Raw genomic sequence first — 288,358 nt, forward strand, 5'->3', positions numbered from 1 at the left:
TATCTATCTGGTTGTTTTCGCTCCCTCTTATTATTCCTTGGTGCACCAATGAAGTCCTCTGCATCTCGCAGAATCTAACGAAGTTCCCTACTCATTCTTCCTCTTCCATCAAGTGCTTCTGTTAGCTCCTCCTCATCCTGTGATTCTTCTTGACCCAAGGAAGAATTCTTTTCTTCCGTTGGTTGAAGAGGTTTGACTAACGGTTCCTCTTTTGACTGCTCCTTGAAAGGCATTTCTCGACATTTTCTAAAGGACCTGTCCTCCATGAACTTCACATCTCGTCGAACTACTACCTTCCTGCTCCCTGGAAGATAGATTTGTATGCCTTAGCGTTATCGCTATATCCTACTAGATATCCTTTCTCTGCAGTTTGATCCAGCTTCTTCCTCTTTTCTTCGAGTATGCGGCAATATGCTAAGCTCCCAAATATCCTGAAATGACTAACTTCAAGCATCTTCCCTGTGAAGACTTTCTCTAGAGTAATCTTTCCCAATGCCCGATGAGGATTTCTATTATGAACATAAACTGTTGTGTTGCATGCTTCTACCCACAGGAATTTTGGCATATCCTGATCATACATCATGGCCCTAGTTTCTTCTACAATAGTCCTGTTCTTTCTTCCTGCTACTCCATTCTACTCCGGATTGTAAGGAGTTTTCCACTCTCTTCTAATGCCCTCCTTAGCGCAAAAATCAATGAAGTCCTTGTCGACATACTCTCCACCATTATCTGAGCGCAAAACTTTTATTTTCTTCCCTGACAGATTCTCCACCAGATCCTTGAACTCTTTGAATCAACAAAAAACCTCGTCCTTGGTTTTCAGGAAATAAATCCAAGTTTTCCTTGAGTGTTCATCAATGAAGGTAAGGAAGTACTCGGCACCACTAAGAGATTTAGTGGACATGGGTCCACAGATATCTGAGTGTATCAATCCTAGTACACTCTTGGCCCTGTCTTTACTTCTAGGAAATGCTTCTTTGGCATAATTTCGTAGAGCACATCCTCTGCATACATCATCTTGTTCCGTACTAAGATCTGGATGTCCTGTTACAGTGCTCCTGAGAATTCTCAGAGCCCCATGGTGCAAATGTCCCATTCTTCTATGCCATAGTTCGTTCAAATCCTTGTCTCCATGACTGCCTATTAGTGCCATTGGTAATTCTAGTTGTAGTCTGTACAACATGTTACTTTTGATCCCGATTTGCACTTTCTTTTTCCATCTCGGGTGTTTGACATATACTTTCTCCTTGATGAAGAAAACGTCATAGCCTTTGCCTTGAAGTTACGACACGGAAAGTAATTTCGTCCCCAATCCTGGTACATGCAGCACATTGGTAGCACGGAACCGCTCTCCCATTTCTGTTTGAAAAACTATGGTACCCCTCCCTATTGGAGTACATTTATCCTTTTTCCCCATGGTGATCTGAAAGTTCATCTTCTCCTCCTAATAATCTAAGAAACATTCCCAGATTCTCGTCATATGCCAAGAGGCTCCACTGTCTATATACCATACCTTTGATGATGCAGAGCTAGTCACATAAGCCACTTCTTCTTCCAACTTGGAAGCCAACATAGAGAAATTGAAATCACATTTTCTTGTGCAATTTTCTGACAATCTATGCAAGTCTCCTGACGTAGATGCCTCTGCATCATGGTCTAAACCCATAATTGATTTTCTCTTCCTCTATCTGATTACTTGCTCTGATACCATGTGAAAATTCTATCACTGCAACGATTGATTTATTTTACCTACTTATTTCCCAATAAGTTATTTATGAAAATCCTTCAGTAAACATTAAAATAAATTCTGAAGCATTTATCACATCATAATACAGAAACAAACACATGCACAAGAATCAACACATTGACATATTTTAGACAATCAATCCCCGGAAAAACCCAATGTGAGAAAACTAGTGCAGCAAGGGAGGATTTTATTATTCAACAATTCTTCAACACAACTGGGTGCCGAACTGGCTTACCCAACAGAGAGAGAATTCTTCAGCACTTCTCCTAGTCTCAACGTCAGCCTGACTGACCTCTGCGTAGCTCCCAAACCCTCTGTGTCAGCCCTTGCCTCTCTATGTCAGCATTGGGCCTCTCTGTGTCACCCAAGCAGGCCCTCCATTGACTGCGCAGTCTAATGCCTTTGCATCTACCTGAGAGGCTCTGCGTCTGCATCTCCAACCTCTTTGTTGTTCCCCTGGTGTTGTTCCCGACTCTTTGTTCCATACTTGCTGCTCTCTAGACCACTAGTTCGAATTTCTCTGCTAACCCCACTCAAGAAATTGAACTGACTGGTCTCCCTCAGTGTGTTCTCCAACTGACCCTCAAGCCTCTTCTTATACTTTTCTCATTGGTCCATCAACGGCCGAGATTAAATCTCTAAGCAATGGCTAAGATTAGATTTGGCTTGATCCATGACTTTTGGAACCTTCTAACACAGTTTTATATTAATACCCATTAATATTTTATCTTTCCTAAGTTTATACTTAGGAACTCCATTATATTAATTATTTTAATATCTCCCAAACCGGTTAGAATATGCCCAAACCATTTTTGGGTCTTGGATATCTCATGTGTTTTAGCCTCTCCACCAATTTTCAATGCTAGATCACATCCGATGCTACCCCAAATCAACATAGATGATGCACCATCGAAATTCATATACCATACTTGACTCTTCAGATCACTTATCTTTTCTTCAACCTTAACTTCTGAGGGGATTATGGAATTATACATAATAGCGCAATTCCCCAAGTCAGGTTTTTCGATGATCACCTCATTATGGGGTCTCATTATTGTCAAGATATTCCACATGGAATCTCCTTTCTAATTCCATATTTAGTCTAATGAACCCGGGACCTCTAGGAGAAGGAATCATAGCATATGGCCAATTCATTTGGATACTTCCTCCTAGATCAGAGGCCCATTTCCTAGACAATAGCATGCCCCAAGCATCAGGAAAATCAACTACAAATATGTTCATTACGATCATAATGTCAGGGTAGACAGACAAATGGACTTGTAAATCCTTTATTAACCCATGAACCTTGATTTTCTTAGAATCCATGGTTTAGTTGTTCCATGACCTTCTTGGTCATAACACAAGCTGAAGCTCCTGAATCTAACATGAAATTGTACAACCTGTAACCATTAACCATCAAGATAATGAAAAAAGGTTGATGCTCATTATTGTCATAATCCATACTTTGCAAATACACAGGGGCATCCTAGTAGACAGTCTCAGGAGCCTTTTCTTGAGAAACATTAATATGAGGATTCACAATGGCATTTAACAACTTAGCCTTTTACAAAGGGATTTTCAAAACCTTGGTGATGGGAACCCAGATTTTGGAATTGTTCAACCATACACCTAAGTCAATATTCATTCTAGAGGCGAGGCTAAAATTTCGAAGGGGAGCATGATTATCACTTTTTTCTTTATCCCTTCTTTGATAAGTTAGCCCCTTATCTTTCACAATTTCTAAAATTAGATCTGGATAGGGCCTTTCAACGAATAATTTAACTAGCATATCATTGTCATGGTCAAAATTATTGATACTATACGAAGATGTGAAAGGCTTGACATCATAACTATGTTCCTTAACCCTTTCCCAATCTTCATTTGATAGGTGATATTCCCTACCAATGACATTAATCTGGTTACTTGCCCCAAACATCCCACTTTCCACAATTCTCTTAATAATGGGGCAAGTAGCTTTGTTAATTTTTGGTATTTTCTATGCTTAAGAGCAATTTACTTCAATTTTTCTTATAAGCCCAATATCAATATCCAGATTAGAAATCACATCATCATGATAGCAAAATGCAGATAGAACATAAACATAAATAGTAGAAGGCAAGCCAAGACAAGAGGACACAAGATGTGGTATCATCCAGGGACAAACCCCAATGTGGGGAAACCCTTGATCAATTCTTCTTATATTCTTCAATAGTTTAGCAGAGAGAGAGATATAGTACAAATATACAAATCTGATATTTTATGATAGCGGTACAAAAGTCTATATCAGAAGTACCAATGTTAATCAAACAGGATGGAAAACTTCCTCTAGGTGACTTGGTCAAGCCCAGTCAACTTCGGCCTCCAACAATTAGCTTAATCAGTCCAAACAATGCTCATAGTTCTGATTTGATTCACTCCTTCCTTTGCTATGATGTTGTGGCACATCCTAGACTGCCCTATGCAACCCTTGCTATGGTGTTATGGCCTGCGGCCTAGCACATAGCAACCCCTGTAGCAAACATCCTCAAAACAGTGTCCAAACATCATCAATGAAACAACATTTTATCCTACAAGAACTCCAACACTAATGTTTTGAACTTGCTGCAATGTTGCAATTCTGGGATTAGTTAGGGCACTAACCACAATCCCTAATAGCCCATCAAACTGGCCTATAATTTCTCCTATAGGTTGTCGTTGTCCTCCAATGGGATACTACCCTCCACACTGCTCCTTTAGGGCAGTTTCAAGCCCAACGCATAGACTTGTCTCCCTAAAACAGTTGTGGCACCCTACAGGACCTTAACTAGGCCTGCGGTAGCCTCTTAGGAGGATTGTCCACCCACAAGCAAGCCCTCAAACATACCTCCTTGCCTCAGACTCCAAGAACAGGGCCTCGGCCCTCCAACCAGTAGCTTTGTCCTCTAAACCAGTGTTTTAAAAAATGGCCGTCTCGGAACCAACTCAGCCGAGTTGGTCCGAGCCAGCCTTGGATTTTGTGACCCGGCCATTGAAATGGTTCGACTGGTCGGGTTAACACCGAGCTGGCCGAGTCCTTATCAACCTAGTCAGGTTACGTACAACGGCCAGTGAAAAAAAAAAGGCTTTTTTTATTTTATTTTTTATTTTTGGGGACTCCTTGGACTTCCCTGTCTGACTCATGGGTTTCTGTGTCTGACTCTGATCCCTAGTATTGATATGCTATTCATGGTAATGTTAAATTCTTAAATTAAAAGTGACATTCTCCTTAATCTTCATTTTCATCCTTTTACTTAAATTTTTAACATTACCATGAAATGACTTAGGATGTTTGAGAGTGGTTCCAACCTCATTGGATTTCATATGGAGAAAGTAGAATTTTAGATTTCATTCAAAATCCAGCAGACTTATCAGTTTTTCAAGATTTTAGGATTGGGGGATTGCAATGTTTCCATTGAATTTTATCGTGTATTAGGGTATGGAACTCGTATTTAATCAAGAGCACCAATCCCTCTATGTACCTTGATGTTAGTGACATTGGTTGTCGAATTCCTCCGGGATTCGCTCCCAAACCGGGAGCTTCTGAAAATGTCGCTCCCACTCCCGTTTTCACTCTCACTCCCCACTTTCACTCCTGCTCCCAAGTAACACTGAGCCAGATGATGTTGGAAATGCTAGCAGTAGCTAGTAGTACTGGTCATAGACTTTTGTTGTAGAGGCCATTTCTAGCCTCCTTGGTTATGTGTTTTTGTTTTGATCTCTATATCATCATTGTGTATGTATTGGACAGTGCACCGGGTGCCATTTTGATATAATGGATATATTCATGAGCCTACTTTGATCATATGTTGTCTTCTATCTATATTCTAATGCTGTGTGTTTGGAAACATGAATGAAAATCTCTAAAATTATGTGTTTTTATAAAAAATAAATATTTAATGTATTTTTTACAACGACCGAGTCATTGAAATTGAGCCAACCGAGTCGATACCGAGTCAGAGTCGGAGTCGAAGTTTTAAAACATTGCTCTAAACGAACCCCTAAAAGAGCCCTTAAATGCCCCCGTTGTCCAGTCCTCTCCTTGTTGCGGCTAGGGCTTCCTTTGGTTGCATATTAGAGCTTCCTTCAGCTATGGATTAGGATCCCTCCTTTAGTTGTGGCTAAGGCTCCTTTTTTGCAGCTAGGGCTCCACTAGATCTCAGCTAGGGCTTCTCTATATTACGTTTAGATCTCCTTTCTTGACTGCGGCTAGATCTCCACTTGGCAACGACTAGGGCTTCTTAGATCTCTCTTTCCACCACGTCCTTGTTGTGAGAAGACATACCCAAACAAATGGAGAGAGAGATCATGAGATGATATACTCCTCAAATGACTTGAGGTCTCCTGTATTTAAATGCAATCTTGAGGTTGAGCTGGGGGTAAAAGTGCTTGTTTAGCTTGTTGGCCGACCTTCACAAATTGTCAATAATATGAATAAATTCATATCTCCATAAATACATTTCGGAATCAGATGATATTTAGATCAATCCTACACCTCTCGGAGAGAGGAATCCAAGAAAAATATCAATTGCCATAAATAAGGTGACCCACATGTATTTTGGCCCTAGTTGCCAATTTTAACACTCCCTCTCAACTAGGAAGAACTCCATCTACTAATCCATGTGTCAGTTGGTACTATCTCTATCATCAATGCACTGATCTGCTCTGCTGAACTATGAAGAAGAAGAAGTGATCGAGAATGTATCATACCATTATCTACTGACTCGAACTCAATCCAAAATAAAGAGCGTGTCTCATACCACTCTTACTGACCCGAAGCCAGTCCCAGATAAAAGAGAGTGTCTCATACCACTCTTATTGACCCAAAGTCAGTTCCAATTGATCCCAAATCAATATCATCCTATCATAGGGAGTACGATAGTACACGATGCATCCATCAGTAGTACTATGGTCCTTATCCTCATTTCCTTACTCATTAGCCAGATGAGAGGTACTTCCCATGAGTCCTAGACTGCATGGGTAGGATGTCTCAGCAGGAGAAGGATGAACCACTCATCCTGCCTACATGTCGCCATGGGGTATCCCAAGGGAAGGCTGAACCACTCACCCTGTACACAAAAAATCACTAGGGGAAGGCTGGACCACTCACCCTATGATTGTGTCTCAGCAGGAGAAGGATGAACCACTCATCCTGCCTACATAGCAAACCTTTAGGGGAAGGCTGAACCACTCACCCTATGGTTGCTCATTGCTCCAAGAAGTACCCCAATCCCCCTCAAAGCTCCCAGAGCTCAATATCCATATCATACAGAGCCCTCATAAGAGGGTCTCTCCATGACTCCTAGTCATTCTCGGAAAGTCAATAATTTGACCTTTCCCAGGGGCTTTGTCAAAATATCGGCGACCTGCTCATCAATCGCAATGTGTTGGAGCCTTATTGCTCCTCGTTGGACCATATCCCATATCAATTGGTACTTGATGTCTATGTCCTTGGATCGATCATGAAATACAGGATTCTCTGATAATTGGATCCCACTTTGGTTGTCGCAAAGGATCACGATGGTATCCAGCACATGTTCAAACATCTCACTGAAGAGCTTCCTCAACTAGACAGCTTCACAAGAGGCCATACTCGTAGCTATGTATTCGGCCTCAGCGGTGCTCAAAGCAACCGACTTTTGCTTCTGGATAATCTAGGATATCGAAGCAAAATCCAAAGAGAAACATCACCCAGAAGTTCTCTTGCGATCCACCACACTGCCTGCCCAATCAGCATCAGAATAACCATGCAGTCTCACATCTCCAGCAGTGTATCTCAGTGCATGAGTGATTGTGCCCCAAAGATATCTCAAAAGATTCTTGGCACCAATCCAATGTGAGTGATGAGGCTCAACCATATATTGGCTCAATGTGTTAACTGCAAAACATATATCCAAACGGGAGTACACCAAGAACATTAGTGCTCCTATGAGTTGATGATACTCAGAAGCATTACCCAATTCAGGTACAGCATCACTACCTCATAACTTCTTAAAGTTAATCTCCATCGAGGTAGTCACAGGTTTGCAGTCCACCATCCCAAATCTTTCCAATATCTTCACAACATATTTTCCTTGAGATAGGAAAATTTCTCGTGGATTTTGCCAGATCTCCAACCCTAGGAAGTAGTGCATCAGTCCAAGGTCCTTCATCTCAAACTCGAAATCCAACTCCCTCTTACGTTTTTGAATGAGAGGGTCCACACCTTCCAGAAAGAGGTTGTCCTCATAAAGTACTAGTATGAGAGGTTTATCATCCAAAACTTTAAGGTAAAGGTTTGGATCGGCTTCATTCCTCAACTTCATCAAATAGTTATCAATCCTCTCATACCAAGCCCAAGGTGATTGCTTCAAACCATAGAATTTATTTAACCTGCATACATGAGATTCCTGGTCATGAACCTCAAACCCCTCGGGTTGTTCCACATAGTCTTTGAAGTGACGAAACTAGGTGTTTACTTCATCCTTCCAAGAGCTTACGAGCATCATACCAGATATGTCAGAGTGGACCAACTGCAATATATTTGTGGTCTTGCTATTACTTTAGGGGAACAGTCCTCTTGTAAGTTTTCCTTCGACACATACACCTTCATGCTCTACTTTGAACTTGGGCATCCCTGTCACCATATGTCTCACATCGGGTAGGGCCTTATAATGAATATGGGCAAACCTCCAATGCCATAGTTCAGATTGTAGATATGTGTCACAATACATGGCCCCCAATGGACTTCCTGCAACTTGATACAAAGTGCCAACCCTGAACCCAAGAGTAAAAGCATATTTAAAAATCTTTTTCCACATGCATATCTTTCCATCAATGAATGCTACTTTATATCCTTTGTCTTCCATTGCCAAAATGGACACCAGGTCCTTTTTGAGATCAGGTACATATAGAACTTCTTGTAAATGAATCGTGTTACCCGAATTCAATTGAAGGGTAACATTCCCTACACCCTTTACAGGATAGGTGGTATCGTCTCCAAGAATAATCTCCAAGTTTGTTTCCTTCTCTATTAGATTAGAGAGAGCTTCCTTGTATTCGATGAAGTGCCTAGAAGCACCACTATCAATAAGCCAATTCCCCAGAGTGTCCGGAGGAGAGGTAGTCAAGAGGACCGATATAATATATTATTCCTTTTGCTTGTTGTTAACAACATTTTATTCTTCATACCTGGAGTTCCTTGCTTTCTTGGAGGGTCGACCATTTCCTTGATGCCCCACATTCTTTATTCCTTTGCTATTGTACCTGTCATTCCTTCGATCATTGTTGTTGAAGTTGACCCTGGAATCATTGTGATCATCATCATGTTATGTGTCTCTTCTATTTGGGCACTCCCTTACATAGTGGCCAAACATATTGCAAGCAAAGCATCTGCCTTTCCTTCCTCCCTTTGATCCAGGTTTTCCATGGAAATTACCTTTAGTCCCTGCATTGGTTCTCCTTTTGGCATGAGCGGAGAATGCAGTAGGGTTGCCTTTAGTAAAAGGCATTTCTTGCTCCACCATTCTTATTTCTTCTTGAATGCATCTTGACATCAATTCTTCAAACCTAGGAATTCGATCATTATTGAGAATAGTGGTTCTAAATATATACCACTCAGGTGGGATCCCTCCAAGGGAAGTGATAGTAAGTTCCCTGTCATATATGATTTCTCCAATTGCAATAAGATCATTCTTTATTTCAGTGAATCTTAATAAGTAGGATTGAATATCCTTGTCTTTGCCCTTCTTAATATCCTTCATCTTATTTTTTAGAAATAAAATTTGATTTGCATCACTAACCTTGAACATGCTTACCAATATGTTGTAGATCTCCTTGGAGGTGTTCAAATTGGAGATGTAGGCCACCAGACACTTGTCAATGGAATATCTGATAATATTCTTTGCTTTGACTTCAGCCTTGTTTCACTTTCTCTTTGTAGCAGTCGGTGCATTTGAAGGAGGCTCAAAGATTTTACCCTTCACATAATCCAACACTTCATGTTCTTCCAATGTCAGATCAAGAGACATCTTCCATTCGTGATAGTCAAACTTTTCATGGAGCTTGTCTTCAGTCGGGAAGTGGGATGAGGAACCCATTGATCCTTTTGTCCTTGCCAACTGTCTTCAGAGATGGCTCTTTCACTCTTGCTTGGGCTTTGCTTCACCTTAGCTCTTATACTATGTTAATTTTTGGTATGTTTTATGCTTAAGAGAAATTTACTTCAATTTTTCTTATAAGCCCAATATCAATATCCAGATTAGCAATCACATCAACATGATAGTAAAATGCAGATAGAACATAAACATAAATAGTAGAAGACAAACCAAGACAAAAGGACACAAGATGTGGCACCAGCCAGGGACAAACCCCAATGTGGGGAAACCCTTGATCAATTCTTCTTATATTCTTCAATAGTTCAGCAGAGAGAGAGAGAGATAGTACAAATATACAAATCTGATATTTTATGATAGCAGTAGAAAAGTCTAGATCAGAAATATCAATGTTGATCAAACAGGATGTAAAACTTCCTCTAGGTGACTTGGTCAAGCCCAGTCAACTTCGGCCTCCAACAATTAGCTTAATCAGTCCAAACAATGCTCATAGTTCTGATTTGATTCACTCCTTCCTTTGCTATGATGTTGTGGCACATTCTAGACTGCCCTATGCAGCCCTTGCTATGGTTTTATGGCCTGCGGCCTAGCACATAGCAACCCTTGTAGCAAACATCCTCAAAACAGTTTCCAAACATCATCAATGAAACAACATTTTATCCTACAAGAACTCCAACACTGATGTTTTGAACTTGCTGCAATGTTGCAATTCTGGGATTGGTTAGGGCACTAACCACAGTCCCTAACAGCCCATCAAACTGGCCCAAAATTTCTCCTATAGGTTGTGTCTGTCCTCCAATGGGATACTGCCCTCCACGCTACTCCTTTAGGGTAGTTTCAAGCCCAACGCATAGACATGTCTCCCTAAAACAGTTGTGGCACCCTACAGGACCTTAACTAGGCCTGCAACAGCCTCTTAGGAGGATTTTCCACCCACCAGCAAGCCCTCAAACATACCTCCTTGCCTCAGACTCCAAGAACAGGGCCTCGACCCTCCAACTAGCAGCTCTATCCTCTAAATGGACCCCTGAAAGAGCCCTTAAATGCCCCTGTTGTCTAGTCCTCTCCTTGTTGTGGCTAGGGCTTCCTTTGGCTGCGTATTAGAGCTTCCTTTGGCTACGGATTAGGATCCCTCCTTTAGTTGCAGATAAGGCTCCTTTTCTACAGCTAGGGCTCCTCTAGATCTCAGCTAGGGCTTCTCTAGATTACGGCTAGATCTCCTTTCTTGACTGTGGCTAGATCTCCACTTGACAGCAGCTAGGGATCCTTAGATCTCTCTTTCCACCACGTCCTCCTTGTGAGAAGACATACCCAAACAAATGGAGAGAGAGATCATGAGATGATATGCTCCTCAAATGACTTGAGGTCTCCTCTATTTAAATGAAATGTTAAGGTTGAGTTCGGGGTAAAAGTGCTTGTTTAGCCTACTGGCCGACCTTGACAAATTGTCAATAATATGAATAAATTCATATCTCCATAAATACATGTCAGAATTGGATGATATTGAGATCAATCCTACACCTCTCGGAGAGAGGAATCCAAGAAAAATATCAATTGCCATAAATAAGGTGACCCACATGGATTTTGTCCCTAGTTGCCAATTTTAACAAGCTTCTTCATGCAAGGCATCACAAGCCCTAAAATATGGAGGAGCATCCCCAACAATATTGGCAAATTCAAGGGGATTTGGCGGTCGATGTTCATTAGATTTCCCTTTCTTCTGCCAAGCATTATTATTTCTATTGTTATTATTTCTAGGTTGGGAACATTGAGATTGTGACCTTTCCATTTGGACTAACCTAGATTGCAGAGTACTTATCTCTTTAGCATGGTTAGAGATTAATTTTTCTTGGTTAAGGTCCATGCTTTCAAGCTTTTGAAGTAACTTCTTCATAGGATCATTTTCAGATTCTTTAACTTCTTTACCCTTAGGCTCTTTTAGCTTTGTGGAAGCTCTATCAAATCCTGGAATCTCGTATTTCCTAGATACCTTCTTATTTTTCTCAAGCCCTTCGGCTAAAGTTTGACAATATTTATTATCAGTAAGTTTAGGACGTGTTAATTCATAAGAGGTATCAGCGTTAAAAGCATCAATGTAGTAGTCCCTGAGAGATTTATCAAGAGGTTTATAATCTTGAGGTAATTCCCTAACAATACCATTAAACCTTCTGTTAAATTCCTCAACGGATTCATTTTCTTTTTTTCTTTATGATACTTAGGGTTTTAACCAAATGTCTTTCTTCCTTCTTATCTCCAAACTTATCCCTGGAGACATTGATAGGAGCTTGTAATGAATTAAAGGAATGATCAGGTCTTTCGGTGAACCAATCTAAGGCATCGTCTTCCAAAGAGAGCACAAAGAGCTTCATCCTCACATCCTCATGAACAGCATTAGCACCACCTCATTTGTTAATGAAATGCCTAAATCGATTAAGATGATCATTAGCGGTCACTGTATTATTGCCTTGGAAAGAAGGCAATTTATCCATACCTATATTAGTAAGGTCATGCAGGTAACCCTGGATGTCTTGTTGAATGGAATATGAAAATAGTGAACGGATATCAAAGAGAGCTTCCTATCCAAGATTACCAAGGAGTGCATGGGAAGAAAACCTGTTTAATCGAACTCTAAAAACCCTTTCAAGATCTGGATTGGGATTAATCAAGGTACTTAGATTCCTTCTAGTGCAAACCCTTGTAGGAAGTGAATAAAGTGGAGTCACCACTTGGAAAAAAATCTAACTCAGACACTTGACTTGAAAGATGAAGGCTAAAATATGAAAGATGAAAATTGTCATAAACCCAAGGTCCATAAAATTGGTCCCCGGCAATGGCGCCAAAAAATGGTGTCACATAGAATGTCTAGGGACCGCGACAACGGCTTAGATTGGGGGTTGTCACCTTGATCCCCAATCTCTCTATTTGAGTTGTCTCCCAATAGCATATTGTTGGTACCATTTCATTGCCATCCTTTTCTTCTAGAAATCCATCATTTGTCTATCTTTTTCTCCCATAAACCCCTCATAGTCCATTGAAATTGATTAATCAAAGCATTATAGTTGTTATTTTACATTAAATTTAATTTGTGAATTTTTATGTTAAAAATTAGAAATTTTCAACAAAATTACAGGATGTCATGACTTCCTGTAAATGGCTTATAATGTGACACGTGGCATGGCAGGAAAATCAAAACAAAGGATAGGAACATGATCTCGAATGTACATACATGGTGAAAGATCTATTCAACAGCGAATCTAAAGCTCCTGTATACATGGTCAATGCTGGTCAAACCTAACCTTTTTGGTCACAAAAGCAACAAAACGCCAGAGTTGCCTAAACTGATTTTGTTTTGCTTTGGAAATCAGTTAAGATTCGAAAAGACAAAAATCATCTTTCTTGTAAAAGCATAAACATATGCATGATAATGTATGTACATTCGATTATAGACTAGAAAGGAAAGTTAGTGAACGAGGATAGGAGACAAGCAGATAAAAGGACTGCGTATTGTATTGTCCATAACGTTGTTGTTCTTGTATATTGTTTCCAAAACATTACATGTGATTTGATTTCCAGAACTTAATTATAGGCATCGTTTTTACCATTACTGTGCTTATGCATTAACGTTTTCATCACTTGAAGTTTCCTAAGTGTACCATTGAAGCATGGACGGGCCCTACGTGGAGATTGGTATACTTTTATTTTCATTTCCATAGTGTTTTCGAATCTGAATAGTGTTGAATAGCGTTTATTGATTCGATTAGAAGTTCTTGCAAGTATTATTCATGGTGATAGTTTGAGAATTCGATTGCTAGATTATTGAACAATATCTTGTAAAAGATTTGATCGACCATTGAATTTCGAAGTATCTCTGTGGACTCTGTTTTCATGCATCTGAGTTTTAATGTGCTTAAAAGAGTTTTTGGTTTTCATAAATGCTTAGTGTGTTAGCTGGGAAAGAGCTTTTGTGAATGATATCCTTGTAAGAGGGTTGAAAGCTCAGACTCGTAACACGCTGTTTCTTTAGAACAGTTAATTAAATTAGATGATCTGAGTGCTAAAGTGTGAGAGGAAACACATTTCAATCTCCTGTAAAGGAGTGTTGTAGCCTGTCACAGTAAACACTTAGTTAGGTAGCTGAGATCCTTTTAGGTCTATAGAATTTAGACACGTGCCTCTAAGTTTACCTACCTTGGTTGACATTAAATATAGTCTAATCTATCACCCTAGATTGGCCACTACATTTTGGCACCGTTGCTGGGGAGGCGCAGCTAGAGGATTTCTAAAAACAAAATAAAATAAAATAAAATAAACAAAAACAAGCAAAAACATAGATTTAATTTTAATTCATCATTTTAGAAGTCATGTTTACTTATGTCTAGATCTAGAGATAATAAAGGTAGATTCATAAAGAAACCCCATCCAAAAACTAATTTACCACTAGGAGCAGGCCCTTTAGGAAAAGTTGAACACACAACACCAGCTGGGAAAGTTACCATACAAATATTGGAGGATAAACAGAAATCAGGGCAAAGACTCACACTCATTGAGAGGAAAATTCTATTAGCACACGAATCACAGAAGAAACATCTCCCTGAATCCTCTAAATCCTCTATAAAAAGAGAAAGTAGCACAAAAACTCAACAATATCTCCCTGCACTTCTCTTTGAAACAAGTGACACTGAACAAGAAATTAAATCAACAGAGGAACCTATCAAAATGGCTGAGGAAGGACATGGATCAGAAGAGGACCACCAAATCAAGGTCGAAGAGAGGAGGAAGAGTCAACCTTTAAATTTCCTATTCAAGAACCAGAAGAAGACGAAATAAAAATGAAAAACATACCCCCATCTGTGCTACCAAACTTTTATGGCATGGCTTCGAAAGACCCAGATTCATTCTTGTTTGAGTTTGACATAGTACGTTGAACATATGGTTACACAGATGATGCCCATAGGCTTAGACTCTTCCCAGCAACATTAAAAGCATCAACATTAAGATGGTTCATGGGACTTGGTAAACATGCAATAACTGATTGGGATGGCATGAGAAGAATATTCCTAAAGAAATACCAACCTTATTGTAGATCGAAAGATTCCAAAGAAGATATCTTTAGGATGAATCAACAAGAGGATGAAAATTTACAGGAGTACTTGGAGCGGTTTGTTTACAATTTACAAAAATCAAAACACAGAACCATGCCTCTTGATCTGATTCAAACAATATTTTTGAAGGGCATTCGAGAGGAATACTTAGATGATCTTAATTTGATGGGCAAAGGTGATATTTCCACCTTACCTTTCGAAGAAATCGCTGAGTTATGTGAAAAGTATTCAAGGAGCAAAGCTAGAAATGGAAAAAGAGTTCTATCATCTAAAGCCACAAAATCTGCTTCAGCAAGTGTCACAAGGGCTGAAATAGGAAACTTGTTAGAAGAATTCAAAACAGATCTGTTAAGAAACTTAGGAACTCAAATTGACACTCTGAAAGCCAAGAAAAGACAAGAAGAGGAAGATCAAATAATGGTTGTCTTTTGTCCAAAGTGTCGGAAGAAACATGCCTTAAAAGACTGCCCATTAGAAAACATTCAAGTTTGTGCCTTTTGTACTGAAAATCATGATATATTTCATTGCTCTAAAGTCAAGATTTTGCAGAATTGTAATGTGGAAGTAGCTAATACAGATATGGAGAATGTGTATTTCATGGGCACTAACAGACCGTGGCAACCTAGGCCTCCACCTCCAGGTATGTTTCCAAACCAAAATTTGCAATTTCCTACACAAGATCATATGCATGCTCAGAATACTTGGAATGTGCCCATGCCGTGGCAACACCAAAATTACCCACAGCAACAATGGAGACAATTTCAGCAGTACTCTCAACAATATCAACCATATCCTCAGCCATATCAACAGTATTCTCAGCCATATCAACAGTATCATCAGCCACATTCGCAATATCCTCAAACATATCAGCAATATCCTCATCAGCAAGTTGTTTATCAACCCCAAAACACTCAACAAGCATTGCCTGCTCCACCAATAAATCCACCCCACTTACAACTCCCATCTAACCAACAACCTCCTAGACCCACTCAGATTCCTGCTCAGCCTGTACCAAATCCAAATAACAGAGCAAAGAGACCAGCCTATAATGTAGATGAGGGACCATCATATCCCACATTACCTTTACAAAATATCAATCTGAGGTTTGGTAAGGTACTTCAAAAAGAACCTCCAATAGCTGAAAAACAAGAAGAAAATGAAGAAAATGAAAATGAAACTCCAACTCAAACAAAACAAAATGATGACATCAAAAATAAACAAATGCAACCGTTGCATCCACCACCTTTTCCAAAACGACTGGTCCAAGCAAAACTTCCCATGTCTATACCACAGTTTGATGTTTTAGATGAGCTAAAGAATGTCTATATAAAAATTCCACTATTGCAATCCATAAAAGACATTCCCATATATACTAAAGCAATTAAAGAACTATGCCTCAAGAAGCCTACTAGGAAAATAATTGATCCACAAACTATTCATGTTATTGGACATTTAGCTGCCCTTATGACAAACACCATTTCAATGGAAAAGTATGTTGATCCTGGTATTCCCAGAGTCACTACAATCATTAACAACATACATATTCCAAACACCTTAATTGATCTTGGGGCTGCAATAAATGTGATGACTCTTGAAACAATGAAAACATTGCAGCTCACAAACTTGCAACACACAACAATTGTTCTAGAACTAGCTGACAGGTCTAAAGTGATTCCTGAAGGGATTTTGGAGGACATAATTGTTTCACTGAACTCTTGGGAGTATGCAGTGGACTTTTTAGTTCTTCAGCCAAAATCTAATTTAGGAGGACACCCCATCATCCTTGGTAGACCATGGTTAACAACTGTTGATGCATTCATAGGATGTAGATTGGGTAATATGATTATTTCACAAAGAACTGAAAGAAAACAAATCACTCTTTACCCATCAGCACAATCACCAGCAGTAGCACACAATTTATGGCTTGACGATAAATACAATGACAAGGAATAAGTTCAATCTATTTTCAGCATCAATCAAATCTATGATTTTCAAGAACATAATAATGATGATTTGGTAGAATTGTTCCTTTCTCAACCTGATATTTCTGAAGAATTAAGAAATGAACAATACCATGCTGCAGATGAACTTTTGGCACAGAAATTTCAGGAAACATGCACCATTCAATCTTTGCAAACAACATTTCAGAACATTTTTCCCATTCAATCTATCACAAACACACAGAGCAAGACCATAGAGATTAGTCAAGGAAAAACATTGAATATTAGCACTCACCTAGACTCATCTCAGGAGGAAAAATTGATCCAATTATTGAGAAAATACCAGAGAGCATTTTCTTGGGACTACACCGATATGCAGGGAATTCACCCTGAAACATGCACTCACCATATTTACACGGATAGTAATATCAAACCAGTGAGGCAACCGCAAAGAAGAATGAATCCTATGCTTCAAGATATTGTTAGAGATGAATTACAAAAACTATTGAAAGTCAATTTTATTTATCCTATCTCTGACAGTCAGTGGGTATCCCCATTGGTAGTAGTGCCCAAGAAAAATGGCAAGTGGAGAATTTGTGTTGATTACAGACAATTGAACAAAGCAACCCTCAAAGACTATTTCCCACTACCATTTATTGACCAAGTGCTAGACACATTAGCTAGGAAATCATCATTCTCTTTTCTTGATGGTTTCAGTGGCTATAATCAGATCAGGATAGCCTTAGAGGACCAGGAAAAAACCACTTTTACTTGTCCCTGGGGCACTTATGCCTATAATGTTTTACCATTTGGACTTTGCAATGCTCCCGCTACATTTCAAAGAGCTGTATTAGCTATTTTCGCTGATTTAGTTCATGACTGTGTTGAAGTTTATATGGATGATTTTTCAATGTATGGTAATTCATTTGAGCATGCATTAGAGAATCTTGAAAAAGTTTTGAAGATATGTACTGAAGCTAATCTGTCCCTGAGCAATGAAAAGTGTTTTATGATGTTAAATGAAGGGATAATATTAGGAAACTATATTTCTTCTCAAGGCATTAAAGTTGATCCATCAAAAATCCAGATCATTGTCAATTTGCCAATTTCGAAGACTCAAAAAGAGGTAAGAAGTTTCCTTGGGTATGCAAGCTATTACAGAAGGTTTATTGAACATTTTAGTAAAATAGCTTCACCTCTGTTTAAGCTTCTAGCAAAAGATACACCTTTCAACTGGAATGAGAATTGTCAGCAAGCTTTTGAGACACTCAAGGAAAAATTATCAACCACACTAGTCTTAAAAGGACCTAACTGGACCTTACCATTTCACATCTTTACAGATGCATCTGATACTGCAGTAGGTGCCTCATTAGGCCAAAAAGAAGAGTCTTTCCATTATGCCATCTATTTTATTAGTAAAAATCTAACACCTACAGAATTAAACTACACAGTCACTGAAAAAGAAATGCTTGCAATCATACATGCTGTGAATAAATTCCGACATTATATAACTGGTTATGAGGTTTTTGTACATACTGACCATTCTGCCATTAAGTATTTAATGAATAAACCAGTAACTAATGGCAGAGTTACCAGATGGTTGTTATTATTACAGGAATTTAATATCATAGTGTTAGATAGACCAGGTAAGGAGAATCAGGTGGCAGATTTTCTTTCTAGACTGCAAAATCCAGGTGAGGTTGTTCCGGCTGAAGATTATTTTCCAGATGAAAATTTATTTGCAATTTCAACAGTGAATCCTTGGTATGCTGACTTGGCCAATTATTTGTCCACAGGAAGAACACCTCCATATTTTACTCCAAAGGAAAAGAAGAGGCTGATCAAACAAAGTGCTAGATACTCATGGGTTAATGTAGATTTATTTTACACTAGTTATGATATGATTATTAGACGATGTGTAAGAAATGATGAAATAATTGATATTTTAAAATCTTGCCATGATGAACCGTGTGGTGGGCATTTTGCAGCCAAAAGAACAGCATTCAAGATTCTTAGTCTTGGATACTACTGGCCATCTATTTTTAAGGATTCCAAGAAGTATGTGAAAAGTTGTGATAGCTGTCAAAGAATGGGCAGACCAACAGCTACAGATGAAATGCCACTTCAGCCTCAAGTACACTTAGAGCCATTTGAAAAATGGGATCTAGACTTCATAGGACCCATCAATCCAACTTCAAAAGGTAAAAAGTACATCCTAATATGTACTGATTACGTGAGAAAATGGGCTGAAGCCAAAGCACTAGTCCGGGCAACTGAAAAAATAGTGGTAAACTTCCTTTTTGAATAAATTTTTGTAAGGTATGGAGTACCAAGGGAGATAGTGACCGATCAAGGTACTCAGTTTACCTCAAATCTGGTCAAAGACATCATAGAAAAATATTAAATCAAGCACAAGAAAAATACACCTTACCATCCACAAGCCAATGGCCAGGTGGAATCTACCAATAAAACATTGGAAGGAATAAGACAGTAGCAATGAACAGAAAGAATTGGGAAGAGAAGCTCAAAGATGCACTCTGGGCTTACAGAATCACGTGGAAAAACACTACAGGATTTACACCATATCAGTTGGTGCAGATTTAGGAATTGATCTCAATGAAGCCCAACAAGAGAGGATTCAGCAATTGAACCAGCTAGATGAAATGAGGCAGCAAGCAAAGGAGACAACACTCCTCATGCAAAAACAAAGGAAACAGTGGCATGATGCACACATCAAAAAGAAACAGTTCAAAGAAGGAGACTGGGCTTTACTGTTTGATTCTAAATTCAGAGATCATAAAGCCAAATTTACCACACACTGGATGGGCCCATATGAAATAGTTCAAGTCTATGAAAATGGATCAATCAAGCTTACTACCATTGATGGAGAAGGCAACACCTTTCTTGTCAATGGCCACCGGTTGAAACTCTATCATAAGCCCATCAGCAGGGAGGATTTTATTCACACTGTATTTCAGCAAAGGGAGGTTGAGATATTGTAGCCTTCAGCTGTGATATCTCTACCTTAGTTCATTCAACTTTATTTTTACACATAAAAAAAAAAAAACCATAATGGTTTAGATGTGAAAACCAGACTCTGGCACACTCTAACCCAGAATTCTTACTGGAAAACCATTCATTTCGCTGGTAAGAATTCCTTGTTCTTCTTATTTACTGTTTTTTTCATCACTTCAATAATGACTTGAGGACAAGTCAAAGCTTTAGTGGGGAGAAGAATTCAGCATTTTTTTTTCCCTATCTCATCTCCTCATTTGTAAATCTTCAAAGAATTTGTTTCAGTACTTCAGTATTTCAATAAAAGCGTTGTTCTTGTTTTTGTTCTAATCAGAGGTACCTGTTCAAGCAATATGCAATGGGACCTGTTCAGAGACTATGTTACCAATACCAATATTAGAGGGACCTGTTCAACAAACATCAAAGGGACCTGTTAAAGACTACATTCAAGATACATCAGGCTACTTCAACAAAGTTTCAGTAGAGTTTCAAAGGTTGCTCATCATCAAGGCTACATGAACACCAAGAATCAAGGAAGCTGCACAAACATTCTTCAGATTTCAGAGGAACCTGTTATATCCAATTTCATCTTAAAAAGGGACCTGTTATGGACAGTGAAGATCAGTCCTACCTGTGCATACCAACTCAACTTTTGGTCAACCACAAAGTGTAATGTATTGTTGTAATTTTTATTTTAAACATTTAAAATTCTTGAATTATTTTAGTGTAAAATATGATGATTATGATTGCTTGTTATCAATTTCACACACCCCTATACCCATCACCCTTGTAACATTCCTAACTACTCAACTCTGCTATCATTTCCCAACACACTTTAGCTTATTACCATATTCCTCCTACGATTTTTAAATCTTTTTCCTACACCACCCTTCAAACCTTGTCATTAAATCCTTCATCTTTCCAATCGGCCAAGCACCAATAAGTAATGGACAAGTGGTGAATCATTGGAAAGACAAGTGTTCAATGATTTCATTCATTTTTGAATCGGCCAAGTTATACAACGATTGTTTGATCCAATTCAACTCATACAACATCTATTCGTTATCATCACTCCAACACTCCTTACATGTCTATGGCGTTCTCATGATTGTACCTATTCAAACCAGTACAGCTCCTCTATTTTTATGATGTACAGCTCCTCTGTCTTTATGATGTGAATGCACTCTGCATTATCATTATAGTAATTTGGGTAAGGTCGGTTGTTAAGTTTCATTTCATAAAACTCTCAATTCGTAAAGGGCGTTACCATATTAGTGATTCAAACTCTGTGATTTCAAAGAAGGCCGAGACAGCAGGCGCTACAAAGGGAGAGCATAGTAAATAGGCTCACCACAAGTTTCTACCTCCACCCATAATCCGAGGACGTGAATCTGGTCGCTGCCCAAGCAATTGAAGAAGGAAACCCCAAGAACTGAGGGTGCTACCAGTTCGGTTAATTGGAGCACAGAACAGAGGTAACAAATCGAGAGACCCTTGTTGAATTGTTGAGCATAAACAAAAAGGGTTAGAACAGGGGTTTCTTTTTCGAAATGACCAATAGAGCAGAGCCTGAGACATTTGATAGTTCCCAATATCATGATGACTGTATTACGATTTTAAGAGAAAAGCAATGGTTATCCTTCCTAGAGAAATTTAATGGGAACAATGAAGAAGTGACTAAGCAATTTGCATTCACATTTAATGGAGAGAAAGCATTGATAGGAAACTTCTTTTTTAGGATTTCAGAGGATACCATAGCACAAACCATGGGAATCAGTCCAGAAGGGGAAAAATATTTCAAAACAAAACAATTTAAGGAAAAATCATGGACCCAGTTTATGTCTAGGTCGAGGGTTTCCTCCGTCAACTGGAAAAAGGGTGTCCCTAGAAGCTGGCTAATGCCCCATGGGATGAAATGGTGTACATTATTCAGGAATTTGTTACGTGTGAAGGTCGTTACAGCATAGTATATCTATACCATATCAAACTCCTGTTGCACTTAAAAGGGCAATGCACCATCAATCTACCCAATTTCCTCTTACAGCGTTTGACTAAGATGTCAAAAACTATTCAGAAACAAAAGGGTAATGAAGATAAAAGTTTGTATCATTTTGGATTGATTAAAATTATAATTGAATTTGAAGTGCAGAGGAGGGGAAAAACATGGAAAGATTTTTTGTTGCTAATCAAATCAAAGATGGAGAAGATGATCAGGAACAGCAAGAGCGCTCAGAGTTTATGCTTGATATTGATGAGGAAATCCCTGAGCGCAAGTCAAGAAATGTTCCTCCACACAGCAGTAGTGTAAGGACAAGAAGGATGAGGCAAGAAGCTGCCCAGAAAATTGAGCAAGACAAAATCTTCACTACATATACAAGAAGATCAAGGAGAATACAAAAGACCCAAACACAAGATGATCAACCCGAGTCAAATGCAGATGCACCAATGGACATTGAGAGCGGTGCTCATTGACAGCCAGGACCGGAAGCAAAAATGGAAGTCGAGAGTAACAATGGACAAGGGAAAGAGCCAGCACCTGCCAACAAGAAACAAAGGATGTTAGAAAAATAAATTGAACAGCTAAAAGAGGAATTGATGGAGGTAAACATGCTAGAGAAGGTCATCAAGAAGGAGAATAAAATCCTGAGAGCTCAGAGCAAGAACACTCAGCAAAAAATGAGAAGCTAAAGGAGCAAACCAAAGAACTTAAGACTGAACAAACCGACATTTGCAAATGGCCAACCAAATGGTATACTCAAAAGAAATCTCTCAAAGAAAAATACAAGCATATGAAACATGAGCTCCACGTCCAGAACAATGCCCAAGCTCAGAAGAATCTAGATGCATTGCTACAAGCGGCAGAGGCACAAGCAGGAACAGAGTACAAAGGGAGCACATCAGGATTAGCATGAGGACATGCTAAATCATTGAGCTTGGGGGAGATGTTGGTACCATTTCATTGCCATCCTTTTCTTCTAGAAATCCATCATTTGTCTATCTTTTTCTCCCATAAACCCCTCATAGTCCATTGAAATTGATTAATCAAAGCATTATAGTTGTTATTTTTATTAAATTTAATTTGTGAATTTTTATGTTAAAAATTACTTCCTGTAAATGGTTTATGATGTGACACGTGGCATGGCAGGAAAATCAAAACAAAGGATAGGAACATGATCTCGAATGTACATACATGGTGAAAGATCTATTCAACAACGGATCTAAAGCTCCTGGATACATGGTCAATGCTGGTCAAACCCAGCCTTTTTGGTCACAAAAGTAGCAAAAAGCCAGAGTTGCCTAAACTGATTTCGTTTTGCTTTGGAAATCAGTTAAGATTAGAAAAGACAAAAATCACCTTTCTTGTAAAAGCAGAAACATTTGCATGATAAGGTATGTACATCCAATTATAGACTAGAAAGGAAAGTTAGTGAACGAGGATAGGAGACAAGCAGATAAAAGGACTGCGTATTGTATTGTCCAGAACGTTGTTGTTCTTGTGTATTGTTTCCAGAACATTGCATGTGATTTAATTTCCAGGACTTAATTACAGGCATTGTTTTTACCATTATTGTGCTTATGCGTTAACGTTTTCATCACTTGAAGTTTCCTAAGTGTACCATTGAAGCGTGGACGGGCCCTACGTGGAGATTGGTATACTTTTATTTTCATTTCCATAGTGTTTTCGAATCTGAATAGTGTTGAATAGCGTTTAATGTTATTTTCTTGCCTATGAGTTTATTGATTCGATTAGAAGTTCTTGCAAGTATTATTCATGGTGATAGTTTGAGAATTCGATTGCTAGATTATTGAACAATATCTTGTAAAAGATTTGATCGACCATTGAATTTTGAAGTATCTCTGTGGACTCTGTTTTCATGCATCTGAGTTTTAATGTGCTTAAAAGAGTTTTTGGTTTCCATGAATGCTTAGTGTGTTAACTGGGAAAGAGCTTTTGTGAATGATATCCTTGTAAGAGGGTTGAAAGCTCAGACTTGTAACACGTTGTTTCTTTAGAACAGTTAATTAAATTAGATGATCTGAGTGCTAAAGTGTGAGACGAAACACATTTCAATCTCCTGTAAAAGAGTGTTGTAACCTGTCACAGTAAACACTTAGTTAGGTAGATGAGATCCTTTTAGGTCTATAGACTTTAGACACGTGCCTCTAAGTTTACCTAGCTTGGTTGACATTAAATCTAGTCTAATCTAGCACCCTAGATTGGCCACTACACATACTAAGGGGGGTAGACTCTATGGAAACAGAATGAGCGAAGATTGGTTGGGAACCAACCAATCTGGGAGACACAGTTAAGCAACCAATACTTGTTTAGATTGCACAAGATTTTGAAAGATTCAATTTCATTTGAGGAAAATGATAACATTGCCTTGTGGAGTCAACTATCTTGTAAAGGAAATAAAGACTAAGTAATGGATGGGAAACGACTACTAAATGATTTGACTCTCTTATATGCAAATGCAAAACTTAAAACTATGTGAAACGCAGGGACTTGGTTAATTTCAGTTAAATGCATGTTCTAAGTTTGATCCCTCAATGCTTCTGTTGACCAATCTTATGCTTGGAAGTAAAAATTTAATGTGCAAGTACTAGCATAGCATGCAAATGCAAAGTGAAATGATGTGATGGCGAAAGGAGGGCCTAAAATATGAGTTATTCTTTGATATGTCGTGAATGCTTTTTAACTTAAGGCTAAAAAAAATGATCTTAATGTGAAAACAAATACTTATACCAGCAACATAAAATATGAAATCTTCACAAGTGATTACTGAAAACACAATAGGAAACCAATGTAAAATGTTGGAAATAAAACACATTATATTCAAAGGTCTATTTGTATTAGGTACTCAATCCGAGATCATTAGATGCATAAGTAAAACTAAATTATTCCTAGTTGAATGAGCATGTAAAAACAAATGCACTTCGTGAATTAAATTAAGTGTTTAAACTCAGATCATAACAATTAGGTGCAAATTTAGAAATATCAGTTCTAGTAATATTCTCTAAATGACAATACCAGCAGTTTATTTTAAACCAATTATCCTATAACCATTCAAGATTCAGATTTTTTCTATGTGTAACAATAGAAACTCCAGATGATGATAACTAACAATTCAGAAAATTTATGTGTTTAACTATTTCCAATCTAGTGATGCATTTGATCTTAAAACTCAAAAATAAATTATTGAAAAATAATATTCATAAATTTTTCAATTAGTATGCAAAAAATTTCTAAAGATAACTCTATTTCTGAAATGTACTGGAGTAAAATATGCAAACTAAATTTCTTGTCAAACTTCAGCTAACTAAAACTCTATGCCAGTATTAGTCTTGCTCTCAATCAAATCAATGAAATGGAGTAAGGGTTTAGAGGATGTGCACCAGTTATCCCTTAGGGGCTTGAAGATACTTGAAGATAAGCTGCCCAAATCACTGAAGGTCTTCAAATCCAGATGCTAACTCAGAATTGTTTTTTTTATTATTCTGTTAAAATTTTATTAAATTTTTTAGAGAATTTTAGGGAAAAATTTAGTGAAAAAATTTGGTCGAAGAGGGTGAAGGCTGAGAGGGAGATTAGGGCCGAGAGGCTTAAGGGTGAGGGCCAAGGAGGTAAGGGACCTAAGGGAGGCCATAAGGGAGATGAGGGAGGTCGTAAGGGAGAGGAGGGAGGTCATAAGGGATAAAGGAGGAGAAGGGTAGGTCGTAAGCCAGGCCGAGAGGGAACGAAGGAGGAGAAAGGAAGGCTGTGAGCTAGGTCGAGAGGGAGAAAGGAGGAACAGGGGGGTGAGAGCTAGAGATGGCCAACACATGACCTCTAGGCCCAAAAACAATCCCCACAATTGTTTGCAAGATTTGTAGAACTCGGCTCGAAATCTTACCAGTTTCCTTTCTGAAATTTTTATTTCACCTGCAAATAATATGGAGATGATATCTTGACCTCCATGGCCTAGATATGTCTCCAAAATCCAAAAAAACGTCAGCAGTCTTCAGATATGTTCCTTCACAAACAAAAGATAAAAAACCCCAAAACATGTATATATAAAAATATGAAATACCCAAAACCCTAATGAATTAGAAAATTTTGAAATTTACAAATCTACAATAATATTCTACAGATCTAGCATATCTAAGGAGTATGAATCCAACTCTGCTCCAAAATCTACAAATCAAAACCCTCTATTAGCCAGATCTAAACAATTTTTCACAAATTTATAGATAAACTAGAAATTTTAAAGAGGCACAAGCCCATAAAACCCTGTAAATAAAACATTTTGTAATATCGACTTTAGAAATTAAAAACAATAGGCTCTTTAGATTTTGTAATCTGAGAGTTAGTTGTTCCAGCTGAGGACTTCCCTAAACACCCAAATCCTGAATAATAAAGTCTGCACACTTAGATTTGATTGTTAAATGAATAGAGATTCAAAATAATCATAAAATCATCAAGAATTAGAGATACGTGATAGTTCTATCAAATCAAAATGATATTTTAAAAACCAAGAAATATGTGCAAGATATATGTGCACAGATCAATCATCAAAGTCTATTTGTTGGAAATACTGAGAGGGGGGTGAATCAGTATTTATTTTCAATTGTTAATTTTACCAGTTAGATCACTTATATTTAGAACACAAAAATGAACAACAGAAGTAAATGTGTTTATTAATACAATCTTTATAAAGAATCAAGTACAATATGGGTAGGGCTCCAACCCTTTATGAAGACACCCAGGCTCCAACTTGGGATGTGCCAAGCACCTACTTGGACTTTAGTGAGGCTCTGACCTCTAGGGCTTTGACCCTATCTTATCCAAGGCACCAACTTTGAGTTTAGGAGAACCAACTCCAAGGACACCAATCCTCAATCTTTGAGGATCCAACCTGTATTTGCCAACACCGACTTGGACTTCCAAGGCTCCAACCTTGTCAATTTTGAGGCACCAACCTCAAGGACTCCAATCCTATATCTGCTTCAGGCACCGACCTGGTTTCTTGAGGACTCCGATCCTCTAGGGCTCCAACCCTATCCTTCAAGGCACCTACCTTGTTTGTTTGAGGCTCCAACCTTCAGGGCACCAACCCTCTGGGCTCCAACCCACTGTTATACTTTGTCTAGATATGTTTGATAGTAATTCATGACTCCCATAATCTTCTTCACTGATTTCTATCAGTCTATAGTTATGCCTTCACTTAGTCTCCACGCTACATAATCAATGACAACCTTGTCTCATAGAAGGTGTCACCATTGCTCTTCATTATATCCAAGCAAAATCTCTAAGTCACATCATGATGACTAATACATCATGATCTTCAGTAGTCTTCACACAACTTGAATGTGTCTACAATGAACTGCACTAATCTCTGCACAAAAAATAACTCTCTGTTTCAAGCCTCTGTTCTCATTGTCATGGTAAATGCTTCAGGAGTGACTGCTTCAGGAGTAACTGCTTCAAGAGTGACTTCTTTAGAGGAGTGACTGTCACGGTTTCATATTGTGCGCTCAATTAAAAAACAACCCTGTTCATACTGAGATAATCTTCTTAGATCTGCAAAGCGTCCTTTTGAACTATTATCTGAATCACTGTCAAACACAGGTCGAGCATTTCAATAAATAACCCAGTCAACAGACTGCTCGACCTTCGGCTTCCTTCTTCGCTTGCTCGACCTTCAGCTTCCTCTTTCGTTCACTTGACCTTTGGGTTCCTTTCTTCTACTACCTCACGTTCACGAGTTGTGAATTGTCCTTCTTCTCTGTGATAGATGCCCGATTCACCTCCTTGAAGTGAAGCGTTTTAACTTGTATTTATACAAGTCTCACCAATAACCAAAATACACGTTCATTGGGAGGAGAGGCCAACTTATGAGTTCACATATTAAAATTATATCGGAGGGCCTTTTTCCAATTATATCATAAACTTGTATATTTACAAAAATCATATAGGAGTGCTTATACCCACATTACAATATATGTTTGGCAGTCCCCTCATGCCACATCATTGCTGTTGGACACCTAATGTTGGACACCTAATCCTAAATGAGTTAGTGTGGAAGCCGAATAGACCAAAGTAGTCCAAGAGACCTTGGGATCTGAAACCCAAGAGTCACATAATGTACTATAAATGAAAATCTCTTGTTAATAAAATTGTACTACATGATTTATCTTTCACATTGTCTTTGTTGTCCATGTGTGTTTAACATGGTATCGGAGCCATGATGTGTGGCCTGTGTAGTTTTCTCACGATTTAGCAACTGGTCTGAGCTGCCTTGAATAATGCTGGCCTAGTCTTCATTACCTGACCATTTATTTTAGCTGAGCGCATCAGATCTGCAACTAGGCATTGTATTCCTACCTGCGGCCTATCAGAGTCTGCGCACTGGTATAACAGTGCTGCGATTTACCATTATTCCCTGACAAAACTGTGATTTTAAACTGTTGGGCTTCCATATACGCCACTGGCCTCCATTGATTGTCCACACCTGCGCTGCCCTGACATATTCTATTTATGATTCCTGCACCCTGTTCATTTGAATATGCTCAGACTCCATAAACGTTTCATATTCTCGGAATGATGTCCATCAGTTACATTCGAATTTTGTCTGCCATATTCCCTTGAAACTGCTGTTGCGACTGTCGTGGCTTTTTTATTCTGTAAGAAGGTCCGGCACCTGCACTTTAGCGAGGCTAGAAGAACCACCGTTTTTTTCAAATCAAACTCTAGGGAGAACCGCGGCTTCTCCCCTTTCATTTTCGCTGTTGTCGCTGCTCCATAACTGGTTTCTCTCAGAAGAGACCCGCTGCACTTGCTCTCACACCCGGGAGAGCCGCTGTCGCGGCCCCTTCACCATCAATGGCTAGCTAAATGTGACCTCAAACGGTCAATACTCTTCGGCCTCTCCATTATAGCTTGCTGCCTGTGCTGTCCAGTGTGTAAAAGGTTCTTCCCGAGTTCGAACAGCCCGTTCGTGCCTGGCAAGATCCTCCTCCTTCATTGAAAGACGCCGTTCTCTGGCATCATAGGCATCACACAGCTGTTTCCATAGCCTGTAGCAGCTGTCTTGCTGAGACTGGAAGCTATCGTGATGAGGATATGAATAACAACTCCTGGTTGGACCATCAAACTGTCTGTCATTTCTGCTATAGAAAGGGCCGAGCATAAAATGAAATCCTAGGGCCGCTGCCACACCTGCGACGAAGCATATTTCAATAGATTTCGAGCTGATGACAGCGCACAATTGGGATGTAATATCCATGGCAATTGCAGAAGATAATTGGCAAATCGAATTACAATGTTAAGGAATGCAGTTGAACGCGTGATAAATTGGTTTTCATTTGAAGTCCAGTTCTTTCATAGGCTTGGCATCCTCTTCCTCTCCTTTTCCGCCATGTTTGTTGTGCAGTAATCTCCTTTAAAGCGCTCCTGAGAAATGACAGAGGCATAACCTGCAAAGTGATTTTCATTGCGTTTCATAGCTGATCATGAATTGCCTTTTTTAATGCCTAAGAATATGGCAGGCCACCTAAAGGAAGAGAAGGAAATGGCTGTTTGGATTATTAATAAACACGTTCAGGTCAAAAGCGCAGTGGAGAAGCAATATAACGGTTTTTCTGGATGATTAAAGATTGTATCGGTTCATTTGCAATCGATCATCATAGTTCTGCTGGAGAGCAAACAGCGTTTTGATAATCCAGAAATGGCATGCCAGAAGGTCTTCCTCCAATGCTTCCCTCTTCAAACGCTTCAGAATCCTCTGTCAGCACCTTAAACTAAGTGAAGTCACTGCACCGCAGAGACTGTCACTAGCATTCCGAACATTTTCTTTTTTGTCATCCATAGCTCGAAAAGCTATGATCCAGACTCTCTCCAGGTACTTTCCAAACTGATCAAATTTGCGCCCCTGAAAGAGCAAGGCATTGAAGTGTTTGTAAGGGTGGGAAATGTGTTCCTGAATATCTTGTGTGGAAAATGTCCATGCTAAGAACGCTTTTCTAGCTACAGGAGGAACATGACCAGAGATATGTGCTCCACAATCTGAGTTTGAATTGGAATTATTCTCCATGTATGTGAACCGAGAAGAGCAAGAGGCATCCTGTACTGCTGTAGTAGATGAAAGTTCTTTTGTTTTGTTGATCATAAAGATCCTCTTTTGACTTAGTTGTAAGCTTTTTTTGACATCAAGCTCACCAGTTTTATTTCCAACTGATATTTTTGTTATCAAGAAACCCAGAGCAGGACAGAGTTTGAGGCCATTCTTGTGATATTGCAGCGTTAACCATATGTTGTCTCTAGTCATTGATATTTACGCTGTCTCCATTCATTAACATACCATTGTTTTCTATTTGTTTCCTTGTATAAAATTGCGCTGCTCATACCTCCATATGCATACGCTGTCCATATACCACCGTTGTCCATTTAAGTAACGTTGTCTCATGTGACTCTATGTAAAGGGTCTCTCACATCATCGTGTGTTTTTAATTATGGTTGCTTCCATACGCCATTAAGCAGGAGAAACAAAAAGGATTTCTTATTTCTGGTCGGCAGCTTGAGTTTGGAAACAAGAGCTTACTTAATTTAGGCTATACGGATTTTGGAGCTCTACAAGTCAGATTTCTGGTTTGGCACGAAAGTAGGAAACGTGGTCATTTATTGATTTGATTGTTTAAATAATGGAGAAAATTCATGGATTATTGGAGTTTTTAAACACTCTAATATTATCTGCTGATGGAAGCACAGTTAAAGTCAGCAAAGACACTCTCAAAGATATTCAAACATCTTTACAACATGCACAAGAAAACATTGATTTTTTGCAGCTTGAATCACAGCTACAGCGAGAAGAGCTACATCAAAATAGACACCATTATGAACCTGTTTTTGTTCAGAACATTGAGACAACCACCCATCAGCAGCATGTTAATAATGTTACAGTTCATTCAAATAAAGCAGCAGTTGTATATGCAGATGCAGAAACTCAGTCTGCACTTCCCAAGCCCATCATCAGACCTTGGGAACAGCTTGTCCACAACAAGCACAAAACTGGTCTTGGATATGACAAGGACTTGTCCTTTCATATTCCAGACTATGCCAAGCCAATTCAGTTTTAGAGTGCTAGATTCATTCATGACAGTTCACTTGCTCCTCATGACATTTCACCTCCAGCTGTTCCAGATTCTGCCCCTCTTCCACAGCAATAACAACAACAACAAAAACAACAGATCGTGAAATGCCAACACTGTGATCGAGTTGGCCATTTGAAAGATCACTGTTTTGATCTTCATCCATGTAAGCACTGTCATAAAACCAGCCATTCTTCACACGGATGCTTCAGAAACAAACGTCCTGCAAGAAAAAAGATTCATCTTGGATGGATCGCTTCTTGGCAATGGGCATCAACAGCCAAGAAGATATTCCAAACATATGTCAGAACTTGTTCCAGAGTATTGAATAGTCTTGCAGTTGAGTTTTCTCCATCTTCTCACCTTGTATCTGACAGGGGGGGAAATGATGGTCATCTACAAGCTTCAAAGTCACATCAAGCGAGCCTGAGCCACAACCTGCCACACCAGTTTCAGAGTTGTAGCCAGCGACAAAGATGCCCCTGAACATGCCTTCAGTTGGCAATCTGGGACACTTCCTCTAGCAGAAGACTTCAGCTTCTTGCCAGTTTTGGAAGAGTTCCAGGAACAAAATTGAGAACACTTCCTCTAGCAGAAGACACCAGCTTCTTGCCAGTTTTGGAAGAGTTCCAGGAATTGCATTAAGCATTCCAGAGTTGTTGGTCATCCTTAAACCATCACAGGTTGAGACTTCCCTTTTTTAGGTTGAAGTTTTACCTTTTATGCGGGGTGAGACCTCCCTTTTATGGTTGAAGGTTTCCCTCTTTAAAACAATAGGATCACTTCCTCTAGCAGAAAACTTCAGTTTCTTGCCAGTTTTGGAAGAGTTCCGGGAACTGCACTAAGCGTTCCAGTGTTGGTGGTCATCCTTAAACCACTGCCCTTTATACCAACATTTCATAGAGCACATTCAGCCTAGTGCTGCCATGCATTTTTTGCACATTTTGTATTACAGCTCTCTTCTTGGACTCATACATAACCCTTCGGATTAAGGGGGGAATGTTGGACACCTAATCCTAAATGGGTTAGTGTGGAAGCCGAATAGACCAAAGCAGTCCAAGAGACCTTGGGATCTGAAACCCAAGAGTCACATAATGTACTATAAATGAAAATCTCTTGTTAATAAAATTGTACTGCATGATTTATCTTTCACATTGTCTTTGTTGTCCATGTGTGTTTAACAATTGCTTTAATCCCGCAATCACAATTTCATAAAAATCGGAGGTTTTACAAGTGTGCACATGCTCTGTCTTCCGATGGAGTGGATGCGATATTCAATGAACTGTTTTTAATGAATCCATCGGGTCCACAACTCTATCGCAATCGGAGGTTTTACATGTCATCCCTTTGAAACTTGTGATTCAACGGATGCGATATTACATTAAGTTATGTTATAGTTTCATAGTCGGGTCCGCAATAATATCGCAATAGCAGTTTTTAATGTGACATCCCTTTATAACTTGTGATATGAAAGTTCCAATAGGCAGATGCGTTATTACATTAGGTTTGTTACCATACACTGATCGGGTCCGCATATTATATCGCAATCGGAGTTTTAATGTGACAAGCCTTCATAACTTGCGATGTGAGGTTCTGATACGACAGATGCGATATTAATTAGGGTGTGTTGTAATGGGACCATCGGTTCCACAATGCTCCTTCGATATCGTTGTTTTCTTCATTTAGACTCTTACTCTTTGCTTGGATTTCTTGTGGCTTCTCATTCCTATGATTTTTGTTGGCTACTCTTTGATGACTTCCGATAGCTCTTCTTCCAATAGCTCTTCCTTTGACTTCCGATAGCTCTACTCCTCTGACGTAATGTTCCTATTTTTTTTTCTGATAGCACTTACCCTTGGGCATATGTGATAACCTACTTCTCTTGCTCCAATAACTTGCTTTTTTGATGGCTTTCGATAAACTCTTCATCTTACTCTTTGGCTTCACGATGGCTTCTCCTCTTTACTCTTTCTCTTTCTCTTTCTCTTCTGATGGTTTCCGATATCATTCCTCCTAGGTTCCACTATTTCTATTACGTCTGTATTCAATTCTTGGATCCTCCATGAGCAGTATTAAGTCAATGGGCATTAATGGGAAACCGCAAATGTCACAAGAATTTTCCATCGCAAACACTGCCATATTGACATCAATGACAACCTAGATTAACAATATCCCCCTTTGTCATTGATGGCAATATTCTTCTTCTCTCCCCCTTTGACATCAATGGCAAAGGAGTACACAAGGACTCCCCCTATCGAACTGCTCCCCCTGTCAAACTGCTTCTATTCTTTATGAATATAATATTTTTATGGGTATGTTACTCCCCCTGTTGTAGTGCTCTTCTTTTTACTCAGGATAGAAGGATTGTTGCCTCATCATCAACTAACACATTATCCCCTCTTCATGTCTCAGAACTTCTTCATAATTATTTCAACAATGCTTAAATATGCTCCACTTCAATGCTTCAAAACAAACTCCAAATAGTCATACACAAAATGTCCAAGTCCAATTTTTTATGCTTCTACACTGTATTATGTTGTCTCCATAGTCAGAATTAAGAGGCCTTCACAGTCAGAATCAAGAGAAAATGCCACTGAAATTGATTTTCTCGCTATCTCTCTTCATATTTGAGTTCCTCTGTATATTTGTGTTTCTCCTTAAGTCATTGCCATCCAATATTTCAACATCATTGTATTCTGATGAAATGGTGAGAGGTTGTGCCTTACTATTGCTATTTTTCTAAGTGACCAGCATCAACCTGAGCTATATTTGACTACACGACATTCTTCTTTCTATAGTCCTTTTGATGAACCATCTTTTCCTTGTGTTCTTTGCAAGTTATCTCCATTAGCAGATTTTGATATCAATCTGTGACTGTATTTTAAATTCTTTCTACTGACTAACAACTTTTTGCAATGCTTCAATTATGTTAAACGCTGCCAATTTCTCTTGCTTGTGTAGTGAACAAAACATTCAAGCTCCATTTCCAGATGATCTATTTGTTTGAAGGTTGCATCTATTTGTGTCCACAATTTACCTGTTCTCACATCATATCCCTGAGTCGAGACATTCAACTTCTGTAATAATAACAACATAGTTATTTTCCTTATTAGCATTAGATGGCCTTCTCTGCTGCTCCAATTTCTGCTTAGTGATCAAGTGAAAAAACATCTTCAACAACAGTCCATTGGATAGTTAAGAGATCATGTTCTTTCAAAGGAGTGTTCCTGAGAAATGATCCATCAAAGAATTATTGTCAATATAGCTCATCAAGGATTACATAAGGCCCATTCACAGATGGCTTCTGCAAGAATGTTTAATCATCATAAGATCCCCCTAACTGTATGCATGATCTTCCTTTTGGCAGAGTCTCCCCATCAAATGCTTAGATTGTCGAAGATCAGGTCAACAACATGTGTTGTTGGTTGGAGAGTTCAGGAGACTTTCGGATCCAATTTGTTTCTTTCTCCATACTTGTGTAACTTTCTTATCTAGCATAGTTCTAGCTTGAGTAGGTGCCCAAATCAAGTTACAATTACGTGCCATATGACCAATGTTATGACACTTGAAGCATTCTATGTTGTTCATGAATAAGAATTCATGACTTCTTCTTGCGAAATTGCTTCTCGGAGATTGATGGGGATCATTATAAGCCCTACAATATTTTTCCATGTGTCCAAAGTTTGTACAAGAATAACAATAACCAAGAAATAAACTTTGGTACCTGGGAGATGGAGATTTCCTTGATGTACTTCTGAAGTCTTTCTGCCTTGAGATCCTTTGATTATAACCATTGCTTCTTGCATCCTTGACATCATCTGCATTTCTTCTTGGAATAGGATTTCCTTCATTGTTTCCTTGACTCTTCTCCTTGCCTTTGTTGGAACTGGGAGCATTATTATTTCCATCTGGCTTCCTCATGTCCTTGTTGTTTGAAGTATGGTCACCCTTGGTTGAGGATCACCTTCATAGCCAAGACCTAATTTATCAAATGGAGATATTTGATGGCTAAGCATGTCATCCAAGGCTTGAGAGCTCTTCAAGATTTTGTCCATCCCTTCAACCTTTTTCCTAAGGGAGACAATCTCTTCTTCCAATCTTTCACAATCATTATTCTTCTTAGCAAGTTGTTTCTCAGTTTCTTCCTTGATACGAGTAGCTTCATTTGCTTCTATTTTAAGGGAGATGATATCTGATTTCATTTTGAAAATTTCTTCATTTTCCTTAGCTAGACTGCTCTCCATTTCTTCCTTGATCCTTGTAGCTTTACATGTTTCGGCCTTGAGAAGGTTGATGTTGGATTTTAGTTTGAAGATCTATTCATCCTTTGCTTTTAGTTGGTATATCATGGTGTTTCTCTCCTTTTCTGCTTCATCAACCTGTTCTTTTATGATTACCAATGCTTCCATTGTCTTCTCAGTTCCTTGTGCTTGTTTCCTTGCTTCTTCTAGTTGTGATCTAAGGGAGGAGACTGTAATATCCCTTATCAGGGATATCCCTCAAACACAAGCAAACTCCAACCAGAGAAATAACAATAGTGCAACATATAATAACAGTAGTGCAACATACAATAATGTATACATGGAATATAAGCAGATACACGAGAAATGTAGAGAGAAATGCTAAGCCATTTTATTAAACTGAGTATTGGAAAGAGTACAAGAGGTTATCAGATAGGTAGCACCTCGACTTGCACAAGGCAAGTGAAGAAATATACTTAGAATGGTAAGGAAATGGCCCCTCTCTAAACTGCGTCCAAACTGCCGGAGAACTATTGTGCTGCTGCTACTATTGGAATCAAAATGAGGATTTGGGGTTGTTCCCCTCCTCAGAAAATGTTGAAACTTTGGAATCAACCTCTGCTCAATAAACCCAGAAAAGCCCAAAAAGCTTTTCCAAAATAGCTGACACCCGAAAATCACCCCCTTGGAGATCTACGCAATCCCTCAAGGCTCTACGCTACTCCTGAAGAGAATCCTCCAAAACTCCACCTGAAACTCTGCCAAAATCCTCCAATATGCAAGGGCCGATCCCCTGCTAAATCTCCCGGCTCAAATCCTCCTGCAAAACCCAATCTGGAACTCTTACCCAAAAGAACTGCATCCTCCCCTTTCAAGACTGCGCAGTCATCAAATACTCAGCTCCTCCTCAACTCCAAAAACCGCTCCTCATACAAAACACTGATGGCACTACCTTGCCCGAGCAGGCACTCGAAGTCCCTCGAGGCTAAGGGTGAGATCTCCGAACGGAGACACTCGATGCACTAAGCAGTGCTGCAGACAGGCTAAACAGCTAGCGTGCTCTAAGTCAAAGTGACTAGCTCAAATGCACATAATCGAATGATCAAAATGAGAAGGCTCCTCTCTCCTTTATAGCATTGGCCCCTCTCAAAACCCTAAGGCCCACCTCCTCCAACGTAGTCTCTTTCTTGCCACGTGTTACTTCTCCATCTACGTAGTCCCTCCAAGTGTCTGTGTGGGCCCCTTCTCTACGTGGTCCTTGGCCCCCCTTGGCTCCCCCTTTAAGTTACAACGTTGTGCTACTAGGGAGTGACTTTATTCATAAAATGAGTTATGTCCCCCTTCCTCACTTTTTATTTATAACTAACTATAGAAGGCAAAATTTAGCAAAATCGAATATTCCAATTAGCCATGGCTAATTAGGAATATTACAGTCTCCCCTGGAAAAATGTTGCTTGTCCTCAAGCAACTGAAGTGATGGATGCTACAAAATTTTCTCACTCTCCCAAGTGGCATCCTCATCCAGTAAATTCTTCCACCTCACCAAGAATTCCCGGACCATCCTGCTTCGTAGTTGCCTCTCCCTAGTATCAATAATGGCCTCTGGCTGCAACACCAAATGACCCTCATCATCCGTGGGTGGTAGCTCATCTGTCACTATCACCTTTTGCCCCAATGCCTTCTTCAGGCATGATACATGAAAAATGTTATGAATCTTACTGCCTTGGGGCATCTCCAATTCATACGCAACCTATCCAATCCTGTGTATCACCCTGTATGGCCCATAAAAGTGGGGCTTGAGCTTATCAGCTCCCTTCTGCTTCAGTGACGACTGTCGGTATGGCTGTAATCGTAGGTAGACCAAGTCCCCTACCTCAAACTGTCTCTCCACCCGACCCCTGTCAGCATACAACTTCTGCTGGTTCTGCGCTGTAGCCATATTATCCTTGAGAGCTCGGAGGATATCCTGACTCTCTTAGATCCAAATCTTGGCTATCGGAGCCTTGCTAGCATCAAACATCACATCAGCAAAAGATAAAGGATGATATCCATACAAAGCATAGAATGGTGACATACCAATGGACATGTGATGTGTATTGTTGTAGCAATACTCCCCCAGATGCAACCACTTCAACCATGCTCGATGCTGCCCACTGACATAGTTACACAAGTAGCCCTCCAGCCACTTGTTAACTATCTCCATCTGCCCGTTCATCTGTGGGTGATAACTGGTACTCGGTTTCAACTCCGTCCCCACCAATCGGAAAAGCTCCTGCCAAAACCCGCCCATGAAACGATTGTCCCTGTCACTAATGATGGTCTTAGGAAGACCATGTAGCCTGAAGACCTCTCTAAAGAACAGCTCGGCCACCTGCGTTGCTGTGTAGTGTGCGGATATGGCGAAAAAATGTGTGTACTTTGTCAGTGGATCAACGACGACAAAGATACAATCCTTGCCTTGTACCATGGGAAACCCTGTGATGAAGTCCATCGAAAACTCTCCCATTTCCTCTCCGGAATGGGAAGAGGCTGCAATAATCTTGCGGGATGGCTCATCTCCCCCTTGTTCCTCTGGCAAACATCGCACTCCCTGATATGCTGGAGTACGTCCTCCTTGAGGCCCTTCCAAGAGAACCTCTCTCTAATGGCCCTGTAGGTTTTGGTAAACCCCTAATGGCCAACCAATGGTGAATCATGTGATCCCTGAAGTATCTTCTTCTTGGGTTGAGATCCCTCAGTTAAGAAGATCTTGTCCCTATAGTAGATGATCTCATCAATCACCCTGTACCTGTCATCCGCCACCTGCCCATCCAGAATCTCACGTGCAAATCTGTCCTTGGAGTACTCTACTAAGAGTCAAGCCCTCCAATCTATGTCCAAGCTCCTAAGAGACAACGTGGCTGATCTACGTGAAAGGGCATCTGCTACCACGTTGTTCTTACCCTTGACATACTCAAACTCAAATTCATACGCTTGGATCTTACTAATCCACTTCTGTTGCCTCTCCTGTAGCTGTTTCTACTCCAAAAAGAACCTGAGGCTGTTGTGATCAGTGCTCACCCTGAATCTGTTACCCATTAAATACTGCGGGAATTTGGCCAATGCATGCATAATGGCCAACATCTCCTTGTCGTATATAGAATACAACCTCTCATGTGGAAGGAGCTTCCAGCTCTCAAAGGCCATAGGGAGACCTCCTTGCATCAATACTACGCCAATCACCTCTCCCAACGCATCACACTCCAAAACAAATGGCTGCGAAAAATCTGGCAATACAAGCACTGGGCAACTACTCATAACCTCCTTGAGCCTGTCAAAGGCTCGCTGCATTGTATCCGACCAACTGAATGCCCCCTTCCTCGTCAGATCTGTTAGGGGTGCAGCAAGCTATGAGAAACTCTTGACGAACTTCCAGTAGTAAGTACAAATGCCAATGAATCCCCAAAGTTCTGTCACGTTCCTTAGCTCTGGCCTATCTCTGATGGCCCTGATCTTCTCCTCGTGGACTCTCACTCCGTCCACCCCTATGATGTGTCCCAAGTACAACATCTCGGTCAACACAAACTCACACTTGGAGAGCTTGGCATACAACTGCTGCTCCTCCAAGATGCGCAACACTATCTCAATGTGCTGGAGATGCTCCTCCCAAGTCCTGTTGTAAATGAGAACGTCATCAAAAAACATCAACACAAACTTCCTTAAGTGACTACGGAAGATGTGGTTCATGCAGGACTGGAATATAGTTGGGGCGTTGGTTAGCCCAAAGGTCATCACCAAAAACTCAAAGTGCCCATAGTGACACCTGAAGGCGGTCTTGGGAATGTCCTGCTCCCTCACACGAATCTGATGGTACCCAGATCTCAAATCAATCTTTGAGAAGAACTGTGCTCCTCTCAACTCATCGATCCTGGGTATGGGGTACCTGTTCTTCAGGGTCTTCTTGTTCAGGGCCCTGTAATCAATGCACATCCTCAATGTTCTGTCCTTCTTCTTTACCAACACCACGGAAGAAGAAAAAGGACTCGTGCTCGGCCGAATGTGCCCAAGAGCCAGCAACTCTTGAATGGCTTGCTCAATCTCATCCCGATAGGCCTTGGGATGCCTATAGGGGTAGTGATCACTGCCTGTATGCCCTGCTCAAGCTCAATGGTGTGCTCAAACCCCCGGTCCGGTGGCTGTCCCGGCGGAATCTCCCCAAACACTGTGGCATACTGGTCAAGGATGGACTGTATCTCTGGGTGCACCGTCTGCCCTGTAGTCCCTGCCTCTAATGCACGCAGCTCCACTGCCCACTCTACGTCTCCCTTCCGAAATACTGCCTCCATCCGATGAGCCAAAATAGTCTGAGGTGGATATGTGTGTTGTCCCCGTATCTTCTCATGCCTCCCTGTCTTCTCATCATCCCACTCCATCTCTAGGGCCTTCCAATCTGTCATGACCTTCCCTAGAGTGATAAGCCACTGAACACCTAGTATCATGTTGGTGTCCGGAATATCGACCACGAAAAAGTGGTCAGTCAGTGTGTAGGTGCCCATTGTCACTAATAACTCTGGAACATAACGAGCACACACCATGGTCTGATCTCCTGGGACCAAAACTGAAAAACCATCGAAGCTCTTTGTCTATATACCTCTCCGCTCAACCATCTGTGCATCGATGAAGTTGTGGGTCGCCCCACTGTCAACCAAAACTGATACTCGTTGGCCACGTACTGTCCCCCGTACGCGCAACGTCAAATACTTGGGAACTCCTCGCAATGCTGCAAGGGCCCCTCTGGTAGGTGCAAAAGCTGCACCACCTGCTGCTGGTGGTGGAGGTGGCAAAGGATCCTGCGTGGCATGACTATCTCCTACCTCCACATCATCCTCCTCATCCTCTTCCCCGCTGCTCTCGAAGAAGACCTCAATAAAATGTGCTTTTCCAATGGCACATCTGTGTCCCGGTGCCCACGGCTCCTAACAAGTAAAGCACAACCGCTTCTTCTTCAGCTCCCTCCTGGCATCATCATCAATCTGTGCTCATCCTGGATTCCCCTTTGGAGGCAAAATCCTCAAATCCTTCCCCTTAGGCTGGAAGGTCTGTCTCTGGGGGTAAGGTGCCCGGGTCCTGGGTAAGGCATCCTGTAAGTCCCGGGTCCTGCTAATAGCATCCTGGAGTGTGGCTGATCTAGTGGATCTGACTAGACCCCGAAGTGGCTCTACTAACCCCTCAACATACATGTAGATCCTCCGGGCCACGGATAGATTTGGCACCATCACTGAAACCCTCAAGAAATCTGCAATGTAGGTCTCTGGTTTTCTGATCTGTTTGAGCCTCGTCAGCTCAATAAAGCACTGTTCTGGATCCCTCCGGTCAAACCTCTCTATCAGTCTCCTGGTAAACTGGGCATATGTCATCACTGTAGAGTGTCTGGGTGTAACCAACCCATGGAACCACCAGTCCTAAGCCTCACCATCCAAATGTAATGTCGCCACCTTGATGGCCTCTGTCTCTGACATCTGGTTAAGCTGGAAATAGATGTCTAGCTTCTCCACCCAAGACTTTACTGAACTATTTGATGAACCATCAAACGTAGGCAAGTGAAATCTACTAGTTGTGCGGTGGGTGTCTCCATCATGATAATGTCGGTATCCTCTATGATGGCCGCGGGGTCTATTATCCCGCTGGAGCTTAACAAAGTCTCTGAATGAGAAAGCATCCCTGAACACCTGCCCATAGACCTGGTACTCCGCAAAATAATTGCCCATATGACCAGGATCTGCCTCCTGCTGTGCTCGGGCCCCCGTGTTTGCTCCTAGGAAAGTGGAAATGGTAGAGCGTATAGGGACATGTGAGGCCACCTGCTGAGTAGTATCACGCTGAGTGGCACCCTGCTCTGGAAAATGGTGAGATGCACCCGATCCCTCTCCAACCTGGAAAACCTGTGGGCTCTCATGCTGTCTAGCCTCCACTGCCATGAACCTCTGCCCCATCACCTCGATCTGCCTCGACAGATCCTGCACTGATTTGAGGAGCATGTCCGCAAATCTCTTCCCGTCATCATCTACCATCGGATCCTCCTGCTCTGCATCCACCACAGGCTCCTCCTGTTCTATATCCACCACTCGAACACAGTCTCCCTCTCCGTAGGTGTTCTCCAACCTACGCTCAATATATCTATATTTCCCACCTCTGTAACAGATGTAGGGCTTCTCCCTCGGTATCATAGACTACTAGCTCCACAGGCTGAGCTAGATCTATGCTCTGATACCACTGTAATATCCCTTATCAAGGATATCCCTCAAACACAAGCAAACTCCAACCAGAGAAATAACAATAGTGCAACATACAATAATGTATACATGGAATATAAGCAGATACACGAGAAATGCAGAGAGAAATGCTAAGCCATTTTATTATACTGAGTAATGGAAAGAGTACAAGAGGTGATCAGACAGGTAGCACCTCGACTTGCACAAGGCAAGTGAAGAAATATACTCAGAATGGTAAGGAAATGGCCCCTCTCTGAACTGCGTCCAAACTGCCGGAGAACTGTTGTGCTGCTGCTACTATTGGAATCAAAATGAGGATTTGGGGTTGTTCCCCTCCTCAGAAAATGCTGAAACTCTGGAATCAGCCTCTGCTCAATAAACCCAGAAAAGCCCAGAAAGCTTTTCCAAAATAGCTGACCCCCGAAAATCACCCCCTTGGGGATCTACGCAATCCCTCAAGGCTCTGCGCTGCTCCTGAAGAGAATCCTCCAAAACTCCACCTGAAACTCTGCCAAAATCCTCCAATATGCAAGGGTTGATCCCCTGCTCAATCTCCCAGCTCAAATCCTCCTGCAAAACCCAATCCGGAACTCCTACCCAAAAGAACTGCGTCCTCCCCTCTCAAGACTGCGCAGTCATCAAATACTCAGCTCCTCCTCAACTCCAAAAACCACTCCTCCTGCAAAATACTGATGGAACTACCTTGCCCGAGCAGGCACTCGAAGTCCCCCGGGGCTAAGGGTGAGATCTCCGAACGAAGACACTCGATGCACTAAACAGTGCTGCAGACAGGCTAAACAACCAGCGTGCTCTAAGTCGAAGTGACTAGCTCAAATGCACATAATCGAATGATCAAAATGAGAAGGCTCCTCTCTCCTTTGTAGCATTGGCCTCTCTCAAAACCCTAAGGCCCACCTCCTCCAATGTAGTCTCTTTCTTGCCACATGTTACTTCTCCATTTACGCAGTCCCTCCAAGTGTCTGCATGGGCCCCTTCTCTATGTGGTCCTTGGCCCCCCTTGGCTCCCCCTTTAAGTTACAACATTGTACTACTATGGAGTGACTTTATTCATAAAGTGAGTTATGTCCCCCTTCCTCACTTTTTATTTATAACTAACTATAGAAGGCAAAATTGAGCAAAATCAAATATTCCAATTAGCCATGGCTAATTAGGAATATTACAGAGACCTCTTCCTTGTATTGACCAATCTCTGCTTCAAGTTTGTTCAAGCTCTGGTGCCTTTGTTCAAGGTGGCTTGACAAGTTATCTTTTCATTTCTTTGCTTTATCCAAATGATTTTTCATGGATATGACTTCTTCATGATGCTTTCTTTTGCTTTGATGAAATAAGCTTGGCAAGCTCTTCATCCCTTTCTTGTACTTGAAGCTTGACAAGGTCAAATTTCTTGCTTGTTTGGTCTTGGTCACTAGCAAATGCTTTCTTATTAAGTTCCTCATTTTCCTTTTTCAAATTCATAATCTCTTCCATGGCAGCCATAAGTTTAATGAGGAGATCTTCTTCAAAATCTTTTTCATTCTCTTCATCTTCTAGGTATTCTTTAGCCTTGATGTCATCGTTCTCATTTTTAGCTTCTATGATGGGTTCTAGATTTCCTTCTTGGTTTCCATAATCTTCTTGACTAGTGGTCATGGTCAATGCTCCTTTTGAGTGAAGGTCATGAAGTTTGTCCCATATACCCTTCGCTGATGAACATTTTCCTAGATTGTTATTTATAGAATCAAGTAGCCCATTCAAGATTGATTTCAATGCTCTTGTATTATGTTCCTTCGATTCTCCATCCATCATGTTATCAATAATCACCGATTTCCAAAATTCAATGCCTTGAGTCTTTAAGAAATTCCTCATTCTTGCCTCCCATATATCAAGGTTTCCATTGAACAATGGGGCCTTCACAAATTGATTGACTTCAATTTCGATGGTTGCGGGAAACACATCTTTAGGAGGATTGGAGACTTTCTTCCTTGGCTTCGCCATTTGTGTTCTAATGATCAACCTTCAAGTTGTTAGGCTTTGAGTGAAAGTACTGGCTCTGACACCAATTGCTAGAAATACTGAGAGGGGGTGAATCAGTATTTATTTTCAATTGTTACTTTTACCAGTTAGATCACTTATATTTAGAACACAAAAATGAACAACAGAAGTAAATGCTTTTATTAATACAATCTTTATAAAGAATCAAGTACAATATGGGTAGGGTTCCAACCCTTGATGAAGACACCGAGGCTCCACCCTGGGATGTGCCAAGCACCTACTTGGACTTTAGTGAGGCTCCGACCTCTAAGGCTTCGACCCTATCTTATCCAAGGCACCAACCTTGAGTTTAGGAGCACCAACTCCAAGGACACCAATCCTCAATCTTCCAGGCTCCAACCTGTATTTTCCAAGCACCGACTTGGACTTCCAAGGCTCCAACCTTGTCAATTTTGAGGCACCAACCTCAAGGACTCCAATCCTATATCTGCTTCAGGCACCGACCTGGTTTCTTGAGGACTCCGATCCTCTAGGGCTCCAACCCTATCCTTCAAGGCACCTACCTTGTTTGTTCGAGGCTCCAACCTTCAGGGCACCAACCCTCTGGGCTCCAACCCACTGCTATACTTTGTCTAGATATGTTTGATAGTAATTCACGACTCCCATAATCTTCTTCACTGAGTTCTGTCAATCTATAATTACGCCTTCACTTAGTCTCCATGCTACATAATCAATGACAACCTTGTCTCATAGAAGGTGTCACCATTGCTCTTCATTATATCCAAGCAAAATCTCTAAGTCACATCATGATGACTAATACATCATGATCTTCAATAGTCTTCACACAACTTCAATGTGTCTACAATGAACTGCACTAAGCTCTGCACAAAAACAACTCTCTGTTTCAAGCCTCTATTCTCACTGTCACGGTAAATGCTTCAGGAGTGACTGCTTCAGGAGTAACTGCTTCAGGAGTGACTTCTTTAGAGGAGTGACTGTCGTGGTTTCATATTGTGCATTCAATTAAAAAACAACCCTGTTCATACTCAGATAATCTTCTTAGATCTACAGAGTGTCCTTTTGAACTGTTATCTGAATCATTGTCAAACACAGGTCTGAGCATTTCAATAAATAACCTAGTCAACACACTGCTCGACCTTCGGCTTCCTTCTTCTTCCGCTAGACCTTCGGCTTCCTTCTTCGCTCGCTCGACCTTTAGCTTCCTCTTTCGTTCGCTTGACCTTTGGGTTCCTTTCTTCTACTACCTCACGTTCACGAGTTGTGAACTGTCCTTCTTCTCTGTGATAGATGCCCGATTCAGCTCCTTGAAGTGAAGCATTTTAACTTGTATTTATACGAGTCTCACCAATAACCAAAAGACACGTTCATTGGGAGGAGAGGCCGACTTATGAGTTCGCATTTTAAAATTATATCGGAGGGCCTTTTTCCAATTATATCATAAACTTGTATATTTACAAAAATCATATATGAGAGGCTATACCCACATAACAATAGATGTTCCCCACATGCCACGTCATTGCTTTAATCTCGCAATCACAATTTCATAAAAATCAGAGGTTTTACAAGTGTGCACATGCTTTGTCTTCCGATGGAGTGGATGCGATATTCAATGAAATTTTTTTAATGAATCCATCGGGTGCACAACTCTATCGCAATCGGAGGTTTTACACATCATCCCTTTGAAACTTGCGATTCAACGAATGTAATATTACATTAAGTTATGTTATAGTGTTGTAGTGGGGTCCGCAATAATATCACAATCGTAGTTTTTAATGTGACATCCCTTTATAACTTGCAATATGAAAGTTCTGATAGGCGGATGCGATATTACATTAGGGTTGTTACCATACACTAATCGGGTCCGCATATTATATCGCAATTGGAGTTTTAATGTGACAAGCCTTCATAACTTGCGACGCGAAGGTTCCAATATGGCGAATGCGATATTAATTAGGGTGTGTTGTAATGGGACCATCAGTTCCACAATGCTCCTCCGATATCGTTGTTTTCTTCCTTTAGACTCTTACTCTTGGCTTGGATTTCTTGTGGCTTGTCGATCCTGTGATTTCCATTGGCTACTCTTTGATGACTTCCGATAGCTCTTCTTCCAATAGCTCTTCCTTTGACTTCTGATAGCTCTACTCCTCCGACGTAATGTTCCTATTTGTTCTTCTGATAGCACTTACCCTTGGGCATATGTGATAACCTGCTTCTCTTGCTCCGATAACTTGTTTTTTTTATGGCTTTCAATAAACTCTTCATCTTACTCTTTGGCTTCATGATGGCTTCTCCTCTTTACTCTTTCTCTTTCTCTTCTGATGGTTTCCTATATCTTTCCTTCTAGGTTACACTATTTCTATTACGTCTGTATTCAATCCTTGGATCCTCCATGAGCAGTGTTAAGATCAATGGGCATCAATGGGAAACCACACATGTCACAAGAATTTTCCATCACAAACACTGCCATATTGACATCAATGACAACCTAGATTAACACTATTATCCAGCAAACACAAATAAAATCAACAGAGTATTAAGAGAAATATTACCACATAAATATGAAATAGGAACACCACCATATGAAACCCCAAATTCTTTTTTTTTTATTAACCAGAAAAAAGTTACAAGAGATTTTCAGAGCAAGTATACGATTCAATGATCGAACCCAAATAATGGAGAGAGACCTCTAATTTATAGATAAATTCTCCAACAGTTAGATAGCTTGATCCCCGTCAAAATAATGTCGACCTTTGATGAAGATCAAATGATCTTTTAATCATCACCGTCGAAATTAAATTACTTTTCTGAGGAAAATCGAATTTAATTTTAAATTTCTTTTTAATTAACTCAAAAATTATTATTTTGAGTTAATTACCTCAAAAATTTGACTTTGACTTAACTACTAAGGCCCAAGGGTCCAAAATATCTTGAAATATTCAATATTATCTTGGTCGGAAACCTCCAAAAATTAAAAGCTTTAAAACCCACGAATTTTAAATGTTGGAGAATTTAATTTTTCCTAGGACCTAAATTAATTAAATTTTTGGCTTAGCATTTTTAATTTATTTTTGCCAAAAAAATTAATTAATTGACTCATGAAGGGATTAATAATTTTTCCATTCCTCTAATACTTTAACATCATAGATAAAATATTATTTACATGAAATATTACATTCTAACCCATGAAGGGGGAACACCAGTTTGTTATAGACCCTCTATAAGTTACCCATTTCTGTGATTCAAAATATGATCTAGTAGACTAGGTGACTTGTAATAAAATAATTTAACCAAATAGTTCGAATTATTCCCAAATCACTTTTACAAAGACTATAAATAACACTAAGACTCATCTAAGATCCTGACGACAAAATCCACCCTAGCTTTGAGGTGAGGTTGGAGGGAAAAACTCTGTCGACCATACGTGTTTAAAAATTCACATTAATCGGTGAGACGAAAAACCTCTTAGGATAGAAATCATCATAAGAAAAATAAATTTACCTAAGTTGTTACATATATTTGTCTTACTAAGATCATTTACATTACAAAATGCAGAATGGGTTTACAAAACTCCAGTGTACATATAGTTGATAATGATGAATTTGTGGATCATCTGAGTGCTCGGACATTATGGAAATCCTTGCGCGAAAAAATATACAGCGATGGGGTAGTTGACATGGAGTGGTCAACAGAGCTCAAACTCAAGAATTAGAATCACCAGCAACCTTATTGTCTTTGTCCAGAACACTGTTGAAATCACTGGCATTCAATGGATAACACACATTCACGTTGTCTCACACAAGCTCACAATCAAAAACTCTGTCATAACCGATCATCATAGTTTCACGAATGTTGCCTTTACATCGAGTTCATATTTGTGTAAGATCATATCACTGCACATACTGTCACATGAATTTGTCAATCCAAATATTATTGTAGTTCAGTCTTCCTGTGGTTAAGAGTTGTCTTGAGTATGGTCCGAGGTATAGTCACAGATGTATACTTCTTTAAGGAGGTCTGAGACAACAAGTTTGCACCAGTTCCGAGCCATAGACAAGTGTAGAATAGGTCCGAGCCACAGCAAGGTTTCCATTGTGATGATGGTAGGTCCAAACCTCCAAATCCGAGATTATGTGATGCATGTGGTGATCACAGGTCTGAGAATGTGGTGTCCCAGGGTCAAAAGTCTATAATCTGAGTTTCTCACCAAGATATAATCTGAGTTCTGCTACCTGTAGCTTACTCCATCTACCTGTGATGTCCGAGCCAAGGAGCTTCTTCAAAGGTTAAATGATATGTCTTTGTTTTTCTTTTAATAACCCAATCAATAATTATTTCCATCCTCGAAGTCTCATGTCCTTTATTCCTCCAAGTTCACGAGTTGTGAACTGTATCTCACTTTCTGTGTTGGATAATCGAGTTGGATGATGAGAAATTAAGGTATGTGATCAATGAAGGGACGTGCCCTTGGAGGGAGGCCAACATGAGAGATAAGGTATAGGTCGGCTAGATGTTAACAAATATTTTTCTTTGTGACTGTTCTTGAAATAAGAATGCCCTCAACAACTATCCACGTCATTTATGTCATCAAATCCTTCATCAAGTGGCATCAGTGGCGGACATGGATGGGTATCAGAGGTTTGGGTATCGGAAGCTTTAACATGACACAGCCTGCAAAACTTGCGATATAGGAAAGTTCTGATGCAGCGGACACGATATTATATTAAAAACATTATGATAAAGACAATCGAATCCGCAACCATATCAGAAATCGAAGATTAGGTATTATCAGAGGTGCCATTTCAAAAGTTATGATAAAGTGGCGGATGTGATTTGATAATTAAATCGTTAACTTAAATCAAGTCAGGTCTGCATATCAGAAATCAACACAAATCGGAAGTTATATGATATCGGAGATCGGAGGTTTTGAGTGGTGACACACAATAAAAACACTGATATAATATTTCTTCGATAGGGTTTTATTAAGTTCGTTGTGATATATTTCCATTTGTGAACTTTGGTTAAAAGGTTTCCAAAGTTTATTACCCGAATAATGGATTATTATTCAAAGGCTTGATTTAACTTTGGTTTAATATAAAAAGATTAAAGCCGCACGATAATATATGTCATCAATTATAATCCTCCAATAGTGCAGCATCCATCAAGCGTGCTTATATTTCCATCAATGACAATTATTGACCAACAAGACATACCCATTCCTATAAAGGAATGTATCCAAGCTCCCTCTTATCAAGGGACTTTTCCATGCTCCCCCTTAACTAGGGACTTGCTTCCAGCATCTTTCTTCTCTAGTGGAGATCATGGGACCTTTAGCTGCTTATTGAGATCCTCCCTTTGATGTCATGAATTTCATTATTATGGAGCCTTCATCTGGTTGGGTCTTCTACGTAGGGCATCGTGATGGCAGTGTTGTCATTGATAGCAAAGACCGACATGGCAGCAACATGTATGGCATGGAAAAAAAGGAGCAACAAGCAGCAAAAGAAGGCAAAGGAAAGGAGCAACAAAATATGAGATGGCAAAGGATCAGCAAGGAAAAGAAGCAGGAAAAGAAGAGATGATGGCAAAGGAGCAGCAAAAGAAGTCAAAGGTGCAGGAAGCTGCAAAAGATGAGATGCACGGGAGCAACAACAAGCACGTATGGTTGTGATCAAGGCAAAGAAACAATAAGAGAGTAGCAAAGACAAGAACAACTTGGGCAGAGAAACAACAAAGGTGCAACAACAACAGAACAAAGAAATGGAATATTGTTTTTTTTATGCTTGTGATGTCTAGGTATGTTGATGAGCTTGTGATGTTTGCTTATGTTTGATGAGTTGTTTGTTGTGTGCATATGATGAGTGAGATGTTGTGATACAAGGCAAAGGAAAGAATACATGACAGTAAAGGCAAGACAAGACTCAAGGAGGTTGAGGAAATGGCATGAAGAAAAGATGAATTTGATCATATAGATGGCTCTGGAGAGTGAATGTTGCATGCATATGCTTGCATTATTTTCATATGTTAGAGTGCATATTGTTTACATTAGAGAATGCTTGCATGAGTTGTGGTGGTATAATGTTGTTTTTGGCACTATGTGATATTGATGCACTTAATAATTATAGATGGCTGAAATAATATGTGGTGGAGCACTTATTTATTTTATAATATTCAAAAATTGAAGAGTTTGGAAATGAATGACTAGAAAGCAAAGAGTCAAGCCTATTCATTTCATATTCTTATGTGGAATACAAATAGCCAGCGAATTATCTTTATAAAAGATGTTGTTTTTGGAAGAAAAATGAATGTTAGAGAGTGGTAGAATGTGGGAGAGCTTATTGAGGTATTATGCACTAGTTACCTGGCACATTTGAAGCTTATGTGAAGCAGATTTGAAGGGAAGAACAGGAAGAAATGAAGATGGAGAGATGCAGAATTTATGACTAGGTAAACCAGCGCATTGTTGTTTCTTATTTGCATCACAGTATTGTAGTCTCCTTTCAAGTTGTGTCTTGATAAATATCCAATTGGAGCTGGTTGATGTAGGAGCCTCCTATGGGTTGTAGCCTACAGAAAACATATGGGAGTTGGAGCTTCCTTGCATGTTGCAGCTTGCAAAAAATTGAGGTAGCAGCCTCCTGTAGGTTGGAGCCTACAGAAAATCAAATGTAATAAGGAGTAGGAGCTTTCCTTTGCATCACAACAATAATAAAATCGTGGTTTTCTCCCTTTATGGGTTTCCACATATATCTGGTGTCAATATGTGTTGTTATTATGTGTTGATGTGATGTTTTGGTTTGCTTATTACTTGTTGTTCACATATTCAATCTACTGGTCATTATTTGTTAAGTTGCTCATGTAATGTTTCAGTTAATGAGATTAATGAAAATAATTTTAATGTCCATGAATATACTAAATTGATTCAGCCTCCCCCTCTCCCCACTCTCTCAGTTTAGTCAAGTTTTCATCAATTGGTATCAAAGTCGGTTCCTTCAGTGTAAGCCTAATAGCTTGAAGGTAGATCTAGTTGAGTCATGGACTATCAAAGTGTACCTATGCTAAGTGCAACAAACTTTCATGAATGGAGAGATAAGGTTAAAACAGAACTAAAATCTTATGGACTTGGTGTATGGAAGCTTGTATGTGATGGTTACTGCAAAGACTCTCCCTCTTTGCAAGAACAACAGTGGAATGCTAAGGCAAAATGTGTTATGTATAACAATATTCATAATAAGGATATTGATACAATAATAGATTTAACTTCTGCAAAAGAAATATGGGATAGATTGTAGCTCATGCATGAAGAGGCTAGTAGCAACAATGTAGAGAAAGGAAAGAGAAAGAGGAAGGAGAAAAAACCCTATCAAAAGGAAAGTGTTCAGTTAAATGAAACCTCTACCCATGTGAATGTACCTGACTCTCATGAAGAAAAGATAGATGAAAATCAATCTAGGCTTGACTTATCATTGGCTAGTATAGAAAGATTGAAGAATGAAAATAAAGATTTGAAGAAACTAGTGCAGATATGTGATGAGAGAGAACATGAGTACAAGGAGGAAATTGTTAGACTAAAGATGCAACTTGAAGAAGCAAGGAGACTAGAAGAGGTGATGAGCAATAAATTCAAGGAGAGAGACCTACAGTGTAAAAGATTAGAAGTTGAGGTTGATTTAGCTAGAAGTTAATTAGAAGAAAAGAATAGGTTGTGTAAGCAGCTAGAAGAGGACCTTGCCTCCATGAAGAACTTAGAAAAGGCAGACATTAAAGATGATAATGAATTTTTCCTAAAAGGACATGTAGGAGAAGGGATAAGCCCCATGATTAATAAAAATAAAAAGAAAAACAAGCAGCAATATCAAAATCAAATGAATGAGATGAAGAAAGGGTTCACTGCAAGATCATTCTCTCCTAAAAATGAGTTGAATAAATTTGAAAGATCTCAAAGGAGATTCTTTGCTCCTGGGAAAAATATCAAGTATCTTTCTTGTCATGAACGAGGACATGTTGCAACAAAATGTAAGACCAAGAAAATCAAGTTTAATCAGCAAAAGATGCAGCAAATGAGAAGACTCCCTCGAGTAAGCAAACAAAAAAGACAGTCATTCACTAGCTACACAAATCATTTCCATGGGCATTGTTATTTGTGCAATGATTTTATACATAAACTTGTTGAATGTAAACTATATGAAAAAAGGGGCACAAAAAGCCACACACCAACTCAACCATATCTTGGTCAAATAAAATGTTATTTATGTCACAACCTTGGACACAAAGCCAATGACTGCAGGCTATCATATACCCTAAAGAATCCTAAACATATGATGGAAGCAAATCAAAGCAGACCAAACTCTGAATCAAAAAGAAATGCAGACAATAGAAATCAACCTACCAAAGTATGGAAGAGGAAGAAAGAGGAGAAACCTATGATTTCAATAACATAATGAATTCATCATGATCTCAGGGGGAGTTGCTCATGAAGCAAGGAACAGTATTGTCAGCATTCATGTTAGAGCAGTGGTACCTCATGGGAAGGCAGTGTTCCTTAAAGGCATGATTAGCCAATAAATGTGATTCAGAGGCTCTATGGGTTGTGTGTAGTTTGCCATGATATTTTTATGCAAAGAAGTAGGAAAATACAAAAGAAAGGAAAATCATATAAACATCAGTTATTTTGAGAGTAAATTGAAAGCAGCTACTAGATCTCCAATATTTTTTTCCATATATGACTCATGGTTTTAAGTGGACATCACGGTTTCCAAATCCATCACTTTTAAAATACATTGGCACCAATATGTTGTGAATCATTCCATGTTAACCCACATTGTATTGAGTAACAGAATATGTACTTCATTCATGACACACTTTAACAAGTTTCCATTAAACAAAATCAGATTGGTTTGTAGTACTAGAGATGGTGGATTGAGCATAGAGAAGATGCTCATCAATGGAATGGATTAGGATGAGAAACAAGCCCCCTGGGACTTGGCCTTGGATAAATTTGTTGACAAAGTGTGAATGTGTAGCACACCTAAAACAGTTTCAAAATATTCTTACACTAGTAAACAAATTTGACCTCAACATTGGTTGTTTACCAATGGAACCTGCACAAGTGGATATATCACTCTATATCATTAGTTAAAAATACCAAATGAAAGAACTAAAGCGATAAAAGGGGCCATTAAGTGGTTACATAAAGAAGATGTGATTCCTATTTTTGAAAAATGAGTTGTATCGAGTGGCTTTTGCATTTGGCACAAAATTGATGTTCTCATTGGAATGTACGCCTGCTCTATTCTTTGAAACCAAGGCATATGGTGTCCATATGAATGAATATATTCACATCGGTGGTGAAAATATTCTTTGGATCAGAAAGAAAACTGAGACAAAACAACATTTACAGGCACGTTGGACCATCTTGTCACAGGAGGCCTACTAATTGGGATCACTTGTAAAGAAAATCTCATAAAATAATGCAATTAAAAAGCTAGCATTCCAAGGAATGTTGTTGAAATGGCTATCCTAGTTGGAATTCTTAACTATGAGGAGATAGATGCCACAAACTCGCGACAACGAGCTGAATAGAGTAGCACATGGGCTATTTTCTGTAAATGTCAATGAGGAAAATGGTGTTCATACACATAGACTATAATCCCAACGTAGAAATCTCAACTACGATTCTGGATGGATAGACATCAAAACAATGCCAAGGGGAAGCGACCAATGGACCTGAATAAACAAACATTGTGGCGTGAATGACAGGATATTACATTGAATGCCTTGATAATATTCCAGATTACGCGTTGGATTGGGATGCATTACAATGATATTTCCAACGTTTGCATGTGAAGCAGATTCAGATGAAAGAGGATCATTACAGACGTTGGACCTGTCTACATAGGCAATGATAAATGAAACGAATAGATGTGATAATGCATTGGTGGAAGTGTTAATTCAAGATAATATTCATTACATTGCAGCATGCGTTATGGATTTTAGGGTGTCATGCCCTAATTTAGCCCATGTCAAAGTTTATGACAGTCCATACAGTTCATTTTATCGTACCCTGACATCAATAGAGTGCATTCATATTTGCAGCATGATATTTTCAGTTAGTTGAAAACTACATATCTTACAATTTTAATGTGACTTTCATAAATTTGACATAAAACTCGAGCCATTTGTTGAGAATTCAATAGGGAAATGAATATGTTAATTCTCTTTAACTTGATAACTATTTGTGTCTCCTTTTTCCTTATTAGCTTTGTTCCTTATTATTATAATGTGAGATACATCAAACAGCGACCAAAACAATAAGAACAGTGACACAGTATATAGGCTACAAGTCGAGGCCAAAACCCCTCCTCATGAAGGGAAAACCCTTAAATCTCTTCTCTTCTTATAGATCCTTAAATTGACAAATACCAAGACCTTATGACTCGGACAAATACCCTCCAAGATCAATATCAACCACCAACTCGACCTCTTGTGGCAAGAAATTCGACCTCCAACAGCAGAGCTGAAATTTTGTCTGCCCGGCAACTGTTGCAACTGTTGCTGCCACACTTGAAGACTTTGATCTTCTTCTTAGAGCCTCTTCTTCCCTTCGCTTGCCTTTCCTTGAGACTTAGGGCTAGAGAGATACCCTAAGTGACCTTCGCTTGACTTATTTTCTCTCTTCCTTCCAAGATCGAACTAGATATAACCCTTGCGCAGAAACCCTAGCTTCAACTTGCACATGGGAGAGAGAACTAGCCCAAACACTTTGACTTCCTTTGACCTCTTCTTCGTCCTCTTCTTCAACCTCTTCTTCATCCTCTTCTTCGCATAGAATGAGAGATGAGTGAGTGATCCTTTGGAGGACGAGTTCCTCTCTTTATATAGGCCTCTTCAAGGGGTAGACGTGGCTCTTCACTTAGGCCGACTTGATAGCTTCTAGGCCAACTTGATCTTGGAGGGAATTTCGACACTTTAAAGACAAAAATATTTTTTCTTTACAAGATTCATCTACCCCTTAGTGCATCAATACAAGGGAAATCCTACGTGACTAATGGGTGCCATATGAAATGGTATATGAAAATTTGGCGGTATATGCAAATTTTCTCTGGATGTCTCTTTGAAAAACCTTCTTTTTGGATGGGGTTGCATATGCAGCAATTCTCTTGATTGTTCACAAGTCAAGTTCCCATCAATGGATAGCAATAATTATATATGTAGAGCACTATATCAAGGAATAACCTGAGCGTTAATTATTGAGAGCGTGCATTATATTATTATGGAGTGTGTATATAGCTCATTGATGCTATTTATTACATACAATATAAATCATGTTATATGGAGCATGTATATAGCGTTGATGATTTGTTAAATTTGGACAACTAGGTCCAAACTCCATGTTCTGATGCTCAGATTAAGAGGCTAATATTTTTGTTGGATTCCTCTTTCTGAGAGGTGTAAAATCCATATAAAAATAGTCTTAATCCGATGAGCAGAACTTATATTGTGAATTTATTATTCTTAATAAATTACATGTGCAAGGTCAGCCAGTTTTGTAATGTAGGCTCACATGCCCAACAGATGTGTCACACACCCTCATTGATGGATATATATACAGGAAAAGTTGGAGAGAATTTTATCACAACTCAACTCACATCTTCCTCTCTCATCTTAGAGAGTACGCTACCTGGAGGACGAATTTCAGCCACACGTGGGAAGGACGAAGAGGACAGACCGTACGGATTTTCTGCTGCTAGGGTTTCGCAGAAAGTTTGACCAGCGTTGACTTTGGTCAACGCTTGGTCCAATCAAGCTGAAAATTGGTGGAAAGTTCGATTTTTGAAGGCCGTACTATCTGGCACAAAAATCGAGGTCAAAGGGTTGACCGTTTTGCTGCTGCGTTGATTTTTAGCTTGCTGCCCCTGCGTTGACTTTTCAGGACAGCGTTGACTTTTTGTAGAATTGACTTGGGTTGACTCATCTACTAGTTGGAGGGATCTTGTGACACATCTGGGCTGGCTGACCAAAGGAGACTTTGCTGGTTGAAGCATCCTGTTGACCGCCGAAACGAACACACACATTTTTCTTGTTTCTGATTTGTCTTCTGTAAGATCTGCTTATATGTTCTATCTGCATTTTGCTTAACTGCTTGTATGATTGCTCTGAGAAAAGTGAAATTGCTCTTAGCATAGAACATCTACAAAACTTTACATGGTATCAAAGCTGAGGTGAAGACAAACTCTATCTATAGCAATCATCATCGAAATAATCATGCCCTAATCGAAGTCAATGGATGCCTTTGTGTCACTATACATAGAGGATTATATACGCTATCAATGATATACGTTGTAACGGAAAGATATACAGCGCAGCTGTAGAGGATATGTTTAGGCAGTAAAGAAAGCCGCAGTCATAAGGACATGAGGCTGCAGTCATGAAGAGTCAAGTCGTAGTGATGAAGAGGTATCTGCAGGCTTAAGGCTCTGGCCAAAGTGCGAAGAGGAGTATTTCTGTGTCTTTTGTTTATGATCTGATTGGCCAAGTAAGGAAGGAGGCTAGCTGAGCTTGTAAAGAGGAGTTCTGAGCATAAATGCAAGGGTTATTCTCTATGCACAGGCCGTTGAGTGATTTTGAGTTTTACAATGGGACAAAAGTCTGTTTTGAGAGGGCCGAGAGGCCCAGCAAGGAGTAGGAAGAAGGCCGCAGTACCCTTGACCATCAACGTAGGAATTAAAGAGGTTTGAAGGCTGTATAGTGGGCTGTCGTAGAAGCCACAGAAAGCCCTAACCAGGGCCGAAATTTCAGGGTCCTGTGCATTGGTCAAAATGTAGTTGTGGACAGAAATATGACGTCTATCACAGGTATGTGCTTGTCTTTTATAATGATGAATTTGCCAGATACTATGGTCCAGATTAGACAGTTTGCAATTCTGGTATAATGGGCTGTAAGAAGATGCTTGGTAAAGCTCCAAGTATAGTCCCTTGAGAAGGACAACAAGGGCTGTTAGAAGGTAGATGATTTGGAGTCTTAAAAATGGATATATGGAAGAGCTTAAGGGTAGTCAAGTGGGCTTATTATCAGACCCCATCTTCTGTACGTATGACAGTGAAATATGACAATATGACAGAGTTTTTGACAGTGATCTTCTGCACTCATTGTAGTGTCACTTACTCTTATAACAGTTATGCATAGCAGTGATATTGTTCTCTTGACAAATGGAGATGATATATGGAAGAGATATTTGTTCCTATGACAATAATGTTTGGGCAGCGACTTTAGTGATATTTGGACAATGTTTCTTGATGTATGGAAGTGATTCTTGTATGACAGTGATTTATATGGCTGTGATGTGACAATGATATATAGGACAGCATGATGATGATGCATAGGCAGCATTATAAGATCATGAACATGAAGGGCTGCCTGATTTTGGAAATAATCATAAAGGTGTATGTAAGGGCTGAAGGAAAACATACAAGGGGACCTTTCCCCTCAAGTGTCACAAAGACATCTGAGATATTGCAACTGGTCCATTCTGATCTTTCTGGTATGTTGCCTGTAACATCCCTGGGGGGATGTTCTTACTATATGACATTTACTGATGACTTCTCTCGCAAAACCTGGATATACTTCTTGAAAAAGAAGGATGAGGCTTTCATGTGGTTCCGTACCTTCAAAGCCTTGGTGGAAAATATGACCGGAAAGAAGATCAAGATTTTGAGGACTGAAAATGGCACTGAATATGAGTCAAATGAGTTCAAAGACTTCTGCAGAGAAGCTGGCATTAAGAGGGAGACTACCACTGCACTCTCTCCACGTGTTTGGGTTTTGTGGACAGAGAGATCTAGAGGAGAATCCGCAGTTCTAAAGAGCCCTCATACGCTGTCCCAAGAGGCCCTTACACGCTAAGAATAGGAGCCCTAAATCTGCAGTATATTGGGCCCTAAATCTCTGTTTTATTGGGTAAGGGCATTTCCAGTGAAGGAAGAGGGGACGTTTAGGTCACTCCTATGACTGTTTTGGAGTGAAAATTAACCAGCAGAAAGGCCTCAATAAAGGAGACAAAATTCTGGGTTGATTTGAATATTATGTGCGGGCTGGAAACTCTGTTTCAGCAGGCCGTGGGTACAGGAAGCCACCTGTGGTAGGCCGCAGGCCCTTACCCCACTGAAAAGGCATTGCGTGGGACTGTTTTGGGGCTAGATTGAGCCCTAATCAACAGCGTGGATGCAGAGGACTTATACAAGGGTAGCACGTAGTTTTTGAAGGCTGTTTGGTGACTTGGTTAAGGGCTGTTGCAGCATATGGATGCCCTAACCAGTCACAATTAGGAGCAGCAGCGAAAACAGATTGGAACAACAATTTATGCCTTGTGTTGGGTCAAGGAATTTGATCAGTTTTGGATCAGATGGTTGGGCAACCTGTGGGAGCAAATTTGGAGGCTTGATTGGGTGATCGTAAGCCTCAATTGGTGCAGATCTGACTGTGTTGTAGTGTTGCAACGTGATGATGCAAAGGCAGCATGGGTAGCATGCAGCGTGATGATGCATAGACAGCAAAGAAGATATGAATCTCCACTAGGAGTATATTACAATGAAAAGACCAGATCTGTCATTCTTGTTGATTTGGGGTAGCAATGTGATGTTGTATAATGAGAGCAACATTACAGTCATTGAGGTGCAGATCCATGATGATTGAGAATTGACTATGACGATATATTTGCACCTGTGGCTCGATATACCACCATCCGATCCATCATAACCCTTGCTGCTACGCAAGGATGGAGTCTTCATCAGATGGATGTCAAGACCGCTTTTCTGCATGGTGCAATAAAGGAAGAGGTGTATGTAGAACAACCTCTGGGATTTGAAGTTCAAGATCGAGACACTTATGTCTGCAAGTTGAAGAAGGCCCTCTATGGGTTAAAGCAAGCACCCAGAGCTTGGTATGAGAGGATGGATAGTTACTTGATGAAGCTGGGCTTCACTCGAAGCAATGTTGATCCAAACCTTTACTTTAAGGTTGTGGAAGGAAAGCCTCTCATTCTAGTGCTGTATGTGGACGACCTCTTCCTGACAGGTGGTGAACCTCTCATTCATCAATGTAAGAGGGAGCTTGCTGCTGAGTTCGAGATGAAAGACCTAGGACTGATGCACTATTTCCTAGGCCTAGAGGTCTGGCAGAGACCTGGAGAGATTTTCCTTTCTCAAGGAAAGTATATTGTGAAGCTTCTGGAAAGATTTGGGATGGTGGACTGTAAGTCCGTGTCGACACCAATGGAACTCAACTTTAAGAAGTTGAGTGGCAGCGCTGCAGGGCCTATCTTGGCCAATCCTACTGAGTATCGTCAACTCATAGGAGCTTTGATGTTCTTAGTGAACACCCGTCCGGACATATGTTTTGCAGTGAATACTTTGAGCCAACAGATGGTTGAGCCTCATCATTTTCACTGGGTTGGTGCCAAGAATCTTTTGAGATATCTTCGGGGCACGATAAACCATGGGCTGAGATACACTGCCGGGAGTGTGATACTCCGGGATATACTGATGCCGATTGGGCTGGCAGTGTGGTGGATCGTAAGAGCACATCTGGATGCTGTTTCAATCTTGGTTCTGCTTCGATCTCATGGATGAGCAGGAAGCAGAAGTCGGTGGCTTTGAGCACCGCGGAGGCCGAATACATTGCTGCTAGTATGGCCTGTTGTGAAGCAGTTTGGTTGAGGAAGCTCTTTAGTGAGCTGTTCCAACATGTGCTAGATACCACTGTAATACTCTGTGATAATCAGAGTGGGATTCGTATGACTGAGAATCCTGTGTTCCACGACCGATCCAAGCATATTGATATCAGGTACCACTTTATCCGGGATATGGTACAGCGAGGCACCGTAAGGCTCGATCATATAGGAACTGATGAGCAGGTCGCAGACATTCTCACTAAGCCCCTGGGGAAGGTCAAGTTCCTAACCTTCCGTGAGAGTCTTGGTGTCGTGGAAAGACCCTATGATGTGGGTCCTGTTGGACGATGAGCTCTGGGAGCTCTGGGGGGCTTTGGGGATAGCTTCTCGAAGCTATAAGCACTCATAATGATTCTGCCCCACCCTTGTGATTATTGAGCTGGTTCGCCACTCATTTAATCTGTGCCCCGTATGCATCCTACCCATTGAGTTCAGGGCTCATGGGAAGTACCTCTCATTTGGCCAATGAGGTGTGGAAAAGCTAGAGACTATTAGCAAAGACTGATGGACGCATCAGAGATTGCCGTACTCTCTATCTAGGATGGCATGGTCCAACCTCTTGATCTGGGATCAAGATTTGTGAGGTCTGGGACCTCTGGACTGATTATGTCAGTCGGGGAATGATGTCTTTGTGACTGACCCACTTCTGTTCTGAAATAAAGAAGCCAGCAAAGCAAGTTTCGGCGGGATGACCCACGATGTTGATTGCACTAATAAATGGAGTTCTCCCTAGTTGAGAGGGAGTGTTAAATTTGGACAACTAGGTCCAAACTCCATGTTCTGATGCTCAGATTAAGAGGCTAATATTTTTGTTGGATTCCTCTTTCTGAGAGGTGTAAAATCCATATAAAAATAGTCTTAATCCGATGAGCAGAACTTATATTGTGAATTTATTATTCTTAATAAATTACATGTGCAAGGTCAGCCAGTTTTGTAATGTAGGCTCACATGCCCAACAGATGTGTCACACACCCTCATTGATGGATATATATACAGGAAAAGTTGGACAGAATTTTATCACAACTCAACTCACATCTTCCTCTCTCATCTTAGAGAGTACGCTACCTGGAGGACGAATTTCAGCCAAACGTGGGAAGGACGAAGAGGACAGACCATACGGATTTTCTGCTGCTAGGGTTTCTGCTGCTAGGGTTTCGCAGAAAGTTTGACCAGCGTTGACTTTGGTCAACGCTTGGTCCAATCAAGCTGAAAATTGGTGGAAAGTTCGATTTTTGAAGGCCGTACTATCTGGCACAAAAATCGAGGTCAAAGGGTTGACCGTTTTGCTGCTGCGTTGATTTTTAGCTTGCTGCCCCTGCGTTGACTTTTCAGGACAGCGTTGACTTTTTGTAGAATTGACTTGGGTTGACTCATCTACTAGTTGGAGGGATCTTGTGACACATCTGGGCTGGCTAACCAAAGGAGACTTTGCTGGTTGAAGCATCCTGTTGACCGCCGAAACGAACACACACATTTTTCTTGTTTCTGATTTGTCTTCTGTAAGATCTGCTTATATGTTCTATCGGCATTTTGCTTAACTACTTGTATGATTGCTCTGAGAAAAGTGAAATTGCTCTTAGCATAGAACATCTACAAAACTTTACATGATTGGAAGAGTTGCTCTCAATACAAAACAAGAGACAATCGGCCATTTCCACGATAGTGTATATATTCTTTTTCCTTTAGTGGGATTCGGTTATCTTGAGAGATAAGACTCAATGTGAAAGAATTTTCAATTAGAAACATACCAGGAGCATATAAGTTGTTGATTCAAAATCCAATCAATTTTATATGGGATATTGTCAAGTATGAGGACCGCACACAACCAGATTAAATAGAAATCCTTAGATGAAAGTCTTGAGGGCCATGAAAAGCATGAAAAGCATCCTACGACTGTGAATTATGAACCACTAGTTGACAAGGACAAACAATATTATGTGGCAACATATACCTACTAAATTTTCTACAATAGTACCAGGGCACCAAGACAACTTCAAGCAACGGCTAGACCGAACTATTTGCAATGGAAATCGAAAAGAAGTTGAAGGAATGCTCAATTGCCAATACATTATTTGTTTAATAATATACAAGAGTGAACTAAAAAAGTGATTTTTATCATAGAATACACGGGTTTTCAGACCGTGGCATAAATTTTTTAAGGCGAAGTGCATAGATGATGATCTCGTTATACAATGTGGTGATAGATGCCATGTTGATTGATCGCCTAACTGTCAACTCTCATTCTCGCAGTGCTCTTTTTCTCAGTTTTCAAGGCTTTTTTGAGACATAGTGGAGCTCCCTGATGATTATTGGAATTCCATTATAATAAATATGATATGGCTTCATTTAGTTCGAGATCTTTGGATATTTGTAATGGTTGATAGGAGTTGTGTTTCACATTGACGATGGACATATGGGATCCAAGTACTATATCTGCATATTATGGTGTATTGGCATTGCATCTATTGTAAATTATGATATAGCAACATTGGATATAGTTAACGATTTCCAATTGAAGAGAATTGATATAAAATGGTTGCGGTGTTATTATAATTTCCAAGTAAATACGATGTGTTATCCTTTACTTTGTTGTATTAACCATATTGCTATATGTTGTGCTGCATAGAGTTATATAAATAATGTTACAAGGGAATGTTATTTAATGCTAGAAACTATGTGTAAAGTTGAGTGTTAAGATTCATGAAGCCATCATAGCGTTCAGTACCTAAATGGAGCAACCTTTATTTCTTACCATGTAGTTCAATGTGTTGATACTACAACCGTGGAGGTTTTTGTGGCAAGGTTTCGAAAGGTTGCACTGCCTAAGTGTGATATTTACAACCACAGCGATCAATGATGTATGGAGGTTCTATAGAGATGATTGATCAATTGCATGTGTTAAAGTAGATGGCCAATTTATTTTTTCAAGTCTATAGCAGCCTCTACTAGTAGCCTTAAGGAATTCCACACCATATTTTCCTTTGTCGCGCACTAAAATGTATAATGGAATGATCGTGTTCGATATATGGAATGGAATGATCGTGGTCAATATATTATATGATGGTATAAATATGTATTCCACCCAGGTTATTGCAGTGTTGTTCTAATCAAGAGATGGCTCATTCGCCCTACATCCCTTTGCATTAGATGCCAAATCTCAAAAAATATATGGATTGGATGGGACTACTTTAACATTGCAAGAAGTTAATTAAAGAATTGTGAGAAAAGATCAAGAAGACGAATGATGTAGATTCAAAGAAGGTTTGATGGTATGAAATCATATTCAAAGAATGTACATTAAAGGCACCACCCATGTCTTAGGACAAGAAAATGCCTACCTCTTTTGCACAAGAAAAAGCAAAAGAAATACCCACCTTTTTTATATCAATCTTTACCAACCACATGGCATGAGGAAAGACAAGCAATCCAATTCAGGCTCTCATACTCTCATTAAGGTTAAAATTCCAAAAGTTTCAACAGATAATCGCTTAAATGAAAGCATACCCCGATACAAGTCTCTAATTCAATCATAAGAAATTGTAATGGAGGTGATAACTCAAGAAGCCGAAGAAGAAAGCAAGGTGAAAATGTTCTACTACCTCTAAGAATTCCAACATGTACAATGGAACATATAGAATGTTATCATTCTCAAAAGTATTATATGTTCAAGGTGTAAAGGGAAAATCCATAAATATTGTGCCTTGGGTCAATGAATTGCAAATGCTTTTGAGGATAAATTAGCATAATATCTATGTGTAGGATATCGATGGAGACAAGAAGAAAAGTGTTGAGATATTTTCATTTATAGCTATGTGTCACTATGAGTCTTTTGTGCAGAAAGACTTGAAGAATATTAGTCTTTGTCTAAAAATGTTGAAACAAAGCTTCTTTTTTTAAGCCATCATCAGTACAACTGAAAGTATAAGGACAACATAGTGAGAATGGTTGAGGTAATGTATGTATGAGAGAATGGTGGTGTTTCTCAGGTTAATAAGTTGAATGATCCCCTTGCCATTGATGTCAGAGGGGGAGGCAAGAAGAAGGATGATTCCAGAACAAAAAGAGGGAGGATCAGTGTGTTGCCATCAATGCCAAAGGGGGAGATTGATGGAAGTGTTGTCATTGATGACAAAAGGTCAGCATGGCAACAATATGTATGGCATGGAAAAAAAGGAGCAACGAGCAACAAAAGAAGGCAAAGGAAAGGAGCAACAAAATATGAGATGGAAAAGGAGTAGCAAGGCAAAGAAGCAGGAAAAGAAGAGGTGATGGCAAAGAAGCAGCAAGCAGCAAAAGAAGGCAAAGGCGCAGGAAGTCGCAAAAGATGAGATGCACAGGAGCAACAACAAGCACGAATGGTTGTGACCAATGTAAAGAAACAACAAGAGAGCATCAAAGACAAGAACATCTTGGGCACAGAAACAACAAGGGTGCAACAACAACAAAACAAAGACATGGCATATTACTTTTTTATGCATGTGATGCCTGGGTATGTTGATGAGTTGGTGATGCTTCCTTATGTTTGATGAGTTGATTGTTGTGCGCATATGATGACTGAGATGTTGTGATCCAAGGCAAATGCAAGACTCCATGATAGCAAAGGCAAGACAAGACTCAAGGAGGTTGAGGCAATGGCATGAAGGAAAGATGAATTTGATCATATAGATGGCTTTGGAGAGTGAATGTTGCATACATATGCTTGCATTATTTTCATATGTTGAGTTCATATTGTTTACATTGGAGAATGCTTGTTGTGGTGGTATAATGTTTTTTTTGGCACTATGTTGATATTGAAGCACCTAATAATTATAGATGGCTGAAATAATATGTGGTGGAGCACTTATTTATTTTATAATATTCAAAATTAGAAGAGTTTGGAAACGAATGAGTGGAAGGCAAAGAGTCAAGTATGTTCATTTCATATTCTTATGTGGAATACAAACAGCCAGCAAATTATCTTTATAAAAGATGTTTTTGGAAGCAAAATGAATGTTACCTGGCACATTTGAAACTTATGTGACGCGGATTTGAAGGGAAGAAAAGGAAGAAATGAAGATGGAGATATGCTGACTTTATGACCAGGTAAACCAACACATTGTTGTTTCTTGTTTGCATGAGAGGCTTGTAGTCCCCTTTCAAGTTGTGGCTTGATAAATATCCAGTTGGAGTTGGTTGAGGTAGGAGCCTCCTGTGGATTGTAGCCTACAAAAAACATATGGGAGTTGGAGCTTCCTTGCATGTTGCAGCTTGCAGAAAATTGAGGTAGCAGCCTCCTGTAGGTTGGAGCCTACAGAAAATCAGATGTAATAAGGAGTAGGAGATTGTCTTTTCATCACAACCATAATAAAATCGAGATTTTCTCCCTTTATGGGTTTCCACATATATCTAGTGTCAATATGTGTTGTTATTATGTGTTGATGTGATGTCTTGGTTAGCTTATTACTTGTTGTTCACATATTCAATATGTTGGTCATTATTTGTTAAGTTGCTCATGTAATGATTCGGTTAATGAGATTAATGAAAAGAATTTCAATGTCCATGAATATACTAAACTGCTTCACCCCCTCGTCCTCTTAGTTTAGTCAAGTTTTCATCACATAGACCATCCATCACTTTCCTTCATGAACCATGTTAGTCATGTCATCCTTTTCTTTTCATCGGAAAGTGATCTACTACTCCACATCTGGCATTTCTTCGTACAACTACTTTTTCCACATCATGTTTCCTTCAGGATCTTCCATCCCACCACATGAGTACTAATTGTAGGTGACATCCACAACTCTCTTTCAGTAACCCTGTAACAGCCCATCTAGATGTTGTTTAAAAATAAAAATAAAAATGCATAAAATCTACCTCTGTGATATCTGCACTTGTTTCACGAGTTCTTCTTTCTGAAATCTAAGCTTCTTCACAATGTTTTATGCGAATACCTCATGCTTATATATATAGTTATTTCTCTTGAAATAGGTTGACATGAGTCCTTGAAGAGCAGCATCTCCATTTAAATGTTAGGTCGACTTAAGGAGGCTAACTTGATGATGATTTATTTAACAGCAAGGAAACTTGATGTAGGAGTATTTGACCATACAAACTTTGACTTCGACTTAAATAAACAATCCTAAAGCCTACAATGGAGGCTTGACCTAAGACAATTGACCCAAGCATGAAACTTGTGCCTTAACAAGTCAATTCAATTAATAATAAAATTCTTTTTGCTTTCTTTTGACAAATATATTACATTTTGACTTCAAGTACAATTTATGAAGATCGGACCTAGTTACATTCTTCAACGCTCCCTCTTAACAAGGGAGGTATTCATATTTACATACAACTATATGGAAGATCTCAAAACACATAATCTACAAAAGCAATGCCATGGACTAGATTCTTGACCAGGGCAATCTATCCAAGGTCTCTCACGAGTTTAGGCACCACAATGTCATAGAATAGATTCTTGACTAGGGAAATCTATCTGAGTGGGACTAATATGGACTAAAGCTTTCAGCCTCTCTAGGTACCATCAGGCTTACTTACTAACCATCAACCTAGGGATTCGAGTGTGTATCTGAGGTCAGAGCTATATGACCAACACCACCCTTCCTACTTCGAGACCTAGACATCAACACAAAGTGTCGACCAGATGTCCTCCCAGGCAATGCTTCACTCACAAAGCCTCAATAACAAATCTCTCCCAATCAAACTGATCAGTAAACAACATGCTATCAATAAATTTGAGAGATTTACCTGTACAAACACAACCCCAATCAGTAGTACTCTTTAAAATGTACATAATCAAATACAAACCTTCGGGTCTTTCAGACAACTTGATGTTGCTTCTCAACTTATCTCAGTAGGACTAACAACCGAATCTTTGATAGAAGATTCCTAAATCATACACTTTCCTACTTCACATGCAGCAACATATTCTTCAATCAGCCCTTCGAAATGCATTCTCCAATTTCCTTTATCAAGACTATAATATGCCCTCCCTCTCAACCAAGGAGATTTCTTCTATCCAGGCTCCCTCTTAACCTAGGGAGATTGGCTTCTTCTTATGACATTGGAGAAGCTTTCATGGCTTCCATCCTTCTCATCATGCTTCTCATATCAACTTCTCAAACATCTTCACCATCTTGAAGATGATGCACCTGCACAACTTAGATAGCAAGAACAACCAGGTCTATAGAAAAATGAAGTTAGCCATCACAAAATCTTATAATAACAGAAGCATTAGACTTTACAAACATAATCAACAAGAGATTATACTTCAATTGTTCAACTTCTTGCCAAGATTTTGTTACAAACCCTAAATCACATCAATAGCTCAATCAAAATATCAGTGTCATTATATCTAGGGTCTTAACATTACTTTCAATGATATGACAAGTCCTTTCAAATATCAAACCCTAGAAACAAATCAGATTAATGCATCTAACAATTTTCAAAATTCATATGTTAGACTTCCTACTAGGATTTCATGTAAACCCTAGATTTCATACATGAGCTCCAACAATCAAAACCAATCACAACTTAATCAACAACATGAATAGCTTCTAATAGGGTTTGATGTAAACCCTAGATTTTTGCATCTACAAATTCTCAGCAATAACTATATAGATTTATACATACTAGAAAATTTAACTACTATTAGGGTTTAGCTGTAAAACCCAACATTATCTTAGAATATCAAACTTTGGTTAGAGCTTGTTTCCAAACCCTAGGACTTATGACCATTTATAATTAGGTCAACATACATATCTCAGAATTCATCATAAAACATAAGCATAACATATGGCAGGCAACATTAACATATTATAAATATACCAACCTTGACTAAGCTAGGGTTTTAACCAAATGGACACATACCTAGGGTTTCATTCCTAGGATTTTATAACAAGGGTTTTGCTTATATAGACCCAACCAAACCCTAAAGATATAGGGTTTCATAACATAGCACAACAAACCCTACTATACCAAAGCTTCAAAGGTTTGGGATCTTAGATAGCATAATTCAACCTTAACAAGATAAGGTTTTCATGATCATACCAAAAACCCCAAACATGACATCCTCAATATATCAAACATAACATAAATTTCTTTAGACTCCATCAATAACCCTAAGTAGATTAGGGTTTCATTCATTTATCATTAGCATACCCTTAAGTTAGGGTTTTCCATAGAACCTTTCTAGGGTTCTTCTACAAACAATCAAAGATATGAGGGTAGATTTATCAAAAGATGAATCACCCTAAACAAGAATCTTTATGATTCAAGACAGCGAGACATAACGATGTTAGTAATATAATAAAATTTTCAAAAATAAGATAACACACACCTTCTAAGGATTCCTTGAAGTGTTCTCCTTTTATTCAGCCATGATCTTTTATACCTTTAGTTTACATACTTTCAAGAAAAACATGTGATACCAAGAACATGATTTAATTTCTCAAATTAGATCTTCTATGTAATCATGGAGGATGGAATCCTATGAGATTTTAGTATGTTATCTAGGGAGTACGATTTTTATCCTAGACTAACTATAAAAAAGGATTATATGAACCATTTAAGATTAGATACTTTGAAAATTTAAAAGCTTATGAACATACGTACCTTTAGTTTACATACCTTTGATTTCATTAGACTTGTTGCAACTGTATTTTATTAAGGGATAGTACGTACTTGATTTCCTTGAGTTGGTCCCTTGTACTTGGACTATCAATTCAGATCTTGAATTTTCATAGGACGGACTTGAGATTCCTTTCATAGTCTTCAAATGAATGTTTTAGTTCTCAAATTAAACTCATAACAGAGCTCAGAATTTTATACTAGACTTTATATATGTAGTTTGGACTTCAAATTGTTCTTTGTAGCATGTCCTTAATTGTTCCTCAACGTTTTTTTCTTCAATCAGTCCTTGCTACTTCACTCTACCAGAAATACAATGCTCTTGACATATTTCGCTATCAAACTATAGTTTTGAGGAAACCTTCTTTCATTATTGTTTGTGAACTATAGGTGTCCAAACTGTTGAAAAATGTAACTAGGTTCGATCTTCATAATGTCATGTGTAATTGTAATTTTTATGTAATTGATGAAAAGAAGAAAAATAAAATTATTATTATGCTTGTCTCATGGGTTTCATGAGCAAGGAATTTTATTTTAGTGATAGCTCCCATTGTGAGCCTTTAGGATTTGTCATCTCATCATAAAAGTCAATTTGAGTCTATGTCATGTATGAAGGACCCTTCTTGGGCATATTACAATTGTGTATGAGTCATTAATATATATAGGATAAGCCCTCCAAGACCAAGCAAAGTGTCATCCTCATGTCGGCTTCAAAAATATTATTGCAAATTACAAATGACATGTTGGTTGAGCTTACGGTCATGTCGGCTTAATTATGATGGAAAACAAGTACAAATAGGGAACTCGACCTATTTTAGAAGTCGGATTTTTGGAAAACCGAGTGTGTAGTGCAAAGTACATAATTTCATAGAATTTCGGTGCATGAAGTCTAAAGTTAATCAGTGCGAATGTCATCAAATTGAAGCCCTATAATCAGTGAGGAAAAGGGAAGGAGCAGCAAGGTTTTTTGCTCTGTTTTTGGGATTGTTATCTACAGTAAAAGGACCAAATTGCAGAAGGACTGTTAGCCGAATTGCAAAAGAATTATTAGCTGAATTACTGAAGGAGGAGAACCCGAGTCAATATAAGAGAGGTCTCTACCATAAGAGAAGGAAATCTAGGTGCACAAGAAAGTCACCTACATGTACTAGGGCCTCCGAAATAGGGTCAAAGAGCTACAAATTTGAAGCAAAGACAAGGAAGCCGAGATATATAAGGAAGCTAAGGCAGAAGTAGGAGCAGGAAATTGATTATCTTTAACTCTAAATAGAGGTCAAATCAAGAAGCTTGGTATCTTGGTCTTCGATAGGTTGAATAGGTTAAGGGTCTTGGTCTTGGTATAAGAAGAATTTGTGCAGGTTTTCCTCTCAAAGAGTGAGAGGTTTTGGCCCGGGATGATAGCCTATATTTTGTGTCTCTTGTCTCTTTATGGTTTATGCATTGGTATTTGTTTGATGAAAAAGAACATTGATAACCTAAGTAAAAGAAGATCCTAATCTAAATAAGTAAAAAGTACTCACAAGCAGTTACTAGTTGAAGAGAAATCACTTAATTGCTATGCCCTAGATTTCTCAACATGGTATCAAAGCTAAGGTGACTAAGGCAAGGAAGGGCATCTTATCAAGGGACACTCAAGTATCAAATCTCAGGGAAGGCATCAAACCAAATATCATCTTGAAGTCAAAGGAAGCATCATAACCCTAGATCAAATAAGTCTACAAAGAAGTATTGGGATCATCATCAAGACAAGAAGAACAAAACCCTACATGTACTCAAGTTGAAGAGATCTACAAATCAAGTTAATACACTATTCATCCAAAGGAAGCTAGATCAAAAGGCGGTGTCATCAAGACTCTCTCTCGTTGAAACAAGTTTCTTACGATTAAATACATCACCAAGAAGTCATCATTGATCTTCATCAACAAGACTTCACCATCAAAAGGGATCTCCCTCTCTGTGAGATCAAGGATCATTATTGAAGAAAAATCTTCGACAAAAAGAAGTTTTCTATTCCCTATATCATCATCAACATCAAGGAAGAAGCAAGGAGAAAGGAGAATCCTATCAAGTATATGACCTTATTTGAATCTATCAATGTGTCTTTTTGCAAGGAGAGCAAAAAATTGGTTGGGGATTCAAACTATCTTGCATGAAAGAAAAGGACAGATCTAAATCTCATTGAAAATGAGGTCATGGATCATGTCAAAGGATCTATCACAAAACTAGGAGAGGAATATCCTCAAGCTCTTTCCAAGTATATGAAAGGGGAAGTTAGGGCTCAAAGGATTCTCATAGAATCCATCAAGGATCCCCTCATCCCATATGTATCTAAACTTGAAACCTCAAAAGAAATCTATGACAAATTGGTAGAGTTGTATTCTGTAAGCATTGTTGGAGAAGTCATATCATTAAGGCAAGAACTCTACAAGCTAAAGATGTCTAAGGAAGATGGAATATCCTCATATAGTTTATGAGGATTTCTGAGATCCGAGGTCAACTACAAGAATTGGGACAAGTCATGTCTGATAGTGAAATGACTACAGTGGTATTAAATGCACTACCGGAGGAGTGGGGTAACTTTACTTCAAGTATTTATGGGAAGAAAGAAGCTACTCCATTCCAAGATCTATGGTTACTATGCAAGATTGAAGAATCTAGACTAAAGGCCAAATCTTATGTGGGAGCATGTGAGAAAAATCAAGCTTATGCTGCAATGACAAGAAGAAAGGGACAATTTGAAAAGGTTTGGTTCTCAGAAAAAAGAAAAATAACAAGGCTAAAGCCCAATGCTATGGGTGTCAAGAATATGGACACTACAAAAGAGATTGTCCTAAGATCAAGAAGGAGAATAACAAAAGAAGAGAAGAAGCTCATATCACCGAAGAAGTGGAGGAAGTTGGAAAGAAGAAGTCCAAGATAGAGGAAGTAAGAGATCTCTACTATGACTGAGATAGTCTTCCTCACCTTAGTTCTTTTCAAATTCCTAAGTCTTCTATTGTAAGATATGGCTATCATGATTCACTGAATAGGATGCATCAAGGCATCATAGAAGCATTGGGAACAAGAGCTTGGGACATCATCATAGGGAAGCATGAAATATGGTTAGAATCTATGGAAGTCAAGGATATATCTCTTGGGAATCTCATTGGGAACACAAGTGGCAAGGTCATCTAGTACAAGGTTCATCATACATTTGTCAAAAGGAAACATTTGTTGATGGGGATAATTTAAATTCTCAAGAATCTCTGATGAAATCTTCATTGAAAGGTTCATCGATCATGAGGGGAAGCAAGTGTTTCATCAAGAATTTCAAACTTGTGGAATTCATGGGATAATGGTATGATGACATAAAAAAGAAGTAGTTCAAGGGATTGAAGCTCTTTCAATCGAGGAAGCTATTGCACGAAGTGTGGATGACCTAAAGGAAAAATGAGGTATGTATGCTTACATTTGATATTGTGGAAGTCATGTCATATGGTGGAAGGTAACATGGATCAATGCTCTATCTTGAGATCATGATCAAAATTAAGGATCCCCTCCCTCAAAGGAATGCAGGAATGCATAGGTCACATGTTCACTAGATGAAATCAACATAAAATGTCCTCATATGAAGTATGAGGTGGTTGACAACAATTGAGGAACTCTAATTGGAAGCTCCTGGGAATTTAATGTGTGAAGAAAGGGAGGAAGAGATCATGGAATATGCAACCATGGTAAAGGCAATAAACATCTGAAAAACCAAGAAGATTTGACTAGGATATCTCCATGAAAGATATGTAGAATTTGATGCAGCGTGAAAGGAAAAGACACCCTTGACAATATATATCTTGGGAGATATGTCGATATGTATGCAAGATGCTAATGCAAACAAGAAGATGTCATGATGAAATAGCATCACAAAGGTAATGTTGATTTTAATGTTCATTCCTTCATTTTTATATCTGGATGGGTTTATGTAGGGATGTTGAGGGAATATCTATGGATGTCTTCCACCACCGATGCACATGTAGTAGGATGAAAGATCCTTAAGTAAACATGGCGTGAAGAAGGCAGAATGGCATGAAAGAAGGCTAGAAATCGACTAATGGATCACTTTCCGATGATGACATGGCTGACTCATGGATGAAAGTGATGGATGGTCAGTGCCCTATGTAGAAGTCCCAATCATGAAGACTCCTAGATAAAATAAGTTCATGACATTGTGAGGAGTTCTTCAAACATTTGTTTATCCCATCATCTCCACCTGAGGAGATTTTGTACGTCCCTAATTAAGAGGGAGCATAGAAACAAGTTTCTTACTTGGAAGAAACTTGGAAATTCCTAAGCCAAGAGGGAGCTTAGGTACATTCCTTCCATATGAATGAGTACATTCCTTTATTGGAATAGATATGTCCTCCCTAATTAAGAGGGAGAGATATACACATCATTCTTGTCTTCACTTGGGAAGACAGAATGGAGGATTGGGTAAACATCTGGCATTCGATGCTCTTTGAGGATGTATTAAGGCATCCAAGAAAAGAGTAGGCGTAGAGGACCGATATTCTTTGAGCACTGGGAATCCAAGATAAGAATAGTCCTAGTGGAACACACCCTGAGAACCCAAGTGGGGTATGTTACGAGAAAGATAATGATGAGGGTGTCTATACATCATTGGTCTCACCAGCATTGTGCTCAAATCTCGTGGAGAGATAGCGTTGTTAGTCAAGGCTTTGCTATGTGACAATGTTGGTTGATATGATGCTATACAGATAGGTTACAAATCTAATTCTTCTTATGATAAATTCTTCAAATTGAGAATGACCAAGTACCATTATGAATACCTCCCTAGTTAAAAGGGAGTGTTAAAAAGTGTAACTAGGTTCGGTCTTCATAATGTCATGTGTAATTGTGATTTTTATGTAATTGATGAAAAGAAGAAAAATAAAATTATTATTATGCTTGTCTCATGGGTTTCATGAGAAGGGAATTTTATTTTATTGATAGCTCCCATTGTGAACCTTTAGGATTTGTCATGTAGTCATAAAAGTCAATTTGAGTCTATGTCATGTATGAAGGACCATTCTTGTGCATATTACAATTGTGCATGAGTCATTAATATGTATAGGATAATCCCTCCAAGACCAAGCGAAGTATCCTCCTCATGTCGTCTTCAAAAAGATTATTGCAAATTCCAAAGGACACGTCAGTTGAGCTCACAGTCATGTTGGCTTAATTATGATGGTAAACAAGTATAAATAGGCAGCTCAGCCTATTTCAGAAGTCATATTTTCATAAAACAGAGTCTGTAGTGCAAAGTACAGAATTTTAGAGAATTTCAGTGCATGAAGTTTGAAGTTAATTAGTGCAAAGGTCATCAAATTGAAGCCCTATAATCAGCGAGGAAAAGGGAAGGAGCAACAAGGTTTTTAGATCTGTTTTTTGGACTATTAGCTACAGGAAAAGGACCGAATTGCAGAAGGATTGTTAGCCGAATTGCAGAAGGATTGTTAGCCGAATTACTGAAGGAGGACAAGCTCAGTCAAGATAGGAGAGGTATCTACCATAAGAGAAGGAAATCTAGGTGCAAAAGAAGGCCACCTAAATGTACTAGGGCCTCTGAAATAGGGTAGAAGCGCTGTGGGTTTGAAGCAAAGGCAAGGAAGTAGAGATCTATAAGGAAGTTGAGGCAGAAGTAGAAGGAGCAGGCAATTGATTATCTTTGACTCTAAATAGAGGTCAAATCAAGAAGTTTGGTATCTTGGTCTTGGAGAGGCTGAATAGGTCAAGGGTCTTGGTCTTGGTATTCATCAATTGGAATCTCTATAAGAAGAATTTGTGCGGGTTTTCCTCTCAAAGAGTGAGAGGTTTTGGCCCTGGCTGATAGCCTATATTTTGTGTCTCCTGTCTCTTTATGGTTTATGCATTAGTAGATGTTTGATTAAGAAGAACACTAATAACCTAAGTAAAAGAATATCCTAATCTAAAGAAGTAAAAAGTACTCACAAGCAGTTACTAGTTGAAGAGAAATCACTTGATTGTTATGCCCTAGATTTCTCAACACAAACTCTTCTCTATACATTTGAACTTGTCCAATCCTCATTCTAAAGATGATCTGAACTGCATTCACTATGGTATATCAAAACCCATCATTGATACATCTGAAGCTCCTCCTTCTTCTTCAAGGTGTCTTTAATATGGTGGATAAAGACTGAACTAGCTCACTGTAATCTTAGTTCCATTACCCCAGAGGTGTCAATCTTGATCTTAGTCTAACTGGCATGTTCTTCAAGACAAATGCAAATAGAACCTTTCACTTAGAATACTTCTTCAAACTGCCTTTGATCATGACCTTAGCTCTGATACCATGTTGAGAAATCCAAAGTGTAACAATTAATCGATTTCTCTTATTATGACATTATCTTGTGATGTTTCATTATTATTATTCTTTCATTTGATTTATCCTTTCTTATCAATAAGACTAATTCCAAGAAACAAATAGAAGAAGACACAAGATGTAGGCACACAGCGAGGGAAAAACGCCACTCTAGGGGAAAACCCAATCAAAATTCTTCCTTCAATAGATTCAAAAGATGAGACGACCAAAACCCTTACAACTTAGGCCCAAGACTCCCTCCATCAAGTCATCCTTGTTTATTCTTCAGTACTGAGTTCACAGTCTTCATGTGCTTCCATTTTGTGGCATTCTCTTCATACTTGATTTCTATGGCATCCTTACTTAGCTCAGAATTCAATTCCGCAGTGACATCTATGGCATCCTTATTTGTGTCACACTTCAACCATAACTTGGCTTCTATTACATTTTTGTAATGACACAACCTGACTTCTATTTGTTGGAAAATCAAACTAGTTATATTAGGGTTTGGTTCTCCTTTCTTGATAATTACTTGTGAGTGTGTTGGCTTCTTTTACTTCTTTATTATCTTATCTTTCATCAAGAAATTACCATATTATGTGTGTATGAAGATCAAAAAACAAGAGACACAAAATATAGGCACTATTCCAGGGAAACCCCCCCCCCCCCCCCCAAGGGGAAAACCCAGTCAAGATAATTATTTCTTTTAATAGTATTCTTTGAGACTCTTCATCCTAGACCAAGACCAGACTTTCCCTCCACACCAAGTCATCCACCCAGATCTTTGACCCCTTCCAGCAACTTCCACTAGGCAATAGCTTCCGGCAACAGCGAAACTTAGGAGACTTCGATCTCCCAATCTAGAACACAAAACAAAGAGAGAGAGAGGCACCAAAAGTTCGATTTTCTTCCTCTCCTTAGAATTCCCCAAACTCACACTTCTTTCAACTTCCCGACAATAGACTTTGCACTTCTCCAGCTACTCTTGAGATATCGAACTAGCTTGAGATATGATACTCCAAATGACTTCGACTAGCTTGTATTTATAGGCTTCTTGTGGGTCGAATTAGGGTCCTTATGTCGACTTGATCTCTCTTAGGCCAACTTGATGTGGAGGATACATAAATCATATTTGACTCAATACTAAACCTTTTTACATGATTCAAAAGCCCAAGAAGGGTCTCTTTGAATGTACAATGACTCTATAAACTCAATATTAATCCTAGGAGTCTACAATGGGGACTTTGACTAATATAATAATGGCACAAGCATGAAACCCATGCTTTAATAAGTCATTGTTACAATAATAAAAATTATTTTCTTTATTCTTTTGACAAGTACATTACATGATGACTCGAGTACTTTAATGAAGATCAAACATAGTTACATTTTCCAACACTCCCTCTTAACTAGGGAGGTATTCATAATGTACAAATACAATGGAAGATCTCAAACTATATGAACCATGAAGAAATTGAGGCACCGCAATGCCATGGACTAGATTCTTGACCAAGGCAATCTATCCATTGGTCTCTCAACAATTTAGGCACCACAATGCCACAGACTAGATTCCTGACCAGGGCAATCTATCCATTGGTCTCTCAACAATTTAGGCACCGCAATGCCATGGACTAGATTCTTGACCAGGGCAATCTATCCAAGTGGGAATAAGATGGACTCAAGCTTTAAGCATCTCTAGGTACCATCAGGCTTACTTTCTAACCATCAACCCAGAAATCCAGGTGTGTGTCAGAGCTCAAAGACCAACGCCACCTTTCCAACTTCGGGACCTAGACATCAACACAAAGTGTCGGCCATATGTCTTCCCAGGAAATGCTTCACTCACAAAGCCTCATCACATCTCTCCCGATCAAACTGATCGGTAACCAGCATGCTATCAAAATCTTCGAGAGATTCACTTGTACAAACATAACGCCAATCAATAATAGACTTTCATATGTACATAATACAAACCTCTAAGGTCATTCTAGATGTTTCTCCTCAACTCAGTAGGACTATCAACCGAATCTTTGACATAAGATTCCTCAATCATATGCTTTCCTACTTCTAATGCAGCAACATATCCTCTAAAATCCATTCTACAATCAAAACCAAGCTACACCCTCCCTCTCAACCAGGGAGCATCTTATTATCTAGACTCCCTCTTAATCTTAGGGAGATCTCTTTTATTCATGCTTCCTTAGGGAGATCAGCTTCTTATTTTCGAAATCGAAGAATCTTTCGTGGCTTCCAACCATTTCATCAGAGTTATTATCATCCTCATCATGCTTATCGTATCAAGCATCTTCACCAAATTGAAGATTGTGTACCTGCACAAATTAGATAGCAATTACAACCCAAAACTACAAAAGCATGAAGTTAGCCATATCAAAATCACAGAAGCATTTCAACTTTATACATATCAGATACCTAGACTTTCAAACAAGAGACATATACTCTTCAACATCTTGCTAGGGACTTTTTCATAAACCCTAGACTACTTCATAACAACTTTCATTCCATCTACGGTTTCAATGTTTCTTTCAAAGGTTTAACATACCCTACTACAACATATAGCAAACCCTAGAAACAAATATAGATCTACAAGGCATCTAACAACTTTCAGAATTCATATGTTAGATTACTAGATCTTAGATTTCATACAAAAGAATCAATCAAAGTCAATCACAGCTTAGTAATTAACATGACCAGCTTCCACTAGGGTTCGTTGCAAACCTTAGATTTCATATCAACCATCAATCAACCAAAACTCAGATTTCAACAATCTTACACAAATCTCAAATTATCATATATACATTAGAGATTTTTACTTCTACTAAGGTTCAACTCCAAAACCCTAGAATTCCATTTTCACAATCTCAATGATCACAAATAGGTTTCAGATTGTCACATCACACATACTAGACAATTTAACTACTACTGGGATTTAGCTACAAAACCCTAGATTTCCAAATATCATCATCCTAGAATTTCATACAAGGACTTCCATTAAATCCTAAAAATTATGACCATTAATAACTAGGTCAACCCATGTATCTAGGAATTCATTACCATGCATAAGCATATTATATGTCTGACAACATTAATACATATGACTTAGAACAAGCTAGGATTTTGACCAAAAGGACATCTCTATATATACCTAGGGTTTCATCATCATGCATATCATGTGTTAATCAAACCAAACTTCATAAATATCAACAGAAGTTAGACATATAACAAACTTGATTAAACTAGGGTTTGATCAGACAAACACACACATACCAAGGCAATTATTTCTAAGACATTATAAGGGTCTTGCTTACACATTCCACCAAACCCTAATGAGTTAAGGTTTCAATGTAGAAACATATCAAACCCAACATTACCAAAACCTCAAAGGTTTGGGATTTTAGACCTTGAAATTCAACCCTAACAAGTTAGGTTTTCATGATCGTACCAAAATCATGACATCATCAATAAAAACTTCAAACAACATTTCACAATATCCCTAAGCAGTTTAGGGTTTCAGACATTCACATTAGCATACCCTTCGGTTAGGGTTTTCCAAAACCTATCTAGGGTTCTACAAAATCAGTTAAGAATATGAGTGGGGTGGGTAGATTTATCAAGTGATGAATCACCCAAAACAAGAATCATTATGATTCAATATAGCTAGACATAACAATGTTAGTAATATATTGTCAAATGAATAAACCTTTAATATAAAGAAATCAATGTATTATAATTTAAGGCATACCTTTGTTTCTTGACCAACCTTTCCTTGGGTAGCTCTCTTCAAACTCCTTGAGCATATAACAGATGTCTTTCGAAACATGAATATATGTTGGACTTCCAAAGATTCAGAGGTGATCCACACACGGCTTCTTTCCTGTGAATACTTCTTCGAGTGTTGTATTATCAAGACTCTTATGAGGACTCCTATTTTGAATGTATACGACTGTCATTGTTGCTTCTCCCCATAAGAACTTTGGTAGATCTTGATCAATGAGCATAGTTCGAATTCCTTATTCAATTGACTTATTCTTCCTTTCGGCCAATCCATTTTGTTAGAGATAATAGGGAACAACAAGCTTCCTCTTAATACCTACTTCCTTACAATATGCAATCAATTCCTTAAAAGTGTATTTCCCACCATTGTCAAACCTCGAAGTTTTTATCTTTCTTTCGGTTAGGGTTTCCACTTCAGCCCTAAACTCCTTGAACTTCTCAAATACTTCATCTTTTGTCTTGAGAAGGTAGAGCCATGTCTTTCTAAAATGGTCGTCAATGAATGTTACCTAGAGTAGGGATGCCCTTATAATGTAGATGATCATACCTCCTATTCCATAGATCAATGGGACTTATTTCCATATGAACCAGAGTTTGAGGAGGTAGTGTGATGACTCTATAAAGACTTCCTTCATGAACTCCAATAACCCTAGTTTTATCAAAACTAGAGTTATTTCCCCAAACCAATATTTTTCATCAACAAAAGAAATTATTTCCCCATTATCTTCTAAACAAGAAATAGAAATCAAACTCTTTTACAAACCTAGAACATATAGAATGTTGTTGAGATGCAGCTTCAATCCATTATCCAATTTCAATGATGTTGATCCCAAGCCTCTAACATCATAACTTTTGTTGTCACCCAATTCCACTGCATGAGAATATGGCTCCTTTGATAGTGTATGAAGTTGTTTACTTTCACCTGTCATGTGTCTCGATTCTCCACTATTAATGATCCATGCACTGTCATCAATAAGATAACCTGTAAGAGTAGCCAAGAATCCTTGACTCTTGACCTTCTTGAATAAGTAGTAGATGACCTTCTTGATCCATCTTCCAGCGGTGTTGATACCCATTCTTATATAGTTCATCATAGAGCAAGATCTATGCCAACAAAGTGATCTTCGACTCCTCCTAACCTTAGCTTGATACCATGTTGGAAAATCAAACTAGTTATATTAGGGTTTGATTCTCATTTCTTGATAATTACTTGTGAGTGTGTTGGCTTCTTTTACTTCTTTATTATCTAATCTTTCATCAAGCAATTACCATATTATGTGTGTATGAAGATCACAAAACAAAAGACACAAGCTATAGGCACTATGGCAAGGAAAAACCCCCCTCGAGGGGAAAACCCGGTCAAGATAATTCTTCCTTTCAATAGTATTCTTTGAGACTCTTCACCCTAGACCAAGACCAGTTTTTCCCTCAACACCAAGTCGCCACCCAGATCTTCGACCCCTTCTAGCAACTTTGACTAGGCAGCAACTTTAGGCAACAATGAAACTTAGGAGACTTTGATCTCCCAATCCAGAACACAAAACAAATGAGAGAAGCACCAAAATTCCGACTTTCTTCCTCTCGTTAGACTTCCCCAAACTCGCACTTCTTTCAGCTTCTTAGCAACAGACTTCGCACTTCTCCAGCTACTCTTGAGATATCGAACTAGCTTGAGATATGATACTCCAATTGGCTTCGACTAGCTTGTATTTATAAGCTTCTTGTGGGTCGAATTAGGGTCCTTAGGCCGACTAGATCTCTCTTAGGCCGACTTGATGTGGAGGATACATAAATCATATTTGACTCAATACTAGACCTTTTTACATGATTCAAAAGCCCAAGAACTCAATATAATCCTAGGAGTCCACAATGGGGGCTATGACTAATATAATGATGACCCAAGAATGAAACCCATGCTTTAATAAGTCCTTGTTACAATAATAAAAATTATTTTCTTTATTATTTTGACAAGTACATTACATGATGACTCAAGTACATTAATGAAGACCGAACGTAGTTACATTTTCCAACACTATTATCCTTCCACAGTGGCATCATAACTCGACTTCTAATATACTTCTGCAGTGACATAACTAAGCTTCAATTCCGCAGTGATTTCATTTAGTCCTGTGATGGCAGCATATATGTGACTCGGTTATGTAGTGACAGCCCAAGCATTAGTCCAAGGTTTCGGTTCTATGGAGGCAGCCCTAAAACGTTTCATCTTTCACTGATTATACTTCACTGAAACTTCACCGAATTCCTCACTAAGGTTCACTGAAATTCACCACAGTAGTATCGAACCTTTTTATGAGATTTGCATTGAATCTACCTATGTGATATCCGCACTTGTTTCACGAGTTCTTCTCTCTGAAATCTGAGATTCTTCACTGTGTTTTATGCAAAGACCTCATGCTTATATATATAGTTGTTTCTTCTTGAAATAGGCCGACATGAGTCCTTGAAGAGAAGTGTCTCCATTTAAAGGTTAGGTTGACTTGAGGAGTTTGACTTGATGATGATTTATTAGACAACGAGGAGACTTGATGTAGGAGACTTTGACCATACAAAATTTGACTTTGACTTAAATAAACAATCCTAAAGCCTACAATGGAGACTTGACCTAAGACAATTGACCCAAGCATGAAACCCATGCTTTAACAAGTCAATTCAATTAAAAATAAAATTATTTTTGCTTTCTTTTGACAAATATATTACATTTTGACATCAGGTACAATTTATGAAGAATGAACCTAGTTACATTCTTCAACACTCCCTCTTAACGAGGGAGGTACTCATATTTACATACAACTATATGGAAGATCTCAAAATACATAATCTACGAAAGCAATTCCATGGACTAGATTCCTTACCAGTGCAATCTATCCAAGGTCTCTCAACAGTTTAGGCACCGCAATGCCACGGACTAGATTCCTGACTAGGGAAATCTATCTAAGTGGGACTAAAATGGAATAAAGCTTTCAGCGTCTCTAGGTACCATCAGGCTTACTTACTAACCATCAACTTAGGGATTCGGGTGTGTATCTGAGATCAGAGCTCTAGGACCAACACCACCCTTCCTACTTCGAGACCTAGACATCAACACAAAGTGTCGGCGAGATGTCCTCCTAGGCAATGCTTCACTCACAAAACCTCAACAACAAATATCTCCCGATCAAACTGATCGGTAAGCAGCATCCTATCAATAACTTCAAGAGATTTACCTGTACAAACACAACCCTAATCAGTAGTACACTTTCAAATGTACATAATCAAATACAAACCTTCGGGGTCTTTCAGACAATTTGATGTTGCTTCTCAACTTATCTCAATAGGACTAACAATCGAATCTTTGACAGAAGATTCCTCAATCATACACTTTCCTACTTCACATGCAACAGCATATTCTTCAATCAACCCTTCAAAATACATTTTCCAATTTTCTTTATCAATACTATAATATGCCCTCCCTCTCAACCAGGGAGATTTCTTCTATCCAGACTCTCTCTTAACCTGGGGAGATTGGCTTCTTCTTATGACATTGGAGAATCTTTCATGGCTTCCATCCTTCTCATCATGCTTATCATATAAACTTCTCAAACATCTTCACCATATTGAAGATGATGCACTTACACAACTTAGATAGAAAGTACAACCAAATCTATAGAAGCATGAAGCATTAGACTTTACAAACATAATTAGCATGAGATTATACTTCAATTCTTCAACTTCTTTCCCAAGTTTTGTTACAAACCCTAAATCACATCAATAGCTCAATCAAAATATCAATCTCGTTATATCTAGGGTCTTAACATTACTTTCAATGATATGACAAGTCCTTTCAAATACCAAACCCTATAAACAAATCAGATTAATGCATCTAACAATTTTCAAAATTCATGTGTTAGACTTGCTACTAGGATCTCATGTAAATCCTAGATTTCATACATGAGCTCCAACAATCAAAACCAATCACAACTTAATCAACAACATGAATAGCTTCTACTAGGGTTTGATGTAAACCCTAGATTTTTCCATCTACAAATTCTCAACAATCACTACTACTACGGTTTAGCGGGCTAGGGCTTGTTTCCAAACGCTAGGACTTATGACCATTAATAATTAGGTCAACACACATATCTCGGAATTCATCATCAAACATAAGCATAACATCCGTCAGACAACATTAACATATTGGACATATACCAACCTAGACTAAGCTAGGGTTTAAACCAAATGGACACATGCCTAGGGTTTCATTCCTAGGATTTTATAACAAGGGTTTTGCTTATAGACCAAACCAAACCCTAAAAATATAAGGTTTCATAACATAGAAAAGAAAACCCTACTATACCAAAACTTCAAAGGTTTGGGATCTTAGATAGCATCATTCAACCTTAATAAGTTATGGTTTTCATGAACATACCAAAAACCCCAAACACGACATCATCAATATATCAAACAAAACAACAATTTCTTTAAACTCCATCAATAACCCTAAGTAGGTTAGGGTTTCATTCATTTATCATTAGCATACCCTTAAGTTAGGGTTTTCCAGAGAACCTTTCTAGGGTTCTTATACAGACAATCAAAGATATGAGGGTAGATTTATCAAAAGATGAATCACCCTAAACAAGAATATTTATGATTCAAGACAACTAGACATAACGATGTTAGTAATATAACGCAAATTTCAAAAATAAGATCAGCGTACTTTTAAGAGAATTTTATAAGGTGCATAGTTTAAGACATACATGGAGATGTTCTTTAACAAACCTTGTAAGGATTTCTTAAAGTGGTCTCCTTGTATTCACCCATGATCTTTTATACCTTTAGTTGACATACTTTCAAGCAAAACATGTGATACCAAGAACATGATTTAATTCTCAAATTAGATCTTCTATGTAATCATGGAGGATGGAATTCTATGAGATTTTAGTATGTTATCTAGGGAGTACAATTTTTATCATAGACTAGTTGTAAACAAGGATTATATGAACCATTTAAGATTAGATACTTTGAAAATTTAAAAGCTTATGAACATATGTATCTTTAGTTTACATACCTCTGATTTCATTAGACTTGTTGCAAGTGTATTTTATTAAGTGACAATACTTACTTGATTTCCTTGAGCCGGCACCTTGTACTCAGACTATCAATTCAGATCTTGAATTTTCATAGGACAAACTTCAGATTCCTTTTATAGTCTTCAAATCAATGTTTTAATTCTCAGATGACAAACATGGAGATGTTCCTTCACAAACCTTGTAAGGATTCGTTGAAGTGTTCTCCTTGTATTCAACCATGATCTTTTATACCTTTAGTTTACATACTTTCAAGCAAAACATGTGATACCAAGCATTGTTTTAAGACCCGGCCAAATCGACTCTGAAATGGCAGAGTCAATCCGGGTTGATGGCTCACTGGGTCGACACGCTGGGTGACTCAAACCGACCGGCCAGGTTTTTACCGAGCCGTCCGAGTTGGATATCGACTCGGCCGACTCAGTAACAAACCAGTCGACCAGGTTGTTACCGAGCCGGCTGAGTTGGATACCAACTCAGCTGGCTCAGTAACAACCCGGCCGACTCGGTAAGAGTGGCCGAAATGCGTCTTTTTTTTTAAGTTGGCTTTTTGGGGACCCCAAAGCCCATTCTAATGTGCATTTGGGTTCTTTGGGGTCTATTTCCCTCTCCTAAACCCTATAAAACCTACCCAACCCCTCTCATTTCATCACAGCCATCTCATTGCATTTGAGTGATAATTTGTGAGGAGTTGTGGAGTTTGTTTTTGGAGCAGCAGTGACGAGTCTTGGGCAACCATTGGAGTAGCATTGAAGAGTTGGTTTGTTGGAGCAACTTTGAGGAGGCAGTTTGTGCCTAAAGGTATTTTTTCTCACTTCTAAAAATCCATTTTTGTTTATTTATTTTTTTGTGCAAATCTGGAAATTGAAAAGAGTTTTTTTTGTGAAATAAATGAACATTGAAGCAATGCTATTTTTTTTGTTTTCATTTTCAGATTTTTTTCCTTTCATTTCCAAGTCAAAAAATGGCACCTAGAGTGAAAGATGTTGCTTGGGCATATGTTGAAATGGTTGATAGTCAAATGCATTGCAAATTTTGCCATAGAAAAATTAAGGATGGTCCTGGGGGCATTAATAGGCTGAAACAACACTTGGCAGGGATTAGAGGCCAAATTACTCCATGTGAATCACCAGAAATTGGGGAGATTAGGAAGGAGTTGTTAAATAGCTTTGAGAAGTTTAAAGAAGAAAAGGCTAGGCAAAAAGAAATAGAGGTTGAAATTGGGAGGAAGAGGAGTATACAAAAAATGATGGCTACCAACCCCCATTTTGATTTTGAGGGTTCTTCTTCTATCCCTTGTACTGATGCATCCAACCCCTTCCGATATGTTCCTCCCTCTTTGGAGTCTATTCAAGAAAAGGGTAAGGGTAAAATGAAAAAGAAGGGTGATATGAATATCAAAAGTTATTTCACTATCACACCTTCCTCTCCATCAGATGCACATGGTCCTGAAGCTAGTAGAACTTTGTAGCCCACTTTAGATGACCATTGGAAGAAAGAATTGAGGGAGACTACTTGTGATTACATATGTAGATGGTGGTATGATGTTGATATCCCCTTCAATGCTTCCCATTCACCATATTATGAGCCTATGTTTGATGCCATATTTGTTGTTGGAAAAGGCTTCAAAGGCCCTACTATGCATGAGATAAGGGGTTATCGTTTGCAGTAAGATACTTCCTCCATTAATGAGTATTTGAAAGATTTCAAGGACTCATGGGCAAGAACAAGATGTACCATCATGTCATATGGATGGACTGATCAAAGGAACTGTACCATCATAAACTTTCTTATCTTCTGCCCAAAAGGAACCATGTTTCTAAAATCAGTTGATGCATCTGATAGGGTGAAATATGGGCAATTGTTGTTTCAGCTATTGGATGAGGTTGTTGAGGAGGTGGGGGTAGATAATGTTGTTCAAGTCATCACAGATAATGCCTCTAACTATGTTCTTGTTGATAAACTGTTAGAGGAAAAACACAAAACCATATTTTGGACCCCATGTGCTGCACATTGCATAGACCTCATGCTTGAGGATATTGGCAAATTAGATTGGGTCAAAAACATTGTAGATCATGCCAAAAGCATAACAAAATTTATCTACAATCCTTCATGGATTTGAGCCTTATGAGGGGACACACAAGGGGCAGGTATATTATTAGGCCTGCCATCACTAGATTTGCTACTCATTTTTTGACATTGCAATCTATGCTTTCACAATATAGAAACTTGCAAAAGATATTTACCAGTGATGAATGGAATCAAAGCCAATGGTCTCTCAAACAAGAAGGCAAAGAATTGAAAAAGAAAGTTAATGAAGAAATTGTAGGAATTTACAGGGTAAGTTCCTCAGAAAGAACACCAAAAGGACACCGCTCACAACCAGATCACAGATCAATACACCAGTATTTTTGACGTGGTTAAAACCCTCAAAGAGGGAAACAGTCCACGGCCTGCGCCAACGTGGCTACTAAAGGCAATTTATTAATCAAAGAATGAAAATTTACATAAGCTTCTCTCATGCACGGATTACCCGAACAATGACCCTCCATGCGCTTTAAATAGAACTCATGGACCAATCGGGTGTCAAGCCACGGATCAAGTGTCGGTAATACCGAGGAGAGAGTGAACCGTCGGATCACTACATATCGTGACCGTCGGATTGTAAGTTACAAAATGTACAACGGTAAAGAAACACACTTTACCTAACTCTATACTAGACCAAGTTGAACTTAACTATTTCCTATGTGTCGGAATATCCTAACATCCCCCCTTAAGAACAACTTGGGATAGGATTGAAGGATTTACAAATATGACACAATAGGAGAAGGAAGGAGGCACTAGAGCCTATCCCCCCTTAGTGACAACTTCCTGAACTCCAAGCATATATCGAAGTTTAGTGAACTTCGCCTCTGTGAGAGCCTTTGTGAAGATGTCTGCAACCTGATCATCTGTTGAACAATATTGCACTTCAAGAACATGGTCATGAATGAGCTTTCTGATGAAGTGCATGTGTAGTTCAATGTGTTTGCTGCGCTGATGCTGGACTGGATCTTTGCATAGCTGAATGGCACTTTGATTATCACACCAAAGTGTGGTTGGATGCTGCTGCTCAAAGCCAAACTCTGATAGGATCTGACGAAGCCACAAGGCTTCCTTACTAGCTTCCACGGCACCACGATACTCTGCTTCTGCTAACGAAAGAGAAATGGCAGCCTGTTTCTTACAAGCCCATGTAATAGGTCCTGAACCAAGAGTGAAGACATAACCGGCAGTAGACTTCCGATCATCAGGGTCACCAGCCCAATCAGAATCAGTGAAACCAACTAATTGAGGAGCTGCTTTGGCACTGTAATGAATCCCAAACTGTACTGTACCTCGAACATAACAAAGTATTCTTTTAGCTGCTTTCCAATGACTTTCACGGGGGTTTTGCATAAAACGAGCAACAAGGCCAACAGCAAAGGAAAGGTCAGGACGAGTATGTGTTAAATACAAGAGTTTTCCTACAAGTTGACGGTATAAGGTAGCATCAATTTCAGGAGAAGTACAAGAGACTGAAAGTTTGACTCCAGACTGAAAGGGAGAAGGGGCTGGCTTACAGTCTTCCATGTGAAAATGACGAAGAATATCACAAGCATACTTGGACTGGGAAAGGGAAATACCCTCCTTGGATTGCAAGACTTGAAGACCGAGAAAATAGTGTAAGTGTCCTAAGTCTGTCATTTCAAATTTCTTTTTAAGGCTGGACTTCACATGGTTTATAAGGTTGGGATCACTACCAGTAAGAATAAGATCATCAACATAAAGAACAAGGATGATAAGAGAGTTGCCCACTTTCTTGGTGTAGATGGTATTGTCAGAATAACACCTAGAAAAGCCAGATTCTAAAAGAAAGCTATCCATTTTGGCATACCAAGCCCGAGGAGCTTGCTTGAGACCATAAAGGGATTTCTTAAGTCGACATACAAGGCTGGAGTCTGTTTGGATGAAGCCAATGGGTTGTTCCATATAGATTTCTTCATGCAAGTCCCCATGCAAGAAGGCAGATTTAACATCCATCTGATGGACTTCCCATTTTAAAGAGGCAGCAAGGGAAAGAACAAGGCGGATAGAGTTCATTTTGGCAACAGGGGAGAAGGTTTCAGTGTAGTCAATGCATTCAACCTGTGAAAAGCCCTTAGCAACAAGACGAGCTTTATGTTTATCTACTTTCCCATCTGGTCCATACTTGGTTCTGTAAACCCATTTACATCTAACAAGTTTGCGTCCCTTTCGTAGAGGAACAAGATCCCATGTATCATTTGTCAATAATGAAAGATATTCTTCATTCATAGCTGCTTCCCAATGTGGATGGCCTGAAGCTTCTGCAAAAGTGTCAGGATCATGATTTACTGGAGCTTGAGCCAGTAAAGAAGAGGCTCTTTCAAACTGAGAACGTGTACGTCGCTGATCTGTAGGATCACCGGCAAGATCACCTGCTGCATCCCGAGTAGCACGGACCCATCTTGGAAGTTGAGGATCCTGAGAAGGTGGGGGAGGATTGTCATCCTCACTTTCATCATCTGAAGAAGAAATGTTTTCAAAAGTAGAAGAGATAGGAAGAGGTGGCACATCCGCCGGACTAGGCTCGCAGGCCGATTTATTTTCATCAAATTTTACATCTCTTCTAATGATAACATTTTTGGACTTAAATGGAATAAGTCTATAACCTTTTACATCTTCATAATATCCAACAAAAGTACATTTCTCACTCTTAGGTTCTAAAGCTTTATGCTTTTCATCTGGAATATGGGCCCATGCTTCACTTCCAAAAACACGAAAGTGACTTACATCTGGTTTAATGGAACTCCAAGCTTCTTCTGGAGTGAGATTCTTTAGAACCTTAGTAGGAGTGCGATTTATTATATAATTTGCACAATTAATTGCTTCGGCCCAAAAAATAAGACTGAGTCCTTTAGATTGCAGCATACAATTAGCCATTTCCTTTAAGGTGCGATTTTTCCTTTCAGCTACACCATTTTGTTGAGGAGTGTATGGAACAGTATGTTGCATTTGAATTCCATTTTCGGTGCAAAAGTTGATGAATGTGTTTTTAACATATTCTCCACCATTATCAGTTCTTAACTTAAGAATTTGATGTCCAGATTGTTTTTCAACAAAGGCTTTGAAGGCCAAAAAAGTGTTAAATACTTCGCTCTTGAGTTTTAAGAAGTATACCCAAGTGCGTCTAGAGAAATCATCAATGAAAGTTGAGAAATACTTGCAGCCAGAGAATGAAGCAACAGGAAGTGGACCACATAAATCACTGTGCACAAGCTGTAAAGGGGCTGAGGCGTGCCAAGAGGCACGTTTTTCAAAACTGTCCCGATGATGTTTTCCGAGTACACATCCGGAACAAACACCATCTCTGCAAGATACCATAGGAAGACCTGTCACCATATTTTCTTTACATAGATGCTGAAGGGAGCGATAGTTTAAGTGACCAAATCGCTCATGCCAAAGTTTGCTCACTTCATCATTATGAGCAACAAATACTTAGGGAAGATTTGATGACCCAAAGTTGTGAAACTTATACAACCTTGTGGAATCATCAGCAATACCAGTAGCTAGAATCTGTTTAGGATCTCTTAGATCCTTGATTACAACATCATGAAGTGAAAATTCAACAATTTTACCTTCACCTGAATGAGTTATCTGATATACAGATAGAAGGTTGCAGGATAAGGTTGGAACACATAATACATCATTAAACTGACCATTGTCTAGATGAACAGTTCCAGTCCCTACAACATTAAGAGATCTATCATCACCAACATATATATTTTTGGTGTTACAATCATTTAAAGAAGAAAACATGGCTTGGTTTTTGGCCATGTGATAAGAGGCTCCAGAATCAATGAGCCACTCATGAGAATGAGAAGAAGAAGATACATTTAATGCATAACCAGACTGAGATGATTGACAACGACATGCAGAAAGTGCCATTCCTGAAGATGAAGTTGAAGTTGAAGTTGAAGTTGAAGAATGCTCCACATGGATGTTATGTTTCTTCATTGCGGCTTCCAAGGCTTCCATATTCTTAAAGCATTTAGATTCTAAGTGGCCATCTCGATTACAAAAGTTACAATGTCTATCAGTCTTCTTCCATTTGTTTTTATTGGTCCTATCATTTTGCTGAAATGATCTTTCATTTTGAGGTTGAGTTTGCTTAGGACCCTTGTTTGGTTTAGGACCATTCTTTTTAGGATATGACTTCTTAGGATTCTTTGAATTTGGTTGCTGCTGGGCGGCTAACGCTTTCTTGGAAGAGTTTCCAAGATTAAGAAGAACAAGGTGTAAGAGTTTTTCTTGTTCTCTTATTAAAGAATCACAAAAAGAGTCAAAGGAAGGGGCCTTGTAGTCTTTTCCCTGACAAATGAAAGCTTCCCTTGTAGAATGGAAGGTGGAAACAAATACAGAGTAGGCTGGTCCCAACTTAGTCAGGATGGAATAAATAAGGTTACTATCTTCTTTTTTAACCTTAACACCTTCCAAGAGATATCTAAGGGTCTTGAATTTGGACAAGAAATCTTCAATGCAAGAAAAATTATTAGGATCCAATGTAAGCAACTCATTTTCAAGTTGATGGGCTCTAATTTCATTTTTAATCCCAAAAACTTTAGTGATTTGTTCCAATGCTTCATGAGGAGTCTCAAGTTCTGCAATATGGAATCTAAGATCAGGAGAAATAGACATCCCTATCAAACCACGTGCTTGATCTTATCTATTTTCCCATTTTGCAGCCTTGTCTTCATCTTTTGGTTTCTTCTCTTGGTCTGTGGCTATTCTGTAGAGACCTTTACTTCTAAGTAAATCTTCCATGTAGGATATCCATTGGAAGTAATTAGTGCTGTAATTGGAAGTAACTGAAGCTGAAGATGCTGAAAGTAAGTGTTCCAATGGATAGATCTCGAAAAATTAGGCGGTTTTAAAAAAAAACGGCTCTGAAAAAGGCTTCCGGATGAAGAAGTTATGGCTTTTTGAAAAAAAAAAAAAAATAAATAAATAAAATAAAAAAAAAATTGTTGAAGTTGCCGGCAAAGTGCGCGAATGTGCGGAAATGAAAAAAATCCGCCCCCACAAAATGGAGACTTGAACCCAAGACCTCTACTCTCTTAAAATAGCTTTGAACCAATTGATCTATACAAAAAATTTGAGAGAGAGAGAGAGGGGGGGGCCTTGGTTTGCGTGCTTGCCTTGAGAAAGCTCTTTTTCCCTACAAAACACAAAACACAAAACCCAACATGGACATGCAAAGAAAACGAACCTTATGGCTCGAAATTAGCTTTAGCCAAAAAAACTAAATATTTTTCTCAATGTTTCTGATTTTCCGAGATCACACTAAGGTGCAGGGAAAAGAGCATACGCATGAGAAAAATCCTTCCTTTCTGTTTCTGATTTGCCCAGATCGCACAGAGTCGCAAGGCAAAAAGCATACGCAGAAATGAAAGGTATAGATTCGGTTAAAAAAAAAGTAAATAAACCGAAACCGAAATAAGCAGAGAGAAAATAACAGTAAACTGCAAATAAAGACTGTATACCTCCAGATCTTAAAAAAGACGCAGCTAGGGCTACCGGAAACCTTTTCGCGTGAAACGAAAGGGGTTCCTCACTGGAACAGATGCTCCGAACACAACAGAGCAGTCCTCTCGGCCCGAAAGCAGTCAGAAACAGCAGATCTAGGAAACAGCAGTCGGATGCAGTTCTACCGGCTTCATATTTGGATCACCAACAGACGCGGCCCTCAAATAGCTCTGATACCATGTAGGAATTTACAGGGTAAGTTCCTCAGAAAGAACACCAAAAGGACACCGCTCATAACCAGATCACAGATCAATACACCAGTATTTTTGACGTGGTTAAAACCCTCCAAGAGGGAAACAGTCCACGGCCTGCGCCAACGTGGCTACTACAGGCAATTTATTAATCAAAGAATGAAAATTTACATAAGCTTCTCTCATGCACGGATTACCCGAACAATGACCCTCCATGCGCTTTAAATAGAACTCATGGACCAATCGGGTGTCAAGCCACGGATCAAGTGTCGGTAATACCGAGGAGAGAGTGAACCGTCGGATCACTACATATCGTGACCGTCGGATTGTAAGTTACAAAATGTACAACGGTAAAGAAACACACTTTACCTAACTCTATACTAGACCAAGTTGAACTTAACTATTTCCTATGTGTCGGAATATCCTAACAGAAATATTTTGGAGAAAGCCAGCAGAGGGTTGTTGAGCCACTGGTTAAGGTGTTGTGGTTGGTGGATGGGGAAAGATTGGCTATGGGCTTCATTTATGAGGCTAGGGATCAAGCAAAGGAGAAAATAAAGCAGACATACAAGGATAAAGTGGCTAAGTATGGGCCCATTTGGGCAATCATTGATGAAATATGGAACAATCAACTTCATCGCCCTATACATGCAGTTGGGTATTTTTTGAACCCACGGTATCATTATAAAGCTCTGGCGGCATGAACTTTGAGTGGGGAGGTTAGAGATGGATTGATTGACTGCATTGATCACATGATCCCATTGGAGTGTGATCAGCTGGAGATACATCGACAGGTCACAACCTTCAGCGAAGCCACAGGTACCTTTGGGAAGAACCTAGCAAAGATTGCAAGGGAAGCAGATGAGCCAAGGAAACAAAAATTTCAATTTTCAAATTCTTAATACTTATTTTATTAAATCATTTATAATTTGAAAGTTGGATATAATTTGTAATTTTGTTGAGCTAACTCATTACACTCCTATGTTTTTTGCAGCACGATGGTGGGAGACTTTTGGTAGCCATTGTCCTCAATTGCAGAAGTTTGCAATTCATATTTTGAGTCAAACTTGTAGTGCTATTGGGTGTGAGCGCAATTGGTCTGTCTTTGAGAGGATTCATATGAAGAAGAGAAACCGTTTGGATCAAAAATGGTTAAATGATCTAGTCTATGTCCAATACAACCTTCGGCTCAGATGCAACCAATTATTGAACAAAAGACCTTATTCAAATCCCATTGTGTTGGAAGATATTGATCCAATATCAAATTGGGTAGTGGAGAGTCATCCAACAAAGTTTGATTTTGATGAGGAACTTAATTTGGATTTACAGATGGTGGCATCACTCAAACATAATGTTCAGTTGAATGCAGATCCACTTGTACCAGCCTCAGGGCCAACCCCAAGTCCTCCAGTTGTAGGCGCTTCCTCTGCTCAGCAACAACGGAAGCGCATATCTCATCTATCTCAGCAACCACCAGCTACACAGCTTACTAGTGCTACCACTTCTACAGTTGCAGTTGGAGATGATGAGGAGGAGGATCCATGGGCTTCCTTGTCTGACTCTGATTTAGAGGTTGAACCAGATGACGTTGGCTCCTCTAGCAGTAGCCAGTAGTACTGGTCAGTGGTGACTAGTGATGTTTCACAGTTTACTTTTGTTGTAGAGGCCATTTCTAGCCTCCTTGGTTATGTGTTTTTGTTTTGATCTCGATATCATCATCATGTATGTATTAGATAGTGCATTGGGTGTCATTTTGATATAGTGGATATATTCATGAGCCTACTTTGATCATATGTTTTATTCTATCTATATTCTAAAGCTTTGTGTTTGGAAACATGAATGAAAATCTTTAAAATTATGTTTTTTTATAATAATAAAAAATATATTTAATGTATTTTTTACAACGACCGAGTCATTGAAATCAAACCAGCTGAGTCGATACCGAGTCAGAGTTGGAGTCGGAGTCGACCCTAGGAGTTTTAAAACATTGATACCAAGAACATGACTTAATTTCTCAAATTAGATCTTGTATGTAATCATGGAGGATGGAATCCTATGATATCATGGAATGTTATCTAGGTAGTACAATTTTTATTCTAGACTAGCTATAAACAAGGATTATATGAACCATTTAAGATTAGATACTTTGAAAATATAAAAGCTTATGAACATACGTACCTTCAGTTTACATACCTGTTATTTCATTAGACTTGTTGTAAGTGTATTTTATTAAGTGACAATACATATTTGATTTCCTTGTGTTGACACCTTATACTCGGACTATCAATTCAGATCTTGAGTTTTCATAGGACAGACTCAAATTCCTTTTATAGTCTTCAAATGAATTTTTAGTTCTCAGATTAAACTCATAACAGAGCTCAGAATTTTAGACCAAACTTTATATATGTAGGTTCGACTTCAAATTGCTTTTTGTAGCATGTCCTTAGTTGTTCCTCAATGTTTCGTTCTTCAGTCAGCCCTTGCTACTTCACTCTACTAGAAATATGATGCTCTTGACATATTTTACTATCATCCTATAGTTCTGAGGAAGCCTTCTTTCATCATTGTTTGTGAGTTGTAGGTGTCCAAACCTCTTCTATGTATATTTGAACTTGTCCAATCCTCATTCTGAAGATGATCTGAACTACTTTCACTGTGGTATATCAGAACCCATCATTGAGACATTTGAACCTCCTCCTCCTTCTTCAAGGTGTCTTTAATATGGTGAATAAAGACTGAACTAGCTCACTGTAATCTTAGTTCCATTAGCTCAGAAGTGTCCATCTTGATCTTAGTCTAACTAACATGTTCTTCAAGACAAATGCAAACAAAACCTTTCACTGAGAATACTTCAAAGATGTATAAGTGGTCTTCAAACTGCCTTTGATCATGACCTTAGCTTTGATACCATGTTGAGAAATCCAAAGTGTGGCAGTTAATCGATTTCTCTTATTATGACATTCTCTTGTGATGTTTCATTGTTATTATTATTTCATTTGATTTATCTTTTCTTATCATCAAGACTAATGCCAAGCAACAAACAGAAGAAGACACAATATGTAGGCACGCAGCCAAGGAAAAACCCCACTCTAGGGGAAAACCCGGTCAAAATTCTTTCTTCAGTGGATTCAAAAGATGAGACGACCAAGACCCTTCAACTTATACCCAAGACTCCCTCCATTAAGTCATCCTTGTTTATTCTTCAATTCTGAGTGTTGATTTAGGGTAGCATCGGATGTGCTCCAACCACGAAATTTGGTGGAGAGATTGGGGCACATGAGATCTCCAATACCCAGAAAGGGTTTGGGAAAATTCTAAACAGATTAGGAGATATTAAAATAATTAATACTTTTAATGGAGTCCCTAAGTCTAAACTTAGGGAAAATAAAATATTAATGTGTATTAATATGAATTTGTGTTAGAATGGTCCAAAAGACATGGATCAAGCCAGATCTAATCTTAGCCATTGATTAGGGACTTAATCTCGGCCGTTGAGATGTCAACAGAAAAAGTATAAGAGGAGGCTTGAGGGTCACTTGGAGAATACACCAGAGTGATCAGTCATTCTATTCTCTAGAGCAGGGTTTGCTAAGAGAGATAGAATCAGTGATCGGGAGAGCAGCTGAGGGGCATTGAGTATAGAGAAACAGAGAAGGCAGAGATTGTGTCGGGAGAGCAGCGCAACAGCCAAGGAGAGTGACGCAGAGCCAGCAAGGGCTCACGCAGGGCCACGCAGAGGCAGCCAAGTGCTGTGCAGAGCACCAGAGAGGCCAGCGTGTCTGACGCAGAGGCCCAGAAAGCTAATGCAGGGCCTCCTGGGGTTGACGCAGGCCAAGAAAGGCTGACGCAGGGCCAACGTGAGACAAAGAGGGGCTGACGCAGTCCAGATTGGACAGACGTTGGGGTTGCAGAGCAATTTTGTGCTGAGGAGCTGCCGGAAGGATTTTCCGAGGTTTCAAATAGGAGATTTCTCTCAAACTGTGAGGTATAGCTGCTAAGGAAATTCTCTGTTGGGTAGGCCAGTTTCGGCACCCAAATTGTACTCTAATATTGCTTAATAAGAAAACCCTCAGATAGTTGCACCAGTTTTCCCACATTGGGTTTTTCCGGGGACATTGGTCCAAAAATAATGGTGTCATGTGGTGTGTTTGTTCTTGTTTCTTTTAGTTGTTGATCTGTAATATGTTGAGCATGCACTAGTGTTTATTTTCAGTGTTTACTTTGTAGAGAACTTGTTAAATAAAAATAACAATTAGGTAGGAATAAATCAGAAAGTGCATGAAGGGTTTCTAAACTAAGTAAACTTAGAAACTTCAACACAGTATCAGAGCGTGATTGCAGATCACGGGAGGACTAAAAGACATTAGCCGAGCAGAGCAATAGCAGCAGAAAACAGTTGTCCCGAGGTGACAGAAGTTGTTTCTAGCAGCGCAGAAGCCAAGAAGTGTGACGCAGAGCCAGCCAGAGCCACGCAGAAGAAGTCGGGAGCTGCGCAGAGCCTCAAAAAGGCCAGCGTTGCTAACACAGAAATCTAGAGGGTTGACGCATGGCATCCCAGGGCCGACGCAGACCCATTTGGGGTGATGCAGAGTCAGCGTGAAGCAAAGAGGGGTTGACGTAGTTCATAGAGAGGCAATTGCTAGAGTCTAGAAGGCTGCAGAAATATTGCAGAGTGGAGCTGGTGAGGTACTGTAGTCAGAACAGTACCTAACAGTGCAGGGCCAGAGGAGTTGTTACCGAGGGTTTTTGGCCGAGGAACCTGGATCACCAGTGCAGTTGCAGAAGACGATCAAAGTAGGGGGCATCTCGACAAGCGGCAGAAGGATTTCCAGGAGGGAAATCAGGACTCAGAGGAAGTCCAGAAGAGAACTTCCAGAAGGAGAGTAAAGACTCAGAGGAGTCGAACAGAGAACTTCTAGGAGGGAAGAAGAGGAGCGTCATGGCACTACACGGGGTAAGAAACCAGGATAGACTGGACGAAGCATCGAACTTCGCAGTCTGGAAGGCTAGAATCTTATCAGTGCTTAACAGGAATCGTGTCAAGAACTTTGCCTTAAAGGTTATAGCTATCCCAGTCGACCCCAATGATAACGACATGTACGAAGAGGCGATGGCAAGGGCCAAGTGCATTATCCTTGAAGGGGTCAAGGATCGTGTCGTACCACATATAGCCGAGAAGGAAATGACAATTGAGATGTGGGAGGCTCTCAAGAACCTGTACCAGCATACTTCTGTGCAAAGAAGAACGTTGTTCGAGAACCAGATGAGGTTGTGTCAGATGAAGAAGGGTCAATCGATTGACACCTTCCTCGGAGGACTGAATGAGATCCGAGACCAGTTGACTGCTATAGGAGTGACACCGAATCAAGAGCTTATGGTGAGGACAGCCCTGAATGTTGTCTCAGAAGAATGGGAAGTGTTTGTCCAGAGTGTCCTGAGCAGGGGCACTCTCCCACCTTGGGACGAGATGTGGGCAACTCTTCGCCAAGAAGAGATCAGACAGCAGTCGAAGACAGGCAGCAGCAGCAAAGGGATCAAGGTCAAGTAGGAGGAGGAGGATGTGGCCCTAGCATCTGAGGGAAAGCAAGAGAAGCGGAAGAAGAAAGATCTCTCCAAGATCAAGTGCTTCCACTGTGGGGAGATGGGTCATTATGCGACCCAGTGCCCAAGGAAGAAGAGTAAGGGAGAGTCTTCCGAGACTAAGGCAGCGCCAGCACGAGCAGAGAAGGAAGTTTTGACAGACGATGATTGTGCCATGAGTGCACACACACCACTTGAGCGGAAGTGGGGAGACATCGAGCTGTAGTCAGGCAGACTACAGGCGATGAGGGGCAGGATCCTCAAGGTACCCAACCTCTTGGATTAGACCTTGCTACAGGAGCTTCGAAGAGGAGTAGCAGGACTAGCTGAGTCGAGTAGAGACGGATGCGGATGGAGCGGCAGAGAAAGCTACAGTGCAGGAGTCCCAAGACAGCACAGAGCTAGCAGGCTACAGTAGTGCGAGAGGCACAAGAGTGTTGCACCAGTGCAGGAAGGCACAGAGAGGTGTGCAACAGTGCGAGATGCAGGGAGTTGTTGCAGCAGCACAGAGGTCAGAGAGGGAGCACTTGTTAGCAGCAGAGGGAGCTTCAGCATCAGTGGGTGTTTCTAGCCCAACAGGGAGGTCAGGTGGGAGATCAGTTACTTAGTTCTCAGTAATTGAGCTGCAGTGCAGCAGTGGCAGCACGATGTAGCATGATGAGAGGAGGTGCAGTGCGGACGCAGTGTTGGGAGAAAGGACCAACAGCAGAACGCATGCAGAGGGAGTTGTCGTACAGATGTAGCAGTGGAAGTGGCAGAACCATGGGCAATAGTACAGGAGGCAGCAGTGCAGAGGATGTTGGGCAGGAAGGCCTAGCATCAGCACAAGTACCGATGCCGGATGATCAGAGTAATACTCAGTGAGGAGTACTGCTAGAGCACAGTCCTCACAAAGAGGGAGTGTTGATTTTGGGTAGCATCAGATGTGCTCCAGCCACGAAATTTGGTGGAGAGGTTGGGGCACATGAGATCTCCAATACCCAGAAAGGGTTTGCACAGATTCTATACAAATCATGAGATATTAAAATAATTAATATTTTTAATGGAGTGCCTAAGTCTAAACTTAGGGAAAAAAATATTAATGTGTATTAATATAAATCTGTGTTAGAATGGTCCAAAAGACATGGATCAAGCCAGATCTAATCTTAGTCGTTGATTAGGGACTTAATCTCGGCCGTTGAGATGTCAACAGGAAAAGTATAAGAGGAGGCTTGAGGGTCACTTGGAGAATACACCAGAGTGATCAGTCATTCTATTCTCTATAGCGGGGTTTGCTAAGAGAGATAGAATCAGTGATCAGGAAGGCAGCTAAGGGGCATTGAGTACAGAGAAACAAAGAAGGTAGAGATTGTGACGGGAGAGTAGTGTAGCAGCCAAGGAGAGGGACACAGAGCCAACAAGGGCTCACGCAGGGCCACGCAAAGGTAGCCAAGTGTTGCGCAGAGCACCAGAGAGGCCAGCGTGCCTGACGCAAAGGCCCAGAAAGTTGATGCAGGGCTGACACAGACCAAGAAAGGCTGACGCAAGACCAGCATGAGACAAAGAGGGGCTGAAGCAGTCCAGATTGGGCAGACGTTGGGGTTGTAGAGAAGTTTTGTGCTGAGGAGACGCCGGAAGGACTTTCCAGGGTTTCAGCCAGGAGATTTCTCTCAAACTATAAGGTATAGCTGCTAAGGAAATTCTCTGTTGAGTAGGCCAGTTTCGGCACCCAGATTGTACTCTGATATTGCTTAATAAGAAAACCCTCAGATAGTTGCACTGGTTTTCCCGCATTGGGTTATTCCAGGGACATTGGTCCAAAAATAATGGTGTCATGTGGTGTGTTTGTTCTTGTTTCTTTTAGTTGTTGATCTGTAATATGTTGAGCATGCACTGGTGTTTATTTTCAGCATTTAGTTTGTAAATAACTTGTTAAGGAAAAATAACAAGTAGGTAGGAATAAATCAGAAAAAGTGCATGAAGGGTTTCTAAACTAAGTAAACTTAGAAACTTCAACACTTAGTTCACAGTCTTCTTGTGCTTCAATTCTGTGGCATTCTCTTCAAAATTGATTTTTGTGGCATCCTTACTTACCTCAAAATTCAATTCCGTAGTGACATCTGTGGCATGCTTATTTCTATCACACTTCAACCATAACTTGGCTTCTATTACATTTATGCAGTGACATAACCCGACTTCTATTATACTTCCATAGTGGCATCATAACTCGACTTTTAATATACTTCTGCAGTGACATAACTCGGCTTCAATTCCGCAATGATTTCATTTAATCCTATGATGGCAGCATAGATGTGACTCGGTTATGTATTGACATCCCAAGCATTAGTCCAACGTTTCAGTTATGTGGAGGCAGGCCTAAAACGTTTCATCTTTCACTAATTATACTTCATTGAAACTTCACTGAATTCCTCACTGAGGTTCAACGAAATTCACCACAATAGTATCGAACATGTGAAGACCTCATGCTTATATATATAGTTGTTTCTTCTTGATATAGGCCAACATGAGTCCTTAAAGAGTAGTGTCTCCATATAAAGGTTAGGTCGAGTTGAGGAGGTTGACTTGATGATGATTTTTTTGACAGCAAGGAGACTTGATGGAGGAGTCTCTGACCATGTTACCCACCACTTTGTGGGTGATATCCCCAAGTGAAATTTTTCTCCATGATGAGCCTCAGTCGGCAGCCAACAACACCTTGATGCCTCTTACTAGCTCGTTGTGCCATTTCTCTACCACTTGAGTCAGCCATGTGGTCCCTCACCCACCTGTATTGATCGTATGTTTGAAGGTGGGCCTCGCAAATCTAAAGGTATGTCTTGTCATTTGTAATTGAGTAATGGGCATACTTATCATGGATACTTCTCGGTATGGATTGATGGGGGGATTTGGCGAGTGGGCTTAGTTTGTTCTCTTGTCCCCTAGATCTCTTTGGGTGGTTACCCTTGGATCTTAGTCCTGTGGGATCTCCTATATTGACCATTTGGTTCTAGGGTGGTACTGCTTGGGAAACCTCGACTTTGCGTGTGTGGTCTCGCTCCCTTACCTGCATATATTACTCCCTTCCCACTCATTATACCCCATTCATCATTTCTCCCACCTGGGTCCACATAGGGCTAGCCTCCCTATCCCCTTGCCCCCCCCCTTGGGTCAGGCCTAGAATGATGACCTGGAGGTTGAAGCAACTAAAAAAAGAAAAAGAAAAAACATAATTGGCCACACTTAACAGGAATTTGTATCACAAAATGCAAAAGATAGCCAAGACAAAAATAATTAGCACGTGGGCAAAAACCAATACATGAGCTCTATCCCAATCCATGGCCATCACCCTAGTTCCATAGGCCCTAAATGAGCCTCCTTTATCATTCAGGAACCCATGATTGTCCCAACCCCTGGAGGACAATGAACCACACTACCTTAAAGGGGGTAATTACTACTATATCTTATAACTCGTGCCCTTGTCCTTTGAGCCCCGAGTAGTTAATTAAAGAAAAATCATAAAAGGAAAAAGACATATGAAGAAGGGTGGAAAAATCAAGGTCGGGACACCTCATGTACCACGACTTCTCCCTCTTATACATTACATACCCATGTGTGGGTTTCCCCTTATCTAGCTACCCCTATGCCCCACTATGTGGCCCAGGACACCTCATGTACCACGACTTCTCCCTCCTGTACATTACATACTCAGGTGTGGGCTTACCCTTATCTAGCTACCCTTATGACACACTATGTGGCGAAGGACTACCCCTCTCATTCCCTATTCCATCTCACTTATTTGTCACTCGTCACCCCCATTAGAGGGAAGTACCTTGGACATACTATCCCCTCTAAGGGCTGAAACTACCTAATAAGATACTTGCCTAACCCCATTTGGAGCTTGGAGACACTAGCACATGCCAAAGCCCACTACGAAAGGGCATGTCATTATGAAGTGCCCACTTTGTTATCCATGATTTGTAAGCTCTCTTACCTGATTATTTTAATCATTGGTTGTACTGGAAGCCTAAGGGACGCATTGGATCTTATGCAGGATTACAGGAGGTTTCTGTTTGGGTTTGGTCTCCCTATATGGGATCCTGATCCCAGAGGTCTACATTGGCACATGTAGGGTGTGCATAGAGAGCCATGGGCCTCCACAGCAGTAGACAGCACTCCACGAATCTTCATGGATGTTCAGAGACTACTAGCGATCCACTTTTGGGATGATGGTGATATGCTTGGTACACTATGCCCAACAAGCCCCCACAGGAGCCCCACACTCTTGGCAGGTGTCCCAACACTTGTATGATGTCATGGCAGCATTCATTCCACCACTTGGACCATTGCAAAGGATCTACAGGCATCTTTGATTCATATCAAGACCCATGGGGTCATTGATGTGCACTCAGACCCACTGGGAGCACCATAGGTCTACTACTTGGAGAACAAGGGGCCACCCACTTGTCCATCATATTCTGAGGAATTTATTCCTCAATATGGCATTTCATGATATTATTGAGCCTTTGGAGGGCCCCACAACATGTACATATTATTATTTGGCCCCTTGTGAGGGTTATTTTTACACTTGTGAGCTAGTTAGGTAGGCTTGTCACCAATAAGGGTTTTATTTGCACATTATTTTATCATTAGGGGCTAATGTAGGCCCATATGTAATTCGAACTCCTTAGAAGGTTATATATTGATGTTAGATACATTCATTTGGATCATCACTTGACTTGGGATCTCTCTAATCATAGAGAATTTCGCACTTTTTCCTTGGTTGATATTTTTTGGAGATGGATGAATTTTGATGTATGGATTTGGGCTATTTCTCTTGTCTTGGAGCTTTATTGAGAAAATGAAATGATGGTTGGATATACTCTCTAACGTTCTAAGTAAATTTTAATGCTTATTCTTGTTGCATACTGCTAAAATTAGGGCTAGTTGTTGCATTACTAAAATGTGGAATTGAGCATGTTTTAGCTAATTTAATGTATGAACCAATGTTATATGAATGAAATGTCCTAGAGATTATTTGTCTCGATAAGCTTGCATCGTTTGTTTTGAAGTATAAATGCTTGAAGGTCACTTTTCTTGTCTCTCTCAACATTGGATGAAGTTGACTTTTTGCGCTTCCTTCATCAAGAAACCAAGTTCTTACTCATTATCATCCTTGACTCCATATCCCCAAGTGAATTAGGCACTGGTTCCTTAAAGGGGTGATCATTTTAACCTTCTTTTTTACTATTTTCCCCTTTTTTTCCCAATTCCAACCCCATCAGGTCACCTACGGCATCAATTTCTCAAGTATTGACCCAAGGAAAAACTTCAATCTCCTACATGCTACTGCGTTGGTGGGTCCCCTCCCTCTCCTCCGAATTTTGAGGCAATTCTAATGGTGGAATCTTCAAAAATCCCAAGCCCTAGCTCTAGGATCGAATTTTGCCTAAGAATTAAGAAGGCTAGACCTCAATAGGATCAATTCAACCTTTTGAAGTAAATATTTTTGTTTAGTCCTTTCCCTTCACCTTGTCCAAGATAGGAACATCATTGGTTGTTGCATTCCATCCCCGAACCTGGGTTGGATCCACTTGGCCCCGTGTGGTCCCATTCTCAATACAAACTATTTGTCAAGGACCATTTGAGAATCCAAGTTTCCAAGGATTATAGGGATTGAGAAACTCCTTTATAAGCATATCCTTTCTCCCTCAACCCTCCAATCCTCACCCCTTACCCCTAGTGGACCAAGTCCCTTGCTCAAAGAGCAAGTAAGATCCATTCCTCACTCCATCCATGGGAAAGGGTTTCCAGGGTCACTTTCCACCTATCCATTGACATATACTTTACAAGTGATCCCTACACTACCAGGACTCCTCCCATCGGTGAAAGTTTCTAAAGAGCAGGGAGACTTAGTTGTGGTGACAGTGGGCTAAGCCTCCACCGTTTCCCTTAACCTAGCAGTTGCCCTCTTAGGAACCCCTTTTAGGTCCCCTACTGGTTTGAGTGGTAACATTTCTGGCGTCGTTGTCGGGGACGAGACGTGTGTTTTGTTCCCCGTATGACATATTGACATATCATTATTGGCGACTCCATTGGAGGAACGAAGTCCTAGTTCCTCATTGAACTTCAAAGTCAATGCTTGTAGGGTGAAGCAGGCATTTGTGAAGGCATTTTAATTCACCTTGGCAACTCCATTTTCGCATTATATGCAAGATCATGAAAAATGGTTGAAGAAAGTATCCACGACATTAGCCCTGAAGAAGAACAAGACCTATGGGAAAGATTGGATTCATGGTTTGAGATTTGTGATCATCTAATAGAGCACAAGAATGAAGACTTCACACTCAATTTTTTTAACATGAAGGGGTCCAACCTCGACAGCATAAGGAAGGAGTATGAAGAAGGGCCCACAGATTATCGCTTCTTGGAGCTTGCCTATTATACTGGTGCATTTAATTCCTTGTCTCACAAGATCAAGGAAAAATATGGCTCATTACCAGATGAGGATTTGGATGACCAAGATGACCAAGAAGATGAGGATGATGAGCAAATACCAATTATGGAATTGAGTGCAAATAGCAATGAAGTGAAAGACATCTCCTCTAAATATGACGAAGAGTTGGATCCTGAAAGCCTCCAAATCACACAAGAAAGAAAGGATGAATATAGCAAGTCATGCAAGGAGGTAGTAAGGGAATATAATTCTAATGAAGTCTTCTCCATCTTATAGGATGAAGAAGTGAAGCTTCACAAGATGAAATGTAAATATAAAGAGAACCCTACTATGCTCTCCTCCTGGAAGCATACTACCATAATCATGTAACAAATACCTTAGCCATTGTTCCTCAAGAGAAGAGAGAAGAAGAAAGGTCCCGCTTGTCAACCAACCAAGATGAAGATGACTTCGATGATGAGCAAGAAGACGAGTCCTCGTTGGGACTGCAGGACGGGCAGGATGATTTTGAGGACACATGTGCTGGGAAAGATGAATTTATGGAAAGTGAAATTGAGACCAACCCTACCTTTCTCAAGGATATTACTCCCGATGAATCCTCTTTTGAAAACCTTGAGAGAGATGATCCCATTAGCCCCTTGAAAAATGACATTGAAGATTATTTCCACATTGAAAAGGAGAAATGGGAAATTGTTGGTCCTCAATTTGATTGTGCTCCCTTTTATGACACCAACAAGGAGGATGAGGATGAGATTGGTCTTCCCTTCCCCCCAGGCGTTATTTATGATGATATACCCATTGATACCCTTGAGAAAGAGAATTAATATTTTCCCTTGGACAAAGAAGGGAAATCTTTGATGGAAGTGATTGACTCTCCTTTTAATGAAAGCTCAGTCTTTAATACTTATAATGCAGAAAGCAACGAGGCTCTTACCTACCCACCTTATGATTATGTATTCAAATCACTTGAGCCTTTAGATTGTGGGGAAGGAAAACCGTTGAATATGACACTTCACCCTCGTCTTTTCCTTTCCCTCTTGTTCATCACCTTGAGTCTTCCTCAAGTAAGTCCCTCATCCCTTTTGGTCTCACCTCGAGTGACCATGCCCCTTTTCCCTTTTCTAAATATGGTGTCAAGGATGAACCCTTCAATGAATATTCTTTATCCCCTTTAACCCATCCTCGGGATTATGATCACTCTGCGACCTCCCCCCCCCACCCCCGTTGTGACCATCACATTGAGAGACCTATTCGTTGCATTCCTTCTTTCTCTCACCCTTCATTCGCCTCTCATCACAACCATGTGACATCCTCAAAGCATGATATTACGAACAATGATTTTGATGTGTTGTTCTCAAGAGTAATCATTCATTCCTCCATTTTGTACATAGAAGGGGAGCCATGGATCTCTAGAATGACTAGTTTTCTTTCTCCAAGGACCTCCCTCTACCTCGAATGGAGATCATATTTTCCCGCCTCATCTGCCATGTGACTATGTCCACATTCGATTTGGGGGTTGCCACATGAGTAATCACACTGGCGGGCATATGTATATTGATGTGATGATATGTTGATTGCATTGGCTTTATGATTACACTTAGTATTAACATTACTATATGCATGTTAGGGTAGGATACATTGCATGATGATTTTTGCATTAGAACTAATCGCATATGATGTTTCTCATGATAGATTAGATTGCATATAAAAAAATAACTTAAAAAATTTAAAAAAAATTGCATGTTGGTTTATGGGCTAACATTAAGCATGGGTGATCATCAAACACCGTGAAAAAGATGATGCCCCGTGGCTTTGATCTTTGACATGTGCAGATAGCAGGTCTATGGTGACAAAGAGATTGTTGGAGTTCTCGTTACCTTCCATTCGAGCAGCCTCGTCTACTTTTTCGAGAGATCGCGTCCCAGTTGGAGCCAGATGTTATCCACGACTTTGTGGGTGATATCCCCAGGAGAAAGTTTTCTACGTTATGAGCCTCAGCCGATAACCAGCAACCCCTTGATGCCTCTTACTAGCTCGTTGTGCCATTTCTCTACCACCTGAGCCAACCATGTGGTTCCCCACCCACCTGCATTAATCGTATGTTTGAAGGTGGGCCTCCCAAATCTAAAGGTGTCTTGTCATTTGGTAATTGAATATTGGGTTTAATTATCATGGATACTTCTGGGTATGGATTGATGGGGGGATTTGGCGGAAAGAATGGGCTTAGTTTATGCTCTTGTCCCCTTGATCTCTTTGGGTGGTTACCCTTGGATCTTAGTCCCATGGGATCTCCTTTATTGACCATTTGGCTCTAGGGTGGTACTACTTGGGAAACCCCAACTTTGGGTGTGTGGTCCCGCTCCTTTACCCACATATATTACTCCCTTCCCACTCATTATACACCATTCATCATTTCTCCCACCTGGGTCTACATTCCCATTCTAACTTCACATAGCGCTAGCCTCCCTATCCCCTATGCCCTGGAGGTTGAAGCAACTAAAAAAAGAAGAAAAAACATAATTAGCCACATTTAACAGGAAATTGTACCACAAAATGAAAAAGATGGTCGGGACAAAAATAATTAGCATGTGGGAAAAAGCCAATACATGAGCTCTACCTGATCCATGGCCATCACCCTAGTTCCATAGGCCCTAGATGAGCCTCCTTTATCATTCAGGAACCCATGATTGTCCCAACCCCTGGAGGGCAATGAACCGCACTACCTTAAAGGGGGTAATTAGTGTTATATCTTACAACTCATGCCCTTGTCCTTTGAGCCCCGAGTAGTTAATTAAAGAAAATTCATAAAAGGCAAAAGGCATATAAAGAAGGGTGGAAAAATCAAGTTCGGGGCACCTCATGTACCACGACTACTCCCTCCTATACATTACATACCCAGGTATGGGCTTCCCCTTATCTAGCTACCCCTATGCCCCACTATGTGGCCCAGGACTGCCCCTCTCATTCCCTATTCCATCTCACTTATTTGTCACTCGCCACCCTCATTAGAAGGATGTATCTTGGACATACTATCCCCTCTAAGGGTTGAAACCACCTAATAAGGTACTTGCGTAACCCCATTTGGAGCTTGGAGACACTAGCACATGTCAAAGCCCACTACAGAAGGGCATGCCATTATGAAGTACCCACTTTGTTATCCATGATTTATAATCTCTCTTACCCGATTATTTTAATCACTGGTTGTACTGGAAGCCTAGGGACACATTGGACCTTATGCAGGATTACAGGTGGTTTCCGTTTGGGTTTGGTCTCCCTATATGGGATCCTGAACCCAGAGGTCTACATTAGCACATGTAGGGTGTGCATAGAGAGCCATGGGCCTCCACGGCAGCATACAGCACTCCACGGATGTTCAGAGACTACTAGCGATCCACTTTTGGGATGATGATGATATGCTTGGTACACTATGCCTAGCAGGCCCCCACAGGAGCCCCACACTCTTGGCAGGTGTCCCAACACTTGTACGAAGTCATGGCAGCATTCATTCCACCATTTGGACCATTGCAGAGGATCTACAGGCATCTTCAATTCATATGGAGACCCATGGGGTCATTGATGTGCCCTATGTTGAAGTTTCTAAGTTTACTCTGTTAAAAACCCTCCATGCACTTTATCTGATTTATTCCTACCTACTTGTTATTTTTCCTTAACAAGTTATTTACAATGTAAATATTGAAAATAAACACTAGTGCATGCTCAACAAATTACAGATCGGGAACTAAAAGAAACAAGAACAAACACACCATATGACATCATTATTTTTGGACTAATGTCCCCAGAAAAATCCAATGCGGGAAAACCGGTGCAACTATCTGAGGGTTTTCTTATTAAGCAATATCAAAGTACAATCTGGGCCAAAACTATCCTACCCAACAGAGAATTTCCTTAGCAATAATACCTCTCAGTTTCTGACAAATCTACTCGCTGAAACCCCGAATAATCCTTTCGGCAGCTACTCAGCACCAATCTACCCCAGAAACCCCCGATGTCTACCCAATCTAGACTGCGTCAGCCTCTCTTGGCCTGCGTTAGCCCCAGGAGGCCCTGTGTCAACTACGCTGGCCCCTCTGGTGCTCTGCGCAAGAGTTAGCTGCCTTTGCGTGGCCCTGCATAAGCACTAGCTACTCATGCGTCTCTCCCTCTGGCTGCTTTGTTGCTATCCCGGCACTATCTCTACCTCTTTGTCTCTCTGTACTCAATGCCTCAAAGATGCTCTCCCGATCACTGATTCTACCTCTCTTAGCAAACCCCACTCTAGAGAATAGAATGGTTGATCACTCTGATGTATTCTCCAAGTGACCCTCAAACCTCCTCTTATACTTTTCCTGTTGACATCTCAACGGCCGAGATTAAGTCCCTAATCAACCACTAAGATTAGATATGGCTTGATCCATGTCTTTTGGACCATTCTAGCACATATTCATATTAATACACATTAATATTTTATTTTCCCTAAGTTTAGACTTAGGGACTCCATTAAAAATATTAATTATTTTAATATCTCCTTATCTGTTTAGAATCTACCCAAACCCTTTCTGGGTATTAGAGATCTCATGTGCCCCAACCTCTCCACCAAATTTCGTGGCTAGAGCAGATCTGATGCTACCCCAAATCAACACTCCCTCTTAGCAAGGACTGTGCTCTAGCAATACTCCTTACTGAGTATTACTCTGATCATCCGACATCAGTACCTATGCTGATGCTAGGGCTTCCTGCCCGACATCCTCTGTATGGCTGCATCCTATACTGCTGCCCATGGTTCTTCCACTACCACTGTTGCATCTGTACGACAGCTCCCTTTGCATCCGCACTGCTGCTGGTCCTTTCTCCCAACACTGCATCCGCACTGCTGCTGGTCCTTTCTCCCAACACTGCATCCACACTGCACCTCCTCTCATCATGTTGCATCATGCTGCCCACTGCAGCACTTGCAACTCAGTTACTAAGAAGTAAGCAACTGATCTCCCAACTGACCTCCCTGTTGGGCTAGAGACACCCACTGATGTTGAAGCTCCCTTTGCTGCTGACAAGTGCTCCCTCTCTGATCTCTGCGTTGCTGCAACAACTCCCTGCATCTCGTACCATTGCACACCTCTCTGTGCCTTCCTGCACTGGTTCAACACTCCTGTGCTTCTTGCATTGTCGCAGCCTGCTAGCTCTGCACTATCTCGGGACACCTGCACTGTAGCTCTCTCTGTCGTTCCATTCGCATCCATCTCTACCCACTCAACCAGTCCTGCTACTCCTCGTCGGGGCTCCCGTAGCAAGGTCTAATCCAAGAGGCTGGGTACCTCAAGGATCCTGCCCCTCATCGCTTGTAGTCCTCCTGACTACAACTCGATGTCTCCCCACTTCCTCTCAAGTGGTGCGTGTGCACTCATGGCACAATCATCGTCTGTCAAAACTTCCTTCTCTGCCCGTGCTGGTGTTGCCTTAGTCTCAGAAGACTCTCCCTTACTCGTCTTCCTTGGACACTGGGTCGCATAGTGACCCAGCTCCCCACAGTGAAAGCACTCGACCTTGGAGAGATCTTTCTTCTTCCGCTTCTCCTACTTTCTCTCATATGCTAGGGCCACATCCTCCTCCTCCTGCTTGACCTTGATCCCTTTGCTGCTGCTACTTGTCTTCGACTGTCGTTTGATCTCTTCCTGGCGAAGAGCTACCCACATCTCGTCCCAAGGTGGGAGAGTCCCTCTGCCCAAGATACTCTGGACAAATACTTCCCAATCTTCTGAGACAGCATTCAGGGTTGTCCTCACCATAAGCTCCTTATACAGTGTCGCTCCTATAGCAGTCAACTGGTCTCGGATCTCATTCACTCCTCCGAGGAAGGTGTTAATCGATTGACCCTTCTTCATCTGATACGACCTCATCTAGTTCTCAAGCAACATTCTTCTTTGCACAGAAGTATGTTGGTACAGCTTCTTGCGAAGTTCGATGCTCCGTCCAATCTAGCCTGGTCTCTTACCCTATGTAGTGCCATGATGCTCCTCTACTTCCCTCCTGGAAGTTCTCTGTTTGACTCCTCTGAGTCTATACTTCCCTTCTGGAAGTTCTCTTCTGGACTCCCTCTGAGTCCTGATTTCCAGCATGGAAATCCTTCGATCGCTTGTCGAGATGCCCCCTACTCTGATCGACTTGTGCAGCTGCACTTCTGATCCAGGTTCCTCGGCAAGAAACCCTCAGTAACAACTCCTCTGGCCCTGCTCTGTCACGTACTATTCTGACTACAGTACCTCACCAGCTCCACTCTGCAATATTCCTGCAGCCTTCTAGACCCCAGCAACTGCCTCTCTGTGAACTGCGTCAGCCCCTCTCTGCCTCACACTGGCTCTGTGTCACCCCAGATGGGTCTGCGTCAGCCCTGGGATGCCCTGCGTCAACCCCCTAGCGCTCTGCGTCAACAACGTTGGCCTTTCTGGGGCTCTGTGCAACTCCCGGCTTCCTTTGCGTGGCCTTGGCTAGCTTTGCGTCACACTCCTTGGCTTCTGCGTTGCTAGAAACATCTTGTCACCTTGGGACAGTTGTTTTCTACTTCTATTGCTCCGCTCGGCTAATGTCTTTTAGTCCTCCTGTGATCTGCAATCACACTCTGATACCATGTTGAAGTTTCTAAGTTTACTTAGTTAGAAACCCTCCGTGCACTTTATCTAATTTATTCCTACCTACTGGTTATTTTTCCTTAACAAGTTATTTACAATGTAAATACTGAAAATAAACACTAGTGCATGCTCAACATATTACAGATCAGTAATTAAAAGAAACAAGAACAAACACACCATATGACACCATTATTTTTGGACTAATGTCCCCGGAAAAACCCAATGCGACAAAATCAGTGCAGCTATCTAAGGGTTTTCTTATTAAGCAATATCAGAGTACAATTTGGGTGCCAAAACTGACCTACCCCACAGAGAATTTCCTTGGCAGTAATACCTCTCGGTTTCTGACAAATCTACTGGCTGAAACCCCGGATAATCCTTCCGGCAGCTACTCAACACCAATCTACCCCAGAAACCCTAGCGTCTGCCCAATCTGGATTGCGCCAGCCTCTCTTGGCCTGCGTCACCCCCAGGAGGCCCTGCATCAGCTCTCTGAGCCTCTACGTCAGCTACGCTGGCCCCTCTAGTGCTTTGTGCAGCACTTAGCTGCCTCTGCGTCAACTACATTGGCCCCTCTGGTGCTTTGTGCAGCACTTAGCTGCCTCTACGTCAGCTACACTGGCCCCTCTGGTGCTTTGTGCAGCACTTAGCTGCCTCTGCGTAGCCCTGCGTGAGCACTGGCTGCTCCTGCATCTCTCTTTCTGACTGCTCTGCTGTTATCCCGACACTATCTCTGCCGTTATCCCGACACTATCTCTACCTCTCTGTCTCTCTGTACTCAATGCCCCTCAGTTGCTCTCTCGATCACTAATTCTAACTCTCTTAGCAAACCCCGCTCTAGAGAATAGAATAACTTATCATTCTGGTGTATTCTCCAAGTGACCCTCAAGCCTCCTCTTATACTTTTCATGTTGACATCTCAATGGTCAAGATTAAGTCCCTAATCAATGGCTAAGATTAGATCTGGCTTGATCCATGTCTTTTGGACCCTTCTAACACATATTCATATTAATACACATTAATATTTTATTTTCCCTAAGTTTAGACTTAGGAACCCCATTAAAAATATTAATTATTTTAATACCTCATGATCTGTTTAGAATCTACCCAAACCCTTTATGGGTATTGGAGATCTCATGTGCCCCAACCTCTCCACCAAATTTCGTGGCTAGAGCACATCCGATGCTACCCCAAATCAACACCCTCAAACCCACTCAGAGCACCACAGGTCTACTACTTGGAGAACAAGGGGCCACCCCACTGTCCATCACACTGCGAGGAATTTATTCATCAATATGGCACTTTAGGATATTTTTGAGCCTTTGGAGGGCCCCATGACATGTACATATTATTATTTGGCCCCTTGTGAGGCTTATTTTTACGCTTGTGAGCTAGTTAGGTAGGCTTGTCACCAAAAGGGATGTTATTTGCACATTATTTTTTCATTACGGGCTAATGTAGGCCCATAGGCTAATTCGAACTAAATAGAAGGCTATATATTGTTGTTAGATACATTCATTTGGATCCTCACTTGACTTAGAAACTCTCTAATCATAGAGAATTTCACACTTTTTCCTTGGTGGATATTTTTTGGAGATGGATGAACTTTGATGTATGGATTTGGGCTATTTCTCTTGTCTTGAAGCTTTGATGAGAAAACAAAATGCTAGTTGGATATACCCTGTAACATTGTAAGTAAATTTTAATGCTATTATTCTTGTTGTTGCATACTGCTAAAATTAGGGCTAGTTGTTGCATTACTGAAATGTGGAATTGAGCATGTTTTAGCTAATTTAATGTATGGGCCAATGTTATATGAATGAAATGTCCTAGAGATTATTTGTCTCGGTAAGCTTGCATCATTTGTTTTGAAGTATAAATGCTTGAAGGTAACTTTTCTTGTCTTTCTCTCAACATTAGATGAAGTTGACTTTTTACGCCTCCTTCATCAAGAAACCAAGTTCTTACTCATTATCATCCTTGACTCCATATCCCCAAGTGAATTAGGCACTGGTCCGTTAAAGGAGTGATCATTTTAACCTTCTTTTTTACTATTTTCCCTTTTTTCCTAAGTCTAGCCCCATTAGGTCACCTATGGCATCAATTTCGCGGGAATTGACCCAAGGAAAAACGTCGATCTCCTACAGGCTATTGCGTTGGTGGGTTCCCTCCCTCTCCTCCAAATTTGAGGCAATTCTAATTTCTAACAATGGAATCTCCGGGAATCCCAAGCCCTAGCTCTAGGATCGAATTTTGCCTAGGCATCCCCAAGGCTAGACCTCAATAGGATCAATTCAACCTTTTGAAGTAAATATTTGTTTGGTCCTTTCCCCTCACCTTGTCCAAGATAGGAACATCATTGGTTGTTGCGTTCCATCCTTAAACCTAGGTTGGGTCCACTTGGCCCCGTGTGGTCCCCTTTCTCAATGAAGACTATTTGTCAAGGACCATTTGGGAATCCAAGTTTCCAAGGATTATAAAGATTGTGAAATTCCTTTATAAGCCTATCCTTTCTCCCTTAACCCTCCAATCCTCACCCCTTACCCCTGGTGGACCAAGTCCCTTGCTTAAAGAGAAATCAAGATCCATTCCTCACTCCATCTGGGGAAAGGGTTTCCAGGGTCACTTTCCACCTATCCATTGATATATACTTTACAAGTGATCCCTACACTACCGGTACTCCTCCCATCGGTGAAAGTCTGTAAAGAGCAGGGAGACTTAGTCTTGGTGACAGTGGGCTAAGCCTCCAACGTTGCCCTTAACCTAGCAGTTGCCCTCTTAGGATCCCCTTTTAGGTCCCCTGCTGGTTTCAGTGGTAACAGACCATACAAACTTTGACTTTGACTTAAATAAACAATCCTAAAGCCTACAATGGAGGCTTGACCTAAGACAATTGACCCAAGCATGAAACCCATGTTTTAACAAGTCAATTCAATTAATAATAATAATAAAACTTTGCTTTCTTTTGACAAATATATTACATTTTGACTTCAAGTACAATTTATGACGACCGAACCCAGGTACATTCTTCAACACTACTTTTCCTCACTATAAACCAAGCATCCATGGTTCTATAATTACATCATGAATAGTCCCCGAGGATCCAAGAGTATGTATAGTTCCCTCCTTCCATCATGTTTCTTAAAACAAAGGCGCAGCCCATCCATCTTTACTTCTTATACCTGCAATATTTATAACAAGCACCCCAAGCAAAGTATATGATAACAAAACATGATGTCAAGTTATTTATCTAGGGTTTTCATGCAATCATGAGGTTATCCTAGGGTTTCTTAAGTTGAAACACCAGATTATATTATTTTCCTCTTCATTTCATACTAGGGTTCATCATTTGCCCTAGAATACTAACAAACCCTAGGGCCATATTTCAACCCTAAAAATGCATCCTTAATAAAATATGCCATACATACCTTGTGGTTACTTACCTTTGTCATGATGACTTGCAATTCTAGATGCCATCTTCATTGATCTGCTTTAGGGTGTAAGATATTCTTCATTGTAATCATCTGCTCATTAAGAATCATCTTTCAAGTATATGATTGCCACAAAGACTTTGTTCACTGTCTCTGGATCGATGTCTCTTTCAATATTTAACTATAGTTTCACAGGTCTTACAGGTGTATCAATGTCTCTCAATAAACCTCTAGTGATTGTATTTGCTCGATGACTAAGTTGCTTCATGTCTACTTCCTTACTTCTTCCAAACTTCTTCAAAGAGATTTTTACGTAGTGAATGGACCTTCTTCAAAAATTAGATCCTTCTATAGTACCTACTTGAAGGTCAGACTTCTTTTGATTGATCGATTCTCAGAGAACAAATGTATATGATATAGGTGATTGCATTCTTTTGTGACACAGGGACTCGGTCACCACATAATGAAACTCGTAAAATAGAGTATAGTTATGTCACAAAGACACGTCTTTGAAGATGGGATTTACGTTATCACAGAGATGGAGGGATCTGTGCTTTAGATTTTCAACAATCTTGTATTTTTTACTAATAAGTGCAATTATACTTATGTGCAGAGGGTGATAAGGTCTATGTATCAAAGTTTCACTGAGTTGAGTATCAAGTCTATGTATGCCCAGAAGAAGAGCAGATTTTGGGATTCTTATTATCACAACTAATTTTGATTGCACCTTCTTTTAGAGTCTCCTTTATTAACTTTTGTTAGGAGATCTCAGTTCTTGAATGGAGAAAACAATTATACTTACCTCTCGGTTCAGTGGTTGCTACTGTAGGTTTGATTTCTTGTAATGGTGAAAACAATCCTTCTCTTTGATGCCTAGAAGCTCACTTTTCTTGCCAAAAGTCTTGGCCTTCTTACTCTGATGAATTAGGTCTTCGGCCTCCTTGATGTAGGAATCAGAACCTACCTTTATATATGCATGCCTGAGGTTCTTACCTCATGGAATATAGCCCAAACTTTCACTCCACGTTGTAATGGATTCAGCCTTCAAAAGATGCAGCCTTTGATTTGGATCTAGTAAAAGAATTGAGCCTGGGATTTGATCAAATCTTCTTGATGATTTTCTTGAACTCAGCCCTTGAGTGTCCCTTTGAAGATTCGATGTCCTCCTTGATGCTTTAACCTCTCTTGATACTTATTTTGATTTTTCTACTTCAAGTTGTCTTTCCTTGTCTTATCATGTTAGCTCTGAAACCATGTTGAGCATGAGACGAGAACACAAGATGTAGGCGATCAGCCAAGGCCAAAACCTCTCCAATTGAGAGGAAAACCCACAAGAATTCTTCTCTTCTTATAGAACTTCAATTGACGAATTCCAAGACCTAGACCCTTGACCAAAAACCCTTCCAAGACCAAGTCAAATCAATCATTTGATCAATTCTTCTTCCACAAAGTCAACGCTGGTCAAACTTGTTGCAACACTTCTGTTTTCAGCTTCTCCTCAAATCTTCGGCCTCTATTACAAGCCTGTGATTCTCAACCTACCTGTAATCTTTGTAGTTCTGCATGTGTGGACATATTGGGACAGATCAGCAAGTCTTCTCTTCCTCGCTTGGAATTACTCTTCTTCCTTGTCACTTCGGCTTAGCAAAACTGATTCTTGACACCTTGTTTCGACCTTTTAAGGGTGATTGTAACTTTGATCTTCACTGCAACAGAGAGTAACCCAAAAATCTTGCACGTGTGAGGTGAATAGCCCAGAAACAATCCTTCTAACCTTTGGTTTCTTTCTCCTTGGGCACGTGTTCATCTGCTGAATATACATGAGCTTTTTGTGCTTGAGAACGAACTTGATTAATCCTTCCACAAATGAGGTCGAGCTCTTCTATATATAGGCTTCCTGGCATTGCTTATGGGCCGACTTGTCACTGTCCTTACGCCAACTTGTAACTTGATAAGGCTGACTTGTAGTTTGCACATTCAACAAGGTCTTGGAGGGCCTTTGACTCTATATGACTCATAAAAAATTCTTTACAATATGAAACATTCCCAAGTGGGTCTTCCATACATGACAATGACTCAATTGACTTGTGGACTCAATAACAAGCCTTAGAAGCACTGAATGGGTGCTTGACCTATAAACCAAATAACCTTGAGCTTGAAACCCATGCCTCAAGAATAACAATAATAATTTTATTATTTCTCTTTTTCATCAAATACATAAAATTATGTCATTATGAAGACCGAACCTAGTTACATAATTCAACACTTATGCACTTGAAATCACTCATGGAGTAGGGCAAAATCATAACACACAAATTGGGAGAGTAAATATTTCCTCCTCAAATGTTTTACCACTATAAATCTGGTGTTATCTTGTGTGTGTTGTGTAGGGACTCTAATTTTTCTAGGCATTACTGTGTGAATAATTTCATCATGTTTATTACTCAAAATATGTGCTAGTTTACAAATTCTTGGAGGCTTTGAAGCTCACAAGAACGTCACTTTTGCAGCTCAATGCATTTAAATGATAATCTAACCATTCTAAATAATACTTGCACTATAAATCGCAGTAAATAACTTGGTTATTGTAACTACTTCCAATCACATTAATATACTTTCTCAGATGTAATTATTATTTTAAACATTTAAATAACACAAATCTGGCCATCACCAAGACCATGGAGCCTACAAAAGCAAAAAGCCAAAGCTAATCAATAATTTGGCTTTCACAGGCAGTCTAAGAGCTAAGCTAAGAATTGATGAATAAATGCCTAATAATAAGAGGTTTGACAGTTAACGCTGTCAGCGTAGAAACAAGAAAACAAGTAAAGGAGGCTAATTTATCTTCTCATTTTCGCCCTTTCTTGCATGCTAGCTGCCCTCTCTTGCTTCATCTTTTCAACAATTTCCAATATCTTCGGATTGGTGAAACGTTCATGTATAAACTTCTTTTCCTCTGCTTGTATCTCCTTGATAGCACTTGGGTATGGGTTCGGAGGTGGTTTCTTGCCCTGAAGCCGTGCAATTTGCTTGAGGCTGACATAAGCCTTCTTCTTAGCTCGCTTTTCAGCCTTGTATTCCATCTGTGTAAAACCAAACTTACATCATCAGATATTGGTTTGACTAGGCATGAAAGAACAATATAATATAGATAAAGAATCTGACCCAACACAAGGGGCTTGAAATTCTTTCTTGTTCCACCTGCAGCAGAAGACTTTCTAGATTTTCCACCTGTACCAGAGGACTCTTCTGGATTTTCTTAGTTCATTATTGACTGAGGGTCAAATACCTAGCAAGAAGTTGAATAAAAAAACTGTTGGCGGTTGCTTCATGCAAATATTTACTGTCTGCAAATGCATTATACAAGGTTGCATGATTATCATGTTTTGGACTTCTCCCAAATGTTACTGTTCTGTCATATAAATAATAATAACATCTACACGGTTAAGTTATTTTCTGCATTTCTATGCAAGATCACAACTGGGGCAAGAAAAGAACTAATATTATAAGACTGAATGATATACTGCTTTATAACATGGAAACTAGGGACAAGAAATTTACTGCATTTGGGTTGCTCCCTATCCAACAAAGGTGTCACTATCGTGTTTGATAAAGGTGGACAAAAAGTTGAAGTGTTGCCTTTGTGAGGCATGTAATTGAGGCAGAATACATATCAACAGTGGAACATGTCATGATCTTTTTCAGAGCAACTAATGCTGACAGCAGGACAAGTCATGATATAAAGACTAGAAAGATGCAAACAAAAGCTCACGGTTAGCAATTAAGAGATTGAGCACTGCTTATAACATCTATGACGTAAAACATAGATAGGTAATACTTGTGAACAAAGTTAGGAGCGAATTAAATGCAGGACGTCTCAAAATGTATGAAAACTGTGGCAGGCATGAAAAAACAAAGCTCACATAACCAATAATTTCAGGAATGGTGCAAGGCACTGCAGATGATAAACCAAGATGGTAGAAGAACAATGAAAAAATTTTAAGCTTTTTATTGGGTTTGATAAGAACTCTAAAGCTTTAACATGAGTCCCAACAAAGTGCATAAAAACAGAAGCTCAAAAGTCAAAACCATTCTTACAAAATACTCATGAATTTTCAATAATATATATACAATTTTTATTGTTGCTTATCCCATATAAGTAAAACATATGAGCACATCATCATTGACTGCAAGGACACAAGCTTTCAATTTTAAATTTCAGAAAGAAAATATGATCATACCATGATCTTTCCTTCCACTCGTATATTTTCTTCATGTACTTATACATGTTTTGCAATTTTCCTCATATTATGAAGCTTTATATATTTTTAGCACATTTGTACTTTGGGATGTGTGTACAAGTATAGTGTAACTATGCATGAACGGATGGTTGATCTACAACTATGAGTTATGTATTGTTCTTCTTAACACATTGCAACCATATCTTCAGATAAATCATGCAGGTACATATATTAAATTGCAGATTGAATAGCAGGCCCTGCAATCTACTCAGACATCTAGGTGCAATTGGTCGTCATCCACTAGGAACCTACAGCGAGACGATGATGCATGCCAACCGACAAACCTACCATGCAGGCAAAACACACATGTTCAATGTCACGTACAGTGAGAGTATGATGCACACCAACCAACAAACCTACAATGCAGCTGAAACAAGCATGTTCAATGTCAATTGATGCACCTCAACATTATGCATGGGATGGAAACACATGTAGACTTAGATCACTAATCTGTGGCTTCACACAACTTTGCAGGTCCATCATCACTCATAAATTATACTGAACAAAAACAAAGGTTTGATGCAATGCCTATGGCCTACAAATCAAAGCCGCATTGGATGTGCTCTAGCCATGAAAATTGGTGGAGAGGCTAAAGCACATGAGATCTCCAAGACCCAGAAATCCTTTTGGAAAATTCCATCCGGATGAGGAGTTATTAAAATAATTAATATTTTTAATGAGTTCCTAAGTCTAAACTTACGAAAATAAAAATATTAATGGGTATTAATAAAGATAAGGATGAGAAGCTTCTAAGAGATGAAGACCAAGTCTATTTTAATCTTAGCCGTTGATTAGGGACTTAATCTCGGCCGTTGATTCATCAACAGGAAAAGTATAAGAAAAGGCTTGAGGGTCAGTTGGAGATATACCGAGGGAGACCAGTCAGTTCGATTTCTAGAGCAGGGCTTGCTGAGAAATTCGAACTAGAAGATTGGATTGCAGCAAGAGGTAGCGAGTACGTAACAGAGAGGCAGGGACAGTGCCAGAGGACCAGCACAAAGATCAAAGAGGCAGATGCAGAGCCACTCAGGAAGACGCAGAGGCAGCTGGACTGCGCAATAACTGGAGGGCCTGTGTGGGTGACACAGAGAGGCCAAGTGTTGACGCAGTGACGCAGAGTGTTGACGCAGTGACGCAGAGTGCTAAGGCAAAGGGACTAGGAGCTGCACAGAGGCTAGCTGGACTGACACTGAGCCTAGGGGAAGCACCGGAGGATTTATCTCTGTTGGGTGAGCCAGTTTGGCACCCTAGTTGTACTCAAGAAACGATGATTAATAAAATCCTCCTCTGTTGCACCGGTTTTCCCGCATTGGGTTTTTCCAGGGACAATTGTCCAAAAATAACTGTGTTGATGTGTTTGATTCTTGTGCATGCATTTGTTTCTGTATAATGGTGTGATATCTGCAATAGAATTTATTTTAATATTTACTGAAGGGATTTCTTTAATAACTTATTGGAAAATAAGTAGGTAAAATAAATCAGTTGTTGTAGCAATAGAATTTTCACATGGAATCAGAACAAAGAATCAGAGACAGGAAGGGAAAATCAATTATGGGTCGAGATCATGATGCAGAGGCATCTACGTCAAGAGACTCGTGCAGATTTTCAAAAAATTGCACAAGAGATAGTAATTTCGATTTCTCTATGCTGGCTTCCAGATTGGAAGAAGAAGTTGCTTGTGTAACAAGCTCTGCATCATCAGAGGTATGGTATATAGACAGTGGAGCCTCCTGGCATATGACAAGAATCCAGGAATGTTTCTAAGATTATCAAGAGGAAAGGATGAATTTTCAGATCACCATGGGGAATAAGGCAAAGTGTACTCCAGTAGGGAAGGGTACTATAGTTTTTCAAACAAAAACGGGAGAGCGGTTCCGAGCTACCAATGTGCTGCATGTGCCACGACTGGTGATGAACTTACTTTCCGTCTCACAACTTCAAATCAAGGGCTATGATGTTTTCTTCATTAAGGAAAACATATACATCAAACACCCGAGTTGGAAAAAGAAAGTGCAAATTGGAATTAGAAGTAATAGGTTGTACAGGTTACAGCTAGAATCACCAATGGCACTGATAGGCAGTAATGGAGACAAGGATTTGAATGAACTATGGCACAGAAGAATGGGACATTTGCACCATGGGGCTCTGAGAATTCTCAGGAAAACTGTAACAGGAGTTCCAAATCTTAGTACAGAACGAGATGATGTATGCAAAGGATGTGCTTTGGGCAAGTATGCCAAAGCAGCATTTCCTAGAAGTAAAAACAAGGCCAAGAGTGTGCTAGGATTAATACACTCAGATATCTGCAGACCAATGTCCACTAAAGCTCTTAGTGGTGATGAATACTTTGTCACCTTCATTGATGAACACTCCAGGAGAACTTGGATTTATTTTCTGAAAACCAAGAATGAGGTGTTTTGTCGATTCAAAGAATTCAAGGCTCTGGTGGAGAATGTGACAGGGAAGAAAATAAAAGTTTTGCGCTCAGACAACGGTGGAGAATATGTCGATAAGGACTTCACTGATTTTTGCGCCAGGGAGGGCATCAGAAGAGAGTGGACAGCGCCTTACAATCCGAAGCAGAATGGAGTAAGAGAAAGGAAGAATAGGACCATCATGGAAGCAGCTAGGGCCATGCTGTATGATCAGAATATGCCAAAATTCCTATGGGCAGAAGCATGCAGCACAGTAGTATATGTCCAGAATAGAACTCCTCATAGGGCATTGGGCAAGATTGCTCCAGAGAAAGTCTTCACGGGGAAGACACCTGAAGTCAACCATTTTAGGATATTTGGGAGTTTAGCATATTGTCGTATACCCGAGGAGAAGAGGAAGAAGTTATATCAAACTGCAAAGAAAGGATATATAGTGGGATATAGTGAGAATGCTAAGGCATATAGAATCTATCTTCCTGGGAGTAGGAAGGTAGAAGTTCGACGAGATGTGAAGTTCATGGAAGATAGGGAATTCAGAAAATCTTGAGAAATGCCTTCCGAAGAGCAGTCAAAAGATGAGTCATTGGTCAAACCACTTCAACCAGCGGAAGCCAAGAATTCTCCTTCAAAACAGAAAGAATCACAGAAAGAGGAGATTCTAACAAATGCACCTGCTACCAGAGGAAGAACGAGCCGGGAACTCTGACAGATTCTGTGGGATGCAGAAGATTTCATTGGAGCATCGAGAAACAATAAAAGGAAGCCAAGACAGCCAGATAGATATCAAGCCTTAGTAGCTCAGTATGGGCAGCCTTCCAGTTTTCAAGAAGCCGCTCAACATCAAGTTTGGATGGATGCGATGGTGGAGGAGTACAGCTCTATAATGGTAAACAATGTCTGGGAAGTAGCGCCAAGGCCTCAGGACAGATCAGTGGTAGGTTCAAGATGGATCTACAAGATTAAATATGTTGCAGATGGCAGTGTGGAAAAATACAAAGCCACGTTCGTGGCTAAGGGTTATGCCCAGAAGGAAGAAATAGACTATGAAGAGACCTTCGCCCCAGTAGCCAGGGATACATCTATTAGAAGTTAGAACCGTGATATCTCTTACAGCACAGATGGAATGGGAGATTCATCAGATGGAAGTCAAAACGACATTCTTGAATGAGGTGATAAAAGAGGAACTATACATTGAACAGATAGAAGGCTTTGAGACACATGAGAAGAAATCTCATGTATGCATATTGAAGAAAGCCTTGTATGGGCTCAAACAGGCACCTAGAGCATGGTATGGTTGAACTGATGGCTACTTGCAGAAGATGGGGTTCGTCAAGAGTGATGCAAATCCCAATCTCTACTATCTGGTTGTAGAGAATGAGCCTCTAGTACTAGCATTATATGTGGATGATCTCTTCCTGACAGGATCATCCAGGCTCATCGAGCACTGCAAGAAGAATCTAGCCACAAAGTTTGACATGAAGGATTTGGGACAGATGCATTATTTCCTGGGGTTGGAAGTTTGGCAGCAAAAGGATAAAATCTTCATTGGACAAGGGAGATATCCTACAGAGATCCTGAAGAGATTTAGGATGCAGGACAATAGGCCGATGGTTACTCCAATGATCACCAACTGGAAGAAAATTGATGCGTCAGAAGACAAAGATGTTGATCCCACCTTATACAGGCAGCTCATAGGGTCCCTAATGTATCTGGTCAATACCAAACCAGACATTTGTTACGTTGTCAACACCCTCAGTCAGTTCATGGTGGAACCGAAGAGGGGTCATTGGGCAGCAGCCAAACATGTTCTCAGATATATACAGGGAACAGTCGATTATGGACTCTTGTACACCAGAAGTAAGGATATCAGATTGAGTGGATTTACTAATGCAAATTGGGCTGGAAGTTCAGTGGATCGGAAAAGTACCTCTGGGTACTGTTTCAACATTGGATCAGGGATGACCTCCTGGTGCAGTAGGAAACAGAAATCCATAGCTCTGAGCTCAGTTGAAGCAGAATATATGGCCGCTAGCACAGCTTCGTGCGAAGCCACATGGCTGAGAAAATTGCTTGTGGACCTATTCAAAAAAAGGATGGAAGCGACCAGGATCATGTGTGATAATCAGAGTTGCATCAAGCTCTTTGAGAATCTAGTATTTCATGATCGATCAAAGCACATTGATATTCGGTGTCACTTTGTCAGAGACTGTGTCCAACGAGGAGCTGTACAGTTGAGCTACACTCCGACAGGAGAACAAGTGGCAGACATCCTTACCAAGGCCCTTGGAAGAACAAAGTTTGCTTATTTCAGGGAGAAGATGGGGATGATAAAGAATCCATTTCAGTAGCAAAAATGGGTATGGTGTTGCAGTGCAGATGCAGTGTTGGGAGGAAGGACCAGCAGCAACACAGATGCAGAGGGAGCTGCAATACAAATGTAGCAGTGGCAATGGTAGAATCCATGGGCAACAGTACAGGAGGCAGTAGTGCAAAGGATGTTGGGTAGCAAGCCAAGCATCAGCATAGGTACCTGTTGGAATTTCTAAGTCTAACTGTTAGAAATCCTTCCTGTACTTTCTGATTTATTTCTTCCTACTTGTTCTGTTAATTAACAAGTTATTTACCATGTAAATACTGAAAATAAATACAAGTACAATCTCAACACATACAAGTCATCAACTGAAGGAAAAACAAGCACACAAGTGACACTGTTATTTTTGGACTAATGTCCCCGGAAAAACCCAATGCGGGAAAATCGTTGCAGCTATCTGAAGGTTTTATTATTAAGCAGTTGCAGAATACAATCTGGGTGCTAGAAATGGCTCGCCCAATAGAGAATGCCCTCGATAGTAGTACCTCTCAGTCAGAGACAGATATCAGCCCCAATCTGCGCCACGAAATCTCCCAGCGTCAGCCTCTAGTGTCCGCGTCAACCTCTAGTGTCTGCGTCAACCTCTCTGGCCCAGCGTCAAGCCACCGTCAGCCTCTCGGGGCTCTGCGTCAGCCTTTGGAGCCTCTGCGTCTCCCACGCTGGCCCTCCTCAGGCTCTGTGCAGCTCCTGGCTGCCTCTACGTGGTCTTTGGCTGCTTCTGCGTGGCCTCTAGTGGCCTCTAGCTGGCTCTGCGTCAACCCTCTCCCGCCTTCTGCGCTGATGCTCCTGATACTATCTCTGCCTCTCTGCTACTGCAATCACTGCCCCTCAGCTACAACTCTGATCACTCCTTCGATTTCCTCAGCAAGCCCTGCCACAGAAAATCGAATTCTTGATCAACTCGGTGTGTTCTCTAAGTGACCCTCAAGCCTCCTCTTATACTTTTCTCATTGACAATTCAATGGTCGAGATTAAGTCCCTAATCAACGGCTAAGATTAGATCTGCCTTGATCCATGACTTTTGGACCATTCTAACTCAATTTTATATTAATTTACATTAATATATTATTTTCCCTAAGTTTAGACTTAGGGACTCCATTAAAAATATTAATTATTTTAATATCTCCCAAACTGGTTAGATTCTGCCCAAACCATTTCTGGGCATTGGAAATCTCATGTGCTTTAGCCTCTCCACCAATTTTCGTGGCTAGCGCACATCCGATGCCACCCCAAATCAACACTCCCTCTTAGCGAGGACTGTGCTATAGTAATACTCCTCACTAAGTATCACCCTGATCATCTGGCATCGGTCCCTGTTCTAATGCTAGGCCTGTTGCCCAATATCCTCTACACTGTTGCATCATGTACTTCTACCCATGGCCCTGCCACTGCAACTGTTGCATCTATACGGCAACTCCCTCTGCGTTCGTGCTGCTGCCCATGGCCCTGCCACTGCCACTGCTGCATCTACATTGCAACCTCTCTCATCATGCAGCATCGTGCTGCCCATACCACTGCCACTGCTAATTGTTGCAGTACAACTCAGTTAATGAGAAGTAACTGATCTCCCAACTCTGACATCCGTCTGTCCTGCTACTCCTCTTCAAGGCTCCCGTAGCAAGGTATAATCCAAGAGGTTGGGTACCTCGAGGATCTTGCCCCTCATCGCTTGTAGTCCGTCTGACTACAGCTCGATGTCTCCCCACCTCTTCTCTCGAGGTGCATGAGCACTCATGGCACAGTCATCATCTGTCTCCACTTCTTTCTCCGCCCTTGCTGGCGCAGCCTTGGTCTCAGAAGCCTCTCCCTTGCTCTTCTTCCTCGGACACTGGCTCGCATAGTGACCCAGTTCCCCACAGTGGAAGCATTTGACCTTGGAGAGGTCCTTCTTCTTCTGTTTCTCCTGCTTTCCCTCAGATGCTAGGGCAGCATCCTCCTCTTCCTCCTTCTTGATTCTGACCCCCTTGCTGCTGCTTCCCACCTTGGTTAGCCTTCTGATCTCTTCTTGACGAAGAGTCACCCACAGTTCCTCCCAATCTGGAAGGGTCGACCTGCCCAATATGCTCTGGACAAATACCTCCCAATCCTCTGAGACTGCGTTCAATGTGGTCCTCACCATCATCTCCTCATCCGACATGGCCCCTATGGAAGTCAGCTGATCCCGGATCTCCTTCAATCGTCCAAGTAAGGTGTCCATCTTTTCTCCCTTCTTCATCTGGTATGACCGCAGCTGATTTTCCAATAACATCTTCCTCTGCACGGAAGTATGCTGATACAATTTCATCAGGGCCTCCCACATCGCATTTGCCGTGTCCTTTTCGGCAATATGTGGTACTACATGGTCCTTGACCCCGTCAAGGATGATGCTCTTGGCCCTCGCCATTGCCTCTTGGTACTTTTCGTTCTCATCCGGGTCAACTGGGATCGCTATCGTGTTCAAGGCGAAGTGCTTGAGACGATTCCTGTCTAGAACGGACAAGATCTTGGCCTTCCAGACTACGAAGTTTGAGGCTCCGTCCAGTCTGTCCTGATCTCTTACCCCGTTCACTGCCATTTCGTTGCTCCTCTTTCGACTCTTCCAAGTCTCTCTACTTCCCTCCTGGAAGTTCTCGGTGTGACTCCCTCTGAGCCTCGATTTCCCTCCTAGAAACCCCTCTACCAATGTTGAGATGCCCCCACTCCGATCGTTAGTGCAGCTGCACCACTGATCCGGATTTCTTAGCTAGAAATCCTCGGAAGCAACTCCCTCCTCCTCGGTCTTGCCCTGTTAGGTATTGTTCTGACCACAGTACTCCACCAGCTTCACTCCGCAACTTACCCACAGCCTCCTATGCCCCAGCAAACTGAAGGTTAGAGCCTCTAGGCTCTGCGCAATCCCGACACCAGCAAAATCCGCACCTCCTGGCCACGGGCGTCAATCCTTCCTCACTGAGAAAGATGATCGGGCACTGCGTAGGTCAGGTCTTCTCCTCTCTGCCACTACGCTGATCCTCTTCCCAGCTCGAACTGATGACACAGGCACTGCATCACCCCTTCCTTGCTGCTTTTCTGCTAGGAACAACTTCTGCCACTCAGGACAGTGGTTTTTGCTGTTGCTCTGCTCGGTTGATGCCCTCAGTTATCCTCTGATCTGCAACCACGCTCTGATACCATGTTGGAATTTCTAAGTCTAACTGTTAGAAACCCTTCCTGTACTTTCTGATTTATTTCTTCCTACTCGTTCTATTGATTAACAAGTTATTTACCATGTAAACACTGAAAATAAATACAAGTACAGTCTCAACACATACAGATCATCAACTGAAGGAAAAACAAGTACATAAGTGACACCGTTATTTTTGGACTAATGTTCTCGGAAAAACCCAATGTGGGAAAACCAGGGCAGCTATCTAAGGGTTTTATTATTAAGCAGTTTCAGAATACAATCTGGGTGCCAGAAATGGCTCACCCAACAAAGAAAGCCCTCGGCAATAGTACCTCTCAGTCGGAGACCGATATCAGCCCCAATCTGCCCCACGAAATCTCCCAGCGTCAGCCTCTATGATCTACGTCAGCCTCACTTCCCTAGTGTCAGCCTCTCTGGCCCCGTGTCAGCCTCTCGGGGCTCTGCGTCAGCCTTTGGAGCCTCTGTGTCTCCCACGCTGGCCCTCCTCAGGCTCTGCGCAGCTCCTCGCTGCCTCTGCGTGGCCCCTGGCTCCTTCTGTGTGGTCTTTGGTGGCCTCTAGTTGGCTCTGCACCAACCCTTTCCCGGCTTCTGCGCTGATGCTCCCGGTACTATCTCTGCCTCTCTGCTACTGCATTCACTGCCCCTCAGCTGCAACTCTAACCACTCCTTCAATTTTCTCAGCAAGCCCTACCCCAGAAAATCGAATTCTTGATCAACTTGGTATGTTCTCCAAGTGACCCTCAAGCCTCCTCTTATACTTTTCTCGTTGACAATTCAACGGCCGAGATTAAGTCCCTAATCAACGGCTAAGTTAGATCTGGCTTGACCCATGACTTTTGGACCATTCTAACTCAATTTTATATTAATTCACATTAATATTTTATTTTCCCTAAGTTTAGACTTAGGGACTCCATTAAAAATATTAATTATTTTAATATCTCCCAAAGTGGTTAGATTCTACCCAAACCATTTATCGGTATTGGAGATCTCATGTGCTTTAGCCTCTCCACCAATTTTCGTGGCTAGAGCACATCCGATGCTACCCCAAATCAACAGTACTAGTGTCGAATGATCAGAGTAATGTTCAGTTGTGGAGCATTACTAGAGCACATTCCTCGCTAAGAGGGAGTGTTGATTTGGGGTAGCATCGGATGTGCTCTAGCCATGAAAATTGGTGGAGAGGCTAAAGCACATGAGATCTCCAAGACCCAGAAATCGTTTTGGAAAATTCCATTTGGATGAAGAGTTATTAAAATAATTAATATTTTTAATGAGTTCCTAAGTCTAAACTTAAAAAAGAAAAAAAAAAAAAAATATATATATATATATATATATATATATTAAAAGGTATTAATAAAGATAAGGATGAGAAGCTTCTAAGAGACGAAGATCAAGTCTATTTTAATCTTAGCCGTTGATTAGGGACTTAATCTCAGCCGTTGATTCATCAACAAGAAAAGTATAAGAGAAGGCTTGAGGGTCAATTGGAGATACATTGAGGGAGACCAGTCAGTTCGATTTCTGGAGCGGGGCTTGCTGAGAAATTCGAACTAGAAAACTGGATTGCAGCAAGAGGTAGTGAGTACGTAATAGAGTGGCAAGGACAGTGCTGGAGGACCAGTGTAGAGATTAGAGATGCAGACGCAGAGGTAGCTGGATTGCGCAGTCACTGGAGGGCCTGCGTGGGTGACGCAGAGAGGCCAAGTGCTGACGCAGTGAGGCAGAGTGCTAACGCAGAGGGTCTGGGAGCTGCGCAGAGGCTAGCTGGACTGACGTTGAGCCTAGGGGAAGCGCCGGAGGATTTATCTCTATTGGGTGAGCCAGTTTGGCACCCTAGTTGTACTCAAGAAAAGCTGATTAATAAAATCCTCCTCTGCTGCACCGGTTTTCCCACATTGGGTTTTTCCGGGGACAATTGTCCAAAAATAACTGTGTTGATGTGTTTGATTCTTGTGCATGTATTTGTCTCTGTATAATGGTGTGATATCTGCAGTAGAATTGATTTTAATATTTACTGAAGGGATTTCGTAAATAACTTATTGGAAAATAAGTACGTAAAATAAATCAGTTGCTGCAATAATAGAATTTTCACAATACTCATGGATTTTCAATAATATATATACAATTTTTATTGTTGGTTATCCCATATAAATAAAACATATGAGCACTTCATCATTGACTGAAAGGATACAAGCTTTCAATTTTAAATTTCAGAAATAAAATATGATCATACAAACCTACAATGCAGCTGAAACACGCATGTTCAATGTCAATTGATGCACATCAGCATTATGCATGGGATGGAAACACATGTAGACTTAGATCACTAATCTGTGGCTTCACACAACTTTGCAGGTCCATCATCGCTCATAAATTATACTGAACAAAAACAAAGGTTTGATGCAATACCTATGGCCTACAAATCAAAGCCGCAAAATCACTCACAAGAAGCCACAAACCTGTAAATACATCAATTTAAACATATTTTACACACATATTGTCCGTTGTCACAAACATTTGCAGCAAAGTCTTTTACCAACAATCTCTACAACATCATTGAGTCAATGGCCAATGCTTCCATGCCTCATTACATTGACAAAGCCTATGCATAGGTCTATGTATCCCATCACAACAAATACTAGAAAAACCCGAATCAAAAGGAAAGACAAAGGCCCTTTGTTCATTCACAAATTTCATGTATGTGTGCTCAATGGTTTTCGGCCTTCCTGTGGTCCAACTAATTCAAATTCAATATTTCACCAAATCTGTACGAGGTCTTAAAAATGCAAACCAAAATTTGTACATGTACCCTTTCAAGAAAATGAGACCTGTTGTCTGTACATTTTCACATTGCGCCCAAAACCCATATATCAGAATTTTCAAATTCAGCTCCATTTGCCCATATCAATCTGCCAAGTCCGCAACTTTAGCATTGTTTGTTGAAATTGACCAAAATTACCATGCTTCACTGAAATGCATACCCAGATTTCATTTCTTGGCCAATTTGAGTGATTCAAGTTGTAATGTATATTTTGTCATTCCTCACCTTCCTAAATTTCCATATTTTCAATTTGAGTCCTCACACTTGCATCTTTCCAAAAATATTCAAATTCTGCCCCTTTTAACCCTTTTAACAAAATTTATGCATGCAAATCTTCTTCATGAACAATATAAGGAAATTGTCCACATTGTTCTGTAGTGTTCCATGCTGGCCAAAAAACCCATGTCTATCCAAATGCACGCACTTGAGCTGCAATACTTCCCTGACACTATTTTTGACATTTCTAAAAAAAGCTCGCCTTTGTCACTAAAATGCACACAGAAGCAAGGTTAAGGATCCAAATTAAGTTCTATAAGATGCTCTGACTTCTACAATCAATCCTCCACAAACACTTTTCATCTTTTGCCATGACTTCATGTCTAACTTCTACAGTGCTTAAAACAAAGTTGCCATTATTTCCACAGTTCAAAAGAATGCTTGCCTAGAGCAAAGTACGTATGGCCAGGTCCTAAGATTTAACTAGAACTACTTCCACACCTATCCATGAATTTAAATGCATCTAGGATAGCTTGCTTAGCCAGGGACGCTCACACAAAAGGTTGTTGATCCCCAAAGGTAAACCGCTCAAAAAAATTGTACCTGAGGGCAACCAGTACTATTTTTAATAACAATCTCAACCCTTAAAGGCAGTAATGCACTGAAAAAGAATTGTAACTTAATGGAGCAAAACCAATATATATTTAATATAGTAACATTGTTAACCAACCAAGGTGTTAACCCTACTAAAAGGTGTTATATCTCAATGCAGCATAATCAATAAAAAAAAATCAAATTAACAATTGTATGATAATAGTTACCATCCAAAATTTCACTTGAGTTACAAAGCCCTAATAATGGGTGTAACCTTAGAGGGAACTAACAAGGGAAATCCAACATCGCCACAATTGATCCTTCTCTCTCTTTAGGCCATCTCTTCTTCAGCATAACGTGGGTATCCCTAGGGTTGCTAAATCTAATTTATGATGTTTGCTTTGGATATATATATATATATATATATATAATGCTTGCTTTGGATATATATATATATATGATGTTTGCTTTGGAGATATATATATATATATATATATATAATGCTTGCTTTGGATGTATATATATATATATTTAGCAACCCTAGGGATACCCACGTTATGCTGAAGAAGAGCTGCCCTAAAGAGAGAAAAGGAGCAATCGTGGCAATGTTGGATTGCCCTTGTTAGTTCCCTCTAAGGTTGCACCCATTATTAGGGATTTGTAACTCAAGTGAAATTTTGGATGGTAACAATTGTCATACAATATATATAAAGTGTAAATATAATAAATCATAATAATGATTAATTAGTGATTAGTATAGAACAGGGATGTCTCTAAGGACATGACCGTTCATGAAGCGCTCATTTTATGATGCATGCTTTGGATATATATATATATATATAACAGGGATGTCTCTAAGGACATGACCGTTCATGAAGCGCTCATTTTATGATGCATGCTTTGGATATATATATATATATTATATATATATATATATATATATATATATATATCTGAAACCGGATTCATCCAAAACAGGCCACATGTCCGAATCCGACACGATTCGATGGGAATTTGAATCCAAAAATGGGACACAACGTGTCCTAACGGGACACGATCGAATCTCGGTCGTGTCCCAATTTTGGGATTCGAATCCCAAAAAAGTGAAACCCGCAGCATAAAAACAACGTTGTTCTTTTCATTATTTACCATTTCTCTCATTCGTTTTTGCAAATAGTGAGCTGTGGGCAAGGAGCTAAGGGTTTGGAGCATTCAGCAAGGAGATTCAAGCACCAGGTAAGTGCATTTCATCTCTATTATTTTGCATTTCTATTACAGCAGTTTGTATATGATTTTTTTTTACAAATTTGTGCATGTTTTGTTTATTTTTTTTTAGTATTCATGGCTCAATCAAGGGTAGCAGGTAGGGGGCAAAGGAAGGGGAAGAATGTCTCCATTGGAGATGCCCCTCCTCCCCCAATATCATCAGAGTCTGCTGCAAGTAATGTTGAGGGAAGACTTCCTCCTAAAGACAACATTGAGAAATATCCCTTGTGGAAATATGTCACAAGAGAGGATGGGACAAGCACCAAGGGGAAGGGAGGAGGCAATGTGCATTGGAGATGCAACTTTTGCCACAGTTCTTTCAAAAGCACATATTACCGTGTGAAAGGCCATTTGTTGGCTTTACCAAGTTGTGGAGTTGGAGCTTGTAAAGTTGTTCCTTTACAAAAGAGGAAAGAAATGGAAAAAGAGTTCACTGTTGGTATGGCAAATGTGGCTGCAAAATCAAGAAAAACCAAGAATGAAGACCCCCTTCCATTTTTGAGGAAAGGCACCACCAAATTTCCATTTGAGAGTTCTATTGGGGGACAAGCAGCAAAAAGAAAAGCAATTTCACTTGGTCCAATGGACAAGATTTTTCAAAAAGAGAAACGAGAAGAGCTTGATCTCACCATTGCCTTCTTTTTCTATCAAAACTTCATATCATTTAATGTTGCACGCTCACCTCTATTTATTGAGATGTGTCGAGCTCTAACTCACGGGTCTCCATCATGGTATGTGCCTCCTGGTTCAGAGAAGCTTAGAACCACATTGTTGACGAAAGCAAAAAAAGAGGTGCAAAAAATGCTTGAGCCTATTAAAGCATCATGGCCAACATCTGGGGTTAGCATTGTTTCTGATGGATGGACAGATCCAGCACGACACCCACTCATCAACTTCATGGTGTCTTCCTTGAATGGTCCAGTTTTCTTGAAAGCGGTGGATACACTTGGAGAATACAAAGATGCACAATTTATGGGTGAGTTATTTATTAAAGTTATTGAAGATGTAGGTGTGATTCTTGTGTGCAAATCATTACAGATAATGCACCTATTTGCAATGTTGCTGGCATGATTGTGGAAGCTAAATATCCACAAGTGTTTTGGACACCTTGCATTGTCTATTCATTGAACTTAGCACTGAAATCCATTGCTTCTGATGTGTTTTGGATTGGTAACATTATTGAGGATGCACGACATATCCGTAACTTTGTGCAAAATCATACAAATGCCCTCACTATCTACAAGGAGTACAGCAATATATCATTGTTGAAGATCGCTGATACACGGTTTGCCTCTTCATTCATCATGTTGAAGAGGTTGAGGGAGGTCAAGACCGCTCTTGGGGCCATGGTTATTTCTGAGTTTTGGTATTTTTGGAGAAAGACAGATCAAGTAGCCTCTAAAAGAGTGAAGGACACAGTGCTAGATGATGCTTGGTGGGAGAGGGTAGATCTAATTATTCAGATCATGGACCCTATCATTTCTTTGCTTCGATTTGCAGATACAGACAAACCCATCCTAGGAGAGGTTTATGAGAGATGGGATTCCATGATTGAGTCTGTGAGGAGCATTATTCTACAGAGTGAGTGCCCCGAGTATCAAACATCACCAGAGGCCTTCCGTGGCACTATACAGGATATTCTTATCAGCAGATGGGACAAGAATTGCACACCTTTACATTGTTTGGCTCACTCATTGAACCCAAAATACTACAGCCATGAGTGGTTGAATGGTGGACCTTCCCGCTGATTCCCTCCTCACATTGTTGGTGAAATCTCACAGGGGAGGAAAGATGCATTCAAGCGGGTTTTCCAGGATAGAGCATTGCTTGATGAGGTGGAGGATGCCTTTGCAGAGTTTTCCACTGGCACTGGTCGATTTGCAGGATACGATGTGATTAGAGACAGGGGGGCTAAGAAGCCCTATTCTTGGTGGGCAAATCATGGGGCAACAAGCCCTCCTCTTCAGCAGTTAGCCATGAGGCTCCTCTCTCAAGTGACTTCATCCTCTTGTTGCGAGAGGAATTGGAGCACATATGGAAATTTTTATAGTGTGAAGAAGAGCAAGCTTGAGCAGTCTGGGGCAAAGACAATGGTGTATGTGCACACCAACCTTCGTCTTATTTACAGGCAGAGGGAAGAGTGGCTGAGGGGAAAGACAAAGATGTGGGATGTCTTTCCTGATGATATGGGTCTGGACAGCAGTGTTGAGTTGGCATTGGCCAACATGGATCTCAATGATCCAATGCCAGACCCTATTAGATTTGATGATGATGATATTTTAGAGGGGTCATCCTCCACACCAACAGATGCAAAGGTAACTATGGATACAAGGGAGGAGGAGGATGCAGAGGAGAGCAGTGGTGACCATGATGATGAATACTGATGAGCCCCAATTTTGGTACAATTTGGGCTCATTTTGGCCTATTCTACTTGCTCAAACCATTCATTTTTTATTGCTTATGCATGCATTTCTTAGTTTATTCATGTTGTTTGTAGGAAGAAGGGTAGGCACTCTATCTACGTGACTAATGCATTGTGATCCCAGGTTTTGGCATTAAAAGGGAGCAAAAGACAACGAAAAAGGAGACAAGGAGACAATGAGGTGGCACTGCTGATTTTTAGGAGAGGATGTCCACGGTCTTGGGACATTCCTCGTGATTCCCACCAAGAACTCTGAGCTCCAATCCATCTCCCCTCCGAGCTTAAGAAGCAGCCAGCTGTTCTACAGGAACAGCAGTTATAAACTGCTCTACAGGAACAGCAGTTATGACCGTCCTACAGGATCAGCAGTTAAACACCATTTGGACAGCCGAGCTCTTAAAATCAAGGACACTTGTTGGATCATCGTTTTTGTATAAGTATAGAGGTCTTAGCCTTAGATAGGTTGTTGAAACTCTCGTATTGCTATTGTAATTTTGGAGCACAGTTCAGTTTTCGTTCCTTTTTGTAAGCCAATTTGGCATGACATCAGATTATGAATAAAGAAGGCAGTTTGTGATCTAGTTCAGAGTTTCTTAAGGAGACTATAGCTCTCAGGTTAGGGCCCAACCTGAGAGCCATAGGTCCCCTCTGCTGTAGTGTTGTTTCCATTTCATTTCAGCACTTTGAGCTTTTCATTTGCACATGCAATTCGAATTACAGGTTGTTAAGTTGGTCTTTTCATGAGTTAGATAGGAGTTGCTTATGGTGAATTTGTTTCCACTTGCGTAGTGTAGCAGAGGATAGATATAATCGATTGGAGCTCCAACAAAAAGGTTGTTAAGGCTCACTGCCGTCTCATCTGGGATTGGAGTGCAGTCCATGACTAGCCACCAAAAACACGCATTTCTTTACTTGATGATTGCTGCAATATAGTCACGGTCATGTTAGATGCTTCCTTGTCATTCACACCTGCACCACACACCTTCATCACAACTTCATACACCTTTCTCCCCACGTTTTGGATTGTTGTTCAGTGAATTCACGGCACAGGTAGTTTAGGTTAATGCAATTTCGGTTTGGTGACAGTCATAAGCATTTGTTCCATTTACACTGCTTTCTCTCATTCCATCACTTCGTCCTCCATCTTGATCACGCATGCAACCATATCTTTGACCCCTGCTCCGCTCTGTTCTCTCCCAAAGTCTTTCACTCCTCACGTACTTCCATTCTCTAGCCCTTTCATTGACCTAGCCCTCTATCTTCCAACCTACTCCCTACATTCACTCCCTATCCTATTCCTCCACTTCTACAGCCATCACCAGCCTCATTCCTACCTTACACATCTCCCCCTTCCATTCCATTACTCCTCCATCACTCCAAACACTCACGGTAGGTCATCCTGTAGCCATTTGTAGACATCCTGTAGAAAACAGAGTATCCTGTAGGATCCTCCACAGCCATCCTGTAGGAGGCCACTCTCTCGATTGCTGAGCATCTGAATGCGAGGAACCTCTGTGGATGGATGCTAAGGATCCCTAGGGACCTCTCCTAGCCTTCCCAACCTGTCCCACGCTTTCTTTCCTTCTCCATCCCATCTGCACAACCAAACCCTAGTTAGCACAAGATCACAATCATTCCACACACTTAAAGGAAAAATACAAAAACATATCTTTCATGATGCAAGTAGTTTAGATCCATGCATTTGCACTTATTAGAGGTAACAGCAGCATTGGTAGAAGTTTCATTCACATTTCTTGCATTGTAGAGGTTAGACTAGTTAAATTAGGGTTTCCTAGGTTTACATGCTTTGATTTGCTTTCAGTCCATTTTGTCAAGTAGAGTAGTTTTCCTTTGAGAATAGCTTTCGTCCATCAATTAGCAAGCTTCTTCTGAGAGCCTATAGAAGTTGGCTTGAGCCCTAGCGGACTTGTGCCAGCTGACCAAGTGACAGCTGCGACAAGAGCTAGTACTTGTGCATATAGCACCGTCGCTTCCAAGTTTGTACGAACTACCGGGTTGATAAAATGAGAGACAAGAAGCCCCAGGAGTTGTAGCATTATTGCTACAATACTGGAGCTCACCATCTTTTTGGCGCCGTTGCCGGGGAAGCGTCAGAGTATTAGTAATTGTTGCTTTTCTTCTACTTTCGTACTCTTACTTCTGCTCAGTAGTTTATTTCATTTCCATTCTGCAAAAGTAGCTTAGCATTTCCTGCTTTCCTAGAATAGCATTTCTTGCTTTCATAGATTAGCATTTCCTGCTTTCCTAGATTAATATTTCTTGCTTTCCTAGACTAATTTTTCTTGCTTTCCTAGATTAGCTTTCCAATTCTGCAATTTCATTTGAGCAATATAGTTAGTTGTAGATCACTTTGTTTCAGTTTTGCAGGTACCAAAGAAAAAAAGCAAAAGCACTCAAAAAAAAAAGAAAAGTCCTTTCCATTTCATGCCTCGTAGGAACCGAGATAGATCAGGCAAATTCCTACCAAACACCCCCACCACATCACTGAGTCACCCTTCTCTCTTCTTTGGTGACAGTGACCCAGAGGAACCTATAGGTGAACATCCTGAGATATACCAAGACCCTATAGAAGAAGAAGAGTTAGAGACCACTCCATCTGAAGCTATGGCTGACAATAGAGAAGATGAGAGAATAGAAGGAGCTTTCCCCATCCGAGAGACTAATGGAGAGATGAAAATGAAAAACATTAGCCCCTCTGCTTTGCCTCACTTCCATGGACTGACCACTGAGGATCCTGATACCTTCCTATTTGAGTTTGCTGTCCTCTGTAGAACCTATGACTATACTGAAGATGAGCAAAAGCTGAAGCTTTTCCCTTCCACTCTTAAGGATGCAGCACTACGCTGGTTCATGGGATTACCTGGGAATAGCATCGCTACTTGGGCTCAGATGCAGCAAGCCTTCAATACCAAGTATAGGGATTATTGTAGGTCCAAGGAAACCAAGGGAGAGATCTTTCGAATGACCATGGGGAATGATTCTTTAGAGGATTATGAGGAGAGGTTCCAACTTAGCTATAAACGAGCCAGGTGCACACTTGACCCTGAATCCCTCAAGTTGGTTCTACTCCGAGGAGTCCCTGAAGATCTCTTAGACACCCTTCACATGTTAGCTGGGGGGGACATTTACCAACTGCCTTATGAGGACATCAAGACTGTGTTTCGAAATCATTCCAGGGCAGCTAGAAAACGAGGTAGAGGAAATCTCCTCTCCACTGGTGTCCCTTTCTCCAAACATGAGTTTACAAACCAATTAGAAGATCTTAAGAGTGAGGTGAGACAGACCATCGCCATGCAGCTGGACACATTCAGGATCCAGCAGAAGAAAGAAGAAGCTGAGAGAGCCTTGGCTGTCTTCTGCCCTAGGTGCACAAGAAGACATCCTAAGAACGAATGCCCATTGCATTCGGTTGAAGTGTGTTTTGTTTGTGAGGAGGACCATCCTACCAATCAGTGTCCCACCTTACCTGGGTTTAAAGCCATGTACCAAGGGGCTGAAGCCCCCACTGAACCTCTCTACTCCATCAACCAAAGGAGGCCACAAGGATCTAGACCCTATCAGCAGGGAATGCAAGGGGCACCACAAGCCTATTACAACCCCAACCAATCGACTCCTATGCCTTCCTGGGGTCCCCCTGCTCATCCTTCTTGGTCCATGCCTCCTCCATGGTCTTATCCACCTCAGTATCCTACTCAACCCACTACTCACTCATATCACTCACATGCCCAGTCTCAGCCTCAGTGGAGTGCACCTCAGTCGGGGTGGAGGCCCCAGTACAACACTCCTCCCGCCATTCTGCCTCCACCTCCAGTTCAGCCACAACCATTACCTCCTGCTCCTCCAAGGCAACCTCAAATGCCTACTCAACCGAACCCGAACCCCAACAATAGACAGGCTCAGCAGGTATATACTGGGGAGACCTCATGCCCTACCTATGCTGTGGAGATCCAGGAGATCAATCTTAGATCTGGAAAGACTCTTCCAGATCGCCAACCTCCTCCCCCAGAGGAAGAGGAAGACCATCAGGAAAGTGAACCAAAGCCTATTCCACCCTTTCCTGAGAGACTTACAGCCACCACACAACCCAACCCAGAAGAAGATGAGCTTCTGGGAGAGCTCAAGCAGTTGTGTGTGAAGATACCCCTTCTCCAGGCCATCAAGGATGTGCCAATCTATAACAAGCTGGTTAAGGAGAAGTGTTTCAAACATCCAGGCAGACGGAAGAAAGATGCTTCAACTATCAATGTCATAGGACAACTGTCTGACCTTATGCTAGGACAAGTCATCTGCCCAAAGTACTTAGATCCTGGAAGTCCTGTAGTAGATGTCCACATCAATGACACCATCATACCCCACACCCTGATTGATCTGGGGGCTGCCATTAATGTAATGACCAGGGATACCATGCTCAAGCTCAATCTTCAAGGTTCCTTGAGGAAGACCTCGACAATACTGCAATTAGCAGATCGCTCCACTGTGACTCCCGAAGGGATTGTGGAGGATGTCTTGGTCTCTATTGACTCTTGGGAGTATCCTGCAGACTTCCTGGTTCTGCAACCAAAGGCAAAGCTTACTGGATATCCCCTCATTTTGGGAAGGCCTTGGTTAGCCACTGCAGATGCCTATATCAGTTGTCGTGCCGGAAATATGACCATCAAAAATGATCCTATGTCCAAGCAACTTGTCCTATACCCTCCTGCCCAACCCTCTTTGGAGCATGACTTACCACTCTGGTTGGAAGAAGGAGAAGAAGAAGACGAGGTGTATTCAGCACCTCTGTGTACCATAGAAACCAATAGAAGAAATCCCCCAACCGAGGATGATTTGATCGAGAACTTGATCCAAAACCCACCTACCAGTGCCCTACCTTTAGAAAAATTGGTGGAGGATGCCCAAGCTAGCACCTTAGTGGATCTTTGTACAACCAACCCTGTCACTCCCAGAGTTAAGAATGTGGAGTTCGGCCCTGCGAGAGCATTGAAAATCAGCTCCTCCCTATCTCCTTCTCAGGAAAAGGAGCTGTGCAACCTGTTCGCCAGCCACCTAGATGCTTTTGCTTGGAACTATAAGGAGATGAACTTGTCCCTTAGCCCTGAGAAATGTGAATTCCTAATGACTGAAGGGACCGTGCTAGGCCATACCATTTCTTCCCAAGGATTGCAGGTGGATCCTAACAAAATTGCTCTCATCAAGAGGGTTCCACCTCCTCAAAAAGTAAGGGATGTCCGGAGTTTCTTGGGATTAGCAGGATACTACCGGAGATTCATTAAGGACTTCAGCAAGTTAGCCTCACCATTGTTTGGTCTGTTGGCAAAAGATGTGGAGTTTAAGTGGACTGACGATTGTCAGAGGAGTTTGAATGAGTTAAAGGACAAGTTGGTGTCAGCACCAATCTTGAGAGGTCCAAACTAGGCCCTACCTTTCCACATCCACACTGATGCCTCGAACAAAGCCATAGGTGCAGCTTTAGGACAAGTTGAGGAAAAACTTCCATATGCCATTTACTTTGTCAGCAAAAACTTGTCCAAAGTAGAGCTGAATTACACTGTAACCGAGAAAGAGTTCTTAGCTGTAGTCCATGCACTGAACAAGTTCCGACATTATATTACTGGTTACCAGACTTTTGTACATACTGACCATGCTGCTATTAGATATTTGATGAATAAACCAGATGTGAATGCTCGTATTATTAGATGGTTACTTTTATTGCAGCAGTTTGATCTAACCATTGTTGATAAACCAGGAAGAGAAAATGTTGTTGCTGACTTCTTGTCTAGATTGGATTTGTCTGCAGGTGAAGATGGGACGGTGGATGACCAAATGCATGATGAGCATCTGTTTGCTATCTCAGTACTCTCTCCATGGTTTGCTGATATAGCAAACTACCTTGTTTCAGCTCAGTTCCCTCCGCACCTCTCTTCAAAAGAGAAGAGCAAAATCATCAGAAAGAGTGCCTCATTTACTTGGATCGGGGGCAACCTGTTCAAGCTTGGCCCCGATCAGATCTTAAGGCGTTGTGTAAGGGAAGAGGAAGTCTTTGACATCCTCCTCACCTGTCATGATGGGCCTTGTGGAGGACATTTTGCAGCAAAGAGAACTGCCTTCAAGATCCTGCAGGCAGGCTACTATTGGCCCACACTTCATCAAGATGTCAGAAGATATGTCAACCAGTGTGACCAATGCCAAAGAATGGGGAAACCGACCCAAAAGGATGAGATGCCTCTCCAACCTCAAGTGACTCTTGAGCCATTTGAGAAGTGGGGCATGGACTTTGTGGGTCCAATCAATCCCTCTTCGAGGCAGAGATCCTACATCATTGTGTGTACTGACTACTTGACAAAGTGGGCAGAGACTAAAGCAATCAAAGCAGCAACAGAAGAGAAGGTGGTCGAGTTCTTAAGAGAGAACATCTTCTACAAGTTTGGCTACCCAAGAGAGCTGGTGACCGATCAGGGGAGCCAGTTCACATCCAACTTGATTGAAGATCTCCTAGCTCATCACAAGATCAAGCACAGGACTTCCACCCCCTATCACCCTCAAGCAAATGGGCAGGTGGAAGTCACTAATAGAGCATTAGAAGGGATCTTGACCAAAGTGGTGAGCAGCAGCAGAAAGGACTGGGCAGATCGCCTGGTTGAGGCCACATGGGCTTACAACACCACTTGGAAGACCACCACCGGCTTCACACCTTATGAGCTGGTCTATGGGAAGAAAGCTTTGTTGTCCATTGAGTTTGAGTATAACACTTTGAGGATGGCAGCTCAGCTGGACCTAGATCTCAGCCATGCACAACAAGAAAGGTTATTGCAGCTGAATGGACTGGATGAGCACCGCATGCAGGCCCTCCTTCACTCAGAAGTGGTTCAACTTCAGAGAAAGGTGTGGCATGACCAACATCTCCATGACAAGCAATTCCAGCCGGGAGATTGGGCTTTGTTGTATGACTCCAGATTCAAAGATTTCAAGGGGAAGTTGAGAACCAGATGGCTAGGACCATATGTAGTGGAGCAGTGCCATGACAATGGATCTGTCCTCATTCGAACCATTGATGAGGAAGCCATTCCCATGCTTGTCAATGGGCACCGATTGAAGATCTACAGAAGACCTCTCTCAAGACAAGAGTTTATCAGCACTATGGAGAAATCTGTTTTGGTCATAGAGAAGGGTTCTGCCTCCACTTTGGGCATACCCTGAAGAAAAAAAAAAAAAAAAAAGAGAAAAAATAAAGATCCTTGGGTGAAAACCTCTCTGAGGCGCCCAAGGCAGGCAGTAGGGGTGAAAACCTCATTGAGGCGCTCCTATTGTCTTTCAAAAAAAAAAAAGAAGAAAGTTTAAAAAAGATCCTTGAGTGAAAACCTCTTTGAGGCGCTCAGGGCAGGTAGCAAGGGTGAAAACCTCTTTGGGGCGCCCCTGCTATCTTTTCAAAAAAAAAAAAAAAAAAAAAAAAAGAGAGAAAAAGAAAAAACAATAAGCAAAATAAAAGTTTTGCATGCAGATGTTCTATGGAGGAGAAGAAGCCTCTCCACTCCAAGCCAGGGGCCTTCATCATGCTATCAAAGGATGTCATCAACACCTCCTCCAAGAATAACAATGTTTTTCAAGGTATGTGCAATTTTTATCATGATTTGGATCTTCTACAGGAAGATACAGTTTTCTACAGGAACAGACAGTCTTCCTACAGGAAGACGCGGATCTTCTACAGGAAAGTGCAAAATTTCTACAGGAAGCTCTGTGTTCTACAGGAAACTTCCTGTAGAAGGTTGTGACGGCCGAAATGTGTTTCAAATGAAGATCTAGCGACTGAGGAGTGGATTGAATGCATGCATGCCACTGATGGCACCCCTGAACATTGCTATTATCTTGCTCCACCATCCTCGTCGCCATGCAACCAAGATCCCTGCAGCAGCACAACAAAGCAATGAGTTCTCGTGAAAAAATATCTGTCAAAGAAAAACCAAGCACCGAGAGCCATACCACATCCACGTTATGCATCAGAAGCGCTGGGATCGTGATCGAGAAGCCAGAACCGCCAGCATGCAGCATGCACCCAAGGAGAAAGGACTGTGACAAGACCCCTCGCGGGGATCCTGTAACAGTTCAACCTGCTCGAGTGAATACCGTCCACAGCACCGCCATCCGAGATAAAACACGGGCGCATGAACGCAAAACCATCCACTCCAGCGTCAGCAACCGGTAGCCATGTGCCTCCGGGTCTGTGTAAGCCGCGTGCAGCAGGTAAATCCATCGTCCACAAACTGGAAATCATGTGCAGCCGCGCGCAGGTAAGTGTTCTAATCCTTCTCTCCATCAAATCGCATGGATATTACTTTGATTTGTTTTGCATGGCATAAAGGTGAATGGTTGAGCGGCCGTAAGGCCAGTTGACTGGCCACATCGGCTAGTGAAGGGATAGTCAGATGATGAGGTGGCAGCCACGACAAAAGACACACGTAGCACGCACATGAAGATTAGTCCCGTCAACAGTGAAACGAGTTTAACCGAAAAGGGCGGCGGCAGATCTGTGGGAATGAATGCGGCAGCAAGCGAATGTGCAGGCGGATGATGGGTGACGTCACCCAACGGTCCGGCGGGGACAGCTCACCCCCCGCGCCACGAGCTGCGCCGATTCAAAATCTAATCGGCTCGATTAAGCGTGTATATCCATCAACCTCACTTCAAAACTCGAGTAGCTCCTCTGATTACCTCTGCATGTTGATACGCCAAGCTCTCGGCTACCTGAACGCTGGTAAGGCACCTCTCGACCGCTGTCCAACTATAGCTCCCTCCGAAGTCTGCGCACTGCTCCTACAGGAACAGTTTCTACAGGAACGCAGTCCTACAGGAAGCAGTATCTACAGGAAAGCAGTCTCTACAGGAAGGTGAAGGCTTCACGTAAAAAAGGTGGCGGAAAAGAGGTAACCCTGAAACTCCTTCCGCAATTGATTTTCAAAGGTGGCAAGGTCATTATTCACAGTCTGGTCATAAAAGATATTGGATTGCCGTGCCCATACTATCGCTTCTACAGGATAGCAGTGTAATTACACTGTGGTCTGTGAATTCATTGCATGCTCTGTCTATAAGACCAAATTTCCTTTGTATCTACCGCCTTTGGTCAAAACCACTGTGTTCGTCATGCCTGGTGGGTTTATCAGGCGAGAGCCCACTGATTCAAATACATTAAGGAGAAACCCGACAGTGGTTGAGCTCTTCACTAGAGCACAATGGATGCCTTTTTGTGATAAGTTGCAGGGGTACGATGAGGAAGTGGCCGAGGAATTCTTGCAGGCCCTGAGGCCAAAATCCAAGGTGCTGGCCACAGTCAATTTCAGAGGCCTAAGCCTCAAGATAACCCCGCAGTCCATCAGTAGAATCACTGAGCTTCCTATGGGTCTCCCGTGGGATAAAGAAGAACGAAAACAGAGCCAGCAAGCAAAGAAGGAATTCTTTCCACCTGAGGAAGAATTCTCCGAGGATAAGAATGGAGTACGAAGGAACAGTTTGACACCACCTTGGAACGAGGTCAGCTTACAGATTATGAAATATATTACATGTGAGGGGCGCTATAGCATCGTCTACGGGTACCATTTCCGATTGCTGAACGAATTAAGGCACCGAAGTGAGCTTCCTGTAGAAAAGAAATTAAGCATTCCTTATTTCCTGTTGCAATCTTTAATGGAATGTGCTACGAAGCTGAAGGGTGGCGTCCCAGATCAGGTGGCACACCATGGGCTGATCAAGTTGCTTGTAGAGGATGCACTGCACTCCTATAAAGTTCCCCTCTCCTGGGAATCATTTAGAAATCTAACACGAGATGGGGACATCAAGATGTTGGTCGAAGATAGTGGCTCCTCCAGCAGTGAAGACAAAGAGGCAGTGGCCAAAGAAAAGAGGAAACCAGGTCCGAAGACCCCTGCCACGGTATAGAGGAAGGAACAAAAGAGGAAGCAAGAAGAAAAGGAAGACGAAGAGGAGGGTGACACACCTGTTTTGACAGCAAGAGAACAGAGGATGAAGAGCAGAATGGACAAAGCGGAGGTGGTCCCTGTCAGCCCAAGCACCTCGTCAGCTCCTGCAGTCAAAGCCAAAAGCAAAATCCATGCAGCCAAGCAAGAAAAGGTGGTGACAGTTGCATCTACAGGGAAACAAACGCAGGCTTCTACAGGAAGCCCAAGAACAACGCCTACAGGAAAGCAGACGAAGGCTTCTACAAGAGGCTCAAAAACAGAGAAGGGATCTTCTACAAAAGACCCACAGAGCGTAAAGAAAGGGTCTTCTACAGGAAGCCCGAAAATCACTAAGGAACAGACTTCTACAGGAAGTCTGGAAACAAAGACAAAGGCTTCTACAGGAAGCCCAAAAATTCAAGAAAAGGCTTCTACAGGAAGCCCAAAACTGCTAAAGGAAAAAGCTCCTACAGGAAGCCCGAAAGAAAAAGGAAAAGCTCCTGCAGGAAGCCCAGACGTGCTAAAAGAAAAGGCTCCTACGGGAAGCCCAAGAGCTAAGGAAGATGCTCCTGCAGGGAGCCCAAAACCGGTCAAAGAAGGGTCTTCTGCAGGAGGCCCGAAACCAAAGGAGGAGGGCCCCTCTACAAGGAGCTCTGAGAGAGCAAAGCACAAGAAAGAGAAGTCTAGCATCCTCGAAAAGGAGGCGGCAGCGGCACTGGCTGCCCTCAACACACCGGCAAAACCCAAAGAAAAGAGAGAGAGGGAGATCCCTCTACCTTCCGAAACAAGGAGGAGTCAGAGAATGAAAACAGACAAGTCGCTGCCTCCACCCAGCAGCCAACCCACTTCAGGAGACATCCCTACTTCACCCAGTACAAGAACTCCCTCTAAAACACAGGCCACCCCTGAGAAGGGAAGCCCAAAAGTCACTTCCTGGACGCGGAAAATAGGCCAGTCGCCTTCTGAAGCCCAGCTCAAGGAAATGAAAAAGGGGGAAGAAGCACCACCCTCGTCTCCACCTGAGGCAGAGAAAACAGAGGCCCCAAAAATAGAGAAGAAGGAGCAGGTTCTGGGCCCCAGCTCTCGGCCAAGGACAAGGAGCCGGGGCAAAATTGCTCAAGGATGAGCAAATGGTTCAGCTGGGGGGTGATGATGAGCCCCAATTTTGGTACAATTTGGGCTCATTTTGGCCTATTCTACTTGCTCAAACCATTCATTTTTTATTGCTTATGCATGCATTTCTTAGTTTATTCATGTTGTTTGTAGGAAGAAGGGTAGGCACTCTATCTACGTGACTAATGCATTGTGATCCCAGGTTTTGGCATTAAAAGGGAGCAAAAGACAACGAAAAAGGAGACAAGGAGACAATGAGGTGGCACTGCTGATTTTTAGGAGAGGATGTCCACGGTCTTGGGACATTCCTCGTGATTCCCACCAAGAACTCCGAGCTCCAATCCATCTCCCCTCCGAGCTTAAGAAGCAGCCAGCTGTTCTACAGGAACAGCAGTTATAAGCTGCTCTACAGGAACAGCAGTTATGACCGTCCTACAGGATCAGCAGTTAAACTCTAGTTGGACAGCCGAGCTCCTAAAATCAAGGACACTTGTTGGATCATCGTTTTTGTATAAGTATAGAGGCCTTAGCCTTAGATAGGTTGTTGAAACTCTCGTATTGCTATTGTAATTTTGGAGCACAGTTCAGTTTTCGTTCCTTTTTGTAAGCCAATTTGGCATGACATCAGATTATGAATAAAGAAGGCAGTTTGTGATCTAGTTCAGAGTTTCTTAAGGAGACTATAGCTCTCAGGTTAGGGCCCAACCTGAGAGCCATAGGTCCCCTCTGCTGTAGTGTTGTTTCCATTTCATTTCAGCACTTTGAGCTTTTCATTTGCACATGCAATTCGAATTACAGGTTGTTAAGTTGGTCTTTTCATGAGTTAGATAGGAGTTGCTTATGGTGAATTTGTTTCCACTTGCGTAGTGTAGCAGAGGATAGATATAATCGATTGGAGCTCCAACAAAAAGGTTGTTAAGGCTCACTGCCGTCTCATCTGGGATTGGAGTGCAGTCCATGACTAGCCACCAAAAACACGCATTTCTTTACTTGATGATTGCTGCAATATAGTCACGGTCATGTTAGATGCTTCCTTGTCATTCACACCTGCACCACACACCTTCATCACAACTTCATACACCTTTCTCTCCACGTTTTGGATTGCTGTTCAGTGAATTCACGGCACAGGTAGTTTAGGTTAATGCAATTTCGGTTTGGTGACAGTCATAAGCATTTGTTCCATTTACACTGCTTTCTCTCATTCCATCACTTCGTCCTCCATCTTGATCACGCATGCAACCATATCTTTGACCCCTGCTCCGCTCTGTTATCTCCCAAAGTCTTTCACTCCTCACGTACTTCCATTCTCTAGCCCTTTCATTGACCTAGCCCTCTATCTTCCAACCTACTCCCTACATTCACTCCCTATCCTATTCCTCCACTTCTACAGCCATCACCAGCCTCATTCCTACCTTACACATCTCCCCCTACCATTCCATTACTCCTCCATCACTCCAAACACTCACGGTAGGTCATCCTGTAGCCATTTGTAGACATCCTGTAGAAAACAGAGTATCCTGTAGGATCCTCCACAGCCATCCTGTAGGAGGCCACTCTCTCGGTTGCTGAGCATCTGAATGCGAGGAACCTCTGTGGATGGATGCTAAGGATCCCTAGGGACCTCTCCTAGCCTTCCCAACCTGTCCCACGCTTTCTTTCCTTCTCCATCCCATCTGCACAACCAAACCCTAGTTAGCACAAGATCACAATCATTCCACACACTTAAAGGAAAAATACAAAAACATATCTTTCATGATGCAAGTAGTTTAGATCCATGCATTTGCACTTATTAGAGGTAACAGCAACATTGGTAGAAGTTTCATTCACATTTCTTGCATTGTAGAGGTTAGACTAGTTAAATTAGGGTTTCCTAGGTTTACATGCTTTGATTTGCTTTCAGTCCATTTTGTCAAGTAGAGTAGTTTTCCTTTGAGAATAGCTTTCGTCCATCAATTAGCAAGCTTCTTCTGAGAGCCTATAGAAGTTGGCTTGAGCCCTAGCGGACTTGTGCCAGCTGACCAAGTGACAGCTACGACAAGAGCTAGTACTTGTGCATATAGCACCGTCGCTTCCAAGTTTGTACGAACTACCGGGTTGATAAAATGAGAGACAGGAAGCCCCAGGAGTTGTAGCATTATTGCTACAATACTGGAGCTCACCAAAGACATTGATGCTGATTCTGATGATGACTAAGAGGATTGATGACTCATGAGTCATGGGCTACCTATTGCCTTGAGGCTTGTATACCTGTAGTTGTTTTATATTTTCTATTTCTATTTGAAATTGGCATTGCACTACCTATGTAACACATTTTGATTTGATGACTTAATGAGAAAACTACAGCTATCAGTGTCTTTATCTTACGATCTTGTAAGTTGTTTTTCATTTATGAATCATGATTTATGTGACATGTATTTGAATTTTGTATGTACTATGCATGCTATAATGTTACTAACTTACTTCGTAAACAATAAAACTAACATCTAGATGAAGATCTATGTTTGAAACCAATGAATTTGTATCATTAATGAGAATTCGTGTAAGAAATATCTCATTTTTAATATATATATATATATATATAATAAAATAATATATAATGAATCCTATGTGTCCTGTTCCGAGGGGTCAACGTGTCTAAATCCGACACTCGAATCCCCGTATCCTACGAATCCCAAATCCTCGTGTCAGGTTACTTAGATATATATATAGCAACCCGAGGGATACCCACGTTATGTTGAAGAATAGCTGGCCTAAAGAGAGAAAAGGAGCAATTGTGGCAATGTTGGATTGCCCTTGTTAGTTCCCTCTAAGGTTGCATCCATTATTAGGGATTTGTAACTCAAGTGAAATTTTGGATGGTAACAATTGTCATACAATATATATATATATATATATAAAGTGTAAATATAATAAATCATAATAATGATTAATTAGTGATTAGTATAAAAGAGGCATGTCTCTAAGGACATGACCGTTCATGAAGCGGGCCCTCATTTGTAACAATTCCATCATCTCATATCTTCTATACATTCAATATTTCTTATATAAATATATTTGTCCTATCATGGATATCTACATATTTCAGATCTTTTGGGTAATCTGTTGTGTATAAGAATGTTGTTCATAACATTTGGTATCCGAGTTGTTCGATCCCCGGACCGCTCAACCATTGCACAGAGCCAGTCTGATCTAGCCTTTGGCCATCAACCTATCGTTGACTTCGTTGCCATCGTGATCCAAGCGTTTCGCTACACAATTTTCGAGTTTCTCCATTCTCCCATTAGGCCTTTGGCCATTATAAAAAAGAGAATATATTAGAAAAATAAAAAAAATAAAAGCTCAAAAAAAAATTGGTAAAAAGAACTAATAAATAATTCAAAAAACAAAAAACAAAAAGAGAGTTAAAAAAAAAGAGGAAAAAAAATTTTAAAAAGATATATATATATATATATATATGAATGGACAATTGAAGTGGTTTGGGAGGAATAGAATGGCTCTGAAGCCGTGCAAGAAGCAGAAGATGTGAACGTCATTAGGGTTTGGGTAATATTCTCCTAGCTCCTATAGTGGAGGTCGCAGGTGGTGGAGGTGGAGGTCTACCAATACAGGCTGTGGTTAAGTGGTGGAGGTCTGCCAAGACGAATTTTCGGGAAGGGAAGTTTGCCTGTCAAGTCAACCGATGACTGGGCTCGTCCACGGTTTATCTATTGAGATGGACAAAGAATTGGTGGATTTCTCCTCTAACTCCTTAGATTCTATGCCGATCTAGACAGAGGATCCACCTCAGCATTCCGGTATGGAGTCACCGAAGAGGTGTAGGGCACCAGCTATGCAGGTTGCATCACCCTGCGTTTCCCTGGAAGGCATCGAGGCTTCTTCTGTCTCTCTAGGGTTTGATAGCTTTCTATCGGACTCGGGTCAAATTTCCATAGGGTTTCAAGCTACCAGACAACATGAGGAACCTTTACTAGAAGGAATCCAAAATAGTCGGATCTATCAATCCCCTCTCCATCTACACTTCAATTTTTGGAGCAGTGTTTGAACTTTGAACCCTAGCTCGGAGGTAGGTTATGTGTTGATTTGGGGTAGAATCGGATGTGCTCTAGCCATGAAAATTGGTGGAGAGGCTAAAGCACATGAAATCTCCAAGACCCAGAAATGGTTTGGGCAGATTCTAACCGATTTGGGAGATATTAAAATAATTAATATTTTTAATGGAGTTCCTAAGTCTAAACTTAGGAAAAATAAAATATTAATAGGTATTAATATAAAATTGGGGTAGCCCACGGGGCTTTGGATTGACGGTGAATGGGTGCATTGTTAAGGCACTCCTTGCGATAGGTCACTGGTTCAAATCCTCCGTGGGTACTTAGGTTAGTCTTAACTTAGAAAAAAAAAATATAAAATTGGGGTAGAAGGTTCCAAAAGTCATGGATCAAGCCAAATCTAATCTTAGCCGTTGATTAGAGATTTAATCTCGGTCGTTAATGGACCAACGAGAAAAGTATAAGAAGAGGCTTAAGGGTCAGTTGGAGAACACACTGAGGGAGACCAGTCAGTTCGATTTCTGGAGCGGGGTTAGCTGAGAAATTCGAACTAGTGGTCTGGAGAGCAGCAAGAGGCAACAAGTATGGAACAGAGAGTCAGGAACAACACCAGGAGACCAGCGCAGAGGTTGGAGAGGCAAACGTAGAGCCTCTCAGGGAGACGCAGAGGTAGCAGATTGCGCAGTCGCTGGAGGGTCTGCGTGGGTGACGCAAAGAGACCCAGTGCTGACGTAGAGAGGCAGGAGCTGACGCAGACGGTCTGGGAGCTATGCAAAGCTTAGCCAGGCTAACTCTAAGACTGGGAGAAGTGCTGGAGAATTTTCTCTCTGTTGAGTAAGCCAGTTTGGCACTAATCCGAATTGGATCCTAAACACTCTCTAAGTTTTCACAAACTCGTTCAAATTATGCCAAACAAATTCAAGTCTTAGAAAGATCACGCTATCAGAAGGAATCCTCGTGACAGTTGCAATTGTGATTAGCGCGGAGCAACGAGGACCCTCGGTCGAGCGCGCAGACCGTTGGCCCATGGTAATGCGCACTGGCGCAAATTGGCAAAACCAGAGGCTAATTCAAGAAACGGGGGTGGTTTCTGATACGCGATTAGCGTTAGTCCCCCTTAGTGAAGGAAAGCCCCAAAGTGCCCGGAGCTAAAATGGCTATGAAATGCAGAAAAGTAATTAATTCGGTTCCGTGGATTCCACAAAACCGGCAGGATATCGGAAGGCCTTGAGGCAGTAAGCAGTTTCGACCAAGCCCCGCCCGATGCCACACACTGAGTGACACGCGTATGGCGGAAGAGAGAGAAAACCGCTCACATCGGACGGGTAAACGTCATCCTACTTACCCGCCCGATATGAACGACGACCGTAGGATCTAGGGGGCCCAAATCAACGGCGGAGGCGCGTCCTAATAAATGACCAGATTTGACCTAGATAAAGCAAGATTACATATGATTTGACGTCCGACGTGGACGATGAGTTGGCAAAAGATTCGTGTTTCGTGGGCATCTTGGAGCAAACGGAAATAACGGTCATTCAAATGTGTCCAAGGAACCTGACACACTCACCCATTGCAGAATAGGTGGCCACCTCCCTGTGAAGCGTTACCCAGTGATGATGACACAGAACAGGGGAGTTCGAACGGACAGAGGAAGGAAAACCAGAACGCCGGGAAGCGAAAACGAACCGACAAAAAGCAAACTGGCTTTAAAGCCATAAACTGACAAAAGCAGAGGACACACACAAAGAGAGGAGTTAGTTAGACGAAGAAAACTAAGAGCAGAGAACAGAGAGAAGAAGTCGAGCTGACCTGAATGCAGCATAGAGCCAGAGAGAGTCAGAGAGTTTGTGCACTCTAGAGAAAGCTTGAGAGGTTCAAGCGAGCTCCTCCGCATAGGCCTGTCATGTATGAGCTTCAGATTGGGCTCATACTACTGTGACCAGTAGAGGTCAAGCATCAGTAAGGAGAGTTTGTGTACTCCAATCCTACTGATTCATATCTGTTGAGTGAGACTCAAATTGAGCTCACTATTGTAAAGAAACTCTGCTTTGAAAACATAATAGAAAGGCCACCATTGAAAGCTGGACTAGGAGACGTAGCCCAGGAGTATTGGGTGAACTCCTTATTAAACTTGTTGTATTACATGTTTTCCTGTTATGTTTTCTCTAATTGCCTCAATGTCTATGTATTTTGCAATCTTATTGATCCATTGCATAAAGTAACATAGGCACATCCATGCACATGAGTCTATAATACCTTTAATTCTTTGTCCTGGATAAATTCCAGATCAAGTGGTATCAGAGCTCTAGGTTACTAAGGTTAGACAAGCTTGTGCTAGATTTTGTTGTTGAATGCTAACTAGATCAAAGCTTAAATTAGGAGAAAGAGAGTTGGTTGAAGCTAACCCTGAAATTGGAAGAGTACACTCTAAGAGGAAAATGTCAAAAGAAAACCCCCTGGAATTAGACTCCCAGTTCATGGATGGTTTCCTGACCATGAAAACCATGGTGGAGGAGATGTATAGAGAATTTAAGAAAGGTAAAGCTGAAGATTCATCAAACTCCAAACAAGATAAAGGAGCAGAAGAATCTCTCCTCCATGACCACTCTAAAGGCAAAAGGAAAGAAGAAAAACTTCCCACACCTCCTAGTAGCCCTGAAAACAAAAAGAAAACATCTTTGATTAAATTAGATGTTAAATTTGATTTACCGATCTGTGATGGAGAGTTGAATGCAGAGAAGCTAGATAATTGGATTAGACAGATTGATGTTTATTGCAAAGTGCAGAGCATCGATTCAGACAAGAGTAAGATTCAGCTGGCCAGCCTACGCCTTGGAGGCACTGCCTTGGTATGGTGGGAAAGTAGGACGCAAGCTAACATGAAGAAACATGGTAAAATTCTTTATGTCTGGAGTGAATTTGTTTCTGCAATTAAAAAGCAATTCTATCCACTAGCCTATATGCAGCAAGCCATGATGAGCTGGCAAACTCTTCGCCAATTAAAAGGGCAAAGTGTACAAAGTTACACTCAAGAATTTAGGAAAAGAGCTTTGATTCTAGGAATTTCTTTAGACTCACCTGAAACTCTGTTGAAGTATATAGGTGGTCTACACAGCTACTTAAGGCACACTATTCTCATGTTTAATCCCACTAGCATAGATGAGGTATCTATTCAGGCTACACATCTAGAGGCTAGAGGAAAGAATGTGAACCCAGACGTTGGGGGATCATCAAAACAAACTACAAGCAAAAGCAAGGAAAAGAGAAAACAGAAATGGAAAGAGAGGAAGGCCAATACTGTACAAAAGACCAAGTCTTCATGCACTCACTGTAAGAAGGATGGGCATGATGATGAACACTGCTGGATCCTACATTCGGAGCTGAGACCCAAGAAATTCGAGGGCAAGAAGAAGAAGACTACTGCAGCTATTCAAAAGGATTTGGGGTCAGACTCAGGAGATGAAACAACAATCGCAGCCACAGGTATAAAAGGTAAAAATTCTGAAGCATCTACTAGTAATTCTGCACAATCTACTAATAATGAAGAAAATGAGAGGAAAAGACATGAGCTTTTTCATATTCGAGTTATTTCCAAGCATCAAAAGATTGATACTTTGTTTGATAGTGGCTCACAAGTAAATTTAATTTCTGAAGCAATTGTAAAGAAGTTGGGATTACTAACCACACCTCACAAAAAGCCATATCCATTAGGTTGGTTATGTGATAAAGCACAGCTACAAGTGACTAGACAATGTAAACTTAGGTTTTCTTTTGGGTCAGCATTTGTAGATGAGGTTGAGTTAGATATAGTTCCTTTGGATATATGTGGAATTGTTTTAGGAAGTCCTTACTTGTATGATAGAAAAGCTATTTTCTATAGAGCTGAGAACAAGTATCAACTCGTTAAAGATGGAATCGAATATATTGTAAGAGCTCATAAACTCAAGAATAATTATACTCTCATAAACTCAAGGCAAATGAAAAGAATTGTAAATTCATGCAAACAATTTTTATTGATGGTTGTAAAGGAAAAGAAACCTGATAAAACCAATGTATTTGAGGGTTGTGATGCTAAACAGCAAGCTGATTTAGAAAAAGTTGTTTCAGAATATGATATATTGTTTCAAGAACCTAAAGGTCTGCCACCCAAAAAGGAAATAATACATGATATTAATTTGCAGCAAGATGCTCCATTACCTAACATCGGAATGTACAGGTTGTCCACTTTAGAGAATGCAGAAATCAAGAAGCAGGTACAGGAGCTGCTCAAGAAGGGGTTCATCAGACCTAGCACGTCACCATGCGGGTCTCCAATTGTCTTGGTGAGAAAGAAAGATGGCTCATGGAGAATGTGCATTGATTATCGAGCACTGAATAAAATAATGATCAAAAATTGTTATCCCCTTCCTCGCATAGATGATCTACTGGATCAATTAAAGGAAGTTGTTTATTTTTCCAAGCTGGGCTTGCATAGTGGCTATCATCAGGTCAGAGTTGCAGAGCAAGATGCATGGAAGATTGCTTTCAAAACAAAGTAGGGATTGTATGAGTGGTTGGTTATGCCTTTTGGCTTAACTAATGCTCCTACTACTTTCATGAGAGTAATGAATGATGTACTCAGACCTTGTCTAGATGATTTTGTCATTGTATATTTGGATGACATTCTTATATTCAGTAAAACATGGGAAGAGCATTTAAAGCATGTTAAGCAGACTCTAGATGTTTTGAAAAAAGAAAATCTTTATGTTAAGCTCTCAAAATGTGAATTTGGAAAAACATCTTTAAATTATTTGGGTCATATTGTAGGGGGTGGTGAATTGAAGATAGATCCCTCTAAGGTTGCAGACATTGTAAACTGGCCTAAACCCAAATCTGCTACAGAAGTTATAAGCTTCTTAGGAGCAACACAGTATTGGAGAAAGTTTATTTCTAACTTTTCCTTAATTGCATATCCTTTACATGCTTTAACGGGATTGAACAAGGTGTTTTAGTGGGGAGGCAAACAGCAAAAAGCCTTCGACACCTTGAAAGAAAAGATTAGTACAGCACCAGTACTAGCACTGCCCGATCTTCAAAGACCATTTGAGATTGAAACGGATGCCAGTGACTATGCCATGGGAGCAATGTTGATGCAGCACGGTAAACCCATATGTTATCATTCTGAGACATTTAATTCTGCAGTAGTTAACTATCCCACATATGATAAAGAATTATATGCATTAGTACAGAGTGTGAAAAAGTGGAAACATTATTTAATGGGCAAAGAGACAGTTATACATACTAATCATCAACCACTTCAATATTTACACTCCCAAACTAAGTTGCAGCAATCAAGACATTATAGATGGATGGGTTTTCTACAACAGTTTCATCTAGTCATCAGATATAAAAAGGGCATACACAATAAAGTTGCAGATATGTTGTCCAGACCAATCATAAATGCATCCACTATACTTAAGCATAATTCAGTATTGCATGAAAGCTACATTGAACAGTATGCTCAAGATATAGATTTTAAAGATGTATATGCAACTTTAAGTCATGGAAAACAAGTAGAAGAATTGGATTATCATGTTAAGGACCAACTCTTGTATCATTTTGGGAAGCTATGCATTCCACAAACTGAAAGAGTAAATATAATTTGAGAGGCACGCACTTCTCTAATATCAGGTCACTTTGGTGTAAGTAAAACAGTTGCACAGCTGGAAAGATTTTGTCATTGGCCAAAAATGAATGAGACAGTTTCTAGATATGTAAGAGGGTGTACCATGTGTGCTAAAAGCAAGCCCAGCAATAGAAAACTAGACTTGTACACCCCACTACCAGTTCCTTCTCATCCTTGGGAAAGTGTTTCCATGGACTTTGTTGGAGAACTGCCCAAATCCAGGAAAGGTCATGACTATTTATATGTTGTTGTGGATAGGTTCCTTATCAAGGTTCCTATGTTGGATAAGATTGACAGGATCAGACAATGGGTTGCCTCGGGAGGTTTATCAGATCATTCCCCTATATTTTTGGAAATTGTTGGCAGATCCCCTAAACCGAAGGCCCCGTTCAATTTAACTCTACATGGTTACAAGATGAGGACTTTCATCGAATTGTAAATGAGACTTGGCAAGCCTATGAACAGGCTGGGAATAGATCGATAGCAGAAGTATTTGCAGCAAATTTGATCTGCCTTAAACAAAGAACAATCGAATGGGCTAAGGAAAAGAAAAAGAATGATGAAGCAAATCTATGTAATATTGAAGTTGAACTGGCCAGATTTGAGGACCCGGGTAACAATGGATATATCTCAAATGAGTCTAAACTCCATATCACTAGGCTCGAAGGAGAGAAGCTTAAGATTCTAAGGGAGAAAGAAGAAACTTGGAGACTTAAGAGCAGATCCATCTAGCTACAAGCAGGGGACGATCAAACAAAATTCTTTCAATAGTGTGCTAGAGGAAGGAAAGCTATTAACACGAATTGGAATGCAAAAAGAGCAAGCAACTTTGAAGTGTGCATTATAGAAGTCAAAAATCTAGCATGCAGCATGGAAGCAAGAAGGTTCTCCCAATAAGAGGGAGAGAATCATCATAAGACATTGGTCTTTGTTGGAAGAGTTACCCCAGATTTTGAAGGAGCCTCATGATTAAAGAAGACCTATTACTTTGGTAAAGGACTCATGAATCAAAGGTAGAAATATTGACTTCAGAGGGAGCTACTAGCAGGATTTGACATGAAGGATCATGGATTGATACACCACTACTTGAGGTTTGGCAGAAAAACTAAAGAGAAACTTGTGATCAAGACCATCCAAAAGTTTGGGATGATGGACCTATGGCAACATCTATTAGCAAAAGCTGAGGAAGTTCTAATATTGTTGATCCATCATTGTACTGATAGTTGTTTGGTTCTTTGACGTATTGATTGGGCCGACAATGCTGATTGATGAAGAAAAGGTGCTAATAGTTTCCACTTAAGATTGGTTATGGTTCCTTGAGTGAGCAGGAAGCAGAATTGTGTTGCATTGGACATTGCAAAAGATGAACATATGACAGTTGTACAGTGAGTTTGGCTCCGTTTGATGGACTATTTGATGGCATGTTGGATTCAATTATGATACCTTGTATGGATCTAAGTTGTATGAAGCTTGTCAGAGAACCCAGAAGGTTTTCCGTTGAAGCACACTATGATTCGAGACATGGTGCAGGATGGAACCGTGAAGCTACAATGTATCTCCACTGACGAATAGGTAGTCGATGCATTAATGAAGTCCCTTCCTAAGGGAAAGCATGAGTATTTTCGAGACAAGCTTGGGTTTGTGGATAACTCCTTCCAGATTGAGAGGGAGTGAGGGTGGACACCTTGTTCTCCATGTGTCATGTACTATGGCCAAGACTACCAGTCGTAAGTCTAGTACATGAACACAAATAGGGAGAATGGTGCATTGGATAAGCATCATGGGCCGACATTCTTGAGACATGTATTGTGACTAAGACTAACAGTCATAAGTTAAGTACATTGATCTGGTATAAGAATGCTTCGGAGGACCAACATTTCCTTGTGTCAAGTATTGTGTGTTATGAATATAGTTCATATAAAATAAAATAAATGTAAATAATAAATAATCAAAGTAGTGATTATTTTAATAGTCATTAGTTAAATGAAAAGGCATGTCTAAAAAGACATGCCAAGTCATGAAGGGGCACCTGCCTGGGTATATAAGCAAGCCCTCATTGTAACATTCAATCATCCTTGTTCATTCATCTTGTTAATAAGACTATTATTTACAATACATTGTGTATTTTACATTACAAAATACAACAAGCTACAATTTTGTTACTACAGGGGTATCAGAGCCATTCAACCCTTTGGAAGTTATCCGCTGCACAATTTTCCCATTAAGCTTAGACCTGAAATCATGAGGACATATTTTGAGGAATTAAGTGAATTTCATAAATCTAAAATTAAACAGTTAATTGAAATTCGAGAATCATTAAAGCAAATAAAAAGATCATTTACAAAATCCCTAAAGGCTTTTAAAACACTGGATTTAGCACCTACAATAGAAGTTGACATCAATGTCAAAGAGGATGAGTTTGAGCCAAGTGTTTTGACGGAGAAAAATATGACAGCTGAAGACAAAAGCAAGGAGGAAAAAAATGAATCTACAGAAATTATTCATGAAGAATCACTTCATTCTGCAGAGGATCGGGAAGAGGTTATGTCCATTAAAGATTATGATGAGAATGAAGATGATATTAAAGATAAAGATGAGCCTGCTAGCCGGGAGACTGTTGAAGAAGCTGAAAAAGATGATGAATGTGAAATTAATGACATGCCTCCCTCCTTAAAGGATGGAAAGAAACAAAAGCAATTTGAAATTTTTATAAGTGGCCTTGACAAAGAATCTGATGAAGAAGATTTAAAAGAAGTTTTTGTTGTAGTTGGTGAAATTGAGATGACGGGTAAATGTTGTGGGAATAAAATGACATGTAATAACATGATAGCCAACGACATCCACTATGCAAAAGATGATGACCACAAGTCAGTAGAAATTCTTAATGTCCTACCTCCAAGATTTAGAGAAATTGGTGCCAACTCAACAACCATCGAACATTTCAATTTCATGAACGACGATCTTATAAGGAATCGAATTATTCCATATTTTCACACTCATCAGCGATCCTCCATTCCCAACACCAAACTGGGAGCAATAGCGAATAAACTCTGAAATTGGGTTGACTCAACGTCCTCATCGTCGAAACAATGCAATGTTCAGTTCTATGTGATCAAAAAGTTTCCAGACCAGAGTTACACCAAATTTGTGGACCACGTCACTCAAGACAAGAGGTTGTCACCTCTCCATGAATTGGAAAGATGGGTGTCAATTGTTCCTTACAAATGGGTAAAATTCAAAGAAGCCTAGGAGGAACCCCTTGTGGAAACAATTCGACAAAAAATGATCTTGTGGACATGGGTTGACCTGTCGCATCCCTTTTGCTATATCATGACTGTGGGGAATAGTAGTAACTCTGATTGGGTTTTCCATGCCTTTAAAGATACTCCTACACCAGGTCTAGAACTCATGCACAATTCTGCTTCTTGGATTTCGAAGGAAATAGTAAGGGATCAACTAATAGTGTTGTTAAGTTTTGGTAGAGAAGTTGGGATTTCCAACGGGGCTATTTACGCCATGGATGACCCTAAAACGGGATGGAGGCAAATACAATGTCGGAAAAGTGCACACACTAGATATTTCCATCCATTCAAAGTCCTGACCCTTCAAGGAAAGTTGAAATCTATTTATATACCAAAATGAAGTGTTTGGACAAGAAGGAACGAGAAGTAAATCCTTGTGATAATGGATCTGTTCTAGGTGTTTTGGTGGAACAAGGAAACACGACGCCCATAAATTTTGATGCTTATGATGATATCCCCGTTGACAGTAGAGGTAACAATGTTCCCCTTTCTGTAACTACATTTCAAGAAATAAATTAGGGAGAAGCACTTAATAGGAATATCAAGAGGTGCAAGTTTGTCAAGTTGGCTCCTCTGCAGTGGTATGTTACTCTGATTTCTCTTGCAGGACGAGATATCCTGGCATGGGCGTAGATGGGTTGCGAGAGAACTGCAGTGTTTTGTTTCCCTATAATTGCAGCAATTATGAAGGGTCAAATTCCCCAGTGTCGCCACAGGGCACGAACAGCATTATCGTTGGCACTTATTCTTTCTCCAACAAGAGAATTATCATGTCAAATACACACAAAAGCTAAAAAGTTTTCTTATCAAACTGGTGTCAAGGTGGTGGTTTCTTAAAAGGGTGCACCAATTCATCAACAACTGCGAGACTTCGAGAGGGGTGTTGATATTTTTGTTGCAACTCCTGGACATCTGATGGACCTCGCTAAACATAATCTTGGAGATTTAGCGCAACAATATATACAAACATTGTCATCTGCTCCGTTGCAATTTCCCCTTCCAACGACAACGCAATACCATATTGAACAGTCGATGGAAACGTAGGTCTAAACACGACCGTACAAGTCAAATTCACTATACGGACACGACTCTTAATAATTTTAATGAAGTATAAAGTACTTTATGAAAATTATTAAAGTTACTTTATTAAAATTATAAAGTTAGTTTATAATAATTTTTATAAAGTTACTTCAAAAGAAAATTACTTAAATTTTATATAACAAATAAAAATATATAATAATAATAATAAGTGGGTTCGCAAAGAAGGAAATCGACATGCCAAAATGACGTATGCAACATGGAAAAAATTATCAAAGATAAAGCTATGAGGACAAAGCTTCTGAAGAGGAGCAATGTTATGAATATAATGCATATAAAATAAAATAAATAATAAATAAATGTAAATAATAAATAATCAAAGTAGTGATTATTTTAATAGCCGTTAGTGGGGGAAAAACTCGATCGCTGCTTGATGCGGGTTAGGGTTTGGATGTTTTCACTCTGCCGCGACTAAACCTACTGCCCCAGTCAAGCATCTCACTGCATACACTGTCGTCGTTTACAACCTGCTCCCTTTGCTCCCGTGAAGACTCACCTGTTCCGTTTTTTCTCTTGGTCGTGCAACGATCCACAGGCGAACGATTATACGAGGACTCCTGGCAGCTGGCACGTCGTTTTCGGGTGGTTACGGTCATGGAGCTCGACTAGGTAGATTATTCTGATGACCCTTTTGCCTCTGTCTCCATCTGGACAACATCCCCTCCCCCGATATCAGAAGGGCAGTTTCCCCATATCACCGGTTTGCACGATGTCCCTCTGCCCTTGCCATCTGTTTCGAGTCCCTCCTATTCGGCTGCATCCCTCCCTGATGCACCCCCCTACTGGCCAGTTTCTGCTACCCCTCCACCATCGTCGGCAACCCTACAGTTTATGGCTAGCTGCATTAGCTCAGACCCCTCCTTTTATCCCCCGGGTTACACACTATACCCTTAGGTCGACATCTCCACACATTTACCCTCTACTGCTCCTGTATGCGGAAGCCCTATTTTATCCGACGGACCACCTCTGTCTCACTTTTCGACGCCTCCCTCTTCTGGCTGTTTTGAGGGCACTCCTCCGGATATTGATGCAAATCCCTTTGAGCCCCCCTTGGAAGATCAAAATCCCCCTCTGGGAACTCCTCAGGTCGACGACAGTGCAAAGAGTCACAGGACAGGGAAGAAGGCAAGGTGTGTAAAGGCCAGAAATTAGAACATTGCTCTTCGTCTGGGCGAAGACATCCAGATGGGCGAAGCTCTTGATACCGCTAATAGGGTCTTAGTCGGATGGGTGCGAGGTCGGAATTACTCCACAGCCAGACTCAAGCAGTGGACTGCAGAAATATGGGGGCACATTTTGACAGAACTCCCTTTTGTACAAACCCTCGTCAGAGGATGGTTTGCGCTACGCTTTGCTAGGGCTGAGCACACCACATTGATTTTATCCAAATTTTGGCATATTGAGCACACCCTTGTGCTGCTCAAAAGATGGAGCCCTCTTTTCGACCCTGAGAGGGAACAGATGGGCGCAGGGCCACTATGGGTCAGACTACCAGGCTTGCCCCTTCACTTCTGGTCCGAGGATATATTTTGGCGCATTGGGAACGCTCTGGGGACCTATCTGGAACATGATAATAGATGGGCGCAAGGCCACTGTGGGTCAGACTACCAGGGTTGCCCCTTCACTTGTGGTCCGAGGATATATTTTGGCGCATTGAGGACGCTCTAGGGACCTATTTGGAGCATGATAATACATACCTAGCCTCAGGCAATATGTCTCTAGCTAGGATACTGGTTCACCTCGACACAAGGGAGGGCCTGGAAGAACATATCTCGCTGCACTGGAAACATTATACGCGCATTCAGATATTTGATTATGAGGGGGTTCCTTTCCGGTGCAGGCGGTGCCATAAAGTTGGGCATTTATTCAAGGAATGCCCTTTGAACGGGACATCTAAAGAAGTGGATCACCGGACGACAAAACCTGTCAAAGACACAGGGGTTCCTGAATATCGGGCGGCCAACAGCACTGAACAGAACAAGGCGGACAAAGAAACTCCGAAGAAGCGCGGCAATGCTCCCTTTCGGCCTCCCTCTCCTCCTATGACCAAGGCCCGGGCGAATACGGCGGCTGCGCTCTCTTCGAGTACATCATTGTCTACCCCTTGCTCTGTTTTTCTCTCAAATTCGTCTTGTGCATCAGATATCATCTCTTCTCGACAGCAATGTGTTGTAACTTCGTGCCCGACTCCACTCTCCTTGGCCTACTCACTGAATCCGCCCCCTCCCACTATCTCTTGCACTCCTCCATCCTTCCCTGAGGCATCCATCTCTTCTACACACTCCACTGACTCTAATTCTAGGAATCCCTCTCACTCCTACAATCTTCAATCCCATTTCCAGTCACGCCTCTGGACACCATAGGCATAGGGATCTTATCCCCCCAAACCACCTCGGGGCAGACCCTCATCCCTCTCCAAGGCCAAGCAACAGGCGGTTATGGACGTCGTTGCGGGCCGACAACTAGCTATTGACCAGGTTCTTAGAGCACAAAAAACCCTGGGTTCCTCTCCCTCATGAAGCTGCTCTCCTTCAACTGCCGAGAGTTAGTTAGTCCCGACAAAAAACTAGCGTTCTGTAGGCTCCTATGCATTGAACGGGTGGATGTTATTTTTCTCTAGGAGACTCTGGGTTTAGCGGAGCCCATTACACACCTACTTGAATCCATGCTTCCCAGATGGCATTTTCATGCCCTCGATGTTCATGGGAGGTCAGGAGGCATTGCGATGGGGTATAATTCCAAGACTATTAAATTAAACAATATCTGGGGGGATCTGGTTTCATCAGGGCAGATCTCTACTCATTTGACCTGGGTATTGAAATGAGAATGATAAATGTTTATGGCCCTTGCCAAAATCGGGCTGTCTTCTGGGAGCATTTGCTCAGATCCAGACTCTTGCAAGTGGACAATCTCATTTTGGGAGGAGACCTAAATTTCTCCATTGGATACTCTGAATCATGGGGACAACATGCACAGATTGATTCCCTATCAGATTTTTTGGGAGAATTTTGGAGGACCATGGTCTTATAGATATTCCATCTGCCAGGTTACAACCCACCTGGAGGAACAGACGGATTGGGGAAGCCAGGCTGGCCAGAAGATTAGATCGATTCCTCCTTAAAGAACGACTCCTTGGATTGGGGTGTAATTATCGGCAATGGGTTGGGTCGGGGGGATTGTTGGACCATTCGCCCATATACCTGGATATCAGTGGACATGCATACAAGCCAAAAGCTCCATATAAATTTAATGCTACTTGGCTAAAAGATGTTGATTACATTAAGCTTGTCACTGACTACTGGAAGTCCCATCCTCCTGGGGAGGGAGGTATCATATCCGAAGGATTTGCTCACAATTTAAATCATCTAAAGAGCCTATCCAAGAGATGGGCACACAACAAGAGACTGATAGAAGATCAAGTCTTGAGAAACACAGAAGCAGAGATTGCTTCCTTGGAAGACGAACATGGGGGCGATATCTAACCCCAGAGCATAAGGAGAGGCTCACATCCCTGGTTGCTCAAAGGGACAAAATTCTTAGAGACAGAGAAGAATCATGGAGGTTATGGAGTAGAGCCATTTGGCTTCAAGAAGGTGATGACAACACAAAATTCTATCACAAATTCGCCAATGGACGTAAAGCAATCAACACCATTTGGCATATGAATAATGAACAAGGCATCAGGGTTAACTCCTTTCAGCAATTAGCCTCTCTCGATACCACACATTTCAAGCATCTCTATAAGGCCCCTCCCAATGCATCATTGGCTGAAATCATCAGAGTGGCACAATTATTCCCCCAGTTTGTTGAACAAGAGGAAGCAGAGGATCTCATCAAACCTATTACAATGGGGGAGCTAGAAGCTACTCTGAAATGGTTCAAGAAGGACAAGAGCCCTGGACCAGATGGTTGGACTGTAGAGTTCTATATTGCTTTTTTCGAAACTCTAGGAGAGGACCTCCTCAAGGTCATTGAAGAATGTTGAATCTCTAGGAGAATGTACGAGGCCTTCAACTCCACTTTCATTGCGCTCATACCAAAATCCGACAATCCTGACTCCTTCAATGATTTCCGCCCTATTTCACTCTGCAACTGCATTTATAAAATCATCGCCAAAATCATAGCAAATCGCCTCCAACCCATCTTATCTTCTCACATCTCCTCTGAACAATTTGCTTTCCTTCAGGATCGACATATACATGAAGTTGTTGGTACAGCCCAAGAGGTCTTGCATACCATAAAGACAAAGAAATTGAAAGGTATGATTCTCAAGGTAGATCTCTCAAAAGCGTTTGATCGTGCTAGCTGGTTATACATCAGAATGCTTTTAACTCATCTAGGTTTTCCCATCGAGTTCATCAATTGGATTATGTGTTGTATAACAAATGTATCTTTCAGTGTCCTTATAAATGGATCAGCTTCTCCCTTCTTTCATTCAGAAAGGGGTCTCAGGCAGGGTTGTCCCCTCTCCCCTCTTTTATTTCTGCTCATCATGGAGGGCCTTAGCAGACTCATTTTGGATGCTCACAAGATGGGGCGATTACAGGGAATCAGGATTACAAATAATTGCATCCTGACTCATTTACTTTTTGTAGATGATGTTTTGATTTTTCTTAATGGCGGTATTGGGGACCTGTCAGAATTACAAAACATCATGGCCTTATTCAGTATTGCAACAGGTATGGAGATCAACAGCATAAAGTCTACCATCACTGCCTCGGGTTGTTCACCGCATGAAATACAATACGCTCTCCACAGGTTTCCATTCACTCTCCATACCCTGGATGATGGACTAAGATACCTGGGTTACAGACTCAAACCCCACTGCTACAAAATTGTTGATTGGATATGGTTGGTGGCCAAGATCGAGAGAAGACTAAACATATGGCATCATAAATATCTCTCCAGAGTTGGTTTCCTGGTCCTTATAAAAGTCGTTCTGGAAGCCACTCCTATGTATTGGATGTCCTTAGCATGGATTCCTAGGGGCATTCTCACCAGGATTCAAAATCTTTGTTGCAGATTCCTTTGGAAAGGTAAGCAGGAAGGAAGGATATTTGCATGGGCTAGATGGGAGATACTAGCTCTGCCCAAGAAGTGGGGAGGCTGGGGTATCAAAAGTCTGTCTCATTTTTCAACTGCTCTGGATGCTAAACTGGGATGGCAGCTCATCACTTCATGCAGCTTATGGAAGAGGGTGGCCTATTCGAAATACATATATCCCCTCAACATGATGGACTGGATCAGACACCCCACTTGGAATCGGTCAGGTATATCAATCATCTGGAAAGTAGTACTCATCATCATGCCTCTCATTAGGGACAAGATCACTTGGAAAATACATTCTGGTTCCTCGGTGCGCATTGGAAGGGATCCCTGGATCGGCAGTGGCAACTCACACAGGCTCCCTCATGAATTAATCATGACGCTCAACGTTGTTGGCATCTCGCACATTAATCACATTGTGGATCATGAAAATACCACTCTCTTCCAACAAGCATGGAAGTCTGCACACCGTCTTAATCTCCCACACATCTGGCATCACAGTTGGGACACATATCTCTCGGCCCTTGTTGAATCACACATTAGGATCACAGAGGGTGAGGACGAACTAATTTGGGCACAATCAAAACATGGGATATATTCTCCCAAAGAAGGATATCTCTGCATATATGCGGATCACCGCCCTCCGGCAATTGAATTGTGGTGGAGCCAACTGTGGAAACTTAAAGCACCCCCCAGAACGTTGTAGATTTGGGGTAGCATCGGATGTGCTCTAGCCTTGAAAATTGGTGGAGAGGCAAAAGCACATGAGATCTCCAAGACCCAGAAATGGTTTGGGCAGAATCTAACCAGTTTGGGAGATATTAAAATAGTTAATATTTTTAATGGAGTTCCTAAGTCTAAACTTAGAAAAAATAAAACATTAATGTGAATTAATATAAAACTGAGTTAGAATGGTCCAAATGCCATGGATCAAGCCAAATCTAATCTTGGCCATTGATTAGAGATTTAATCTCAGCCGTTGATGGACCAACGAGAAAAGTATAAGAGGAGGCTTGAGGGTCAGTTGGAGAATACACCAAGAGAGATCAACAACTCGATTTTCTGGGGCAGGGTTTGCTGAGGAAATTGAGTGAAGTGATCTAACTTGCAGCTGAAGGGCAGTGAATACATAGTAGAGAGGCAGAGTTAGTACCGGGAGGATCAGCACAGAAGCCGGGAGAGGTTGACGCGGAGCCAGCTAGAGGCCACGCAGAGGCAGCCAGAGGCCACGAAGATGCAGCCAAGAGCTGCGCAGAGCCAGTGAGGGCCAACGTGAGAGACCAGAGGCTCCAGAGGTTGACGCAAAGCCCCGAGAGGTTGACGTTGGGCCAGATAGGCTGACGTTGGGCAAGAGAGGTTGACGCAGGCCTTAGAGGCAGTGCTGGGAGATTTTTCGTGGGACAGATTGGAGCTGGAGAGCTGGATATGGTTACGTAGTCCCTATCAGGGTGACGCAGAGCAGCAGAAGCTGTATTGTTGCTGTGGGATCGTTCATCCTGTGATTTAGGCAGAATGTCTGTCTCCGACTGAGAGGTACTACTGCCGAGGGCATTCTCTGTTGGGTGAGCCATTTCTGGCACCCTGGTTGTATTCTAAAACTGCATAATAATAAAACCCTCTTAATAGCTGCACCGGTTTTCCTTCATTGGGTTTTTCTAGGGACATTAGTCCAAAAACAACAAGGTCACTTGTGTGCTTGTTTCTTTCAATTGATGATATGTATGTGTTGATACTGTACTTGTATTTATTTTCAGTATTTACATGGTAAATAACTTGCTAAGTAACTAAACAAGTAGGAAGAAATAAATCAGATAGTACAGGAACAATTTCTAACGATTATACTTAGAAATTCCAACATGGTATCAGAGCGAAGTTACAGATCACAGGATAACTGAAGGCATCAGCCGAGCAGAGCAGCAGCAGCAGAAACAGTTGTCCCGAGTGACAAAAGTTGTTCCTAGCAGTAAGCAACAAGGAAGGGGTGACGCAGAGAGCTTGTGTCATCAGTTCGAGCCAGGAGGAGGATCAGCGTTTAGGCAAAGAGGAGCAGACCTGACCTACCCAGTGCCCAGTCATCTTTCTCTGTCAGGAAAGATCGACGTTGTGGCTAGGAGGTGTAGATTTTGCCGATGCCGGGATTGCACAGAGCCTAGAGGCTCTAACCTTCAGACTATTGGGGCATAGGAGGATGTGGGTAAGTTGCGGAGCGAAGCTAGTGGGGCACTGTGGTCAAAACAGTACCTAACAGGGCAAGACCAAGGAGGAGGGAGTTGCTACCGAGGATTTCTAGCCGAGAAATCCAGATCAGTGGTGCAGCTACACAAACGATCGGAGTGGGGCATCTCGACATTGGCAAAGGGATTTCCAGAAGGGAAATCGAGGCTTAGAGGGAGTCAAACCGAGAACTTCCAAACGGGAAGTTGAGAGAGTCGAAAGAGGAGCAGTGAAATGCAGTGTTGAAAATATCGGTATCGGAAAAATATCAGCGAGGGTCCAGAAAATATCTTATCGGTAATATTGGCGAAAATATCGGCAAAATATCCGCAAATATCGGCAAGCATAAAAAATGCATAATATATTCATTTTTTTCAAATTTTTAAACATATAAAGCAATAACAACATGAAATAGACACACTGGCACATAAATATGAAGAAAGCACTGATATATATGACGTCAAATAGAAATGATACATCAAAGGCGATACCAAATCCTGCTGATCCCTGATAATTGTCCATTCAAGGACTCAAATGTGGAGAACCAATACAAAATAACATCACATATATAAAAGTATCTCATCATCATGGGTTATATGTAGCATAACAAATAAAACTAGCAACTATCTATCTAAAATCACTGCCCTCTTCCCCTTTTACGGGAAAACATGAAGGGTTGTTTGCCAGGCCTGCCCCTAGTAGTAGAATGCCCTGACCCTGCCTCTACACCTAATGTCAAATAATGAGTGCTAGGTATGGGGCTATGCTCTCCTATATCTATAGCAGATGGTGTTGATGTTGATGCTCCCACAGTGTCCTCCTCCTCCTCCTGCTCCTCCTCCGAGTGCTGCTGCTCCTCCGAGTCCTCCTCCTCTTGCTGCCCCTATTCTAATGGATCATCTGCCACTGGCTCTAACCATGAAGGTGACTCCTCCAAGATGGGCTCCTCAGACTCCACCCTCCACTGAGACAATACATCAATATTGTCTAAGGAAATGGCATCTGGATCCATTGGTGATTCTATTTGCCTCACTCGAAGTCGGATGTTGTAATGCACATATACTAAATCATTGAGGCGTGCGAACTCCAACCTGTAAGAGTGTCAAAAAAACTAATGAGTCTTGACTCTTGACTCTTGAGTCTTGACACTTGAAAGTTGAAGGTCATAAATTAAAAATTAAAAATTACAATAAGTGTAATTGCTCAACTGAAGGCTGGAGCTCAAAGTTATACATGTTGCGCTTTTTTACGTGTATTTTCTCAAATACACTCCAATTGCACTCACACCTTCAAGAGCTACATGTTTGACTCAAGATTCGTATGGCCAATTTCTGCAAATTTGGTGCCCTTGCACCATAGCTTCGCCACCAAATATCTACAACAAAATAATGAAATAAAAACTTCAAAAACTTAGAACATAATTAAACTTTCAAATAAAAGTTACATAATTGAATTTTAAAAAAATAGAATTATAAGTAAGGAAATTCTAAATTTGAAAATTCTAATTTCTAATGAGTGATGACTTGTCACTTACGTGGCATGAAGAGGGCCATTTCCTTAATAGCATCATCAAAGCCAAATAGGCCAATACAATCCCGATAATATTGTATCTCGCGATTGATTTTGCTACGAAGCTCACGATCAGGTACCATCCTCTGAATACAACAATGGAGCCCTTCCATCACCTCGCCATAAAAATCAAAGCCGCATTTATATGAAAATGCGGGGTTGAGGAAGAGTGTTGCTGCATGAATGGGTCGATGAAGCATCCCTCTCCACCGACTATCAATCACATCCCATAACATCATCTGCCTATCAAGGCCAACAGAACCCTTGTCTGCATAATAAGAACAAATGGCCTCCTTGGCCCTATCCATGCCCTCATACAAATAAGCCATTGCAGGCTCCTCCCCATCCACCAATCTGAGAACCTTTACTATAGGTTCACTAACTGCGCATGCTTCTTCTACTCCACGCCAAAACGTCTCAGAGTACACCATTTTTGCAATGGCTTTCCCGTCATGTCTCCTGCTGTATCTACAATTACACCAATCATCAGACACAAACATTTGCTTCAACTCGAACTGACATCAAAGCAGAGACTGAAGAGTAATAAAGTTTGTGGCAAAATGTGTGATCGCAGGACGCCGTAACTCCTTGTTTCTAGTGAACCTCCTCATGAGGCTAAGAACAAAAGCATGGTTATAAATAAACTTGGGGATGCTCCTAGCCATATCAACCACCTCCTTGATGAAGGAGAGTTTCCCCATATCCTCAAGCAACAAATCGAGACAATGTGATGCACACGGAGTCCAGAACAATGTAGGATGCCTCTCCATAAGCATCTTGCTAGCAAACACATAATTAGCTGCATTGTCTATTATGACTTGCACCACATTCTGCACACCAATCTCCCGAATGAACCCATCTAACAACTCACATATCGTCGTTGCATCTTTGATATGTTCTGATGCATCCAACAATTTAATAAACATGATACCTTTAGGACAATGTACCAAGAAATTTAGAAGGGTCCTACCCTTCCTATCTGTCCAACCATCAGACATCACTATGCATCCAGTAACTTCCCATGTCTTTTTCAACTCCGCCAATCTAGAGTTGATGTCCTGCTTTTCTGCTTGAAGAATTGGCCCCCGCAACTCCTCATATGTGGCACTTTTGTACCCTGGGCCCACAACAGCAATAGCATCAAACATTGGCTGCCAAAATGGATTGGTTTTGGTGATGCTGAGAGGCAAGTCGCTCCAGAAAATACACCTCCCCATGACTCTATCTGCTTCTTTCTTCTTCTTTTTAACAAGCGATTTTATGCCAGGTTGTGCTCCATGTCCTGTTTGTGGAACAAAAAATGATGACCTCGCACTAGCAATAGCAGGTGATGATGTGCCAGCTGTGAAGCCCCTCCCACTACCCTCAACATCAAAATCAGGAGAAGATATCCCGAAAGATTTACCTGCACGTTCAGCTTTGTTTCTTTCTGCCTCCTCCTTCTTTCTGTCTTTTTCATCAATTGCCTCAAGAGCTTTTTGTATAAGCTCCGGACTAGAAACTTTGCAAATCCTAACATCATGTCCACAGAGTCTACAAAAAGCTCTTGAGGCAACCCCACTTGTCATCCTGATCCCACAAAATTTGCATGTAAGACATGCACGATTTGTCCCACCATCAAGGTTGCCATACTCCCAAAATGGGTCCAAGGCTTTTGGCATATTTGTATTTTGTAGTGGGCTAACTCAAACCTAGGGCACCAAAAAAAAATGGAATTAATAACTTAATAAGTAATAACCACATCATTTTACAAAACAGTTTTTTGGCTACATTATTTGCAATGTGAAATGAAATGATAAAATTCAAAATTTGCTTTCCGATTAAAATCAAATCAAAAATATTTACATATAACAATGGTGTGACCTTCGTTGTCCCACAAGGAGACATTTTTCTAGCCCTTCCAATACAAAGAAAGCAGTAGAGTAAAATCTGTTAAATTATTGCTTATTCCCTATCAGTCTAGTTTCAACAATGGCTACATACTTCAGGAAATTTGTCAATAAGAGGAGGAATATGTTTCACTTCGAAGGCATTACACAACATCCAATATTGAGCACATTATTTCACTTCGAAGGCAAACGATAAACCTAACTCACTGTTCACATTGCACAATAAGAAACTAATTTCTAACATGAAGAAATTTTATAGAGATGAACCCCTAATATATAATAAATAGCCTCTGCAGCTATGAACTCAAAAAAAATAGAGTTTGCTCTCCAAATATGGAGAAAAGTTAAAACCCTTGCATTTGCTCATGGGCATGAAAATCTTTTCAAATGGAAAAAAAAAACAAGCAAAATGATTGTAAGCAAATAGGCAAGCAAGAACAATCCTAAAACTAACAAAAATTCATTAACATAGGGGTTTATTTGAACATACCTATTAATGGAAGAAATGAAATTGTTTCACTGTTCTTGAAGCTTAGATAAACGAAATCTTCGTTGTTGGTGGCGATAATAGCTATGCAACGCTCAAACCCTCCTTGGCAGCAAGCACTTAGCTCTCCCCTTCCTTCTCCAACAATCAAAAATGAAAATGATGGATAAAAAACCAAAATCAGAATTTTATAACCCGCGCGGATTTTTTTCGCTGTCTCCCGGCGATATATTGGATCGTCGCGCGATATTTTGCCTAAATATTGGCGATATTTCGGAAATATCGCGATATTTTCGGGAGCCGAAAATATTGCGATATTTTCTCGACGATATTTCGGCTCGCCGAAAATATCGCGATATTTACGAATATCAGCGATATTATCAACACTAGTGAAATGGCAGTGAATGGGCTAAGAGATCAGGGTAGACTGGACGGAGCTTCGAACTTCGTAGTCTGGAAGGCCAGGATCTTGTCCATTCTAGACAGGTATCGCATCAAACACTTCGCCTTGAAAACGATAGCGATCCCAGTTGACCCGGCTGAAAATGAGAAGTACGAAGAGGCAATGGCCAAGGCTAAGTGCATCATCCTTGACAGGGTCAAGGATCATGTGGTACCACATATTGCCGAGAAGGGTACGGCAAATGAGATGTGGGATGCCCTGAAGAAGTTGTATCAGCATACTTTCGTGCAGAGGAAGATGCTTCTAGAAAATCAACTACGGTCATACCAGATGCAGAGGGGAGAGCAGATAGATATCTTCCTCAGGCGATTGACAAAGATCCGGGACCAGTTGACTTCCATAGGGGCCACGCCAGATGAGGAGATGTTGGTGAGGACCGCATTGAACGCAGTCTCAGAGGATTGGGAGGTATTTGTCCAGAGCTTACTGGGCAGGGCAAGCCTTTTGGATTGGGAGGAACTGTGGGCGGCTCTTCGTCAAGAAGAGATCAGACCACTGACCAAGGCAGGAAGCAGCGGCAAGGGGGTCAAAATCAAAAAGGAGGAAGAGGAGGATGCTGCCCTAGCATCTGCAGGAAAGCAAGATAAATGAAATAAGGACCTCTCCAAGGTCAAATGCTTCCACTGTGGGGAACTGGGTCACTATGCGAACCAGTGTCCGAGGAAGAAGAGCAAGGGAGAGGCTTCTAAGACCAAGGCAGCTCCAGCGAGGGCGGAGAAAGAAGTGGAGGCAGATGACGACTGTGCCATGAGTGTTAATGCGCCACTTAAGAGGAAGTGGGGAGACATCGAGCTATAGTCAGACGGACTACAGACGATGAGGGGTAGGATCCTTAAGGTACCCAACCTCTTGGATTATACCTTGCTACGGGAGCCCCGAAGAGAATTAGCAAGATTGGCGGATGTCGGTAGAGACAGATTCGAATGGAGTGACAGAGGGTGCTATAGTGCAGGAGTCCCGGGACAGAGTGAGGCAACAGTGCAAGATGCATGGAGTGTTGCAGTAGCGCAGAGGTCAGTAGAGGGAGCACTTGTCAGCGACAGAAGGAGCTTCAGTATCGGGAGTGTTTCTAGCCTGACAGAGATGTCAGAGTTGGGAGGATTAGTTACTTACTTCTCAGTAACTTAGTTGCAGTGCAGTGGTTAGCAATGGTAGTGCTATGGGCAGCACGATGCAGCATGATGAGAGGGGATGCAGTGCAAATGCAACAGTGGCAGGGCCATGGGCAACAGCACGGATGTAGAGGGAGCTGTTGTACACATGCAGCGGTGGCAGTGGCAGGGTCATGGGCAGCAATACATGATGTAGCAGTGCAGAGGATGTTGGGCAGGGAGGCTTAGCATCAGCACAGGGACCGATGTTGGATGATCAGGGTGATACTCAGTGAGGAGTATTAAAAGAGCACAGTGCTCGCGAAGATGGAGTGTTGATTTGGGGTAGCATAGGATGTGCTCTAGCCTTGAAAATTGGTGGAGAGGCAAAAGCACATGAGATCTCCAAGACCAAGAAATGGTTTGGGCAGAATCTAACCAATTTGGGAGATATTAAAATAATAAATATTTTAATGGAGTTCCTAAGTCTAAACTTAGGAAAAATAAAATATTAATGTGAATTAGTATAAAACTGAGTTAGAATGGTCCAAAAGTCATGGATCAATCCAAAACTAATCTTAGCCGTTGATTAGAGATTTAATCTCGGCCGTTGATGGACCAACGAGAAAAGTATAAGAGGAGGCTTGAGGGTCAGTTGGAGAATACACTAAGAGAGATCAAGAACTCGATTTTCTAGGGCAGGGTTTGCTGAGGAAATTGAGTGAAGTGATCTGAGTTGCAGCTGAGGGGCAGTGAATACATAGCAGAGAGGCAGAGTTAGTACCGGGAGGATCAGCGCAGAAGCTGGGAGAGGTTGACGCAGAGCCAGCTAGAGGCCACGCAGAGGCAACCAGAGGCCACGCAGAGGCAACCAGGAGTTGCGCAGAGCTAGTGAGGGCCAGCGTGTGAGACACAGAGGCTCCAGAGGCTGACGCAGAGCCCCGAGAGGCTGACGCTAGGCCAGATAGGCTGACGTTGGGCCAGAGAGGCTGACGCAGGCCTTAGAGGCAGCGCTAGGAGATTTTTCGTGGGACAGATTGGAGCTAGAGAGCTGGATAGGGTGACGCAGAGCAGCAGAAGTTGTATTGTTGTTGTGGGATCGTTCATCCCGTGATTTAGCCGGAATATCTATCTCCGACTAAGAGGTAATACTGCCGAGGGCTCTGAAACTGCATTAAAATAAAACCCTCTGAATAGCTACACCGGTTTCCCTGCAATGGGTTTTTCCAGGGACATTAGTCCAAAAACAACAATGTCACTTGTGTGCTTGTTTCTTTCAGTTGATGATCTATATGTGTTGATACTATACTTGTATTTATTTTTAGTATTTACATGGTAAATAACCTATTAAGTAATTGAACAAGTAGGAAGAAATAAATCAGATAGTACAGGAAGAATTTCTAACAGTTAGACTTAGAAATTCCAACAAACGCAACTGTTCATGTGGACAATGCTCAGGAACAAGGCCCCCACGAGAGATAATCTCATTAAACGAGCCTTCCACGGTCCATCTTGGTGTGTTTTTTGCAAAAAAAGCTTTGAATCCATTGACCATCTCTTCCTATTCTTTCTGATCACTGTGGACCTCTGGCATTCGACCCTCCTCGCCTCTCATACCCCCAGCCAATGGCAAGGCATAATTGTTAAGGAAGCTTGGCTACCTTGGTGGGCAACGGTGACCCCGAACAAAGCCAAAAACCTTCCTCTCCTCATCTGCTGGGCTATCTGGTTAGCTCGGAACCAACTTATTTTCTTGAACATCATTCCTAGATGGCACACCATCTCTGCCCGCATTTTGGCCATCTATCATCTCTTACCTGATGACGACGTTACACCACCCACCAGGACTATTATACCTGAGGCTATCAACAGAGACTATCCCTGGGCTTATTTTGACGGGTCAGCACAAGATGACGGGTGTGGGGGGGGGAGCTATACTCTACCTATCTGATACTCACTTTTACAAAATCCAGATGGGGCTGGGAATGGGTACAAATAATTTTGCAGAGCTCATTACTCTCAGACACCTCCTACAATTTGCCTTAGAAAAACAATGCAGAAACATACAAATTTTTGGGGACTCAAAGATTATTATCAACTGGATAAACAATACTTCATCTTGTCATGCTTATACTCTGAGGCACATTCTGGAAGAGGCACACAAACTTAAAGCACAATTTGATTTATTTGTTTGTCGTCATATATACAGGGAGCGCAACCAGATTTCTGATCAGCTTTCCAAGGAAGCTGCGAACCGGCCTCGAGGTACATGGATGATACAGGAACAGAGGGACGGTGAACACTACCAATACTATCATCGACCATACATGGACTTCAGAGCATAAGGGTCCCGGAGGGGCCTGTCTCTACATGGTCTCATTTTATTTTTGGCATATTTATCAGTACATATATATCACAATTATACTTGTTGTATATAAGGACAGAACAAAAACTACAACTCCCTGTGTGGAGCATTTTTGAAACTATGATGTATATTTTGAAAACTATTCTCCCTGCGTGGAGCCATTTTGAACTCTGATATTTTTGGATGGGCAAATCACCGCACTTTACAGCATATGCGACACAACATCTACAATATGTAATTTTTCACTATCAATGAAAATTACGATTTTTCCTTAACAGAAAATAGTCATTAGTTAAATGAAAAGGCATGTCTAAAAAGACATGCCCAATCATGAAGGGGAACCTTCCTGGGTATATAAGCGAGCCCTCATTGTAACATTCAATCATCTTATTATTAATAATAAAAATATTATCTACAATACATTGTGTATTTTACATTACAAAGTACAACAAGCTACTGTTTTGTTGCTACATTGTGACAATGGATTAGGAAATGGTCCTATGGAGGACATACTTTGGTGAACCTAGGTGGAGTATGTGCCTTGGAGAGGTGGTGTGGTGTCCTACTAAATGCCTCCCAACATTGCACTCTGATCTAGGGGAGAGATAAAGTTGCTTGTCAAGGCCTTCGTATTTTTGACAATGTCGGTTATGATGATGTTATCATCAACGATGCTTATCAATTTGGATCCTTTCTTACATGAATATTTCAACATGAGATTATCCTGTTGAGTCGTCATGAATACCTCCCTAGTTAAGAGGTTGTGTTGAAGTTGTAACTAGGTTAAGTGTTCATAATGTCATATTTATTATATTATTTTTAGCAAAGCATGTTCTTGATGCTTAAAGTCAAAAAGAGTCAAACAAAAATTATTATGAGTCAAAAGAAAATTAAGAAGGGCTTGTTCTTCATGACCCTTATAAAAGAAATAAACATTAAATTTGTCAAGTGTCATTTGTCTCACCAAGATGCCAAGTCGGCCCTCCTACCCCTAAAGTCGTCTCAACTACATGTGGCACCCATTCGCTTGTGGAGAAGACTATATATAGCCCATTCGCATCCCTCAATTGATCATCATAATCACACACTCATATCTGATCCAAAACGAAGAAGAAGGATTCTTGGAGGCTAAAAACAGGAGACTATCTGGGCATACATCCATCATACCTATGTGAAGTTTTGAACAGGTTTTTTGAGGTAGGTCGAAGTTCAAAATCTGAAACTCTTATGCGAAATTTTGAGGTTTTTATGTGGATGACAAAGTTCTGAAGGAAAAGCATTGTAACATCTTAAGAGGGTTGACTTGGCACTTGGTATTTGGTCAACTAGTCAGTTCCTTTGTGACTTGGATTTCTCCTGTTGATTAATGATTCTATAAGGAAAGGATTGATGGGTTTCCCCTTGTGGGTTTGGCCCTGGCCACTAGCCTAATTTTTGGTGTCACTTGTCTATTTTTGTGCATTGTACTTGTATAATTTCTTGATAACCTAATTGAATGAAGTAAATGCTAAATGAAAACATATATAATAGTCACAAGTAATTATCATGATCCGAAATTCTAGTTTGCAAATGAATTTCAACAATCCTCATACAAGGTTGGAGCCTTGTAAGTTGTGAGAGACCAGGTTGGAGACTGGATTTGTGGTTGAGGATTGGAGTCCTCATTCAAGGTTGGAGCCTTCGAGTTAAAGATTTTGTTGTACAAGTTGGAGCTTGATTTTTTGTATAAGAGGATTGGAGTCCTTATTATTTTCATTAATAAAATTATTTTCTTGTTCTACATCTTGTGTTCTGGTTAGCTAGTGATCCTAACTAGCATGATATAAGAATTGTAAAGAAATATTGATTCACCCGCCCAGTATTTCCAACAAGTGCTTCCCTTCAGTTGGTGCTGGTCAATTATTGTACTCATCAAATATATTAGAAAGCATTCCCTAGTTTTCTCCTGAATTGGGTTTCCACGTAAAATTGTCTTGTGATGTGATGTGATGTTGCTTATCTGATTAGAATTATGTGAAATATTGATTCACCCCCCTCTTAGTATTTCCAACATGCTTTCCCAATGCACACCCCTTGCACAAATCCTAGTGCTTAGTACTGAAATCTAATAATCCTATAACAATCTCTCTCAATACTCTCAGAGCCCCATGTTGTAAGTGGGTCGTCATTCTATTCCACAACTCGCATAAGTCACTATTGTTGGTGGTAGAAACCAATGCTCTAGCTAGCTGAAACATGAGCATGTATAGCTTCCCATGACGAACTCCAATCACTTTGGCCGAAGTGATACTAAATCCCTTAGGATACATGAGAACCTGTCCATCACGGAACACAACCTCATACCCCTTTGTCCTCAATAGTGGAAACTGATATCAAGTTCTTTTTCAGCCCCGGACCATATAACACCTTTGTCACTATCATGGGAGGCTATGACTTCCTCTAAAAGGATATGGTCCCAATACAAACTGCCCTTCCTATAGTGTCATCACCAAGCACTACCTCAAGATCCATGGCCCTCTCATTAAGATCTATAAAGTGTTCCCTAACACTTGCCATATGGCGTGAAGCTCCACTATCAATGTATCATATACTGAAAGATGTAACACTAGTGGAAAGAATAACCACCAAGGAAAACTCCTCGAACATTGTGGAAAACTCATCCACCTTTGCTGAAGCTGCAACATTCTTCTTCCCTTTCTTGTTAGGACACATAACTGCATAGTGTCCCATCTTCTGACAAGCAAAGCATCTCACTTTGCTCATGTCCTTCTCCTTCTCCTTTTGCTTACCCTTCTGCTTGGTCCCACTTATGGCACCCTTCTTGGACTTCTTTTTGCCCTTTGCCACAAGAGCAACATTCTCCTCATCATCCCCACCATGTTGGCCTCCACTCTTGGCATTTCATCTTATCTCCTCCTGATTAAAATCATCCCACAATCTCCCCCAATCTGGAAGATTTTCACGGGCTACAATCCCATCAATAAAGACATCCCACTTCTTGGAAAAGCCACTCAAGGCTGACCTAACCAACTGCTCGTCCAGAATGGCCTCTCCCACTGCTGCCAACTCATCTCTCACTTGAGTGATTTTAGTGAGGTATGATGAAACTGTGTCGGTCTTGGTCATCTTGGTACTCAATTTTTCCCGCAATACCATTTTCCTATTCTCATTGGTACTTTGGTAAAGCTTCGTTAAGGACTCCCACATCTCATAAGCAAACTTCTTCCCTGAAACATGGGGAATGAGGTGATCTTTGATGGCATCTAGGAGAAGTCTCTTTTGCCTTGACATTCTTCTTGTTGAATTTGGCCAACTCATCAGAAGTAGTGGGTGGTGTCACTGTCTTCTCAACAATGTCCCAAAAATCAAATTCTTCAAGCAACAAGACAATCCTCTCCTTCCATGGATTAAAATTATCAACCCCATTCAACCTGTCCTCAACCCTCAATCCTGTAGCCATTTTACCTGCTCGACCCAACACAAAGTCCATATATGAATAAAGGTAAACAACTGTTGATCTCTCTCACAAATCCATGTGTATGCTTGTTGATTTTGATTGTCGTTTGTTCCCTTTCTCTGCATTTTGACCCACTTAACTCTGATACCATATAGAAATTGATTGCTTAGACCCACCCCAGTTTCAAGTTTAATGAAGTCTCATCATGTTTAATGCCCAACCACATGTTTATTTGCTTCTGTCATAAAAATGAATATATCATAAATTGAAACACAAGAGTCTAATGATCAATCTACATTTTCCTTTTGCTGAGATAAAACACAAGCAAACCCACAAAATTTGGACACAAGAATTTTCAGCAATAGCCCCAGGAAAAAACCATAAGGAAAAACCAGTGAGACTAAAAATTAAAATAGCTAAAATTTTAGCAGATATAGCCTAATATATAAGGCTGAATTTTCAGCCCCAAGGGTTATGTCAATCAGTTGAACCATCTGATTAAGGTATGTTATTCCAAAAAGGGACATAAGTCAGAGGTTCAAATCTGGTTAAGTCCCTCCGGTTTAGTAACACTATTATAGATGGCCATTGAGCTTTGTGTTTCTTATTGACATTAAGAAAGTTACGCTTAGATGAGATAGATTAGTTTGTCCACTTTTGTGTAAGTGGATTTCGCATTCCCATTGTTTATCACCATTTATGTACTAAGCAATTCCATTGACCAAGTTTGGTCATCTGTTAGACATTAATAAACTTATATTATCTCCATCTGGATATTCCCGGGAAGAGCAGAAGATCTCACAAGGATTTCCCTGGAAAAAGATTCAGGGCTTATTTTGGATTTTGCACAAAGTAATCACCTACGAAAGTTTATATAAACATCAATTTCCTCTAGATTGTAATTTATGTCTATCATACTATGTTTCTCGATCATTCCCTTCAAACCTTTTTACTGTGCTAATAAAAACACCTATATTTTGAAATATTTATATTTTATAGTTTTTAAATACCCTGTTTCTTAGAAGTTTAAAGCATCATGTTTCAAAGTATCAATTTGTACCTGTTTCAAAGTTTCATGCAACATAGAATACTCCACATGCTGCACTTCTACATTTTAATCTTACAAAGCTAAATCCATAGCAGTTATCCTTGTCTAATCAAACCTTGAATAGGAAGAAAGATGGTATCTTATGAAAACAATATAATCACCTTTCAAGTGTCATTAAAAAAATTAACCAAGGATAAAAAAGCAGTTTTAATTAGACGCGACTTACAGAAATGAAACATGAAATAAAATAGAAAGAGATCTTTGTGAAAAGGGATTATCAGCCAAATGAGAGGACCTCAAAAGATAACTTTTCAATAGAGACAATTCCCATTAAATTATTTTTTATGGCAAAATGAAATAGCTCACATCTGCTATAGCGATTGCCTCTTCATCTCGAATTCCCTCGCCCTTCAGTTCCAGTACCCTCCATGCAAAGACACGGGCAGGAGGTGGATTAAACCCATTAAACCTGTCAAAAGAATGAAGAATATGTCAGAAAGTGCCCATTCAGCACACTTTGGGATCTTAATTTTTGTTGGGCAACTTGTCTTTCTTAAGAAGACTTTTCACAGTCTACTGCTCTTTGAAGTAGGTTTAGAAATGATCACTAGTTCAATCCCCATGGAGTAGTCAAAAAGTTTTGTTGAAAGTTGTACCTGTTCAGGGATCTGCCCTTCAATAAATTAATCAAAATCATAAGTTATTTTCATTGTATCTATACTCTAGCTCATCAAGTGCCACAAAGATATTGGCAATTCCTCAAACTGATCCAAAGTGATTAAGCCTTTCACACCCAAATTTATTTGCAGCGTGACCAAGAATAAGCTCATTGAGAGCCAGCAAAAATAACAAATAAGCAAACTAACAGATATGTAAAACTCATTTAAGTCAGAAACAATGCAACAGACAGAAAGAAATTGAGGAACTACACCAAGCAGCAATGAACATAATTTTGAAAAAATGTTCCTGTACCAGATGTTCAAAGGGCATTGAAAGACATTTAGGAGTGATAGATAAACACAAGCTAATCACAAATCCTCTTGATAAAGAGTAAAAGGAAGGGTGAAAGAAATTGTAACATGTCCATATATGACCAAAAGGACTAGTAGCGGCGAATGGACTAGTCGTGACAGATATGATTTACATAACATGTATTCTCAATCTCCATTCAAAATAAAAGCCCATAAATATAGAGCATCTGAGACAATGAGAAGTGCAATAAGATATCTCCATATCTGATCCATAAACTGCCGTGGATATTCCACCGGACAGTTCGTCACAACTGTAACGAATAAAATATATAAATAATATAAATATAATGTAAATGATAATAATCATAATTAATTATTAGTTAAGTAGTAATTAGGTTGAAGAGGCATGTCTAATAAGACATGACTCTTCATGAAGAGACGCTTGCGTGGTATATAAGCAAGCCACTCATTCTCATTGTAATTCATCATCATTCATTCTTATTCATTTTAATATATAATATTTATATCTTCATGGATATCTTGATATTCCAAGTATTCTGGAGTAATTAATCTTAAGAAGGAACTTTGTTCGCTTCATTTGGTATCAGAGCAGTTCGGTCCTCTAGGTTGCTTAACCGGTGCACAGAGCTCGTTCTCCGATCCAGGTCCTTGGCTATCGAAATTCGTCAACCTTGTTGCCGTACAATTGAAGCATTTTGCTCAGAATTTGGGAGTTTCTCCTTTTCTCCGTTTTTCTAGGCCTTTGGCCATAAAAAAATAAAATAAAAAATAAATAAAATAAAATAAAAATATATATATATATAAGTAAATAAATTAAAAAAAGAAGAAGAAAAAAAAGTAAAAGAAAAAACAAAACAGATACAAAATCTCATACCAAGTATATTTAAAACTTTTTACGTGGAGAAGCCCGTGGTTTTAAAAACAACCCATGGTAATTGCCCATGGTATTTTAAAAAGTTAAGGAAAGAAAAAAAACAAAAGGAATACGTTTTACATTTTATGTGAAGAACATGTTTTACTTTTTACGTGAAGAACATTTTAACGGAGGTTTTAAAAACAATCCATGGTAATAGCCCATGGTATTTTAAATGTTGAAGAAAAAACAGGGATACAAAAGCTCTTACGTGAAAGGTAAATATTACTTTTTACAAGAGGTTTTAGAAACAACCCATGGTAATTGCCCATGGTATTTTAAAAGTAAAAGATATTTTGATAACATTGGAGAAAAAAGGTGTGATCTAAATAATTTTAATCGTTCAAATCTAAAGATTGTGACGGTACCAAGAAAAAAATATTATTATAATTATAAAAAAGGATACTATATAAGCCTTATATAGTTACATATAAAAGGAAACGTGGGTCTCAAAAAAGTAGATATAAATTTTATATAATTATAATTTTATAATATATATAAATTAAAATTATATAATATATATAATTTATAATTATATATAAAAAATTATTATTATATAAAAAAATTATTAAAAAAGTGAAAAAAAGAAGAAGAAGAAGAAGAGAATATTTGAAATATATATATATATATAAATATTAGATTTTTATAAGAGAGAAGTGGAAATATATTTTATAAATTAAGAGAATATATATAATTAAAAAAAAAGAAGAAGAAGAAAAAGAAGGGTTTTATATAATAAAAAAAAAAAAAATATTATAAAAAAAAGGAGTGATTTAAAAAGGTATTTAATATTTAAAGAGTAAAATGGAGACTAGTAATGAAAGGTTTCCTGAAACCTTTGGTAAATATGTTGATACATTATTTCAAATCAAAGGATCACTTGCAAGAAGAGACATCATAATCTCTATCCTAAATGTGCTAACCAATTGGTGATTCCTGAATCAAATATAGTTGAAACAAATATTTGTGGGAAACAATACGATATAAGCAATTTACACCTAAATATTGGAGATTATACTTTTACCTCAAAATTCACCGTGAAAACCTTACGTTTTTACGATAGTGACATTGTTTTGGGGTTATACGCTCCAAGATTTTACACTAAAACCAAATTCAGTAACACCAGAAGATATCTCAGATATTTCAAAAGTAATGTCTCAAGAAGGTAGAAAGGTATTACAAAATATGCAAAAAGAAATTGACAAAATCAATGTTGATAAAAATGAAGAAGTTTTTCGATTTGAAAACCATAGCGAAAAATTACTGTCGCAAATTAAGAAACTTAAGAAGGATAAGAAGTCATTAGAAAACAAGGTACAACAACTTATCGAGAAAGAAGCATCAAATGTAGGAATTCAAGTTGATGACAAAACAACAAATACCGATCGAGTGAATATGACAACTCAAGAAGACAAGTCAGTTAAAGAAACGACACACTTAGATGTTGCAGTTCAGACAATGAACATCCCAAGTGAATGTTCCATAACCATCTCAACAACATCTTTGCCAGAAGAAAATATAAAAATTGGCACATGCCCAGTAAGGAGAAATCAAACCAAAAAAGTTCCATATCGGCATCTGAATCATGAGAACAGACGAATCAACCATGCTACATATTTGAACCAGTCAGAACCAAGACAACAAATTAATGTTTCAGAGAATAATGACGTAACATCAATTCCGTCTTATGCTGACAAGTCGTTACAAAATTTTAGTGATCAGAATACTATACAGAAGATTAATCTGGGATGGTCTGATCCCTTCTCAGTGCGACAATTTTGTTTGTCACTAAGAAGATCATATCAGCTTGTATCGACGAAGATGACTATTCCAAGAGAGAAAGACTTTCAAAGCCGAAAAAGAGATCAAGCCTTTTTTCATCGACAAGCTTTGAGGACAAAGCTCTTTGAGGAAGGAGGCAATGTAACGAATAAAATATATAAATAATATAAATATAATGTAAATGATAATAATCATAATTAATTATTAGTTAAGTAGTAATTAGGTTGAAGAGGCATGTCTAATAAGACATGACTCTTCATGAAGAGGCACTTGCATGGTATATAAGCAAGCCTCTCGTTCTCATTGTAATTCTTCATCATTCATTCTTATTCATTTTAATATATTATATTTATATCTTCATGGATATCTTGATATTCCAAGCATTCTGAAGTAATTAATCTTAAGAAGGAACTTTGTTCGCTTCAACAACATATCTGATAATATTACATTAAAAATATGAGATTCTACACTACTACAGTTTTATTAAACTTTAAGATCTATAGATTTAACTGTAATTAGTGCATGCATGCGAATGGAAATTATGCAGAAAAGTAAAGAACGACAAAAATAAGCTAACACACACACGTAAGACACAAAATATGCTCTGGGAAACCCTTTCGGGAGAAAACCCCTCTGGAAGGTGAGGTCGCTTCGCTCTCTTTCTCTGTCTAGAAAATAACGTTGCAGGTACAAAGAAGTAATGTTTGTGGCCCGCAAGCTGCTACAGTGCACAGATCCTCTCGGTGTGCTATACCTCCTATCTCTCCTAGCTACCTTTGCTCAACTATGGAACAAAATGCTCTCGAAAGAATGGAATGCCTCTTCCTCCTAGTGGCACAGTTATAACATAGCCTGATAGCCTACTGGTGGTTAAGTTTGACTAAGACTCTTCTAGAGTCTTTTACATCAAAAACACGTGGCTAACCCCTTTTCCATGAATAATGGAAGCTGACGTGGCATCCTCCCGAAATATAGGTGTGAAAACAGAAAGATCAACTTCTAAGTGGCATAACTTTTGCATACGGACTCCGATTGACGCGCTTTTTGCGTCATTGGAAAGATCTCTGTGTAAAACTGTTGAAAAGTGTAACTAGGTTCGGTCTTCATAATGACATGTAATTGTGATTTTATGTAAGAGATGTAAAGAAGAAAAATAAAATTATTGTAATGCTTGCATCATGGGTTTCATGAGCAAGAGATTTTATTTTTAGTTAAGGCTCCCATTGAGAACCCTTAGGGATATTGTCATCTAGTCATAAAAATCTAAAAGAGTCATTGTCATGTAATGAAGGCATGTTACACATTGTAAAGAGTCATACTTGTCTTTGTAAGTAACCCTCCAAGACCTTGTCACTAGCCCTCACACAAGTCAGCCTACAACAAAGGAATAATTCTAGAAGATGAAGTCGGCCTACTCTAGAGATCATGTCGGCCTAAAGGTCATGAACCAACGACTATATATACCCATGCTCGGCCTCATTTGGAAGCAAGCAATTCGGTGAAGCAAGTCTAAGAAGAAGTGTGAAAATCATACTAAGAAAGAGCCTCTAGATCAGCGAAGGAGGAAGAGAAGATAGCGAAGGAGAGGGTCATCATTGGAGGATTGTTTTTGGGCCAAATTACCCTCACACATGCGAGAAATTGCAGGTCCGAAGTTGGCAAGGATAGACCGAAATTACAATCATACAAGGGTGATCAAGTTTGGGAAAGGACTTCGCTCAAGGAAGCCAAGTAAGGAAGTGAAAAGGGTCTCCCCCTTGAGGAGACTATTCTAGGAGCGAAAATCATCTAGGGTTTATGTTCTAGGGTTGCAGCCCTACAAAAAGAGGTCGAGAATCTGAAGGAAGCCAAGAAGAGGAAGAGGAAGAGCAACGTTGAATAGGAGGCTAGTGACTTGGTCTTGGGAGGACTCTAGTGTCAAGGGTCTTTGTCATGGTCTTGGTATTCGTCAATTGAAAGGTTCTATATGAAGACTTTCGTTTCGGTTTTCCTCTCAAAGAGTGAGAGGTTTTGGCCCTGCGTGTCAAGCCTATATATTGTCTCTTGTCTCTTTATTGTTCATGATTTGGTAATTGTCTTGATGAAAAGAACATAATAATAACTCAAGACGAAAAAATCGTAATCAAGAAGCAAAAAGACTATCACAAGCAACTATCATAAATAGAGAAATCACCTAACTATTGATGCCCTAGATTTCTCAACAAAAACAACATGAAATGGTGATGCACTAAAGCGGAAAAGTTTTACCCCCAAAAAACGTTGTTTGATGCCTCAAAACGCTCCTGGAAGGTTTCGGGCCCCATTTTGCCAACCTGGGTCCCACTGGTAAAAACATCCCCGTGAATTGATTCCTCCACTTTTTTCCACTTTTAATGCATCGAGATGGATGACAAACAATATAATGATCCAATCTGGATCACACCTCCCCATTTTGGGAGGCTTTTGGTCCCCAAAAGCTTTTACTGAATGAGGTGAGGAAATTTTTCCTCCACCTTCTCTTTGGTGTACCATTTAGCTTTGTCTGGAAGTTGTCCCTTCAACCCAATTTGCCAAAGGTCATGTTGCCCTTGTCTTGTAGTTCTAGACCTCTTCTGCAAACTATATCTTTTGTCAACTCTGCCTGAGCATCGGGTACCAAATCCTCCACTAAAGGTGGGACCTATTCCTCTTCCTGATCTAGCATGGAAGGCTCGTAGAGTTTCAAATTCTCCACATTCACAACTGAGTAAATGCGCATATATGGTGGTAAACTGAGTCGATAGGCATTATCACCCACCTTTTCCAATATCTCAAAGGGACCATACATCAGAGCCTTGATTTTCTTACCAGGCCCCTACAACCTCTCCTTGTTCAATTGTAACCATACTCTGTCTCCCACCTTGAATGATTTCTCTGTTCTGTGTTGATCATGCCTGGCCTTATAATTCTCCTGTGACTTCTACAGTGTTTCTTGTACCAGTAGATGGATCTACTTGGTCTTCTCTATAAAATTTTCAGCCCTCAAAGAATCTCATATAAGATCTTCCCTCACTCCTCCTTGTTTCCCATATGCAATATCCAAACGCAAAGGTGGAAAATATCCAAAACAAGTCTCAAATGGGGACTTTCCTGTAGAAGTGCGGACTACTATGTTGTAAGAATGTTGTATATATACTAGATTTTCATCCCAGGTCTTCGGATTCTTCTAGTTGTATCCCCTTAGAAGCTACACCAACGTCTTGTTGACTACTCCTGTCTATCCATCTCTCTATGGATGGAATGTTGTAGATCTCTTCAACTTTGTGTCCATCTTCTCCCACAATGTAGTCCAGAATGCACTGATAAATTGTGTATCCCGTTTTGAAATGATGCTCCTTGGTATCCCAAAGTGCACCCAGACCTGTCCAAAGAACAAGTTTGTTGCTTCTTGTCCGCTGAAGGTATTTTTACAGGGCATCAGTACACACATCGTATTGAACCTATCAACTACCACGAACAGGTAGTCATGTCCCTTCCTGGTTGTTGGTAAACCTCCCACAAATTCCATGGAAATACTCTCCCATGCACGAGCAAGTATAGGTAAGGGATGGTATAGACCCTGTTTCATGTTACTAGGCTTGCTGGTACAATAAAGTATGCATCCTCTTATGAACCTAACTACCTGCTCTTGCATCTTGGGCCAATACACATACCTCCGCAGGTTAGCCATGGTCTTCCCTACACCAAAGTGGCCTTGCAACCTTGGAGGTGTGAGCCTCTCTCATCAACTGCAAACACTCGCCTTTAGGAGCACATAGCTTATCCAACCTGTAGAGTAACCCATCCTGGAGATGGTAGTCAATGGTGTTGTTGCCATCATGCAAATGAATCTGACTCTACAATTGTTGATACACCTCCTTGAAGTCCTCATCTTCTGAATATACCTCTTTGTATGCATCATGGGTGAATGGCTCCATCTGCATAAGAGTCCCCAAAGTTGTGATCTTTGATGTGAGTGGCCTTGACAACATGTCAGCCAACTTGTTTGTGTTGCCCTTCTTATACTTGATCACCAAATGAAACTGTTGTGAAAACCGCATCCACTTGTAATGTCTGGTCTGTTGTAGCTTACTCTTGGCCTACAAGTATTGTAACGGCTGGTGATCTGTGTGGATTATTGTCTCCTTTTGTTGGACACGGATTGTCATTGATGTCAATATGGCAATATTCAAGGAGTAGACAGAGCCACCAGAGGAGCAGATGGAGACGAGAGAAGCAGACAGAGTTATAATATCTCCACTGATCGCAAGCAGCTCTGGGTGAGATTCAAAATGCAAAGGAAAGTGAGAGAGCTCTCTTCAATGTTCATGTTGATAACAAGAAAGTTGTGCTTGGTGCACTTACATATGAGAAATGCGACCAATTTTCGTTGGATATTATGTTTTCTAAACCTTTCAAGCTTTCACACAGTTGCACCACAAGAAGCGTCTTCTTCATTGGTTATACCACAGTTGTAGAAGAAATAGATGGTGGAATGGGAGGATATGATGACTCAGACTCTGATTAAAGAAAAGAAACAGAAAGAAAAGGTACGGGAAGTATAAAATCAAAAGAGTGTCAAATCCAAAAAGACCATTTCAAAAATACAAATGCCTAAAGAAAAGAAATGGTCCAGTTAAGAAAGGATGTTGTTTTATTTGTAAAAAAACAAGGACACTTTGCTGCTAAATGTCCTAAAAACACATCTTCTAAACTGAAAAAATGCATGGAAATGGATGATTTTATTGAAGATTGGTCTATTGTAGATAGTGATGAAGAATGTTCAGAAGTATATATTTTGTCAAGAGATGATCTAGATGAAAATGAAATTGAAGTCTGTCAAAAAATGAATAGATTTGAATCAGAATGTTCCGACTGCGATATAGAGGTAGAATCAGAAAGTTTCAGTGATTTTCCAATAACAGAAGATGAATCAGAAGAAGTAACAGAGGAGGATTCAGAGCAATATTCAGAACAAGAAATAGATCCAAAAGGCAAAAAGAAAGAAATAGATATATATTCTAAAGCTCCTAGTTTCTGCACAATCCCAAAAAATATTGGTAGTTCTACTTATATCAAAAATCCTCAATATGATCCAGCAGCAGAAGCAAATCTAATGAAGAAAATCATCAGGTCACATGAACTTTTGTATATTCCAGTAGAAATACAGGTAGGAAAATATTGGATGGAAGTTGATGCTTTTATAGATTCGGGTGGTTCAAATAATCTGGCTAGACCAAGTTTGTTTAAAAACAGTTGGAAACCACTTCAGAATATTATCCATTCTGAAACTATAGGAGGAAATGTACAGCTAACTCATTATGTAGATGATGTTCCAATGAAAGTGGAGGGGGGAGTATTATTAAAATATCAGCAATTCAATATCATGATCCTTCTAGTAGTCTGATACTAGGGATGCCTTTCATAAAGTCAGTACTCCCAATGACTATAGCTGAAGACAAGATAATCTACAATATCAAGAAAAAAGCAATATGTGTAAATAGGCTTTCTTTAGCAGATTCGAATGTGAAAAACAAAAAACAGAAAATGAAAAAACCAAAAAATGATAGCAACGATTGGCAACAGGTACTTAGAGCTTATGATGAAAAAGAAAAACTACAACATCTGAATAAAGCAGCAAGAGAAGAAAACTGGTCCGCAGAACAAAAGGAGATTCAAGAAAAATTACTTAAGTTTTGCTCAAGTAATCCTCAAGAGTTCTGGGATAAGTCCAATCCAGTACAGGAAATAGAAACACTCCATGATAATGGAGTACAAGGCAGATTAATTCCCTGTACACCTCAAGATGAACAAGAGATAAAGGCACAGGTAAAAGAACTTTTAGATCTGGATTTAATTGAAAAATCAGAATCTCAATATTCTTGTTCAGCTTTTATTGTAAGAAATCATGCAGAGGTGGTAAGAGGCAAAGCAAGGATGGTCATCAATTACAAGCCGCTAAATGCAATCACTAAAGATTTCAAATATCCGTTACCAAGAAAAGAAGTCATCATGCAAAAAATCCAGAAGTCAAAGATCTTTTCAAAATTTGACATGAAGAGCGGGTATTATCAAATACAAATCAAACCTGAAGATAGGCATAAAACAGCATTTACATGCCCAGCCGGATTTTATCAATGGAAGGTCGTACCATTTGGGTTAAAAAATGCACCTGCATTCTTTCAAAGAAGAATGGACAGTATATTTGGCAGGTACGATTTTATTATTGTGTATATAGATGACATATTAATACACAGCGAGAATATAGAAGAACACATAATGCATTTGTATATATTTATCAAAGAATTAGAAGCACATGGCATAGTTCTATCTGACAAAAAGATAGAAATGTTTAAAGAAAGCATAGAATTTCTGGGAATCATAGTCGAGGATGGACAAATCTAGATGCAGCCACACATTGTGCAGAAAATAACAGAATTTCCAGATGAGCTACAAGATAAAAATCAAATTCAAAGGTTCTTGGGAATCCTGAATTATGTACACAAATATATTCCCAAGCTGTCTGTAAAAACAGAACCAATAAGGAAACATCTGAATGGGGGATGGAGTAGCGTGGCCACTATTGTAGTGAAAAAACTAAAGGAAGAGGCACAACATTTGCCAAAGTTAAAACCACCAGGAGATGGACAGTTAATACTACAAACAGACGCTTCAGATGAATTTTGGGGAGCTGTGCTTCTCGAAAAGGATGCTAAAGGAGAAGAACAACTTTGTGCATACAAGTCAGGTGAATTCTCTCCTCACCAGAAAAATTATTTTACAGCTGAAAAGGAAACATTGGCCATATTCAATGGCATTCAAAAATTTGAATTATATTTGGCACCTGTAAAGTTTTTAATTAGAACAGACTGTAAAAATTTCCAGTTCTTTTTAAATGCTAAGATTGGTAGACAAATGGCTCGAGGAAGGTTACTTTCCTGGCAAATTTGGTTTCAGCAGTATGAATTTGAAATACAGTGGATACCAGGAAATTCAAATTGGTTAGCAGATGTGCTAACAAGGGAAATGAACAAAATGTTCAGATTTCAGTCAACACCATCTGTATTTGCTATACCAGGAAGAAAAGACAGCAAGCAAACACTAGCAGAAAGACTTCATCAACTAGAATATCAAGTTCCAGAAATAGCAGAAGAAATAAAAAAATTGGTATCATTCCGACTTAAAAGAAATGAATGGATAAACAAAATCAGAGGGTATAAAACAAAGAACATCAGTGCTATACTAGGGTTAAATGAAGAACTTTGCAAAGTTTACCCTTGTGAAGGAATGAAAGTCAAAATTCTATTTAGAACATTATCTGATTTATGGTCTGTTACATGGACATATGATATGATCAAAGTATTGAAGACTTTAAACTTCTATCAGCTGGTGGGATGCATAGATTTTGGGATAGGAATATTCAATACAGCAAAATTCTGTAACATGGATCATATTCCTATTCAAGCCGATATAGCCAAATGGATCAGATCTATGAGAATACCACATATATGGGAAGAACTTAATAGAGCATTCTCACAAAATCCTGATAGCAATTATGAAGCAGATGACTCATTTCCAATGTATAATATTATTGAATCACATGCAGACTGGATAATTAAAGATGGGTTATGTCAAAAGAAAAGAGAAATCAGAATATCTCAAAGTATTGAAAGATCTTTAAAATACTTGAGATTAGAATCCACACCATGGGAAACGATTGGTCTAACAGAAGATTTAATGTTCAATCCTTTTGATCAGATGTGGGAAAAAGCAAGAAATAATGCAACCATCTTCAAATTAGTCCAAAACAAAAAATTGATTCAAGAATTTTCAGAATGGTTCAAATATTTTCCAAAAAAAGATGTGGTTCACAAAAAGGCCATAATCTATGAAGCAAAGAAGATCATTGGGAAAGATAGAGCGTTCGATTAATTATTAATGTAAGGTCTCTTATTACTTTAGTTATTTGTTTAGGAAACTGGACAGAGGATGTCTTGTGTATAGCAACATTAATTTTAGCATCAGGATCTTGCAGCAATGTCCAGTTCGATTTCCAATGGCTTCAAGGTGAAGAAATCAGCATTCTTTGTATGCAATGGATAAAAAATTCCATTGACAAAGAAATGGATTTCTATGATCTAACAGGGATAGAACGTGCAGTAAATCATGTCAGACATCCAACGGTAGATAAAAGTTGGATACAAACTTATGAAGTTGACAGCTTGGCACATGCAAATGCTCTTTGTAAAGGAGAAAGATATAAAAGGATTGCCGAATCTAAACAATGGGAGGAAGGACAAACTTCAAGATCTGCAAAATCAGAATCTAAAGAAAAATCTGACAATAATTGGTACGAAGATGCTCAGCCAGACCCGGTACTAGGACCAATAACTCAAGAGGCGCAGATATTACTTAGGCAATTCGGATACGACCCCAATAATGTAGAATCTATTGAAGAAGCTTTACAACTACAAAAGGCTATGGATGAAGACATGACTTGTACCGACTGTAACATGGACCCATGTGTTTGCAATGACAGAGAATAAAAGTATTGTCTTTAATAAAAGTAAAAGATTGAGTAGACACTACCAAGATATGATTCCTAGTAAGACCCTCAATTATTGTACAAATAAATATTTCTTTTGTAAAAGAAAGATTGAGTAGACACTACTCGGGTACGATTCCCGGCAAGACCCTCAATTATTCTTAGATATTTTAGATTCTTAGGTTTAGTTTAGAATCAGGATTTGAAGTCCGAAGAGGCATAGAAAGCCTATAAATAATTGTAATTCAGAGGAGTTTAGACATTGTTCAGTTGAGCTCTCATACTCTAAAGCATCTCATGGTATGTACTTGTTTACTTGAGTTAATATAGAAGCTTGTTGGGCCGCCTGTCTGAGGACAGTTCTGTTAACTTCAAAAGAACCTTGGGTTGTAAGGCGATTGCGTTTTGAAGACCGCAGAAGAGGTCGTGTGTTGCTATCCCAACTTCTCACACCAGGAACGCGATAGCAAAGCAAAGGCACACACCTCAAGAGGGTTATTTAGCCTACGTATCAAGTTTTACTATGTAGGCCTTAACCATTTTATACAAGAAATGAAATAAAATATGGCCTTAGCCACTATTACAATTACACAATGATACAGATAAATGGCCATGGCCACACGTACAGATTACACCAGTACTTCCAAGAGAAAATAGTCAAGAGGCTGCTTGAACATGAAATTAGATGAAACAGAATATTTGTCCTTCTAATGAGATTTCTATTTAATCAATGAATGAATTGAATTGATTCATGAGCAAAATGAAGCTCAATAATAATACAGAGATATTTACAGTAATAGAAACATCAAGTTTCTATTAGGAAATAGAAACATCAAGTTTCTATTAGGAAATAGAAACAACCAGTTTCATCTAAGAAACTGCTAAAAAGATAAAAATAGCAACAACTAATAAGAATGAGCATTAAACACTAATTAGTATTATTCTAATACCCTCCCTTAATGCTCAATCTATTTACAACACCAATAGACCCTCTGAATTTTACAAACTTATCAGGACCAAGAGGCTTGGTGAAGATGTCTGCGGGCTGCTTCGTTGTGGGAACATATCGCAACTGAACGGATCCGTCTTCAACAAGCTGGCGAATGTAGTGGCAATGGGTTTCGACATGCTTTGTTCGTTCATGAAAGACTGGATTCTTGGCAAGTTTGAGCACTCCCTAATTATCACAAAACAAGGGAGTAGGACCTGTCCGGGAAACATGCATATCTGCAAGCATACGTCGAAGCCAAACTACCTCACAGGATGCCTTAACTGCTCCCTGATACTCTGCTTCTGTTGAGGAGAGAGCCACTGCCTGCTGCTTCTTACTAGTCCAGGTGACAGCACCGGATCCTAGACTAAACACATACCCAGCTATAGATTTACGGTCATCAACCGAACCGGCCCAGTCAGAATCTGTGTAACCACTGAGTATAGGATCGGAACTTCGAGTGTATAGGAGTCCATAATCAGGAGTGCCACGCACATATCGTAGCACACGCTTTGCTGCTATCCAATGATCAGCGTTAGGCGCTGACATGAAGCGGGAAATGTAGCTCACTGCAAAACTGATGTCAGGTCTAGTGGCAGTAAGGTAGATGAGGCTGCCTACTAATTGCCTGAATAAAGTTTCATCCACAAGGGGGGAGGATGACTGAGCTGAAAGTTTGAGCCCTGGTTCCATAGGAGTCATGGCCGGTTTGCAATCCTGCATTCTGAACCTTTCCACAAGATTTTTGGCATACTTGGACTGAGAGAGAAAGATGTTGTTCTCAGTCTGCCAGACTTCAACCCCCAGACAGTAATGAAGAAGTCCCAAGTCTGTCATATCAAAGGTGCTGCATAAGTCTTGTTTGATCCCATGAATCAAATGTGCAGAGCTACCAGTAATGATAAGGTCATCCACATAGACAACCACAAACAAAATATCATCACCAGTATGCTTGATATACAGGTTTGCATCAGATGGGCTCCGCTGAAAGCCATGATCTGTCAGGTACTGATCAATTTTCATGTACCAAGCCCGAGGAGCTTGTTTCAATCCATAGAGAGCTTTAGCTAATCTACACACTTTTTGTTCTTGTCCGGCAACCTTGAATCCTGGAGGCTGTGTCATGTAGACTTCTTCCTGTAAGTCACCATTTAGGAAAGCACTCTTTACATCCATCTGATGAACTTTCCAATTGAACTGAGCTGCTAGGGCAAGGACAAGCCGTATGGTACTCATCTTGGTTGTAGGAGCAAAAGTCTCCTCATAGTCGATGCCTTCCTTCTGTGAGAACCCTCGAGCCACAAGACGAGCTTTATACTTGTCTAGGGTTCCGTCAGCTTTGTATTTCACTTTATACACCCATTTGCAGCTGATGGGCTTTTTCCCTGCAGGAAGATCAGAAAGGGTCCACGTGTGATTCTTCTGAAGACTCTGGAATTCAAATTCCATAGCCTGTTCCCACTCGATGTACCCTTAGCCTCTGAATAGGTTTGAGGCTCAAAAACACTGTGTAAGTTAGCCATAAGAGAAAAATTTATTGTACACTGTTGAGTTCTCTTATGTCTAGAAGTTCTACCTTCAAGGAGCTCGTCATCCCGAAGATCACCAATGGTTTTAGCCCACCATTTAGGCCAAAGAGTAGAGGAACCAATATCAGGAGGAGGTGGAGAAGGCGCAAGAACAATAGGGGCAGCAAGAGGAGGGTTATTTTCTAAAGGAAGCTCAGGTAGCGTATTATCAAACCCTGATGCTGCATCATCCCTCCCATCAGGTGGACCTACCGGAAGAAGAACACTGTGAGGCTGATCCTCAGAACACTGCTCAAAAGGAGAAGACTGAAAGAATCCTCTATCTTCATCAAATACTACATCCCGACTGAAGCTAAGACGACCAGTGGCTATATCTATCAGCCTATAGGCCTTGTGATGATCATTGTACCCTGTCATCATGAGTTTCTGGCTTTTGGAATCCAACTTAAAGCGCTTAGCAACTGGAATCCAAACATATGCAACTGAGCCAAATACTTTGAGGTGACTGATCTTAGGCTTACGGCCAGACCAAACCTCTTCAGGAGTCTTCCCCTTAACAGCCTGAGTGGGTGATCGGTTAAGAAGATAGACAGCAGTAAATACTGCTTCAGCCCAGAATTTGTTCGGAACATTCCTGTGTTGTAACATGGAACGAGCCATTTCAACAACCGTACGGTTGCGGCGTTCGACAACACTGTTCTGCTGAGGAGTGTAGGGTGTAGTTAACTGGCGTTTGATGCCATGATTATCACAGAAGTTGGAAAAAGCAAAAGAACAAAATTCCCCCCCGTTATCTGTCCTAAGAGTCATGATATTACAGCCAGACTCTTTTTCAACTAAGGTTTTAAACTTCTGAAAGGTACTAAATGCATCAGATTTATATTTTAGAAAATACACCCACATCTTTCTACTGAAATCATCTACAATAAGCAAAAAATATTTGCAAGCAGTAATAGAAGATGTATTCATAGGACCACAAATATCAGCATGAATTAACTGGAGTACCTTAGATGCGCGCCAAGATTCTCCATCCTTGAATGAAGACCGATGTTGCTTGCCAGCTTGACAAGCGCCGCATACGCCCAACTGCTGAGTCTGAATATTAGGTAACCCTGACACAAGTCCCTCCCGAGAAAGTTGAGAGAGATACTGAATGTTTAGATGCCCATATCGCTGATGCCACAGAGTGCTAATGGGAGAAACACGTGCTGCTAGAGCCACTTCTGGAGAATCACCAGTGTCAATAAGCCTATATATACCATGATCCTCTAGGCCAACAACAACTGTAAGACTAGTCTCCCTGTCGATAATGGAGCACTTGTGCGCACCGAACACTACATCAAGCTGAGGAGAGTTCCTCATTATCTGGCTGACAGACAACAGATTAATTTCCATACCAGGAACATAGTACACATTCAGGAAGATGAGTGTGCGCCCACCAGACTGGATCTGAACTGTACCTCTGCCAACCACTGTGTACTTTTCACCTCCGCCGAATACCACAGAATCACTGAAAGGTGAGAAGTCAATAAACCAGTCATGCTTGTGAGAGAAATGGCGAGATGCACCAGAGTCAATGTACCAGGCAGAAGACGGGACATGATCTGAAGACCTTTTAGCCATAAAGGCGTAAAAGGCAGATTCTGTCTTCTCGGAATGTTCTGCAACATTCCCTGTCTGATGGGGCCCTCCCTGTTTCTTTTGTTCAAAAGCAATCCTCTGTCGGCAATCTTTCTTTATGTGGCCGAACTTGTGATAGTAATTACACTGCACATTTTTCTTCCTAGCAGGATCAAAAAATTGAGAAGAACCTTTCTGCTAAAAGGACTGAAAGGACTGATATTTGGCAGCAAAAGCATTTTCTAAGGAGGCTGATGCAGCACCACTACCAAACTGTTGTTTCCAACGATCTTGCTGCATGAGTTTGGTGCATAACTCCGGAAATTTCAAATCAACATTAGTGGAGGTAATGTTGAGTGTTTCTATGAAGTGCTCATAAGATTTTGGTAGACTTTTCATAGTGATGACTACCATATCTTCTTCCTCCATGGTGCGACCAATGGCTTCAAGCTGATCTCGAATGTCTTTAATCTTGTTGAGATGTTCCTGTAAAGACATATGTTCGTCCATCATGATGGAGAACAACTGATTCTTGAGAAAGAAAGCTCTGCTCTTGTCGGATGTCTCGTGCAGTTCCTTCAACTGTTGCCAGATCTCGGCAGCTGTCTTGCCAGAAGGAATCTGTGGTAACTGATCATCAGTCACAGAGAGCTTGAGGAGCATAACGGCCTCTCGATTTCGATCATCAAACTTATCTTGATCGGTGCCAGTTGTACCAGGACGGAGCTCTTTGTTGAGAACGAGCTGGTCAAGACGCCTATATTCAAAAATGGTCAACATTCTCTGTTTCCAGATGTTATAGTTTGTGCCATTAAAGCGCTGACTGCCTTCCAACATTAGATTGGTTAGTGAAGCCATCTGTTCGTTTCCCGAGAAAGCAATAAGGAGATCCGACTGATCCGGACAGAATCTGACAGATGCTGGTATAAAAATATAACCCGAAATTGTTCTGAGAGATTTTAGAAAGAAATACCAAATGCTGCTTCTGCCACGCAGGATCGAACACTGAGAAGCACGATTTACTTTAAATAATCATTGAATAGGAATTTCTGAGGTTGCGCCACCACTTCTGGTTAATTTGAAAGTGAACAATGGCCACAAAACTAATATCTCATCGCTTGATAGTTGCCCAGCTGTACGTTCTTCTAAAAAAAATTCACAGCACTATAAAGAAATAATACTACGCACCATAAAAATCTGGAAATGAGGCTCGGCCTATACGCCCAAATTTCTGAAAGTCTGCATGGCCCTCTTACTCATTGCCGGAAACTTGGTCCGGGTGTAATGAGAACGACAACTAACTCGGCCAAGAAACTGTAATTTTAAATATAAAAGAAGCCGCAGTGTAACGGCAAACTAACCTTGGAATCCACGATGAAGAGGTCGGAAAAGATAATAAGGTTAGTGGTCTTGGGGCTGGTGGCGGCTCCGTTGACCTTTGCCGCAGAGGCAAAACATATCCGGGCTCACAAGATCACACTTACGGCAGATGGGATGTGCATATATCCCAAAAGTGCTGTCACGGGGGTGACCCGGGTTCGATCCACGACAACGGCGATTTTGGTGACTCAATTGATCGTAAACATTTCAGCTGGTTGCCTCGGAATCCACAGTAAAGAAAAATTCTTCCACGAAAAAAAAAATCAGATTTCTCAAACGCTGGCCGTGTCAGAAATTCTCCGTCCCGGCATTCCTTGGACTGTAGATATGACGCTTGGATCGTTGGTCGACACCGCCGTTGTTTTGTGCAATGATCGATTGCAACTTTCGAAACCTGTGGATCTGCCCGTCAAGTAACGCTGTCTCTGCCGTCGTAAATTCCTTCCAAACGATTGATGAAGGAGCAGTCGTTGTCTCTGTCGTCACAAATTCCTTCCAAACGTCAAGGAATTCAAAGATCTATCAGCGAGCAGGAACCAAGGTCACGGAGCTGCCAAGCTCGCGTTGTTCCGATATGTAGCAACTAGATCGACTATGTTCAGGCAAAGAGCGTTCATTCCTGAAAGAAATATCCCGCGGCAACAGAATCGGAATGAATCCTTTGCAAAAAAAATCAACATACGCACGCTAAATTAATTTCCGCACGTTGATTCGTTCAATTCAACCACAATCGATCGTGTCCGGGCAGGTATTTTTATCAGTGTCCCAAATGAAAACTGAAAAAATCCTCCACAGAAGAGCAATTTCGAAATGAAGCACGGAATTTTTCAACCTATGAAAAATTATTTCGAAATAGAATACCTGTGCTCTGATACCATAATCAATGAATGAATTGAATTGATTCATGAGCAAAATGAAGCTCAATAATAATACAGAGATATTTACAGTAATAGAAACATCAAGTTTCTATTAGGAAATAGAAACAACCAATTTCATCTAAGAAACGCCTAAAAAGATAAAAATAGCAACAGCTAATAAGAATGAGCATTAAACACTAAATAGTATTATTCTAATACTATTTATAATAAGCATAAACTAAAATAATATTTTTCCTTTTACAACAGGTTAGCATTACTTCTGTATCAAAGGAAAAACAGAAACAAATAAAATCATTGTATCTTTCATCTATTTTACAATGAAGGAAACAGAGTTAAAGAGAATACCAGAAAGCTTCTTCTGTCAAAGAATCTGGATGCTTTTTATAAAACTTCTTGATGTATTTATCTTCTGGGAGTACAATCTTGGAGGGTCTCTCTGCAGGACGAGGAAAAACTGGAGGAGGTACCCTGCATTGTGGGTATACAAAGACAATTTCCTACTTCTCAGAATCTTGACATAAGCATAACTATTTACTGAAAAGGATGATACTGACTCCAAAGTTTAGTACCTTTACTCAGAACTCAAGTTATATCAATGCCACTACTTCAAAAATAAAATATCATATGTACTTTGCAATCTCAAAAATGTGTATACCACAGTCAACTTCAGCACGTTTGTATAAACTCTAAATTTCTAAGAATATATCATCATTTATGTCTGAAGATTTTGTAGATTAAAAAATCCGAAGATTACTTTGCACGGTCTTTATTCCGTAGCAGATTAACTTGCATGGAGAGAATCCAAAACATAATATAGAGCACAAGCACATGATGAAGGAAACCAAATTGGCATATATAGATGAGAGTAATCCAATCCAAGAGAGTCTAGACGCATCAGCACATGAAGGCGACAAAAATGGTATATATAAATGAAAGTAGTCCAATCTGAAAAAAAGTCTCAATAATAGGATATCTAATGATTGTTCTTCTAGTTTTCTACTTTTCATATTCTTATTTTGAAAATGGTGTTATAACACTCCAAGCCACGCACGCACTAGTCTCTGAAACCCTACTCTTCCTGCCCTGATGTCCACCATGACAAGAGGGAGCTCAAACTCCCTCTCATATCTTTTGCTCAGGCTGCAGCCAGGTTCAAGGTCCTTGCAAGTGACGAGGTAGGAAAAGCTAAGCCAGATTGTGACAATCTGGCAAATGGATTTGTGAAAGGGAAGGAATCTCATCACTTAGTGGTGAAATCAGGTCTTCTGGTGAGTAAAGTTCATTGGCATATATAAATGAAAGTAGTCCACTCCAAAAGAAAGTCTTAATAATAGGGTATCTAATGATTGTTCTTCTAGTTTTCTACTTTTCATACTTTTATTTTGAACATGGTATTATAACACTCCAAGCCACGCACGCACTAGTCTCTGAAACCCTAATCTTCCTGCCCTGATGTCCACCGTGACAAGAGAGAGCTCAAACTCCCTCTCATATCTTTTGCTCAGGCTGCAGCCAGGTTCAAGGTCCATGCTGATGAAGAGGTAAGAAAAGCTAAGCCAGATTGTAACAATCTGGAAAATGGATTTGTGAAAGGGAAGGAATCTCATCACTTAGTGATGAAATCAGGTCTTCTGCTGAGTAAAGTTCTATTTTTTGCCAATTATGCTTTGATAGGAGAATTTAGTGGGGCTTGGCCAAAATCCCTGGAGGCAGGGATAAAACTTCAATGTGTTCTACACATCCAAGGGGGAGTAAATCACTTTTATTGTGGCAAAGAATTTTACTCATTTCTATTTGAGCAAAAGGAGAGAAAATAAAAGAAACAATGGATGCCCATGGTTCATGGGAGCAAATGGTTTGTACTTCAACTGTTGATCTTTGAACCTTGACCCTGAAGATGAAGTTCCCATGGACACTCCCATATGGATTTGTCTTCCTTTCCATTCATTATTACTATGGTATGACAAGACTCTTAAACAATTAGAGAACATATTGGAAAAGTATATTGACAAATTTGAAGCCAGGCAAGGTATTTATGCATATGCCCTTCTGTGCATTGGAGTGGATCTGGGAAAAGGATTTCCAGAAACCCTGGAAATGTAAATCAGGGATTGGTCCAGGTACAGAACTATACTGCAAGCTGATTCCACTTAAATGTAACTTTTGCCATGAGTATTGCCACTGTACAAGGAATTGTCCATAGAAAAATCCACATCTGCTAAGTATCTCCATAGAAGGAAGGAGACTGTTAAAAAGCTGAAAACAGTAAAAAGAAGAATCAAAATCAAAGCCAAAAAACTCAGCAAACAACTAAAGTAGAAAGCTCATTTGCATCCCTAGAGAATGACCCCCAAGAAAAGCAAAGTGTTTCCATTCATGAAAAAGATCAAGTTCCAAAGGCAGCTCATGAAGTTTCAATGAAAGGAGGAGAGATCCGCAATGAGAATCATGTTGAGAAACCAAGTGCTAGATAGTTTAAGGCTTGATTCCTCATTCTTGATAATTACTTGTGAATGTTAGCTGTTTTCTTATTAAAATTATGTTCTCTTCATCAAGCAATTATACAAAACTTCAAAGCATAAAGATCACAAAGAGACAAAGAACAACAGAAATTAGAATCAGATCAAAATGAGATATCCAAGACCCAAGACCAAGACCAAGCTTGCCACAAAGATCCAAGTCAACCCTCCTCCAATCAAGTCAAAGTCAACGCTGGTCAAAATCTCTAAAATCTGGTCAAACCATAGAAAATTTCAGTCCTGCAATAGAGGCCGAATTTCGGCCCTGTAGCAGCCTCAGAAAAACCATAGAAACTTTCCATGTGTGAGCAGAACTAGGGCAGAAAACTTGTCTTATCTGTCTCCTTTGACTTCGGCTAATTTTTCTTCTTGTTCTTGCACAGAAACTGATGTGATGTGATGAATGATGTAATGATCTTTCAAGAGGTTGAATTGTCTTGTATTTATAGCTGTCCAGAAGGGTCGAATGGCTGCCACATAGGCCGACTTGTCCAAGGAAGGCCGACTTGGTCTTGAGTTGACTCTTTGACTCAAAATAATATTCTTTTTCTTTTCTTTACAAAAAGTCCAAATGGGACTTAACTCAAATACATTTCTTTTAACTCTTAATAAATTATTTTTGACTCAATTGACTCTATAAGCATGAAGAACATGCTTTTGACGGTTGACCAAAAATAAAATAATAATAATGAATATAATAAATATGTCAACGAAAAAATTGCATTTTATTATATTATGAAGACTGACCCTAGTTACATTTTTCAACACTCCCTCTTAACTAGGGAGGTATTCATAATGACACAACAACATACTCTCAAGTTGAAATATTCATATAATAAAGGATCCAGATTGATAAGCATTAATGATGATTTACATCATCATAGCCAGCATTGTCAAAATAGAAAGGCCTTGACTAACAAGCTCTATCTCTCCACTAGATCAGAGCACAATGCTGGGAGGCATAAATTTGGACACCATTGCCTCTCAAGGCACATACCCCACCCAGGTGTTCCTAAGGTATGACCTCACAAGACCATTTCCTAATCCAAGGAAAAGTATGTCCTCCGGACCATTCTTTACCAAGTCCATGTATCCAACTTAGGATGTTAATCCTAGTTAACCACAATACATGACTCAAGAATGTACATCCCTGATGCTTATCCAATCCACCATTCTCCATACCAATGTTCATGCACTAGGCTTACGGTTGTTAGTCCTGGCCATAGTACGTGACACCTGGAGAACACAGTGTCCACCCTCACTCCCTCTCAACCAAGGAGGAGATATCCACAAGCCCAAGCTTGTCTCTCAAATACTCAAGCTTCTTGTTAGGTAGAAACTTCGTCAATATATTTGCTACCTACTTGTCAGTGGAGATGTACTGTAGCTTCACGACTCAATCCTACACCATGCTTCGAATATAGTGATATTTGATATTAATGTGCTTTGTCCTCGCATGGAAAACTAGGTTCTCTATTAGCTTTATGCAACTTTGATTGTCACAACATATGATGGTCGAATCCAAAGGTCCTTCAAACAAATCAGTAAGCAACTTACGGAGCCAAACTGCTTCACGACTAACTTCACTGGTTGCCATATATTCAGCTTCAGCAGTACTCAACGCAACCAAGTCTTGTTTTTTGCTCATCCATGAAACCATAGCGGATCCCAAACAAAAACAGCCACCTATAGTACCTTTTCCATCTGCATCACTGCCTACCCAATCTGAATTTGTGTAGCCTAATAACTGAATCTCATTTCCTGCAACGTATCTCAAACAATGATGTATGGTCCCACGGAGATATCTTAGGATGTGTTTAGCTGCTATCCAATGATCATGTCTAGGCTCCATCTGAAACTAGCTAAGAGTATTTACTGCAAAACATATATCTGTCCGAGTGTTCACGAGGTACATCAAAGAACCAATCAGTTGTCGATAAGATGTTGGATCAACAAAACTTGAGTCTAAACTCCTTAGCTTCTTCAAATTGGTGATCATAGGTGTTGTCATGGGTTTACTATCCATCATCCCAAATTTTTGTAGAATCTTGATCACATATTTTCCTTGACCAAGATAAATCTCGCCAAGTTTCTACCAAAATTTGAGTCTCAGGTAATAGTGCATTAGTCCAAGATCTTTCATATCAAATTTAGTTGCTAGTTCCTTCTTGCATTGATGAATACAATGTTCCACACCTGTTATCTGTTGTTTTGGGGTAGCATCAAATGTGATCTAACCACGAAAATTGGTGGAGAGGCTAAAGCACATGAGATCTCCAAGACCCAGAATTGGTTTGGGTAGAATCTAACCAATTTGGAAGATATTAAAATAATTAATATTTTTAATGGAGTCCTTAAGCCTAAACTTAGGGAAAATAAAATATTAATGTGAATTAATATAAAACTGAGTTAGAATGGTCCAAAAGTCATGGATCAAGCAAGATCTAATCTTAGTCGTTGATTAGGGACTTAATCTCGGCTGTTGATGGACCAACGAGAAAAGTATAAGAAGAGGCTTGAGAGTCAGTGGGAGAACACATTGAGGGAGACCAATCAATTCGATTTCTGGAGCGGGGTTAGCTGAGAAATAAAAACTAGTGGTCTGGAGAGCAGCAGGAGGCAGCAAGTACAGAGCAGAGAGTCAGGATCAGCAACAGAAGACCAACGCAGAGGCAAGAGAGGCAGATGCAGGGCCTTTCAGGCAGACGCTGAGGCAGCAGGAGACTGCGCAGTCACTAGAGGGCCTGCGTGGGTGACGTAGAGAGGCCCAGGGCTGACGCAAACAAGTAGGGGCTGCCACAGAGTGTCTGGGAGTCATACAAAGGTCAACCAAGCTGACGCTGGGACAAGGAGAAGTGTTGGAGAATTTTTCTCTCTGTTGGGTAAGCCAGTTTGGCACTCGATTGTACTGAAGAATTACTGGATAATAATATCCTCCCTTGCTGCACCGGTTTTCCCACATTGGATTTTCCCGGGGATTGTTGTCCAAAATATCTATGTCAATGTGTTGATTCTTGTGCATGTGTTTGTTTCTGTATTATGGTGTGATATCTGCAACAGAATTTATTTTAATGTTTATTGAAGGAATTTCATAAATAACTTATTGAAAATAAGTAGGCAAAGTAAATCAGATGTTGCAGTGATATAATTTTCACATTATCAGTAAGTCATCCACCTAAAGTAGTATGATCACGAGCTCATTCTTTTCTACCTTGATGTAGAGATTAGGATCTGCGATACTTTTGATGAAACCAAGTCTTAATAGATAAGAATCCATTATGGCATACCATGCTCTAGGGGCTTGTTTTAAGCCATATAGAGCCTTCTTTAACATGCAAACATGAGTTTCTTTTCCATGCACTTCAAATCCTTGAGGTTGCTCAATGGAGACTTCTTCATTAATTGTGACATTCAGAAAAGTTGTCTTTATGTCCATTTGATGTATATTCCATCCCATAGAAGCTACAATAGAGATGAGAGATCTAATTGTTGTGTACTTGGTTGTTGGAGCAAAATTTTCCTCATAATCAATTCCTTCTTGTTGAGAGAATCCTCTAGCCACAAATCTTGCCTTATATTTGTCAATACTCCCATCAGCTGCATGCTTGATTTTGTACACCCACTTGGAAGTCACAATTGATTTGTCCTTTGGTCTAGGAACAATTTCCCAAACATCATTCTTCATTATTGATTGGTATTCTTCTAACATTGCATTCTTCCATACTTGATGTTCAGTTGCCTTTTCGTAAGAGGTAGGTTTTGCTTCAATGAGTTTGGTCATATATGTTGCATAACTTGAATATCTCTTGGGTCTCTTGCTTTCTCTGAATGTTCCTTTTGTTGTTGCATGTCCTTCGGCTTCTTGTAGAGTTGATCTTAACCAAGTTGGTCTTTTTCAAGTTTCTAGAATGATGACAGGTTGTACAGGTTCGCTTGGTCCTTTTGGTTCTTCATGATGATCAATTGTAGGTTCTGGAGGATTGTCTTGCTCTGGACTCTCTTCATTGGGAAAGATAAGTCCTTCTTCCTCAAAGTCAATGGGGATATCCTTAGACTTCTTGTATGCAACGCTTTCATCGAATGTGACATCTCTGCTTACTTCAATACAACATTCTTCCTTGATGTAGATTCTATATGCTTTGGATGAGGTGTTATAACCAATGAAGATTCCTTTCAAACCTACAGGGTCCAATTTCTTCCTCTTGTCCTTCGGAATATGAATGTAGACAAGACATCCAAAAATTCTGAGTTGATCAACATTAGGCTTCTTTCTAGTAAATGCTTCTTTTGGGGTCATGTTGTCTAGAACTTTGTGAGGACTTCTATTTTGAATGTAGACTACTGTCATAGAGGCTTCTCCCCATAAGAACTTGGGAAGATCTTGGTCATGTAGCATGGCTCTTACAAATTCTTCAATAGATCAATTCTTCCTTTCAGCTACACCATTTTGTTGAAGATTATAAGGGAATATTAGCTCCCTCTTAATCCCAGCTTCCTTTGAAAAGGCCACAAGTTCTTTAGATGTATATTCTCCTCCATTGTCTGATCTTAGGGTCTTGATCTTCTTTTCTGTCATATTCTCCACTTCTACCTTGAACTCTTGGAATTTTTCGAATACTTCATCTTTAGACTTCAAGAAATATATCCAAGTCTTTCTGGAATGATCATCAATAAATATTACATAGTACTGATGACCACCAAGAGATTTTTCTGACATGGGCCCACAAACATCAAAGTGGATTAGGTCTAAGATTTCCTTGGATCTTGTATCACTGCTAGGAAATGGTTTCTTCACATTTTTGCCAAGGGCACACCCTTTACAAACTCCTTCATGCTCTTCCTTTAATTGGGGTATACCTGTAACCATTTGATTCAAGGATGGCAATATTTTGTAATGGAGATGGACATACCTTCTATGCCATAACTCACAAGGATTAATGTCAAATGTATAAAAGCTTGAGGTGGAGGAGTTAGAAATATATACAACCTCCCCTCACGAATCCCAATATTCCTTGCATTTTCTATACTAGCTCCCTTTGCCCAAACAATTACTTTGCCATCAACAATGCTACCATGTCTCCTTTATCTTCTAAACAAGAAATAGAAAGCAAATTCTTTTTCAAACCTGGAACATAGAGGATGTTGTTGAGATGAATGTTCCCATTGGTTTCTAGCTCTATGGAGGTAGATCCAATCCCTTGACCGAATAACTATTTTTGTCTCCAAGTTCGACTTTATGAGAAGAGCTTCCTTTAGATAGGGTATTGAGATGTCCACGTTCACCTGTCATATGCCTTGAAGCTCCACTATCAATTACCCATGTGCTTTCATCTTCAAATGAACCTGTAAGTGAAAAGTAGAGACTTACAGCCTTGATTTCTTTAGATAGAGCAGAGATGAATTTGGCGATGTGTCCTTTGATGTATTAGAAGAGACTCCTTAGTGCCTTGAGACCGACCTTCATGTACCTTGCCATTGAAAAGAGAGAGAAAAGATAGTTGCTACAAGAATGTCTCCAAACTAGGGTGCCAACAAATTGTGATCTTCAAGCTTCCTTTCTTCACCTTAGCTCTGATACCATGTTGAGAAACCAAGTGCTAGATAGTTTAATGCTTGATTCCTCTTTCTTGATAATTACTTGTGAATGTTAGTTGTCTTCTTATTAAATTTATGTTCTCTTCATCAAGCAATTATACAAAACTTCAAAGCATAAAGATCACAAAGAGACAAAGAACACCAGAAATTAGGCTCCAAGCCAGGGCAAAACCCAACAATCCTTCTCTTATAGAATCAAATCAAAATGAGATATCCAAGACCCAAGACCAAGACCAAGACTGCCACAAAGATCCAAGTCAACCCTCCTCCAAGTCTCCTCCAATCAAGTCAAAGTCAACAAAAGTCAACATTGGTCAAAATCTCTAAAATTTGGTCTAACCATAGAAAATTCAGTCCCGCAATAGAGCCCAAATTTCAGCCCTGTAACAGCCTCAAAAAAACCATAGAAACTTCACACGTGTGAGCAGAACTAGGGCAGAAAACTCGTCTTCTCTCTCTCCTTTGACTTTCTTCTCTCTCCTTTGACTTTTGGTTGATTTTTCTTCTTGTTCTTGCACATAAATCGATGTGATGTGATGAATGAGATCTTCCAAGAGGTTGAATTGTCTTGTATTTATAGCTGTCCAGGAGGGTCAAATCGCTACCACATAGGCCGACTAGTCCAAGGAGGGCCGACTTGGTCTTGTGTTGACTCTTTGACTCAAAATAAAGTTATTTTTATTTTCTTTACAAAAATTCTAGATGGGACTTGACTCAAATACATATCTTTTGACTCTTAATCAAGTCTTTTTGGCTCAATTGACTCTATAAGCATGAAGAACATGCTTTTGACCAAAAATAAAATAACAATAATGAATGTAATAAATATGTCACTGATAAAAAATTACACTTTATTACATTATAAACAATGACACTAGTTACATTTTTCAACAAATCGGAAGGAAAATCAGTCCCATTTGATCAACATGATGGGCCTCGCCTCCAAAGGCACAACAGCACCCACCTTTCCTATCCACTCAGAAGATTAATGGCCTCCCATCTTTCCTAAGGAAAGGCATATAATAAAAGGTCTTGGAAGCAAAGGGAGGAAAAGCATCTACAATAAGGCTTTGGGACTCCAAGCAACCGTCAACAAGGCTAACACCTCAAGGAAGAAGACTAAGGCACATAACCTAATAACTTATGATGATGCTCTCCTGGAACTACAGTGGCCTTGAAAATCTTGATAAAAGGAATGCACTAAATCTACTACTCAAAATGAAAAACCAACAATGATAAAAAAAATCCTTTGCATCATTAAAAAATTGAACATGGTGGCAAGCAGACTGTGGAAAGTGTTGGAAAATCAAAAAGGCGGAAAGATTTTCTTTATGTTGATAATTACTTGTGATATTCATATGTTCTTATTAACTTTCTTATGTTCTTTTAGCTTAGTTTATCAAGCAATTACCAAGACTATAACATGAAGATTAAAGACACCAAATGTAGGCGGACAGCGAAGGCAAAACGCCTATCTAAGGAAAACCCAGTGAACAACTCTTCCTTTAATAGTTTCACGAGATGATTCAAGACTCCTTGACCTAGACACAGACTTCCTCCAATCACCAAGTCAGCCCTTCCTTTATTCTGCAAATGATAACCTTCCAGCAATGACTTCGACCTAGCAGCAGCAAACTTTCGACTTCCCCAGCAACATAACTTCGATCCAACAGAAACTTCGAACTAGCAGAACTTCGACCCAACAATAACTTTGACCCAACAGCAACTTTGACCTAGCAGAATCCATAATTTCGACCTTCCCAGCAGCAGAACTTCGACCAAGTAAACAGCCCAGTAAATCCACACGAGTGAGAGAGAGATAAACCCAAAAACTTCGATCTTCCTTCTTCCAACAGATCTCCTCCTTATCTGCAACTTCGCATTTTTTCTTCTTCCTCTTCTTGGATATCGAACTTGTGTGAGAGTGAATCTTCCAAATGAATTGAACTACTTGTATATATACCCTTTTCTAGAGTTCGATTTACCCTCTTGTAGGCCGACTTGGTGTGGAGGTGACAAATGACTTATTTCACTCAATAATAATTCTTTTTACATGATTCAAAAGCCCAAGAAGGGTCTCTTTAAATGGACAATGACTCTAATGACTCAAGACAAAACCTAGAAGTCCTCAATGGGGACTTTGACCTAAAACATGATGACCCAAGCATGAAGCCCATGCTTTAATAAGTCATAACAATAATAATAAAATTAGTAAGTAAGCCTACTGGCGATCCTATTGGAACCTCAAATTTCCATAATAAGAAGCAAGTTCAAGTCAATCCATTAGATAGCGCTTCACTGTGAGGAAATTTCATACAAATCAGTTTTTCAATGTTTATGCTTCAAATAATTCTCTAGAAATGATAAATTGTTGGAACTCATTGATAAAATTGCTCTCCATTTCTATCTCTCAAGATAATTTTAGCAAGAGATTTCAATCTAGTCCCAGACACAAAAGGAAAAAAAAAGGAGGCACCAATGTTCAAGATGCCTGTAGAGAGATGGTAGAGGATATAATATCTCAATTTGGGTTCACTTATGTAATACTCAAAAAGAACAAAGGACAATAGCTTAAGTCGTAGCTAGCATATTTAATTGCCCCTCCACCTGGGTTCTATTCTCCATAGACATGTTATCTTATGTGGCAAAAATTTGAACATGTTGAAAATCATGACGAATAATTCCTATAAGCCCGAAGGGGCAAGAAAATTTGAATATCTCGATATTGAGATGAATAGTAGCAGTTGTTGTAATTTGATCTTGGGTCTTGCCTAGAATAGTCCTCTGAAGTTACCAATTCACCAGTTATTATTAGAAAAAATGTAATACCAAAAGTGGAAATTTACTTGGACAAACAAGAATTGGCTCAAGTTTCATAGTTGAGTGGCTTGACAGATGTTCGTTGCAAGAATATTTTCTTAATGAAGGGTTTTCTTGGGCCTCCTTCATTATCCCACAATCTATTTCCGATCAAACATATCTCCTTAAAAACTTCAAATGCTGAAAATTACGAACCTCTTAGCAAAATCCAACTCGATTATCAGCACATTGAGGACTTTGTTTCCACTTCTTGACCAACCCCTCTTGAGATGTACAACTCGGAAGCTTATTTATGGGAATAAAAAATTTAAGAGACTAGAAGAGGACATTGACGCTTGGATGAAGAAAAACATCTGAAAGACAAATGAGGTCTAGAAATTTTTGGAAGGCGAGCTACAAAAAGCTCAAGGAAAAATTAAAGAAACTTGTTCCACCTCCCAATCAATCATTATCGAAACTGGACCAGAACCAGCGGAACTAGTTCATCCAACTAGTTCTATTTGAGCTTCAAAAGTAGAATAGGCCAATTTGGTACCAAACCGACCAACCTATTTCTCCAAACCAGCCGATTCGGGACCAGGTCCGTGCAGTCCGTACTCATGCGGGCCAGCTTAAAAAGTTCGCCTTTTTTATTTTTTATATTTTCATTTGGTTAGCCCAATTCTAATTTTCCCCTAGGCCAACCTAATATTCAAGCCTATGGCCCTAGTATTGCTATGCAGTTCATGGTAATGTTAAATTCTTAAAGCAAAAATGACATTCTCCTTTATCTTTCATTTTCATCCTTTCACTTAAATTTTTAACATTACCATGAAATGACTCCGGATGTTTGAGAGTGGCTCCAACCTCATTCGATTTGAAGAAAGTAGAATTTTAGATCACACTCAAAATCCAGTAGACTTAACATCTTTTCGGGATTTCAGGATTGGGAGGATTGCAACATTTCCATTAGATTTTGTCATGTACAAGGGTATGGAGCTAGTATTTAATAAAGAGCACCAAGCCCTATATGTACTTTGATGTTAGTGGCATCAATTGTAGAACTCCTCTATCATGACTCTACTAAAAATGTACCCATCACTCAAACAAATCTTGACTTGACATGCTACATTTTCTCTATCTTATTTTAATGCTTAGAGGGCTATACTAATGATGAAGATCCCAATATAGGCAATGATTTTGATGATATGTAGGTATTTGTTGTAGCATGATTTGTTTTGGATCTTAGAGGCCATCTAAAGACCATCTGTTGATGTATTGTCAATTCAAAGATGGATTGCACTCAATGCTATTTTGGTTATGTGCACCCTTACATGTTATATAAATGATAATTTTCGCTTATTTGTGTATAAATGGTTTGGATTCATATGGAAGCACATGGATATATAAATGAGAACCGGTTCCAACCAGTTCCTAGTCCACAAGGTTTTCCGGTCCAATCATCGGTTTGGTTCCGATAACATTGCTCCCAATCATTATATGAGAGACCAACGTAAATCTCTCCAATACTCAACTTTGAAAGGAGGATAAGGTAATTTTATTAATGTCCAACAAGTGACTATAAAAAGGTCAAAGGGACTACTAGGTACATCAAAAACAATACTCAGTGGGAGTACAAATGCAGCTCCTATAAAAACATATATATCCTCTAAAGTCAAAAACCTAGAATCTAAAAGTTATCCTCAAAGAAATGCAAAGATACAAATCTAGGAGTCCCAAAGAAGAGAGGAAGCCAAAAAGAAATGTCTCAACTAAAAGCGTTGGCAAGATGTACTCAAACCCTAAAGGAGCCACTACTTGTTGATGAGGAGGGGGCTAATCTCTGAATTTGTCCTAACAGTTGTTCTGATCTCTACTATCATCTAAGGCCAAAATAAAGAAACCGTAATCGATAATTGTCCTAATGCTTTTAACAATTTGGAGTACTAGAAGATCTAGATACAACATGTTGCCTAGAAAACCTACCCTCTAGCGAGATCTTGATAAGTGTGAAAGTGAGCACCTGCTATGAATGAAAGAGTTGTCTTGGGCACAAACTTGACACTATCACAAAGGTCTCATGGTGGGGGGTCATGTTCCCTCAAGGTTTCATGGATTTGGAACCCAACGTGGTGTAACTGCTCTTTGTCTACCTCTTGGTGCCTCTATATGTGAGCACTAAGAAGGAGGTGATCCCCCTGGCAGTGTGCGGTGGAATGGGTGGTTTGAGCATAGACGATCAAAGCCCAGAATCCTCCCTCATGTATAAAGCCAAGCACTAGTAGTCAAGGTGTTAGTGTCCTATATTTAGTAATCAAATTCAAGCTTAGTCTTTTCATTATTGTTGTCAATCAAATGATACTTTGTATTGATGCGCAAGGTTCGATCATGGAACTTTGGGTTCTTGGCCAACTTTATTGCAGAAATGCTCTCAATCAAAAGAGGAGTTGAATCCACTTGTTTCTCCTACAAATCTTCCAGAATTTTCCTGAGCCACACAATTTCCTTTGTTGCTTCAGTTGTTGCCACATATTCTGCCTCAGTTGTGGAATCTGCTAGAACTGATTGTTTGCATGACCTCCAGGAGAAAGCTCATGATCCAAGACTCATAACATAACTTGAAGTAGATACTCCAGTTTCTTTATCTCCATCAAAATCTGAATAAGAGTACCCAATCAAGTTGAAGTCATCCACCTATGTATATTTGAGTCAAAAGTCTTGTGTTCCCTCCAAGTACTTTAGTGTCGAGAATTCAATAGGGCAATAAGTAGGTTAATTCTCTTAACTTGATAATTGTTTGTATTACCTTTTTACTTATTAGCTTTGTTCCTTATTATTACAGTGTGTGATACATCAAACAGCGACCAAAACAATAAGAACAGTGACAAAGTATATAGGTTGCAAGCTAGGGCCAAAACCCCTCCTCTTGAGGAGAAAACATGTAAATCTATTCTCTTCTTATAGATTCTTCAATTGACAAATACCATGACCTAGTGACTCAAACAAATACCCTCCAAGATCAAGATCAACTCAGCCTCCTCCTTTAGTGACTTCGACCTCCCACTGTAGATTCGAAATTCTGGTTCACGGCAACTACGGCTACTTCTCTTGGAAACTTTGATATCCCTCGAATAGCCTTCTCCTCCCTTCGCTTGTCTTTCCTTGAGTCTTAGGGCTAATGAGACGCCCTAAGAGACCTTCACTTGTCTTTCCTTCTCTTCTTCTTCCAAGAACGAACCAGAGATAGTACCAACGCAGAAACCATAACTTCGACCTTCTCAAGAGAGAGAGATCTAGCCCAAGCACTTCAACTTCTTCATACCCTCTTCTTCGACTTCTTCTCTTCCTCTTCTTTGTACAGAATGAGATGAGTGAATGTGTCTAATGGAGGACGAGTTCCTCTCTATATATAGGCTCTTCCAAGTTCCAAGGGGTAGACGTGGCTCTTCATGTAGGCCGACTTGATCTTGGAGGTATTTTGACACTTTAAAGACAAATATTTTTTTCTTTACAAGATACAATGTGCCCATAGGGTCTTCAATATATGGCAATGACTGTTTAACCTAGGACAAACCCTAGAAGCACTCAATGGGTGCTTTACCTATAAAATAAAGGAACTTGAGCATGAAACCCATGCTTCAAAAATAATTTATTTTCATTTTATTATTTACAAGAATACATTTCATACTTATGAAGACCAAACCTAGTTACACATTCTTCAACATTTAGAACTCTTTTTGCAGCATACCAATGACCCTCACAAGCTTTTGCATAAACCTGGAGAGGATTCCAACAGCAAATGAAATGTTTGATCTGATAGTAGTCAGGTAGTTGAGACTTCCTACGAGTTGTTTGTACTTTGTTGCATCCTCAAATTCTTTTCCTTCAGTGGATGTGAGCTTTAAATTATGTTCCATTGGAGTAGACAAAGGATTGCACTCATCCATGCCAAACTTGTTCAATAGATCTCCAATGTGTTGATTTCTGATAGCATCGGATGTGCTCTAAGCCTCAAAATTTGCAAGGAGGCTAGGACACATGTATTCCAGAATACCCAAAAATCGTTTTGGGAAATTCCACCCGGAGACAATTTTATTAAAATAATTAATTTTTTTAATGGATTTCCTAAGTCTAAACTTAGGAAATTAAAATAATTAAAGGGTATTAATGAAACTGCGTGTAACTATTCTAGAAGAAGATGGAGATCGAGTCAATATGATCTGAGCAATTGGTTAGAATATAATCTGGGTCGTTGATTACTCAACTAGAAGAGTCTAAGAAGGACTTCGATGGCAATGACTCTTTAACCTAGGACAAACCCTAGAAGCACTCAATGGGTGCTTGACCTATAAAATAAAAGAACTTGAGCATGAGACCCATGCTCCAATAATAATTTCTTTTCATTTTATTATTTACAAGAATACATTTCATACTTATGAAGACCGAACCTAGTTACACATTCTTCAACATTTAGAACTCTTTTTGCAGCATACCAATGACCCTCACAAGGCTTTTGCATAAACCTGGAGAGTGGAGAGGATTCCAACAGCAAATGAAATGTCTGATCTGGTAGTAGTCAGGTAGTTGAGACTTCCTACGAGTTGTTTGTACTTTGTTGCATCCTCAAATTCTTTTCCTTCAGTGGATGTGAGCATTAAATGATGTTCCATTGGAGTAGTCAAAGGATTGCACTCATCCATGCCAAACTTGTTTAATAGATCTCCAACGTGTTGATTTCTGGTAACATCGGATGTGCTCTAAGCCTCAAAATTTGTAGGGAGGCTAGGACACATGTATTCCAGAATACCCAAAAATCGTTTTGAGAAATTCCACCCGGAGACAATTTTATTAAAATAATTAATTTTTTTATGGATTACCTAAGTCTAAACTTAGGAAATTAAAATAATTAAAGGGTATTAATGAAACTGGGTGTGAATCTTCTAGAAGAAGATGGAGATCGAGTCAATATGATCTGAGCCATTGATTAGAATCTAATCTGGGTCGTTGATTACTCAACTGGAAGATTATAAGAAGGACTTCAATGGGCATTTGGAAAACACATCAAGTGAGAGATCAAAGATCGATTTTCTCAAGAGAGCAGCGCAGCAGTTGCCGAAGAGGTCATTGAAAGGATTTCTTGTAGTGAGGGGCAGGGATAGTTTTATGGTTGCAGAGTTTCCTAATCCAGGGATACATTGCAGAGGAGGCAGAGAAAGATCCAGAAGAGGCAAGGCAATTTCACGCACAGGCAGAGCAGAGCTTCAGAGGGAGTTCGACATTCAGCTGGGAAGTCGAGTTCCAGAGCCAGAAGCTAGGGTGTGAGACCGGAGGGCCAAAGGAACGAAGTTCCAGACAGCAGAAGATCCGTGGAAGAGGTGACGCAAACCCCAGAGAGGTTGACGCAGATCTGTGTAGGCTGACACAGAGGCTGCGCAGAGCCAGCATGGGGCAAGACATCTAGGGCCTGGATCAGTATCGATTCGCCAGTGATAGTGTGAGGCATTTCTCACTAATTCTCTGCCAGTCAGATTCTCTGTATCGGATAGCCAGTAACGCTACCAAAGATTGTATTCAAAAGCTACTGCATAATAATACAAACCCTCAGCTGATACATTGGTTTTCCCGCATTGGGTTTGTCCAGGGACATTTGTCCAAAACCAATGGTGCCACTTGTGTGTGCTATTTCCTTTTTGCTCAGTTCTTGTTTCCGCATATTATTTAAGTTGTGAAGGTTGCAATTGTATTTATTTCAATGTTTACCATATAATACTATAAATAACTTGATTCAATAAGAGAAATATAATAAGTTGATGCAATAATGATTCGGGGTTTCCGAATTTCACATGGTATCGGAGCACAGGGGAAGGAAGAGAGTCGAGCGTTGAAGAGGAGGGAGATCGAAGTGTTGCGTAGGCAAGAGATCGAATCCACAAAGGGATTACGCAGTCCAGGCCAGGAGGGCAAGATTCTCAAAGAAGATCCCTCTCTGAGTGAGTTGACATAGAGGTAAGATTTCCAGATTGAGATTTGTCAGTGGCAGAGGGGGCAGTGCAAAGCAATCTTCAAGTGAGACGCAGTTTTCTGCAGCAGTTGCTGGGGCAGAAAGACGTCAAAAGAAGGAAGGAGACAATTTTTGAGGGAATTTCTTCCTCGGGGAATTCCTAGCCAGGGAATTCGATTTCTCAATTGTTGAGCAGCAGTAGAGAGGAGTTGATCTAATGTTAATTTATGGTATGTTCTATGCTTAGTGCAGTTTACTTCAATTTCTTATTTGCCACTATTTAGCAATCACATTAACATAAAGTAAAATGTTGATAGAACATTAATAGATCGACAGAAAACAAGCCAAGACAAGAGACACCAGATGTGGCGATTAGCCAGGGACAAACCCCAATGTGGGGAAACCCTTTGATCAATTCTTCTATAATCTTCAATAGTTCAGCAAAGAGAGAAATAGTACAAATATACAAATCTGTAATTTTATGACAATAGCAGCAAACCCTAACCAGCAAAGTCAAAGTTGGTCAAACAAGATAGAATTGACCTCCAATCAGCTTGGTCAATATCCCAGTCAACTCGGCCTCCAACAGCAAGAAGAGGCAGCCCAAAAACAGTCCAAAAAACCATGTCAAATGAAGTCAACAGAAGTCAACCTGCTGCCAGCAATTAGGGTAGTCAACACTGGTCAAACCTAAGGTCAAAATGCCTCAGTTTGCGTGCCAAAATATGTGGCCTGCCTAGGAGAGACAGCCACACCAAAACCGCACTTCAAGAAAGTCCACGCTGGTCAAAGATACCATCTGCAGCTCTGGTCAACGCAGTCAAACAGTTCTGCGCCCTTTAATTTGCGTCCTCCTACTTCGTCCTTTTGCGTCCTCTTTCTTCCCATGTGAGAGCTGCTCCTTTGTGTGTAAACCCAATCAACTAAGGAGAGAGAGAATGTGAGAGATGAGATGAGTGAATAATGCCTCAACCTCACTTGTATTTATATGAAACGTTGAGGATGTGTGCCACACATTTAGCTGCTAGCCAACCTTGAGAATTCATCAAGTTAATACAAATAAATTCATATCTCCATAAATACTTGTCGGAAGCAGATGATCGTTAGATCAATCCTACACCTCTCGACGAGAGGAATCCAAGAAAAATAACAACTGCCATAAATAAGATGACCCACATGGAGTGTGGCCCTAGTTTCCAATTTTAACATCTACTAACTCCAGCAGGGAGTGCATAGGCCAGCCTAGCAGCAGCGCAAAGGAGAGAGGAGGCACTTCGACATTTTGTTGGCAGAGATGGCAGCTAATGGGCTAAGAGATCAAGATCGGTTGGACGGAGCATCCAACTATGTGATCTGGAAGGCTAGGATCTCCTGCCTTCTGGATGAGCATAATCTCAAAGCCTATGTTGATAGTGTGGTAGCTGAACCTGCAGATGCAGATCCACTCAAGAAGTACAAGGCTGAGATGGGGAAGGCCAAGTGGTTGATCCTCGACGAAGTAAGGGATCACGTTGTATGTCACATTGCTGGCAAAGGGACTGCCAAGGAGATGTGGGATGCCTTGGCTATGTTGTATCAAGGATCTTCCGAGCAGCAGAAGATGTACTTGGAGGAGAAAATGAGATCCACGAGGATGCAAAAGGGGGAACGCATTGATTTGTTCCTATCGAAGCTTCAGGAGGTCTGAGACTCGTTGGCAGCTGTAGGATCAGCGCCTCAGCCCACCAAGATGGTGAGGTTGGCCCTGAATTCAGTCTCAGAAGAATGGCAAGTGTTTGTCCAGAGTATCCTAGGTAGAGAGAGATTGTCAAATTGGGAAGGGATGTGGGCCGCTCTTCAGTAGGAAGAGATGAGGCGAGACTTAGTCAAGTGCAAACTTGATAGCAACAACAGCAGTGGGACGAAGCCCAAGGAGGAGGAAGAAAATGCAGCCCTTGCATCAAAGGGGCAATAGCAACAGCGTAGGCAGAAGAAGGACGTCTCAAAGATCAAATGTTTCTGGTGTGGTGAATTTGATCACTACGCTACACAGTGTCCTCTCAAGAAGAAGGGCAAGGACGAGAAACATGATCCGCAGACTGCAACCGCTAAGATTGAGGAGGAGGGGTTTGCCATGATTGCCCAGATACCTCTAGGGGAGAGGTGGGGTAATCTAGCACTATAGTTCGAAAGAACTGCAGATGGGCAGGATCCTTGAGGAGTCCACCTCTTGGATCAATACCTTGCTACGGGAGCCCATATCAGAAGTAGCGGGATGGACCAGCGTCAATTGGTGCAGAGGAGTGTCGGAGTGACAGTTGCAGTGACTAGGAGCGCCAGAGACTTAGCAGCGTAGAGCAGAGTTGGCAGCAGTGCAAAGTCCGCAGCAACACAGAGACTTCAGAGGGTCAGCACAGAGACTAGTAGCAATCAGAACTCCAGCAACAGATGCATCATGCTCAACACTTGTTCAGTATTTTGGATGCTTTTTCGTTGTTGTTGCAGCAACAGCAGTTGGAGAGGGTTGCAGTGTAGATGCAGCGTTGGCAGTGGCAAGGCCAATAGCAGCACAAATACAGCATTTGCGCAGTAGTTGGTGGGCAGTGATGTCGGACATCGGTAGCGCAGAGGGAGATGTTACAGAGTCAGGGTGATGCTTCAGCAGGTTGCATTATTAGAGCACATTCCTCGCTAAGAGGGAGTGTTGATTTTTGGTAGCATCAGATGTGCTCTAAGCCTCAACCTGTGATGGTTTAAGGATGACCAACAACTCTGGAATGCTTAATGAAATTCCTGGAACTCTTCCAAAGCTGGCAAGAAGCTGGTGTCTTCTGCTAGAGGAAGTGTTCTCAATTTGTTCCTGGAACTCTTCCAAAACTGGCAAGAAGCTGAAGTCTTCTGCTAGAGGAAGTGTCCCAGATTGCCAACTGAAGGCATGCTCAGGGGCATCTTTGTCTCTGGCTACAACTCTGAAACTGGTGTGGCAGGTTGTGGCTCAGGCTCGCTTGATGTGACTTTGAAGCTTGTAGATGACCATCATTTCCCCCCTGTCAGATACAAGGTGAGAAGATGGAGAAAACTCAACTGCAAGACTGTTCAATATTCTGGAACAAGTTCTGACATGTGTTTGGAATATCTTTTTGGCTGTTGATGCCCATTCCCAAGAAGCGATCCATCCAAGATGAATCTTTGTTCTTGCAGGACGTTTGTTTTTGAAGCATCTGTGTGAAGAATGGTTGGTTTTATGACAGTGCTTACATGGATGAAGATCAAAACAGTGATCTTTCAAATGGCCAACTCGATCACAGTGTTGGCATTTCACGATCTATTGTTTTTGTTGTTGTTGTTGTTGCTGTGGAAGAAGGGCAGAATCTGGAACAGCTGGAGGTGAACTATCATGAGGAGCAGGTGAACTGTCATGAATGAATCCAGCACTCTGAAACTGAATGGGCTTGGCATAGTCTGGAATATGAAAGGACAAGTCCTTGTCATATCCAAGACCAGTTCTGTGCTTGTTGTGGACAAGCTGTTCCCAAGGTCTGATGATGGGCTTGGGAAGTGCAGACTGAGTTTCTGCATCTGCATATACAACTGTTGCTTTATTTGAATGAACTGTAACATTATTAACATGCTGCTGATGGGTGGTTGTCTCAATGTTCTGAACAAAAACAGGTTCAGAATGGTGTCTATTTTGATGTAGCTCTTCTTGCTGTAGCTGTGATTCAAGCTGCAAAAAATCAATCTTTTCCTGTGCATTTTGTAGACATGTCTGAATTTCTGAGAGAGATCCTTTGCTGATTTGTAATGTGTCATCAACAGTAGATAATATCAGAGTTTTAAGGAACTGTAATACTTCACTGGTTCTGGCCATTTTTCTTCAATGTCTGATTTACACCTTAAAAAACTGATCACAACTACTACTCAATGCAGAAAAGTAATATCTACTCACAGTACAAAGACACAGAAAAATCCTTTGTAAATGTGCAGCAAATGAATCAAGGAACAGAAACTATAATGAGTTTTAAATATAGTTCCACAACTGGGGCAGCAGCAACTGCAACATTGGCAACTGAGAGTCTTCTTGCCCAATTAAGAGATATACAAAAGAGGCTCCTTGAGTTTATTAGAAAGAGGGTATCACTTCTAGAAAAAGCACTGAATGCTGAATATCATAAGGAGTCAATAATTGCAGAGCAGAAGGAATTTGAGTCTATCAATGAACCTGAGCAAGAGGCTAGAGATGCACATCAACCACTGGCAGAAATTGGTAGCACTGCTTTTTCTGCTCTATCAGCTCTAGGTTGATATTTATGCGTTTCTGCTGAAAGTTGACCCAAAGTTTTGATTCCAGATCCAGAAGAGGTGTCAACACATGCTTTTGATAATGATTCAAATCGCCTGGAATTAGCTAGACTTTACAATGAGATGTGTAAGGTGATTAATGAAAATGAGCAAGAATCATTTCAAACATATACAGGAAATAAGTCAGCTGATCTTCGCCCCCTTGACAGCTTGTGCGAAGGAGTTTGGAAAATTCTCAAAGTCCAGTATAATTCCACAAAGTTTCGAATCCAACAGTTCTCAAAAACGAACAATAATACCCTAATCAACAATCCGAGTTTATCCTATAACTGCTTCAAAGACTTGCAAGAACCTTTCCGAAATTTGTCCCGAGAGAATGCTTCTGCCTGCGATTTGCTTCAGATACTCATCCCAATTTTTTTTATTTTTTTTTTTAAGGAAGGCCCAGGTCTATTCAAAACGAAAGGCCCTTGAAAACTATTGTGGCAGACATGGAATGTAACAGTATGTACCAGGAAGAAAACATAATTGGAAGGGCAGGAGAAAGCCAAAAACTAGCAACACATCGAACCTTGCTATCTTAAATGTCCACTGCGACGCCATTACTCCGAGAGGATAAGTGTGAGTGAAACACATCACAATTTTCACTCACATCACAATGCAGCCATTAGATGTTGAGAGACATCCCTATTGGGAGCCGCTTATTAAACTATAAACAGTCTCTAAACACATTTATCTAAATGCCCAGTGTATATTCGTCTGTCGCCAATATTGATGAATGGAAATGGAGGCTTAGCTGTCTAACACGACTAGACAAATCCCAGCGTGTTGAATATTCCAGATATAAAAAACATCACTTGTAATGTAGAAACCAAACCGCTATAGGGCACATATAATTCTCTGCTGGAATAATCTATGCTGTTTTACAAGTCCAGCATTCAAATACAGTGCACAATACACCACATGAATTATACTTCTAAATTATCACCCAACATAGAAATATATGGTGTTTTCCGACCCTCTTAATTCTCTTAACCTCAATCCACCTTAATTTTTTTGCTTTATTTTTTTCCAAACAACCATTAAAAATGTTTGGATGCTTACTAATGAAATATGGCTTTCTGTTGCCACCGAAGGGAACTACCGATAGAATGACCGCAGAAAAATCCCAATACAACAATTAACAATGTCTGTTTCAATTTTCTAAGAGTATAAAGAGTGACATGAGTTGCCCAATTTGTTACAACGATTTTGAATGGGGAATGTGATATGCTCCGCTTCTCTCAACCTTCAACGACAATAAAACCATAGTCTAATGCATATAACTAATCAAGAATTTCATGGTATCCTAGAAATGGAACCAGACTTTAACACACCATTCAATGCAACAACGACTTCAATAGTTGAACCAACACATTTAATTGTTTAAATATCACAGAGCAGTAGGTATGCACCATTGGCGGAGGGCTGCATGGTGGAGTGGAGTCGCCAGCATTCAACAGAGTCGCAGGCATTCAACGCAGTCAACATATACACAACGTCTAGTGACTGTGCAACGATGTATGGTGCTTTGCAAGGATGATTAAAATACCAACATACAGTCCATATGTGCAGGAGAAGTAATCTATGTCACAGTCATAATGCCTACTTCAATGCACCAGCCACAACAAGATAGAGGAGAGGAGCTCCTTCGACACCCTCACGCATTCCAGGCAGCAACCCTTCAGACAGAGTAGGCAGCATTCAAAAAGGATATATTGTGTTGACGTTGTCGAAGACGCTCCGATACCAGCGTTCATACGAGCACATTCAACGCGAAATGGCTCCTTCCACCATTCATGCAGCCTCGGTTTGAAGAATCTCAAACGTTCACCATGTCAGGCGTTATGGCAGAGTATGGCACGGTAAACGAATAGGGGCAGCGTACCAAAACAGCGTTCAATGCATGGCACAGCGCTTCCAGAATCTTACTACAGTCCAGATGGTCAAATTGCAGGTTGTCCAGCTGATCTCAAGGGCATTCTACTCAGCGATTCAGAGGATTCTCCAGGCCAGCGCTAAAAATACCATGGACAGCGTTTCTTTTATGAAACGTTTATGAACAGTCAGGATAGCCAGAGAGCGCAGGTAATGCAAGGGTCAGGACTGTAAAAGACAGAGGGCGCAGGTAACGCAGAAGAGAGTCTTAAAAATAGCCAGAGTCAGGTGCAGCGTATACAGTGCCAGAGGTCAGGTAATGGGCAGAACTGACATATATATAGAGACCACAAAACAAGTGGCTCAAATTGGAGCAGGACCAGCAATCGCCCGCTCTGATACCATGTTAAACACACATGGACAGCAAAGACAATATGAAAGATAAATCATGCAGTACCATTTTATTAACAAGAGATTTACATTTATAGTACATTATGTGACTCTTGGGTTTCAGATCCCAAGGTCTCTTGGACTGCTTTTGTCCATTCGACTTCCACACTAACCCATTGAGGATTAGGTGTCCAACAATTTGCAGGGAGGATAGGACACATGTATTCCAAAATACCCAGAAATCGTTTTGGGAAATTCCACCTGAAGACAGTCTTATTAAAATAATTAATTATTTTTAATGGGTGCCTAAGTCTAAACTTAGGAAATTAAAATAATTAAAGGGTATTAACGAAATTGGGTGTGAATCTTCTAGAAGAAGACGGAGATCGAGTCAATATGATCTAAGCCATTGATTAGAATCTAATATGGGTCATTAATTACTCAACTGGAAGATTATAAGGACTTCGATGGGCATTTGGAAAACACATCAAGTGAGAGATCAGAGATCGATTTTCTCAAGAGAGCAACGCAGCAATTGCCGGAGAGGTCATCTATAGGATTTCTAGTAGTGAGGGGCAGGGGTAGTTTTCCGATTGGAGAGTTTCCTGATTCGAGGATACATTGCAGAGGAGACAGAGAAAGATCCAGAAGTGGCAGCGCAATGCCACACAGAGGCAGCGCAGAGCTTCAGAGGGAGTCTGAGATTCAGCTGGGAAGTCGAGTTCCAGAGCCAGAAGTCGGGGTGTGAGACCGGAGGGCCAGAGGAACGAAGTTCCAGACAGCAGAAGATCTGTGGAAGAGGTGAGGTGGACCCCAAAGAGGCTGACGCGGATCTGCATAGGCTGACGCAGAGGTTGTGCAGAGCCAGCGTGAGGCCAGACATCTAGGGCTCGGATCAGTATCGGTTCGCCAGTGATAGTGTGAGGTATTTCTCACTAGTTCTCTGCGAATCAAATTCTCTATATCGGATAGCCAATAAGGCATCCAAAGATTGTATTCAGAAACTACTACATAATAATACAAACCCTCAGCTGCTGCACCGGTTTTCCCGCATTGGGTTTTTCCGGGGACATTTGTCCAAAAACAACGATGTCACTTGTGTGTGCTATTTCTTTCTTGCTCAGTTCTTGTTTCCGCTTATTATTTAAGTTGTAAAGGTTGTTGTTGTATTTATTTCGATGTTTACCGTATAATATTGTAAATAACTTGATTCAATAGGAGAAATATAAACAGTTGTTGGAGTAGTGATTTGGGGTTTCTGAATTTTCACACAATGTACTTCTTCTGAGAGAGGAATATAAACTTCGGATGTTGGGTTACTTCAATACCAAGATAGTAGTGAACATATCCCAAATCTGTCATTTCAAAGCCTTTCCTCAGTTCTTTCTTTATGGATGCCATGTAATTCTCATTGTTCCCTGTCATCAGAAGATCATCTACATACACCACAAGATATACAACAGTTTTGTCATCTTTCTTGACAAACAAAGTTGCATCATCAAGATCATAGTGTTTGAAATTGAGTTTCAAAAGATGCTCAGTCAATTTCTCGTACCAAGCTCGCGGTGATTGTTTGAGGCCATAAAAGGATTTGACAAGCTTGCGTACTTTGTGTTCCTGACCATTCACAACAAATCCTGATGTTTGGGACATAAAAACGTTCTCTTTCAGATCTCCATTCAGAAAGGCAGTTTCTACATCCATTTGATGGACCTTCCAACCATTTTGAGCTGCCAAGGCAAAGAGTGTTTGGATGGTAGCCCATTTTGTTGTGGGGGGAAAAGTCTCCTGATAATCGACCCCTTCCTTTTGTGCAAAAACCTTTTGCTACGAGCCTAGCTTTATGCTTGTCAAGTGAGCCACTGCTTTATACTTGTTCTTGAAGACCCACTTGAGGTATATTGGTTTGGTTCTCAATGGAGGATCAACCAGCTTCCAAGTGTCATTCTTTATCAAAGCATCATATTCTTTCTACATCGCTTCTTTCCATTCATCATGAGAAGCGACTTCTTTGAAGGAAGTTGGTTCGAAATATGTAGACAAATTTAAATCACAGTCATAAATAACATCAAAATCAACATGTGAATCAAGATCATCTACATCACCTTCATTCTATCCAGCAAAGCTTCTTGTCCCTGTCTTTCCAACCTCATCAGGACGAACACTTTCAAGTGTCTTTGTGAGCCATTTTGGAGGACCTTTTTGGGATGGCCCGGGCTGCTCAAATGACTGAGATGGAGCTAAATCAAGATTTAGCCTCACAATTCTCTCAATCACATCACTCAAGGTGTCTTCTTGATTAGTGGTTGGAGATTCATATGGGGGAGTGAGTGTTTCAAAAGGAGATTTCACAGATTGATCCAGTATAGGGATCCACCCTTCAAGATGTGGAATCTCATTATCAAACCCTTGAAAAGGCTTTGCATGCTCGAATCTGTCCAAGTGATCAAGTTGTCGCTCAACAACATTGTTAGTCTTGGAAGATTCAAGAAAGATCACATCTCTAGATATTATAACTTCTTATTTACTTCATCGTAGAGACGGTATGCTTTGGAGGTATCTGAGTATCCCAAGAAGATACATTTTTACTCCTTGCACCGAGTTTGTTTCTTTGTTCCTTAGGTATCAAGGCGTAACAGGTGGAACCAAATGGCAAAAACCCTGAGATGCCTTACTGAAGGAATGTGGTTATACCACATTTCATACGGAGTCTTGTTTTTCAGAGCGTGAAATGGACACCTATTCTTTATATTCACCGCACATAGGACTGCATCAGCCCAAAACATCAAGTTAACATTCTTGAAAAACATCATTGAACATACCATATTTAAGACTGTCTTCTTCATTCTTTCATCTACACCATTCACTTAGGGATTATAAGGCACAGTTGTTTGATGTTTGATCCCATGTTGGCAAAGGTAGTTTTCAAATTCATTTGAAGTATATTCTTTTCCATTATCAGTACGAATAGAGCCAATATGAGATTGTGTATCATTTTCAATCCATGCATGAAAGTTCTTGAAAGTTTCAAAGGCTTCATATTGTTCTTCAATAATATACCCAACACATTCTGGTGTAGTCATCAATAAATGTCATCATGTATTTATTACCATTTGCAGAAGGAACAAGCATTGGGCCACACAAATCAGAATGAATGAGTTCAAGCTTTCTATGTGCTCTAGAATGAGAATCATGAAAAGATTGTTTGTTGTGCTTTCCTAAGATACAAGCATCACATTGCTTAAGTTTCCTAGGAATTGTAGGCACCAATAACACCATTTTTCTTCAACAAATGAAGGTTGTCATAGTTCAAATGTCCAAATCTAGAATGCCATAAAAGACTTGATGGAAGTGTACCTTCATCATAGTGAGAACTATATGAAAGTTTTGTGCACAAGCTGAGGTTCCTTGCAGCTTCAGAGTTTTTTCTTCTTCTATCCCAGTCATGACAAGTGAGTTGTCTGATGCTTTTCTAACCTCAACCTTACCATCAAATATGCAAATGGAGTGTCCTTGCTAGCAGATGTGGACCAAAGACAGCAAGTTTCTCCTCAACTCCGGGAGGTAGAGAACATCATGTAGAAGAAAGTTTGGAAGACCAAGTTGTTTGAGCCTGATGGTGCCAAGCCCTGATGGCTTGAATTTTGACTTGTCTGCAAAATAGACTGCTCCATCAACATTGTCAGTGAATTCTTCAAAGAAATCTCTTCTAAAAGTCATGTGGCAAGTTGCTCCTAAATCAAGCAACCAAGCATCTTTCCATGAAGCAAGTGAAGCATTAAATAAGTCTTCAGTTACTCCAATGTTGCAATGTGCCACAACATAATGAGCGGACTTGGGTGCTTTACCTTTCCCTTTATCTGATGATTTTCCTTTCTCTTCATCCCTTTCCTGTCTAATCCTATCCCATGAGAGCTTACATGTAGAAGCATCATGTCCATTTCTATTACACCGTATGCAATGAAGATCAGGCCTTTCTCCTTGGAAATGTCTACCCCCCTACCTCTATTATTCTTCCTTCCTCGTCCTCTTCAGCCACCTCTTCCTCTAGAAGAATCTTGTGCCTGATTCTTCTCTTTTTGTGCAAGGCATACATCTTCTTCAGGAGACTGAACAGTTGTCTTCTTCTTCCCAAAAGCTTTCTCTCTTTCAGCAAACTTGTCCACAAGAGAGTCAAAAGAAATCTCTAAAAGTTTTCCACTAGGTTGTAATGACTCAAGATAATGGGAATAAGTGGGATACAACGCCTTGACAAAAGCAATGAGAGGAACATCCATTTTGACACCAATGGCTTCTATATCATGCATAATGGCTCTTATCTCAAAGGCTGAGGCAAGGGAATCATCATCCTTCAATTCTAAATCAAACAATTTAATCATCAATTGAACAACTTCAAGCTCAAAGTGTGAGCCACATAAATCTTTCAGCTTCTTTAAGGCTTCAAAAGTATTTGTAAATGGCATAATATGATGACTCACCTCTTCATTGACTGATGTTGCAATCAAAGCATAGACCTTGCTGTTCTTATTCTCTCTCAAATGGCAAGCTCCTTGCCAGAAGTGGGTTTTTCAGGAGGATTGCATCCTTCTCCTTCACAAACTCCTTTTCACAACTCATTAAAAATCAAGGTGTGCTTTATCTTCATGGACCATTCACGGTAGCTCCCTTTGCCAAAGAGAACTACTCCAACTATGGAGATGAGTGAATGCATCATAAAAATCCTGAATTGCACCCTAAATAGCCACAAAAAAATCTGAAATGTCTCTGCAATAACACTGACATGCCTTCTATATATATAAACCATCCAACTTATTCCATCGTCCGTTCAGAGCAAATATATGTATTTCAACACACCAAATATAAGATATATGTATTGTATCCAATTCAAAATATATATATGCCCATCATATATTATATACCACGGCCTCGACATATAAAAAGGATTTCGAATGCATAAACTTTAACTTATGCATAAACCATCATATATATGAACCATATCCAAGCTTTATTTTATAGATGGCCTTCAAAAAAAAGCATAACCAATGCATTTTATATGCCAGCCACACTATATACATAGTTTTCAAAGTATATTTGACACCATCACACGACCTTCAACAAAAAAACACATACCATTATTCAACAAACAACCACCATGGTCGCAGAATTTAACGCACAATTTAAACAGTCAAACGCACAGACAGCGCTCCTCCAAATGATCACAAGCTCGATGGGGGCCGACGGCACACGGACTTTGTTATATGGTCGGTCTTCAAAATATATCAGCCTTTACATCCAACAACCACACCAGAATAACGCACATCAGCATAATTCAAGCACGTGTTTTTCAAAAGGGAGTTATAGCATACAGCCTTCAAAGGCTAGTGTTTAAAAAACATTCAACGCACAGAATTCATGCCATACATATGCCAACCAATGGAGTTCGACGTAATTGAACATAATCACGGCCTTCCAATTCAACGCAGAGGAGTAACATAGCCAGATTTCACAAGTCTACTTTCACAACCAGCATATTCACCAGCAAACAAAGGACGGAGTATTCAGGACAGAGGATAATGGCAGAAAAATAGGGTTACATGACAGAGGGAAACTAAAAATGGGGGTTGGCTCTGATACCATGCCAGGCCAGGCATTGGGTAACTCCACGAATGTGCATTTTAATAAGAGAAATCAATAATATACACAAGGAGAGGAGACTCTTGGGATTCATCTTCCAATGCTTCCTTATTTTCCTATTTACAATATCTACATGAATTTCCCAATCCCTTAGGATTAGGTGTCAAAAGTAAAGAGCCCCTGGCCAAGGAGGATTGGGAATTAAGGATCCCAAATTGATAAATGTGGCATTAGGAACCAAACCTGACCAGTGGAAGGAAATAATTATTAAAATATATTGCAGTGGATCCAAGAACTTCATTCTCAATAAAATGAACCCTTCTTCTGGATGCCCTATCCTGAAACCTATTGTAAATGCTATCTATTTGATCAAGAATTCATTATTATGGTTGTTGATGAACCATTGTTAAATTTGGCAACTAGGACCAAACTTCACCTTGGACAGCTCATATGAGGCCGTTGATATTTTTATTGGATTCCTCTCTTCGAGAGGTGTAGGATTGATCTAAAGATCATCCCATTCTGACATGTACAAATGGAATTATGAATTTATTTTGATTATGGACAAATTGTCAAGGTCGGCCAGTCATCTAATTTGCACCTCAACGTTGCATATAAATTCAAGAGGCCTCCTCCTCATTTTGGCACTTCACTCACTCACACATCTCTCTCTCCTTGATTGGGTACAGATTTCTGAGGCTTCTCTCTCTCCACACGTGCGAAGAAAGGACTGTACTTTTTCTATCCCTGCGTTGACCAGCATTGACCGAAAATTGCAGAAGGTTGTTTTGACCAGCATTGACTAGCGTTGACCAGTTTTGACTGTGGTTTTGTGTGGGGTATCTCTGTTTGGGTAGGCCGCAGTTTTGGGCACAAAAACCGAGGTTGTTTGACCATTGTTTGACCAGCATTGACTGTGGAAGGGCTTGTTGTTGCGTTGACTTTCGTTGACCAAATTTGACTAGACTTTTTTGGACTATTTTTGGGCTGATTTGACTAGCTATTGGAGGCCAAGTTGACCGAGTTTGACCGAGCTGTTTTGGAGGTCAAAATCTGCCCTGTTGACCAGCGTTGACTTTCTGGTTAGGGCTTTTTGTTTCTGTTGTTTAACTGATCAGATTTCACTATGATTGGGAAAGTGAATATTGTATATTGTACTCTCTCTTTGTTGAACTTTTGAAGAATTATAAGAAGAATTGATCAAGGGTTTCCCCACATTGGGGTTTGTCCCTGGCTAGTGCCATATCTTGTGTCCTCTTGTCTTGGCTTGTCTTCTATTGTTATTGTTTATGTTCTATGTGCATTTTACTATCATGATGATGTGATTGCTAAACTGGATATTGATATTGGGCTAATAAAGAAATTGAAGTAAAATTGCTCTAAGCATAGAACATACCATTGTTATCTAAAATTAACATGGTATCAGAGGTGAGGTGAAGACAAAACCCAAGCAAGAGTGAAACTGAGATCAAGGACAAGACTCAATGGCCTCCACATCCTACTTCAAGTCTGATGACAAGATTCATGATAAGTATGATTATCATGCATGGAAGATGTCTCTTGATTTGACTTTAGAAGAGCAAGATGTTATGGATTATGTGCAAGGAAAGATTTCGGAACCTCCTTCAAATGCATCAGTTGCTGCTAAGACAAAGTACAAGAAGGGTGAAGTTAAAGCAAAGAAGATCATCAGGGATTCTATTCATAAGCATTTAGTTGCTTACATCTCCGATTTGAACACATCAAAGGAGATATATGACAGGTTGGTTGGCATGTTCAAATCTAGCAATGCAAACCAAGTTCTTTTCCTCAAGAACAAGCTGAAGGATATAAAGAAGGGAAGAAATGAAGACATTCAATCCTACTTCATGAGGATTACTGAGATCAAAAATGATCTTCTTTCGATTGGAGAAGCTATTGCTGATAGGGAGCTTACTCTCATTGCCCTTGGAGGACTCCCTCGTGAATGGCACGTGTTCAACACCACTATTCTTAACAACGACAGGATTCCAGGTTTTGAAGAATTGCTGACTAGATGTTCTCAAGAAGAAACAAGGATGATGGAACTAGATATGCCTTCAAATAGGAATGATCCTACTGCATTCTCCACTCATGCTAAAAAGAAGAACAATGCAGGTTCAAACAAGCAATGTCAAGGAAGGTCGGGTTTCAAAAATGGAAGGAAGGGAAGATGCTTCATTTGCAACAAGTTTGGCCACTATGCTAGGGAGTGTCCTAATAGAAGGGATACACCTCATGATGATGACAACCACAACAACAACAATTTCAGGGGCAACAACAATCAAAGGAATGGCAAATTCAACAACTGAGGAAAAAGGAATGCTCCCGCTCCTCATTAAGGAAATGGCCACCCTCCCAAGAGATCAAGAAACACCAGGTATGATGAATCTAATGTTGTTGATAACAAGCAAAAAGAATTTTATCTTATATCTACCCTCTCCACTGCATCTCCTCCGAACACTTTGGGAAATTGGTTGATTGATAGTGGTGCCTCAAGGCACTTCACTGGGTATAAGGAAGCTCTTTCAAATCTGATTGAAAAGGATACAAATTTGGAAATTATCCTTGGAGACAATGCCACCTATCCCGTGAAGGGAGTTGGGAATGTCACTCTTCAATTAAATCAAGGTAACACCATACATCTACAAGAAGTACTCTATGTACTCGATCTAAAGAAGAACCTAGTATCTATCTCGGCGATGGAGGAAAAAGGATTCAAGGTGCCATTCATCGATGGAAAGGTATGTCTGTGGAATAAAAATTCAAAGATGCATTTACACTTGGATTCAGGGTTGATAACCTATATCAAGTTGGAGGAAGTCCATTGGGAGCTATGTCTTGCGACACATCACTTCAATCCGAATTATGGCACCGGAGGTTTGCTCATCTACATTATAAGGCTCTACCCGATGTGAGGAAGATATTGGCAGGTATGACCAAATTTAAAGTAAAACATGAAGGTGTTTGTCAGGGGTGTGCCGAAGGAAAGCATATAAGGGGACCATTCCCCTCAAGTGGTAGCAAGACTGCCAACATATTGCAATTGGTTCATTTTGATGCCCGTGAACTCATTAGGAGGATATTTATATTATGTTATCTTCATGGATGATTTCTCTCGTAAGACTTGGATATATTTCTTGAAGAAGAAGGACAAAGTATTCTCATGGTTTCATTCTTTCAAAGCTTTGGTCGAAAATCAAACAGGGAAGAAGATCAAAATATTGAGGACCGATAATGGTACCAAATATGAATCAAATGAGTTCAATATGTAGAGACGCTGGCATTAAGAGGGAGACTACTACCGCAGATACTCCTGAGCAAAATGGTGTTGCTGAAAGGAAGAATTGTTCTATCGTAGAAGCCACTCCTGCCATGCTTCATGATCAAAGCCTTATGAAGTTCTTATGGGCCGAAGTTGCAAACACTGCCGTGTATGTTCAAAATAGATGCCCTCATCAAGCGTTGGACTCCAAAACTCCCAAAGAAGTTTTCACCGATAAGAAACCTGATGTTTCTCACTTTAGAATTTTTAGTAATCCTGTATATTTTTATGTGCCGAAAGAAAAGAGAAGCAAATTGGATGCTTCTGAAGAAAAGAATATTTGTGGGCCACAGTGAAACTTCTAAGGCATATAGAATATATGTGCCTGGTCAAAGAGAAGTAGAGATCAGTCATGATGTCACCTTCGATGAGGATGTTGCCCTTGGGAAGATTAGTAACCTTCCTCTTCCAAAGAAGGACAAAGAAACAGATTCAGGAAAGTAGGGTAAATGCCCGATGTTGAAGGACCAATGGATCCCATTGATCCACCCCCTCATGAGCCCTCATCCTCAAAAGGGAGACCCTCATGGCTTAGGGAGACTCTCGAAGATGCCAAGAGACATGTTGCACCTAGGGGGACATTTCGTGAAAGCAAGAAGCCGAATAGGTACCAAGGGTACTTAATTGCAATAAGCACCTTTGTTCAATCTGAGCCTTGCACATTCGAAGAAGTTGCAAAGTACCAAGTTTGGAAGGATGAAATGAATGAAGAGTATGAGTCGATTATGAAGAATGATGTTTAGGATGTGGTCCCTAGACCCAAGGACAAATCCGTTGTCACCTCGAAATGGCTCTACAAGATCAAGCATCGAGCTAATGGAAGTGCTGAAAAGTTCAAGGCCAGATTCGTTGCTCGAGGTTTCTCTCAAAAGGAAGGTGTAGATTATGATGAGATATTTGCACCATTTGCCCGATACACCACCATCCATTCGATTATAGCCCTTGTTGCCTCGCAAGGATGGAATATACACTAGATGAATGTCAAGACTGCCTTCTTGCATGCTTCACTTAAGGAGGAAGTCTATGTAGAACAACCTGAAGGGTTCGAAGTTCAAAGTCGTCAGACACATGTACGCAGGTTGAAGAAAGCCCTCTATGGGTTGAAACAAGCACCCCAAGCATGGTATGAGAGGATCGATAGTTATCTAATGAAGTTGGGATTTACGAGAAGTGAAGTTGATCCGAACCTTTATTTTAAGGTTGAGAATGATAGACCTCTCATCTTGGTACTTTATGTGGACGATCTCTTTCTGACAGGTGCAGACCCTCTTATTCATCAATGTAAGAGAGAGTTGGCTTCCGAATTCGAGATGGACCTAGGATTGATGCATTACTTCCTAGGGTTGGAGATCTGGCAAAAGCCAGGTGAGATTTTCCTTTCTCAAGGAAAATATATTGTGAAGATACTTGAAAGATTTGGGATGGTGGACTGCAAGTTCGTGACTACTCTGATGGAACTTAACTTCAAGAAGTTATGCGGAAGTGTTGTTGGGCCCGATTTGGGAAATCCTTTTGAGTATCGTCAACTCGTGGGGGCCCTGATGTTCTTGGTGAACTCCCGTCCGGACATATGTTTTGCAGTGAATACATTGAGTCAGTTTATGGTCGAGCCTCATCACATACATTGGATTGCTGCCAAGAATCTCTTGAGATATCTTTGGGGCACAATCACTTATGGACTGAGATACACTGCCAGGAATGTGAGGCTCCATGGTTACTCTGATGCAGACTGGGCTAGCAATGTGGTGGATCGTAAAATCACATCTGGATGTTGCTTCTCTCTAGGTTCTGCTTCGATATCATGGATGAGCAGGAAGCAGAAGTCGGTTGCATTAAGCACCACTGAGGCTGAATATATTGTTGCTAGTATGGCCTCCTGTGAAGTTGTTTGGTTGAGGAAGCTCTTTAGTGAGTTTTTTGGACATGTGTTGGATACCACCGTGATCTTCTGTGACAACCAAAGTGGGATTCGTCTTTCGAAGAATCTCGTGTTTCATGACCGCTCCAAGCATATTGATATCAAGTACCACTTTATCCGGATATGGTACAACGGGGAGCAATAAGGCTCCGTCATATTGGGACTGATGATCAGGTCGCTGATATTCTTATGAAGCCTCTGGGGAAGGTCAAATTCTTAACCTTCCGTGAACAACTTGGAGTCATGGAGAGACCCTCTTATGAAGGTCCCGTATGAGATGGATGTTGAGCTCTGGGAGCTCCGAGGGGCTTGGGGTACTTCTTGGAGCGATGAGCGACCATAGGGTTAGTGGTTCACCTTCCCCTAATGGTGCGCGATGTACAGGGTGAGTGGTTCACCTTCCCCTAATGGTGCGCGATGTACAGGGTGAGTGGTTCACCTTCCCCTGTGATACCCCATGGTGACATATGCATAGGTTGAGTGGTTCACCTTCTCCTATGGCATATGAGCAAGATGAGTGGTTCACCTTCTCCTGTCGGCACATCCTACCCATGCAGTCCGAGACTCATGGGAAGTACCTCTCATCTAGCCAATGAGTAGGGAAATGAGGATAGGGACCATAGTACTACCGATGGACACATCGTGTACTATCGTACTCCCTATGCTAGGATGTTGATATTGATCTGGGATCAATGGAAATTGACTTCGGGTCAATTAAGAGTGGTATGACACACTCTCTATTATTGGAGACTGACTTCGGGTCAGTGGAGAATGGTATGATACATTCTTGATCATTTCTTCTTTCTTCATGGTTTAGTAGAGCAGAGCAGAGACAGGGATGGTACAGATTGTCAGACAGTTTGGCAGGTGAAGTTCTCCCTAGTTGAGAGGGAGTGTTAAATTTGGCAACTAGGGCCAAACTTCACCTTGGACAGCTCATATGAGGCAGCTGATATTTTTATTGGATTCCTCTCTCCGAGAGGTGTAGGATTGATCTAAAGATCATCCCATTCTGACATGTACAAATGGAATTATGAATTTATTTTGATTATGGACAAATTGTCAAGGCCGGCCAATGATCTAATTTGCACCTCAACGGTGCATATAAATTCAATAGACCTCCTCCTCATTTTGGCACTTCACTCACTCACACATCTCTCTCTCCTTGATTGGGTACACATTTCTGAGGCTTCTCTCTCTCCACACGTGCGAAGAAAGGACTACTTTTTCTGTCCCTGCATTGACCGAAAATTGCAGAAGGTTGTTTTGACCAGCATTGACCAGTTTTGACTGCGGTTTTGTGTGGGGTATCTCTGTTTGGGTAGGCCGCAGTTCTGGGCACAAAAACCGAGGGTGTTTGACCAGTGTTGAATGTGGAAGGGCTTGATGCTACGTTGACTTTCGTTGACCAGATTTTACTGGAATTTTTCGGACTGTTTTTGGGCTGATTTGACTAGCTGTTGGAGGCCAAGTTGACCGAGTTTGACCGAACTGTTTTGGAGGTTAAAACCTGCCCTGTTGACCAGCATTGACTTTATGATTAGGGTTTTTTGTTTCTGCTGTTTGACTGATCAGATTTCACTGTGATTGGGCAAGTGAATATTGTATATTGCACTCTCTCTCTCTGCTGAACTTTTAAAGAATTATAAGAAGAATTGATCAAGGGTTTCCCCACATTGGTGTTTGTCCCTGGCTGGTGCCATATCTTGTGTCCCCTTGTCTTGGCTTGTCTTCTACTGTTATTGTTTATGTTCTATCTGCATTTTACTATCATGATGATGTGATTGCTAAACTGGATATTGATATTGGGCTAATAAAGAAATTGAAGTAAAATTGCTCTAAGCATAGAACATACCATTGTTATCTAAAATTAACAACCATTCATTTGTAAAAATATAAGAAGGTCCAATCCTGGTTGGTCCTCTTAGATTCAATCAAGAGCTGTTTTCCCTATACAGGTGGTGTAGGACAAATAACTTGCAGGTCCTATCAGATGTCTCAATATGGAAAGACGGAGAACAGAGATTTGGTATGGGCTGTCCACACTTACCTAGCTTCCAGATCAGCTTGCCCCCTTGTGGGAATAATCAATCCAAACTTTGGAAGGAAAAGCACCTATCTCGGGAACCTCCAGATATAAATTGATATGGGGATCGAAATCAGGAAATTATACAGAAAAGGATATTAAAAATTTCTAGAAAGAGAGCCTTCTCCATCTCAGCACATTGAGAAAGTGTGACTGATTTTTTCAATTTCAAAGGTGGATTTCTTTTGGGGCTTGTTTGCCCACAGCAAGCTCCTGACTGGGGAAATCGTTGTTCAAAGGGGAATTTTACGTCCCCTTGAAATATCCGTTTTACCTCAACAGTGAAGATATTTCCTCCAACATCTTCTCTGAGTGCCAGACTTCTATACTGATTTGGAGGCTTCCCCTTGCAGAAATGGGAATTCCTACATCATTAAGGCTAACTATAAGGGAAACTATAGTTTCCAAGTAGTACCACTCCTATCCCAATGACTCCAATGTTGGCCCTCTGATTAACACAATCTGGTCCCTCGTTCCTAGGATGGTGTCATGGAAAATCGGCATTGCCAGAAATAACAAAATCTTTCAAGATAAGAGATCTCCCCATAAAACATTTTAAGACGTGTTATGATCTAAAAATGTATAAATAAAAATGGGAATGAAGACCTCACAAAAATCGAAAGGAAATTGTTGTCTTTGTCGAGAATAAATCCGGAATAGTTTATTCCAGTAGAAAGTACCAAAGCCGGAACGAGCGGAACTTTCTCCTTCAGAATTCTCCATCCAAACAATGACATAAAAGATTGGATATGTGGTAAAAAGAGATTCACGTTACTATCTGATGGAACTTCAAAGGGCAATCCAGGCCTAGCAGGCTCTGGAGGAGTCATTTGTACCCCTGAAGGAGAAACTCTGCTAAGGTATGCCTGAAACATTGCTGTATCAACAAATAACATGGCAGAATCCTTAACTCTGCTAAAAAGATTGCAGCTGCTGGGAAATCCTTCAAACGGTATAGCAGTATTGGGGGATTCAGAAATCCTAATCTCCGATCTTAATTTTCTTTCTCGAACTGAAAATGTCCAGATTGAAAGGAACTTGAACAGAGCAATATCTTATCTGGAGACATTCATCAGCTAGGAGGTCGAAGACATATCGAGAAACTATAATGCAGAAGCAGACTTCATTGCCAACCTAGCAAACAAAGTTGAGTGCAAAAACATCAAATTCAGTATAAAAATGGAAGTGAACATTGAAACCATTGAAAGGAAGTCTACCACCTGAGAATACTAAATATAAAGAGTAAAAACAAGGAATAGAGGAATCTTAACTTCTCGTTCCTGCAGAATTATGGCTTTTTTTTATTTTTGGCGCTATTGATTGCTTGTTATATCTCTTTTTTATCACACGGAGATTTCCAGAAAAAGAGAACATTTTTAGTCATGGTTCAGAACGCCGTGTCCCCCCACTTGGACAGTTGGACATTGCAATAAAGATACAGTTCGACTAGGGAATTGCAATTTTCCATGTGAGTTCAGAAAACAGTAGCGGAACGAAACTGAATCTATGGACCAGGAGATAAAGATGGGAATTCGAGTGCAGGAGGCAAGGACTGGCCCTGACATTCGAGGGGTAACAAATGAAATTGTTTCCATTCAAAGGTGGCTAAATAAAAACAGTGAACAGCTGCAAGCAATCACAGCTAACATGCATCATCAGGCAATCACCCTGGATCAAAGTGATTTTGCATACCATAAAAGAATTGAATCAATGTCTCGGTTTCCAATGTGGTTTATCCAATTGGCAGGAAGAGATGGCTTGGCCTCAAACACTCGTGAACCTGTTCCGGATGCAAAGATTGACAAAACTCCTACCCAGGTAGACATGGGAGACAAAGTGATTTTGTTTCTTGAGCAGTATTACAGTCCTCAGACAGCATATAGAACTACTAAAGAATCAAATCCCTGATGTTCATGTAACGATCTCTGTAAGTAACTCGGATACGAAATATGAAGGTAGCATAGCAAAAGCTCCACATAGAAAGAAAACATTTTCGTGTTATATGGGATCCTGGTTGACTCAAGGAAGACTTTCATGTAAAACCAGGCAGGGAAATATGTAAATTTAATTTGTTTCGGCTTAATAAAGAAATGGTTTCCGTTTCAAAAAAAAAAGGTATCTAATGTATAGCACAGAAATACAACTTCATCTTATGTGAACCGTATCCTTGTATTTATTGACCCAAAAAAAGAGTGATATGAAGATAAAAGTAAGAAAGAAGCCGTACTGTTCCATGGCTTTGAGCCATACGGGTTTGGCTATGGCGAGCCCATTCACCAGTTTTCTGGTTTTGCTCAGCAGGGTTCCTCTCATAAACGACATCGCTGACTAATCTGCCAATGTAAGTTGATGTTTTGCAATTGAGATTTCATTCATTCAAACTGCTTAAGATATGAACAATCATGCGGAATGCACAAAGATACGACATCGCTGACTAATCTGCCAATGTAAGTTGATGTTTTGCAATTGAGATTTCATTCATTCAAATGTGCTCAAGATATGAACAAACATGCGGAATGCACAGAGATGCGACGATCTATGCTGGCTTACCTTGAAGGTTTGATGGCAACCATTCGACGAAAAGCGTCACCAAACAACTAAACTTTCGATCTATAAACCTGCGTGCGCGAGCGAGAGCGCATTCAATTGACGTCTCGGAAATTGATTTTAAAATGGGTTGTACTTTACCCGAAATGATTTTTAAAATTTATTTAGGGTTGTGTAATTACATCCAAAAATAAGGAAAGAAAGAAATAAATAAATTATTCTAATTTCCATAAAGTTAAAGATAGTCTATGGGACAGATTGCTTTTTTATCTACTTGATGTATTTGGCTTTTTTTTTGTAAAGCTTTAAAATAAATATTCCCAACTTCTCGACAAACTCCTCACTAAATAAATATCCCAAGAGCTAGCTGTCAGCGTATCTGCATAATTTTCTCTTTTATCTTTGAAGGTCTCACATTCTAAAATGAAATGTTTTTATGTTTCCACTTTTCCGAAATAACAAAAAATGCATACTCTTTCCTCCCACACTTCTTTTGGCATTTTCAAGTGCCCTATTTCACAACGGAGTTGCTGAGAATTAGTCCTTAACTGAGCAATAAGAATTTTGGCTCTCCAAGAGATATTGGCCTCTATGTATGCTTTTGGTTGATGACTATGAGTGGGATTAAACACTTTAATATAGTATTTTTTCTTTCTTCCTAGCTCCTTATCCCAAGTACGCTTGTGGAACTTTTCCATAACAAAATTTTATATCTCTTTGTTGTTTATGGGACACGCATTCAAGCAAATACCCCATTTACTAAACCATTTGTTATTTTGTTACATCCAAGTATTTTTTCTCTTGCACAATTTGTCATTAAAAACAACCTTAGGCCATCTACCCTCTTCCATTTGCTCAATTTTTTTAAATACCTTATGACTCGCACCATAGCAATTGCTTCAATAGGAGCAGTCCCTGTTTCACTTAACAAGATAGCATAAGGAACTACACTTTTAATCTTGAATTTGTTTGTAATCAAATGCTTCTGAATTTTCTCAATTTGTTTCCACTGCGTGTCGGATGCACTGCGAGCCCATACTTCACAACCATAGAGAATCGTCGGAATCACTAGAAGCCCAAAAAGAGTTTGAGTGGTTTTCCAGTCCCATAACTCTGCCTCTCTACACCTATTTTGAAAAGCATAAAATGCTTTCCAACCCCCCAAAGTTCTTTTCTTTCTACAACCATTCCAACTTAGGTTTTTGTTGAAGTCAATTCTGAGATATTTGTAATCCGCAACTTCTTCCATAATGTTGCCTTCAAAGTAGAACTTACGTTGGCTATGTTTTCTTTTCTTAGAGAAAACCACTACTTTCGTTTTGCTAATATTGACTTGCATCCCCGCGCTTCTCAAAAATGTTCAAGGGATAGTAAGTGCTCTTGCAAACCAATAGTCGATTTCGCAATTAGAATAAGGTCATCTGCATACAAAAGAAGTCTTATAACAAACTTGCCCAAATAGATACCATCACCCCCTTGTGAATTTAACCACTCCTCAAGCTTGTTGATATATAAACCAAAAAGGGTAGGAGACAATGGGCAACCTTGCTTAACCCCGATATCGCTTCTGAAACTTTCAGAAATGCTTGTTGAAGTTCTAATTTTGACTTTCACCTCTACATACAGCCTATGCACAGCTGCTCTCAAATGTTTAGGAACCGCAAGTTCCTCCATTTTGTGCCAAAGCTTATCCCTAAGAACCAAGTCAAACTCTTTTCTAAAATCAATAAAGCAACAAAAGCCTTCTTCATTTTTCTCCCAAACTTTTTCAATGATGTGCCTTAAAGTTATACAGTGATCAACTGTGGAATATTCAGGTCTAAAACCTGCATGCCCTTTAAAACGCTTATCTCTTTCTTCTGCCCACTTGCTAATTTTGTTTTCTAGCGTGCTTCCAATTAGCTTTGCAAACAAAAGGTTTATCATGATGGTCCCATAATTGGAGGGATTATTGACGTCACCGCTCTTGAAAAGAGGTATTTCCATACTAGTTTTCCAATCTGTGAGGAGCCCCTGTTGTATGACGTTGTTAAAAAAAGTTGTAATGTGAGGTGCAAGAATCTTTGAGCCCCACCTTAGATATTATGCTTGGAGTTTAGCTAAGTCTTCTGCTTTTCCAACACCCAACTTCTTGATACGCATCTCTACCTCTTGCACCGTGAAGAGTTCAATATCAGTGTTGACCAAGGAGGGAGGGTCACCCTTGGGATCCTGCTCATAGAGTTGTCTTGTATAGTCAAACCATTTCAAAGTTGTAATACTATTTCCAGTTTGTATCTTTTTCGGTTGGAACTCCTTCTAAAATAATTTGGGATTATTTTTCCCAAGGAAGTTTAGTTCTTCCCTCCTTGAAACCATAAAATCAGTTTTTTTCTTGCTTAATAACTGCTTGTAAGCTTTGAGCTTTATGTTATCCTTGTTTGACTCTTTCTACATTCTCCTTGGCTTTTTGCATTCCTCGTCAAACCAAGCATTAACCATAAAGCAATTTGTTTCAGACTTCTTAATTTTTGCTCTTTTGCACTTTGCAAGTGCGCATTGAATTAAATGTGTTAATTCATGACTATGAAGGTTGTGAATTGTGATTTTCTCCTTCTCAAAGAGCCTCTCTAGCGTCATTTTGAAGGTATTACAATTTTCTGGGGTCAAAAGAATTCTGCCCCGTGGGAGGTTTGTTGGACATGCTGAATTTTTTACTTTAATTGTTTCTTTCCAGTCCAAGAGAAACATAAATAAATTGGCTTGTGATCTGATTTTAAGTCCCACAGCTGATCTCCAATCAAAACTTCCTCCATTTTCTCACACAAACCATGCGAGAAAATTACATAATCTACTACACTTGCACCATTGTAAGTATTGCAAGTGAAATTACTAGACTTTGCCCATCCAGTCAAGCCATTACAAATGACTAATTCAAAGGCCCCACATAGAGTAAGCAATTGTCAACCAAAGAGATTGCAACCCTTGTCCTCTGGAATTCTTTCCCACTAATGATTACTCTCTTTTGTAAGCCAAATAGGGTCGCAATCACCTTTACAGCAAAGAATGCTAGCTTGCTCACTTGCAGTCCTAGCATTGAAATCACACACTATAAAGACTTCACCTAGCTGTGAATAAGTTGCAATATTCGCTTTTAAGGCTGCAAATGGATCTTTGTGGTCAAGCCCTCTACCTTTGTAGGTTTTTTAAACTTGCGGCGCAAAATAGCATGTTGTAATTCTGATGTGGTTTCCATTTTCTGATATTTTAAACCAATTGAATTGCTTGTTTGAGTCTTCTTTTTCTAACTAAATGAGACGGCCTTCTTTCTCCCTTACTAAAACCATGATACCCTCGTGCCCTATGCCATTCCCTGCTGCCTTGTTCCATACTGCCATCTTCTAGTATCCTTCAAACAGAGGTGTCTTGCACCCTTCATGCTCATGTGTTTCTATGAGGCAAATTATGTCTCTATCTTCCGCAATAGGCCCTAACCCATGTCTTCATCTCCATGGGTAACCTCTACAGTTCCAACAAACTAGTCTTAAGGAAACCTGGGTCTGACCTGATTGCTATTTATTTTGACATGCAAGACTCACATTTGAGTCTTTGTCCATGCTTTTCCATACTAACCTTGCTTCCTGATTCCCTATTGAAGAGTTTGTTGCCTCTTCTTTATTACCATCTTGCTGCTCTGTTTTGGAATGAGGTCCAAATCGCGCTATCATAGATTTGCTTTTATAAATCCATGCTCTCTTGCCTTCATCTCTTGCTGCCCTAACCTTTAACATGTCCTCCCTTCTTTCCTCCTATTGTTTTACAGTTAAATCTTCTTATAGGAAAAAATGAGAACCCCTCAAGAGATGTTTCTTGCTTAGAATGATATATTTATCATGCAAGATAGGCATGATGACTTTTATGGGCCTGGCTTTCTCCCCGTTAAATTTACCCACCCTCCATTCTTGGCATATTTGTCCTTGCCATAGCAACTTGTCTTTCAAGAAGTCTCTTGCAAGGTCAAGAGTACATTCATTTTTCTCATAGTCTTTCACCCCTTTAATAATTATGACATAAAGGTAATTACCCATACTCTTTTTATTTCCTGTAATTTCCCTTTTTTAACAAAATAGGATTGCTTGAAGGGGATAATATAGGTTAAAGGATTTTAGATTAAGTGGTTTGGTGAAGAAAATGAATGAATGATATTTTAACCTTTATTAGATTAAAAATAGTTTATAGTACCACTTGCTTACTATTTTTCGTTTTTTGCAATTTATTAATTTTCTTATTCAAATGGATGATGAGTTGGCCTAACCTTCTAAGAGTCCCCTTGTTGAAAATACAATGCCAAGGGACCGATGCTAACATATTGTCATAATTGTCTCTAATGTATCTGAAAGCATCATATTCCAAAATGAAATGTCAAGAAGTGCAAAAAGTACACACCCATTCTTCCCAAGCTTCTTTAGGTCTTTTCCACCGTCTCGTTTCACATCAAAGTTGATGCAAGTTGTTGCTCTCCACAAAATGTTAACTTCAATATACTATTTTTGTAAGTTTAGTTCAAATTTTTAAATATATGTTATAATTGATTTGTTTATAATAATTATAAAATGGTTATATTTGATGCAATAACATAATAGTGGAACAAATTTTTTAAAGTTGCAAATTTTGATTCGATAAAATAAAATAAAACATAGCACATTGAATTTAAGTGTATTATTTGTAAAAATAATACTACATTTGTAAATCATAAGTGATTACATTGTTTATGTGTCAAATTCACAGGTTTGAAGTACGGAATTGAAGCTATTAAGGGGTAAAGAGAATTTATAGGGAATAAGTTACCATTATCCATAATTGTTTATAGCACATTGAATCGAAGTGTATTATTTGTAAAATAAATAATAAATTTGTAAATCATAAGTGATTACATTGTTTGTGTGTGAAACTCACATTGTTTATGTGTGAAATTCAGAAGTTTGAAGTAAGGAATTGAAGCTATCTAGGGGTAAAGAGAACTTATAGGGAATAAGTTACAGTTATCCATAATTGTTTAGGTAATATGGTAGGTAAAAAATGAAATTACCTTTTAAATTATATAGATAATTTTTTTTGAATTTATCATTAAATTGGAAATTAAAATTAATAAAGTTATTTAAAATTCTAAGATATTTAAAAATAGGTAAATTTATATGTGGGATTATTTCCATGATGCATATAAAGGATTACTTGCTCTTATTTTATTTTCATTTTTTATATAATATTTTTAGACCAATGTTATTTGAAATAAGATAGGATGATTTTATGTTAATTTTTGTTAACGTTGATGTTGATATATTTAGATAATTAGAACTATAAATCAAATAATTGCTTAACATGGATAAGTATCAAAATAATTCATTATATATCTCAGGAAAAAAATCATAAAAACTAATTAAACTATATTATTATTATTATTATTTAAACATATATACATTTTAAAAAACATGAATAAAATTTTTAATCATGGAGATTTACACCCTCTTTATCATGGGCATTCTTAATTTGTAAATAGACTTTGTTATAATATTATGGGCCAATACCATGGCTTATCAATACCACATGCTGAGAGATGGAAGGGAGATGGGCTCTGCGTTTCGAAACCCTGCGGGTAGGATTTTTTAAGGTTTAGCGCTCGGTGAAGGGTGACGAATATGGTATATTGGTGAACAGACGACGTCTTTCGAAGGTAAGGTGACTAAAGTAGGTATTTTTCTTGTTTTTCTTTTATTTTTCAACAGTTTCAATAGAGTGTCAGTTATGGTGGTCGGTGGTATGGAGAATTTAGAGGATTTCAAATATGATCTGGAAGATTACACCTTAACCTTGACCAATATGCTACCTCATATGGCTGGGGTTATGGCATGGGGGACAGGTGGAGACTATGTGTCTAAATCTAGCGAGGCACCTCTGTCTCAGAAGACTGGATTTTTGAGGGTTATACCCTCTTCGCTGTTTAGCACCATTCTTGAATTGTGTCAAGTTTCTTCTCTTTAGCCTCCAAACTTATTATAAGCGAACTTTAGTGCAAATGGCGTGGATGCGTATTTTGACTCAAATCTAAGGTTTTCTCAGGGAGGCTAGACCTTGGGGGCCTGTTCAAGGGTTCTTAAAGGAGAAAATTAGTCCCCTGGCAACAGGGTATATGTTGGTGTTGGTCCTTTACAAGAAGGTGTTTCAGCCGAAAAGGGTTTTGTGGAAGGACTTGTGAGTAACCAAGGGTTTGAGCACGGAGTGGCGACATGACTTTCTCAAGGGTTTGAAGGGGTTTATGTTGTGGAGCAGAATCTCCTCCAGTCGTTCCAGAAGAAGATAGAAGCGGGACTGTGGGGAGTGAGGGAAGGCAACAGGTTTCTACAAAAGCCCGGAGAGACTTCTAAAGGAATGATCTGAGTTGACTCAACTCCTGGACTTAACCAAGATCTTTTACTCCCATGATGTGGTTAGAATTGCATTTTAACAGAGCATAGATGAACATATATGCATTCTTAGCAAATGGAAACATAATTACAATCAGCAAATCATAGACATGAGACGTTGATAACAGAGTTCGTCAAGTGTGGACTACGTCTTCGGGCCCGGTGTCAAGATGGTGTTGGTCGCTTCATTCAATGCTGGAAATGGTGAAGATGTACATGGACTATGTTTTCTGTCATACAAGGACATGTGCCCTCTACATAAGTGGCAAAGTCTCTCCATAAGACATTCTGCTACAGAAACTATCACTCACAATAGACCTCCTATCAGCATGACATAATCTTACACGTGGTGACAATGAGTATCCTGCCTCATGGCATCAAAGGGATCTCAACCAAAACACCCATGCTAACAATGAGTATCCCACCATCATGGCAACAAAGGGATCTCAATCAAAACATACATAACAATCCATGATGAATACATCTCACATGAAATAGACACAAAGATTCTGCATTAGACATCAAGCAGGAATTGAAACAACATAGTACATCTCAGATCAAATGATCAAAGAAGTACATGACAATGACACTTCATATACCTCAACTCTGATGCTAACTGAAGAATAAAGTACTCAGTTGTTGGATCTGAATGCACCATCAAAATCGTGGAGTTAAATGGCATAAAATCGACTGTCCACACTCTGAAATCTGACACCGTCACTCCAATTTGGAAAATGGTTGAAAAATAAAAGGCTCAGCTACAAAAACTGACTGCAACACTAAATTTGTGTCGTTGAGAAGTGTAAAATAGACTATCCATTTGTCGAATTCTGACCATCAAAATCTAGACCTCTAGGAATATTTTAAATTCCCCCATGATTCTCCAAAGATACCCTCCTCAAGGTTGATTGGAGCTCTGCAACTAAATCAGAAACCTGATCTCGCCATTGAGATCCTTGCGAAATTTTGAGAAGAATGAGTATAAAGTTGGTTGCATTCTGGAGCTGGGAAATTTCAGCCTCTAAGGAATCTAGAAGATTCCCCCAAGATTCTTGAAGATTCTCCTCTGTTGGGAATCTTCAAATCCGCTGCTCAAAAGGCGAATCCAACCTCGCCATTGCATTCCCTGTGAAAATCTGAGAAAAATAATTGTAAACTTTATTACATTCTGATCAAATAAAATTTTACCTCCCAAGGAATCTTTGGCATCAAAAGAATATTCCTCGTCTCAAAAAGCATGTCAAGGTTCCACCTCCTGGAACTGCGTCATGGTTCCAACTGGGCATGGTTTCGCTACACGAAACCCCTTTCTCAGCCTTCTCGTTTTGTTGGCTCTCTCTCTCTCTTTGTTTCGTTCTCTCCCCCCTAGCCTCTGCGGAATCACAGTATATATATTATTTTTGGGGCAGAGCTACCAAAGCGAAGCCCGTGGCTCAACGGTGGTGAAGGAGAATAGGAGGGCAGAGGTCATGGTGTTGAACCCTCCACCTCCCAAGAATAGTCAACGGTTTTAGTCTGCACGTTTTTATTTTTGTGTAATGGTTTGATATGGTTCTGTGTGTTTTAAGTGGGCGTTGTTTGGGCATTGGTGTGGGCGCCCGAGCAGCGGGCCAACCGTTCCAGCTGGGCGGATTCGAACCCCGCCGCCCACGGTTTTCATTGATATGTGGCCTATGGAGGGGTGGTGGGTGCTCCATTGGCAGCCAACTCACCAACAACGTTTATATATGGTTGTGATGCAGGAGCATCCAGCACCCTTAGACAAAGGGAGGAATCCAAAAGCATAAAAGGAGGAAGACGTGGACCAGGGGAGAAAAACAGGGAAAAATCTGTTTTAAAACAGATTTAAAGAGATTTAAAGAGAGAATGGATAAGTCTCGAAGACTTTTTAATGTAATCTGCCATGTGTTATATGCATGCATGCGTATAAGAGTTTTAGGGCTTTTGCTAGAGGATTGATCGGATCCTTCCGTGATCCGATCCAACAATGCTTCCATATATATATATATATATATATATATATATATATATATATATCTGTGTGTGTGTGTGTGTGTTGAACCTGCGTGTTCAATGGTGAAGGAGAGAGTGATATAGATACAATGTAGTCGGGAGGAAAACCCGTGCTAAGGCTGAAATGCCTTAGATTTGTAGCTATGTTGTGTTATTTATAATAAATATATGTGTTTTGTGATTTCCGCATGTCTGTGTATTTGCCTTTGTTCGTGTTATGGTGTGTGTTATGTGTCGAATGACTTAAAGCCCGTTTGTATGCATGTTTATCGACCATCAGGCGTGATGGCGATCCATTGATAAATAAGTTAACTGTGTATGGAGTGGTATGGCAGAAAACCGTGTTAATTACAGGAACCATCGAAGGCGAGCCGAATTCCTATTTACACTAAGAAACAACGTAAACACAGTTGTATCCGAGAATCCAGACTTGAAACTTTATAAAGCATGGTCTATACCCTTATCGGGTCCGAAAGATGGATAGCAGATCGGCAAGTCAAGGACCAAAGGAATCAGAAAGTGATGAGCCCCAAAAATGGGTAACTTATTGGGCTCATTTTTCCTATTATTCTCGATTAATCCACCATTCTTCATAGTTTATGCATGCTTTTGAGTATATTTATGTTAATTGAATGAATGAGGTTAGTCACTTGACCATGAAGTCTAATACATGCTTATTATAGATTTTTGGACATCTTTTGGACCAAGGTCAAGCATTTATGAGCCAGTTGACAACCAAATACGAGGGAATAAGGCTAAGGATTAGTAGGAAGGGTGTCTCCTGCACTAAATGGCCCCTTCCTCGAGTTCTCCACCATTAGCTCGGAGTTTAGCAGCCCACCAAAGATGATTTCCAAGGGCAGCCGAGCAGCTTCTGTGAAGTGGCTGATTACTTGCACTTTTGAGCAGCCAAGCCCCTCGAGTTAAGGAGGGCTATTGGAGGTCCTCGTGGTGCATAAGTAGGAAGGCTTCAAGCCTTGATAGTTTAGCTCTTGAATGTTTTTTTTCGCACTTTGGTGCTGCTCTGCCTTTCAGCTCATTTTCGAGACTTTACTGTAAACATTTCTGTGACATGGTTATTTTTTGAGTAATGGAGATAAATTTCACTTTGCACCAGCTCTGAGCTTTTCTTAGGAGGCTGTAGCTCTTGGGGTTGGGCCCAACCCAAGTGCCAGTACCTCCTTTGTGTACTATTATGTGTTTTCTTTGCATTCATAGAATAATTTATGCTATTTAGGTTAAGATCTTGCTTTGTTACTTAGGTTGCTTTTGATGGTTAAAATAGCTTTTCATGCTTTAGGTTGATTTGACAGTTTGAATACAGAAAATTTCTTCAAAAAAGGCCATCAAGCAGCCCTTGATCTCACCTCTCCCTCCTTGGGACCATGAGCTAAGACCAAGGCATACTTGCTGCCACAAAAACACTGTTTTGCCTTTCAATGCAATTGCAAGTGTTGGATTTTTAGATGAAAAAGTTGATACCAGTTGTGCTTGCATATTCAGATCTGTTCTTGCTTAGGTTTCCATAGTTATCTTGCATGATTTATTGTTCACAACTTGTTGTTCATCATGATTCTGGTTTCTAGGTCAGATTAGGTCAAAGTAGATAGATCTCTGATTTTTTTAGTCTTCCTTTGATTAGTTTTGAGAGATAGTGTGCAGATCACCTGTAATCCATCCTTGCCTATCCTTCCTCCCTCACACAACCTGCTTCAACCCCAAATTCCAGATTCCTTCCCTTCATTTGCCACACTTTGCCAGTTTGACCTAATTTCTTCATTTTTGTGCAACATTGCTCCCTCCATTCTTGAACAAATCCAACCGTCTTCATCACTCCTTAGTCTCATTTACCAGGTCCTAGACCTCTTCATAGCCTCATCTATCCTCCATTTCCACTTTCTCATCGTTTTTCCTCCATCAACCCTCAAAAATCCTCTCTCGGCCCTTCCTGTAGAACATCATGTAGAACCCCTGCAGACTTCCTGTAGAAGATCACGTGAGCAGTTTCTCGAGATCTGACCGTTGTGAAACTCTCTGGAAGGGTGCTAGGGACCCCTTAGGCCCTCTTCTCACCTTCCCAACCTCCTGCAAATGCCCACTCCATTTCCTTTCACCAATAAATCCCTGCACAGTTAAACATAGTTAAAGCACATGCATAATAATCCTGCAAAATTACTCAAAAGTACAAAAAGATGTGTTTTCCATATTTTCCTCCAGAAGTAGCTTAGTCACATGCATTTCACCATTCCAAGAGTAAATGGCATCCATTTCTGCAACTTCTATCCCCTTTCTTGCACCAGTAGGGCTAGTCGGTAAAACTAGGGTTTGTTAGGGTTTGTGTTTCCTTTCAGCTTTCAGCTTCTTTCTGCAAGTAGATTAGCCTCCTTTGAGTTAGCTTTCATCCATCACAGTTAAAAGCTTCTTCTAAGAGCTGATAGAAGTTTGCTTAAGCTCCTAGCGGACTTGTGCCAACTGATCAAGTGATAGCCTGCGGCAAGAGCTAGTACTTGTACATACATCACCGTCGCTTCCAAGTTTGTTACAAACTGTCAAGTTGATAAAAGTTAAGAAGGGAGTCCCAGGAGTTGTAGCATCATTGCTACAATACTGGAGCCCACCATCTTTTTGGCGCCGTTGTCGAGGAAGCGTCTGAGTATTTGTGATTGCTGCTTTTCTTCTATTTTCTACTACAACCTTCTGCTAAGTAGTTTATTTCAGCAAGAGTAGGGTAGTTGTTTCATTTCCATTCTGCAATTTCATTTCTGCAAAAGTAGATTAGACATTTCTTGCTTTCCTAGACTAGCATTTCAATTCTGCAAGCGTAGATTAGCATTTCCATTCTGCAATTTCAATTCCGCAAGCGTAAATTAGCATTTCAATTCTGCAAGCGTAGCTTAGCATTTCCTTTCTGCAATTTCATTTCAGCAACATAGATTAGTCCTTTCCTACTTTCATTTCAATTCTACATTTTCATTTCAGCAAGATAGATTTTAGTTAGTTGCAGTTCAATCCATTTCAGTTTTGCAGGTACAAGCAGAAAAAGCAAAAATCAACCAAAAATATTTCATTTCATGCCTCGTAGGAATAGAGACCATACAGGAAAATTCTTACCCAACACCCCCACCACATCACTGAGTCACCCTTCTCTCTTCTTCGGTGGCAGTGATCCAGAAGAACCTATAGGTGAACCTCCAGAGATATACGAAGATCCTATAACAGAAGAAGAGCAAGAAAACGTTCCTCTTGAGACCATGGCTGAACACAGGAATAATATAGGGAATGAGGAGAGAATAGAAGGTGCCTTTCCCATTCGAGAGACAAATGGGGACACAAAAATGAAAAACATAAGTCCCTCAGCCTTACCTCACTTCCATGGATTGACCACTTAAGACCCTGATACCTTATTGTTTAAGTTTTTTGTCCTTTGTCGAACTTATGACTATGTAGAAGACGAGCAAAAGTTGAAACTCTTTCCCTCTACCCTCAAGAATGCAACACTACGCTGGTTCATGGGGTTACCTGGAAACAGTATCACAACTTGGGCTCAAATGCAGTAAGCCTTTAACAACAAATACCGGGACTACTGTAGGTCAAAGGAAACGAAGGGAGAAATCTTTCGAATGACCATGGGAAGTGATGAGTCTCTGGAAGACTATGAAGAAAGGTTCCAACTCAGTTATAAAAGGGCCAGGTGCACACTTGACCCCGAATCTCTGAAGTTGGTTCTGCTCCGAGGAGTCCCTGAAGACCTTCTAGATACCCTCCATTTGCTAGCTGGAGGAGACATCTACCAACTACCTTATGATGACATAAAAACTGTATTTAGAAACCATTCTAGGGCAGCTCGAAAAAGAGGTAGGGGGAATCCACTTTTAGTTGGTGCCACCTTCTCCAAACATGAGTTTGCAAATCAGATGGAAGACCTTAAAAGTGAGGTGAGACAGACCATTTCCATGCAACTGGATAGTTTTCGAATCCAACAGAAGAAAGAGGAAGCTGAGAGGGCTTTGGCCATATTTTGTCCCAGATGCACAAGGAAGCATCCCAAGAACGAGTGTCCATTGCACTCAGTAGAGGTATGTTTCGTTTGTGAGGCAGACCACCCTACAAAATAGTGCCCAACCTTACTCAAACTTAAAGCTGTGTACCAAGGGGCTGAAGGAGCCACTGAACCACTCTACTTCCTCAACCAAATGAGGCCACATGGATCCAGACCTTACCAATAGGGGATGTAAGGGACATCCCAAACGTATTACAACCCCAACCAATCCACTCACATACCTTCTTGGGGTCCCCTTGCTCATCCTTCCTAGTTCACACCCCCCCCCTTAATCATATCCACCTCAATACCATACTCAACCTACTGCTCATTTGTTTCATTCTCATGTTCAACCACAACCTTAGTGGAATGCACCGCAACAGGGGTGGAGGCCCCAGTACAACTCTCCTCCCGCCATTTTTCCTCCACCACCTGCTCAACCACAACCATTACCTCCTGCTCCTCCAAGACAACCCCAGATGCCTGCTCAACCGAACCCGAACCCCAATAATAGACAGGCCCAGCAGGTATATACTGGAGAGACAACATGCCCTACCTACGCTATGGAGATTCAGGAGATCAACCTTCGATCTGGGAAGGTCCTCCCAGATAGCCAACCTCCTCCTAAGGAGGATGAAGCAGAGGAACAAGAAAGTGAACCCAAAGCCATTCCACCCTTTCCTGAGAGACTAACTGGAAACACGCAACCAAACCTAGAAGAGACTGAACTTCTGGGAGAACTTAAACAGTTGTGTGTAAAAATACCACTTCTCCAGGCCATCAAAGATGTACCAATCTACAAAAAACTGATCAAAGAGAAGTGTTTCAGGCACCCAGGTAGGCGCAAGAGAGATGCCCCAACTATCAATGTCATAGGACAACTGTCCGACCTAATGTTGGGACAAGTAATCTGTCCAAAATATTTGGACCCTGGGAGTCTTGTAGTGGATGTCCACATCAATGGCACCATAATCCCCCACACCTTGATTGATCTAGGGGTTACCATTAATGTGATGACCAGGGACACTATGCTCAAACTTAACCTTCAGGGTTCCCTAAGAAATACCTCGACAGTACTGCAATTAGCAGACCGCTCCACTGTGACTCCTGAAGGGATTGTGGAAGATGTCCTGGTCTCTATTGATTCTTGGGAGTACCCCGTGGACTTTTTGGTCCTTCAGCCAAAGGCAAAACTCACTGGATACCCCTTCATTTTGGGAAGGCCTTGGTTAGTTACTGCATATGCTTACATCAGTTATTGAGCTGGGAGCATGACCATTAAGAATGGGCCAATGTCCAAATAGCTAGTCCTATATCCTCCTGCCCAACCTTTGCTCGAACATGACTTACCTCTCTGGTTGGAGGAGGAAGATGAGGATGAAGTCTACTCTGCACCTGTGTGCACTGTGGAAGCCACCAGGGGGAGTCCTCAAACCGAGGATGACCTTATTGAGAATATAATCCAAAATCCAACTCCCAATGTGCTGCCATTAGAAAAGTTGGTAGGAGACACCCAAGCCAGTGCTTTAGTGGATCTCTGTGTGGCTGATCCGACCTCTTCCCGAGTTATTAATGTGGAATTTGGCCCTGAAATAACCTTGAAGATCAACTCATCCCTATCTCCCTCTCAAGAGAAGGAGTTGTGTATCTTATTGAACCACCATTTGGATGCTTTTGCTTGGAGCTACAAGGAGATGAAGGGAGTCCACCCTTCAGTCTGTACCCATCACATTTACATTAAAGAGGATTGTAAACCAGTCAGGCAGCCTCAGAGGAGAATGAATCCAGCCCTTAAGGACAATGTCAAAGAAGAATTGTAAATGTTATTGGATGCAGGATTCATCTACCCCATCTCTCACAGCGAGTGGGTTTCTCCTCTGGTGATTGTGCCCAAGAAAAATGGGAAGTGGAGAATCTTTGTAGATTATCGAGAATTTAACAAAGCTACCAAGAAGGACCATTTCCCTTTGCCTTTCATAGATCAAGTGTTAGATGGCCTGGCAGGGAAGAAGTTATTTTCCTTCCTAGATGGGTTTAGCGGGTATAATCAGATCCAAATCAGCCCGGAAGACCAAGATAAGACCACTTTCACTTGTCCATGCGGTACCTTTGCTTATCGGGTCCTCCGCTTTGTGTTATGCAACGCTCCTGCCACTTTCCAGAGAACAGTACTGAGCATATTCGCTGAGTTGGTTCATGATTCAGTGGAAATCTATATGGATGACTTTACTCCTTGTGGGTCCAACTTCCAAGAAGCATTGACTAACCTGGGAAAAGTTTTAACCAAGTGTATTGAGATGAACCGGTCCCTCGGTCCTGAGAAATGTGAATTCTTGATGACTGAAGGGACCGTGCTAGGTCATACAATTTCTCAGCAAGGCTTGCAGGTGAATCCTAACAAGGTTTCTATCATCCAAAGGGTTCCACCTCCTCAAAAGGTAAGGGATGTTCGAAGTTTTTTAGGCTTAGCGGGATATTATCGAAGGTTCATTAAAGATTTCAGTAAGCTAGCCTCTCCATTGTTTGGTCTTTTGGGGAAAGATGTTGAGTTTATATGGACTAACAACTGTCAAGAGGCTCTAGATGTGTTGAAGGATAAGCTGATAACTGCCCCAATCTTGAGAGGTCCAAACTGGGCCCTACCTTTCCACATTCACACAGATGCCTCGAACAAAGCCATAGGAGCAGCCTTAGGACAAGTTGAAGAGAAGCTACCGTATGCCATATATTTTGTCAGTAAAAACTTGTCCAAGGCAGAATTAAACTATACTGTAACCGAGAAAGAGCTCCTAGTTGTAGTCCATTCCCTAAACAAGTTCAGACACTACATCACTGGTTATCAAACATTCGTACACACTGATCATGCTGTAATTAGGTATTTGATGAATAAACTTGATGTAAAGGCCCGTATCATTAGATGGTTACTTTTATTGCAGCAATTTGATTTGACCATTGTTGACAAGCCAGGTAAGGAAAATGTTGTTGCTGATTTTCTGTCTAGACTAGATTTGCTTGCAGGAGAAGAAGGGGTGGTGGATGATCAACTGCTAGATGAACACCTGTTTGATATTTTAGTACTCTCGCCATGGTTTGTTGATATAGAAAATTACTTGGTTTCAGTACAATTCCCGCCACACCTATCCTCAAAAGAGAAGAGAAAGATCGTGAGGAAAAGCACCCCATTCACTTGGATTGGGGGCAACCTATTCAAACTTGGCCCAGATCAGATTTTGAGGCGTTGTGTCAGGGAGGATGAAGTTTTTGACATCCTCCTGACCTGTCATGATGGACCCTGTGGAGGCAACTTTGCAGCAAAAAGAATCGCTTTCAAAATTCTACAAGCAGGTTACTATTGGCCGACTCTTCATCAAGATGTCAGAAGATACATCAGCCAATGTGACCAATGTCAAAGGATGGGGAAACCGACTCCAAGGGATGAAATTCCCCTCCAACCTCAGGTGACTTTCGAGCCATTTGAGAAGTGGGGCATGGACTTTGTGGTGCCTATCAACCCTCCTTCAAGACAAAAGTCTTACATCATTGTGTGCATGGACTACCTAACAAAGTGGGCAGAAACAAAGGCAATCAAGGCAACAACAGAAGAAAAAGTGGCTGAGTTTTTGAGGGAAAATATCTTCTATAATTTTGGCTACCCAATAGAATTAGTCATAGATCAAGGAAGCCAGTTTACCTCTAACCTGATTGAAGACCTGCTTGCTCATCGCAAGATTAAGCACAGAACTTCCACCCCTTATCATCCACAAGCAAATGGGCAGGTGGAAGTCACTGACAGGGCTTTGGAAGAGATCTTGACTAAAGTGGTGAGCAACAACAGAAAGGATTAGGTAGATCGCTTGGTTGAGGCCACCTGGGCCTACAACACTACTTGGAAAACTAAAACAGGTTTCACACCTTATGAGCTGGTCTACGGGAAGAAGGCTTTGTTGTTCATAGAATTTGAATACAACACATTGAGGTTGGCAGCTCAGCTAGACCTAGATCTTAGCCATGCACAACAGGAAAGACTACTTCAGCTGAATGGACTAGATAAACAAAGAATGCAGGCCCTCCTCCACTCAAAGGTGGTCCAACTTCAAAGAAAAATATGGCATGACCGACACCTTAAAGAGAAGCAATTTCAGCCAGGAGATTGGGCACTGTTATATGATCAAGATACAAGGATGTCAAAGGGAAGTTGAGGACAAGATGGCTGGAACCATATACAATGGAGAAATGTAACGACGATGGTTCAATCCTTATCAGGACCATTGATGAAGAAGCCATCCCCATGCTCGTCAATGGGCATCGATTGAAGATCTACAAGAAGCCCCTTTCTAAGCAGGAGTTCATTGAAACTCTGGATAAATCAGTGCTGGTAGTGGAGCAGACCCCTGTCTCCACCCCATCCACATTCTCAGCACCAAAAAAAAAAAGAAAGAAGAAAAAACAGGAAAAGAATAAAAGATCCTTGGGTGAAAACCTCTTGGAGGTGCCCAAGGCAGGTAGTGAGGGTGAAAACCTCCTGGAGGCGCCCCGGCTATCTCAAAAAGAAAGAAAGAAAGAAAGAAAAAAACACAGAAAAATAACCCTGACTTCTGTTGAAAAATTTGCAAGTTGCAGGAAGGACATTGTAGGTTAGGAGGATCGCACAAAACAAGGACAGATGTCAGCACCAGGCTGCAAGCATCCATCGCAATCAATTCCTATATGACCACTACCCTTTCCTAAGATTTGATCTCATTTAGGCCAAAATTTCACCTTCTACAAGAAGTTCTGTGTCTTCTACAGGAAGTTTTGTGTCTTCTACAGGAAGATCCTATAGAACCCACAGACGAGAAAAATTGATCTCAGAAGGGAATTCGAAGGTTGGGAATCTGCCTATGAGACCTGCAAACATCCTAATTTCCATCTATCACCATATTTCACCCTCTTCCATCTCTTTGCACCTCCATCACACCCATTTTTTTTTTGTTCCTGCACAGTCACACACAGAAAACCTTGTTTTCTTCATACTGCCAGCAAAAACTTTTATGGACAAATCAAGGAGCAGTTTTCTCACTCACCTTGACTGTCAATCTCCATCTTGACTCCTCAACAGCCGGAACCCTCGTCAGCAGTATAGCCCTGCTCATTCTAGTTTGCATTCCAAGAGGAGAAGCAGCTACAGGAATCCTGTAGCAGCTGATCCCTATGGAAGACATACTCTGGAGACAGGGACATGCAAAGAGCTCTTCTTGAACGTTAGAATATCAGCAGCAGTTGAAGCCAAGCATGTAGCATCGATGCAACAACAACAAACAAAGGAATGGGTTCCAAAACCTGTGCATGCAGCAACAACAGATGAAGAAATGGGTTCCAAAACCCGAAATCTGCATAACGTGGCCGTGACCACGCAGGTAAGTGCCTAAACTCATTTGTTAATTGCATAAATCATATTTTAAAACTTGCATGCTTATGGGAATGGTTCGAATTGAGTGGAATCGATGGCCAGTCAACTGGCCACCCTCGGCCAATTACATATCCTTGTGGGATCCAAACGAGCCCCGTTACATTCAAAATTGTCGATGAGATGTGCAGCCAACACATGTGGAGTGTCCATTCATGGAGAAATCGTCGGGACTGGTAGTGGTGGCGGCGGATAATGGCAGAGAGGAGGTGATGGCGGTCAGAAACACGTCGAAACATTATGGTTGTGACGTCAAACCAAAGGTCCGATCTAGCCACCTCATCCCCTCACCACGAATCACGCCACAGTTAAAAGATGCCCGGCCGAAACATGCACCACCTTCCACCACTTCCAAAAATAGTTAACTAGTCGTCCTCCACCAGTTTTTCTGCCTGTGTTCGAAAATCTCCTGTGTATCGGCCTCGCTCGAAGGCACAGTGGCATTCTATAGGAACCAGGGACCTTCTACAGGAAGGATTCCATAGGAAAGGTAGAAGAGCTTTACAGAGCAGGAAAACCTGGGATTTTTGTTGAATTTGGAGCTCCAAACGAGGTAGGCTCAAAAAAACTCCTCTATGCATGGTGTGTTTGTGCAAGGTGGTGAATTGAACGGCATCAGATTGAAAAATCAGAGGAAAAGTCTGCCTGTGTATTGGAAGTAAAACGTTTGCCTGCATATTGCACTGAATTTCCCCAGTTCCTCTGCATCAAAAATCTCCTCCACGTTTTTTTTTAATTCTCCTGTAAGGAAGACATATACAGCCATAGAGGCCAGCCTGTGTGTGAAAAAAATTTGAATTTGCATATCTACGTGTGTGTTGAGAAGGGAACCTGATCCTTATGCTCTGTCTGTAAAAACAAAATTCTTCCTTTCATAAACAGACAGTCGAGTTCTGGGTGACAGCGGTTTTCAAACAAGGGAATTGTTGCTAGTTGATATTGAACATGAGAAATTCCTTCTTGAGTTCAGGGGAAACCAAATTCAGCTATCCTCCGTTTCAGGTTGGCTGTTTGGTTGCCTGAGCATTTCCTTTTCTGATTAAAACATAAAAAGAGCACTCTCACCATGCCAAGAGGATTCATAAGGAAAGAACCATCGGACTCTATCAAACTGCACGAGCATCCTGAGGTGGTGGACCTTTTCACCCAAGCGAATTGGATATCCTTCTTTGACAAAATTTAGAGTCATGATGAGGAGATAACTGAGGAGTTTTTAATGTCTTTGAGACCACAGTGAAAAACACATGCCACAGTTAGTTTTAGGGGTTTGACCCTGGAACTCACCCCTGAGCTCATCAGTGCAGTTACTGGTCTACCATTGGGGCTCCCTTGGAGCAAAGAAGAGAGATCATTGGGCCAAATTGCTAAGAAGTCATTCTTTCTGCCCACGGAGCATCCTGTAGAAGACAAAAACAGGGTTAGAAGAACCAGCTTGCCTCCTCTCTGGAGTGAAGTCAGTTTCCAAATTATGAAGTACATCACATGTGAAGGGAGGTTTAGCATCATCTATGGATATCATTTCAGGTTACTGTGTGAACTAAGGCATGGGATTGACTTGCCTCCAGCCAAGAAACTGAGCATCCCCTATTTCCTTCTTCAGTCACTAATTGAATATGGTACAAAGCTCAATGAGGGGATCCCAAATCGGTTGGCCCATCATGGGCTCATCAAACTATCGCTGGAATATGCTTTGCACACCTACATTGTCCCCATATCTTGGGAAATCTTCCGAAACATGTCTAGGGATGACAACAATAAAACTTTGGCCGAAAACATCACCCCATCCAGCAGTGAGGAGGGAGAACACACTGAAGAAGGTGAGAAAAACAATGATGAAGGAACACAGGACACTCAAGCACAGAAAGAACAGAAAGAAAAAGGGGAAATGGGCTAGATTGTTGAGCCTAAGACAGAGGAAGAAACAACAGCAAAAACACCAAGGGAAAAGAGGATGCAGAGTAGAACAGAGAAGTCCGAAAAAGCCCAAATGAAGGCTACCACAGCCAAAGCAGGCACATAGAAACAAAAGGAAAAGACACACCCTGAAATCTTAGCAACACAAACAGAAACAGTTGACACAAGGATCTCTACAGGAAGCAAGGAAAAAGGACAGCAAGAGGAGAAATCACCTGAGATATTGGCAAGAGAGGCAGCAGTTATGCTTGCTGCCTTAAGCACACCTCCAAAACAAAAAGGGAAGAGAAAGAGGCAAACCTCCATGTACTTTAAAGCAAGGAGAAGCACAAGGATAAAAGTGGGCAGACCCCAGCCACAGTCAAAGGAGCCAATTGTCATTGAGGACACAACAACTAAACCAAAGGAAGAGTCTCCTTCAAAGATGTCTATCACCTATGAAAGAGGAAGCCCAAAAACCTCCACTTGGAGAAAGAGAATTAGGATGATGGACTCAAAGACAGCTCTACAGGAATTCGATACATCTCTACATGAAACTCTGGCTAAGTTAAAAGAGACCGAGAAATTGGAGGAAAAGGCAGCCAAATCATCACAGGGAGAGGAAAAGACCAAGGAGATACTGGAACCAAGCCCTCAGCCTAGCTTGGGCTCATACTACAACCTGTTAGAGGGTGGGAAAATCATCCCACAGAAATTTGTTGTGCCACTCTTCTTTGCATTGAAATAGGAGAGGATCAGAACACACACATGGATGAAAATTGCCAAATCTAAGGGAATTGAGGACATAGGTCACATGGAGGAGAAGTTAAAAGAGTTAAGAGGAGAACTAGCCATGGTCAGGCATGTAGAAAGCTACAAAAGGGCCCAGCTGTAGGAGGAGAATGAGCTACTAAGGAAACAGTTGCAGCTACAGGAAGTCCACAAGGAAGGTAACCCGTCCATTTTGGGAAGGCAACAACAGCAAGAAGGACCTCCAGCAGACAAGGACACAACTGAGAAACAACAGAAGGAGGCAGAGCTACAAGCTAATGTGGAGATGCTCACAAAATTGCTGCAAGAACAGGAGTCTCAGGTAGCATAAAAGATACAGGGTTTAAAACAACAGTTGTAAGAAAAAGACGCCCAGATGGCCTACATGGCCAGTTGGGCAGTAGAAGCCTTACAATGTAGGCAACCTGCCAAGTCATATGCCTTATATCTTAAGGATCAATGGTTGCAATTTCAAATTAACACCTTGGCCCAGAGGGGCACCATTCCATTTCAGAATTACCATCAGTTTATGGACTTGTGTGACAGTAGCTTAGCAAAAGATAAGGCCAAGTTATCAGAGTTCTATTTACACAATTTGGCCCTTCCAAACATGAATCTGTGGGACCCCAATGCTTCATTGGGGGATGTGCAACTCATGGCCATGGCCTCTTGGTTAAACCATGAGGAAAAGAGGGCAGCAGAAATTCAGAATGTTATGGACAGGGAGCTACAGGAGCCACTCATGATCAGAGTAGAACCAGAAGATCCCTTAGCTTTAGTGTATGCCCATCAGCACCTCGCCAACAACCCCCAGGTTCACCCAGACTACATTGAAAGACAAGCTCAGGCCATTGCTCACTTTGAGGACATGGAAAGACTGTTGGGGGATAACTGCATTCATGCTTGCACAAGGAGATGGAACACACTATCCCATAGTCTGAAAATCAGAGAATACCACTCCCCAACAAGGATGAGGGAGGCCTTGGCAAGAGTACCACTCTATAAACAGTCAATGCAAAATCTGCAGGCCAACTGGATCGGCCTAAAGTTTAGTCCTCCATTGCTTTTAGGACTGCTGGAAGGGGTCAAAGAAGAAGAAGAGCACAGGCAATGGGAGGAAGTAGAGAGAAAAGCAGGGTTTCATGACCAAGAAGAGGACATCACCTCGGAAGCCTGGGATGTTAGAGAGGCAGTCAAAGCAATCAAAGATGATGAGTTGGATTAGTTGCTCAGAGGATGAGCAACACATTTAGCAGGGGGGTGATGATGAGCCCCAAAAATGGGTAACTTATTGGGCTCATTTTGCCTATTATTCTCGATTAATCCACCATTCTTCATAGTTTATGCATGCTTTTGAGTATATTTATGTTAATTGAATGAATGAGGTTAGTCACTTGACCATGAAGTCTAATACGTGCTTATTGCAGATTTTTGGACATCTTTTGGACCAAGGTCAAGCATTTATGAGCCAGTTGACAGCCAAATACGAGGGAACAAGGCTAAGGATTAGTAGGAAGGGTGTCTCCTGCACTAAATGGCCCCTTCCTCGAGTTCTCCACCATCAGCTCGGAGTTCAGCAGCCCACCAAAGATGATTTCCAAGGGCAGCCGAGCAGCTTTTGTGAAGTGGCTGATTACTTGCAGTTTTGAGCAGCCAAGCCCCTCGAGTTAAGGAGGGCTATTGGAGGTCCTCATGGTGCATAAGTAGGAAGGCTTCAAGCCTTGATAGTTTAGCTCTTGAATAGTTTTTTTCGCACTTTGGTGCTGCTCTGCCTTTCAACTCATTTTCGAGCTTTTGCTGTAAACATTTCTGTGACATGGTTATTTTTTGAGTAATGGAGATAAATTTCACTTTGCACCAGCTCTGAGCTTTTCTTAGGAGGCTGTAGCTCTTGGGGTTGGGCCCAACCCAAGTGCCAGTACCTCCTTTGTGTACTATTATGTGTTTTCTTTGCATTCATAGAATAGTTTATGCTATTTAGGTTAAGATCTTGCTTTGTTACTTAGGTTGCTTTTGATGGTTAAATAGCTTTTCATACTTCAAGTTGATTTGACAGTTTGAATACAGAAAATTTCTTCAAAAAAGGCCATCAAGCAACCCTTGATCTCACCTCTCCCTCCTTGGGACCATGAGCTGAGACCAAGGCATACTTGCTGCCACAAAAACATTGTTTTGCCTTTCAATGCAATTGCAAGTGTTGGATTTTTAGATGAAAAAGTTGATACTAGTTGTGCTTGCATATTCAGATCTGTTCTTGCTTAGGTTTCGATAGTTATCTTGCATGGTTTATTGTTCACAACTTGTTGTTCATCATGATTCTGGTTTCTACGTCAGATTAGGTCAAAGTAGATAGATCTCTAATTCTTTGTCTTCCTTTGATTAGTTTTGAGAGATAGTGTGCAGATTACCTGTAATCCATCCCTGCCTATCCTTCCTCCCTCACACAACCTGCTTCAACCCCAAATTTCGGATTCCTTCCCTTCATTTTCCACACTTTGCCAGTTTGACCTAATTTCTTAATTTTTGTGCAACACTGCTCCCTCCATTCTTGAACAAATCCAACCATCTTCATCACTCCTTAGTCTCATTTACCAGGTCCTAGACCTCTTCACAGCCTCATCTATCCTCCATTTCCACTTTCTCACCGTTTTTCCTCCATCAAACCTCCAAAATCCTCCCTTGGCCCTTCCTATAGAACATCTTGTAGAACCCCTGCAGACTTCCTGTAGAAGATCACGTGAGCAATTTCTCAAGATCTGATCGCTGTGAAACTCTCTAGAAGGGTGCTAGGGACCCCTTAGGCCCTCTTCTCACCTTTCCAACCTCCTGCAAACGCCCACTCCATTTCCTTTCGCCAATATATACCTACACAGTTAAACATAGTTAAAGCACATGCATAATAATCCTGCAAAATTACTCAAAAGTACAAAAAGATGTGTTTTCCATATTTTCCTTCAAAAGTAGCTTAGTCACATGCATTTCACCATTCCAAGAGTCAATGGCATCCATTTCTGCAACTTCCATCTCCTTTCTTACACCAGTAGGGCTAGTCGGTAAAACTAGGGTTTGTTAGGGTTTGCGTTTCCTTTCAGCTTTCAGCTTCTTTCTGCAAGTAGATTAGCCTCCTTTGAGTTAGCTTTCATCCATCACAGTTAAAAGCTTCCTCTAAGAGCTCATAGAAGTTGGCTTAAGCTCTTAGTGGACTTGTGCAAACTAATCAAGTGATAACCTGCGGCAAGAGCTAGTACCTGTGCATACAACACCGTCGATTCCAAGTTTGTTACGAACTACCGGGTTGATAAAAATAAAGAAGGGAGTCCCACGAGTTGCAGCATCATTGCTACAATACTGGATCCCACCAGAAAGGCAGAACACCGATTCGCCGATAGTGACAAATCGGCGATCGGAAGTCAGGTGTGATCGATGATCGCATATTGGGAAGTACAAAGGAGCAATTGACAAGTCACGATATCGCCGATAACGATATATTGACGATCGGCCGTCGGGATAGTTGGAGGTTGAAGGTCGACGTCGGCGCAGCGGAAGGAGTTAATACGGAGGGCGGACCCACCGATAGTTATGAGTGCAGGTACATAGAATTTGAAGTCTGCATTTGATGTTTTCCTTTCTATACGGGGTTTTCCTTTGTATCTCTCGTATTTTTGTATATTTCCGACAAATGTGTGGCCAAGGTATTTTAAGGCTTGAACATCTATATAAAAACCTTTGATAGTGTAAAGCCTCCGATGGTGGAAAAGACCCGATCGTGTATAGCTCTGATGAAGTATAAGTCCATGGTTAAAGGTTGAGAGCCTCAAAAGCGCTTCCGATAGGCTTTGTGGGCCATAAACCACATGCCTCATGATTGATTTGTTAAGGAAAATGGATTTTGGTTAACCCCCAAAAGCCGCATTCCCATCATTTGGTATCAGAGCAAAAGAAGATTTTGCGTGCAAAGGAAGATTAAAGAAATTCCTAAGAGAAGGATTCCAGAGAGAAAGAAGAAGGAGCAGGAGATACAGTTGATAAAGCTGGAGAGTTTGTGGTCTTACTATCGCACAAAGAACGATAGCCGAAGGTGAGAAGATTATAGTAACACTAGAGCATGAGTGCTCATATGGTTCCAGAGGAGAGAACCTAAAGGATGCCAAAAGACTGAGTGAGGAGAGCTTGGTGAGGTATCATGTAGCAGAAGGAGACTGTTACTGTAGAGGTTTGGTTGCAGCTCATAGAAGACCATGAAGGCAATTCCACTAAAGAATGTAGTGGGTAGAATTCCTAAGGACAAGGAGAAGCATATGACCAGGAGGTCATAAATTTTTGTGCGTCGAGAGTCTGATGCAGGAGCATTCAGCACCCTTAGACAAAAGGAGGAATCCAAAAGCGGAAAAGGAGGAAGACGTGGACAAGGGGAGTAAAACAGGGAAACATCAGTTTTAAAATATATTTAAAGAGATCTAAAGAGAGAATGGATAAGTCTTGAAGACTTTTTAATGTAATCTGCCATGTGTTATATGCATGCATGCGTATGAGAGTTTTAGGGCTTTTCTAGAGGATTGATCGGATCCTTCCGTGATCCGATCCAAAAATGCTTCCGTATAGATATGTGTGTGTGTCGAACCTGCGTGTTCAAGGGTGAAGGAGAGAGTGATATAGATACAATGTAGTCGAGAGGAAAACCCGTGCTAAGGCTGAAATACCTTAGATTTGTAGCTATGTTGTGTTATTTATAATAAATAGATGTGTTCTGTGATTTCTGCATGTCTATGTATTTGCCTTTGTTCATGATCTGATAATCACCCTAAGTGTGACCTCAGTTGAAGATTTATTAAACAAAAGGTATTACACACCCATGTGCTGGTGTGTGTGTTCTGTGTTATTGAAACAACAGATCGATCAGATTGCCAATACACAGAAAATAAATGGAAAGACAACAGAGAAATACAGTAAGCAACACAAAGACACAAACAGTTTTTAATAAGGAGTTCACCCTATTCTCCAGGGCTACGTCTCCGGTCCAGCTTCAGTGGTGGCCTTGTTTTATTGTGTCTTTCAGCAGAGAAATTACAATATGGGACTCAATGTGAGTTCGCCTGAAGCAGATTTTGCTTGGCAGGGTGGCTCTTAGATTCCCCAAGCCACTCAGAGTACACAGACTCTTGTTCTTCCTACCAGCTCTGTGACCCTTGGTCTATAGTGGAAAGAGTCGACTATGGTGCTCAATCCAGACAGATTCCTCTATGGGAAGGCTTGATTCTTCAAGCTCTCTGGTGCTCGATGCTGCCTGTGGTCAGCTTGGCCCTCTGTCTCCTCTGCTTAGCTTTACTGCTCTCTGTGCTCAATCCCCCTCTCAGGGTTCATTGGTCACTGTCTCTCTTGGTTGCTTGTACTCTTCGCTCTCTCTCTTTTTGAATCTCTATTCAACTGTCTCCATTTATGGCTTTAGCCATTCGGTCTCCATGCCTGTTCGATTCCCCTCCTACCTGTGTCGATTCTCCTTCCGCCTGTGTGCTTGGAGTTCCCTGTTCGTCGTTAGCACGAACGCTCAGGAAGTAGCCACGTGTCCTCATTGGAACAGCACCAGCCCGCTCATCGATTCATTTCTTTCGTTATGCCATGGATATGTTCTTTCTCCACCGTGGCAGTCAACGGATTCCAAATCCCTTTAAATCTCAGCTTAATTCCCTGTCGATTCCGCTTCTGTCTATTGGGCGCAATCTCAGTTGTCCAATCTGGGCTCCTCCAGATCCAACGTCGTACGCACGTCGAGCACGGTTGACTTGCTCGACCGATAACGCACGATCACGGCGGTTTTTCTCTCACCTCCGCTGCCACGCGTCGATCGCTGAGTGGGATCGCTCCACTCTCCTCCAAAACCTCTTACCGTTCAAGGGCACCCCGATCAAACCGCTAGTTTCTAGGTCGTGGGTCCCATCTTCGTACGATGGCGCTTTTTCGTTTCTCCACCCACGGTCCTCTAGCTCCCATCGTGACCAAGTGCTTTAAGGCTCTACCATTTCAGCCTTGTTTGTCCGATGATGTGTGACTAATCGCGCATCGAAAATCATCTCCTTTTCCCGTTCCGGGGCTCCCACGGGCTACATCAACCTCCTGCGCAGTCTCCATGGTCCTCGGTTAGCGCGCTTTGACCGAGGTCCTCATCGTTCTGCGCCGGCTGCCATGGCCACTAGTTCAGGGTGTTTTCAATTACTGTTTTGGATTCTTCAGGATTTGTTTCATCCCAATACAGTCATGGTTCTACGACAGTCGTTTATGGGTCCGATTTGGATCATGGCCTCCCTATTGAAAAAGCTTTTGGACCACCAAAATTTGGTTTTCTTCAAGCATTGACTAAGGGAGGAAACCGTTGTCTCACTTGTCCAATCTCAATCCACTTCGCACTGCTCGGCTTCGAACCTTTAAGCCCAATCCTGAGGTATTCCGCCTATCCACTGCGCGTCGTCCTTACCTTCCTGTCCAACATTGTATCTTCGTGCAACTCATTAAGATATTCAGGTAGCAGGTCATCAACAGAAGGCAATTGACTCTGCTCTTCAGGGTCCTCAATCATTGAAGGTTCAAACAACCTCAAGCAATCTGTGTTTACGACTGAGTAGATGTGCATGTAAGCTGGCAGATCAAGGCGCAAATCATTTTCACCAATCTTCTTAAGTATCCTGAAGGGTCCATACCTGATAGGTTTTAGCTTCTTGCCTTCACCTTGCATCCTGTCCTTGCTGATATACAACCAGACTTGGTCTCCAACTTGAAAACTATGCTCCATCCGATGCTTATCATGCCTAGCCTTGTACTTGGTCTGGCTCTTTTCCAGCTGTTCCTATACTGCCTGGTGGATCTCCTGGATCTGTTCAATGAACCTAGTTGCCCTGTCCACATCACTGTGTCCATCAACCATGGTATCTTTACCAAAGACAAAATCCAAGGGAGACCTTGGTATGAAACCAAAGCAGGTCTCAAAAGGAGATCTTTGGGTAGAAGAATGTTTGGCTCTATTGTAAGCATGCTGCACATAACACAAGTGTTCATCCCAAAGCTTAGGGTGTTTGCTGCAATATCCTCTTAGTAACTAGATCACTGTCCTGTTAACTACTTCTGTTTGGCCATCTGTTTGTGGATGAAAAGCTGTGCTTTTCTTTAATTTGGTGTCCATTAGTTCCCACAGACTGGACCAAAACTTCCCCACAAATCGGGTGTCTCGATCAGATATAATAGAAGTGGGTAATCCAAAATGAACCCATACATGTTCAAAGAATAATTTTGTAGTTTGTTCAGCTGTAATCTGTTTACTACAGGGTATCAAAATACACATTTTGCTGAACCTATCCACAACAACATATAGATAATCATTACCTTTCCTAGATTTAGGCAGTCCTCCAACAAAATCCATAGAAATGCTTTCCCAAGGGCGAGAAGGAACTGGCAATGGAGTGTACAAGCCTAGTTTTCTGTTGTTGGGCTTGCTTTTAGCACACATAGCACACCCCTTTACATATCTAGAAACTGTCTCACTCATTCTTGTCCAATAGCAGAACCTTTGCAGCTGTGCAACTGTTTTACTTACCCCAAAGTGACCTAATATCAGAGAAGTGTGTGCTTCCCTAATTATCTTTGCTCTCTCAGTGTGTGGAATGCAGAGTTTCCCACAATGATATAAGAGTCGATCCTTCACATGATAGTCCAATTCTTCTACTCTTTTGCCTTGACTCAAAGTTGCATATACATCTTTAAAGTCCATGTCCTGAGCATATTGTTCTATGTAGCTTTCATGCAGCACAGAATTATGCTTAAGTATGGTAGATGCATTTATAATGGGTCTAGATAACATGTCTGCAACCTTGTTATGTATGCCTTTTTTATATCTGATGACTAAATGAAACTGTTGTAGAAAACCCATCCATCTATAATGTCTTGATTGTTGCAACTTAGTTTGGGAGTGTAGGTATTGAAGTGGCTGATGATCAGTATGTATTACTGTTTCTTTGCCCATTAAGTAATGTTTCCACTTTTTCACACTCTGAACTAATGCATACAATTCTTTATCATATGTAGGATAGTTGACTACTGCAGGATTAAAAGTCTCAGAATGATAACATATGGGTTTACCATGTTGTGTCAACACTGCTCCCATGGCATAGTCACTGGCATCAGTTTGGATCTCAAATGGTCTTTGTAGATCTGGCAGTGCTAGTACAGGTGCTGTACTAATTTTTTCTTTCAAGGTGTCGAAGGCTTTCTGCTATATGCCTCCCCACTGAAACACCTTGTTCAATCCTGTCAAAGCATGTAAGGGAGCTGCAATTGAGGAAAAATTTGAAATGAACTTCCACCAATACTGCGCTGCTCCTAAGAAGCTTCTCACTGCTGTAGCAGACTTGGGTTTAGGCCAGTTTACAATGACTGCCACTTTAGAGGGATCTATTTTCAATTCACCTCCCCCTACTATATGACTCAAATAATTTAGAGAGGTTTTGCCAAATTCACATTTGGAGAGTTTAACATAAAGTTTTTCTCTTTTCAAAACATCTAATGTCTGCTTAACATGCTTTAAATGTTCTTCCCACGTTTTACTAAAAATCAGAATGTCATCCAGATACACAATAACAAAATCATCAAGAAAAGGCCTGAGTACATCATTCATTAATCTCATGAAAGTAGCAGGGGCATTGGTCAAGACAAAAGGCATAACCAACCATTCATACAATCCCTGCTTTGTTTTGAAAGCAGTCTTCCATGCATCTTGCTCTGCAACTTTGACCTGATGGTATCCACTGTGCAAATCCAGCTTGGTGAAATAAACAACTTCCTTCAATTGATCTAAAAGATCATCGATGCGAGGAAGGGGATAACGATTTTTTATCGTTATCTTATTCAGTGCTTGGTAATTAATGCACATTCTCCACGAGCCATCTTTCTTTCTCAACAAAATGATTGGTGACCCACATGGTGATGTGCTAGGCCTGATGAACCCTTTCTCGAGAAACTCCTGCACCTGCTTCTTGATTTCAGCATTCTCTAAAGTAGATAACTTGTACATCCCAATGTTAGGCAAAGGAACATCTTGCTGCAAAATAATATCATGTACTATTCCCTTTTTGGGTGGCAAACCTTGAGGTTCTTGAAACAAGACATCATACTCTGAAACAATCTTTTCTATATCAGCTTGCTGATTAGAATTACAGCCCTCAAATACATTGGTTTTATCAGTTTTCTTTTCCTTTACAACCATTAGTAAGAATTGTTTGCATGAATTTATGATTCTTTTCATTTGTCCTGAGTTTATGTGAGTATAATTATTCTTGAGATTATGAGCTCTTACAAAGCATTCAATTCCATCTTTAACAAGTAGATACTTGTTCTCGACTTTATAGGAAATAGCCTTTCTATCATACAAGTAAGGACTTCCTTAAACATTTCCACATATATACAAAGGAATTACATCTAACTCAATCTCATCTACAAATGCTGACCCAAAAGAAAACTTGAGTTTGCACTGTCTAGTCACTTGTATTGTGCTTTATCATTCAACCATCCTAATGGGTATGGCTTCTTATGAGGTGTAGTTGCTAATCCCAATTTCTTTACAATTGCTTCAGAAATTAGATGTACTTGTGAGCCACCATCAAACAAAGTATCAATCTTTTGATTTTTGGAAACAACTCGAATATGGAAAAGCTCATGCCTTTTTTCTCTCATGTTCTTCATCAGTGACAGATTGAGTAGAATTACTAGTAGATGCTTTAGAATTCTTACCTTTTATACCTGTGGCTGCAATGATTGTTTCATCTCCCGAGTCTGACCCCAAATCTTTCTGAATAGCTGCAACAATCTTCTTCTTCTTGCCCTCAGGCTTCTTAGGTCTAAGCTCTAGATGCAGAATCCAACAGTGCTCATCATCATGCCCCTCCTTTTTACAGTGAGTGCATGAGGCTTTGCCTTTCTGTGCGGTGTTAGCCTTCCTTGCTTTCCACTTCTGCTTTCTTTTCTCCTTGCTCTTGCTTACAGTGGGTTGGGATGGTCCCCCAACTTCTGGATTTCCATTCTTTCCTCTAGCTTCTAGATGAGTAGCTTGTATAGATACCTCATCTATACTAGTGGGATTAAACACGAGGATGGTATGCCTCATGTAGCTGTGTAGACCACCAATGTACTTCAAAAGAGTTTCTGGTGAGTCTAATGAAATACCCAACATCAATGCTCTCTTTCGGAACTCTTGATTATACCCTTGTACACTTTGCCCTTTCAACTACCGAAGAGTTTGCCAACTCATCATGGCTTGTTGCATGTAGGCCAATGGATAGAACTGCTTTTTGATTGCAGTAAAAAATTCACTCCAGACAGAGATGGTCTTACCATGCTTCCGCATATCAACTTGGGTTCTGCCTTCCCACCAAACCAAGGCAGTGCCCCCTAGGCGAAGGCTTGCCAGCTGAATCTTGCTCTTGTGTGAGTCTATATTTTGTACTCTGCAATACACATCAATTTGTCTAATCCAATTGTCCAACTTTTCAGCATTTAGCTCTCCATCATATATAGGCAGATCAAATTTAACATCTAACTTAATCAAATATGCTTTCTTATTATGCACAAGGCTACTAGGAGGTGTAGGGAAGCTTTCTTCTTTCCCCTTTCCTTTGGAGTGGTCATGGGAATGAGATTCATCTTCTTCTTTATCTTGCTTAGAGCCTGATGAATCTTCACCCTTATGATTTCTAAAGTCCCTATACATTTCTTCTACCATAGACTTTATAGATAGGAAACTTTCTATGAACTGAGAGTTTGGCCCTATAAGACCTTCTTCTGACATTGTCCTTCAAGAATAGACTCTCCCAATTTCAGGATTAGTTTCCACCAACTCTCCTTCTCCTAATTTGAGCTTTGATCTAGTGAGCATTCACAGCTAAACCAACACAAGCTTGTCTAACCTTATAGCCTAGAGCTTTGATACCACTTGATCTGATAATCACCCTAAGAGTGACCTCAGTTGAAGATTTATTAAACAAAAGGTATTACAAACCCATGTGCTGGTGTGTGTGTTCTGTGTTATTAAAACAACAGATCGATCAGATTTCCAATACACAGAAAATAAATGGAAAGGCAACAGAGAAATACAGTAAGCAACACAAAGACAGAAACAGTTTTTAATAAGGAGTTCACCCTATTCTCCAGGGCTACGTCTCCGGTCCAGCTTCAGTGGTTGCCTTGTTTTATTGTGTCTTTCAGTAGAGAAATTACAATACAGGGACTCAATGTGAGTTCGCCTGAAGCATATTTTGCTTGGCATGGTGGCTCTTGGATTCCCCAAGCCAATCGGAGTACACGGACTCTTGTTCTTCCTACCATCTCTGTGACCCTTGGTCTACAGTGGAAAGAGTCGACTATGGTGCTCAATCCGGACATATTCCTCTATGGGAAGGCTTGATAATTCAAGCTCTCTGGTGCTCGATGCTGCCTGTGGTCAGCTCGGCCCTCTGTCTTCCCTGCTTGGCTTTACTGCTCTCTGTGCTCAGTCCTCCTCTCAGGGTTCACTGGTCACTGTCTCTCTTGATTGCTTGGACTCTTCGCTCTCTCTCTTTTTGAATCTCTATTCAACTGTCCCTGTTTATGTCTTTAGCCATTTGGTCTCCATGCCTGTTCGGTTCCCCTCCTGCCTGCGTCGATTCTCCTTTGGCCTGTGTGCTTGGAGTTCCCTGTTCGGCATCAGCACGAACGCTCAGGACGTAGCCACGTGTCCTCATTGGAACAGAGCCAGCCTACTCATCGATCATTTCTTCCGTTATGCCATGGATACGTTCTTTCTCCACTGTGGCGGTCAACGAATTCCAAATCCCCTTAAATCGCGGTTTAATTCCCTGTCGATTTCGCTTCTGTCTATCGGGTGCAATCTCAGTCGTCCGATCTGGACTCCTCCAGATCCATCGTCGTACGCACGTCGAGCGTGGTTCACTTGCTCAACCGATAACGCGCGATCACGGCGGTTTTTCTCTCACCTCTGCTGCCACGCATCGATCGCTGAGTGGGATCGCTCCGTTCTCCTCCAAAACCTCTTATCGTTCAAGGGAACCCCGCTCAAACCATCGGTTTCTAGGTCGTGGGTCCCACCTTCACGATGGCACTTTTTCGTTTCTCCACCCACGGTCCTTTAGCTCCCATCTTGACCGAGTGCTTTAAGGCTCTACCATTTCAGCCCTGTTTGCCCGGCAATCGCGCATCGAAAATCAGCTCCTTTTCCCGTTCCGAGGTTCCCAGGGGCTACATCGACCTCCTGCGCAGTCTCCATGGGCCTCGGTCAGCGCACTTTGACCGAGGTCCTCGTCGTTCCGCGCCAGCTGCCATGGCGACTGGTTCAGGGTGTTTTCGATTGCTGTTTTGGATTCTTTAGGATTTGTTTCATCCCGATACAGTCATGGTTCTACGACAGTCGTTTATGGATCCGATTTGGACCAATTCGCGTTATGGTGTGCGTTATGTGTCGAATGACTTAAAGCCTGTTTGTATGCATGTTGATCGATCGTCAGGCGTGATGGTAATCCATTGATAAATGAGTTAACTGTGTATAGAGTGGTATGGCAGAAAACCATGTTAATTACAGGAAACATCGAAGGCGAGCTGAATTCTTGTTTACACTAAGAAACAGCGTAAACACAGTCGGATACGAGAATCTGGACTTGAAACTTCATAAAGCATGGTCTATACCCTTATCAGGTCCGAAAGATGGATCGCAGATTGGCAAGTCAAGGACCAGAGGAATCAGAAAGGCGGAACATCGATTCGCCGATAGTGACAAATCAACGATCGGAAGTCAGGTGTGATCAGCGATCGCATATAGGGAAGTGCAAGGCGCGATTGGCAAGTTGCGATATCACCAATAGCGATATATCGGCGATCGGGAGTCAGGATAGTCGAAGGTCGGCGTCGGCGCAGCGGAAGGAGTTAATACATAGGGCGGACCCGTCGATAGTTATGAGTGCGGGTACATAGAACTTGAAGTCCGCGTTTGATGTTTTCCTTTGTATACGGGGTTTTCCTTTGTATCTACCGTATTTCTGTATATTTCCGACAAATGTGTGGCCAAGGTATTTTAAGGCTTGAACATCTATATAAAAGCCTCCGATAGTGTAAAGCCTCTGATGGTGGAAAAGACCCAATAGTGTATAGCTTCGATGAAGTATAAGTCCACGGTTAAAGGCTGAGAGCCTCAAAAGCGCTTCCGATTGATTTGTTAAGGAAAAGGGATTTTGGTTAACCCCCAAAAGCCTCATTCCCATCATTTGGTATCAGAGTAGAAGAAGATTCTACGTGCAAAGGAAGATTAAAGAAATTCCTAAGAGAAGGATTCTAAAGAGAAAGAAGAAGGAGCAGGAGGTATAGTTGATAAAGCTGGAGAGTTTGTGGTCTTACTGTCACACAGAGAATGACAACCGAAGGTGAGAAGATTGCAGCAAACCTAGAGCATGAGTGCTCATATGGTTCCAGAGGAGGGAACGTGAAGGATGCCAAAAGTGTGAGTGAGGAGATCTTGGTGAGGCATCATGTAGCAAAAGGAGACTGTTACTGTAGAGGTTTGGTTGCAGCTCACAGAAGACCATGTAGGCAGTTCCACTGAAGAATGCAGTGGGTAGAATTGCTAAGGACAAGGAGAAGCATATGACGAGGAGGTCATAAATTTTTGTGCCCTGGGAGTCTGATGCAGGAGCATCCAGCACCCTTAGATAAAGGGAGGAATCCAAAAGCAGAAAAGGAGGAAGACGTGGACCAGGGGAGAAAAACAGGGAAAAATCTATTTTAAAACAGATTTAAAGAGAGAATGGATAAGTCTCGAAGACTTTTTAATGTAATCTGCCATGTGTTATTTGCATGCATGCGTATGAGAGTTTTAGGGCTTTTACTGGAGGATTGATCAGATCCTTCCGTGATCCGATCCAATAATGCTTCCATATATATATGTGTGTGTGTGTGTGTGTGTGTTGAACCTGTATGTTCAAGGGTGAAGGAGAGAGTGATATAGATACAATGTAGTTGGGAGGAAAACCCATGCTAAGGCTGAAATGCCTTAGATTTGTGGCTATGCTGTGTTATTTATAATAAATATATGTGTTTTGTGATTTCCGCATGTTTTTGTATTTGCCTTTGTTCGTGTTATGGTGTGTGTTATGTGTCGAATGACTTAAAGCCCGTTTGTATGCATGTTGATTGACCATCAGGTGTGATGGCGATCCATTGATAAATGAGTTAACTGTGTATGGAGTGGTATGGCAGAAAACTGTGTTAATTACAGGAACCATCAAAGGCGAGCAGAATTCCTGTTTACCCTAAGAAACAACGTAAACACAGTTGGATTCGAGAATCCGGACTTGAAACTTTATAAAGCATGGTCTATACCCTTATCGTGTTCGAAAGATGCATCGTAGATCGGCAAGTCAAGGACCAAAGGAATTGGAAAGGCGGAACGCCAATTCGCCGATAAGGAAAAATCGACGATCAGAAGTCAGGTGTGATCGGTGATCGCATATCGAGAAGTTCAAAGGAGCGATTGGCAAGTCGCAATATCACCGATCGTGATATATCGGCGATTGGGCGTCCAGATAGTCGGAGGTCGGAGGTTGACGTCGGTGTAGCGGAAGGAGTTAATACGAAGGGCGGACCCGCCAATAGTTATGAGTGTGGGTACATAGAACTTGAAGTTTGCCTTTGATGTTTTCCTTTGTATAAGGGATTTTCCTTTGTATCTCCTGTAATTCTGTATATTTCCGACAAATGTGTGGCCGAGGTATTTTAAGGCTTGAAGGTCTATATAAAAGCCTCCAATAGTGTAAAGCCTCCGATGGTGGAAAAGACCCGATAGTGTATAGCTTCGATGAAGTATAAGTCCATGGTTAAAGGCTGAGAGCCTCAAAAGCGCTTCCAATAGGATTTGTGGGCCATAAACCATAGGCATCAGGATTGATTTGTTAAGGAAAAGGGATTTTGGTTAACCCCCAAAAGCCTCATTCCCATCATTTGGTATCAGAGCAGAAGAAGATTCTGCTTGCAAAGGAAGATTAAAGAAATTCCTGAGAGAAGGATTCTAGAGAGAAAGAAGAAGGAGCAAGAGGTACAGTTGATAAAGCTAGAGAGTTTGTGGTCTTACTACTGCACAGAGAATGACAACCGAAGGTGAGAAGATTGCAGCAAACCTAGAGCATGAGTGCTCATATGGTTCCAGAGGAGAGAACCTGAAGGATGGCAAAAGACCGAGTGAGGAGAGCTTGGTGAGGTATCATGTAGTAGAAGGAGTTTGTTACTGTAGAGGTTTGGTTGCAGCTCACAGAAGACCATGAAGGCAGTTCCACTGAAGAATGCAGTGGGTAGAATTACTAAGGACAAGGAGAAGCATATGACTAGGAGGTCATAAATTTTTGTGCCTCGGAAGTCTGATGCAGGAGCATCCAGCACCCTTAGACAAAGGGAGGAATCCAAAAGCGGAAAAGGAGGAAGACGTGGACCAGGGGAGCAAAACAGGGAAAAATATGTTTTAAAATAGATTTAAAGAGATTTAAAGAGAGAATGGATAAGTCTCGAAGACTTTTTAATGTAATCTGCCATATGTTATATACATGCATGCGTATGAGAGTTTTAGGGATTTTGCTAGAGGATTGATCAGATCCTTCTGTGATCCGATCCAACAATGCTTTCATATATATATGTGTGTGTGTGTGTTGAACCTGCATGTTCAAGGGTGAAGGAGAGAGTGATATAAATACAATGTAGTTGGGAGGAAAACCCGTGCTAAGGCTGAAATGCCTTAGATTTGTAGCTATACTGTATTATTTATAATAAATATATGTGTTCTGTGATTTCCACATGTCTGCGTATTTGCCTTTGTTCGTTTTATGGTGTGTGTTATGTGTCGAATGACTTAAAGCCCGTTTGTATGCATGTTGATCGATCATCAGGCGTGATGGCGATGCATTGATAAATGAGTTAACTGTGTATGGAGTGGTATGGCAAAAAACTGTGTTAATTACAAGAACCATCGAAGGCGAGCTGAATTCCTGTTTGCACTAAGAAATAGCGTAAACACAGTCGGATTTGAGAATCCGGACTTGAAACTTTATAAAGCATAGTCTATACCCTTATCGGGTCCGAAAGATGGATCGACGATCGGAAGTCAGGTGTGATCGGTGATCGCATATCGGGAAGTGCAAAGGAGTGATTGGCAAGTCGCAATATCGCCGATAGCGATATATCGATGATCGGGCATCGAGATAGTCGGAAGTCAGCGTCGGCGCAGCGAAAGGAGTTAATACAAAGGGCGGACCCGCCAATAGTTATGAGTGCGGGTACATAGAACTTGAAGTCTGCCTTTGATGTTTTCCTTTGTATACGAGGTTTTCCTTTGTATCTCCCATATTTCTGTATATTTCTGACAAATGTGTGGCCGAGGTATTTTAAGGCTTGAACGTCTATATAAAAGCCTCCGATAGTGTAAAGCCTCCAGTGGTGGAAAAGACCCGATAGTGTATAGCTCCGATGAAGTATAAGTCCACGGTTAAATTCTGAGAGCCTCAAAAGCGCCAATAGGCTTTGTGGGCCATAAACCACAGGTCTCATGATTGATTTGTTAAGGAAAAGGGATTTTTGTTAGCCCCCAAAACCCTTATTCCCATGATTTGGTATCAAAGCAGAAGAAGATTCTACGTGTAAAGGAAGATTAAAGAAATTCCTAAGAGAAGGATTCCAGAGAGAAAGAAGAAGGAGCAAGAGGTACAGTTGATAAAGCTGGAGAGTTTGTGGTCTTACTGTCGCACAGAGAACGACATCCGAAGGTGAGAAGATTGTAGCAAACCTAGAGCATGAGTGCTCATATGGTTCTAGAGGAGAGTGCCTAATGGATGCCAAAAGACTGAGTGAGGAGAGCTTGGTGAGGTATCGTGTAGCAGAAGGAAACTGTTACTACAGAGGTTTGGTTTCAGCTCACAGAAGACCATGGAGGCAGTTCCACTGAAGAATGCAGTGGGTAGAATTGCTAAGGACAAGGAGAAGCATATGACCAGGAGGTCATAAATTTTTGTGCCTCAGGAGTCTGATGCAAGAGCATCTAACACCATTAGCCAAAGGGAGGAATCCAAATGCGGAAAAGGAGGAAGACGTGGACCAGGGGAGCAAAACAGGGAAAAAGCTATTTTAAAATAGATTTAAAGAGATTTAAAGAGAGAATGGATAAGTCTCGAAGACTTTTCAATGTAATCTGCCATGTGTTATATGCATGCACGTGTATGAGAGTTTTAGGACTTTTGCTAGAGGATTGATCGGATCCTTCCATGATCCGATCCACAATGCTTCCATATATATATATGTGTGTGTGTTGAACCTGCGTGTTCAACGGTGAAGGAGAGAGTGATATAGATACAATGTAGTCGGGAGGAAAACCCGTGCTAAGGCTGAAATGCCTTAGATTTGTAGCTATGCTATGTTATGTATAATAAATATATGTGTTCTATGATTTCTGCATGTCTGTGTATTTGCCTTTTTTCGTGTTAAGGTGTGTGTTATGTGTCGAATGACTTAAAGCCCGTTTGTATGCATGTTGATCGACCATCAGGCGTGATGACGATCCATTGATAAATGAGTTAACTGTGTATGGAGTGGTATGGTAGAAAACCGTGTTAATTACAGGAACCATCGAAGGCAAGCCGAATTCCTGTTTACACTAAGAAACACCGTAAACAAAGTCGGATCCGAGTATCTGGACTTGAAACTTTATAAAGCATGGTCTATACCCTTATCGGGTCCGAAAGATGGATCGCAGATCGGCAAGTCAAGGACCAGAGGAATCGGAAAGGCAGAATGCAGATTCGCCGATAGCGACAAATCGGCGATCGGAAGTGAGGTGTGATCGGCAATCGCATCTCGGGATGTGCAAAGGAGCGATTGGCAAGTTGCGATATTCCCGATAGTGATATATCAGCGATTGGGCGTCAGGATAGTCGGAGGTCGGAGGTCGGCGTCGGCGCAACGGAATGAGTTAATACGGAGGGTGGACCCACCGATAGTTATGAGTGCGGGTACATAGAACTTGAAGTCCGCCTTTGATTTTTTCCTTTGTATCTCCCGTATTTCTGTATATTTCCGACAAATGTGTGGTCGAGGTACTTTAAGGCTTGAACGTCTATATAAAAGTCTCCGATAGTGCAAAGCCTCCGATGGTGGAAAAGACCCGATAGTGTATAGCTCCGATGAAGTATAAGTCCACGGTTAAAGGCTGAGAGCCTCAAAAGCGCTTCCGATAGGCTTTATGGGCCATAAACCACATGCCTCAGGATTGATTTGTTAAGGAAAAGGGATTTTGGTTAACCCCCAAAAGCCCCATTCCCATTAGGTTGTGATAATAGAGCGGGGTTGGCGAGGGTGACAACCCACCCCCCATATTTTTAATATATTTTTGTTTTAATAACAGCCTAGTTGTTTTTTTCCGATTTAAGGGATATTAGGCAAACTAACCATCCCACAATTTTGCCCACTCTCGGGAGCCAGATTCCATGTCGGTTGATGGTGAATTTATAAGACACTTGAACCTGGCCCACGGCCCAACTTTGACCGCAACTTTGACTGGCTCTATCTCCCTCATACGAGCCCGTATTTGAGTGTCATTTGCACCGTTGGAATCAGGGTGACGAGCAATTTGGTCTAGTGTTGGTTTCTGGAGTAATCTGACCACTTTGAATTTTGACCATTTTTTAGCCCCTTGGGACTTCTGCATGTGTCTAGAGCCACCTGGATCAAGGAAATTCACGGCCTAGACAAAGGGGTAAAAATATAAAGTGCCTTAAATTAAGGTATGAAGTCGAGAATATGGTCCTTGGTGAAGGGGTCCAGATGGGGGAGGTGGTGGAAACCTCGAAGAAAGTAATTGTGGGTCATGCCAAGGGGAAACACGTTTTTGGTGGAACTCTTGCGACAGTGTGTAGAAAAAGAATGGGGCAAGGATCTGAGATTGCTTCCTAGGATAAGCATCCTAACCTGTGGTTGGTTCATGTTTAAGTTTTAGATGACAGAAGAGGCCTTATGGGTAATCAGTAAGACCTAGTGCATTGATTCCACGTCGGTTTTGTTGAAGAAATATAACCCTCTCTTTGACGCCAGTTGGGAGAAGATAGGAGCTACCCCGGTATGGGTTTGACTTCCTAGACTTCCTCCACAATTTTGGTCCATGGATGTCTTTCGACATATTGCGAACAAATTGGGTACATTTTTGGATACAAGTTGATCTTTTGAGTCGACTGAAAGGATGGTAGCAACAAGAATTTTAGTTAATTTGGATGTGTGGGAGGGATTATTTGTTGAACTCAATATTATCTATCGAAACTTGACGCATGGACAAATTATTGATTATGAAGGTCTTTTGTTTCGCTGTTTTCATTGCCACAAATAGAGGCATTTTTTTAACGATTTCCTTCTTCCTTATAGGGGAAAAAAGGCCAAAAGTTCACTCGAAGTGGCACTGTTCAAAAAGGAGTTAGGGATGGTATGTGAGAGAAATCGTTGAAGGCCAGGGACTAGGGTTTTTAGTAGAAGGATCCTGATCATAGGATGGTGGACGAGGGAGATTTCCAAAAGGTTGAGATGGAGACGTATGCGGCACGAGTATATTCAAATTGTAACCCTACCTCATATGGCACCTCTATTTCGAGTATTTACTCTTCTCTCCCTCCTCTATATAATCTTATTGATTCCTTTTGTTCACTTGCTATGTGGTTAGGACATTCGATCACACATGATTGGAATTAAATCATGTAACTCTACCTTGATTTCCTTTAAGGTCTACTTCATCCAAAGAATTTGTGTAGCGAGTGGTTACAACAATGTACTCAACTTCAACAGTAGATAACAAGATTGAATCTTGCTTTTTGATGACCCAAGACACAAGATAATCTCCCAAAAATAATGTTGCTCCAAAGGTGCTTTTCCTGTCATCAAGGTTGTCTGCGCAATTAGCATGAGTGTAAGATTTTAATTTTAAGTCTTTACCTCTGACATACCATAAACCAAAGTCTGTTGTGCCTTGCATGTATTTGAAAATCATTTTCACAACATTGACATGACTCTCTCTAGAGTTGGCTTGAAATTTGGCCACCATGCCCACTGCTTGCATGATGTCTTCTCTTGAGAAAGTGACGTGCAACAAGCTTCTAACCATTGATCTATAGGATGTTGGATTTAAAAGAGAAATTTCATCCTCTTTACATAGCTTACAACCAATAACCATGGGGGTACTAATTGGCTTGCATTCTTCCATCCCAAATTTCTTTAATGTTTTTTTCAAATACTTGGATTTAGAGATGAAGATGACATTTTTAGATTGAGTAATTTGCAACCCCAGGAAGAAGGATCGTTCTCCTATGATAGACATCTCAAGTTATTTATGCATTGAATCAACAAACTGGTGTCCCATCTGCTCCAAATCATTTCCAAAGATAATATCATCTACATAAACCACAATAACCAACAAATGACCATTTTCAGATTTTATATTCAAATTACTATCTGCAGTCCCTCTTTTGAAACCTTGTTGCTGAAGATATTTGTCTAATATATCATACCAAGCTCTAGGGGCTTGCTTTAGCCCATACAAAGCCTTGTTCAGTCTACAAACATAATCTTTGTTTTCTAAGAGCACAAACCCATATGGTTGTTCGATGTATACTCCTTTGTCCAAATATCCTTTGAGAAAGGTCGGTTTCACATCCTTTTGATATACCTTGATACTCTTATGGCTATACGAAAACAAGAAATATTTTGATGGCTTCTAGTCTTGCTACAAGTATAAAGGTCTTGTGAAAGTCTATCCCTTCTATCTGTGCATAAACTTTGCTGACTAGTCTTTCTTTGTTCCTTATCACTTGGCCTTCCTCATTTAGTGTTTTTTTAGAGACCCATGTGGTGCCTATAACGTTTTTATCTATGGTCCTAGGGACAAGCTCCCAAGTGTATTTTTTCTCGATTTGGTCCAATTATTCATTCGTTGTCTTCACCCATAACTTGTCTTCACTTGGCTAACTGAGACTTTTGGGCTTGATTTGTGACAACAAGGCAAGATTTGCACAACTTGGACAACAAAGGAATGTCCTCCTAGTTTGTAGATCAATCCTACGATCACCAATAATTTGACTGTTTGGGTGTTGTTTATGCACATACTTGGAATGATTTGTGTGCCTCTGTGTTGCATCTCTTTCTTTGTCTTCATTTGTTGCTTCTAATTCCTCTTGATCTTAGAACCTAGAGGTTGATTCTTCTTCACCTAAGTTTTCGTTTTCTTTAGATGGCTCTGAATGTGGAAATATTTCTTTCACAACAACATCAATGCAATCTTCAACCCTTTTTGTCCTCTTTTTGAAGCACGTGTAGCCTTTACTCTTGGTTGAATACCCAAGAAATATACCCTTATCAACTCGAGAGTTGAATTTTCCAAGATCTTGATCATTTATTTTGATATAACATTTGCTCCTAAAGACCTTGAAGTGCTTTTTTGATGTTGGTCTTCCTTTCCATAATTCATAAGGAGTATTATCACTGTTAGGCTTGAGTTGTGTCCTATTTAGAGATAGACAACTACTTGTGTTTCTTCTCCCAGAGGGTGTGTGGAACCTCCCCTTCATCCATCATTTCTCTGACCATATCCCGGATTATTTTGTTCTTTCTCTCTACTACTCCATTCTGTTGTGGAGTTCGAGCCACTGAGAACTGCCTCCTTATGCCATGTTCTTCACAAAACTCTTAAAACTCTCTTGAGGTGAATTCTCCTACTTTGTCTAATCTTAAGCATTTAATATTTATATATTTCTCATTTTCAACCCCAACTTTAAATATCTTAAACTTTTTCGTAGCTTCTAATTTTTCTTTCAACAACATTATCCAAGTGGCCTTCATAAAATCATCAATAAATAAAATAAAGAATTTTTATCCTCTTGGGTTATTTGTTCTTGTAGGGCCATAGATGTCAGTGTGAACCATCTCCAGAGGTTTATAGATTGAGAATTCCTTTGTCTTGAACGAAGTCCTTATCTACTTGCCAAACTGACAAGACTTGCAAATTGAGCCATCACGCTTTGATAGTCTTGGCTTCCATTTTGCTAATCTTTATTAGGCCGTTGAAATTTATATGACCAAGTATTCTATGACACATCCAAGTTTTATTTCTTTTACTTAGGTAGCAACTTACTTTGGAATCATCAAACACATACACATTGTTGTTAGTCCTGACTGCCTTTCCCTCAAGCCTCTCGTTCTCTGTTTTTCGGATTTCACATTCTTTAGATCGAAAAGTCACATTGTAGCCATTATCCCACACTTGAATTACACTAAGCAAATTGTGCTTGAGGCCTTCCACATACAACATATTTTGGGCCTCAGTCTTCTCATCAAGACTGACTATGCCCTTCCCTTTATTTGTGTTGAAGCATTATTTCCAAAGGTGACATTCCATTTATCCCTTTCTTTTAGAAACAAGAATGTACTCTTATCCCCATTCATTTAGAGCAGCCACTATCGACATACCATGTGTTTACATGATCATGTGTAGAAAGAGAAAGTCCACATTCCTCTTTTTCTTGGTCTTTTGTTTCACTCTCCTCTTATCCCTAGGGAATGTTGGCTGCTTTATTACTGTGGTTTGGAAGGGTACTCAAATCTGCTTTTGCACTCACTTGCCTTGTGAAAAAAAATATTACACTTTAAGCATTCAATTTCATCCATCAGGTGAGAGAAATGATTCTATTATTGGGGAATGAGTTTTGAGCTCTAGAATTTCGATAATTTTTGTATATGAAATATTTATCTCTTTCAGCTTTAACAATTATGAAATTAATGGATTTATGTCCACATATATGACATGTATAGCAATCACCATAAAACAAATAACGATACCTAATAGTTAAAAATTGATGAGCTTAAGTTGGTTGCTTGTACCTTTGTTGTCTTGTTGACTGATTTACATCTCTGTGTGGAGGGGTATTTGAGAAGTTAGCATTCTTGCTCCAACACTAATCACTTCTCTAGCTTGGTTTTAGTTTATCTTCATTGGCTCTACCATGTAACATCTTTGCAAAGCTATGGGGCGCTTCGAATCCTTTAGACACGAAACTTATCTTTCCTTTAGAAGACTTTTGTGATTCAGAGTATCTCAGACCTGTCTTGTTCTCCGAAGACCTTTCACTGCTCAAATTGTGATTAAATTTATGTGTTCCTTTAGTAAGTTTTATGTCCAAATCCTTCTAAGCTTTGGACTTCTCAAGATCTGTTCTCAAAGAAATGATCTATGCTTCTAGAATGTGACAATTCTCTTCCCATTTAAGAATCAAATCATTTAGAACCTTTTCCTTTTGTTTTGCTTCCTCTAACTTGACTTTTAGGGAAAAAATTTATCCTTTACATGTTTTTGTAATCATCTTCTCTTGCTTCTTAATCAACTCTTGTTTCAAGAGTCCATTCTCATCCTCTAGTTTTTCACAAGTCTTTTATTTTTCTTCTAATTGAAGAGCTAGGTTGTCTTTGCTTTTAATGACTTCTTCAAGTTTTCTCTTTGATAAACAAAATCCTCATTATCATAGTTGTACATTCCTTCTTCATCTCTCAAAAATTTCTCTTTTAGTTGCTTGTTCTTGTTTATGGCCTTCTTTAACTCATCGAGAGCACTGATGATCTCCCCTTCGAGATCCACTACTCCTTCTTATTCCTCAAGGTCTGAGTCATTCTTGGGTTTGGAGTCTACTTCAAATGCCATGAGTAACATTCATTAGGCTCACCTTCTGAAGAATCTTCGATGTTAGTTTCTGATGTACAACTATCCTCTTTGGAGTAGAGGCCCTTCTTCTTGATGAATTTCTTCTTTTGATATTTTTGAGCTTTGTCTTTGGGCTTCTGGACCTTATCATTTTCTAGTTTTTCTTTATAAAGACACTTGGAAGTGAAATGCCAAAATATTCCATAATCAATGCATTTGAAGGGTAGCTTGCGTTTATAGTTACCTTAACCATGTTTTAATTTTTTGGCAAATTGAGCTAGCTCTTGATCAGATTCACAGCTGGAACATTCTTGGCAATCTTTGTGCTCCTTAGTCTTCTTAGACACTTTAAATGTTACCTCCCTTGGTTCGTTCTTCTCTTTTCCTAATCTCATCTCATAGGTTATGAGGGTTCCATGTAGTTGGTCCATTGTGAGAATTTTCAAGTCTGTCATCTACTTGATGGTTGGGATTTTGGCATTGAATGTCATATGCAAATATCTCAAAACCTTTTGAACAACTACTTCCTCTTCAAGATCTTCACCATGTCCTCTAATCATGTTTGTTACTTCATCAACTCTAAGGACATATTTTGCTATACTTTCTTCTTCATTCATCCTTAAGCTCTCAAACCTCATTATGAAGGTTTAAAGCTTGGATTACTTAAATTTCTCATCCCCTTCATGACTCTTATTAATTTTAGCCCACACTTACTTGGCTGAATTATAACACATAACCTTTACAAGTTAAGATTGACTAAGACCAAAGAGAATGACATTCTTGGCCTTAACATTGTTCCCATAGACCTTTTTAGCATCTACATCTATGGGGGGGGGGTTACTGTGACAACATAATATACTAACACAAAGCTACAAACATCTACCCCTAGGGACATGAGATGCATTTATAAATAAATACATAAGCAACAATGTAAACCATTCACATGAACACACACCATCAACATGAGTAGCATACACATATGGACATAAAGATTTAACGTGGAAACCCAAAAGGGAAAAACCACCAATCTGTTTGTTATTATGATGTAATCTAAGATCCTACTCAGTTACATCATTTTTTTTGTGAGCACCCACTCACATGAGGCCCCAACCCCCTTCAAATTAGCAATCCATAGCTTGCTAAGAGGCTCCAACCTCTTATAAATGCAGACCACAACCTGTTTCAACCAACTATCCTATTTTTCATATAATGTTCAATCTAAAAACAAATGGCCTACTTCTATTACATAAAACATAAAGAATGTCGATCGTTGTCTCTTACAACTCCTTCCTCTCTACTCTGCATCCACAGATTTAACTTCCCTCTTATCTGCTCCTTCAGCTCTGCTACAATCTCTACCATTCACTACTGCACAGGCACACTCTCGCTCTTAGACCATAACTCTTCACACACACATACAACACTCCTCTCTAACACAAACTAACTCGGTGTTCCCTGAGTTTTGTTCCACAACTAGACAAAGAATGATGTTGTCTATCAACTCATCATTCAGCTCACACATCTTGCAGTATGGCTCACTGATCCTAAGTATGGGAACAATTTACTAAACCCACAAGAACATGAAATATCTCCTGTACTGCTTTGTAAGGCTCTCCAGATCTGTCAGCACACTATCAGATATTTTAATTACACGACATGGTTTTCCTCGCTCATTAAATGATCTACAACATAAATGTTGTGATCAGGGATGGCTCTCTTTATTGTAGGTGGTGCTCCATTAATTCTCTAAGTTTCATGGTCCTCGTTGCCTTACTTCTCAATCATCTGCAATTGCCATTAATTATAGCATTAGGTTTTAGTAGAGTTCCCAACTTTGGCGAACCTTTAGATATGGCATAACTACCAAATATAACACATAATTCCAAACTGGTTACCAACCCGCTTATACCTTTAAACATGCTTCCACAATGTTTTGTTTCCGACACACTCATGTTATATGACAACAAAGTTAAGCCCGCAATTGCTTCATTATAAGGCCGAAGACCTAACGATATATGCATGCAATTCTTGTTTAAGCATGAAGGCCTAAGTGAAAACCATAATAGCCAACAATCCAAACTCAATGTTAGGCCCCTTTGAAACAGGCCCTCAACACCTCATTTTAATACGAAAAGCCTTTAGTCCCTTGGTCACAAAACACATGAAACGACTGCAAAAAATAGCTCCTGGGCATCCTTTCGTTAATTGAAATACTTTTCAAATGACAATAAATTCTTCATCCCCTGGATCTGTTACCCAAATGATTCACAATGATGTGCCCATGAAAAAATCTTCGGTAAGACCTCCAGGGTCACATGCCTTGGTGGGTCCCCTTTCCCCACGCTTGAGCTAATATGAAGCCTTTCGGGATTATGTGGCCTAATTATCTTGCAACTAGTCCTTGCCTCATTCTTGCCATCGTGTCCCATAGCTACATCAACCTCTACGTCCTCCAAATATTTCAAGGCCTATCTACTGAGATGATGTGTCCTTGCCAGCATACTAACCTTTCTTCCACCTATACAAACTTCGACATGTCAAGCTCTGAGTGGTGCCAAGTGTCATCCACTTTTGGGCCACTTGGCCAGACAAAAAGGCCAAATTTTCATGCCATGTGTCATTGACCTGGACTGTTACGTGTCCATGTCATACATCATGTCACCTTTGAGCTACTTATGTAATCTGCATCTGTCGCTGCCATCTGTGAATCCACCTATCATTGTGGCTTCCAACTTTTCTCCACGTCAGTATTGTTCACGAATGGGACTGTGACACTTGTCCTTCTACCATTGGTCCACCTTCGTGGCTATGCTAGCTCATCCTGGACTAGTCTCCCCGAGACTTTAGTCTTATGCTCCTTTGAAAACTCTCAGGGAAGATCCTTCGGGGTGACGTGTCCTAGTCAGGGCCATGTTGTACCTCCTGAGATTTTGTGTGCTACCACCTATGTGTTGATTGGACTAAAGGGTCCCATGATTTCCCATCATGTCTCCGCTAAACTTTGCCATTTACCTCCAACGGTTTTACAGAGACCCCCCTAGTCTGGTTTTGTGATATAAGGGGGAGGGGCCCCGCTTTTAACCAAGAACGTTGATCATGCGATAAGAGATTTGGGAAAATTTCCCAACATAAACACCCTTTTTTTGTTAACCCATGGGAGGGCATGTGACCTGCATTTTCTCTTACGATATGGTGGGAACACATGATGCTTGATCTATCTAGGAACTTGACCACTATTTAACCTCAATCTTCTGCTAGCTGCTTCGCTAAGAGCTTCGTCGTGTTTGGCCAAATGCCAAACTAGCGTCAACATTGGGTTTCACTAACTTTGTCTTCTTTACAACCTTTGACCCATTGTGGCCTACCTAACTCTGACTGGTATTAAATTTTGATCAAAGGGGTCTTCTTTGGACTTCAACATGCCATTGGAAATCTTGTTTCGAGCACAATCCAACTATGCCATTTCCTGGAGCACCTAAACTGATCTCCTAAGGCAAAAATTCCTTTAAATTATGGGCCACCTAACCATCATAGTTATAATATTTATAGATTCTTCAATTGTCGTATTACTATTATGGTTCTCCAGTAAAGACAACAATTAATACCAGGAGACTCCCCCTGAACTTGACACACCATGCATTTGCCATATTTTCCTATTTGACATCAATGCCAACATTATGGTCAAAAGTGCTACCAATAGCACAAAGGTCCACATGAGGGTTAGCAATAGGATGTTGTGGTGCTAGGCACCCTTTGATATGTATAGGCCTAAAATCCCAATTTTTGGAAATTTGCATCAATTTTGTGATATTTTGGCTATGTAGCAAATTTATGAGTTTATATGCAGTGATCTTTTGTGTTCAGATGTAAAATGTGTGTGTTTATATACATGTTTGTTTTTTGTTTTATATATATGGTACATGTGTTTGTCATTGTTATTAAAGATGTGCCAGATGCTAATCAAGAACATGTTAGCCAAATAGTCTGTTGGTGCGTTATATTCATGTGGAACATTTTTATAACTGACAAACTCAAAATAGAATTTGAATAGGCATAGTGTGAAATATTTTTAGTGGATGTTAGCACTACAAACGGAGTAAACACTGGTAAGTGGTGACACCACGAGTTGAGAATCGAGTCACACAACAATCACTCGATTTCGAGGGTAATGGCTCTACTGAGGAATTTTATAACAACACTATATTTTCATGATGTTGTTAGTGACTTTTCCAAGATAGGATTCTCCTTAATATAACAGTAAGCCAGTGGGGTGAAGATGAGCTAAGCAGTTGTAGTGAGTTGTCGCGAACTACGGCTAACACCATTCGCATATCCTATGCAACACTCATTATTTGATGACATATGGGTAGACAAGTAGTGACCATAATAAGTAATGGTATGAACAAGACTAAAGTTGAAAAATGAAAGAAAGTGTAATAGGTACATAGTGCAAATATCATCATGTAACCAAGGGCCTTAGGCATAATACTTTTTTAAAATAGAGGCCATTGTGGGGCTCTAATAGAGGGTGACCTTAATTAGCTCATAGGCCCCTTTCTAGAGAACTCATTTATCAATGCAGGCCCCATGAAAAATGGGTTACAACTTATTGGCACCTAAATTAGTATGGTCTTGGTCGTAGACCAAAACTAGATCGCCTTTGGAAAATGTGTAGTGGAACACATTTGTCATATTGTGCTTTGACACGCTTCTTATGGGTTTTTCTGGCTAGTGCAACATTGCGACAAGTCTCATATAGTTGAGAGAGGTACAAGAGGTGCTCCTCCTCGGTGAAGGTATTAGGTAGGAGTTATATGACTAATTGAAGGGAGGGAATTTCACATTCAACCAGAAGTACAACTTTGACTTCATAAATGAGCTAAAAATGGGTGAATATAATGGAGGTTGTTATCTCAATCTAGCTTAGAAGTATTAAGTTCAACATCTTATATTTTGTTTATTATTAAAAACAAAACAAACAAAGGTGCTGATAGTTGTATTGTCAACGCAAATTTGAAAACGTTGAATAAAGGCGATGACAATTGGATTGTCAACGCCAATTTAAAAGTGTTAAGTAAAGGTGTTGATAGTTGGATTATCAACGTTGATTTTAAATTAAGATTTTTAAATGTTAAGATCAAAACACTGACAGATTACACGTCAGCAAAGGAGCGGGTACTTGATCAAACGAGCGTTGGCTAAACAAATGGTGACATGTCGTTTCATAATTTCACATTGGGATATTTCTGCCACCAGAGGGTAATCATCATGATAAATTAGTGGTGTAATGAATCAGTTTATGTGTGATTGATTAACTATCACGTTTAATCTCAAGTGTTTATGGAGGGTGGAAGTAATTATATTGTGTAGGGTTAAAATTCGTGCAGGGTTAATCCATTGTATTATGTTAACTGCCAAGGTGAATAGTTTGTTATCCTGCATTTTCTTGATCCAATCCCACTCTCGTCTTTGTTGCCTATTTTTCTAGACGATGGAAGTTCTGGGGAAAAGCGTAAAATTGCACCGGGGGGAACCCAAGGGGCTTGACCTCCTCAAAGTGTATCTAGATGTTCAAGAGCATTTTCGGGAGGCTCGTTTGGATGAATTATTTTTTAGGTGTAGGGGTTACCATGATGGCGTTGTTTGAGCTTTTGTTGAAGATTTTGATGGCCAGGGGGTCATTGTTGGAGTTATTTCCTTCCCTGTCACAAAGGAAGTGGGTGCGGAGGCTACATGCCTCCCTGTTGATGGAGAACAATGGTTTAAGGGTTGTATCTTAGCTAGAATTGATATTCCTTTCTTTCTAAAGGATGAATATAAAGATAGACCATGGAATTTGGAGCTACAAAGATCTTGGATGAAGGATGAAGCAAAATTTCTCATGAGGATTACACAATCTTATTTCACTCGTGAAGGATGCGTCAATAAACTCAGTATGTATCATCTTTGTTTCTTCTCTCGCATTGCTGGACAGGTCAGGATGAATGCTCTTTTATTTTTACTGATGAGACTTAATAAGATGCCTTCAAGAGTTAGGGAAAAACCTGATGCTTCATCCCACTTCATTTATCACAAGAGCTTAATCAAATTATTAATTGAAAACCATTTAAGAAAGATCAACATAACATGGAAGCATTTTCTCTTTTGGGGGGGTTTTGTGGATTCTGTCTCACCAAAAGCTAAGGTCACTAGCAGAAGGAAAAGAAACAAGAAAATTGTTGAAGAACCACAGACCTTAGAGCAGGGGACTTCATATGTCCAAACTAAAAGCCAGAGGAGAAGTGCGATGACAAAACCTCCCCCTCCTCTAGTTCCTGAAATGGAAAAGGTTTATATGAGAAGACGTGGAAGACTTCTGGAAAAGAAGAACTTGTACCCTCCCCATATGCCATATCCTACAGAGGTTGAAGCCACTAAACCAACAAAGGAAACAAAGGTTGAAACTGCTGAACATGAGACAGAGAAAACATAAGCTGATAGGGAGCTTACTTTAACAGATATCTATGGGGGAAGAAAGTCACATACTACACCGTTGAACAAACTAAGGATAAAATTCAAGCTTTATCAAAACCCTGGTCTGGAAAAACAAGTCACCGGGGTAGATGATATGCCTAAAAAGATCTGATCATAAAAAAAGAAAAGATTGCAAGTTCTAGGAAGCCTAAAGGTCAAAGCAAGAAGCCTACTACAATGACCAAGAAAACTAGGAAAAGGAGACAAAGTGAAATTGATATTTTGTTAGAGGTAACTAGCAAATTAAATTAAAACATCTACAAGGCAAATTTTTGTTTTGTCAACAGTTTTTTGGGGGCAATTTGGATGGAGTACTCATAGTTAACTCGTCAACATTTTTCTGCTTCATTTTGGATGAGCACTAACAGTTAGATTGTGAGCGTGAATTTGCCTTTGTTTTGAGATAACGCTGATAGTTAATCCATCAACGATTCCTAGTTTTTCTCTTGATTTAAGGTGTGCCAATTAATCTGTCAATGCTCGAGAAAAGTTGTCTTTTGAAGGCAACAAGGAGCAGTTTGGAGTGAATATAGCCTGAAGGAAAGATATACGAACCAGATTCCCCTTTTTATGGATCAAGACCAAATGTCAAGGATGAAATTTCCATATCAAGCATGATGATAAATCATTTTTTCCGAAAACCTTGGCAAAATATCAGTAGTCAATTTTGACCCTTAGCTTCAACCAAGTCTTCAGCAACATCATGATACTCATATACAAAATATTGTTATTTTTGCTTAATGATTGAACAATGTAATGTATTTAGTTTTAGTTAGAGATATACTTATCTATTTTTGGACCTTGTAATTTTATTTTATTTTAAATGAAAAACATGGTTATGGTTTGGTAAAAACTCTATAAAGCTGATAATGAAAGAAAACCAATGGTTCAAAATTTGAGAAATATTTGTAGTTTGTGTACGTGCTCTGTGTTTATTGATTAATCATAGGTCACTAGTGATAAGAAGAGCATACTTTTCAAGCTAAGAATTCATGTGTTGATATTGTTCTGGTCTATCTCTTGGTGAATGTGTATGCCTTTGTCATTTTTCAGTTAAATGTTTCTCTTCTCTATACCTGAATGAAGCTATTAAAGTGGAATTAATGTTTCCTTTTGATGCTCTATCTTTACCATTCGAGTATCAATTTTCTTACCTAAACTGTGCAGAATTCTTCTATAAGATGCTATGTTAGACAATTTTGTATTTATTTCCTCCTACTGCTCTCAATAACAAAGGTGTCAAGGGATAAGTCAACTATCATGTTCTTAGCCTCTATCACTATATCCAGTATCCTAGTAACCATTAATGGATTTGATATTTATATGACTCCATGCCCAAGGATGCACTTTCTCTCTGCCTTACCATCATTTTCAAACCCTACTAGACTCATGATCTAGCCACTGTACCAAAAGACACAACCAACTACTGAGGTGACACTGGGTAGTTGAATTGTAAAGGAGAGAGACCTCTTCGGGTTGATGGGGCTAGCATTTGGCCTTAAATATTTGTTTGAAAGAGTTACCTTATGGGTTTTCCTTTACATCCTAGGAAAATCTTTTAAGGATAACAGAGGTGTTAGCCAACATTTGATATGCCCAAAGTTAGAAAAGAGCATTATATGACAATTGTTTTTGTGTGTCCCCACGATTTTTTGGATCATCCTTTTTAAGACGCGGTCAATTGTCTCAACCTGCCCATTGGCTTGGGGGTAGTAAGGTGTGGAGTTCTCTTAGCGAAAACCAAACTTTCCTGTGAGCTATGTCAACATCGAATTCTCGAAATGTGATCCATGGTTAGTAATGATGGCTTTAGGAATGCCAAAACATGCAATGATGTGGTTGAAAACAAAGATTTCAACTATGGTGTTGTCATTAGAAAAGGTAGGCAAGGCTTCATCTCATTTCTTGAAATAATTAACGACTACACTGATGTAGTTATGACCATTGGAAAATGGGGGCTTGCATGTCATGAAGTCTATTCCCCATTTGGAAAAGGGTCTGACAATGGCCATAGGGTGAAGAAGGGAGTGACTAGAAAACATATTCTTAAAGAATATTTTATAGGGATGTCACTTCTAAACGGAATTCATACAATATTTAAAGAAGGAGGGATAGAAGTAACTGATGCGTAGGATTTTTTGGGCTATGGAAAACCCAAATAAGTGACCACCATAAGCCCCTCCATCGTAGTCATTGAGTACATGTTCAACTTTGGGATGGGTAAGGCAACGATGAAGGATGGAATTGACGTCGTGGTAAGTAAAGAGTGTTATATATGATAAGATAACGGGCGGCATTATTTTGCAACCAACAATATTAGTCCTGAGAGAGGTGAGGTGGAATCTGTTAGATTTGAAGGTAAATCAAGATGTTACCAGACCATGGATTAGAA

The 288,358-nt window shown here is 40.5% G+C and overlaps 1 protein-coding gene and 1 pseudogene across 1 annotated transcript; one reads left to right on the top strand and one right to left on the bottom strand.

Moving 5' to 3' along the window:
* Positions 1-52,394: 52,394 nt before the first annotated feature.
* Positions 52,395-53,123, top strand: LOC149257198 (nudix hydrolase 20, chloroplastic-like; annotated as a pseudogene).
* A 62,446-nt stretch (positions 53,124-115,569) lies between these two features.
* On the bottom strand, positions 115,570-235,226 carry LOC149257199 (uncharacterized). Its single transcript, XM_089369397.1, has 5 exons — positions 235,076-235,226; positions 234,753-234,858; positions 196,388-196,510; positions 177,782-177,884; positions 115,570-116,088 (listed from the first exon to the last, which is right to left on the bottom strand). The coding sequence occupies exons 2-5, from the start codon at positions 234,845-234,847 to the stop codon at positions 115,846-115,848; spliced, it is 564 nt and encodes a 187-aa protein (XP_089225523.1). The 5' UTR covers positions 234,848-234,858; positions 235,076-235,226; the 3' UTR covers positions 115,570-115,845.
* Positions 235,227-288,358: the final 53,132 nt, after the last annotated feature.

This window comes from Pinus tabuliformis, chromosome 6 (genome assembly GCF_031772625.1).
Source record: "Pinus tabuliformis cultivar Carrire ecotype Pingquan chromosome 6, CPIR1, whole genome shotgun sequence".
NCBI classification, from domain to species: domain Eukaryota; kingdom Viridiplantae; phylum Streptophyta; class Pinopsida; order Pinales; family Pinaceae; genus Pinus; species Pinus tabuliformis.

Coding starts and splice junctions, on each gene's coding strand:
- LOC149257199 (XM_089369397.1), bottom strand. CDS start 234,847: ATGTCGTTTATGAGAGGAACCCTGCTGAGCAAAACCAGAAAACTGGTG. Junction 196,511..234,752: donor TGGCTCAAAGCCATGGAACA/GTACGGCTTCTT, acceptor CCCACAATGCAG/GGTACCTCCTCCAGTTTTTC. Junction 116,089..177,781: donor AGGCAATCGCTATAGCAGAT/GTGAGCTATTTC, acceptor GGTTTTACACAG/ATGGAATACAAGGCTGAAAA.